The following is a 288358-nucleotide window of genomic DNA, read 5'->3' as shown; positions in this document are numbered from 1 at the left end:
TAGGAAAAAGTTCCTAACTGTCATGGTAGTCAAACACTGGAATAAATTGCCCAGGGAGGAGGAGCGGCGCTACTGGAGCAACCCAGCAGCACCCAAGCTGCTCTGCCCCAGGCGTCCCCAAGTCAGCCGCTGCTGAAACTGACCAGCGCTGACTACAGGAAGCCCGAGGCAGAGTTGCTCTGCCCCGGCTTCCTGGAATCAGCCGCTGATCAGTTTCAGCAGCAGCTGACTTGGGGACGCCTGGGGTTCTTAAGTTGAATCTGTATGTAAGAACTGGTATCCAGATTCAGCCTGTTGAAACTGATCAGCGGCTGATTCCAGGAAGCCCAGGGCAGAGCAACTCTGCCTCGGGCTTCCTGTAGTCAGCCGCTGGTCAGTTTCAGTAGCGGCTGAATCTGAATGCCAGTTCCGACTTACATACAGATTCAACTTAAGAACAAACCTACGGTCCCTATCTTGTACGTAACCCGGGGACTACCTGTATTTCATATTTAGAAAGTTACTAAGTAATCAAAGCTAACTACAGGCTTGTTGCACCAGTGAATCCGGTAATGGGAATATGCCTATTAGTAGCAGATATCCTGTACATGCAGAATGCGTCTCATATGGTCTCAGTACTTAATTAATCAGACTCTTGTGGAAAAGCCTTTATACACGTTAATGGAAAATTCCATCCTTCCTATAGGGAGACTCGAAAAAACCCTTGGAAACAATATCATTCTCTCTCAGATCCATTCATGAATTATTTCATGGATTAAGACCAGAAGGCACCATTATTATCATCTAGTCTGACCTGGTGCATAACACAAATCAAAGATCCTGATGCACTGATTCCTGCATTTCTGTAGAAGCCCTTATTGGTTTCATTCCTATTACATCTTCTAGGCTTGTTCCAGAAATGTAGCTTCCTGGCTTTCTCATATATAAATGATTGAGAATCCTGCACTCTGTTGTGTCTACGGTGTACCGCACAAGTCTGTCTGCACCAAGTCAGCGTTCGTGCTAGAGCCATCCTTCCCCATATTCAGCATATGCAGTTGCACAGGGTATGATACCTGAAAATGTGGGTGCACCACTGTATCACCGGTACATCCATGCACCTCCCTCATCCCTGTTCTGTGGCTCTTCTTCCTCTGGAGATCATCTAGTTAACTTAAAAGTGCCAGATCTATTAGCAGACACTGAACCTGTGAAGAGCCATTCAAGTGGCAATGACGCCATTTAACTGGCATCTGTCAACCCCAGGTAAATACTGTCAGTTTCTGAATTTGCTGTGTTACTCTATAGGATCTTAGTTTAACATTTAAAAAAAAACCAGTTCATTAGCGTGTTGCTGAATATTATAAAATCACATCTCTAAAAATGCTCCCCCTCCGGTGCCATTGGATATAGGGCCATTTGTTTAATAGTATTGCCTACAGCCCGGAAATCCCAAGGACGGCCCTGATTGGTGCCTTATACATACGGGCTTGGCAGAATTTGATTTTTATTTCCTTTATAATTTTGACAGATAATGTTGATGTTCATTGTGTTAATTTGTATTTATTTCAATGTCCACAATTGCAAAAAAAAAAAACCCAAAACAAAACAAAAAAACAATCAAACAAAAAAAAAACCCTCCTACAAAAACATGTGTTTTAATCACTTTAAAATTTGTTATGGATTCAAATTTTCACAGTTGTAAGAAATAAGGAGGGAATCAGACAATGATGGGGGTTATTTAAGGTCAGTAGGCCCTGGGATTCAAAAAGTTCAAGCTTAGTAAACGTTCAGACACAAACTGTCGATACCATATGTCAAAATTTTAACCTGAAATCAAATGCTAATCTTATCAATGGAAATATTTTTTCTCAGTTGAATGTGTCTAACTCAATATATATATTGATAAAAATAAAAAAAATACAACTCTAACCCTTCTAATTCTATGCATTCAGTCTCCAGAGTCAGAGAATAATATGAGGCTAAACTCCTGGCAGCTGGTTGTACTGCCGAACGGCCATCTTATCTGAATAAACAGAAACAAGGGGATGCTAGGGAGGCAAATGGATTCTAGCAAACAAACTGTCTGCAGACCAGGAGGTGGCAATGGAGCAAGTAGTGCTCCCCTCATCCCAACTGCCTATGTCTGCATTAATTACATGTATCCATGGTGCTCTCTGAATCCTACAAGCCCAGGCCCGAGACGCTTGACACAGAAAACATAAGGCCAGTTTGATAAAGGGCCCATTGTGAGCGCTGAATCCTTCTGCCCCAATGAAAAGAAACAAGATGTTTCTGACACCCCCTGAGGAGTGTGGCAGCGTGAAGGAATGATGGCCTTACAGTCACCTCCCAGAGGGGTGGTGGAAAGGTGCCGTCTCTATAGGTTAGGTCAGAAAATCTTGCCGTCTGCTGTAGCTAATTTCCACATGCTTGTTCTGAATTGACATGTTGGTTTTATAAAAGCTTGTTTGTTTGTTTAATTTGTCTGGGTATAGTTAGGGAGCCTGAAAGTGAGGAACTGATAGCACCAGCTGGAATCATGTATCACGTACAGAAGGTGGGAGCTGTGCAAAGGTCCTCTTAAGGGTTAGGATGCAGGGCATCTGTGTTGTATTCTCTTCTCTGCCACTGACTTACTCTGTGATCTTGGGTAAGTCCCAACCCCTGTTGATGCTTCATTTTTCTCATCTGAAAAACTGAGAAATGGCCCTTCACAAGATGCAGTAAATTCATTCATATTGGCAAAGGGCTTTGAGAGCCTTGCATGAAAGAATCTATGTGCAAATGCAAAGTCAGAGGGTCTGAGGACCCACATTAGCACACAGGAATGTTGAAGATCAAGGCACTTTCTCATAGCAGAAGAGCAGTTACGGAGCTCGGCACACTAGTTAGCTGGCCCATGGGCTGGCAACAATGCCTGTGTTCATCGGGGAAACAAATAGCTTCCTTGCAAATGGGCTTAGATCCTTATTTGCAGAGGGCCCTTGATCTGTCAGCCACTGAAAGTGTCCAGTTGTGCCTCAGTCTTTGTGGGAAATAGGTTTTATTGAGAATTGATCTCAATCTGGTTTGGGCCAATTGTTTTTTATTAAAAGCCATTGGGAGTTAGGCACTCGATTAATCCCACTGTCTGTGTCTTTAGGCATCTCCGTGAATCTGGCCCAAGGAGTGTACTCTGTGCTGTGCGGCATATGCAGGAGACACGGATCCTTTACCAAGGAGCTTACAATTGTAAAATAACCCTTTATTTGTTCCATATGCTGATATATAGCTCAGGGTGTGATTTAAAATGGTACTTAATACATTTTTTTCCCAACATACAAAGAGCTAACAGATTTTTTCACTCCCAAATGCCTTTTAAGGGAAATAACAAAACCAAGAAAGAACAGAAGTGGGATCTCCATAGGAGAGCACACTGTATGTGTTTGTCCCCTGTAACATACCACTTGACAAAATGCCAGGCCCCCCTGCAGCCAAGCAGACTATTTAGAGGTGCAGCTGCGTGTAGAACAGTCATAACAGCTCGTAATTTCCATACATTACAAAAATAATTATTTTTTCCACCCCAGCTCATGATGGAGAGACCGGCAATCTGTTCTGTGTCTACTGTGCACCACACAAGTCTGCCTGCATTGAATAAGCATTGGTGCCTTAGCACAGAGATGATCTTGGTAAAATTTGATTTTTATTTCTTTTATAATTTTGATGGATAATATTGATGTTCAGTTATAAGCATTTTCTCAATTTGTATTGATTTAAAGGTCCATAATGGCAAACACACACACACACACACACACACACACACACACACACACACACACACACACACACACACACACACACACACACAAGCCAGAACAGGAGCTCATCCAACTGCACATGCTCTGATGTGATATATGCCATCAGCTGCCAGCAGTACCCCTTTGCCATGTATATTGGCCAGAACAGACAGCCCTGTAACAAAGGATTAATGGACACAAATCAGACATCAGAAATGTTAACACACAGAAACTTGTAAGTTAACATTTAACCTGCCTGGTCACTCAGTCATGGATTTAAAGTAGCCATTCTTCTGCAAAGGAATTTCATCACCAGATTTCAGAGCAAGACTGCAGAACTGAAATTCATCTACAGATTGACACTGTTACCCCTCAGGCTTGAATGAAGACATTAACTGGTTAAAGCATTACAAAATCAATTTCTCCTGCCTTTCACATCAGCATTTTCACATCAAAACCTGTGAATGGGACACAACCAGCTCACTTAATTAGTTTCATTAACATGAGTTCTACAATTGACAGGTACTTAAATTACTGTTATTATATATCTTGGATTCTGTTCTTTCTACTTCAACTCATCTGATGAAGTGGGTTTTACCCATGAAATCTCATGATTCTATATATTTTTGTTAATCTCTAAGGTGCCATAGGACAACTTGTTTATAAAGTCCCAAGGTGTTATACAAAAGCATAGGACGATACAAACCAAGCCCCTAATAGCTTGAGCAAAATGCAGGACAATGTAGCACTTTAAAGACTAACAAGATAGTTTATTAGATGATGAGCTTTCATGGGCCAGACCCACTTCCTCAGATCAAATAATGGAAGAAAACAGTCACAACCATATAGCTTGCAATCTAAATAGGTAAGACAAAGCCTGGGAGAAGAGATGTATGAGCTTCACTTTATAAATTCCTTCAAGAGAGGAATAGAGACATAACTTAGTGTGTGTCTACACAGCAAGCCCGTTATTTTGAAAGAAAGTAAAAATAACAGGCTTCTTACTCCGACTTCTGTAAACCTCATTTTGTGATGAGTAAGGGAAGTCAGGGGAAGAGGACTCTATTTCAAAATAACTGTTGCGTAGACAGTGCCAAAAGTCGAAATAAGCTATTTTGACTTAAGCTATACAATTAGCATAGCTCAAGTTGCATGGTTTATTTTGAGTTTAGCTCTGGTGTGTAGACATGCCCTAAGTGACTTGCCAAAGGTCATACAAGAATGCTATAGCAGAGCCAGGAACGGCACTCACATCATCTGAGTCCCACTTCGATGCCTCAACAAAACTATTCTTCATTCAAAGTAAAATTATGGGATTGTGGAGTCTTTATAGAATCTTTGGTGCCTGTGTCTGTCTGCTTAATCCATTTATATGGCATCCATCACCATGGCATCTAGATGCAATTCTTCCTGTCCTTTAACATTGCCAGAGTTCCTTGCAAAAATCTACAGTTTCCATAGGTGATAAAGACGCTTCCCCGCACCTTTATGAGATCTTCACTTTACATTGAACACGCCACATTTCTCATAAATCTGTCCATCTATTATAGCTTAAAAAAAGATGAAGAGGGTATCCAGTTAGCATATATCAAACCACAGCCGAGTGGTGCCTGCAAGGGGAGGAGGTGCAGGGGGGGCCAACCAGTAAAACAGAGCAGGGATATCAGGGAGCATCCCATTTAACAATCAAAATTTTGGCAGAGGTATGCGGGGAAAGGCAGTGTATCTCCTGGATGCTACCACAATTTGCCTATAAATATCACACTTAGCCTTATTGTAAAGCTTCCTTCCCTCTCCCTCAGTTCCATCAGCTTTTATGCTTGTGACTAAGACACTGCAGTGAGGTTCAATAGCTGGCTTGGCTCTGTGATCTTGTGCAGTTCATTTAGACTGGCATTTTCAAGGGGATCTAAAGGGTTAGGCATCCAAACCTCATAGTACATCAGTGAGAACTGGGTGTTCAATTGCCTTGAGGTCTTTTGGAAATTCCAACCTTAATTGCTCTTTCCCCTCTGTAAAATGGGGATAATAATAATTCTATTCACCATCTTCCCTACTCCAGGTTTGCCTACACTTTCACTTGATTGACAAAACTTTTGTCATTCATGGGTTCCTAACCCCTCCTCCCCCACCTATGAACAACAGCAAGTGAACGTGCAAACACTGCTCTCCCCGAAAGCAAAATTGCCTCATAGGATGTGGAACTATTTTGTAGGCAAAAGTGCCAACCAACAGCATTCACAAGCGCTGACTTTTAGCAACACGGCGGTGTTGACACAGTCTTGTTGCTAAAAGCTTCACAGTATAGACATAACCTTAGATTCTAAGCTTATCAGACATGGACTTTCTCTTAAAGTATGTTTGCACTACAAGTGGTGCTGCTGTAGCACTGTAAGGTAGACACCTACTATACTGTCAGAAGAAGTTTTTGTGTCATGCTACGTCTACACTATCAGGTTTTTGTGGAAGAGGAAATGCAAACGAAGCACTTATTAGTATTTCTGATGCTCTCATTTGCATATTCCCTTCCAATCCTTTTTGCGGAAGAGTTTTTTGCGGAAAAAAAGCAGTGTAGACAGGGATATTTTGCACAAAACAACCCCTTTTGCGCAAGAACCCTTATTCCTCAAAAAAAACCACCAACCCCCCCCACCTGACAGTGTAGACATAGCCTCAATTCTTCTATAGACCCCTATCTGTGTCCAAAGCAGGGGTGAATTTGACCTAACTACATCACATAGGCTATTCAATTTTTTGACAGCCCTAATAAACGTAGCTTGGTCAACCTAAGTTTTTGTTGAAGACTACGCCCTACCATTTGTGTGTGTGGATGTACAGCATCAAGCACAATGGGCTCTGATCTCAGTTGGAGCCTGTAGGAGCTACCCGAACAGTAGTAATTACTACTTAGCCCCATTTATCAGAATTCTGCTGTTCTGAAGATCGTCACCATGTTGAAGTGGAGCAAAGGACGTGGGTGTTGTATGGGGAGGTTGAATTCATTCCATCCGTCAAAATACTCTTCGTTCTGTTCACCTAGTTAACATGCCCTCCTTTCCTTTTTGTCTGAAAAGGTGTTTGACATGGTGTTTGAGAACATGGCCTGTCTTCAAGACATTAGTGACAGCTGTTGTGGGAATATAGGAAGGAAATTATGATTCCTTAATGATAGTGTGTCACCGCATGTCTCTTCACTTTTATGCGTCTTTATACATACGTTCTTGTTGCCTGTGTCTCTGTCACATCACCCATGCAATTAATCAGATATTGATGGTGGCATACATATACAGTGCATTTAAAAGATTTTTCTTTGAAAAAGACATAGTCTACCTTTTTTTTTATATGGATTTAACCAAGAGGGTGCCCAAGTGGTAACCACATTTCCAGCACTGTGAGAGAGTAGAGATCCAAATCGGGCTGTTGACATTGGGATCTTCCACTATTAGTGGTGACTGAACTGAAGAATGTTCAGCTATGACTCAAGGGAGGCTTCTTGCCTAAGATGAGGTGTTAAACATCTGATCTGACCTCAGGAGCTTTGCTCCTACAATCTCAACAAGACTGTTAACCAGACAAAAGTTGTTGTCCAGGCAAACTCACAAAACACATCACCCTTGTGAATCATAGGTGTACTCACACCTCCAGCCCTCGCAGAATAGCTTGTCAAAAGACTGTTCTGAAAAGTGACCAAAAAGTCTGACATTTGCTTAAAGCAGGAGTAGGGAACTTTTTTTTTGGTTGGGGGCTGCTGACCCACAGAAAAGTCAGTCTATACTGCACTCTTCTTCCGCAAAAGTTTATGCAAATGAAGCGCGGAGTAGAATATCGCCACTTTTCATTTGCATAATTAATTAGGGGCTGTTTTTGCGCATGGGGAGCACTGGCATTTGGGATTCAGCCCAGCTGGGTCCACTGCTGCCGGTGAGTGTGGGGGGTCATGACCCCTGCTGCACGCACTGGACTCCCTGCACAGCTAGATCCCAGGCAGCATCACGGGGGGAAGGAGGTGGAGCAGGGGCAGAGCAAGAGTGGAGAAGAGGGGGGGCCGAGGACGATTGTCCCAGCCCTTCCCCAGGCTGGAGTGGGCCACATAGCCAGTGGCCCCTGTGTCACCTCTCACCAGTCGACCCTGACTATACCTATACCTGAGGGGCCCCCCTCTTGCGCAAGAGCCGTTCTTCCTGAAAAAATGAGGAAGAACGGCTGTTGCACAAGAGGGGGGTTTGCACAAAAAGGAGCCATCTACACGGCTCCTTTTTAAGCAAAAACCTCTTGCGCGAAACCAGCCCCTAATTAGTTCTGCAAATCAAGTGTGGCGATATTCTACTCTGTGCTTCATTTGCATAAGCTTTTGCAGAAGAAGGGTGCAGTATAGACGTAGCCTTAGAGTGGCACCTCTAACATACTCCACCCGGCGTAACACACTCCTTTTCAGGTGCATAAGATCCACATGTCATTTAAACCCTGTGTGTAGATATGAAGAATGCAGTCAGTCTCTTTTATGAATGATATAGGATGGGGAGATGGGAGAGTTTTGGTTGCACTGTGATGAAATTTACACGGGAAACAAGTCGGAGAGGATCTATCTATAGATATTTCTGGAGCACCTTTTGCCACATCACTTAAACAGTGATCTATTTTGAGGAGAGAAAACTCATGCTCTTTCCTATAGGTCATGTATATGAAACAGTAGCCACATGAGGTCACTATTGCACCGTATATATGGCTGCAAAAAAGAAACAAAAAACAACCCTTCTTGGCCTTGTAATACAACTTGACTTTGCAAGGAAGGTAAATCCCTCTTGGACAGTTGGCCACACCATTTTACCTGAAGGACATGGCTTGCTAAATATGCCAGAGATGATACCTATGTGCTCAGTGGAATCCACAGCTCATGAGGAGGAACAAATTCCTGGAGGCAACTCAAATTCTAGCAGGAGTGCTCTAAATATTGGAAAATCAGTGCAGTCTGGATTTCGTTCGTTTGTTGTTTTTTTAAATTGGGGGACTTGGGTTGGCTCAGATAGGGACTGGTAATGGAATATGAGGCCTTGTGTCTCTAGATGCCTACAGTGTCATTGGCCTACATTCACAATTAAAGCACAATTATTTGGTTTCATAGGTGAAATGGTCTGAGTCTGGCAGACATCATCCGGTTCTAATGGACACCTGCCACACCCTCCAAGGCACTGTCACAGCACTTCCTGGCAGCCTCACTAGAGAGGCCACAAACTGGACAGGCTGCTGCCACTGACCCCTCCTCTCAGCCTGAAAGGGGACTCCTCCTCGGTAGCAATGAGACCCATGGAGTATGTCTGCACTGTCCGTGCAGATCTAGCCATTCCCGTACAGACTCATGATTCTGTGTCACACCTCTGACTGCACTGTAGACTCTCCCATTGGGAGGGAGGTGTGTGTGAAACTGGCCTGGCTGCTGGCAGGCTGTACCTGCATAGAGACTGTGGTTCTCCCGGATGGCCAGGCAGATGCCTTTCCCCAGCACTCAATGCACTGCAGTATATTTGGAGTCCTATCACACCACAGTGAGGACAAAGAGGTTCTATTTTATGCAGTCAGTGAATTTCTAGGAATGGGATGGGAGCCTGGCAGAAGTGAATCCGACTCATCACCGGTAAGAGGGCAAATCTGGGGTAGGGGGCCCATCCATTCTGGTTTTAATGGGACAGGCCCTTATTTCAGCCTTCTTGCTGGTGTCCCGCCTTTTTAAAAAGGAGCAAATGCTCCCGCATTGTCCGCTCGAGTGCTCCCCCTGCTGGTCACTCAGCTGTCAGTGCAGCCCCAGCAGACTCCTGCTTGAGGCTGGCAGGTGAATGAGGCAGGCGGTGACCAGCAGGAGGCGCTCTCACGCAGGGTGCAGGGGCAGAAAGACACAAAGCCTGAGGCAGCCTGTGTGTGATAGAAGGGTAGGGGTGTGGGGATGAGTGAGGGGTGTGTCTCCCTTCCCCATGTGCACCTTACAGCAGGGTTTCTCACGGGGGGTGGGGCTGCCAGCCCGCTCAGGCCACGGGGCTGAAATCCTGATCCCCGGCCTCTCCCCCACAGAGCTCCCAGCGCCCTCCACCCCACCCCGGGCAGAAGTCCAGATGCCTGTATGCCCACCTGCAGGCTGAAGTCCTGATCCACGGCTTGCCCCCCCCCCCCCCCAAGGGCTGAAGCCGGAAGCTCTGGCAACCCCTGTGGGGCTGAAAGCAGGAGCCAAGGGGCTGATGTCCTGTCCCCCTCCCTCTCTGCACCGAAGCCGGGAGTGGCAGGGCTGAATCCCAAATGCCAGTGCTCCCCATGCAGCAAAAGCCCCCAAGCCCATGGGCCGAGCTCTGGGGCATTTGATCCCCCAAGCTTCAGTGGAAGTGCAGGGCAATCCCAGGGACAGACCCACCCTCTTCTTTCTCCCCAGTCTGGAGGCGGGAAGTTCAGGGCAGCTGCTCCTCTGACCGGTGCCATGGTGTAGGCAGCCAGGCTGTTCCCTCCCCTCCTCCTGCTGCTGCTGGTGCAGGAGGTTGAAGCTGCCCCTCAGCGCCTAGCCCCCTTTTCTCACACAGCTGGTAAGAGCCATAGGGGCGGGGGACCTGGCTCCAGGACTGGCAGAGCCCTCTTGGCACATAGCCTCTAGCTACTCTAACTACCCTCTGCCTGCTCCTGAGCTACCCTGTCTGCACTCAGCTTCTAGTTACACTGTCCTTGCCCCCTGAACTATGCCTCTGCTCACACCCAGCAGCCCCTAGCTACTTCCTGCTGCACACAGCCCCTAGCTACCCCTGCTGCACACAGCCCCTAGCTACCCCCTGCTACACACAGCCCCTAGCTACTTCCTGCTGCACACAGCCCCTAGCTACCCCTGCTGCACACAGCCCCTAGCTACCCCCTGCTACACACAGCCCCTAGCTACTTCCTGCTGCACACAGCCCCTAGCTACCCCTGCTGCACACAGCCCCTAGCTACTTCCTGCTGCACACAGCCCCTAGCTACCCCTGCTGCACACAGCCCCTAGCTACCCCGCTACACACAGCCCCTAGCTATCCCCTGCTGCACACAGCCCCTAGCTACTCCCTGCTACACACAGCCCCTAGCTACTTCCTGCTGCACACAGCCCCTAGCTACCCCTGCTGCACACAGCCCCTAGCTACTTCCTGCTGCACACAGCCCCTAGCTACCCCTGCTGCACACAGCCCCTAGATACCCCCTGCTACACACAGCCCCTAGCTACCCCTGCTGCACACAGCCCCTAGCTACCCCGCTACACACAGCCCCTAGCTATCCCCTGCTGCACACAGCCCCTAGCTACTTCCTGCTGCACACAGCCCCTAGCTACCCCTGCTGCACACAGCCCCTAGATACCCCCTGCTACACACAGCCCCTAGCTACTTCCTGCTGCACACAGCCCCTAGCTACCCCCTGCTACACACAGCCCCTAGCTACTTCCTGCTGCACACAGCCCCTAGCTACCCCTGCTGCACACAGCCCCTAGCTACCCCTGCTGCACACAGCCCCTAGATACGCCCTGCTACACACAGCCCCTAGCTACTTCCTGCTGCACACAGCCCCTAGCTACCCCGCTACACACAGCCCCTAGCTATCCCCTGCTACACACAGCCCCTAGCTACTCCCTGCTGCACACAGCCCCTAGCTACACCCTGCTACCTCCTGCTGCACACAGCCCCTAGCTACTCCCTGCTACACACAGCCCCTAGCTACCCCCTGCTACCTCCTGCTGCACGCAGCCCCTAGCTATCCCCTGCTACACACAGCCCCTAGCTATCCCCTGCTGCACACAGCCCCTAGCTATCCCCTGCTACACACAGCCCCTAGCTATCCCCTGCTGCACACAGCCCCTAGCTACCCCCTGCTTGTCCCTGGGCCACCCCCTGCTGCACACAGCCCCTAGCTACTCCCTGCTTGTCCCTGGGCCACCCCCTGCTCGCACACAGCCCCTAGCTACCCCCTGCTTGTCCCTGGGCCACCCCCTGCTCGCACACAGCCCCTAGCTACCCCCTGCTTGTCCCTGGGCCACCCCCTGCTCGCACACAGCCCCTAGCAACCCCCTGCTTGTCCCTGGGCCACCCCCTGCTTGCACACAGCCCCTAGCTACCCCCTGCTTGTCCCTGGGCCACCCCCTGCTACACACAGCCCCTAGCTACCCCCTGCTTGTCCCTGGGCCACCACCTGCTGCACACAGCCCCTAGCTACCCCCTGCTTGTCCCTGGGCCACCCTCTGCTGCACACAGCCCCTAGCTACCCGCTGCTTGTCCCTGGGCCACCCCCTGCTGCACACATCCCCTAGCTACCCGTTGCTTGTCCCTGGGCCACCCTCTGCTGCACACATCCCCTAGCTACCCGCTGCTTGTCCCTGGGCCACCCTCTGCTACACACAGCCCCTAGCTACCCCCTGCTTGTCCCTGGGCCACCCTCTGCTGCACACAGCCCCTAGCTACCCCCTGCTTGTCCCTGGGCCACCCCCTGCTGCACACAGCCCCTAGCTACCCCCTGCTTGTCCCTGGGCCACCCTCTGCTGCACACAGCCCCTAGCTACCCCCTGCTTGTCCCTGGGCCACCCTCTGCTGCACACAGCCAGTAGCTACCCCCTGCTTGTCCCTGGGCCACCCTCTGCTGCACACAGCCCCTAGCTACTCCCTGCTGCACACATCCCCTAGCTACCCCCTGCTTGTCCCTGGGCCACCCTCTGCTGCACACAGCCCCTAGCTACCCCGTGCTTGTCCCTGGGCCACCCTCTGCTGCACACATCCCCTAGCTACCCGTTGCTTGTCCCTGGGCCACCCTCTGCTGCACACATCCCCTAGCTACCCCCTGCTTGTCCCTGGGCCACCCCCTGCTGCACACAGCCCCTAGCTATCCCCTGCTACACACAGCCCCTAGCTACCCCCTGCTACACACAGCCCCTAGCTACTCCCTGCTGCACACAGCCCCTAGCTACTCCCTGATGCACACAGCCCCTAGCTACTCCCTGCTACACACAGCCCCTAGCTACTCCCTGCTACACACAGCCCCTAGCTACTCCCTGCTGCACACAGCCCCTAGCTACCCCCTGCTACCTCCTGCTGCACACAGCCCCTAGCTACCCCCTGCTACACACAGCCCCTAGCTACTCCCTGCTGCACACAGCCCCTAGCTATCCCCTGCTACACACAGCCCCTAGCTATCCCCTGCTGCACACAGCCCCTAGCTACCCCCTGCTTGTCCCTGGGCCACCCTCTGCTGCACACAGCCCCTAGCTACTCCCTGCTTGTCCCTGGGCCACCCCCTGCTGCACACAGCCCCTAGCTACCCCCTGCTTGTCCCTGGGCCACCCCCTGCTCGCACACAGCCCCTAGCTACCCCCTGCTTGTCCCTGGGCCACCCCCTGCTCGCACACAGCCCCTAGCAACCCCCTGCTTGTCCCTGGGCCACCCCCTGCTTGCACACAGCCCCTAGCTACCCCCTGCTTGTCCCTGGGCCACCCCCTGCTACACACAGCCCCTAGCTACCCCCTGCTTGTCCCTGGGCCACCCCCTGCTGCACACAGCCCCTAGCTACCCCCTGCTTGTCCCTGGGCCACCCTCTGCTGCACACAGCCCCTAGCTACCCGCTGCTTGTCCTTGGGCCACCCCCTGCTGCACACATCCCCTAGCTACCCGTTGCTTGTCCCTGGGCCACCCTCTGCTGCACACATCCCCTAGCTACCCGCTGCTTGTCCCTGGGCCACCCTCTGCTGCACACAGCCCCTAGCTACCCCCTGCTTGTCCCTGGGCCACCCTCTGCTACACACAGCCCCTAGCTACCCCCTGCTTGTCCCTGGGCCACCCTCTGCTGCACACAGCCCCTAGCTACCCCCTGCTTGTCCCTGGGCCACCCCCTGCTGCACACAGCCCCTAGCTACCCCCTGCTTGTCCCTGGGCCACCCTCTGCTGCACACAGCCCCTAGCTACCCCCTGCTTGTCCCTGGGCCACCCTCTGCTGCACACAGCCCGTAGCTACCCCCTGCTTGTCCCTGGGCCGCCCTCTGCTGCACACATCCCCTAGCTACTCCCTGCTGCACACATCCCCTAGCTACCCCCTGCTTGTCCCTGGGCCACCCTCTGCTGCACACATCCCCTAGCTACCCGTTGCTTGTCCCTGGGCCACCCTCTGCTGCACACATCCCCTAGCTACCCCCTGCTTGTCCCTGGGCCACCCCCTGCTGCACACAGCCCCTAGCTACCCCCTGCTTGTCCCTGGGCCACCCCCTGCTGCACACAGCCCCTAGCTACCCCCTGCTTGTCCCTGGGCCACCCTCTGCTGCACACAGCCCCTAGCTACTCCCTGCTGCACACAGCCCCTAGCTCCTCCCTGCTTGTCCCTGGGCCACCCTCTGCTACACACAGCCCCTAGCTACCCCCTGCTTGTCCCTGGGCCACCCTCTGCTGCACACATCCCCTAGCTACCCCCTGCCTGTCCCTGGGCCACCCTCTACTGCACACAGCCCCTAGCTACTCCCTGCTGCACACAGCCCCTAGCTACCCCCTGCTACACACAGCCCCTAGCTACTCCCTGCTGCACACAGTCCCTAGCTACCCCCTACCTGCTCCTGGGCTACCCACTGCTGCACACAGCCCCTAGCTACCCATTGCCTGCTCCTGGGCTACTCCCTGCTGCACACAGCTCCTAGCTATCCTTGCCTGCTCCTGGGCTATTCCCTGCCTGTCCCTCCATTACACCCTGCCCGCACACAGCCCCTAGCTACCACTGCCTGCCCCTGAGCAGCTGTTTTCAAATTTTTGAGCTGAACCCCCATCCTTTGAGTCATTTTTGCTTGAGCCTCTCCCCCGACCTGCCACAACCAAGACAGGCAGGGTGGCCTCTGGGTGAATCAGGGTGAAGGTGGTGCTGCCTCCCTGGACTCACGATATGAAAGTGGCTTGAGCCTGCTGCCCGTGTTCCCGGATAGAAGGCATACAGCTCCCATGCAGAGAAAGGGTTACACCCTAAATGGACCTTGGATCACTCGCTCTGGGACTTACGTCTCCCCCCACCTCTGGCCTCTGAGCACCTCACTGTCAAACCCGACAGTCACCCAATGGATGACGCATGGGGTGGCAAGAAGGGGCACGTGCCCCTCAAACATTGTGGGCAGGAGGGTCGAAGGGCTGGTGGGCAGCTGGTGGGACCTCAGTCCCTGGACATCTGGGGGAATAATGGAGGGGCTGGCACCAGTGGTTGGGGCCCACCCTTCCCCCACACTCCCTGGCTGTGGCGGAGGAGGCAGAGCAAAGCATCCCCAGCTCACTCTGCTCTCCTGGCGCAGGCTTGGGAGAGGGGCTGGACCGCCCCATGCTCACCGGCAGGAAGCAGAGTGACATGGCCGAGGGAGTAGACTGAGCTGGGTCCACTGCTGCCGGTGGGTGTGGGGGGTCATGACCCCTGCTGCACGCACTGGACTCCCTGCACAGCTAGATCCCAGGCAGCATCACGGGGGGAAGGAGGTGGAGCAGGGACAGAGCAAGAGTGGAGAAGAGGGGGGGCCAAGGACGATTGTCCCAGCCCTTCCCCAGGCTGGAGTGGGCCACATAGCCAGTGGCCCCTGTGTCACCTCTCACCAGTCGACCCTGACTATACCTATACCTGAGGGGCCCCCCTAGAGACCAGGGGGTGCGGGCTTTCTCCTGATGGGCCTGAGCGTTATTATAGCATGTTGGGGGGTGGGAAGGATACGTCACCGGTCTGATTAACTGTCATTGAACCCATGTGAATTCGAGGAATTTTGCCAGGTGTCCCATAGTCACCCTGTGGTCACCCTAATCCGGGGCTATTGGGTGAAAGAAAATCAGCTGGTAGAAACAGTGATCTTGTTTTCGGCACCTCTCCAAAGATGCCCCACCCTCTTCTATCCAAGGTCACAGGCCTGCTGAACCGTTTCCACAAACTGTTGGGTTTAGTCTCTCCTAGTCCATCTGTGCAATCTTTGCAGTTCTCAATGGTATTGAGTGAACTTTTCACTCAGTTGTTCTTCCTGGCCCTCGTAATGCAAATCCCTGCTGTCTGTGTACCCTAATCACCATCTTTCATGTTAAGCCATGAACAGTCTACCCTTTCTCCCATGCTCTCTGCCGAGCCTCCTTTCAAATATAGGGCTCACTTACTTGGCTTATGCATGAGGTTGGGAGGAGGATGGGGAGGTGTAAAAACTCATTCTTTCTTCGCAGCCATGTACAGAGGGTTCAGGTTCCACAGAGTCTAGCACAGTAGAATAGAATGGGGGCTCGGCATAATTGTCCTTGCATCCCTCTGAATACAAATCTCTGAACTCCCCAGAAAAGCCACTGCTAAGTGTAGGACCTGACCCCAGCCCATCCAAGATGGGAGCAGCTTCTGTCCTTTCCTCAAATGTGGTGCACTTGTAGTGCCAACAGGCAGAACCAAACCTGGGACCTCACTGCAGGAGCCATTGCAGCTGGAGCTAAAAGCTAAAAACTAACTAGTTCGAATTAAGGGCTGTGTAGCCACTTAATTCGAACTAGTGGGAGGCTAGCCCTCCCCAGCTTGCCCTGGTGGCCACTCTGGCCAACACCAGGGAAACTCTTCTGCCCCCCTCCCGGCTCCAGAGCCCTTAAAGGGCCACAGTCTGGCTACAGTGTTTGTGCCAGTTGCTAGCCTGCCAGCACCCAGCCAGCAGACCCTGCACCTGCCACCTGATGAGCCAGCCACCCGCTGCCCCCCAGATCTCCCCCTCTTCCCGGGACCAGGCTGGTGGCTCACGGGAGCCTGCCCGGGGCCGCAAGAGGTGGGCGCCCGCTTGGTCAAGTGCGGAGATCGTGGACCTCATCCAGGTTTGGGGGGAAGCCTCCAACGTCCACGATCTCCGCACTAGCCACAGGAACGCGTCCGTATACAGCCGCATGGCTGCCAGCCTGGCCGCCAGAGGCCACCAGCGGAGCCGGGATCAGGTCCACTGTAAAATTAAGGACCTGCGGCAGTCCTACTCCCGGGCCTGCCAGCCAGGGGCCGACCCGGAGGCCTGCCCCCACTTTGAGGCCCTGGACCGTATCCTGGGGGCTCACGCCGTCCATGCCCCCCGGGTGGTGATCGACCCCGGGGCAGAGGGACCCGTCCCGGACACGGAGGAGGAGGAGCAGGAGGATACCGAGAGCCAGGAGCCTGCCGGGAGCCTGCCCAGGACCCAGGACCCCCGAGGCACCCCACTGAGCTGCTCGCCTGTGTCGTCTGAGGCCGGGGAGGCCTCCACATGTGAGTACCATCATGCTCCCCTTATGTGTACGGGGGTTGTGGGGGGAGAGGGAGCCCAGGGACCGTGCGCCTGGGCCTTGCCCGCCATGGAGCAGCAGCTGGGTGTCATGTAGGAGCCCTGGCCTTGCAGAGGGGAGCTGGGTTTCACCCACCTTGTCCCCAGTGAGAATTGACCGCTGCTCTTGTTTCACCACAGCTGCAGCACCTGGGACTGCAGGGCGCACCACCCCGCCTGCAACAGCCACCCACACCCGGGCCAGCCGGTGTGCCAGGAACCAGTAGGACTACCAGCGGCGGCGCCTGCGGTTCCTGGATCACCAGCTCCGCACCAGGACCACTGGGTCCAGGAGGACCTTTGGCTGCACCAGCGGAGCTTGGAGGCGATGGAGGAGCAGGGCCGTGGCCTCAGAGGCCACCTCCAGACCCTGGTCGAAAGGTTCCTGCCTCCTCCTGCTCCAGCTCCTGCGGCTTCCCCAGCTCTCACTCCTCCTCCCAACCCTGCTCCCCCTGCTCCTACTGCCTCTGCTCCTCCTGCCCCTGCTGCCCCTGCTCCCCCTCCCGCTTCCTCCGCACCCCCTGTCCCTCCTGCCCCACCCTCCACACCCATTCCCCCCGACACCCTCGCACCTGCAGTGCTGTGAGACGGGAGAGCCAGCCGGACCTCCAACCCTGAGCTTTCCCTTCCCTTCCTCCCTTTCCTCCCCTTCCAGCTCCCTCCTCCCAGGTTTCCCCCTCCCCTCTCCCACCCTCATTCCTCTCTCTCCCCACCCCAGTTATGTAAAATGAAAAGAGAATTTTGTTGGCAAAAAAGGTGTCTTTATTTGACATTAGGAAGGGGGCTTAGGGAGGGAAAGGGGGGGAGGGTGGAAGAAGGCCCCAGTGGGGCATGCAGGGAGAGTTCAGTCCTCCTCCTCCACATGGAAGCTCTCCCGCAGGGCTTCCCAGATCCGGACAGCCCCCCGCTGGGCTTCTCAGACGGCGGTGGTGCGTGGCTGAGCGTAGTGTCCAGCCATGCGCTCAGCCTCAGCCATCCAGGGTGGCAGGAAAGCCTCCCCCTTCCTTTTGCACCAATTGTGCAGCACTCAACATGCTGCCACCACGGGAGGGATATTGTGCTCTGTGAGGTCGAGACGGGTGAGGAGGCATCTAAATCGGGCTTTCAGTCACCCGAAGGCCCCCTCAATGATGATGCGGGCCCTGGTCAGTCTGGTATTGAAGGCCTGGCGGGATGGGTTAAGGTAGGGCTTCATGAGCCAGGGCTGTAGGGGGTAGGCCGCATCCCCCACCAGGCACACGGGCATGTCCACGTCCCCGACCCTGATTTGATGGTTGGGGAAGAAGGTCCCGGCCTGCAGCCTCTGGCACATGGAGGAGTTCTGGTACACCCTGGCGTCGTGTGCCTTGCTGGAGCAGCCCACATTAATGTCCGTGAACTGTCCCCGGTGGTCACACACTGCCTGCAGGAGCATGGAGAAGTACCCCTTGCGGTTCATGTACTGGGAGGCCTGGTGTTCCGGGGCACGGATGGGGATGTGCATCCCGTCAATGGCCCCCCCGCAGTTGGGGAGGCCGAGGGCGCTGAACCCCCGATGACGGTGTCCGGGTCGGTGAGGCGGACCACCCTGTGGAACAGCACCCGGTTGATGGCCTTGACCACCTGCGGAGAGACACAGCAAAGCGCGAATCACTGGGGCGCCCGGGTGGCTGTGAGTGCACGTGCCCTGGCAGTGCCCCGCGCCCCACTCCCGGAAGCAACTCCCCCGAGCGGCGTGTAGTACGGCCGGGACAGACCGACCCTTCCGGTGCGGGGCACTTTCGCGTCCTCCCTCCCACTCCCCCCATTTTCCCTGGGGCAGCCCATCCCCTCCTTGCAACCCCCCTCACTCCCGGCCCAGTGGCCGGTGAGTGCCATACCTGCATGAGCACTGCTCCGACGGTGGATCTCCCCACGCCGAACTGGTTCCCGACAGATCGGTAGCTGTCCAGCGTGGAGAGCTTCCAGAGGGCGATGGCCACACGCTTCTGGAGGGGGATGGTGGGCCTCATGCGAGTGTCCCTTTTCCGCAGAGCAGGGGTGAGCCACTTGCAGAGCTCCAGGAAGGTGTCCCTCCTCATCCTGAAGTTCTGGGTCCACTGTCTGTCTCCCCAGCTCTCCAGGAAGATGGGGTCCCACCAGTCGGTGCTGGTGTCCAGACGCCAGATGCGGCGCACGCCGGTGTCCAGGCGCCGCTGCGGCTCCTCCACGGTCTCCAGGGAGGCCAAGCAGAGAGGCAGGGGGCTGACGTTCACCAGGTGGTGCCAGGCAGCCTCCAGCCATTGCTGGCAAGCTTGCAGCAGCAAGTCCACAAACTGCACCAGAAACTGCAGGGCGAGCTCTGGTTCCATGTTGCCACCTGCGGCGGCGTCCCCAAAGGGAAGCACCGACACAGACGGGCGCAGGGAAAAACGCTTTGCTCTCCCTCCACGAGGTAGGCAAGCAAGCGGAAAAGCTGAGAACTGACTGTCCAGGGGGATCCCTTTAAGCACGAGCCTCAGATAGCCTCAGACAGCAGCCGCACAAAGCAACTACTGACCTGATGCCCTGCCAGAACCGGTTTCAGCCGCCCTTAAATGCGCCCCTGCATCCAATCAGTGTGGACGTGCTAGTTCAAATTAGCAAAACGCTAATTCGAACTAGTTTTTAAGTCTGGATGCGCTAATTCGAATTAGCTTAGTTCAAATTAACTAATTCGAAGTAAGTTAGTTGGAATTAGCGCTGTAGTGTGGACATACCCTTAGATACCTTAGAGCAGGGGTCTCCAACCTTTTTAAGCACAAGATCACTGTTTAAATTTAAATGCAATCCAGGATCTACCTCAAACCCAAATGCTTGCCTCCTTCATGCCCCTTCTATGAAGCCATGCCCCTGCTCACTCCATCCTCCCTCCTTTTCACCAGGCTGGGCCAGAAGGCTCAGGCTCTGGTCTTGGGCTAAGGGATTTGGAATGTGAGAGGGGCTCTACGCTGAGCCTGGGGCAGGGACTGGGGTGCAGGAGGAGGTTCAGGGTACAGGCTCTGTAAGGGCGTTTGGGTCCAGGGGGCTCAGGACTGGGACAGGAGTTTGGAGCTGGCTTCAGCTGGACACTGCTCACCTCAGGTGGCTCCTATGATGGTGCAGTGGGGCTAAGGAAGGCTCTCCCCTACCCTGGCCCTGAACCACTCTCAAAAGCAGCCAACAAATGCTATCTCAAGTCCTACTGTGTCCCCCTCCTCTCCCTTCCTGCCCTGCACAGCAAGCAGGAGGCTCTAGGGGAAGGGCGGGAGAGGGGGGTAACTCCAAGGCAAAAGGCAGGAGATGAGCAGCAGTAGGGGGAGGAGCAGATGAAGATCCTGCATTTGACAGACTCTTGGACAAACCAGTCAGGATCACCTGTCAGAGACTCCAAGATCTACCAGTAGATCCCGATCCACTGGTTTGTGACCACTGCCTTGGAGGCTTGCGAGGCATCGCTTTCTGGTTCCTGAGGGAGGGGAGAAAAGGGGACGTCTGCATCACTGATCACAGTAGGACACTGCGAGTTGGAATGTTTGAGTTTTATTCTCAGCACTGCTGCTGAAGTTTCCATGTGGATCTGAACTTCTCTAAAGTTTGTTTTGGATCAGGCCCTTGTCAGTACTTAGAACTAAGAGCAGGTGCTATAAGTATGGCATGTGAAGCCCCCAGCTTGATCAAAAGGCTTTGGCTTTGTTAGAAGCGTGGGTTTGGAGGGAAGAAGCCTATGCATTGACCCCTTTCAGTATCATCTGATGCATGCAGTGTGATTAGAAAGAGCATGGGAGTTAAAAATAACCTGTGGAGGAGGCACTTTAACGAGCAATTATCATTCCATTCCATTGACTTCTGCAGCAAGAATCTCCATGTGTTTCGTCTTCTCCAAAGAACATGCCAGATGTTAGAGTGAGTGACTTGTTAAGTCCCTGAATACTGTTCTCATTGGTGCGCGGAACCATTGTTAGTTCTTTTTTTGACTATTAATATAATTGGACTCTGAACACTCTGACCTGAGAATGCACAGGAATCTTGGCTGGCTTTCTGACGGGGGCCCAGTTTGTGAATAGGAGGTGTGGACAGTATGTGACAGAACAAAGAAATGTTTCTGCATGCAAAAGATCTCCTGTAACTTAATCTTAGATGGAATCGTTTGGCTTCAGAAATTATGCCTCCCAGCAAAATTTGACTCTTGCATTTAAACGTCCTGAACTGTCGCCTTCTAGAAAGCTTTTGTGCTCACAGGCACTGTTCTTCTCCCCAAAGAGAATGTTCTTCCGAAATGATTGACTACAAGGCCAATTTTGCCTTCACAACATTTTAATATGGAACAAAGCAACAAGTGAAGAAGGCTTCTTGTTGCAACCTGACTGAGGCACGTTGCTGTTCAGGCCCACACAGAGGAGCTGTAACTGGATGAAACTATAAATCTGTGTATTGGTACTTTACATGCTACAGATCCTACCCTCCATTTTTAGCCACATTGGCCAAATTCAGCGAAGTGCATCATCATTGCTTTCGTCTTGCTTTTGGTGTCCTGCGGTTGTTGCTCCTTAAGACCAATGAGTGGTGTGGTTGGAGAATAACCATTCCAGGATGTATATCTTTGATCTGAAGAATCTGGGAAAGAAAAGGATGGAAATTGCAGCAACCTGCATGGAGTAGCCTGATTAGCTACCACAAATTGATCAACTTTTCTGCCAGATGTACACAGAGATTGAAAAACAACGTAGAGTGCTGTCTTTGTAATCTTGTCTCCATGCTGCTATCATGTTTCATTAATGCCTCTGTTGCATGCTTGAACCTCTTCATATAAGTCAAGAGCTGACCTGAATCTTTGCCCCAAACCTAGTCTCGGCAGAATATACTTAGGGGTTAAAAAATTAACCTGTATTTGTTAATATTTCACATTTTCACAGGTCCTTGAGCCTGATTGTTTAGTACGGGACTAGAAGATGGAAAGTATTGTGGGTAGTAAGTGACCCTGATCTTGAAGGATTTCCAGAGCAAAAAGTTTTCACTGAAGAGGTATGACTTTTGGACAGACCTCTTTGGGTCAGGTTTTTGTACTTGCCTTGAGTAGTAACTTAGGGTATGTCTACACTGCCACCCTAGTTCGAATTAGGGTGGCTAATGTAGTCCTGCAATGAGGAGTAATGGTAATTTGAATTAGGAGCTTTAATTCGAACTACCTAGCCCGTGCCGCGTGTAGCTGCGGGCAGGTAGTTCAAACTACAGGGCATTTAAAATTGGCGGCGCCCGGGATCATGCAAATAAAGCCTGGGATATTTTAATCCTGGGCTTCATTTGCAAGCTCGAATGACTACATTAGCCACTCTAGTTCGAACTAGGGTGGCAGTGTAGACATACCCTTAGTCCATAAGGGTGACATTAAAAGCTGTGGAGCAAAAGCTGAAAATGTTGATGATTGCAGTGATGTGGTGGTGCTCATACACTTCAGATTTTTAGAAGTATAATGAAAAGGTGAAATCATAGCCCAGCATATGCTGTGGGCATTAAATTCTATGATAGGATCCCCTGGGTGCCTTTAGAACTTCAGTGTGGTAGATTGGAAATTCTGTGACTAAGTAAATTTAAAATTGGACGGTTTTGCTGAATGAAATATGAAATATGCTTGAGACTTTCAAAGCGATGTATGGGATTTAGATACATCTTTCATCAAGTTTAATGGACAATATGTATTTAAGAGACAGCAGGGTCTGATTGAATTATTAGCCCCCTGGGCAAAGTGGGGGGACCTGGCTCTGTGTTTCTGAAAAGAAGGGGGCTTCATGCAGAAGGGGTGGGGCTAGAGGCTAGCCTGCCCCCACCAGCCCTTCAGCACTGCCCAGGGCTCTGGCAGTGATTTAAAGGGCCTGGGACTCCAGCCACTGCTGCTGCTGAATTGCTGGCCCCTGGGGCAGCTGTCCTCTTTCCCCCTCCCATCCCATCATTGGGCTTGAAGGGAAGGTAAATATCCACAGGCAACTGCTGCAAGGTGATAGAAATGTAGCCGTGTTAGTCTGGGGTAGCTGAAGCAAAATGCAGGACAATGTAGCACTTTATAGACTAACAAGATGGTTTATTAGATGATGAGCTTTCGTGGGCCAGACCCACTTCCTCAGATCATATAGTGGAAGAAAATAGTCACAACCATATATACCAAAGGATACAATTAAAAAAAATGAACACATATGAAAAGGACAAATCACATTTCAGAACAGGAGGGGGATGCAGGGGGGGGGGGGGAGGAAGGAAGGTAAGTGTCTGTGAATTGATGATATTAGAGGTGGGGAGAGTGGGATGTTTGTGAGTTAATGGTATTAGAGGTGATAATTGGGGAAGCTATCTTGGTAATGGGTAAGATAGTTTGAGTATTTACATAGATTCATCACATGGCTCAAAAAGAACAGGGCATGGAACCTTTCCACTAGCTAGAGCGAGTCAGAATCATTGACTAGAGACAATTTAGAATATTCCAAAATGCTGGCGGGGTGCCTCATGCTCCCAGTCTCCCCTACAGATTATGCAATCTGGTCAAATACATCCCTCATGATGTGCCATGGTCTTCCCTTTTGGTGGGGGGGAGATGGTGCATCATGGGAGTCACATGATCACAGTGCATCGTGGGAGATGTAGTCCAAGTGGGAATCCATAGATGAGAATGGGGATGTGAAGGAATTGAATGTCTATGAGGCACTGCAGTGGTATAGCTTAACTGAAACCTTTCTGGTTTGGGGCATTCCGATACCATAAAAAAATTCTGCCATATATGGACACTTTTCAAACAAGCAAACAAACAAAACCCCCAGCCCTCTTCATTTAGTCAAAAACAGAATTTTCCACTTTAAAAACAGTTTTGACAGAAAAATTTCATCCAGCCCTTCATTTAACACATGCTAGGTTACCTGTTTGTATGACCCAGAATCAGTGTTCCCTGAAAGCTGTGCACTTGTGCAGTGGCTCAGGAGAAAATCAAACACCACCCAGTGGATTAGCAGCGCACCCATAGCTAGGTTTTCTGTTTCTACTGATGGTGCACATTCACACATGCCTTGGTGCACATAAAATTATTCCACACATGGATGGAAGAGATTAGAGGGAACATTGCTCAGAATGATGGGAATTAGGAACATAGCCATCTGTTTTTGCATGTCCTGTCTCCATAGAGATGTGTCTGTCATTGCAGAACTGCTGGTTCTGTCAGGTCAGAGAAGCACTCGCCTCCAGTGCTTATTCTTTCAGGCTGAGGCATGAGGCATGTTGACGGGGAAGTTAGAGATGTCTCTAGAACACTGTAACTGTTCTGAAGTCTTTCAGTCTTTGGAGGCTGCTGATGTGATGCCTTTTAGACAACGGTGTGAAATATGTTGAACATGAAGAATCACGTAATCAGTTACACTTGGGATTTTTGTTAAAGGTGTTGCACTGGGTGCTTTCAACTTTGTCCTTGTTTTTTAATCTTCTGTTGGAGACGCTGTTCCTACAATATCCGCTATTGTTGCTAGAAAAAGTGGCTTCCTGTGATATGAAGTAATTTTTGAAATAGGAAACATATGGCTGGCCTCTAAAACAAAGCAATATTCAGGTGCTGATGGGTTACATCTCCAGTCACATTACAGGAAGCTCTCTCTCTCTCTCTCTCTCTCTCTGTGTATACAAGCACTGGAAACCTTGCTGGAAACCTTGGAAACCTTGCTGAAGGGGCTTTAGCACTAATGTTTGAGGAGAAATGGACCATTATTTAAGCCTGGAAATAAATTTACACTTTTAATTGTATTAAAAATCCTCTGCTGTTACTACTTTAAGCCAACTGCATTCAGCATTACTTATATGCTACGCTGCATTACCTATAATTCATTAGTAATACTGTACTATGTTAGATCCACTGCTGGGGTAAATCAGTGTTGCTCCATTGACTCTAATATGCATCCAAGTAAAAAAGATATAAGAACACAAACAATGATTTTGTATTGAGTAGGACATCAGGAGAACTGGATTCTGTTCCTATCACTGACGCAGGCTCACACTGTAGTTGTAAGTAAGTGACTTCACCTCATTTTCCTTCTTCGGTTAAATGGGTATACGACCACCGTCATCATCATGGAAAATCCCAAAGGGACATCACTTCCTTGCAGATCAGATTCCATTCAGATCAATCTCTAGCTGGGCCCTTAAGAAAGTCTGGCTAGACATGCATTTTTCATCTGCCCCTGGCTTATTGAGGCACTGAATGCTTTGGCACCAACGTAGTTGTCAGATGGATAGTGGCTGGTATTCCACGGTAAATGCTTTTTGAAATCCTGGAACTAGAAAACCACCAAGGCTTCTTATCTATCACATAGGTGCTCTTAGTCATCTGTGATGGGTCTGGTGGGGTGTCCTCTCCTCTCCCAAACTTGCTGGGAGATGGAAAAACCTCTGCTGGTTGTAATCCCATGTTCTCGGTTACTCTGTTTGGGTGCATTTACACCCTTAGCTCGAAATAAGCTGTGCAATTTGAAATAAGCTGTGTAATTTGAGCTACACAAATTGCGTAGCTTATTTTGAGTTAATTTTGAAATAGCTTATTTCATAATTCAGTGCTGTCTACACGGTGCCAAATTTCAAAATAAACTGCTGTTCTGAAATGTCCCTTAACCCTCATGGGATGAGGTTTACAGGGACGTCGGAATAGCACACCCGTTATTTTGAAAGATATTTATGTCAAGATGAGAAATAGCTATTTCAGGGTACCAGAAGTATCCCAAAAGAGTGCTGCAGTGTAGATGTGGTTTTGATTCCTGTGTTGTTAAAGCCTAAATCTCACCCTTGTGACAGGAACTTGCATGGAACTAAAGCTTGGGGGCTTATATCTTTTTCTTCCACAGTTGGCATCTCTGCCTACTTGCTTACCGGGAGTGATAATACATATCTTCCCTTCCTCAGTGGAAAGACTCTGTGTAGCTGTGCTGTGATCCCTATATGCCAACGTTTTTTTTCTGGGCTTTGACTGCAAAGGTCAGATTGATACTGAACTCCCTCCTGCTCCACAAAGTTTCCTTTTGCTCAGACTTCAAGGCTTGATTCAGGCTCTTCTCCAGTATTAATATTGCTCCATGTAACCTCCCCTGAATTGGAAGATTTGCAAACCTTGTATGAAGTCTGTGAAGAACTGGGTGGCAAACACATTAAGGGCTAGATAAAGCTGACATCAACTTGCCACAAAACTCTCACTGATGTCAATGGGAGCTCCTCATGCAGGATGCAGGGCAATAGTAAGCCCTTAGAGTTCATCTTGTCTTTATTTCCATTCACAGAGCCATAGCTCTTGCAATTGTTCTGTCTGCTCCAATGCCTTTCTCCACTGTCCTCAGTGCTTGCTTCCATTATCACCGGGTTACCCAATTAGTATCTTGTTAACCATCCACACCTGCAGCATTCTCACTCTTAGACAAGGGAGCTGTTGCTTTTAACCCTTTTGCTAAGCACAGACCAGAACATACTGTGCAGCAATTGAAAAGGAAATGTGTGTCCTAGCATTTGCAAAATGCCTGCTTTAAATTCCTTCACAAAATAGACCACAGGTCTTTGAGAACCTCTTAAAAAAGAATAAAAATGGGGGTGGGATTTGAATCTGCCAGGCGGTACGCCAAAGGCAGGGATATCATTATAGAGGAATATTCTATAAATGTCCATTATGGGGATTCCAACTCCTTCCCCAGAATCTTCATATCCTACCCCTGGCATTCATAGGTTGGTGTTTATTCAAAATAAGGAGTCCTGTGGCACCTTTTAAGGTTTATTTGGACATAAGCTTTTGTGGGTAAAATCTCACTTTCTCAGATCTGACCAAATGGGTATTTACTTCTGAGTGCATCTGATGGCGGTGGTGTCGTTCATGTCATTTCATTGTATTCATTTACAGCCCCACAAAGCAGTGGTGGCTGGGTGTACTGTAAACTCTGACAATGCAGCACGGTATCCGTGGCTGTCACAGTGTAGCACTCCATTTTGTTCCTCTTAACACAAGGGGTTGATTAGCATCGCTAGATTCTTAGCTTCCCAGGCCTGAAAGGAACCATTGTGATAATTTAGTCTGACCAGCGTCTAACACAGGCCATAGAAAGTGCCCCAAATAATCTCTAGTGTTGGTCTTTTAGAAAAACGTCTTGGTTTAAAGTGGTCTGTGATGAGGAATCCACCACAACTTTGGTAAGTTGTTCCAATGGTTCATATAGAGAGAGATGGAAATCAGAACGCGGTGGAAATGTGAACCTATGGCATTACGTGGCAAAGAATAATAATTAGGAGGGCACCCCAAAGAGGGTGTCTAAGACAGAGGACTGTCAGCGCAGATTAAATGAACTTCATCTCATAGCTAAAACACTGAACGCTTCAGGCAGTGCAATGACAGGAGGCCATTTAGTTTGCATTCAGTGTGTTATACAGGGGCTGCTTTCCTGACCATCCAACTGACACTCATACGGCAATAAAGCTATAGGCCACAAATGATACACAATCTACAACCATCCAGTTTCCCAGTGACTTAGCTTTTGTCAGTACAGGACTGAAATATGGTGGAGTTTGGATTTGAGAGGGGATGTGATCTTGTGGTAATAGAACTGAACTGGGACTTCAGAAAACTGGATTTACTTGCTGTCTCTGGCACAGACCTTGAGCAAGTCGCTTGATCTTTTTGTCTTCCATTCCCCATCTATGAAACGGGGATAATAATAGTTCCTACACCCAGGGGGAGAGGGTCAGCACATGGGCAGGGCTGTATGCTTCCAAAAGGAGTAAGGCCTTGGGCATAAGGGCCAGTACTGGAGCAGACAGCCCTCATGGCTGCCCAGAGCATGCCTTGCCAGCTCCACCACCTACCTTGCAGCCCTCAGAGCCACCTGGAGCACACCATGTGGTGCTCTGGTAGTGATTTAAAGGGCCTGAGGCTCGGGTCACACTGCTCCTATGGTAACGGTAGCAGGGAGCTTTGGGCCTTTTTGAATCACTGAGCCCTTAAGCAATTACTCCTATTGCCCCCCACCCCTACCCGCTGTCAGCAGGCCTGCCTACATCCCTCCTTGGGTCTGTCTTGTGGATTTACACAGTAAGCTGTTTGTGACAGGGATGGCTTCTTACCATGTACAAACTCAGCTGGGACCTGAATGCACTTTTGTAATAATTCTGGAGAACTGGTACAATTCACGGCACATAAACTTTCATCTCAACTTGTACCAAACAGTACGTGTCATCAGGGATCTGAAGTTACTATTATGGATTTCTGCGCCTATGTGGAATGAGCATCTCTAAGTTCATAGTGGGTATAATCTCTCACCTATCTTCTCACATGGCTCTTGTCACTGTAGCATGGGGAGTCCTCCCAAATATAGAAGCATAAAATTACCAACAACTGCTGTTACTTTTTGGGCCCTTGTTACTGCCACTGTATAAATACATGGAATGAGTCGAGGAAATCTATCTACTCCTTCACCCCTGGAGCTAACTTCACAAGGTCATGAATACGGACGCATTGATGGGGCAATGTGTGTGTGTGGGGGGAGGGGGGACGAGTATGCTGGTGCTGCTGCCCAGGTTGAGGTCCATTCCATGGATGGATAAATGTCAGTCTCCATGCAGTCAGATGGCCCCTTCTATCTGCAGCAATCCCACTTAGAAATATGCAGATCCCCTGTGAGGGTACATGTTGCTTCTTTTGGTCAAAGATTGCAATTTTCCCACTCATATAGTTGATCAGTTTGCTGAATTCTAATTCTGACTCTAGTTATCAAGGAGTTGAAGAGGGCCTACAATATGGTGGCCCCAGGGCTGTCTTTAGGATTTATGGGACCCTACGCAGTACTACTAAACTGGTGTCTCTATGCCTGATGACAGCCGAGGCAGGGTGATCTTTTTGAGATGTGATTTTATAATCTTCAGCAACACATTAATGACATATTTTTAAAGCAAAAGTTAAACTAAGGTCCTGTTGACTAACACAGTAAATTCAGAAACTGACAATGTGTACATGGGTTTGGCAAATGCCTGTGAAATGGTTTCATTACCCCTGGAATGGCTCTTTCACAGGTTCAGTGTCTGCTAATAGGGCTGGCAGCCTTCTTCACCCTTAAGAAGTGTGCAGCAGCAGTCAAAAAAGAAAATAGAATGTTAGGAGTCATTAAAAAAGGGATAGAGAATAAGACAGAAAATAGTCTTATTGCCTCTATATGGAAGGTACAAAAAAAGCCCCAAATATTAGTGATTATTTCTATAAACCAGGTCTGAATGAGAACAGCAAAGGTAAATCCCTTCAAGTGCTCAGATTTGGATCCAAAATCTGGATCTAAATTTTGCATCTCCAGTTTTCATGACTTAATATATTAATTAAACAAGTCTGTTGGAATAACAACCCAACCCACTGTGTGGTGTGGCATCTTGGATTATATGTTCATTTGTTCGGAAGCTTCAGGGGTAACCGAGTTAGTCTGTACAGGATAAACTTAAAAAACACGTAGATGGTATCATGTGCTTTCGTGGGCACAACCCACTTCTTCCACGAAAGCTCAGGATCCCATCTACATGTTTTGTTATTCTATAAAGTGCTACCAGACCATTTGTTGTTTTTTATATTCTTTTATGTTTGTTCACTAACTACCTTGCATTGTCCAATGGGCCCAGCTAGTTATTGCTCCAAGTTTAACTAGGCCATACAGCCCTATGGTTTTAAATAATTTAGTGCTGTTTAAAATAGCTGTGCTCTCTCCTGTATATAGCAGGCTGCCGCCGGTAGCTTGCCCAATCAGCAGTTTTCCTAAGACTTCCATTACCATTCCTGCAGCCAATGAGATCTCACCCTTGTTCCGAGCCCTCTCACTGACGACCAGAGCAGTGAGGGCCCCAGACAGCTGACTGGCAAAGCTGTTCTCCAATCAGTGGCTGGAAAGCACCCTGCCCCAAGCACTGATTAGACTGTTATCAATCCAGATTCTAACCGCCCCCCCTCCCCGCAAATCTGCAGGTACTTTACCAACCACCCTCTCCAAACCAATAAGCAGAACAGCCTGCTGCTAACAAAGGAAGCTCTCTAGCCATTCCCTGGAGAAACCCACCTGTAGTGGGACTGGCAAGGCTAAAACTGTCTGCACAATGGAGACTGGCGAATGGCATTACTTCCAGCCCAGTATTGTGTGGTGCTCGTTGTTGGGAGTGAACTAGATAGCAGGCCCAAGCTGGGAAGGGTTTCCACCCACTGGTGGGATCCCCCTATGTCATTGGACATTAATAAGAGGAATATTATTAGACACAGGTTTCTATCGTTGTCTAGCCTGCTGGATTACAACCAGAGCTGCATGCTGCTTTAACTTCCAGCCATGCAGCGCAGCGGGTTTACGATTTGGGTAGTGGAGGGGAGAGGGCTGGGGAAGAAGAGAGGATATTCCTGTGCAAATGTCCTTAGAAATTGAGGAGCAAAAACTGTAACTATGGAAGCTCCCGCTCCCTTGACAGTTTGTGGGAGTGCTGGTCTCTGACAGAGCTAGTCACTTGTCCTACAAAAATGATTTGTTAGACAAGTACAGCAAGAGTTGAGAGTGGGGGAAGAGAGGGAGGGAGAGGAGGGCAGAAGATCTTGGAATGGATTCAGGAATGACTGATGGGCTTGCCTGAGACCCGTCTGCAGAGGGGCGGGAGAGGAGGGGAAAGAGCTTGGATGTCTGCTGCAGTGTCATTACATTTTATGTTCCACCACCAAATGCAAAACTGATCTTAAAGAGATACGCGACAAGAAATAAGCAGCGGTCACCTCTCACTTAAAATGCCCAAACAAAGGGGAGCTCTTTCCCCACACACCGTTGCCTTTCTCAGCACTGGTTGAAATAAAATTCACTAAAGGAATGAATTACAATGACGACCTTGGAAAATGAGGCTGGTTTTTTTTCTGTCTGACAAGGAATCAAGTTCAAACCGTGTGACACCGGGACTGCTGTGATCTCAGTCTCTTTCTTATTTCTTGGCAATAATAACATTCATGGTAGAGTGTGATATCATCCCCTCATCGTCTCCCCCCCAACACTCTCTTCGTCTTTTTCTCATCCTTTCCCTTTCTCTCCATCTCTCCCCTCTCCCTTTTTTCCTCTTTGCTTCCTAATTCAGGCATTCTCACATACATTACCCCTTCCTTTCATCTCCAGAATGACCTGAAATGACCTTTTGCCTGGCACTAGACGTGACTTAACTGATAATAGCAGATACATGGGGGCCTCAAGCAGTGGATTGTCTGAGCACGTAGAGGGAGAAGAGAAAAGAAAAAGACTTTTTTTTTTTTTTTAAAGGAAAGCATTAGTTTCTCTTTGTAGCAGCATTTCCTGCCAGGTAGCAATTAATGACACATTATGCTACTTACTGACTGTTGCATAAAATCCTTCAAAAGTTCCTCTTTCACTTTGTCTATCCCAAGCTCTATTATGTTTGAGGGAGGAGGGTCTGGGGCGTGTGTGTATAAATCTCTTTCTAAATGGTTAAAATGCCGTCACCAGAATATTTATGCCACCAGCTACTAACACTCTGCATTGCGTCGCCTATGTCTTTGTGCCTCCCGTTTCAGCCAAATACTTGTTGAAATGGCACAAATTTATTTCCGTCTGAAATAATCAACACTTTAAGATGCCTGATCTTTTCAGCTGTCTATTTCTTTGTTGTCCTGCTGAACCTTGCTTCTGTGTGTATCTCTAACCCCTTCGTATTACAAATGCATCTGCAGCCAGCTCCAGTGGCTTTTTTTTTTATTTTAATTATTTATTTGGATTCCCAGTGAGGCTGGGAGTGTTACCACAGCAACGACTCTGAGCCTTGAACATGAAAGGGCTCTTATTATGCTGTGTGCTGCCTCAAATATACAGAGAAAGAGAGAGAATTCCTCCTAAAAAATGGCAAGACATCATGTGAAGTTTGGAAGCTTTAGTAGAAAATTTTGAATGGAAGAAGAGGGAGCTACAATAAGCTGTATTTATTTTCTGCAGAGTTCTAGAACTTTGGAAATATATATTTCTCTTCCCCTTTGATGTCTGTCAATTCTTTTATCTAGTTTGTCCATCCTGTTTATGTACCTGTCCGTTCGAGGTAGACCTAGATTGAAATTTTGGATTCAAACCACACTCAGGAAGATATTCAAAGACCAAATCTAGGTCTTGATCCTGCAGTCAGATCCATGAGGACGGTCCCTTGTCACAGACTCATGGAAATCTATGGGGCTCTACCTGGTAGGGTCAGGGCCCTCAGTGTGAGTTTTGCAGCTTTGTAGAGAAAGGGAAGGTAGAGGCGCTCAACTACCAAGAGGATGCACATGCTGTACTATGGAAATATACTTCCCATGAATATTTATTTTAATTATTATTTGTACAGTAATGGCCCTAGGAGACTCTGATTTGGGCCAGGACCTCATGGTGCTAGGTATTGTACGAACACAAGATATAAATACAGCCCCAACTCCAAAAAACTTGCAATCAAAATAATACCTACCTGTGGTCCCTGCAATAGGTTTGGAGCTTGTCAACAAGGGACATTACTGGATGGCATGGCAAGCTAGGGTGTGAATCCGCAGATCACTAGTTTGCCATGCAGCAATGTCTGCAGGAACACTGCTACATGCACTAAAACTTCCATATTGTCTTTGCCATTCTTCTCTTGGAAATAGAACATCAAAGTGCACTGTGGCAAGTGCCATTAGCAGTGTACACACAAGACACCTCTGTGCAGCAATCTAATGTGCTGTAGATTAACACCATCAGTTACCATGCAGGGACATCCCATACAGACAAGCCCTTCCCCTACCTGGACATATTCTGCATGGCTTTTAGACAGTAGAGTTATAAATCTTTTAGACTTATATCTGGGAGTCTCAAATGCATTGAAAGGCCTTACTTGTATCTGACAGCATGCTTTGATGTAATTCACAGTGAACACCAGCCAGGTTGTTTAACAAATGTTGATTTTAGCTTCACTTTTCAGATGGGGAAAAGTGAGGCACGGAGCTGAAGGTTACACAGCCAATTAGTGGCAGAGCTAGGAATAGAACCTCATAGTTGACTTCACCCCTCATTGCTTGCTCTCACCAAAAGCTAATGCTTTGCCTCCCCACCCCCACCAGTATCAGGCCAGGTTTAACTATCACTTTGAATTCACAATGTTATCATTGTTTGGGGTGTGGAATAGAACAGACATGGAGAGCTTGCTATGATCAAGACGACTTTCCAGATATTTCAACTCCTTCATCTGGAAAGATTTGTTTTGTTTTGATTGTGAGAATTTTCATGCGGGGTTTGGAGGAGCCTCAAAACTCAATGAGAAATTGAGCCAAATCCTCCAAAGATTATGTTGTTTATGGGTTGAGATCACACACACCCAACCCAATTCCTCATGGCTTCCATATTACAGTTTCTCGAGCTGGCCAACATATGTTGTATTTCTTTGAAAAAAATCATAGACATATCAAATGTTGATATTTGGGGGCGAGACCAATTTCATTGAAATTTAGTGTTATTCTTGCTGCAGAATGTGTTTTCTAGTCCTCTTTCTATTGTGAAACCTAAAGCTCAATGTATTAATCTGTCATTAGTGTCTAATATAGAGAGGACTAGCACCACAGTGAAGTTAGTATTGTGGGAGCAACTGTGACTTTTTGAATCCCTTGGTTTCTGAGTGCTTGATCTCGTTATCCTGTTATTACTTTGTGTGTGTGTTTGCATACATTGACACAACATCTGAGAGATGTGATTCTCTGTTTGGACAGACATACGTGCACTAAGTCTATGCAAGGTAGTACACTAAAAATAGTAGCGTCACTTCAGTAAAAAGGCAAGCAACTTGGGCTTGCCTGTCTGAGATCCAAGGTGTGTGCTCAGTCAAGACATATATTAACTACATGTGTGTAGAGTGACAGAGGAAATGTTCCTAGAACAAGACTATAATAAGATTACTTTTCTCCAGTGTTGTAATATATGTACTTTGAAAATGTTTAATATTTGAATAACATAGTCTTAATACTTATGAATTGCTTTCTCTCTAAAATGCAAGTTCAAGCCCTTCTCTTATTAATTACCTGGGTTTGCTGATCTTTTCCTTAAAGGACACTTACTAAACTGAGTCAAGTGGATTAAAATTGCTCTTGCAGATGAAGGACAAGGCAAATCATGGTTTATTGCCTGAAAAGCTGAAGTGGTGATTGCAAATTCCTAGCCATGTTAAATTGTCAGCTGTCTCAATGTCTGCTGTAGTGCTATCAGAAATGGCTACTGGTCTCTTTTTAACACACAGGACATCACCAGAAAATTAGGTTCAGGTCTGTTAAGAGAAAATCAGAACCAAACGTTCTTCTAAAACTCCAATTATACTAGACTCTGAAACTTTTCTTTTCAAACAAAAAGCTAGATTTACCTTTTATTTATTTTCAATGAGCATGTGTTGTACACTTTAAAAATAAGTGTTGGATGTCCTACAGGCAAGTCCATGCAGAGGATAATAGCCTACAACTGTCCACCAGCTACTGGAGCTGCTTCTTTAATTTAAGCAGTAGAGGCCATGCTTTGATATTGAAGGTCCCAGTTTCAAAACCATCATTGATGCTATAGGGAGCCTAATTCTGCAAGCACTTCTTTGTTCCTTAGTTTGTTGGGCTATGCACTGAAACAAGAAAGTTCAGATCCATGTCCAAACTTCTTAAAAGTTTGGGGGAGCAGGGAGTGTCTGAATATCCAGTTTTACTGTTGCCCATTATAAAGATGAGCAGCAGATTCAAGAGTTCATGTGTATACTTATTTAGAACCTATGTATGCCCTCTTGGGACCTACCTGCACCCCCTTGTAGAGTTCCCTGATGGACTCCTTTCTTCCAATTCCTGGATGTATAAGTTATACCAGTGCAAATTCCCATAGACTCAGTGGTCTGATTGAGAGTTGTAAGTCACGCATTGGCAACTGAGAGCGAGTCAAAGTCCAAGTTTGAACAAAAGACAGAAGTATGTAGCACTTTAAAGACTAACAAGATGGTTTATTAGGTGATGAGCTTTCATGGGCCAGACCCACTTCCTCAGATCAATATGTGGAAGAAAATCAGCACAACCGTATATACCAAAGTGATACAATCAAAAAAATGAACGCATGTGAAATTGACAAATCAAATTTTAGAACAGAGTGGGGGTGAAGAGCGAAGGTTAGTGTCTGTGAGGTAATGACATTAGGGGGTGATAATTGGGGAAGCTATCTTTGTAATGGGTGAGATAATTAGAGTGTTTGTTTAAACCCACACATAAAGGCTGTGTCTACAATGTAGACACAGCCAAAGTGTCAAATTTAAGCATGAATGACAATTTTGAAGTTTTTGTATGTTAGAACAATTCAGATTTGCTGAGTCTCAGAATTTGCCTGGAAGTCTGGATCTATTGCATTTGAGGATGCTCAAATCAAAGGTATTAGTTTGAGCTGCTCTCCAATATCGTCCTTAAATGGAAATACTGAAATATAATAAGAGGTTGTTCTTACCTTTGTACCCTGGCAGAAATCAGGAGGGATACTTTAGTGTTGCTGTCCCTTTGGAATATTATAATGCACAATAATCTATCCAAAATCTTGTCAAGAGAGAGTTTAATCAACCCTCTATTTATTTTATTTGATATTTTCCAAGTGAATTTAGCGCTGATGAAAGGCAATGGATGGGCACCCTGGTAAATGAAGTGCTCTGGACCACATGTTATATTAACATTGCATTGATCAATGACATAAAAAGAGTTCATAATGATGTGCATGTTACAGAAATGAAATATTTTGACTCTAAACTCTTTTGGAAAGGGATGTTTTTTTGTCTCTCACCTAGAACAAAAGAGTTCTGATCCTTGAGTGAGGCTCCTAAGTGCTATTTCAATATGACAGTAATAATGAAGAGTAGAATGTTGCTGGGCTCTATGTACGTCTATACTTCATCATAGGTCAAAGTAAGATATGCAATTTGAGCTACGCAAATTACGTATCTTATTTCGATCTTATTTCAAAGTAGCTTATTTGGTGCTGTCTCTACAGCACTTATTTCGAAATAACCCGCTATTCCAAAACATCCCTTACTCCTCGTGGAATGAGGCTTACAGGGACGTCAGGATAGAGAGACCATTATATTTCGAAATAATGGGCATACTCAAAAGATATGGAATAGCTATTTTGGGATACCTCTGGTATCCTGAAATAACTGCAGTTAGACATAGCCTTAGACAGTTCACAACAATTCACTATTACAGCATTTAACTCTTTATGTGGAAACGTAATAGGTGGTGTGACCATCCTCTATTTATCCAAGGAACCAGAGGTTGAACATGCCTCCCCTTGCACACTGCCGTAATATTTTGCCAGCCAAGAGGGAGTTTGGTAGGCAAAAGGGTTATTCGTTCTCTATAATCCCCTAAGGCTTTAAACATTCCCCAAGGCACCATACAGCCTCCTGTTCTTAATGTTTTTCAACCAGTCACTTCAGATTCAGGCTGAATTTGAACCATTTACTCAGGGTATGTCTACACTTGCACTTGATTGAAAAGTCTTTTGTTGTTCATGGGTGCTTACCTACCCCGATGAATAAGAATGTTTTGCTGCGACAACTGCACATGTGAACGCTGCTACTCCTGTGGTCAAAACGAAACCCGCTTGTTGCAGATGGAAGCTGTTTTGTGGCAAAAGTGGCATCAAACAGCATTCACATGTGCCAGCTTTTAGCAACAGGATTGTGTCAACATAACTATGTTGCTAAAAGCTGCCTAGTGTAGACATAGACTGAGAGGTGAACGGCGCTATCACCCATTACTGACGCTGAGACACCTAATCCTCCATAATCACTTAACTTCTTAACTATTTGAGGGGGAAATTGCTCAAAAGATCTTGGGTTATTATTATGAGTTCTTTTTGGAGTCATTGAGCATGTGGAAATGGCTATTCAAAGCATTTGTGTTGCTTAGTCATTTAGAAATGGAGAAATATAAAAAGGAAATTTTGTCCGCAGCCTGCCAGATTATGTCTGTACATCTGATGAGACACTGAGTTGGAAATGCCAGCATTACTTAAGAGATTTTACCCTTGAAACTTAGGTCTCCTTCCAACTGGCAAGTGAACAATGCTAACCAAACAATAGAGCTTGGGTTTGTTTAGCTGAGTTCTGCAACTATTACTGCTTTCTTAAGGAGAAAGAAAGAGAAAGAAAGAAAATGAAATTCGGTAGTAGGAACCCTTTCTAATCGACCCCATCTTTACCCTTCCTGGATGTTTGACCTTAACCCCACTATACTAACCACCTTGAGTGATAAAACTTGGCATCTGTGTTTCTAACTGAGGAAGTTGTGCTTGGAATGGGGAATTGGGAGTCAGGACGCATAAGAACATAAGAACGGCCCGACTGGGTCAGACCAATGGTCCATCCAGCCCAGTATCCTGCCTGCCAACACCAGATGCCCCAGAGGGAGGGAACACAACAGGTAATCCTCATGTGATCCCTCTCCTGTCACCCATTTCCAGACAAAGGGTATGTCTACACTACCACCCTAGTTCGAACTAGGGTGGTAATGTAGGCAACCGGAGTTGCAAATGAAGCCCGGGATTTGAATTTCCCGGGCTTCATTTGCATCTCGCCGGGCACCGCCATTTTTAAATGTCCGCTAGTGCGGACTCCGTGCCACGCGGCTACACGCGGCACGGACTAGGTAGTTCAGACTAAGATAGGCTTCCTAGTCCAAACTACCGTTACTCCTCGTGAAGTGCTGAGTGAAGAAAAACTTCCTTTTGTTTGTTTTCAACCTGCTGCCTATTAATTTCATTATAGAATCATAGGGCTGGAAGAGACCTCAGGAGGTCACCGAGTCCAACCCCCTGCCCAAAGCAGGACCAACCCCAACTAAATCATCCCAGCCAAGGCTTTGTCAAGCCAAGACTTAAAAAACATCTAGGGATGGAGATTCCACCATCTCCCTAGGTAACCCATTCCAGTACTTTCACCACCCTCTTAGGCTATGTCTAGACTGCAGGCTTCTTTCGAAAGAGGCTTTTTCGAAAGCATCTTTCAAAAGAGCCTCTTTCGAAAGATCGCGTCTAGACTGCAGGCGGATCTTTCGAAAGAGCAATCCACTTTTTCGAAAGAGAGCACCCAGGAGTCTGGACGCAGGGGAAGTTTTTTCGGGAAAAGGCTACTTTTCCCGAAAAAACCCCTGAGTCTGGACACAGCCTTAGTGAAATAGTTTTTCCTAATATCCAACCTAGATCTCCCCCACTGTAACTTGAGACCATTGCTCCTTGTTCTGCCATCCGTCACTACTGAGAACAGCTCTCTCCATCCTCTTTGGAACCTCCCTTCAAGAAGATGAAGGCTGCTATCAAATCCCCCCTCACTCTTCTCTTCTGCAAAATAAATAAGTCAAAATCTCTCAGCCTCTCCTTGTAGGACAAGTGCTCCAGCCCCCTAATCATTTTGGTTGCCCTCCACTGGACCCTCTCCAATGCATCCACATCCTTTCTATAGTGAGGGGCCCAGAACTGGACACAATACTCCAGATGTGGCCTCACCAGTGTTGAATAAAGTGGAATAATCACTTCTCTAGATCTGCTGGCAATGCTCCTCCTAATGCACCCTAATATTCCATTAGCCTACTTGACTACAAGGGCACACTGTTGACTCATATCCAGCTTCTCATCCATTGTAATCCCAAGGTCCTTTTCAGCAAACTGCTACCAAGCCAGTTGGTCCCCAGCCTGCAACAATTCTTGCGATTCTTCTGTCCCAAGTGCAGGGCTCTGCACTTGTCCTTGTTGAACCTCATCAGATTTCTTTTGGCTCAATCCTCCAATTTGTCTAGATCACTCTGGACTCTATTACGACCCTCCAACATATCTATCTCTCCCCTTAGCTTAGTGTCATCCGCAAACTTGCTGATGGTGCAATTCATCCCCTCATCCAGATGTTGAATAAAACTGGCCCTAGAACTGATCCTTCGGGCACTCACTTGAAACCGACTATCAACCTGACATCGAGCCATTGATCACTAGCTTTCTAGCCACTTTGCAGTCCATTTATCCATTCCATATTTCCTTAACTTGCTGGCAAGAATATTGTGGGAGACCGTATCAAAAGCTTTGCTAAAATTAAGCTATATCACATTGTAACGGGGTGCAAACTCCCCGCCACTGGGTCAGAGTTGCGGCTGAGTGGTGCAGCCGGTCAGCACCACCCCTGCGCCACTGCAGCGCATGCTCAAGCTGGGCATTTTAAACACCGTTAGCGGGGAGCGCAGAGGAGGGGAAGGAAGAGCCGGGGCGCCGCCGGGGAAAACACCAGCTTGCCCGATAGAGGACAGGAGTGCCCCACCCTCACCTGCCGTGGCCGCACAGGATGCGAGCAGCCTTGAAGGGGCTGAGCCCGGGAGAGCAGCAGGAGGTTGAGCACCGGCCCCCAGAGGCAGCTTAACCGCCCAGATGCTGGGAGGACTCCAGAGCGGTACCAGGAGTGACAGGCTGGGGAGGAGGCAGTTCTGGAAAGACTCCATGAGTGGTGAGTCCAGGTGAGGGTAGGAAGAGGCCCCGGGTGGGCCGATACCCTGAGTGTTTGAGGGCTTGCCCCCTCCAGACTGGTAGCAGCAGCCCAGAGGAATGGGAGGGCCTGGGTCCCCCTACCTACCACCCCATCGAGTAGAGAGACAGAGCCTGTGCTGACAGGCAGAGTAGTTCGCCACAGGACAAGTCATTACGCACTCTGGGTGTATCAGGCCGAACTGAGGACCCAAGGGTGGCCAAAGGTGGCCAGGGGACTAGGACTACAGAAAATATGGAAGGAGGGACCAGAGAATTGGGCCAGGGGTCCGCCTGTAACCACGGAGCGAACCCTAGTAAGAGGGAAAGTTGCCCAGGGACGGGGATCGTGGATATAGGGGCATTGGCTCCATTGTCCCAATCCTCTCCCCACTCCAGGGAACCAGCTCATGCCAGAGCCACCCCAGACAGGCTTGAGGTTAGGTGGTTGTCTATAGGAGACTATGGGTCTGTCTCCCAGAGCCTCTTTGAGTATGGTATCCTGTTCCAATATAGGCTGTAGTTTATTGATAATGTGTTGGACAGGTTTAAGTTGGGGGTTGTAGGTGATGACAAGTGGTGTTCTATTGTTGGTTTTCTTGGGTCTGTCTTGAAGTAGATGGTTTCTAGGTATTCGTCTGGCTCTTTCAATTTGCTTTTTTATTTCTCTGGGTGGGTAGTTGAGATTTATAAATGCTTGGTAGAGATCCTGAAGCTTCTGGTCTCTGTCAGTGGGATTAGAGCAGATGCGGTTGTATCGAAGGGCTTGGCTATAGACGATGGATCGTGTGGTGTGTTCTGGATGGGTATGTACAGACCTATGTAACTTTGTAACTTTGTACAGACCTATGTAACTATAGACGATGGATCGTGTGGTGTGTTCTGGATGGGTATGTACAGACCTATGTAACTTTGTTCTCACCCACAATTATTTCCAGTTTGAGAACAACTTATACCTCCAGATCAGCGGCACAGCCATGGGTACACGCATGGCCCCACAGTATGCTAACATCTTTATGGCTGACCTAGAACAACGTTTCCTCAACTCCCGTCCCCTTTCACCCCTCCTCTACCTACGGTACATCGATGACATCTTTATGATCTGGACGCATGGCCAAGAAACACTGGAGATATTCCACAGAGATTTCAACAACCTACACCCCACCATCAACCTCAGCCTGGACCATTCTACACGAGAGATCCACTTCCTGGACACCACCGTACAAATCAACAATGGAAAATTAGACACCACTCTCTACAGAAAACCCACCGACTCATACAGTTACCTACATGCATCCAGCAACCACCTAACCTCAAGATGATTCTTACCAACCACCACAGGACATACCACACTAATACCAACCCTGGTACCTTCCCTTGCAACAAACCCCGTTGCCAGCTTTGTCCACATATTCATTCTGCTGATACCATTATTGGACCTAACCAAGTGAGTTATAAGATCAAGAATACATATTCCTGCGCATCCAGAAATATAATCTATGCTATCATGTGCCGAAAGTGTCTGTCTGCTATGTACATTGGACAAACATCTCAGACACTTCGCCAAAGGATTAATGCCCACAAAACAGATATCAGACAAGATCACAAAGAGAAAACAGTTTCTTGCCATTTTAACCAGAAAGGACACTCTGCATTCTTAACCACCTGCATTCTGCTACAAAGACCTTTTACATCTGCACTTGAAAGGGAATCCTCTGAACTGTCATTCATGTTAAAATTCGACACTTTCCAACAAGGACTTAACAAACATTTGAACTATCTCACCCATTACCAAGATAGTTTCCCCAATTATCACCTCTAATACCATTAACTCACAAACATCCCACTCTCCCTACCTCTAATATCATCAATTCACAGACACTTACGTTCCTTCCTTCCCCCCCCCCGCCCGCATCCCCCTCCTGTTCTGCAATGTGATTTGTCCTTTTCATATTTGTTCATTTTTTTTAATTGTATCCTTTGGTATATATGGTTGTGACTACTTTCTTCCACTATTTGATCTGAGGAAGTGGGTCTGGCCCACGAAAGCTCATCATCTAATAAACCATCTTGTTAGTCTTTAAAGTGCTACATTGTCCTGCATTTTGCTTCAACTACCCCAGACTAACACGGCTACATTTCTATCACTATTCTACTTAGAAGCAAGAGGAAGACCAAGGAGAGGGTAGGCCCACTGCTCAGTGAGGAGGGAGAAGCAGTAACAGGAAACTTGGAAATGGCGGAGATGCTCAATGACTTCTTTGTTTTGGTCTTCACGGAGAAGTCTGGAGGTGTGCCTATCGTAGTGAATGCAAGCAGAGAGAGGGTAAGTTTAGAAGATAGGATACACAAAGAACAAGTTAAAAATCACTTAGGAAAGTTAGATGTCAGCAAGTCACCAGGTGCTGATGAAATGCATCCCAGGATACTCAAGGAGCTGATAGAGGAGGTATCTGAGCCTTTAGCTATGATCTTTGAAAAATCATGGAAGACAGGGGAGATTCCAGAAGACTGGAAAAGGGCAAATATTGTGCCCATCTATAAAAAGGGGAATAAGAACAACCCAGGAAACTACAGACCAGTAAGTTTAGCGTCTGTCCCAGGGAAGATAATGGAGCAGGTAATTAAGGAAATCATATGCAAACACTTGGAAGGTAATAAAGTGATAGGGAATAGCCAGCATGGGTTTGTGAAGAACAAGTCATGCCAAACTAATCTGATAGCTTTCTTTGATAGGATAATGAGCCTTGTGGATAAGGGAGAAGCGGTGGATGTCATATACCTAGACTTTAGTAAGGCATTTGATACGGTCTCGCATGATATTCTTATTGATAAACTAGGCAAATATAACTTAGATAGGGCCACGATAAGGTGGGTGCATAATTGGCTGGATAACCATAGTCAGAGAGTTGTTGTTAACGGTGCTAAATCCTGCTGGAAAGGGATAACAAGTGGAGTTCCGCAAGGGTCTGTTTTGGGACCCGTACTGTTCAATATCTTCATCAATGATGTAGATATTGGGATAGAGAGTATGCTTATTAAGTTTGCAGATGATACCAAACTGGGTGGGGTTGCAACTTCTTTGGAGGATAGGGACATAATTCAAAATGACCTTAGCAAGTTAGAGAAATGGTCAGAGGTAAACAGGATGAGGTTTAATAAAGAGAAATGCAAAGTGCTCCACTTAGGAAGGAACAATCAGTTCCATACATACAAGATGGGAAGCGACTGTCTAGGAAGGAGCATGGCGGAAAGGGATCTAGGGGTCATAGTGGACCACAAGTTGAATATGAGTCAACAGTGTGATGCTGTTGCAAAAAAAGCAAATATGATTCTAGGTTGTATCATAGAATCATAGAATCATAGAACTGGAAGAGACCTCAGAAGGTCATCAAGTCCAGCCCCCTGCTCTAGGCAGGACCAATTCCAACTAAATCAACCCGGCCAGGGCTTTGTCAAGCCGAGACTTAAACACCTCTAGGGATGGAGACTCCACTACTTCCCTAGGTAATCCATTCCAGTGCTTCACCACCCTCCTAGTGAAATAGTTTTTCCTAATATCCAACCTGGACCTCTCCCACCACAACTTGAGACCATTGCTCCTTGTTCTGCCAACTGTCACTACTGAGAACAGCCTCTCTCCATCCTCTTTGGAACCTCCCTTCAGGAAGTTGAAGGCTGCTATCAAATCCCCCCTCACTCTTCGCTTCTGCAGACTAAACAGACCCAAGTCCCTCAGCCTCTCCTCATAAGTCATATGCTCCAGCCCCCTAATCATTTGGTTGCCCTCCGCTGGACCCTCTCCAATGTGTCCACATCCTTTTTGTAGAGGCATGTAGTTTAGACGTACCCTAGGTTACCTCCTTCATCCATTAGGGGCCGCACACCCTGATCACCTTCTTCTTGTTAACATGCCTGTAGAAACCTTTCTTGTTATCCTTCACATCCTTAGCCAGTCGCAATTCCATTTGCGCTTTCTCCTTCCTGATTACCCCCCGGCATTCTCGAGCTATACCTTTAAACTCCTTCCTGGTCATTTGTCCAAGTTTCCACTCTTTGTAAGCTTCCTTTTTGTGCTTAAGTTCACCAAGGATTTCCCCTGCAAGCCAGTCCAGTCTCCTACCATGTTTGCCTCTCTTGCTACGCGTCGGGATGGTTTCTTTCTGTGCCTTCAATAATGCTTCTTTAAAATACTGCCAGCTGTCCTGGACTCCTTTCCCCTTCATGTTAACATCTCAGGGGATTCTGCCCATCAGATCTCGGAGGGAGTCAAAGTCTGCTTTTTTGAAGTCCAAGGTGTATATTTTACTACTCTCTTTTCTTCCCTTGGTCAGGATCCTGAAATCTGCCATCTCATGATCACTGCTTCCTAGGCTGTCACCCACCTCCACTTCCCCTATTAGTTCCTCCCTGTTTGTGAGCAGAAGGTCAAGCTGTGCACGGCCCCTGGTCGGACCCTGATGATGGGTATTAAGGGTGTGACCACCCCCTCCCGCACGGAAGGGGGGTTCAGCGGACCCACTGCCTAACTAGAGTTGGGATCTTGGGTCCTCTGCCCTTCCGGACAGGTCCCCCGGGAAGGGATTGTGTTGGGGGCTTGGCCCTGCAGTCTAGCCCGTGCTTGGGCGGGGTCCACCAAACATGCACAGGGTCTGGACTGGGGTTCTGGCTGACTGGGGTGTCAGGAACCCCTCGGATAGGGGTAAGTGGGAGGGAAGGGGGACCTGGGCCCGCCCTGACCTCCGGGTCCCAGCCCAGGCCCTAAGTGCAGGGTGCGTGCTCCCCTTGCACGACAGACGGGGTTATTCCCGTAACTCATCCGTTCACGGGCACCATATGCGCACCATCCCGGGCTGCTTCCTTTCCCCCTCCTGGGTCACCTGGCCCGGGGACCCGCCGTGGGGCCTTACCCCTGCTTGGTCCAGCTCTGGTCCTCCGGGGTGGTCCAGCGACCTGCGAATCCTATGCTGTTTCCTCCAGCGCGGAGGCAGAGCCTCCCTCTCTTCACCAGGATTGGGGCGTCTCCTCCGTATGCCCCCCTTTTGCCTCTGTCCCAGCCGCTTTTCAAGCGGCCCGGGGGCAGGTGATGGGTGACGGTGCCCCTCCCCCTCGGCGTCCTCCCTTGCCGGATGTTGGGCGGCGTGACAGAGCCTCCCAGCATCCCAGCACCCCCTGAGCCTCCCAGCATCCACCAGGTCGGACACTCTCCCAGCCTCATGCCGGGGAGCGCCGGGGTGACTTGCCCCCGCCTCCTGTGCAGCGGGGCTGCACCATTTCCCTCCTCGTTCCCGGCCCCGCTGAGCCGGGGACCGGGGCTGCCCTGGTCGGCCATGGCACCGGCTCACCTTCTCTATCTCGGGGGGGGGGGGGCGGGGCCTCCCCCTCGGCAGTGCAGACCCTCACAGGTCCGTCACAGGCCCAACACTGCTTCTGCCCTTCAGGTAACAGAAATGTAAATAGAGGGGAATTCTCATCTCAGTCACCCTGATGCAACCTCAGAGAGAGCTGGTTCCTGCAAACCTTCATGCTCTTTCAGTACGTGAGTTAGCCCTTTGAATTCAATGGAAGCTCTCATGTGGGTTTGCAGGATAGGTGCATAAAGATGTCATCACTGTTAGTGAGGGCAGAATATGGCTGACTATGTATTTAAAGAATGCCAGGACAGAGCCTCAGCTGTGGCAAATAAGCTTAGCTCCACTGACATCAGCTGGGAATGTGGCTGACTACATTTTATAAATACATTACAAAAAACTTTATCTCAAAATGTGGGTGACTGTCCACTGGAGTTCACAATGGAAGAAGTCCAACAGAAGTTCTGTAGATGTGTAAACACCTCTGCAAAATACATGAACTAGCTCTCTCTTCCAGGAATGTCCATCGCTCAATCTAGCCTTTCATTGTTTTGGGGGTCTTAAAGTGTACAGTATCGTCCTTGCCTGAATCTTTGAATAAGAGGAGTTGCAATGCAACATGTAGTGCCCCTGTGTCTTTGATATTTAAAAAGTAATTCACACAGTTGGCTTTTTATCTTTTGATGCATAGGTTATTTAATTGGCTAGTCCCGTTAGTGATCACAAGATACTTGTACAAATCTCCTGCATATTGATAAAAGAACAGACACGCTTCTAACAGCTCCAAAGTATTTGAAGTTTTCTGTAGTGGTTCCTCTTCTGCTGTCAGTGAAAGGTCTACTTTGCAGCACATCAAGGTCTTTCATAAGTCAAGTATGAACCATTTTTCCATCAGTCAGAGGGCTCCTTTTTCAGTACTATGATGCAGCAGAACACTTAGCATTATGAATTGTATCCCTAAGTGATGCGTTTGCAGCGCTAATGCAATGATTGCTTGCTTGCTTGATTGAATGACTATTTCAACAACGAGTCCACATTCTGCAAAGACTTACCAGTGGATTTAGCTCAGTGATGGGCAACCTAGGCTAGTGAGTGGGTCGCACGAATGGCCCTCCTTCATCACATTGGGCTGTGCAAGCTTGTTGTGACCAAACCCGTCTCCTGGGATAGAGGAGTTTTGTGAACTGCTTGCATACCTAGAATTTGGAGGGTGTTTAGCAGCAGCACTTAGATTGGATGCAGAGGGTGTGCACAGCTCTCACAGTCAGTGCTGTGTGCAGTTAGCATGCACCTCACTTCACCTGCCCTTGCTTTACCAGCATGTCATTTTAGTAATACCAATAGGAAAAAAATTACAGAGATGGAAACCTGCAGAATCTGGCAACCATGCATGTGGCCAATGGTGCACAAAATGTCTGGGGGCCACACACAGAAACCCACTGGGCTACATACTGCCCGTAGGATGGGTATATTTCGATATATTTAATTGAATTAACAATGGGGTAAGATAGGGTACGTCCACACTACAGTGCTAATTCGAACTAACTTAGTTCGAATTAGTTAATTTGAACTAAGCTAATTCGAACTAACGCGTCTAGAACTAAAAACTAGTTCGAATTAGCGTTTTGCTAATTTGAACTAGCGCGTCCACACTGATTGGATGCAGGGGCGCATTTAAGGGCGGCTGAAACCGGTTCCGGCAGGGCATCAGGTCAGTAGTTGCTTTGTGTGGCTGCTGTCGGAGGCTATCTGAGGCTCGTGCTTAAAGGGATCCCCCTGGACAGCCGGTTCTCAGTTTTTCCGCTTGCTTGCCAACCTCGCCAAGGGACAGCAAAATGTTTTTTCTCTGCGCCCATCTGTGTCGGTGCTTCCCTTCGGGGATGCCGCCGCAGGAGGCAACATGGAGCCAGAGCTCGCCCTGCACTTTCTGGTGCAGTTTATGGACTTGCTGCTGCAAGCCTGCCAGCAATGGTTGGAGGCTGCCTGGTTCCACCTGGTGCACGTCAGCCCCCTGCCTCTCCACCTGGCCACCCTGGGGGCCATGGAGCAGCTGTGGCAGCGCCCGGGCGCCGGCGTGCCCCGCCGCATCTGGCGTCTGGACACCAGCACCGACTGGTGGGACCGCATCGTCCTGGACCGCTGGGGAGACCAACAGTGGACCTAGAACTTCAGGATGAAGAGGGACACCTTCCTGGAGCTCTGCGAGTGGCTCGCCCCTGCTTTGCGCAGAAGGGACACTCGTATGAGGCCCGCCATCCCCCACCAGAAGCGCGTGGCCATCGCCCTCTGGAAGCTCTCCACGCCGGACAGCTACCGATCCGTCGGGAACCAGTTTGGCGTGGGGAGATCCACCGTCGGAGCGGTGCTCATGCAGGTACGGCACTCGCCGGCCACTAGGCCGGGGGCGAGGGGAGCTGCAAGGAGGGGATGGGCTGCCCCAGGGAAAACAGGGGGTCAAGAGGGGGGAGGAGGCAAAAATACCCTGCAACGGAGGGGCCGGTCTCTCCCAGCCATACTACGTGCCGCCCGGGGGAGTGGGGCGTGGGGCACTGCCAGGGCACGAGCACTCCCAGCCATCTGGGCGCCCCACTGATTGGCGCTTTACTTTGTCTCTCCGCAGGTGGTCAAGGCCATCAACCGGGTGCTGCTCTGCAGGGTGGTCTGCCTCGCCGACCCGGACGCCGTCATCCGGGGGTTCGGCGCCCTCGGCTTCCCCAACTGCAGGGGTTCATCGATAGGATGCACATCCCCATCCGTGGCCCGGAACACCAGGCGTCCCGTTACGTGAACCGTAAGGGGCACTTCTCCGTGCTCCTGCAGGCCGTGTGTGACCACTGGGGACAGTTCACGGACATTAATGTGGGCTGGTCCGGCAAGGCACACGAGCCCGTGTGTACCGCAACTCCTCCGTGTGCCAGCGGCTGCACGCCGGGACCTTCTTCCCCGACCGCCACATCAGGGTCGGGGATGTTGACATGCCCGTATGCCTGGTGGGGGATGCGGCCTACCCCCTACAGCCCTGGCTCATGAAGCCCTACACGGGGCACCTCAACCCCTCCCGCCAGGCCTTCAATGCAAGGCTGACCAGGGCCCGCATCATCATTGAGGGGGCTTTTGGGCAATTGAAAGCCCGATTTAGTTGCCTCCTCACCCGCCTCGCCGAGCACAACATCCCTCCCGTGGTGGCAGCATGTTGTGTGCTGCACAATTTGTGCGAGAGGAAGGGGGAGGCTTTCCTGCCAGCCTGGATGGCTGAGGCTGACCGCATGGCTGGCCAGTACGCTCAGCCCCGCACCGTCACTGTCCGGGAAGCCCAGCGGGGGGCCTTCTGGATCTGGGAAGCCCTGCGGGAGAGCTTCCAGGTGGAGGAGGAGGAATGAACTCTCCCTGCATGCCCCACTGGGGCCTTCTTCCACCCTACCCCTCTTCCCCTTTCCCCTCCCTAACCTCCGTTCCTAATGTCAAATAAAGACACCTGTTTTGGCAAAAAAACCCTCTCTTTATTTTACATAACTGGGGTGGGGGGAGGGAGGAGTGAGGGTGGGAGAGGGCAGGGGGAAACCTGGGAGGAGGGAGCTGGAAGGGAGTGGAAGGGGAGGAAGAGAAGGGAAAGCTCAGGCTTGGGGGTCCGGCTGGCTCTCCCGTCTCGCAACACTGCGGGATCTCGGGGGGGAGCGGGTGTGGAGGGTGGGGCAGGAGGGACGGGGTGTGCGGAGGAAGCGGGAGAGGGAGCAGGGGCAGCAGAGGGAGCAGGGGCAGCAGGGGTGGGAGGAGGAGCGAGAGCTGCGGCAGCCGCAGGAGCCGGAGAAGGAGGAAGCAGGAACCGGTCCACCAGGGTCTGGAGGTGGCCTCTGAGGCCACGGTCCTGCTCCTCCAGCGCATCCACACTCCGCTGGCGCAGCCGAAGGTCCTCCCGGACACAGTAGCTCCATGAACCGGAGGTGCTGCCGCTGGTAGTCCTCTTGGTTCCTGGCACGCCGGCTGCCCTGGGCGCGGGTGGCTGTTGCAGGCGGGATGGTGCGCCCTGCAGTCCCAGGTGCTGCGGCTGTGGTGAAACAAGAGCAGCGGTCAGTTCTTCCTGGGGACAAGGTGGGTGAAACCCAGCCCCCCTCTGCAAGGCCAGGGCCCCTGCATGACACCCAGATGCTGCTCCATGGTGGGCAAGGCCCAGGCACACAGTCCCTGGGCTCCCTCTCTCCCCCAACCGCCTGTACACATAAGGGGAGCATGATGGAACTCACAGGTGGAGGCCTCCCCGGCCTCGGATGACACAGGAGATGTTGTCTGTGGGGTTCCTCGGGGGTCCTGGGTCCTGGGCAGGCTCCTGGCAGGCTCCTGGCTCGCGGTGTCTTCTGGCTCCTCCTCCTCGGTGTCCAGGACTGGTCCCTCTGCCCCGGGGTCGATGACCACCTGGGAGGAATGGACGGCGTGAGCCCCCAGGATGCGGTCCAGGGCATGAAAGTGGGGGAAGGCCTCCGGGTCGGCCCCTGGCAGGCAGGCCCGGGAGTAGGACTGCCGCAGGTCCTTTATTTTGCAGCGCACCTGCTCCCGGGTCCGCTGGTGACCTCTGGCAGCCAGGCTGTCAGCCATGCGGCCGTAGACAGCCACGTTCCTGTGGCTAGTGCGGAGATCGTGGACATTGGAGGCTTCCCTCCAAACCTCGATGAGGTCCACGATCTCCGCTCTAGACCAAGCGGGCGCCCGCTTCTTGCGGCCCCGGGCAGGCTCCTGGGAGCTGCCAGGCTCGTCCCGGGAAGAGGGGGAGGGCTGGGTGGCATCGGGTGGCTGGCTCATCTTGTGGCAGGTGCAGGGTCTGCTGGCTGGGTGCTGGCAGCCTTGCAACTGGCACAAACTGTGTAGCCAGCCCGTGGCCCTTTAAGGGCTCTGGGGCCGGGAGGGGGGCAGACAAGTTTTCCTGGTGTTGGCCAGAGTGGCCACCAGGGCAAGCTGGGAAGGGTTAGCCTCCCACTAGTTCAAATTAAGTGGCTACACAACCCTTAATTCGAACTAGCTAATTCGAACTAGGGGTTAGTCCTCGTAGAATGAGGTTTACCTAGTTCGAATTAAGTGCTCCGCTAGTTCGAATTAAGTTCGAACTAGCGGAGTGCTAGTGTAGCGCCTATCAAAGTTAATTCAAACTAACGTCTGTTAGTTCGAATTAACTTTGTAGTGTAGACATGCCCATAGAGAAGTAGCAGCTAAAACACAAATGGAGGTAGCAAGAAGCAGTTTTTAAATGCTCAGAAAGTAACACATCTTTAAATGTGTAATTGTAATGCATTTGCCTACTGTCTAGCTGTCATAGAATCCTAGGGCTGGAAGAGACCTCAGGAGTTTTTGAGTCCAACGCTCTGCCCAAAGCAGGGCCAATCCCAACTTAATCATCCCAGCCAGGGCTTTGTCAAACTGACACGTATAAACCTCTATGGATGGAGATTCCACCACCTCCTACGGAACCCATTCCTGTGCTTCACCACCCTCCTGGTAAAATGGTTTTTCCTAATGTCCAACCTAGATCTCCCCAACTGCAACCTGAGACTATTGATCCTTGTTCTGTCACCTCTCACCACTGAGAACAGCCTCTCTCCATGCTATTTGGAACCCCCCTTCAGGAAGTTGAAGGTTGCTATCAAATCCCCCGTCACTCTTCTCTTCTGTAGACTAAATAATCCCAAATCCCTCAGCCTCTCCTCATAGTCATGTGCTCCAGCCCCCTCACCCTTTTTGTTGCCTTCACTGGGACTCTTTCCAATGTATCCATATCCTCTCTGTAATGGACACAATACTCCAGAAGTGGCCTCACCAGAGCTGAATAAAGAGGACTAATCACTTCTCTGGATCTCCTAGCAATGCTCCTCCTAATGCAACCTAATATGCCATTAGCCTTCTTGACTACGGAGGCACACTGTTGACTCATATCCAGCTTCTCATCCACTGAAATACCTAGGTCCTTTTCTGCCAAATTGTTGCTTAGCCAGTCAGTCCCCAGCCTGTAACAATGCTTGGAATTCTTCTATCCCAAGCGCAGGATTATGCACTTGTCCTTGTTGAATCTCATCAGATTTCTTTTGGCCGAATCTTCCAATTTGTCTATGTCACTTGGACCCTATCCCTACCCTCCACCATATGTACCTCTCCCCCTAGCTTAGTGTAATCTGCAAACTTGCTGAGGGTGCAATCCATCCCCTCATCCAGGTCATTAATAAAACCGGCCCTAGAATTAAGTCTTTGGGGGCTGTCACGTAAAAAGCCATATGTAGGCCTACAAGGGTTAAATTTGTATTCCTCTAGTCCATCCATGAGCCCTAGTGAAAATACCAGGTGTTCTTTATCAGACGGCCTTCATCAGCCACAACTCCCTACGCTTGCGAGTTGAGAGCTCAGTATGGGATAAATAACATGAGCTCGGTTCTCATCCCGTGGAAACATTGAGAGTGGCATTGGGCCAACTTGCGCACAGTCAGTAAAAAGCTAAAGTATAAGATTACTGGGAGTCCCACCCCTCTGTGAGTCTCACCAGGGAGCGAGACCTTAAAGGGTGCCCTGGATCCCCCAGCTCATAGACTCATAGACTTTAAGGTCAGAAGGGACCATTTTGATCATCTAGTCTGACCCCCTGCACAATGCAGGCCACAGAATCTCACTCACCCACTGCTAGAATAATCCTCTCACCTATATAATTGGCTGGAGCCACATCTACTGGGTCCTGGTGCAAGATGGCCGGAATGGGACTCTCCACAGACTGAAGGGGCGTAAGTATTTCCAAGTGCCTGTTGCTCATTTAGGGTCTGTCTACACTACAAAGTTAATTCGAACTAACAGCCATTAGTTCAAATTAACTTTCATAGCGGCTATACATACAAACCGCTATTTGGAATTTAATTTGAAATAGCAGAGCGCTTAATTTGAACTTGGCAAACCTCCTTCTACAAGGAGTAATGCCTAATTTGAATTAAGTAGTTCGAATTAAGGGCTGTGTAGCCACTTAATTCGAACCAGCTGGAGGCCAGCCCTTCCCAGGTTCCCCTGGTGGTCACTCTGGGCCAAACCAAGAAAACTCTTCTGCCCCCCTCCCAGCCCTGGAGCCCTTAAAGGGGCACATTCTGGCCACAGTGTCTATGCCAGTTGCCAGCCTGCCAGCACCCAGCCAGCAGACCCTGCATCTGGCATAACATGAGCCAGCCACCCGCTGCCACCCAGCCCTCCACCGCTCCCCAGGACTAGGCTGGCAGCTCTCAGGAGTCTGCCAGGGGCCAAAAAAGATGGGCACCTGCCTGGTCTAGTGCAGAGATCGTGGACCTCATTGAGGTTTTGGGGAGGCCTCCAATGTCCACGATCTCTGCACTAGGCACAGGAATGTGGCCGTCTACAGCCGCAAGGCTGCCAGCCTGGCCACCAGAGGCCACAAAATCAGAGACCTGCAGCAGGCCTACTCCAGGGCCTCCCAACCAGGGGCCGACCCAGACAACTGCCCTCATTACGAGGCCCTGGATCGTATCCTGGGGGCTCACGCAGTCCGTGCCCCCCGGGTGGTGATCGACCCTGGGGCAGAGGGCCCCACCCCTCAAACAGGGGAAGAGGAGGAAGAGGAGGACGACAACAGCCAGGAACTTCAGGAGCCTGCAGGGAGCCTGCCCAGGACCCAGGACCCCCAAGTCATCCCACAGAGCCCATCAGCTGTGTCATCTGAGGCCGGAGAGGGCTCCACATGAGTGCCATCATGGTCCCCTTATGTGGGAAATTGCGGTGAGAGGGAGCCCAGGGACTGTGCGCCTGGGCCTTGCCCACCGTGGAGCAGCAGCTGGGTGTCATGCAGGGGCCCTGGCCCATTCCCCACATGCTGACTTCGCCTTGCAGAGGGGGGCTGAGTTTCACCCACTGTGTCCCCAGGGAGAACTGACCACTGCTCTTGTTTCACCACAGCCGCAGCACATGCGAGTGCAGGGCGCACTACCCTGTCTGCAACAGCCACCCGCACCCGGGCCAGCAGGCGCACCCGCAACCTGGAGGACTACCAGCAGCGGCACCTGTGGCTACTGGGGCAGCAGCTCCGCCACCAGGAGCACTGGATCCATGAGGACCTGCGGCTGCGACAGCAGAGCTTGCAGGCTCTGGAGGAGCAGGGCCGTGCCCTCAGAGGTCACCCTGGTGGACAGGTTCCTGTCTCCTCCTGCTCCAGCCCCTGCACCTGCCCCAGCTCTCACTCCTCCTCCCACCCCTGCTCCCCCTCCACTTCCTCCGCCCCCGTCACTCCTGCCCCACCCTCCACACCCACTCCCCCCAAAACCCCCACACCCTCAATGCTGCGAGACGGGAGAGCCTGCAAGACCCCGAACCCTGAGCTTTCCCTTCCCTTCTTCCCCTTGCCTCCCCCTTCCAGCTCCCATCCTCATTTCTCCCTCCCCCCACCTCAGTTCTGTGAAATAAAAGAGATTTTTGTTGGCAAAACAGGTGTTTTTATTTTACATTAGGAAGGGGTGTTAGGGAAGGGAAAGGGGAAGGAGGTGAGGGTGGAAGAAGGCCCCAGTGGGGCATGCCAGGGAGAGTTCAGTCCTCCTCAACCTGGAAGCTCTCCCGCAGGGCTTCCTGGATCCGGATGGCCCCCAGCTGGGCCTCCTGGACGGCGTCGGTGCAGAGCTGTGTGTACTGGCCAGCCAAGTGTTCCGCCTCAGCCATCCAGACTGGCAGGAAAGCCTCCCCCTTCCTTTCACATAAATTGTGAAGCACACAACATGCTGCCATCATGGGAAGGATATTGTGCTCGGCAAGGTCGAGGCGGGTGAGGAGGCATCTAAATCAGGCTTTCAGGCATCCGAAGGCCCCCTCAACCTCAATGCAGGCCCTGGTGAGCCTGGCATTGAAGGCCTGCTGGGAGGGGTTGAGGTGCCCCATGTACGGCTTCATCAGCCAGGGCTGATATGGCGGTCGGGGAAGAAGGTCCTGGCGTGCAGTCTCTGACAAACAGAGGAGTTGCGGAACACCCTCGTGTCATGTGCCTTGCTGGACCAGCCCACATTAATGTCCGTGAACTGGCCCCAGTGGTCAGACACGGCCTGCAGGATGACCGAGAAAAAGCCCTTTCTGTTGATGAAGAGGGAGGCTTGGTGTTCCGGGGCACGTATGGGGATGTGCGTCCCGTCAATCGCCCCCCCACAGTTGGGGAAGCTGAGGGTGCCGAACCCCTGGATGACCACGTCCAGGTCGGTGAGGTGGACCACCCTGCGGAACAGCACCTGGTTGATGGCCTTGACCAACTGCAGAGAGACACAGCAAAGCGCGAATCACTGGGGCGCCTGGGTGGCTGGGAGTGTTTGTTCCCTGGCACTGCCTGACTCCCGGAAGCAACCCCTGCTGCAATCCTGGCCACTGCGGGCAGTGTGTAGTACGGCTAGGACAGACCAAACCCTCCCATGTGGGGTACTTTCACCTCCTCCCCCCCCCGTTTTCCCTGGCGCGGCCCATCCCCTCCTTGCAGCCCCCTGCCTCCCGGCCCAGTGGCCGGTGAGTGCCGTACCTCCATGAGCACTGCTCCGATGGTGGATTTCCCCACGCCGAACTGGTTCCCGACGGATAGGTAGCTGTCCAGCGTGGAAAGATTCCACAGGGTGATGACCACCCTCTTGTGAAGGGGAATGGTGGGCGTCATGCGAGTGTCCCGTCGCCACAGAGCAGGGGCGAGCCACTTGCAGAGCTCCAGGAAGATGTCCTTCTTCATCCTGAAGTTCTGGGTCCACTGTTGGTCTCCCCAGCTCTCCAGGACGATGCGGTCCCACCAGTCGCTGCTGGTGTCCAGACGCCAGATGCAGTGGGGCACACTGCCGTCCGGGCGCTGCTGCGGCTCCTCCTCGACCCCCAGGTAGTCCAGGAGGAGGGGCACGGGGCTGACATGCACCAGATGGTGCCAGGCAGCCTCCAGCCATTGGTGCTGGGCTTGCAGCAACAAGTCCAAAAACTGCACCAGAATGCCCACGACCAGCTCGGGCTCCATGGTTCTGAAACAGACAGGTAGAGAGGAAAACACTTTGCTGTCCCTCGGTGAGGTTGGCAAGCAAGCGAAAAAGCTGAGAACCGGCTGTCCAGGGTGGGTCCCTTTACGCACGAGCCTCAGATAGCCTCAGACAGCAGTAACACAAAGTAACTACTTACCTGATGCCCTGCTGGAACCAGTTTCAGCTGCCCTTAAATGCAATCCAGCGTCCAATCAGTGTGGACGCACTAATTCGAATTAGCAAAATGCTATTTTGAATTAGTTTTTGGGTCTAGATGCGTTATTTCGAATTAGCTTATTTCGAATTAACTAATTTGAAATAAGTTAATTCGAAATAACGCGGTAGTGTAGACACCCTCATAGGCATTGCTTTGCCAATGCTGATTGTTGTATTACTTGGCAATAGCTGTGTAATCATTTGGCAGTATTAAGTCTGTAATAGTAGTGATGTAGTGAGATTTGTATTACTTTGCAGTGGCTGTGTAACCATCTGCCATTATTAAGCCTGTAATAGTAGTGACGTAGTGAGATTAATAAAAGCAACAATCCCTAATCGACTCTGTCTTGAAACAAATCCACAACCCTGTTGGGCCCTGCCCCTGTGAGTTGATGGGGACACTCCACTTGACACTAACCACAGATCCAGACATTGAGTCGTTGATCACTATCTCTTGAGCCCAACAATCTAGCCAACTTTCTATCCACCTGACAGTCCATTTATCCAATCCAGACTTCCTTAATTTGCTGGCAAGAATACTGTGGGAGACCATATCAAAAGCTTTGCTTAAGTCAAGGTATATCATGTCCACCACCTTGTCCACAAAACCAGTTACCTCATCATAGAAGGCAATCAAGTGTGTCAGGCATGACTTGTCCTTGGTGAATCCATGTTGACTGTTCCTGATCACTTTTCATTTTTCCAAGTGGAGACTGAGGTGAGTGGTCTATAGTTCTCTGGAGTGTCCTTCTTCCCTTTTTTAAGGATGGGCACTACATTTGCCTTTTTCCAGTTGTCTGGGACCTCCCCGATCTCCATGAGTTTTCAAAGATAATGGCCAATGGCTCTACAATGACAACTGCTAACTCTCTCAGCATGTTTGGATGCATTAAATCCAGCCCCATGGATATGTGTATGTCTAGCTTTCTAGATAGTTCTTACCCTGTTCTTTCTCCACTGAGAGCTGCCCATCTCCTTCTCATACTGTGTTGCCTAGTGCAGTAGTCTGGGAGCTGACCTTGTTTGTGAAGACAGAGGCAAAAAAAGCATTGAGTACTTTCCCCATATTATCTGTCACTAGGTTACCTCCCTCATCCAGTAAGGGTCCCACACTTTCCCTGACTGACTTCTTATTGCTAATTTGCCTGTAGAAACCTTTCTTATTTTTCTTTACATCCCTTGCTAGCTGCAATTCCAGTTGTGCTTTGGCCTTCCTGATTACACCCCTGCATACTCAAGCAATATATTTATACTCCTCCCTAGTCACCTGTCCAACTTCTACATCTTGTAAGCTTCCTTTTGTGTTTAAGCTCAGCAAGGATCTCACTGCTAAGCCAATCTGGTCACCTACCATATTTGTTTTTCTTACAGTCCGTGGCCACCTCCCTTTAATGATATGTTGACATTGCACCTAGGAGGGGTCATGGCAGCATGGGTAGGCATGCCTAAGCTAGCTTGCTAAAATTAGTGGCAAGCTGCAGCAGCATGAGTTATCTGCTTAAAGACAAGCCTACCTGGAACACACGGTATGTTCTAAGGTGGCTAGTCCATTCTGTCAGCTTTGCTGCCCTGTCTTCATAGTTGTTTTCAGTGAGCTAACTTGGGTGTGCGGATGTGTGCTGAAATCCCAGTTCAAATACAGTATAGCCTTCCATGGCAAGATACATCTCATGGGCTTGTTCCACCCTGCCAAGCCACCAGATCCGACCTGCAGACCCCCCGCTGGGACCTCCGGCATACTGCAGCCACTGTTTTAAGCACAGGGCTGCTCTGTGTGGCTGTCTGCTCTGGAGGGAGGGGAAGGCTTCATCTGATCTTCTTATTCCCAGCCCAATCCTCAGCTCCTATTGGCTGGAAACAACCAGCCAATAGAAGCAAAGAGATTGACCTGGGAGTTGGGCACACCTCAAGCTTCTCTCCGCTCCAGGACCTGACAGCCACATGGAGGGATCAGCCTGCAGTTTCAAGTGGTCTGGAGCTGCAGCAGGCAGGGAGCCCAGCCTGCCTTCTGAGTGCTGCAGGGCTGCTGGCTGGGAAATGCATAGGTAAGCGCCTTCTAGCCAAAGCCTGTCTCTGGCACCCTTGCTCTTTCTGCACCCAAACTCCCTCCCCAGGTCACCCTGTGCACCCTCCTGCCCCAGGTCACAACTCTCTCCCAGATCTTGTACCAAGTCCTATACCCCTTCCCCAAGGCCAGAATCCTCTCCTGCACCCATACTCCCTCCCTGACCCTGCACCTCATTCCCCTGCCCTAGGTCACCACCCAAACCCTCTGCAGTCTGTACGCCCTTTTCCCCTACTCCCAGGTCACAAGTCCCTCCCAGAGTTTGCAACCGAGAGTCTCTCCCCCAGACCCAATCCTCTCCTGCACCCATACCCTCTCCCTGACCCTACATCCTAATCCCCTGACCCAGGTCACAACCTCCTCCTTTACCCAAACTCCCTCTCAGACCTCACACTGTATCCCGTGTGCCCTTTTGCACCCAACCTCCATCCTAGAGCCCGCATCCCCTCCACAGAAAAGTGCAGCCTTTGACCACCTTCCAAAACCTTGGAGTGGCCCCCCATCAAAAATCATTTCCCACCCCAATATAGACTTACCCTTCATAACAAACACTATGAAACTGACCAAGGCTCCCAAAATCAGGGGGTCGCTTTTGGAAACTTTGGCTGTAATTTCTCTGCACCCCAGTTACTCCAGCTCTGAACATAAAATTCATTGGGGGAATGGATTTGTGCAAGTCTAAAACAAGTTGGGGCCTGATCATAACATCCCTTGCTAATGTGAGAAGTTTTAATGTCTTTCTTTAAGAAGGAGAGAGAGAGAGAGAGAGAGAATAGAAACAATTTACATTGCAATAAAATTATGTAATGGAGAATTTGGACTGTTGCACTATTGTGCCTTTCCCCCAGAATGTATGAGTCAAATACAGTATTGAGGAACTGTATTATATGACATGTAATATGCAATCCAGGGTTAAAACTTAAAAATTTTGTCACTGCTGTGAAATTTGCTTTACAAATGCCTTTCTGTTCCCTCCACCCCCTTCCAAGAGTATTATAAATACTGGCAGTGGTGATTTTCTTTTTGTTGTTGTCATTGTTGAAGTGCCAGAGTTGAACTCATCACTGACTTAAGTGGAAAAAAATGAAATGGATCCATTTGTTTCATTAGGATGATGAGGTGTCCTGTGAAAAGCTCTTAGGCTATGTCTTGCACAAGAAAACGTCCACACTGCCATGTGCGCGCTGTGCTTTTGTGCAAGAGCACCCATGGCAGTGTGGACGCTCTCCTGCGCAAGAAAGCTCCGACGGCCATTTTAGCCATAGGGCTCTCTTGCGCAAGAAATCCCTGCCGAGCGTCCACACTGCCCGCTTGCGCAAGAGCTCCTGCGCAAGAGGGCTTACACCTGTTAAGAAAGAGCTTAGCTCTTGCGCAAGGAGCCTCTCTTGCCATGTCGTACTGTAAATTTACTTGCGCAAGAGCGGGCAGGCAGTGTGGACGCTCTGCAGATTCTTGCGCAAGAACAGCCGTACTTGCGCAAGAAGCCGCGCGTGTAGACATAGCCGTGGAGTTGGGCTTTAAGGCAGATCACACTGGTTTTGTGTGGAGAAAAGAGTGGGGAAATGGATGTTGCTCTTTGGATTTTAATCTACTGGTTTTGGTGGCATGTATATGAATGGAGCAGGGTGGTGGGTTGAGACACACTCAGGAAAGCTGTATTGTACCACCATTATTTCTGTATATATTTATTGTACGTACGCCCCTGCCTTGGAACACGTCTCATGCCTGGAAGCAACGTGGCACACTCAGTTCTCAGCTAAAACAACAAAGGTGCAGGTGTTACTACCAAGTATTCATTGGAAGAGGACACATTTCCTATGGCTTTCTGTTACCCCTCCTTCTTCATTCAGCTTTACATTGCCTTGAGGGAAGGAGTAGTACACTGCTGTCAGAAATGTCTGTCTCTTTTTCTAGTGCAGTAAATACAATTACAGGGAAGAAAAATCACGGATAAGCCACACTCTAAATGCTTGTGAAATACACGGTGAACATGCTAGGTCACATCCTTAGCTGGTGTAAAATGAGGCAATCTCTTTGACTTGAATGCAGTGATGGGCAATAACAGGTCCTCAGGCCAGATGCAGTTCAACAGGGTTGTCCCGTCAGGCCTCAGGCACTTTATTTACTTGTGCCTCCGCAGGTACAACCTCTTAAAGCTGCAGATTGTTATTCCTGGCCAATGGGGGCTGCAGGAAGTGGTGTCCCAGTCTGTGCTGCCTCCTGCAGTTCCCATTGGCTGGGAATGCAGGTAAATAAAGCGCTGGCTTATTGCCTACCTCTGCTTTAGTGGTTCTGTGCCTATTTATAGCAACTGAGTATCTGGCCCTGTAATTCTGGCTAATCTATGTGGGTATGTCTACACTACCCTCCTAGTTCGAACTAGGAGGGTAATGTATGCATACCGCACTTGCTAATGAAGCCCGGGATTTGAATTTCCCGGGCTTCATTAGCATAAGCGGGGAGCCGCCATTTTTAAATCCCCGCTGCTTCGAACCCCGTGTAGCGCGGCTACACGGGGCTCGAACTAGGTAGTTCGGACTAGGGTGCCTATTCCGAACTACCGGTACACCTCGTGGTACCGGTAGTTCGGAATAGGACCCTAGTCCGAACTACCTAGTTCGAGCCCCGTGTAGCCGCGCTACATGGGGTTCGAAGCAGCGGGGATTTAAAAATGGCGGCTCCCCGCTTATGCTAATGAAGCCCGGGAAATTCAAATCCCGGGCTTCATTACAAGTGCGGTATGCATACATTACCCTCCTAGTTCGAACTAGGAGGGTAGTGTAGACATACCCTCCGTGTGGTGACATCTCACTTAACACTCAGTAGTCTTAACCACTGATGAATATTCTTGAAGGGTTTTTTAAAAACCCCAACTTACATTATACTTTATAATGTTGTCTGCGGTACATGTACCCTGTGCTAAAAGACCTGCAGCAGAGCCACAGCTGGCCCAAGTCAGCTGATTTGGGCGGGGGGCTATAAACATACAGCATAGAGATTTTGGATTGGGATGGAGCCTGACTTTGGAGGCCTGCCCGTTCACCTGCCCTCTTACCTAGCGCGGGTCTCACAACCAGCCCAACCACCTATGCTGCAAATGGATAGCCCTGTGAGCCTGTGTCAGCTGATCTGGGCCAGCTGCAGGTGTTTTGTTGCAGGGCAATTGTATGTACCCTGTAACAGGATTAAGCCAGTACAACTAAAATATTTGCAAAGGCAAAAGCAGAGTGCTGCCAGCCAGAGAATATTTGGCTTGCCATGTTACCCTGTCCAGAAGTAATTTATTCTCTATTCTTGCCATAAATTCTCTGTCCAAAAAGCTAAATTTGAATCACCTACAATTTGTTATCTAGGGCTGGTGCTTTTTTGATTCATATATTTTGCCTTGGCGATGTTAAGTCAAATTCATCATAGTAAAACCCATAAATTGCTAACACCTGGCTCTTATGCAGCATTTTTCATCAGTAAATCCCAAAGCACTTTACAGAGGAGGTCAGTGTCCTAATCCCCATGTTGCAGATGGGGAAACAGATGCAGAGAACAGTAAAGTGACTTGTGCAAGGTCATCCACAAGCAACCCCAGCTCTCCAAACTGCACAGCCCAATATACTATTCTCTAGGCCACATACTTCTTCCCCATCACAGCAAATCCGATATTTAAAGAAGCTGCAGTCGTCCTATGTTGGTGTTGATCTTCAGTTCAGCTTTTATGCATCTAGATTCCGTTCTGGGCAAGGTGCAAATGAATAGGTTCTGTGTTCGTGGAAGTCCAGGATCAGTTAAGTTTACTCCGTATTTTTTTAATTTTGTTTGTGCCTACTTTGTGTGATTTAAGCAACACACATGGGCAGTGATAAGCGGGTTGCAGAGGTGAAATATGTCTGAGAACATCCAGGGTGCTAAAGGAACTTGCCTCGGTGACTTGATAGGTGAAATGCTTCCTACTGAGTTAGAGCTGAACTAGTGCTGCAGCATGTTGGGAGCAGGTGAAAAAACCCACCCACCCGAGCAACATACGTTTTGCCAGCATGAAGTGCCAGCATGAACAGAGCCATAGAAATGGCTTCATTCTGTCGATGGGAGAGTCGTCTCCCATTGGCATAGAGTGGCTACATGGGAAATCTTACTGTGGTGCAGCTACATTGATACAACTATGCTACCATAAGGTCTCTAGTGTAGACCTGGTCTAAGCAACTGCTTAGGGCTCCATGTGGTTCAAAGCTTCCCCCATTTGCTTTTTAGTAAGTGTTGTGGGTTGTGTGTGGGGGGCCCTCCCCAGAATATTCCTGCATAGGGGCCCCCATGTGCTAGCACCTTCACCAGACAAGGCATCACACGGGAAATATTTCCTTATTAAAAACAGGCATATTTGACCACCCAGCCTTGCCTCCAGGAAGAACTTCCAGGTAGATACAGGTTCTCCAAATGGTAGCACTGGCACATTCAATAGTGTTTGCTGATTACCAGGGGCGAAGACTCATGAAGGAACTCAAATCCACCAGGCAAGAAGATGCTGTAAATAGCGTAGCCAAGTTTCAGGCTCTCACAATACAGTGGGAAGGGATCCAGGGTTTTCTGGTGTCAGGAGGAGAAAGCATTTTGTGGAAGGAAGAAAACACACTGCCTCAGCTGGATTTCCTAGCTCTGGGATGGGCAGACGCTGGGTTCTCATTCAAGTGGCAGCATCTGAAGCAACAAGACCTCCTTATGCTTATGCTCCAATACATCTGTTAGTCTATAAGGTGCCAAAGGGCTCCTTGTCGCTTTTGAAGACCTCCTTAGTGGATCTTGCTGAGTGTGCATGGGTGGACTCTCTTGCCAGCCCAGAAAGAATTGATATCATGCCAGATTCTGTTCTGGGCCCTTGCCTCAGGCCACAACTTATTGGTTAAACAGAATTGAGGCAAAAATCTCAAAATAAAGTCGTTCTTCTGCCCAACATAAGCTGCTCTCCCCAGAAACTTTTACCTCACCACTTGCAGCCCTTCGGGGTCCTTGCCATGACCCAGGGACTCTTGCTATCTGCTCCTGGCATTCTCACTCAGCTTGGCTGCTTGGGAGTCATGTGAAAGCTGGTTTCTTTCCACAGCCCCCAGTCCCAGTGTAACAGTGATGGGCAACCAAGGCCCATGAGTGGGCCTCAGGAATGGCCTTCCTTTCATTCAGTGGGCCGCAGGTGGGCAACCCGTGGCCTGCAGCCCCCTGGGGTTCCGTCTGTGGCCCACACAACCTCTGTCTGCTCCCCTCCCCTACGTGCCTCTCACACACGGGGGCACTGGAGTCCCATGATTCCTACTCCTCCCATGGCCTCCCAGCACTTTTGGAGTGCCACAAATGGCTGATTCGTGCTCCATCCCTGCTCCTCCCAGGATTTGAACAACCATGAATAGCTCCAAAATGCTGGGAGGAGTAGAAAGTGTGAAAGCTCCAGTGCCCCAGGCCTGAGAGGTATGTGGGAGAGGCAAATCAGACAAGGGGTCCACAGGCTGCAGGTGGGTCTTCAGTGGGTTGTATGTGGCCCACGGGACAGAGGTTGCCCGCAAACGTAGTACAAGAACTCAGCTTCCTGCTCCCTGTAATCTCTCCAACCTGGCTGAGTTCTCGCTGGCCTTTCTAAAGATGAGGTGCCCCTCAAGTTGAACTCTTCTCTCCACAGGCTCAGCAGAGAGGCAGCTCACAGGTGGAGCTATGCCCATCTCTCATGAATAGGGTTGGTCACTGTGAAAATGAGGAGGTAGCATCCATCACAGCCTAATTAAAATACTGCACTGCTGGCCTACAGGGGTCTGGATCACTTCCAAATGCCAAATAATTCAAGAGAGAATCATTTCTTGGCCTCCAATGCCCCAAATTATTTTCTTTTCAAGAAGAAAATTGGAGATGGAACGCATTCCATTTGGACAGAGGATTTGTCTGCAAGCGAGGCCAAAACTCTGCTAAATAAGTCACCATGCCAAGTGCTTATGGGTAATTAGGCATGAAGGGAATCAGCCGTCTGTTCCCTCCATTGTGTCTCTCAGACTGCAGATTTGCAACGTGCCTTCAGAGTTGTGGCACTCAAGCTGAAAATGGGTCCTAGACATACGGCCACCGTAAGGGTCTCCGTAAGTGTATTGGTAAAGGTACCGGAACATCAGAGATCTCTGGTGGCAAAATGAGTAGTACTTCATGCACTGATTCTCTCACTGGGATACTTTTTTTAAAAAGACCTCGTTTGGCACTGATAACTATTCCTATTCCTGGCTTCTAGCGCCTTTTGATGCCAATGGCTTAAAGGCATTATTATAGTGGGTGGCCACAGTGAGTTCATATAGTTCTACTGGAGGGGTGAGATACACAGCTGGGAAGAAAGTTGGAAATGGTCCAGTTATAGAACCCAGTGCATTTGTCTGCTTTTGTTGCCCTCAAGTCACTTGTGAAGGCGAGGTTTGTTGTATGAAATGGAAATGTAGCCATGGGAAACCTCCTTTGGTTGTACATTTAATATTGGTTAGCAAAGTGTAGATACTTATCTTAGCCATGTTACCATTTCTTGGCAACATATGTTAGTATTTCTTGCTTTTATATAGGCTACAAATCCAGCAAGACTTGCCTTTGTCATGGATCTTTGTCTTAGAACCATGAACAAAAGTAGGAAGTGCAGAGAGTTCTGAACTAAACTTCTAAAGTTTAGTTCCCGTTCCCAGCAAGAGGTTCAGATCAGATCCTACTTGATCTAAACTAGGGCAAACCCAGTATAACAGAGTTAAAAAGGATCCTGACTCTAAGCTGCAAAAAGTCTCAGAGGGGTAGCTGTATTAGTCTATACCTTTAAAAACAATGAGCACCTTAGAGACTAACAAATATATTAAATCATGACATGAGTTTCTGTGGGTAAAACCCACTTCATCAAATGAGAGCAAAGCTGCAAAGTTCAGGAAGTTTTTGGATCACTCCTAGAGGAATTCTACAATTTTACTATGCTCCAAATGCAACAAATGCAGAATTCTCCCGGGGCTATTGGATCCAGAGTTTTGATTAATCCAGTACAGAGCTGAGATCTGGATCCAATCTCTTCCAGAATTTGGAGTTATTCCCATACAACGTTCAGGTTCAGAGTAGGGCTGTCAAGTGATTAAAAAAATTAACTGTGATTAATTGCACGATTAACAAATTTAATCGTGATTAATCGCTTGCACTGCCCCTTTGAAACACTGCTGTGGCATTTAAAAGGGGCAGTGCTGCATAGAGCCCGGGATCAGCTGTAGTCCCCAGTTGACCCCGGCTCCATGCAACGCTGCCCATTTGAAAGGCTGCCCTGGCGTTTCAAAGGGGCAGCACTGCAGGAGCCCAGGATCAGCTGGAGTCCCAAGGGAATGCCAGAGTGGCACTTCAAAGGGGCAGTGCTGCACAGCTGATCCTAGGTGCTGCCCCTTTGAAAGGCAGCAGCAGCTTTTCAAAGGGGCAGCGCTGCCCAGAGTCTGGGGTCAGCTGGAGACTTCAGCTGATCCCAGGCGTTACTGTGCTGCCCCTTTGAAACGCCCTGGCAGTGTTTCAAAGGGGCAGCACAGCAGAAATGCCTGCGATTAATGTGTTAAAAAATTAACTTCTTAATTGTGCTCTGCGTTAATCGCAGGTGTTAACACGTGTTAATTGACAGCCCTAGTTCAGACCTATGTCTGGTTTAAAATGCAGGTCCATATTCATTACATCTTCTGGGGTTTGATTTAGTGAATCTAGTAAGGACCCACTGATGGTTCCTCCATTGACTTGGGAAATCCATGGGGTTGCGAGGAGTAAGGGAAGTTGACAGAAGAGTTTCTCCTGTTCACTTCCCACAGTGGAGACGCTGCAGATATTTGACTTAAGATACATCAACTCCAGCTATGCTATTCCTGTTGCTGGAATTCCATACCTTAGGTCGACTTTCTTGCGTAGTGTAGACCTGGCTGTAGGCAGTGCTAGCCAGTGCTAAGGCATGGGTCTCATTTGCTTTGAAGGCAATATCAAACTCCCCTGGACTTAAAAGGAGCTGGATTGGGCCCTAAATATTTAACTAAATCAAGGTGTGTGTGTGTGTGTGTGTGTATTGTGTGACATTTATAGGGAAACCTACAGTTCTAACTCTGTTTGGGTATGTCTAGACTACAGAGTTTTGTTGACAGAAGTTTTGTTGACAGATACTGTCGACAAATCTTCTGTTGACAAAGAGCGTCTAGACTACATCCAGTTCTGTCGACAAAGCAAGCCGCTTTGTCGACATAACAGTGTGGACGCAAAGGACAGTGTAGATGCAATAATGCCTTCTATCGACAGAACTCTGTCGATAAAAGGCGTTATTCCTCGTAGAATGAGGTTGACATACATCGACAAAACTGCTGAGTTTTGTCGACGTTATGTCGACATAACTCAAAGGCAGTGTGGACGCAGGTATAGTTTTGTCGACAAAACCCTGTAGTCTAGACACACCCTTTGAGTTTGGGAGGAATAGATTTTAAAGAAAATTGCCATATACAACTAGAGCATTTAATCATGTGTTAAATCAGGGGTGGGGAACCTCAGGCCTGGGGCCAGATGAGGCCCCCCGACTTGCTTGGATCTGGCCCCTGAGGCTCAGGGTACCCCCCCAACATTGAGGAGCCCATGCTTACTGTGGGACTGGAGCACACAAAACCTGGACCCCACTAAGTTCTAGTGTGCGAGGGGGATGTGGGGAGGGTCTTTCTCCGTCTCAGTCGGGGGCCACGTCAGTGAGGGTTTGTCTTTTTTATTTTTTGCTTCTCACTTGTGTGCACCCCCGACTGATTTTTGTGTGTGTCAGCAGCCCCTGACCCCAAAAGGGTTCCCCAAACCTGAATTTTAAATGCTGATCCCATTTTATTTTCTTCGGGGGTAGTGCAGCTTTAGCCAAAGCATAAAGCAAACTCTACCAAGTGTAGAAAAAAAATCACCCTGATGTGTCCTTTTTGACAAACTGACCTGTGGGTCACAACCTGAGTTTATTGATCTGTGGGGCCTTGTCTGGGTATCGAGCCTGTTTTCTGGACTTTGGTTGCAGCTGCATTCCTGACTTCTGAAAGAGTAGGGGGTGTGGACTTCCACTAGGAGTAACCACTGGGAAGGAAGTAATGTTCATTAAGTGTGTTTCATGCAGAGGCAGTGCAGGACTAAGCATGCTCAGTGCAAAAGCTTGTCTCCTTTGCCTGTCAAGCCCTATGTTTGAACTCGTTCCAGAATACTGGATTTACTTTTCACAAGGAAAGAATACCTGACTGGACTGCATTTTTCCTTCTTTCTTCTGTGTAGTAACCAGAAGATTGGAAACAGTATTCTTTTATGATCAATTCAGTCTCAGTAATACAATGTTGTTGAATGCAAATATCACCATGGCAAGAGAGAAAGAAGAGGAAACTTTGCTACCTGTAAAGTGAAGACTTCTTCTTAGGTCAGTAAAGAGAGTGAATAGAAACTATGTTTTCCAAGTACTTTTGGCAATAGTTTAATGTTGTTTCCAACTCCACCCCACCTCCTCAGATACTTTAACTTAAATTAAAGCACACTTTTAAAAAAGTTAATTTTCTAAGCTAATCAGCAGCTTTATTGTTGTTCAGTATTTCTGATCAGATAAACCTGTTTTATATGAAAATGTTGCGACAAAAGTTTATGTATTTATTCTTTGTTGGGGGAAACTCCACTTCTGAAAATGTGATACTGTTGACTTTAGCAGTTAAAAAAAGAATTTAAAACCTCAGTGCTTTGCTTCTATACTGTGCGTGTAAAGTTTTTAAAAGGTTATTCCTCTCTGTCCCCCCCCCCCCCAGCTGAAAAGAGGACACTTTCTTGAAGAATATATCTTATCAAGCAAATGTTGTGGCTTGTTCAGATAGTCATTTCCAATCTGAATGTAGATGCTTTGCATATTAATGTATGGCTGTAGTTCTTTCTGTGAAATTTATTTTTTGATTTGTTGCCAGGAGGTGGGAGAAGGAGATTTTACTTTTAAAAAATAGGCTTGGAATGGTGGACGCTTGCCTTCTGAAATAATTTAAGAACTTTAAGCTTTTTTGTGTAAGAGCTTACTTAAAAGTATCCATCACAGAGATTTTTAAACACTTTTAACTTTTGTGGAGCGGAAAGCACAATCTTGTTGTACTGCCTAATGGAGAATTTTCTAAATATAGCCAAGTGTTCAAGGAAGAAAATGACTTATTAAATAAAGGTAGACTCAAATATTAGACTTTAAAAAGGAGTTTTTAGCCCATGGCTTTCCTGTGTTTTCATTCAATTTCAACTACTGGTAACTTCTCATTTCAAATGTACTGCAAAGGAGATTTTTCTTCAAAAAATTAACATTAAATTGAGTAACTGGGGAAAATATATATAACACTGACTATACAAATAGTATTTTGGAAGTGCCTTTTAACTCTTGAGATAATCCTGGAAATAAATGTATATGCAGAAGTAAAATAACTTTGTTGTAAACTATTTTTTTATGTTATCTAGTAGAACTAGGTGTGGAATTGTTTCTTCATAGGAAAGAAAAACATAGCTAAGCAGAAGGAAGGTTACTGATAGATTAGGAATGGCATGTGCTGTTTTGGAGATAGAAATGCACAGGTCTTACTGCTAAGTGATTGTAAGTGAAAACTCTGCAACTTTGTAAGTAGTAAATCGGCAGTTTTATTTTCCAATAACAGGGGTGAGTGTAGACTGGAAATGATGAGATTATCTAGCCTGTTCCCTTTGGTTCTTTCATTGATTTGTATTGGGGTCACCTGCTACCTGCAGAAGAGAAGAGGGGCAAGGAATATCTGTGGCCAAACAAAAGGACCGTGAAAATGACCAGATCTGAAACACTCTAAAGCCTTTCTTTTTTTCACCGTTCTTCACGTTGGCTTCAAGCAAGTGTTTGGCTGGAAGGACAGGAAAAGGTCTGCCCCTGCTGTGGTTTAGCAACCAACCTGCAGAGGAACATGGAGTCAGTGTGATCTATTGGGCACAGGACACCTGGATTCTATTTCTGTGTTGCTGGGGGCAGGTAATTTCTGCCTCTTTGTGCTTCAGAAAGGGATAGAATCACATAGTCACCTTGTTTGTAAAGTTCTATGAGGCCATTTGTTTCATATTTGCAGAGTGGAGAGAGGCTTACCATGCACACAGATCTGGATTTCCAACACTGCTATATTTGAGGTTCTTCAGCTCCCGAGATTTTGCTCAGGTCATGTTAGTAATAGGGATCATTCACAAATAGCCCCTCTTTCCCATCACCGCTGAAGTGAGTTTAGATCCAAGTATTCATGCTGGCCCCACCTCTAGTGCAAGATAGAAATCATTTTTGGAAGATTGCAACCCATCTACAGGCGTAAGCTTTAGCAACAGTTAGTGTCTTAGGAGGTATAGATGGGAAAGCGCTATTAGAATGTTGGATCCCCACCAAGGGAAAGCCCAATAGTAGATGACCATCATTCTGTTTAATGGGTACTGCCCAGTTCCCATTTACCACAGTTCCTCAAGGGTGGACCAGTCAGCTAATAACCTGTCATCCACTTGGCCTCACAGCATCTTTATTTTTATCTCTTCTCTCTTGTTTTTTTCACACTACAAACACCCTGGTGCTTTTATTCCACACATGAACTTTAAAACTTCTGAATAAAAAAAATGTGACCGTAATTTCTTTAGTGCCCAAGCTCTCACCCATATCCGGTGCTGTCCATAGCCAACATGTATTCAATGCATGTTGCTCCCCTGTCTGTTCTGCTCTCACACTCATGCTGTGAGTCTGGGACTGCCGAACAATTTAAATGGGGTGGTGGTGGGGGGAAGTGCTATAATGAGTTTCCTTGTTCTAATTCCCATCTGTGATTCTGCTCACTCTCCCTGCTTAAAATATGGGGCAAAACTTTTGAAACTGCCACACAGACGAATCAGAAGTGAACGTGTGATGGAGGAAGTATGAGAAACAGACAAATGGGATGTTCTCTGCTACCCCAAAACAGCAAGCTACATTTGCTCTGAGAATGAGCAGCCCTATGGGTTGGAGTGGGATGGGGCAGAAACAAAATTGTCCTAAAGTTTCAGAAGTGACTAACGATTGTGGGCGCCTGTCTTCAGATGCTTTAGAGACCTGATTTCAAGGTCAGTGCTCAGTGCTTTCTGACAATCCAGGCCCCTTTGAAGTGTCATACCTTGGGCACTTTTGAAAACCAGTCTCAATACACCCGTATCTCTAGCTAGGTCCATTTGTACCATTGAGGCTTATGGAGCAGATATCGGAAAATGTCATCATACTGTCAGGCAATTAGAAATGTGTGTGAATACGGTGGAGGCGCTCAGTGTCATGGGGTAGACAGTATAGCTTTGCTTATTCTGTTTATTTGGTGTGATCTTGAGCAGCTGTCACAAATGGGCTCCGCAAACCTTCTTTGCCTACCCTCTGAAAAGGTCTGGTGCAGAAATGCAGAGCAACGTCTCCTTTGGCATCGAAAGTAGCACTGCATGCACAGGCTGTTCTGCACAGTCAGGAAGGGATGTGGAATCTTGCTCTGTACTTCTGCCTTATACAGAGGACCCTTCAGAAGACTCCTGAGCAGGGCAGCAGGAAGCATTTTGGGTTCATCTGTATTTCTAGCCTTAGTCCTGATTTTGATTGATACTGACTGTCCTCATCCTCCTTCTGAAACCCATGACTGTGCCGTCTTCCATCGCCCTCCCTCTGCATCCCATAGGAATAAAATGGTAGCAATGACTGGGACATGGGGAAAACTTGGGAATCAGAAGCGGCATCATCAGGAGCATGCTTAGAAGGTTATATTGAGCTGACTATACTGAAGCCCATTTACTGCAAATCCTAGCATTTCCCATGAGGGCTGCATCTCAAGCTAGTAAGTGTTCAGGCAAAGCTATTCTAAGGCCAGGTCTACTCTGGAGGAGAAAGTCAACTTAATACACAGCTCCAGCTACAAGAACAGCATAGCTGGAATCGACGTACTTTAAGTTGAATTTCTGCAGAGTCTACACTTTGGGAGGTTCCCTTACTCTTCACGACCCCGTGGAGTACCAGGGTCGACGGGGGATCTGTGAGAAGTTGATTTAGTGGGTCCTTACTAGACCTGCTAAATCAAACTTCAGAAGATCGCTCTCTAGGGGTAGACCTGGCCCGACTTTGCTTACATTATTGGCTTCCCCCACTGTAACTCATTTATGGGTACAGCTAGATGGCGAGGATCTATCTGAAAAAGATACGCAAAATGTGGTCTGTATTTTGCGTATCTTTTTCCGATACTTTTGTCGGAAGAGGCTTTTCTGAAATTTGGCCCATTTATACTGGACCAAATTTTGGAAAAAACCCTCTTTTGAAAGCCCCCTTCTTCCTCATGGAAGGAGGAATACAGTGGCTTCCGAAAGAGCGCGTTTGCTCTTCCGCAAAAAAAAGCAGAAGAGCAAACGCGTTCTCTGGATGCGGTGGAGGTTTTTCGGGATACCAGAGGTATCACAACCTCTCCCCCTCCCCCCGCAGTCTAGCCATACCCATTATATCATTTGGTTGGTAGGCCAGCTTAACTGAAAGAGGAAAGAATTTGTATCCCATGCCCCTCAGTTACTGAAATGAAACCCCTGACCCAGTGGTATCAGTCCCCAAGTGCCAGCCATAGTTCTAAGTGCTGCTAGCAATCAGAATGAAATTTAGCAATCTCAGTCCTCTGTGGACTAGCAGGAGCAAGGAGCACTATGGAGCCTTTTTAGAGAGAGACATGCAAAACCTGTCCACATTAAGAGATAAGACAACAGTATTGGAATTCTCTCCCAGGGGCATGTATAAACTGAAGACCCCTTCTTTGCCATGACAGAGATGAGGCTGCACGTATAGCCACATCATTGCTGTCTGGGGTTGGGGCATAGGATGGGGGCAATGACCACAACCAGAATACAAACGTTCAGAGCTTTATTTGTGACATTTTAAGACAAAAATGTGTTTATTCTTACAGGTCGCAGGGGAGATAAGGCCATTACATTTATAGTATTGTCCACAGACTTCATAAAAGTGAGTACATAATTCAGAGTTATGTTGTTTTCAATACGGGGAGAAGTTTTGGTTCTACTTATCAAAGAATAATACACTGAAGCAGAACAGGTCCCTAACTCCCATAGAGAGTCAATGGGAGTTGGGGATGTGACCAATTTTAGGAACTTTTGAAAATCTCACTAGGTTCCTATTTGCATCTTTAGGTGCCTACAGACATTTGTAAATCTGGCCCTAAGTCTCATTGCCCTTCCATACATCTTATGCTTTAAATGCTTAAGTCATTTTGAAGATGACTCTTAAAGGTTTCCTAAGCCACATAGGTGGTTTTCACAATGTTGCCCATCTGCTTTAAAATAACACATGAAAAAAATGAATGTAAGACAAGGTTTTGGCTGCTGTTAATGGTTTCTGCATTGTAAAAGGATTTTGACTAAAGAGTCAATGACAAAGAGGCATAAACTTGGAGTATAGTTTAGCTGCTAAATTCAGGTTTAAATCTGTATTTGCCAGAGCCTGAAAAGTTCAGAAGTGTTTGGATCCAGAATTAGAGTTTGGCCCATTATAGATGGCAAAAATAGTTTTGAAATGTGTTTCTGAACTGTGATCCCCACTAAGTTTAGGTGTCTAGGGCTTTGTTTTAGCCATTACAAAGGTAGGAAACTACCACTGTTCCCTATAAGCTGAGTGGTTTGGCAGCCACCCAGGGGAGATTAAAATGCCACCCATATGATTAGCTGAGTTCCCACAGTGCCCACAGCCAACAGCATATATTACTACTGATGGTGCACATCCACACATGCCTCAGTGCACATAACAACAATCATTCTGCACATTGAGGGGGGAATAGAGGGAACATTGGAAACCACTGCAAAACTCACTGTTAATGTTGATCCTCTGCATACAAAATTTGAAGGTGTCTGAATCTGGGCCTTTGATCTGGGCCATATCCCTAGCAGAAAACAAGTGGTGAAATACCCTGCACTGACAAGTAAGGACTCTGAAAGAACAGGTGTCTTTTCTGAACTGCTTCTCTAGTATTCTTAGGGTTCAGGTGGTTGACTAAATGAGCATTGTGTGCACCAGGCAGCAGGGTTTAGGGTTGTTCTCAAGTGCCTTTGTTTGCAGTATGTAAAGCCATCAATGCATCATTCCTTCTGCTTCAGCTCTTTGCGACTCCCGTCTTCTCTATTGATTTTGCACAGAACTTAGTGCCCTGGAAAGTGTGACCTGTACTGCTGGCTAATTTATTTCTGTCATGCTTGTAGGATTTGGGGAGGGTGATGGCGGGGCAGGGGACAATGAATTCAAGATGTGGAATATATATCCCAAGCTCTGAAACCCTCACAGATTTTCCAGTATCCCAAATCCCCTAGTTTGTATTCTGTACAACGTCAGATAAAAAGGGAAATCAAATTCACATAACTAATCAGGCAATTCACCGGAATGAACTCTTCTTGGTGACGTATGCCTGGGCTAATATTTATTCAAAGTTTGCTAGATTTCAAAATCAATTTTTAAACTCTCTGATTTATGAGCTTGAACCAAAAGCCCAGATCTGAGCTCCCTAAAACCTGCTTTAATCTGAGCACTGCTGCTTGAGCTCATCTGTGTTTATTTCATGGAAGTTGGAGGAGTTGGATTTTATTTGTGTTGAAAATTCACGTTGGCTTAGAGTGGGTGGTGGTTGAAAGATACATAGTTGCTTTTATTTTAATATTGTAATTGGGATTGTTTATCCAATGGACACAAATATTAGTCTTCTCTGTCCCAGTTTTCTTTAATCAATGAAATGACATTTGCATTAGATATGTGAGTTAAAGAAATTGCTCCAAGTCTATAAATATTTATGAGCAGATTCTGTCCCCCTGCTTACATTGACTAGTAACTTTCTGTCTGAGTAGTCCCTTTGAAATCATTGGCCCTTGCTCTCAGATGTAGTGCTTTATACCATGACTTAGTCTCAGCGAGTTCCCTGAACTTTGGAAAAGAGCAGTGAACTTTTTGGCTCTGATTGAAATCGTGTGACATTCATGGCGGTATCATGATTTCAGTGGGCAACTGGGTGGAACTCAGCAGTTTTGCTTGGAGATTCTGAGTTGATTAGAACCCAGAATGCTAACCCAGAATAGGAGTGCTGTGGGTTTAAGAATCAAAATCAAAGTGCGAGCCCCACGTGAAGCAAAACTGTTGCCTATCCTGAAGCTGGAACTCTGGGAGTTGGAGGAGTCAAACACTGTCCCAGAATTCCCACACTCATTTACACAATTACCCTCTTTCTGTTGTCCTTATATGTACCCATGGGTCTGTGAACTTCACTCCAATTCATCTGATGAAGTGGGTTTTATTCATGAAAGCTTATGCTCTAATAAATTTGTGAGTCTGTAAGGCCTTGTCTACACTAAAAGGAAGATTGTTGCTGCCGCAAATGATCTTCCAGAGCTTGATTTAGCGAGTCTAGTAAAGACTTGCTAAATCGAACTCAGAGGATGCCCCTGCCAGCATTTTTCAAGGAGTAAAGGAAGCTGATGGAAGTGTTGCTCACACCAGCCTCCCACTGTGGGGACGCTGCCAAGCTCAGCTTAAGGTTAGCCAGCTCCAGTTACATATTTTATGCTGCTGGCTCTAGTGTAGACTGGCCTATGGTGCCACGGGAAGCCTTGTTGTTTTTGTAGATACAGACTAACATGGCTCCCACTTTGAGACTTTTCACTTGGGATACAGGGGTTTGTTTGGGTCCACCACAGTGCAAAGCCCTGTGTGGGCCCATGATTATGGAAAGCTCAGTGAACCTTTCAGCAAACCTGACCTGAGGGTTAGGTTTGTAATACAAAGTCAAACGAGGTGATCATCACTCGCCTTGGGGTTCCAGTGAACCCATTTCACATAGTTACAAATATTTTGTTGCAAACATCTTACATGTTAAACTGTCCTGTGCATTTCCAAAGAGCCTAAGACCGACACCCGAGTGAGGACCATGCATTTGGGGGAGAATTTTGAAGGCGAAGATGTACATTCAGTGCAAGGTCAATAAGACTGTCCCCAGGCTGTGGGATAAAAACTGAATTTTGGAATAGTACATGTCTCACTTTCACTGTACTGCTCTGTCTGCCTTGCAGCAAATATGCCCTTGAGTTACAAACTCTGTCAACACACTTAGGTTCTGAGTTGTATCACTAAGAGGCTAGGACCACGCACCCAACCAGATAGGCGCCCAGTGTCTGATCATGTCAGTATTTGTATTTCTTGCCCTTCCTTCCCCCCACTGGTCATGATGGGATAGGTCCTAACATTAAACTTGGTTTTCTCACGGCATTGCCCCCATCGAGGATCAGAGTGAAAGAGAGTGTGACTCTGAAAAGAAAAGGTCTTTTGGTTTATACATGGCTCCTTGAGTCACTAAAAAGCCCATGAGAAAGACAAACACACACACTTTAAATGAAAAATACTAAACCCCATACCTAAAACTTTATACAGCATCCTGGGCTGGATTCGTCTCTGCCTTTCACCAGTTCTAGACTGGTTTAATTCTCGTGACTGGAGTTACTTGTTCTGGTATAACCGAAAGCAAATTCAAATTCACTTTTTTCACTTAAAACCATTGGAAAAAAGCTGCCTGAGGCTTTTCTCTCCTTCAAAATGTCAGTGCAAACTTACATTGCCAGGGAGAGGAACTTCTGGAAAAAATTATTTAAAAAACAATTTGCAATTGTATTCCCCCTCTCAAATTCAGAAAATGTTGACCAGTTTTAATTTTTATTATTTTTTCAGCACTCGAGAGTGTGCCAAGCCTTTTGCAGAAACAAATTAAGGCTGTCCTGTGCTGAAGATTAACTGACATATGATGCAGCTCACAAGGGTCAAAAACAAGCATCAAAGGGGCAAAGGGAGAGGAAAAACAGCATCATAATAATGAGATCATGTTGTTACACAAAACAGCCTGTACAAATGGTTCCCCTAAGGGCTTAATCTAGTGTTCATTGAAGTGGAGGGAAAGAGTCCTAGTGACTTCAATGAGAGTTAGAAAAGGCCATAAATTACAACTTTTCTCTATACATAGCTATATTTGAAAGATTTGGTCTTGACCATGCATATAAGGCAGTAATCTCTCATGCATAGTGCTTTACTATGAGTATATTTATTTGGTTGCAGGCAATGTTCCCTCCAATCTTTTCCATCCATGTGTGGAATACGTTTTTGATGTGCAACAAGGAATCAGTAGAAACAAAGCACCTAGCTGTGGGTGCCCTGCTGTTCAGCTGGGTGACATTTGACACCCTCCTGCGGGCCACACAAGTGCACAGCTTACAGGGAACACTGATTGCATTTACATGCTGTACAGACACCAAATGGGAAGCTGGACTCCATCGTGCTACACACAGAACACACACAAAACAAAAAAATGGTGCCTTCTCAAGAAGCATATGCCACTTCTGTTTGTTACTATCTCAGTGTAAGCCATATAATAATACTATCTAGCTCTTGTATAGCACTTTTCATTAGTAATTCTCAAAATGCTTTATAAAGGGAAATAAGAAGATGGGGAAACTGAGGTACAGAGCAGGGAAGAGACTTGTGCAGGGTCATCAGGCTGGTATTTTCCTCTTGAGTACATTGAAGTATCACAAGCATGGTTACAGGCTGGGGACCGACTGGCTAAGTAGCAGTTCTGCAGAAAAGGACCTGGGGATTACAGTGGATGAGAAGCTGGATATGAGTCAAAAGTGTGCCCTTGTAGCCAAGAAGGCTAATGGCATATTAGGTTGCATTAAGAGGAGCATTGTCAGCAGATCTAGAGAAGTGATTATCCCCTTTATTCGGCATTGGTGAGGCCACATCTGGAGTATTGTGTCCAGTTCTGGGCCCCCCATTATAGAAAGGATGTGGATGCATTAGAGAAGGTCCAGCGGAGTGACCAAAATGATTAGGGGCTGGAGCACATGACCTATGAGGAGAGACTGAAGGAATTGGGTTTGTTTAGTCGGCAGAAGCGAAGAGCGAGGGGGGATTTGATAGCAGCCTTCAACTTCCTGAAGGGAGATTCCAAAGAGGATGGAGAGAGGCTGTTCTCAGTAGAGACGGATGGCAGAACAAGGAGCAATGGTCTCAAGTTACAGTGGGGGAGGTTTAGGTTGGATATTAGGAAAAACTATTTCACTAGGAGGGTAGTGAAGCACTCGGATGGGTTCCCTAGAGAGGTGGTGGAATCTCCATCCCTAGAAGTTTTTAAATCTCAGCTTGATGAAGCCCTGGCTGGGTTGATTTAATTGGGATTGGTCCTGCCTTAGGCAGGGGACTGGACTTGATGACCTCCTGAGGTCTCTTCCAGCTCTATGATTCTATAAGTTCTTGCTCCTCTAGGCTATATGCATGTGGGTTGCCCAATTATTGTGATGGGTGCCATACAAATATGTATCATTCATTATTCTTATTTGGAGCCTTTAGTCCACTGGTTTTGCTTGTGGAGTTTTGTTTTACATTTGTGCGCTTTCTATGCTTCTTGTGTAATTCTTGTATAGCATGCTCTGTGCAAAACCTAGGTCTGGGCTAAACATGGTGACATCTGTCTGGTTTTTGCATGTACTGTAATATAGAATATGAATGTTTCCTCTTGTGAACAAGTTGTGCTTCTTCGGAAGAGAGGCTTCTTAGAAGCTTCACTGTTTGTTGTTACTACCACAGCCACGAGTCTTCATTTTAGTCACCATTAGTGTCAGCAAAGGCAGTGTACACATTTGGTTGTTCTCTCTCCCTTTCTCCACCACAGGCATAACACAATGCTTGTAATGCCGTAGGTTACAGCTGCCGGAATCACAGTTTATATAAAAGAGGTTGGGGGCAGTAAGATGAGTGCTTGGGTGGCCACTCAGGAGAGATTCAAATGCCACCCAGTTGATTGGCAGAGCACCCACAGCTGGCAGCAAGTGCATATAACAAAATTTATTCCACATATGGATGGAAAAAATAAAGGGAACATTGGTTAGGGGGAAGGACTGGAGCTTGATGATGATGACCATAGAATCATAGAATACTAGGACTGGAAGGGACCTCGAGAGGTCATCGAGTCCAGTCCCCTGCCCTCATGGCAGGACCAAATACTGTCTAGACCATCCCTGATAGACATTTATCTAACCTGCTCTTAAATATCTCCAGAGATGGGGATTCCACAACCTCCCTGGGCAATTTATTCCAGTGTTTCACCACCCTGACAAATAGGAACTTTTTCCTAATGTCCAACCTGAACCTCCCTTGCTGCAGTTTAAGCCCATTGCTTCTTGTTCTATCCTCAGAGGCCAAGATGAACAAGTTTTCTCCCTCCTCCTTATGACACCCTTTTAGATACCTGAAAACTGCTCTCATGTCCCCCCTCAATCTTCTCTTTTCTGAACTAAACAAGCCCAGTTCTTTCAGCCTTCCTTCATAGGTCATGTTCTCTAGACTTTTAATCATTCGTGTTGCTCTTCTCTGGACCCTCTCCAATTTCTCCACATCTTTCTTGAAATGCGGTGCCCAGAACTGGACACAATACTCCAACTGAGGCCTAATCAGTGCAGAGTAGAGCAGAAGAACGACTTCTCGTGTCTTGCTCACAACACACCTGTTAATGCATCCCAGAATCATATTTCCTTTTTTTGCAACAGCACCACACTGCTGACTCATATTCAGCTTGTGGTCCACTATACCCCCTAGATCCCTTTCTGCCATACTCCTTCCTAGACAGTCGCTTCCCATTCTGTATGTGTGAAACTGATTGTTCCTTCCTAAGTGGAGCACTTTGCATTTGTCTTTATTAAACTTCATCCTGTTTACCTCAGACCATTCCTCCAATTTGTCCAGATCATTTTGAATTAAGACTCTATCCTCCAGAGCAGTCGCAACCCCTCCCAACTTGGTATCATCTGCAAACTTAATAAGCGTACTTTCTATGCCAATATCTAAATCGTTGATGAAGATATTGAAAAGAGCCGGTCCCAAAACAGATCCCTGCGGAACCCCACTAGTTATACCGTTCCAGCAGGATTTTGAACCATTAATACCTACTCTCTGAGTACGGTTATTCAGCCATGATGATTAGAGCTAAACACCTAAGGGTATGTCTAGACTATGTTCCTCTTTCAAAAGAGGAATGCAAATGAGGGAAATAAAAAATGCAAATGAAGCACGGATTTACAAATCTCACACTTCATTCGCATAATCTCTTCAGCTAGCTTTTTCTGGAGATTTTTTTTGGAAAAAAAAAAAGCAGTCTAGCGGGGGTTCTTTCAAAATAAACCCCTTTTTCAAAAGAATCCTGTAAATCTCATTTTTCCAGGAATAAGCGTTCTTTTAAAAAGGGGGTGTTTTTTGAAAGAACCCCGTCTAGACTGCTTTTTTTTCATAACAATCTCTTCCGAAAAAGCGGTTAGATGAGATTATGCAAATGAAGTGCGAGATTTGTAAATCAGCAGTTCATTTGCATTTTTGATTTCCCTCATTTGCATTCCTCTTTCGAAAGAGGAATGTAGTCTAGATGCACCCTCTAGTTTAGATTGAGGTCTCAACATACAGGGTGCTGTATATACATAATAAGAGAGGGTCCCTACCCTGATCAACTCTTAAATGGACAAGACAGTCAGAGATTAGAAGAGGGAAAATATTATTCCCATTTGCGGAGAGGAAGCAGAGGCAGAGAGGGTAAGTGACTTTCCCATGTCATACAGGAAGTCTGTGGCAGAGTCAAGAACCTCCTGAGTTCTAGTCCAGTGCATTATCCACACAATCAGCCCTTCTGTCAATATATCCTGCTCCAGCATATAGACTCCATGGCAGAGGAGCTTGTTAACTCATTTTACTGAACTCTTGTCATGAATTCTGTGTATATGCTGGTGAATCTTCTTTCTTTCTCCAAAACTAGATGACTGAGTAACAAAATGGCAGATGAATTTTGATTTTGATAAATGCACAGTTATGCGTATTGGAAAACATAATTTCAACTATATGTATAAAATGATGGAGACAAAATTAGCTATTAACACTCAAGAGAGAGATGTTGGAGTCATTGTGGATAGTTCTCTGAAAACACCCACTCAATGTGCAGCAGCAGTCAAAAAAACAAACAGAATGTTAGGAATTATTTAAAAAGTGATTGAGAATAAGACATAGAATATCTTATTGCCTCTATATAAATCCTTGAGTACTGCATGCAGATGTAATCATCTCAACTCAAAAAAGATATCTTGGCATTGGAAATAGTTTAGAAAAGGGCTACCAAAATGATTAGCGGTATTGAATGGCTGACCTGAGGAGAGATGGATAAAATTGGGACTTTTCAGCTTGGAAAGGACATGACCAAGGTGGGATATGGTAATGGTCTATAAAATCATGACTGATGTGGAGAAAGTGAATAAAGAGGAGTTGTTTACTCCTTCCCATAACACAAGAACCAAAATTAATAGGTAGCAGGTTTAAAACAAACAAAAGGAAGTACTACTTCATACAACACACAGTCAACCTGTGGAACTCCTTGCCAGAGGACCTTGTGAAAACCAGGACTTTAACTGGGTTAAAAAAAGAAGTTAAGTTAAGTTCATGGAGGTTAGGTCCATCAATGGTTGTTAGCCAGGAGAGGTAGCAATGGTGTTCCTAACCTCTGTCAGAAGCTGGGAATAGGTGACAGGAGAGGGATCACCTGATGATTCCCTGTTCTGTTCATTCCCTCTGAGGTGGCTGGCATTGGTCACTGTCGGCAGACAGGACACTGGACTAGACTGACCTTTGGTCTGAGCCAGTCTGCCCGTTCTTATGAGCAAATGGAGACCAAACCACAATGAACCCTGCCAAGGTATTGTGGGTCACTGCTGCTGAAGTGGAATATAAAACCAAGGTCCTGTGTATTTGTTCTTGTTAAAAATCTTTTCATAAATGAGTAGCTGTTAACGACAGTGTCTGAGTCAGGTTCCAGTTTGGCTATTTGCTTCAGGGGGTAGCCGAGTTAGTCTGTTACAGAAAAAAAACAAGAAATGGTCTGGTAGCACTTTATAGACTAATGAAATATGTAGATGATATCATGAGCTTTCGTGGGCACAGCCCACTTCTTCAGATGACCGGAGTTATGAGTTGGGGATATGAAAACTTGAAATGAATAGGAGAGGGGAAGGGGAGGGGGGAGAGAAAGAAAAAGGGAGGGGGTGAGAGACGGAGCATCATTAAGTATCTGGAGAATGGGTACTTAAACCTAAGCAGATAAAAATCAAAGTCAATAGATAAAGTCCTAAAACAGGAAGGATACCACTCAGGGACCTGTTAGCACCTTCAGTGGTTATTAAGTAGGTCGAGTCCCGACCAGCCCATATCACCACTGAGTACATTAGCATGTGAATTGAATTTGTGGATGAACTGGGATTCCAGGGCTTCTCTGTGTAGAGCTGGTTTGAGTCAAGACAGATATTTGCAGGTATGTCAGACAAGCTGAAAATGCTAGCTGAAATGTTAGGCAAGCTGAAATGCTCACCAACAGGCTTCTGTATATTCCCTTTACGTATATGTGATTTGGGTCCATTGATTCTTTCCCGCAGAGACCGTCCAGTTTGTCCAATATATATAGCAATGGGGCACTACTGGCATTTCATGGCATAGATCAAATTACTGGATGTACAGTCAAATGACCCTTTGATTTTGTGGCTTATGTTATAGACTCATAGCCTTTAAGGTCAGAAGGGACCATCATGATCATCTAGTCTGACCCTCTGCACAGTGCAGGCCACAGAATCTTACCCACCCACTCCTGGAATAATCCTCTCACCTATATCTCAGGGTACGTCTACACTACAGCGCTAGTTCGAACTAACTTAGTTCGAATTAGTTAATTCGAACTAAGCTAGTTCGAACTAACGCATCTAGAACTAAAAACTAGTTCGAACTAGCGTTTTGCTAGTTCGAACTAGTAAGTCCACATTGAGTGGACTCTGAACAGGGCTTAAGGATGGCCGGAAGCAGTGCCGGCAGGGCATAAAAGGAGGACTTAGAGCATGGAGATGCTGTCTCAGGCTAGCCGAGGGCTGCGCTTAAAGGGTCCCGACCCCCACCCCGGACACACAGTTCTAAGGGGTGCCCCGCTTGCAAAGAAGTTCTGGCTTGGAGTGCCCTGAGTGCCCACACTGGGCACATCACACCACTCGGCCATCAGCCCGGCTGCACTTGCCGCAGGCTGCCATCTGGGGAGAGGGAGTAATTGGGGGGCTGCAGGAGAGCTTCCACCCCCAGAAGCCCGCAGAGACAGCCCAGTCCTCCCCATCGGGGGCTCGTACCCCATTCCTCCCTCACCTCCTTCCACTTACCCTTCCTTAGCCCCCCTTCTTATTGATGTACAAAATAAAGATAACGTTTCTTCCAACATTGACTCTGTCTTTATTGAACAAAACTGGGGGAGACTGGGAAAAGGAGGTGGGAGAGGGGAAGAGAAAGGCTGGGAGAGGGGAGGGCAACTAACATGATCAGGGGTTGGGAACAGGTCCCAGATGAAGAAAGGCTACAGAGACTGGGACTGTTCAGCTTAGAAAAGAGGAGACGGAGAGGGGACAGGATAGAGGTCTCTAAAAGCAGGGGTTGGGTGGAGAGGGTGCATTCAGAAAAGTTCTTCCTGAGTTCCCATAAAGAAGGACTAGATGACACCAAAGGAAAGGAATGGGTAGCAGGCTTCAAACTAGTAACAGAAAGTTGTTCTTCACAAAGCAAAGAGTCAACCTGTGGAACTCCTTGCTGCAGGAGGCTGTGAAGGCTAGAACTGGAACAGAGTTTAAAGGGAAGTGAGATCAAGTCATGGAGGTTGGGTCCATGGAGTGCTATTAGCCAGGGGGTAGGAGTGGTGTCCCTGCCCAAGGTTTGTGGAAGGCTGGAGAGGGATGGCACGAGACAAATGGCTTGGTCACTGTCTTCGGTCCATCCCCTCCAGGGTCCCTAGGGTTGGCCACTGTCGGCAGACAGGCTACTGGGCTAGATGGACCTTTGGTCTGACCCAGGACGGCCATTGTAAGCTCAGGGCTCAGTGTCGGGGGTCTCAGTGGACCCCCTTGATTTTCATGCACACCTGGTCCTGGGTGGCCAGGCTGGCAGCTCTCCTGCCCTAGACGGCCACTTTCCTGTGCCTAGTGCGGAGATCGTGGACGAGGTCCACGATGTCCGCACTAGCCCAGGAAGGTGCCCGCCTCTTGCGGTCCAGGGCAAGCTCCCGGGAGCCGCCAGCCTGGTCCCAGCAAGAGGGGGTGGGCTGGGGGGCATCGGGTGGGTGGCTCTGTGCCGTGCCAAGTGCAGGGTCTGCTAGCTGGGTGCTGGCAGGCTTGCACCTGGCACGGGCACCGTAGCCAGCCCGTGCCCCTTTAAGGGGTCCGGGGCCGGGAGGGGGGCATAGAGTTTCCCTGGTGTTGGCCAGAGTGGCCACCAGGGAAACCTGGGGAGGGCTAGCCTCCCACTAGTTCGAACTAAAGGGCTACACAGCCCTTAGTTCGAACTAGCTAGTTCGAACTAGGCGTTAGTCCTCGTAAAATGAGGTTTACCTAGTTCGAACTAAGTGCTCCGCTAGTTCGATTCAAATTCGAACTAGCGGAGCGCTAGTGTAGCACCTATTAAAGTTAGTTCGAACTAACGTCCGTTAGTTCGAACTAACTTTGTAGTGTAGACATACCCTCGGATATTGAAGCCTTCAAATAGTTTAAAGACCCCAAGATGCAGAGAATCCTCCAGCTGTGATCTGATGTTGTTTGCTACAGTGATGAATTCGCCAGTGTAGATATGTGGGCAGAGTTGGCATCTTTTTTAGTTGCAGGGCTGGGTTCCTGGAGATTTATGATGTGGTTGTATGGCATGGTTATCAGAAAGAATGCGTTAGTCTGTAAGCAAGGATAGGTTTTTCTCCTAAGACCTCTGAGAGTGAGGGATCATTTTCCAAGATGGTCTGCCTGCCTAAATCCCACTTGTGTTTTCAGCTGAAAATGGCATTCTGCACATCCTGTCCTAAATGGATATATATGTAGCAAGTTGTGCTCTTGATGTACCCTCATTTCATTAACGGGAGAAGAGATCCTAAATAATATGTCTTCACTGTCACACACAAGGACACATGGATATACCACATACAGATCCTATGTGTAAAGTGTGTTGGGAGCTTTTGAGATAAGACATTGTAATAATGCAAGTGAGTATCATTTAATAAACTTCAGCTGATTTTTCTAATGTAAATTACTTCCCTGTGTTAAATGTCCCTAAGAATCTAAGTCTGTCAGATTGATGCTTTGCAAAAAATTTTCTTTTAAAAGAGCAAGTGTAATAGATGTACATATCCTACATGTCTCTTTTGTAAGGTTGGTTATGAAATGCATTAATTTATGATTTGGAGCCAGAGAAGGATTGGGCTGCCCATAGAATAGGCAAAATGCAGGACAATGTAGCACTTTAAAGACTAACGAGATGGTTTATTAGGTGATGAGCTTTCGTGGGCCAGACCCACTTCCTCAGATCAAACAGTGGATCTCACTGTTTGTGTTTGGTTTCAACCAGTATATTAAAGGTAATTTGCTCTGCTGGGGTAAATAAGCAGCATGTCAGGGTACATCTACACTAGCCCCCTAGTTCAAACTAGGGAGGCTAATGAGGGTGACCGAAATTGCTAATGACGCGCGGGATTTAAATATTACTCCTCATGGAATGAGGTTTAACAGTTAATTCGAACTAAGGGTTTATCTCAGAATTCTGCTTTTCTGCTGCATGTAGACGCGGGCAGTTACTTCGGGCTAGTCAGTTTCCAAAATGGCGACTGGCCAGGAATATGCTAATCAAGCATGGGATATTTAAATCCTGCTCTTCATTAGCAATTTCGGTCGCCCTCATTAGACTCCCTAGTTTGAACGAGGGGACTAGTATAGATGTACCCTCAGTGACTTACCCCAGGTCAGGATATGGCCCAGTTTTCTAGCAACTCAAACATTAGACATTAGGATTTTTTTTTAATAATTTATTTTGTAATTAAAAATTTGTACAAGGTTTTAAGCTTCATTTGCATGTGAGAATTGTAGATGTTTTGATAATACAGCCCCTTTGATATACTGTATTATTTCAGTTTGGATAAATTAAATAAATTGGATAAATATTTCAATCACTGTAGCTTGTTCTGAAGATTTGCATGTAAGTGTCTTTACTCACATGAGTAATCCAATGGGGTTACTTCTAATTATATAATAGAAATGCTGGTATCTGGACCCCAATCAAAATCCCTACTGTATTAGTGCTGTATATGTCCAGGGTAAGTCTATCATTACCCCGAAGACTCACATCAGAATGGACTAGACAGATAAAGGGAATGTTATCTCCATGTTTAGAGATGGGGAACTGAGGCACAGAGACATGAAAGGACTTGTCCATGGTCCCACATTGCCAACTTTGCTGATTGGGTCATAGGTCTTGCAATATTGGGGGGTTTGGTGAAGTCCCAACTTTTGGAAGTTCTGTATGTGATACATTCAGCATTCATTCAAAAATAAATTCAAAACTTTGTAGGTGTGGGGAAAAGCTTTGAAAATATGAATTCTGAAGGCTCAAACTCCTGCCTGCCCCCACAAAGCAATCTCATGATTTTAAAGCTAATGTCTTGATTTCGAGGGGCCTGACTGATGATTTTTGGAAGCTTAGGGTTGGCAAGGCTGAAGGCCATATGGTAAGATTATGGCAGAGCTGGGAATTAAATGCTCATTTTAAGAGTAGCCAGCACAGTGCTCAAACCCTTGACTGCCCTTCCTCATTGCTTACATGATTCAAGTAGCTCACATATGTAATTGTCTATAGGGTCGTGTCCATGGTTTTGAATTGAGCTACGTCATAGGAAGAAGCTGTGGGAGTATTGCCAGAGATTCCAGTAGGAGCGTCACTATTGCTGTTGATTTTTACATGGATGATGCTCAGCTACTCCGGTTATGGGCAACCGTATACAATCTTAAAATAGTGAGAGGTTGGAGTTCAGAACTAAGAAACACTCAGGACACCTGGGCTGTGTCTACACTGGGCCACTTATTCCGGAAAATCAGCCGCTTTTCCGGAATAAGCTGCGAGCTGTCTACACTGGCCCTTGAATTTCCAGAAAAGCAACGACGCTCTACTGTACAAAATCAGGCACTATTCCGGAAAAGCTACGCTGCTCCCGCTCGGGCATAAGTCCTTATTCCAGAACACTGTTCTGGAAAAGGGCCAGTGTAGACAGCCCAGTAGTCTTTTCCGGAAAAAAGCCCTGATCGCGAAAATGACGATCGGGGCTCTTTTCCGGAAAAGCGCGTCTACATTGGCCACAGATGTTTTTCCGGAAAAAGGGCTTTTCCGGAGAAGCAGCCTGCCAATGGAAATACTTTTTCTGGAAATACTTATAACGAAAACTATTCTGTTTTAAGCATTTCCGGGAATTCATGCCAGTGTAGACACAGCCCTGGTTTTTATGTCCAGCCGTGCCACTGAATTGCCCTGCATGCTTGAGGGGCAAGTCATTTAGCATTTAATAAGTTATTTAATGAGTATGTATTTCATTTTCCTCATCTGTCAAATGGGAACAATATTTTGTTGGCCTATTGGATGTATCATTATACTGATGCTTTTACATGCTAGGTAGAAAATGGAGAACTAACATGTACAAGTGAAAAGGAAAAAGTAGGTTAGCCTGTCTGGGCTTGTCATGCTTTTACTGTGTCAGCAAACTCAGTGAGACAAAGTGGAGAGAAATAGATCAAAAGAATGCATTAATATAAAAGGTAAACAGACGAAGAGAAATGTACATAGCAGCAAGTAGCGAGTTGCACAAAGAGGTCCTGCTAACACACAACCTGATTTTTGGTGCTTAGCTCCAACAGCCCTGGATGTTCCCCATCATTACATATACCACACTTGGAAGAGGGGAAAGTGATCAGGAATAGTCAATATGGATCCACCAAGGGCAAGTCATGCCTGACCAATCTGATTGCCTTCTATGACAAGGTAACTGGCTCCGTGGACACGGAGAAGTCAGTGGATATGATATACCTTGACTTTAGCAAAGCTTTTGATATGGTCTCCCACAATATTCTTGCAGGCAAGTTAAAGAAGCATGGATTGGATAAATGGACTGTAAGGTGGATAGAAAGCTGGCTAGATTGTCAGACTTAATGGGTAGTGATCAACGGCTTGATGTCTGGTAGGCAGTCGGTTTCAAGCAGAGTACCCCAATGATCAGTTCTAGGTTTTGTTCAACATCTTTATTAATGACCTGGATGAAGGGATGGATTGCTCTAAGGTGGAATAAATTGCCCAGGGAGGTTGTGGAATCCCCATCTCTGGAGATATTTAAGAGTAGGTTAGATAAAGGTCTATCAGGGATGGTCTAGACAGTATTTGGTCCTGCCATGAGGGCAGGGGACTGGACTCGATGACCTCTCGAGGTCCCTTCCAGTCCTAGTATTCTATGATTCTATGATTCTAAGCTAGGGGGAGAGGTAGATATGTTGGAGGGCAGGGATAGAGTCCAGAGTAACCTAGACAAATTGGAGGACTGGGCCAAAAGAAAGCTGATGAGGTTCAACAAGGACAAGTGCAGAGTCCTGTTATAGGCTGAGGACCAACTGGCTAAGTAGTAGTTCTGCAGAAAAGGACCTGGGGATTACAGTGGATGAGAAGCTGGATATGAGTCAACAGTGTGCCCTTGTAGCCAAGAAGGCTAATGGCATATTAGGGTGCATTAGGAGGAGCATTGCCAGCAGATCTAGAGAAGTGATTATTCCCCTTTATTCAACACTGGTGAGGTCACATCTGGAGTATTGTGTCCAGTTCTGGTCCCCCACTATAGAAAGGATATGGATTGGAGAGGGTCCAATGGAAGGCAACCAAAATGATTAGGGGGCTGAAGCACATGATCTACGAGGAGAGGCTGAGGGATTTGGGCTTTTTTAGTCTGCAGAATCATAGAATCATAGGACTGGAAGGGACCTCGAGAGGTCATTGAGTCCAGCCCCCTGCCCTCAAGGCAGGACCAAGCCGTATCAAATGCCTTACTAAAGTCTAGGTATATATATATATGACATCCACCACTTCTCCCTTATCCACAAGGCTCGTTATCCTATCAAAGAAAGCTATCAGATTAGTTTGGCATGACTTTGTTCTTCACAAACCCATGCTGGCTATTCCCTATCACTTTATTACCTTCCAAGTGTTTGCATATGATTTCTTTAATTACCTGCTCCATTATCTTCCCTGGGACAGATGTTAAACTGACCCGTCAGTAGTTTCCTTGGTTGTTCTTATTCCCTTTTTTATAGATGGGCACAATATTTGCCCTTTTCCAGTCTTCTGGTATGTCCCCTGTCTTCCATGATTTTTCAAAGATCATAGCTAAAGGCTCAGATATCTCCTCTATCAGCTCCTTGAGTATCCTGGGAATACTTGTGAGATCTCATGGGAATCACAGTGCTAGCTGCAGGAATTTTCCTAAGAGTGGAGAGTGCGCACTAATCAGCTAAGTAGAATCAGAGACTGGAAGAGACCTCAGAAGTCATCAAATCCAGTCTCCTGCTCAAAGGAGGACCAATCCCAACTAAACCATCTCATGAGATCTCACAAGAAGAGAAGAGTGAGGGGGGATTTGACAGCAGCCTTCAACTTCCTGAAGAGAGGTTCCAAAGAGAATGGAGAGAGGCTGTTCTCTGTAGAGACGGATGGCAGAATAAGGAGCATAAGGAGAATAAGGTCTTACATTACAGTGGATATGAGTCCCTAGGAGGGTGGTGAAGCAGTGGAATGGGCTACCTTGGGAGGTGGTTAAATCTCCATCCCTAGAGGTTTTTAAGTTCTGGCTTGACAAAGCCCTGGCTGGGATGGTTTAGTTGGGATTGGTCCTCCTTTGAGCAGGAGACTGGATTTGATGACTTCTGAGGTCTCTTCCAGTCTCTGATTCTACTTAGCTGATTAGTGTGCACTCTCCACTCTTAGGAAAATTCCTGCAGCTAGCACTGTGATTCCCATGAGATCTCACAAGCTAAGTGAGGTGGTGTTGGCTCAGGAAGTGGGGAAGGGGTCCTCCAGGTGATGAACGGCTGAAGAAGTGGACTGTGTCCACGAAAGCTCATGATACCATCTACATGTCTATAAAGTGCTACCTGACCATTTGTGGGTTTTTTCTGTAGGGGTATGTCTAGACTACAGAGTTTTGTCGACAGAAGTTTTGTCGACAGATACTGTCGACAAAGCTTATGTCAACAAAGAGCGTCTAGACTACATCCAGGTCTGTCGACAAAGCAAGCCACTTTGTCGACATAACAGTGTGGACGCAAAGGACAGTGTAGATGCAATAATGCCTTCTATCGACAGAACTCTGTCGACAAAAGGCGTTATTCCTCGTAGAATGAGGTTTACATATGTCGACAAAACTGCTGAGTTTTGTCGACGTTATGTCAACATAACTCAAAGGCAGTGTGGACGCAGGTATAGTTTTGTCGACAAAAGTCCACTTTTGTCAACAAAACCCTGTAGTCTAGACACACCCTCAGGGTATGTCTACACTAACCCGCTAGTTCGAACTAGCGGGGTAATGTAGGCATACTGCACTTGCAAATGAAGCCCGGGATTTGAATTTCCCGGGCTTCATTTGCATAAGTGGGGCGCCGCCATTTTTAAAACCCCGCTGGTTCGAACTAGGCTTCCTAGTTCGAACTACCGTTACTCCTCGTGGAAGGGGCCTCAAAAGATCATCAAGTCCAGTCCTCTGCCCTCAAGCATCGTCTAGATCATTCCTGATGAATGTCTGTCAAACCTGCTCTTAAATATCTCCAGAGATGGAGATTCCACAACCTCCTGATGCAATTTATTCCAGTGTTTAACCACCCAGGCAGTTAGGAAGTTTTTCCTATTGTCCAACATAAAGAATTGGTGGTTTTTACCCACAAAAGTGGTTTTTATTCACAAAAGCTTATGTCCAAATAAATCTGTTAGTCATTAAGGTGCCACAGAACTTTTGCAGAGACAGACTAACACAGCTACCCCCTGAGATTTAAAACTAAAGTGTAAACTTGGTTAATCTGACTATGTCTTGTCAAAGTATGGCATGGAAAATATCAGGATATAGTTATCCTTGCTTTTCTGCCTGCTCCTTGCACAAACACAGTAGTGTGGCATGTCCTCCATGTTATCTGTGTTTGGAATCAACTCACCATAAATTTTGAGTTACAACTGGTCCATATTATTGTTCCATGGCTTGCAATAGCACCTCGGAGTGGACAGTGCCTCTTTTGTGATAACACAGAATGAAAAAGAAGGTTTCTGCCACAAAGAGTTTACAATCCTGGCTTTACATTACTACACAAGCTTTTCTCCAAGGATCTCCGCTATCAAATGTCACACCAGTAGGGCCTCATTTTGCAGATAAGGCAGAAGGGGTTGAAGGATTTTACTAAGTCTTTCATACCTACAGCATAAGGGAAAATTAGAGTTAGAATGTGAAACTGTCCCTCCATCTTGTCTATGATTATGTTCATTAAAATGTTTGTAATTGGCTGAGTGTTAGTGATGCCATAAAATGTATGAAAATGTGAGTGATTACTGTCTTCTGTTCATTTTCATGGTTCTCTGATTATACTTTATGCTCTTGCTATGTTCTATGTTGTATGTTATACCTTCACCACTTGAACAGTCTAGTTAGAGTTTGGCTTAGAAGACCTCTCTCTCTCATGTAAACCAATTAAGCTACTTTCCATGCTACCAGTGGTGCCTAAACTGTAGGGAAGACTGGCCTCCAGCCAATTCATTAAAGACTCTAGGATAATAGTTTGCTGTCTAATGAACAGTCTGGCTTTAAGCCTCTCCATTCAGTGATGATGGTGCTTCTGAAGTTGATGGGTATTTATAAGGCAACGAGGAAAGGTCATTTGTTGGATGTTAGCTTCATCGACTGATCCAAAGAACCTTATGTTCATTCACTTCTATGCTCCTATGACAGAATGGGCAAAAGCAAATGTTAAGAGGAAAAATTAAGTTTATTTTCTCCATATTTGCTCTAAAATGTGCAATCAATCAGTGCTGGATATACATTTTTCTTTGTTACCTTCAAATCTTGTCCTGCCCATTATTAAATATATTGCTGATGGCAGTTAATTTATATATCTATCTATATATTATGTTATGCATTACAGTAGCCAAAATTGGAGGCCTTATTGTTTCGGCACAAGGAGGTTACAGTGTAGAGAGAGAAGACAGACAAACGTTTAGTACTCCCATTTGACCGAGGGGAGCCAAGGCACGAAGAGAACTAGTGACTTGCCCAACATTACACAAGGGGTCTGTGGCACTTAGTAATTAAACCCGGATTCCCCAACTCCAAGTCCAGTGCTTTAACCACAAGGCCATATTTGCCATTGTTTCTTTGGTAAGTATAACAAGAGATGTGATGTATACAGAATTCAGGATTTGATAACAGGACCTCTCGATGTATTTGCTATAGTCTATGGTACTAAGAGAAAAGAGACAAATATGTTTAGTTTGTTGTTGTTGTTTCCATTTCACACATTAATAAATTCAGCCTCACAGGTGTATTGTGAAGTAGGATAATTGCTGTTTTTCAAGTGGGGAAACTGAAAGAGAGAATGGGCATCTTGACCAATGTCACATAGAACAATAATGATTGATCCTGAATTCGCCCCACCCCCCCTTGGCCTAAATTCCAGTTAGGTACCAAACTGTGCTTCCTCCTAGCGTTTTTATTACCAGATTAATTGCTTAGTATATCATTGCACCTCTTTACCAGTGATTACAAGACTGCCCATTTTTCTGATACTGAGACTCAGTGAGGTCAGAAGTCTTGTAATGAAGGAAGTACTGGCACTGCCAATGCCCTGGACAATTTTTTTTTTAATTTTAATAAATGGTGACATTATTTTTTTACTTTAGCTTTAACTTACTTGATAGTGAAGGCACAATTTGCATGTCAGACACTGCATGCTCCCTTTGCCTGATGCTCAAGGAAAGAAAGCGAAGCCAAGAGCGACTTGCATGTCATTAGAAAATGACTCACATCTTTCAGCACTAAGCTGAGATAGACTCAAGTCATTTAATTTTGGATCTGGATTTGCATTGTAAATGTATTTTTGTGGCTTAACATAGAAAAAATACAATGATTGAAAACAAACTTCCATTAAATAACCTAGCTGCTGGTGTCTTTGTGAATCTCCAGGAGGAGTGGGAGAGAAGATTGTTCTGTGTTTGTACAGCACCTAGAGCAATGGGAGATGGGGGTGGGTGTGTGGTTAAGGCTCCTAAGTGTTACGATAATACAAATAGTGATTACTAATAATTAGGAGTGACCTGCTCGAGAAGATGCCTAGAAGAGGAGCATTTACACACACAGTGTTACTCTTGATAACTGGTGTTTCCATGCCTGTTGGTTGGGTAGATGTCAGATCCTGAGTTATTCTCATATATCTCCCTTTAGAAACACATACTGCAAGAGCAACAATCTTACCTCCTAAGGTTGCCTGTATTGGTTCAGCTGGGCACCTTCTTCTTTACCCTGGTCTGCCAGGCTCCTGGTTGTGTCTAGACATAGAGAGGAGAATCAGATAGTTGGCTGTTTCTCCTGTTTGCTTTCCACCCTGTGTTCCATTCCTCTGCCCATGGGGAGTGAAAGCACACAACCTCCTACCCTGACCACTATTGAGTGACTAGTAGAGGAGTATAACTTTGCCCAGTGCCACATAGGGACAAAAAATCAAAATGCGGGGGAGTCTGTTGCTACTCTGTCTCTCCATGTTTGTGTGTGCAGAGAAAAGCATGTTGTTCCCTGAGGGTATGTGGACACTACAGAGTTTTGTCAGAAAAATGGCTGTTTTTCCGGCAAAACTTTAGTTACATCCACACTGCAATTGCATTCTTCCGAAAGTAAATTGAAAGACCAGAGGGGTTTTTCCGGCATTGGTAATCCTCTTTCTACGAGGAAGAAGCCTTTTTCCGAAAGACTTTCAGAAAAAGGCATGTGTGGATGGAGAAGAGGGAGTACTTTCGAAAGAAGAGGAAAGAGGAGAAAGCACAGGTGCCCTGGTGGCCACTCTGTCCATAGTAATCACAACTTAAATGTGAGATAGCGTCCATTCAGTGTGGACGCTATCTTTCGAAAAAGCAGATCGCTTTTTTGATGGGCTTTTGTTTGTGGACACTCTCTTTTGGAAGAAGTTTTTGCAGAAGTTCTCTTCCGAAAGAAGCCTGCAGTCTAGAGTGGGAGTTCTGAGACAGCGTCTGAATTCTCCACCTCCAAGAGAGATAGCAGAGAGGGGAGCGATGTGGCAGAGTGGGCCATAAAATGGATATATATGTTTCCCACTGTAAAAAAGAAGAGACTGCACCTGAGAGGAAGAGTGTTCAGAGTGGAAGGTGGTCGAAACAAATTGGTCAAGTCCAAAAAGTAGCCTTTGAATGCTCAACCATTTCTTGTCTGCCTTTTCCTGGTCTCTCTCTCACACATGCATTCCTTTTGATCAGAAAGCTATAATAGCCAAGGAGGGAATGGAACCATTTAAAGGTTTCAAAGCCAAACTGAGCAAAAGAAAAATTAAAATGAATAATCATACTAGCTCTTTTACCTAGTGCTTTTATCAATGGCTCTCAAGGCATTTCACAAATGAGGTTAGTATAATAAAATTTCCTATTTTACAGATAGGAAAACTGAGCCACAAAGCAGGGAAATGACCTGTCCAGGGTCACCAAGCAAAACAGGGGCAGACCCAGAAACTGAATACAGTTCTCATCCAGTGCCCTAGCCACTAGGCCGTACTGCCTCTTTCATAGCAGGAAATGTTCCCTAAGAGAGAGATCCATTAGATTGTGAAATTTTCTTCTATAAGAATGTGGTGGAAACCCTATCATGTGAGTCTCTGAAAAATCTGACTGAAGAGCATACTTGAGGATCTCTTACGAGGAAATGAAGCCCTGATGTAAAGCCTATTGAAGTTTCCGGGATTCCTTCTATTTACTTCCAAGCCCTAATTTAACTCTGATTAGGAATGGTGGGCTGTTGTCCAACTCTCAGTCTTGTGATGCTGTGGTAAACATTACATTTCATTTAGGGCATATTTAGTTATTATAGCTCCATGTGCGAAGCACCCAAATGTCTTTTATTTTAGATTAAGGAAAATAGCAACAAAAAAGTACAAAACCGCAGTCTTCATGAATGGGGGAACATAGCCTGAATGTCTCTTACTGTACAGCTGTGTACACAATGGCTGCAGAATTCTACCACCCAGAAGAGTTCTTGCAAATTTGAAGGTGCATTTCTTAGAAAACAAAAGGCTGCAGCCACTGAATATGTACACCAACGTAACCTTGCAGACTTTATCGCAGCTCCAGACTTCTTAGTGTTTCTGTGGCATTGGAGATCCACCAGAAATTGAACAATTAATAAAAAAAGGAACCATCTATCTATCAGATCTTGTCCCGCCATCACTGGTCAGCATTTTGCCTTTAGGCTAACGTTACAGTTTACCAGAACTTGTTCGGTATTGCCATTTGATCATGGGAGAAAGGGAAAAATCTGGTCAATAAGGTTCTCATTAACCAAAAAAGCTATAACATGCTGGAGTCATTAGTACTTCGTTGATTGAGTTCACCATGCACGGCAGACTGCAATTGATCATCTGCATTCTCACTAAATATGCCGTAGTTAAGGGGAGTTTGTTATAAAGCAATGAAACCCTGGATTTAGCTGAGATCATCAGTTTCAAAACTACCACATGGCTTTAAACTTAAAATAAAAAAAGATTGTATTCATACTAGAGATGGGCCAAAGCTGTGACGCTGAGAGTTAATCTTGTCCTCACTGTTAAATCTCAAGGACTTGTTTTGGTTCACTAAGGAAGTAGGGACCAGTGCTGAAATCTGAACATTAAGAACTATTTGGAGGACTTTGGATACAAGGAATTGCCGGCTTCTCTTATAGATAATAAAAGTACATTCAATCATTTTACCACGGTGTTATTTATAACTTAGACAATATTTTCACGAAGTTTCATACATGATATAATCTCAGGTTCAGAAAACAGGTGAACAAGAATTGTGAGTGGTTATTCCTTGGAAATACATCATGATCAGTTTAAACATTGTGTCTTTAACTTTTGAAATGCTGAAGACCACATCTTGAGGGAATTTGTTAAAGCCTTTGAAGTATTTTTATGTTATACCTCTATGACAGAAGACAGTACAAATCAAGAAATTACTGAGTAGATTTATTCACAGAAAATACATTTAAGTTATCCAGATATAGGGGCATACATTCTTCATTTATAGCCTGGTGTGTCTTAAAAACTGTCCCAAGAAATGGAATTATTGAATTTTAAAATGAGTTTCTGCGCACTGCATATTTGCCCTTTCAGATGAAATGTGGTAAATACTGTGTGGTGTGTGTGGAGTGTGTGTTACAGTGTGCCCTATATGCCACTTCTATTGGAGGACAGGGGATTGATACAATTCCAATGAGAGAGCCTGACTCTTTTGTTCAAGTCGTAGCACTTAATGATTTTAGTGTTAGTGGTACCCTGTTCTATATTTTGTTAGTCTTTAAAGTGCTACTAAACTATTTGTTGTTTTTAAAGTTTTTCCTATTTTTGATGTGTTGGCCAAGATGGCATCCATGACACAAACAGGAAGGAAAGGGAAGGAATTGTTTAGGGTCATTTGAGAGGACAGAATTAGAATGAAACTGATTAACTGAATAAATTAGACTTACTCCTAGAAAATGCTGCTAAGTATGAGGTTTGTTGGACTGTGGAATAATTTCAGAAAGGAAGTGATGGCATTCCCTCCCATTGCTGGGGACCTGGTACTTTTCATGGAAGTGCAGCTTTCCTGAAGCGTCCTGGCCAAATTCCAAATGAGTAGTTATAATCCTGATTTTCCCTGAATAAGGAATTCTTCACTCCCTAGTTCTAAAGCAGGAGTGGCCAACCGAAACCTGAGAAGGAGCCAGAATTTACCAATGCACATTGCCGAAGAGTCACAGTTCTATGTCACCAGCCCAAATCATCTCCCTTCAGCCCACCCTGCCCACGGGTAGCCCCACGGGCAGTGCCAGCTCTTCTCCCTCCTGCCCACTGGGATCAGCTCTTTCTCAGTGCGGGACACTGGAGAGGGGAGGCATGGGTGTGACAGGCCCAGTGGAGAGGGTGGGAAGTGGCAGGATCCTAGGAAGAAAGGGGGGGTGGGTGCAGGGGAAGGGCAAGGGAGGACAGCGCCTAAGGCAGAGCTGGGGGTTGAACAGTGAGCACCCTCTGGCCCAGTGGAAAGTTGGCACCGGTAGTTCCAGCCCTAGATTTGGTACCTGTGCAAGGAGCCACCTATTAACTTCTGAAGAGCCACACGTGGCTCTAGAGCCACAGGTTGGACACCCCTGTCCTAAAGTGATGTGCAGCCTTGCTCTGTGGTGTTCCCTCAAAATGGTGGCATTTCGTAGATGAATGAAGTGGCCAATGGAATATGAATCCAGTTAGGGTGTTAGGGTCTGTCTACACTACAAAGTTAATTCGAACTAACAGACGTTAGTTCGAATTAACTTTGATAGGTGCTACACATACAAACTTAATTCGAACTAGCGGAGCGCTTAATTCGAACTAGGTAAACCTCATTCTACGAGGACTAACGCCTAGTTCGAATTAAGTAGTTCGAATTAAGGGCTCTGTAGCCACTTAATTCGAACTAGTGGGAGGCTAGCCCTTCCCAGCTTGCCCTGGTGGCCACTCTGGGCACCACCAGGGAAACTCGTCTGCCCCCCTCCCGGCCCCGGAGCCCTTAAAGGGGCACGGGCTGGCTACAGTGCTCGTGCCAGGTGCAAGCCTGCCAGCACCCAGCCAGCAGACCCTGCACCTGGCATGGCACGAACCAGCCACCCGCTGCCACCCAGCCCTCCGCCTCTTCCTGGGACCAGGCTGACAGCTCCCGGGAGCCTGCCCAGGTCCGCAAGAGGCAGGCACCCGCCTGGTCTAGTGCGGAGATTGTGGACCTCATCCACGACGTCCCCACTAGGCACAGAAAAGTGGCCGTCTAGGGCAGGAGAGCTGCCAGCCTGGCCGCCCAGGAGCAGGTTTGCATGAAAATCAAGGTGGTCCAGTGAGACCCCCGACCCTGAGCCCTGAGCTTAGAATGGCCGTACTGGGTCAGACCAAAGGTCCATCTAGCCCAATAGCCTGTCTGCCGACAGCGGCCAACACTAGGTACTCTGGAGGGGATGGATCGAAACAATGACCAAGCCACTTGTCTCGTGCCATCCATCTCCAGCCTTCCACAAACAGAGGGCAGGGACACCATTTCTACCCCCTGGCTAATAGCACTCCATGGACCCAACCTCCACGACTTTATCTCACTTCTCTTTAAATTCTGTTCTAGTTCTAGCCTTCACAGCCTCCTGGAGCAAGGAGTTCCACAGGTTGACTATTTGCTTTGTGAAGAAGAACTTTCTCTTATTAGTTTGAAGCCTGCTACCCATTCATTTCATTTGGTGTCCTCTAGTCCTTCTATTATGGGAACTAATGAAGAACTTTTCTTTATGCACCCTTTCCACACCACTCATACTTTGACCCCCCTCCCTGGATGGCAGCCTGCGGCAAGTGCAGCCGGTCTGATGGCCGAGTGCTGTGATGTGCCGACCGTGGGCACTCAGGGCACTCCAAGCCAGGACTGCTTTGCAAGCGGGGAACCCCTGAGAACTGTCTGTCCAGGGTGGGGGTTGGGTCCCTTTACGCACAGCCCTCGGCTAGCCTGAGACATTCCTGAGTCCTAACCTGATGCCCTGCCGGCACTGCTTCCGGCCATCCTTAACCCTGGTTCAGCGTCCACTCAAAGTGGACATGCTAGTTCGAATTAGCAAAACGCTAATTCGAACTAGTTTTAAGGTCTAGATGCACTAGTTCGAATTAGCTTAGTTCGAATTAACTAATTCGAATTAAGTTAATTCGAATTAGTGCTGTAGTGTAGACAGACCCTTAGTTTGTGGTACCCTTTTAATGAAAGCCACCACACGTATCAGTTACTGTTATTGGCTTTAGTGTTCCAATTTAACTAAGAGATTCTACTGATTGAATATGTCCCCATCACAGTTAACACTAATTTGCAATTTTGTTGCCAATCTCAGCAAAGAAACCAGATATTGAATGGCGACTCTGACAACTGAGCTCTTCTCTCACCTTTTTATGTGGTCCTTTCTAAGTCAGGCTTGGGACACTGCCATTCCAGGGCCCAAACTGTCCCTTTTTTGTGGATAAATGCATGAAAAATGCTGTACGAGATTAAGAACGATGAGTAAAGCTCACCCCTCCCCACTGACTATTCGAAAGAGGCTTGGATTATTTTGGTGAGACAAACAGAGCCAGACAGGAATACTGAACATAGACTGGGGATGCCAAGGGAATCGTTTCCATAGAAACAAAAACATGGAGGGTTTCAGGGCTCTCTCAGCTCTGCCTTACAAACTCGTATGATTATCTTAATGGTCAATATAATGGATTGAAAAGATGTGGGTGATTAGTGAAATGTGATCTGAATTTGCTGTGGATGTAGAAAGCATTGCACAGAAATCTCTCTCCTATAACGTCTGAATAGCTCATGCCCTTTGCATAATAGACCTGAGTCTGAGCTCATGCTGGTGTAAATCAGAATTAACTCCATAGCAATCAGTGGAGTTCCATCAGTATACAAGAGAGACTCCATCCTAGTTTCTTTCACTGATATGCAGAAAGCAAGATCCTCAGTGATGTCTTTGCACCAGTCTCTTACCCATGTAGGCTGACATATATATATGCAAGCATGCCTAGATGCATAATCTTATGCTTATAAATCAACAGAAAATCATATGTTTCATGAAATAGTGTTATGAAACATGCCCAGTGGAGGTTTCATCGTGCTTCTGAGGCTGAGCTTGGAGAAGAGCCTGTGGTTATCTTCCTTTTGTGTGTTGGGGAGGTCTCCCAAACTGGGCAAAATGTAGGGCTTCTTTAATCTGCTCTGCCCCTTTAGCAAGAAAAGGGGCTAGAGAAGAAGTGAGACTCTTACACCATATTTGTACAGAGTTATCAACACCGATGATGCAGGCTAAGGGGGTTTGAGCAATGCTATGCTATAAATATATCTATCTTTGTATCTAAGCTTTGTTAACACTTGAAAAAAAAAACTTTCATTTTTGGGTGACTTTCTCTTCTAAGCTCTTCCCAGGATCTTTCTGTGTCTGCCCAATTCCTTTGTTTTTAGTTTCTGTATAGGACTATTCACCCATGATGTCTATGCATTAGGAGACTAGTGCTGCATGGCTGACTTCCTATACAGAATCAGGAAGGGCTGGAAATATCACGAGAGAATCCTGTTGATAAAAAAGAATCTAATAGTTTCTGTAAACATCCAATTTTTGAATTCTTATGGGAAACACCCTCCATGCTAGAAACGAGACAAACCCCAAAATCCCAGCTCTGAATGCCTCCACATTTGGATGAGGTTCCAAAGTGGAGTAGAACTATGTGGCTTCAGTTTTTCTCTTCTCTGAGCCTTTCAAGGCTTGTCCATCCCTGATCATTGCTCATTATTACGTGTTTTGTAGGTTTAATGGTCTCTTGTGACGTTTTGTTTTAAGCAGGGCTGAGCAAACGTGTTCTATCTGATTTTTAAATCAATGTAGAACCTTGCAGTTTATAAAGTTCTAATGTAATTATTAATAGTTCCTCTTGGCTACGTCTAGACTGGCATGATTTTCCGGAAATGCTTTTAACGGAAAAGTTTTCCGTTAAAAGCATTTTCGGAAAAGAGTGTCTAGATTGGCAGGATGCTTTTCCGGAAAAGCACTTTTTGCGGAAAAACGTCCATAGCCAATCTAGACGCGCTTTTCCGCAAAAAAGCCCCGATCGCCATTTTCGCGATCGGGGCTTTTTTGCGGAAAACAAATCTCTGCTGTCTACACTGGCCCTTTGGCACAAAAGTTTTTCAGAAAAGACTTTTGCCTGAATGGGAGCAGCATAGTATTTCCGCAAAAACACTGACAATCTTACATGAGATCGTCAGGGCTTTTGCGGAAATTCAAGCGGCCAGTGTAGATAGCTGGCTAGTTTTTCCAGAAAAGCGGCTGCTTTTCCGGAAAAAGTGGCCAGTCTAGACACAGCCCTTCAGAAGCGTCGGAAGGCAGGGGCTTGGAGGGCAGGGCTGTGGGGGAGGGAAGGAAAGAAGGGGAGCCAAAACTCTAGGGGGGACAAAACCTAGGAAACATTAGAATGGAAAATGGAAGAGGGTGAGAAATGAATTGAAAGGAAGTAGAACTTTCTAAAAGTCATTTATTGTATAGAGACCCCCCATTTGTAGTAGTTTAACTTTTTGAGCTGTTCTCCCAGGTCTAATAAAGAATGCAGATTGTACTATAGATAGGAAAACATAGGGCTGTTGTTATTTATTTTTGACACATTGAATCACCCTCAAGAGAGAGAGAAAATGTACAAAGTAAGTGCTTAAATTATGGGAAGATGGTTCACACCCTCCAGACTAGCTTTGTAACCCCACAGGATTCTTGGAAAATGTCTTGAGACCTAGAAAGCTGCAAGCCTCTCCCATCTCAAAGGCTTGCCTCTCAACAAGCATACATAATGCTCCTGCCGCGTTTAAAGGAAAACATCACAGCTTTGAGAAGGGTCAGCCAGAGATGATATAACTGCAAATACGAAAGGAAATCAAAGAGCTGCGGGGTTCCGCCCATGAGAGAGAAGCAGAATTAGATGCTGTGAGGGTAGCCAACACTGAAGTAAACTGAACCGGAAGAGATGCCTGGAGTAAAGTATTTCTCCTCCATAACTCCTATGCGTATGAATGCACAGCAAACCCTAACCAACGTTTACATTTTTAAGCTTTGAAATGCCCTCCTTAAATTAATTAATGGGGCTACTTTTCTAGCATTGTCAGGAGTTTAGTGTGAAGTGAGTATTTGGTGTTTAAAGCCCCCAGATCCTGGAGTCATGTGAATACATGACTAGTGCAATGGGGCCCCAATCTAGGTTAGGGCCCTTGGATAATATTCTAATGCAAATAATAAAGCTAGTAAGAAAAGGGAGAAGAAAAATGTCTAAATGTTTGGAACCTTCAAGATGGTTTTATTTATTCAAGACCATTCCTCATCTACCTTCCCTTTTAGGCTCATGTGTGTATTGTTTCAAATTATGACAGTAACCTCTTTGGGGCATAGACTCTTCTTAGTTTTCTACTGTGCCTAGCTCAATGGGGCCCTAAACCTACTGCAGTACAAACAATAATGACTATATTTGGCTGTAATGTTTGTTGGCAGTGTTTCTCTGACTTTTTCCACATGGTGACCTCCTTTTCCATACCAGAAACTCCCTCCCTGCCTTACGTAGCTGAGATTCAGGATAAAATTTTCAAAATCACTTAAGTCCCATCTTCAAAAGTACCCAGGGACTAGACTATGGAAGTAGGTAGGGATTTCAAAAGTACCTAGGTACCTAATTCTCATTGATTTTCAGTGGGAAATTATGCACTGGGTAGAATGTTTGAAAGTGTCCAGGTAGTAACTCTCCCATATGGAGTAAGGTGCCCTAACAATTTTAAAAATCCCACTGGGCAGCTATCTGCGTTTCTAGGGGCATGTCTATACTGAGAAATGATTTTGAAATAACTCCTTTCATTTCAAAATAGCAAGGCCAGCATCCACACTACCAAGGCTGTTATTTAGAAATAATGGGTTTGGTATTTTGAAATAATAACTCCTGCTTGTGAAGAGGAATAATTTTTTTTCAAAATAGTTATTACGGGAGTTGCTATTTCAAAATAACTTATTTTGAAATAATTTCCTAGTGTATACATAGCCTAGATGCCTAAATACCTTTTAAAATATGGCCCTAAATGTCTTAGTAGCCCAAGTCCCCTTGACTTTCAGTAAGATTTGGACACTTATATTTAGTTTACCCTTTCTGAGTTATCAAAATGGGAAGAGCAAATTGCTTGAAAGCCTCCATTAAATCTTTAATATTAACATAGCATCCCTTTCCTTATAGCTAAGCTAGTTCCATTTGCTAGTGTGTAACATATCTTAGACTAGCCTCATGACGTTCTTAATCTATATTTTCAGTGACTAAGCTGTCCCCTGATTCACATCTGCCAAAGGTAATTGGACATCAACTCACACTTTCCTGATCAATTTCCAAAGCTATTTCATTTGATTGTGTTTGGTCATCTTTTTTTACATTTTTAATTATGCCTAGATTTCTATCTGAAATCCGTTGATAGAGGTTATGTATGTTCTTTTTATGCTATCTGATTGTTTTAATTCCACAGAGTACTTTGAAGAGTTTAAGTATGTATTAGATATCACATTGAAGGATCAGCCAAGCAAGGAACATTGAGAAAGTCACATATTCTTTCTCTTTGGCCTATGATATTTGAAATGTAAACCTCTTGCATGCCATTAACAATTTGAACATCTATAAACATTCTCAGTATGTTTAGATTTTGTTTTTGGACTAGTTTGAATATGTCCATGTAGTTTTTCCTTTAATCTGTCCAAGAATATTTAATGGTCCATTTGGTTTGCTGTTTATTTCTTTGGTTTTTTTCGAAGTAATATCTGAGCAATTTGTGTTACAAAGTGTAGAGTAGTGGGAGACTGCATGGTCTAGCTGAAAGCCAGCGACTCCCAGTTCCAATGCTGCCTCTCTTACTGTTTTTTCATATGGCCTTGGTAAAGTCATGTACCACTGTATCAGAGGGGTAGCCGTGTTAGTCTGAATCTGCATAAACAATGAGAAGTCCTGTGGCACTTTACAGAGACTAACAGATTTATTGGAGCATAAGTGGGCATTTGACGAAGTGAGTCTTTGCCCGTGAAAGCTTATGCTCCAATAAATCTGTAAGTCTATAAGGTGCCACAGGATTTCTCGTTGTTCATGTCTTTCAGTTCTCCCATTGTATAATGAAGATAATGATGCATCTTTATAATGATCCATCTCGCTGGGCCCCTGGGCAAGGTGAGGGAGACAGATAGCTCTTTGCCCCCGATAGGGCGGGACATCAATCAAAAGAGGTAGAGATAGCCTTCCCCAGGCAGCCCTCAGCGCAAGCCAGAGTGAGCCACAGGAGGCTCGGGTGGCAAATCCAAGGGCCCAGGGCTCCAGCTTCTGCTGCAGTAATGGCAGCAGGTTGGATGCCCCAGGCCCTCTTGAATCACCAGGCCTCAGTGCAGTTGCTCCCTTGCCCCCCCACTTTGTCCCCCGGCAGTGAGCCTGTGTGAATATGGTAGGACTGGATTCGTGTTTATGCAGTGCTATGTGGCACTGAGTAGAGTTCAGAAGGCCTGGTGGTTTGCGATGCTAGAGGTCATGAGTTCATTCAAATCCCCATGTGGCTGTTGTTGAAGGAGCTGGGCTTTAATTCAAACTGGAATTATTTCAGGGAAATTCTATGGCTTGTGTAATCCAGGAGGTCAATCTAGGTAATCGCAGAGGCCCCTTCAGGGTTTAGAATTCAACATCCATAGGATTGAAAGTGCTACGTTTTAACAGAAAACTTGCAGAGGTATGATTTGTATAAACACTCTGATTTTGGAACCTGATCTGTACTTCTTTCTCCAAGTGACTAAATCACACTTTTGAATTTAAGCTTTAGATTCCTAAATAGTGCTGGGCAAATAACCGGTCCTCCCCCCCCCCCCCCCATCTGTTCCAATAAGTTGGAAAAAACTGAGCTTTTAAAAGTCTTTTTATTTTTAAATGAAATTAAAATACATTTCAGAACAAAAAATAGGTTCAAATTGAAAAAATCAAACAGTTTTAATCTCAAAATGTTGAAACAAAATATTTCAGTTTGGGAGTATTTTTGTCCAATGGAAACAATTTGGAAAAATCAGCATGAATTCATGAAGTGTTTTGATCAAACTGAATATATGTTATTTCGTGAAAAAAAAGTTTGGGGTGAAGGATTTTCATCAGCTCTGCTTCCAAATCATTTAGATGCTTTTGATGCTTTTTGATCATTAATGACTTGGATGATGGGTTGGTTTGCACCCTCAGGGTACGTCTACACTACAATGTTAAGTCGAACTAACTTAGTTCGAATTAGTTAATTCGAACTAAGCTAATTCGAACTAACGCATCTAGAACTAAAAACTAGTTCGAATTAGCGTTTTGTGGACCCTGAGCATTAAGTGGACCCTGAACCAGGCTTAAGGATGGCCGGAAGCAGTGCCGGCAGGGCATCAGAGGAGGACTTAGAGCATGGAGATGCTGTCTCAGGCTATCCGAGGGCTGTGCTTAAAGGGTCCCGACCTCAACCCCGGACAGACAGTTCTCAGGGGTGCCCCGCTTGCAAAGCAGTCCTGGCTTGGAGTGCCCTGAGTGCCCACACTGGGCACATCACAGCACTCGGCCATCAGATCGGCTGCACTTGCCGCAGGCTGCCATCTGGGGAGAGGGGGTAATTGGGGGGCTGCAGGGGAGCTTCCACCCCCAGAAGCCCGCAGAGCCAGCCCAGTCCTCCCCATCGGGGGTTCGTGCCCCATTCCTCCCTCACCTCCTTCCACTTAGCCTTCCCTAGCCCCTCTTCTTGATGTACAAAATAAAGATAATGTGTCTTCCAAAATGGAATCTGTCTTTATTGAACAAAACTGGGGGAGACTGGGAAAAGGAAGTGGGAGAGGGGAAGAGAGAGGCTGGGAGAGGGGAGGGCAACTAAAATGATCAGGGGTTGGGAACAGGTCCCATATGAAGAGAGGCTAAAGAGACTGGGACTTTTCAGCTTAGAAAAGAGGAGACGGAGGGGGGACAGGATAGAGGTCTCTAAAAGCAGGAGTTGGGTGGAGAGGGTGCATACAGAAAAGGTCTTCATTAGTTCCCATAAAGAAGGACTAGAGGACACCAAAGGAAAGGAATGGGTAGCAGGCTTCAAACTAGTAACAGAAAGTTGTTCTTCCCAAAGCAAAGAGTCAACCTGTGGAACTCCTTGCTGCAGGAGGCTCTGAAGGCTAGAACTGGAACAGAGTTTAAAGGGAAGTGAGATCAAGTCATGGATGTTGGGTCCATGGAGTGGTATTAGCCAGGGGGTAGGAGTGGTGTCCCTGCCCAAGGTTTGTGGAAGGCTGGAGAGGGATGGCACGAGACAAATGGCTTGGTCACTGTCTTCGGTCCATCCCCTCCAGGGTCCCTAGGGTTGGACGCTGTCAGCAGACAGGCTACTGGGCTAGATGGACCTTTGGTCTGACCCAGGATGGCCATTCTAAGCTCAGGGCTCAGGGTCGGGGGTCTCAGTGGACCCCCTTGATTCTCTTGCACACCTGCTCCTGGATGGCCAGGCTGGCAGCTCTCCTGCCCTAGCCGGCCACTTTCCTGTGCCTAGTGTGGAGGTTGTGGACGAGGTCCACGATGTCCGCACTAGCCCAGGCGGGTGCCCGCCTCTTGTGGTCCCAGGCAAGCTCCTGGGAGCCACCAGCCTGGTCCCGGGAAGAGGGGGAGGGCTGGGGGGCATTGGGTGGGTGGCTCGAGCCGTGCCAGGTGCAGGGTCTGCTGGCTGGGTACTGGCAGGCTTGCACCTGGCACTGGCACCGTAGCCAGCCCGTGCCCCTTTAAGGGGTCCGGGGCCGGGAGGGGGGCAGACGAGTTTCCCTGGTGTTGGCCAGAGTGGCCACCAGGGAAAGCTGGGGAGGGCTAGCCTCCCACTAGTTCGAATTAAGGGGCTACACAGCCCTTAATTCGAACTAGCTATTTCGAACTAGGCTTAATCCTCGTGGAATGAGGATTACCTAGTTTGAACTAAGCGCTCCGTTAGTTCGAATTAAATTCGAACTAACGGAGCGCTAGTGTAGCGCCTATGAAAGTTAGTTCGAACTAACGTCTGTTAGTTTGAACTAACTTTGTAGTGTAGACATACCCTCAGCAAGTTTCAGGATGAGATAGATATGCTAGAGTCTAGGGATAATGGTCCAGCGTGTTCTAGACAAATTGGCACATCAGGTCAAAAGACATCTGATGAAGTTCAACAAGAGGTGTAGAGTCCTGCACTTGGGATGGAAGAATCCTGTGCCCTGCCACAGACTGGAGACCAACTGGCTAAGCAGCAGTTCTGTAGAAAAGAACCTGGGGGTTACAGTGGATGAGAAGACTGATGACTCAACAGTGTGCCCTTGCAGCCAAGAAGGCTAATGGCATATTGGGATGCGTTAGTAGGGGGATGTCTACACAACAAAGTTATTTCGGAATAATGACCGCTATTCCAAAATAACTTCGCGAGTGTCCGCTCAGCAAAACTGCCATTTTGAAATAATTTTGAAATAGCGGATGGCTTATTTCAAGTTCTGTAAACCTCATTCTACAAGGAATAGCGCCTTTTCTGAAATAGCTATTTGGGAATAGGTGCCGAGGTGCGGCACTGCGGGGACATACCCGGCAGTGCCCCAGCTGCTCTGTCCCAGGCGTCCAGATTCAGCCGCTGTTACTTCCTGTAGTCAGCCGCTGATCAGTTTCAACAGTGGCTGAATCAGACACACCTGGAGCAGAGCAGCTGGGGTGCTGCTGGGTTGGTCCAGTAGCGCCGCACCTCGGCGCTGTGGGACCAACCGGCAGCCCCCCAGCTGTTCTACCCCTGGTGTCGGCGAGAAAAGCCTGGTCTGCTGGAGGGGGGGGGGGGGCGCACTAGCTGCAGACCATGGAGACGCAGAGCGGCTTTTCCCGCCGCTCCGCGTCTCCCTGGTCTGCTGGGGGGAAGTGGCCCCCACCCTGGGCGCGTGGCGCATGCGCAACCCTGCCCCTGCCCGGCCCAGCAGCCCCAAAAGGTTGGGGACCACTGCTCCACACCACTCATGATTTTATAGATCTCTATCCTATCCCCCCTTAGTCTCCTCTTTTCCAAGCTGAAAAGTCCCAGTCTCTTTAATCTCTCCTCATATGGGACCCGTTCCAAACCCCTCATCATTTTAGTTGCTCTTCTCTGAACCTTTTCTAATGCCAGTGTATCTTTTTTGAGGTGAGGAGACCACATCTACGTGCAGTATTCAAGTGGTGGACGTACCTTGGATTTATATAAGGGCAATAAGATATTCTCCGTCTTATTCTCTGTGCCTTTTAAAATGATTCCTAATATCCTGTTTGCTTTTTTGACTGCTGTTGCACGCTGCGTGGACGTCTTCAGAGAACTAGCCACCATGACTCCAAGATCTCTTTCCTGATTAGCTGTAGCCCCCATCATACTGTACGTATAGTTGGGGTTATTTTTTCCAATGTGTATTACTTTACATTTATCCACATTAAATTTCATTTGCCATTTTGTTGCCCAGTCACTCAGGTTGGTGAGATCTTTTTGAAGTTCTTCACAGTCTGCTTTGGTCTTAACTATCTTGAGCAGTTTGGTATCATCTACAGACTTTGCCACCTCACTGCTTACCCCTTTCTCCAGATCATTTATGAATAAGTTGAATAGGACTGGTCCTAGGACTGACCCTTGGGGAACACCACTAGGTACCTCTGTCCATTCAGAAAATGTACCATTTATTCCTACTCTTTGTGTCCTGTCTTTTAAGCAGTTCTCAGTCCATGAAAGAATCTTCCCTCTTATCCCATGACATAATTTACATAAGAGCCTTTGGTGAGGGAACTTGTCAAAGGCTTTCTGGAAATCTAAGTACACTATATCTACTGGATCCCCCTTGTCCACATGTTTGTTAACCCCATCAAAGAACTCTGAGGGTATGGCTACACTAGCCACCCTAGTTCGAACTAGGGTGGCTAATGTAGTCATTCAAACTTGCAAATGAAGCCTGGGATTTAAATATCCAGGGCTTCATTTGCATGTTCCCAGGCGCCGCCATTTTTAAATGCCCGGTAGCTCGAACTACCTGCTCGCGGCTACACGCAGCACGAGCTAGGTAGTTTTAATTAACACTCTTAATTTGAATTACCATTACTCCTCATTGCAGGAGGAGTAACGGTAGTTCGAATTAAGAGTGTTAATTCGAACTACCTAGCCCATGCTGCGTGTAGCCGCGGGCAGGTAGTTCGAGCTACCGGGCATTTAAAAATGGTGGTGCCCGGGAACATGCAAATTAAGCCTGGGATATTTAAATCCCGGGCTTCATTTGCAAGTTCGAATGACTACATTAGCCCCCCTAGTTCGAACTAGGGTGGCAGTGTAGCCATACCCTAATAGATTAGTAAGACATGATTCCCCTTTACAGAAACTATCTTGACTTTTGCCCAACAAATTATGTTCTTCTATGTGTCTAACTATTTTATTCTTAAATATTGTTTCTACTAATTTGCTTGGTATTGATGTTAGACTTACCGGTCTGTAATTGCGAGGATCACCTCTAGAGCCCTTTTTAAATATTGGTGTTACATTAACTATCTTCCAGTCATTGGGTGCAGAAGCTGGTGCCAACCAGTCCTCCACTGCTTCCTGGGAGCATTCACCCAGCTCCCAGGAGCCTGCCAGGGGCCACAAATGATGTGTGCCTTCCTGGCCTGGACCTTATTGAGGTTTGGGGAGATGAGACAAACCTCCAGGATCTTGCTTCAAACACTGAATCGCAGACGTCTGTAGCCGCATGGGAGGCAGCCTGGGGAGCAAAGGCCACATCTGCACCCAAGAACAGGTGTGGATGAAGGTCAAGGAGCTCCACCAGGCTTATGCCAGGGCCAAGGAGGGCAGCTCCCAATCCGGGGCAGAGCCTCACACCTGCCCATATTACAATGAGCTGAACTGCATCCTGAGGGGCGTGGCAGTCCTTCCCTTCCCACCTCCCTATAGTTATAGACTCTGGGATGGAGACACCAGTCGTTGTCCTCGCTGGGGGTCCAGAGGACAGCAACGAGGAGGAGGAGAAGGCTCAGGACCTGGAAGAGGCCAGCCTGACCACTGAGCTGACCCAGGAGTCCCGAGTCCTTCCTGCGGACATCTTCCAGGCATCATCCGAGGCTGGGGAAGGAACATTGTGTGAGTGTCATCACTTTCCCATCATGCAGGGCCGGGGGGAGCCAGGTGCTCCGCACTTGGGCCTTGCTGGCCACGGATCACGCAGCAACCTGTGCGCGTGGGAGCATGTGCCATGCCACTCCTGGGCACATGGCCCCAGCAGGCTGCAACACGTGAGCCTTGGGCTATTGGCCACAGGGTGTCTGGAGAGACCTGCCATGCCCCTGACTCCAGGGTGGAACATCCTCCCTCCATAATCCCCCTCCCTTCACAAGCCCCCTCTAGGAGGAGGCAGGAGACATTCCCTCCCCCCACACTCACTGAGCACTTCTGCACATGGCACACAGGCATGGCCACAGTCTTGGGGCAGCCCCCAGGCCCAGGGACATCAGGGGCCACTGGTCATAGCGCACATGGCCTGGCTCTAAGCACATTGGCTGCGACGATGCAGAGAACTGTTGTTCTTGGCTTGCGGGGGGGCTGACTTCAGGCAGTGTCTGCTGGGCTGACTGACCCTTTTTCTTTGTTCTCCACAGCCAGACCAGCTTTGAGTGGAGGGTGGCCCACACCCCCCGGGACTTCCTCCCGCACCCGAGGCTTCTGTAGTTGCACAGTCCAATGGGTGAATAGCAGCGACAGCACCTGGGGGCATTGTGAGCCCTGCACAGGACCATCAACCGCTGGGTGGAGGAGAACCTGCAGCTACGGCTCCCTGTGCAGTGACGTGCACATCCTGGTGCGGAGCATGCTCCCTCCTCCCGCTCCAGCCTCTGCTCTCTCTCCAGCTTTCGCTCCTCCTCCCACTCCCTCTCCCCTTCCAGCTTCTCCCTCTTCCTTTCCCCCTGTGGACATCGGTTGAGGTGTATGATGGGCTCAGGTTTGGGGGGTGTGGGGAGCGCAGGAGTATTATGATGCTGCAGCCAGATGGGGGCTTGGCCCCAATTGGGGACTAGTTGGCCAGGATTCATTTTTAAATAAAATATTATGTCCAACACAAACTGTTTCAGCATTGTCTTCATTTATGGAGGGGAACCTGTTTTGGGTCAGGGGTCACTGACCCACAGAAAATCAGTCGGAACCACACAAGTGAAATGCAAAAAACCAACCCCTCCAGCCCCCCGCAGGCCTCACTGATGTGGCCCCAACTGAGACAGCTCATGCCCCTGGCACTCCAGCCCCATGGGGGGAGGAGTGGAGGGTAGGTAGTACTGAGGTTCAAGGCCTCAGGCCAGATTAACTCTTCTGTGTTCCAGGGTTAGTGGAACTTGTGGGCCCCTCTATGCTCTAAGGTGGGTCCAAAACTGAGGGATCCAGTGTGCAGGACAGGACTGCCTGTGAGTGGGATAGGGATGGGGGTGCAGAAGCTGGGTGGAAAATAGGGTACAGGAGCAAGCTGCTGGTGGATGTCTGGCCAGGAGGCAGGGATGGAGTGCTGATGGGGATCTGGCCAGGATCTGGCCAGGGGGTAGGGTGCTGGTGGGGGCTGGGCCAGGTGGGAGTCTGGCCAGAGGGCAGGGTGCTGGTGGGGGTAGGGTCTGGTGCACAGCTGGGGACTTCCTTCCCCCAGTTGCCTGCCTTCCTGCTGGTGGCGGGAAGAGGGAGGGGAAGTCCTGGGCTGCGAGACCTCCCCTCATGCAGGAAGGCAGGAAGCACAGGGAAGGAAGTCCCCGGCTGTGTGCCAGATCCAACTTCTCAGGAAGTATGCTGTCTGTTTGGGGGAGGGGAGGAGCAGCCCGCATGCTTCCTGAGACGCCGACTCAGGCGCTCAGCCCAGGGCTTCTCCTTTCCCTCTCCCCTGCTACTGCAGGAAGGCAGGCAGCAGGGCGAAGGAAGACTGTGGCTGCACACCAGACCCTGCTTTTCAGGAAGCGTGCCGGCTGTTTGGGGGAGGCGAGGAGCAGCCCGCATGCTTCCCGAGATGCTGGGTCTGGCGTGCAGCCACGGGACTTCTCTTCCCACACAGCAGGAAGCCAGTGCTACCTCCATTTTCCCAGTAGCGCAGGCTACTTCTTGGGGACGAATGGGGGGGGGACCCTGGAACACCTCGCAATCAACTGGTTGTGCCCCCCAAATCGACCAGTCGATCATGATCGACGGGTTGGTGACCACGAATCTACATGTTTTGTTAGTCTTTAAGGTGCTACTAGACTATTTGTTGTTTAAGTTTTTCCTGTTATAGAGTAACTCAGCTACCCCCTCTGAAGCTTTTATTCTGTAGAGTTTGTCTACTAGGGAATTTGTCCAATCTAGTTCCAGCAAACTGTATCTCTGCCTCTTTCTAGACATAATTGTCTAGAAATGTTGGCCAGTATTCAGATGGGTCAGGTGTACACGAGTTCTTGGCTACTTTTTCTAGTTCATGCTGGACAGTGTAGAATGCAACTCTCCAGCAGTCCTCTGTTTATTTCTCTAGTGAAGTGTGATTACAAATTGCCTGCACTAGACTCTTCTCTGTTACACTTGTGTAAATTGAATTCCACCAAAATCAGTGAAGGCAGTCCAGCTTTACGCTGGCATGAATGGGAATAGACTTTGGCCCTTAATGTTTTTATGGGTTTCCTGGTGTCACTTGCTGTCAGTAAAGATGTACACAAATATATACAATATCAACTGTGAGGATTTTCCTATAGGGAGTTCAGATAAGTGGTCTGGATTTCTTGTTCCTATTCCTGACTGGCACTGACTTGCTTCATGATCTTGGGGAAAGTAATATCTCTTCACCTTTTGGGTTTTGTTTTGTTTTGCTAAAATCAAGTTTGCTTGCAGTTTAATATTGATTGCATCCTTTGACAGAGACTGCAACCTGCATACTTGATGAACCTGGCTCACTACTGCTTTCGTCCAATTTCATTTGGGTGTAACTCTGTTGAAATCAGTGGTAAAACAAGACTAATGCAATGGTGAGTCAGGATCTATAATCCGAGCAGACCTTGATGGTCTTTAACTTATATGATTCATCTGTAAATGGGTCTAATGATATTTAACCACCTTCCAGCAGTGTTGTGGATTTTAATTCACTAATGCATGTAATCCTTGGATGAAAAGTAGAATATGAGTGTGCAGTACACTTATGATGATGATGAAGAATATCCCTCTCTCTATTTGAGAAACATAATTTTGAAAGCCTTTAGTATCTCTTCTAACTCCCACTGGAGTCCTTAGAAAGACTCCCACAGACTTCTCCAGAAGTTGGATCAGGTCTTAAGTGGAGAATTCTTCTTGATTCTTCTAAAGCACATCTCCCAGGGGAAACTTTGCCTATATTTTCCCAGAAGAGTTTTCTCTTTCAGTTAAGAATTTTTATCAGCAATTCTTATGCTAACAGGGGTCAGGAGAGGAGGTGTTTCTCACGTTACACTTGAAGCTTCTCATGAATAATGGCCTATATCTCTTCCATTGTCTATCCAAAACATAAGCAACCAGACATAAGGCCAGAGGAGAAATTTAAAGAGTGCTGAATGAGCCAGCAGGACAGACTAAGAGCTAAGATAGTCAGCAAATGAAATAAATACAAGGTAGAGCAGATGGTTATTTGGGGAAATGTTTGAACAGATTAACTACTCAGCAACTAGCAACTGTATGAGATTCTCTAGTTAAAAAGTACCTTGAACCTTCAGAGTGAGATTAAGAGGATCACAGATGAAGATCACTATATCCAAAATAAATGAGAGATCATTATTCTTGAAATAATTTTCTAAATGTTAAGTAGAGCTCATCAAGCTTTTTACAGAAATCTGAGGAGGGGTGTTAATGTTACATTTTCGACTATCTTTTGCCTCAGTTTAGGGGCAATCTGTTTATTTCACAGTACTTTTTCCCCATTGTCATTTTCTTTAATTTAATTTCTTTCCATTTTTCTGTTTCCTAAAAATTATGTGGATAAAATAGTTGAATAGTTTCTAGTTTGAGCAGGATGAGTATTCTCACTTGAATTATGTGGCATTTTAAAGGGAAATGAAATCCCTCTGAAAACTCATTTAACTTTGTTTGCTAAGAAAGCAGCAGCCATCTGATTTGAATTTTTATGTATGCTTTTTTACTGATGTTGATTCAATAATGCAAAAACATAAAGCGCTATTAGTACACAGAGAAAGCAGAAAGTTACAATCTCAGAGCCCAGTCTCGCAAACATAAAGGCGTATGAGTAACCTGATGGATGTAAGTCGTCCATTTGAATTCAGCAGGACTGCTCTTGTGTATAAAGTTTGTAATGTGTGTAAATGTTTGCTGTAACGTCGGACTCTCACCATATGTTGATGGCAATTTGTTTCTGTGTCGTGTTGGATTTTGCAACAACAATCTCTAGAAATTTCAAGTCTCTAGTTAGGGTTTGCATATGATTTTCAGGTAGGTTCCCCTGCCCCAAAACTCTTTGGCCCAGAGATCTTATAAAACTCTACTGAGGTCAATGATGCTGCCCTGATTTGCACCTGCTGTTGGGTGGCCTCAGGCATTTTCTTGAGTTTGAACAAAGCCAGTGTTGGCACTTAGAACCACTGAGTTAAATGAAGTTGTGCATCAAATACAACATTGGGGTCAAACCCCAAAGAAATCCCTTCAGGACACTCTCTGGGCCAGAGCCTTCAGGTGGTACAGAAGGGCCCCTTTACATCAGGTGAACTCACTGCTGCAAGTGGCCATTGAGTTAAAGCCTTATGGTTGGCTTTGAGATCAATAATCCTTGTAATTATGAGGCTAAGATAAGAGTGATAAAATCTTCATGCTTAGGTCCACAAGCTAATTACTGCAAGGGTCAGGAAAGCTTTCACCTCTCTTGGTCCAGCAGACTACATATGGATATATTGTGGAAGGGAGTTTTGCCTTCCAGTGAAATATAAATCACTGACTTAAAAGAATAGTGGCCAGTCTGTGTTTTCTATAATAGCTCATTAAAAATTATCATAGAAGAAGCTCTTTCGACTTACCTCAGATCATCCTGCATCTCCATATCTGAGTGAATAAAAATTATTGATTGATCAACGCACTGAACTGTAAATACTTTTTGCTTCTGTCTATCCTTGCGAAATCTAGGATTTAGCTTCTCTTTGGAAGAGCCATTTCCATACTTCTCTACCTGCCAAAACCCAAGTAGTGGTGTATATTTGGTTGGAGGGGCTTTGGGAGGGAAAGAACCAACTTAAGGGACACACAAAAACAATTAGACTGCTGAAAGAAGGATGGGATTCATTTCTGTAGCATAAAAACCATTTTCCATAACCTCACTTTCTTGAAAAAACATGGGAGTCCTGTGACACCATAAAGATTAAAAATGTATATAGGCATAAGCTTTGGGGGGTAAAAATCATTCTGTCAGATGCATAGAGTAGAAATTACAGAGGTGCAGTATACACTAGCATATCAAAAGAAGGGAGTTACTTATGAGGTGTAGGACCAGTGTTAACTTTTGTGAGTTTGTGTTTTTGATTGGCATCATAGAAGCGAGAGCAAGTGAGACAAATGTGGTTCAAAACGAAGGACAGCTGAGACGTTTTCAAAGCTCATGAGTCCCATTTTCAAAAGTGATTTAGTCAATAAGATTGGGATTTTCAAAAGACCATAGGGCTACGTCTACACTGGCCCCTTTTCCGGAAGGGGCATGTTAATTTCAGCTATCGTAGTAGGGAAATCCGCGGGGGATTTAAATATCCCCCGCGGCATTTAAATAAAAATGTCCTACTTCAAAGTAGGAATAAGAGCCTCCGGAAAAGGGCGCTTTTTCCGGAGGATCGGGGCCAGTGTAGACGCTCTTTTCCGGCTTTTCTAAAAGCCGGAAAAAAGCGACAGACATTTTTATTTAAATGCCGCGGGGGATATTTAAATCCCCCGCGGATTTCCCTACTACGATAGCTGAAATTAACATGCCCCTTCCGGAAAAGGGGCCAGTGTAGACGAGCCCTAGGAGTTTAAATTGCCAAATCCAAGTGAAAAACCAATAGGAGTTGGGCACCTAACTTCTTATGCTCCTTTTAACATCCAAACTTAAGTCTCATGGGACTTAGGCACCTAAATGCCTAAGGGCCAGATTGTTAAAGTTATTTAGGTGCTGATAGATGCCCACTTAGATAGATGCCTGAGTCAGATCAATGGGAGTTGTGTGCCTAATCTATTTAGACACATTTGAAAATCCCACTAGGTGGCTTATCTATCTCTTAAAGTGCTTAAATAATTGTAAAAAATGCCTCTTAGATTCTTAAGTCACTTTGGGTGACATTTTCAGAAGCACTTATGTCTCAATGCAGCTTTTCGTTATTGTAGTTTTCATCAAATGAGTCAGCCTTTCTGGGCTATTAACACAACACAAAGGGTGAGAGAGAACTGCAATGGGGGTTTTGTCCTGCTATGACAGCAGTTTCTCGGGATCCTAAATGTCTTGCAAGGGGAGAATTCAGCCTTCAGTAGCGGCCATATGCTGGCCTCCTGCTGTAAGACCTGGTGCAGGGGGTGTGCTGGAGGTAGAGCCAGGGTGGCATGAGCAGGGACATTGTGCAGGGTAGGTATGGGGAGTCCGAGTCTCTCTGTGAGGTGGAATAGCCCATAGCAAACTCTGGGGTGGCTCTAATTTACACTAAAGGCTAACATGGTCCAAGGAGCAGCCCGGAATCCAGAGGGAGCCCTGGAGGCATAAAATCTCCTTTGTCCTCCTTGTACTTTCTGGTTTAGATCTCCAGGAGGCGCAACACAAAACTGCAACCCACATGGCTTTCACTGCCACGCTTGAGGACTTAGAGAAGAGATCCCAGCAGGGGAATCGAGAGGCCAATTAATAAAAACTCCTTTCTGTGTCTGCTTCCTCCGTGGGTGTTCTTGGCCTACCTCCGATGATCCTAAAGACCGAGGCTTGTCCTTGGAACACCATGTAAACTGGGAGCAGCGGTTTTGTATAAATTGGGAACTAAACTGGTCACCAGAGAATGAAAATCTGGCAGGCAGAGCTGATTAGACATGCTCAGAAGAGTTTGCGATCTCACTGCCGTGCGCCCTGTGGGCTCACAGTGGAAAAACAAGCCAGTGTGCTGCCAATATTTAAATATGTGATTCTATTGTTTTATCTGCAAATGAGATCAGTTAGGAGGAAAGAGCTCAGCACATTTCAGGGTTTAATTTTTTCCCTGTGGCATCGCTAGGGATCTGAAGCATCAGTCACCGCTTCCACAAACATCTTAAGGCTTTTTAGTTCAGCACCTCTTTGCCTTTTCCCTACTTGCAACTGATTTTTCATTCTAAGCTGCCTTCCTCCTATGGGCCCCTCCTGCCACCCATCTGGGGTGTACTCAGGACTCTCCTTCAGAAATATGAGAAGGGCAGGTCATGGCACTACTAGGTTGAGAACTCCTGCTCTAGTCGATTCTGTTTAGATTCTCTTATGCCAGGGGTGGACAATAATTTTTTGCCGGGGGCCAGTACAGAAATTTTTGAAGTGGCCCTGGCTCACACTGGAAGGGGCAGGGCCTCAAGCAGAAGGGGCGGAGCCAGGATACTTCCCTGCTTCCCCACCCATAGACCATGATTGGTCTAGGGATGGGAAAGCGCCTTTGCCCCACTCCCCGAGGTTCTCCCTAGGCACCCATGCCCCTGGTGGTGGGAAGAGACTTCGCGTGTTCCCCCTTCTACCTCCAGGCCAATCAGGGCTTGGGGGCAGGGGAGTGCGCGAAGCCTCTTCCCACCCTGCCAGGAGCACGTGGTGCTTCTAAGTGCCATGCTCTCCTGGCAGGGCGGGGGCAGGGTGAAGAAAACTTTGTGCTCTCCCCCTCCCCAGGCCAATCAGGGAGTGTGTGACGTCTGCTCCTGGCAGGGTGGAGGAAACTTCATGCGCTTCCCCCTGCCCCCAGACCCTAACTGGCTGGGGGGTGGGGAAGAGCCAGGGCCTCTGTGGGCCGGATCAACCTGCTTGGCAGGCTTTTGCCCACTCTTGTCTTATGTCAAATCTTCTTCATGGTATCTGAGAGCCAAGTAATGTGACTAGTATCGGACCCATCACGTCTTCCTTTCCTTAGCCACTGGGGAGGGGGAAGTTATGTGTTTACATGTGCAGTCCCTCTCTATGCCCATGTCTAGAGCCCCGTGGGGGTACAAAATTGATATCTGCATCTGCATCCTCAAAAATGAACTGCTGACATCCACCTCCATGGATGTAAGGTGGATAGTGCAATTTTGCAGGGCTGTAGATTCAACATTTGTACAGATACATATCTGCAAAAATGACCTGCAGACATTCGCATTCATATCCGCACATGCGGATACCCATGGATATAAAACTCATGGATTTGCAGGGCTCTAGCCATGTCTGCATCATCAGGTAGGGGTGCGATTTTCCTCATGTACACAAACGCACAGTAGCTTGAAGAAAGCTAGCATCCGTATAACTAGCAATGTAGCCGCTGCAGCACATGCAGGGGCAGTGGTGGTACAGTTTCGCTGTGCCAAATACATCCCCACTGGTTTCAGGTAGGCCGGCACCAAGCTCAATGAAAATTGTTGGGTTTAGGCTGTTGCTGATGGTTTACGGCAGGGGTGGGGAACCTTTTTTGGGTTGGGGGCTGCTAGCCCACAGAAAAATCAGTCGGGGGCCACAAACAAATGAGAAGCAAAAACAAAAAAACAGAAACCCCTCACTGACGTGGCCCCGACTGAGAAGGAGAAAGACCCTCCCCGCATTCCCCTCATATACCAGCACCTGGGGGCGCCCAGGCTAGTAGATTTTGTGTGCTTCCAGTGAAGCGGGGGAGGGGGCGAGCTCCAGGGGCCAGCTCCAGGCAAGCCAGACGCTGGATGTGGCCCCTGGGCCTTAGGTTTCCCACCCCTGGTTTATGGCAGGAGGTCAGACAGGATCGTTTGCTGATCCTATCTGGAGTTGAGGACTCTGACTCATACTCCTACAGTATAGTGTCGATATAGTCTATCTATGTGTGTTTATGTATATGCATGTGTGTATAATATATATGGTGTATCCACATGCATATGTCACAGTGAATAAATTGTATAAGTACCTATCCTACTATCATACCCATGATCTCCTGAGAAATCTCACCAGAGTTAAATTTGTTCCATTCCATGTATTGGGGAATGGCGCGAGGTCATGCATTTGATGTAGAATGGCAGTGGTACCAGTCAGATACCTGGACAACTGATTCACCATAGTGTACCCTATCCAGCAGGTGCCTTTCATCTGTCATTTGGTGCTTCGACTCCTCATTTCAGACTTCACCATTTACTTTAATTAAGTTCTCCCAGTTGTTGCTTGTGGGAGGCTTCTAGCAGCTTTCTTTCCAAGCATTTGATGTTCTGAGATCCTCCAACACAGCTCAGGAGCACTGTACTGTTGCTATGCTGTGAGCAGAGGAATTTTCATGTGGCTGGAATCCAGGAAATGTGGGTTTGGTTCGTAGCTTATTAACAGACCTGCTGCATGAGTTTGAGTGAGCCACTTAGGCCCAGATCCTCAAAGACACATAGGAGTATAACTCCAGGGAAATCATTAGCAGTTAGGAACCTAATAGCTTTTGAGGATTTGGGCCTTTTAATTTCTTTCCCTGCTCTGGTTCCCCAGCTGTAAACAATTCAAACAATGCTTCCCTGCAACTGGTGTGATGATAAATCTATAAATAGTTGAATGCTGCTTTGATGGCAGCCATAAACAGCAAGATCCTGATCTAGAGATCAAGATGAGGGCAACGGTTCATATTTCTAGATAGAGCTGGTTGAGAGCTATAATTTACTTTGTGATGACCATCATTTGGATAACACAGTGTCCCTTCACAGGGTTGCATATAATAACCTTGACTCTACTATACAGTTTAGTTATTGGTGGTAATGTTTCCTTTGCTTTTCACATTGTTGCTGAAAGGACAGGTGCTCATGTTTGCTTAGGTTTGGTCTAATGATTATTAAACTATTACCATTGTTGACTCGTGGGCAAATGTCCTTATTTCAGTATGGCCCCATAGTATTTCCAAGAATGATATTAGGGAATTCTTAAAACAACATTTCCATTGCTATATGAGATTGCTTGAGTATTATTAAGGTTAGCCAGAGAAATATTAGATGATCTATAGCAGTTTCTCAACCTTTTTTTTTAATAAAGTACCCCTTTAAACAAATTATAAGTACCCCCAGTACCTACAGTTTTCAGACATACAATTTTTTTTCTACCACTTCAACACATTTGTTTAAACAACTTAATTGTGGCTGGGCGGGCAATGAAATTTTTGGATGTAAAAAGTACAAAAATAATAAAGCACTGTAAAACTTAAAACAAAAATTCAGTTTTTCCAAATGTCAGCTGTGTTGACGTACCCCCCCCAGACTTCTCTTGAGTACCCCTAAGGATACTCGTACCACTGGTTGAGAAACACTGATCTATCTGTATTGGCTAAGCCCTCTCTCTGCCAAGTTTGGAACTACCAAATACTTCCAAGTTTATTCATTTCCATTGTTCTTTTGAAGCCCGGAAGCTACAATAATGTTTTTTCCCTTTTTCATAGATGTGGGACACTTAGTGAAAGGGGCAGCCGTGACTGCATATGGTTCTTTAGCAGAGCAGTAATTTACAGGTAGTCACAGGCTTCTTGTGAATTATAAAAGCTGCATCTACATTGTTGAATGTAACATAGCCCCTACTGGCTTTCCTTTTTATCCGTTAGAATTGTTGCATCCAGGCCATGTGAGAGTCCAACTTTAAATCTTGAGGGGCTGATTTCATCAAGTGCTGAGTACTATTGGAAGTTAATAGGAAAGGCAGATACACCGCACCTCTGAAAAGCAAACTTCTAAGTGTATATGTATCTCTTGAAAGGAATGTTGGGCTCCACTAAATTGTTACATCCACCTGTCCAAAAAACCCACCATGACCAGCGTTTGGAGATTAAACTGATGCAGTGCGATCTAGTGGAGTGAGATTCAAGATTCCTTCACTCTATTCTTGTCTCTGCTGTTGACCTGAAAGGATGGTTCCGTAGTTGGCATCCTAGCCTTGGACCCTACAGAAGCTCTGTGGATTATAGCACTGACTTACTTTGCAAGGTGGCTGTGAGGATAAATGCATTAAAGATTGTGAGGTGTTCAGATAAGACAGTAATAGGGACCATGCAAATAACCAAAATAGGCAGATAGCCTAGTCATCCTAGTGGATTGGATTTAGAGGTGCTTGGGTTTATTACTAGCTGTGACTTATGCAAGTCACTTCACCTCAGGTTCCTCACCTGTAATATGGGGGTAAAGTGTTTTATAAAGTGGTTTGAGGCCAGTGGAGTAAAAGTATGGTGTAGGAGCCCCAGTACCTTTTCAGCTTCAAGGCTTGTTTGTTTCAGTCTGATTCTCACACTCATGTAGCCTTCACACCACCTGCTCGGAAACAACAGCAAGAACAGCAAAGATTCACTCAGGCTTGTGCAGATGAGCATTTCTATCTTTCGCTTGGAGGCTCCTGAAGATTAAAGGATTGTTTTATGGGCCCAACTCTGACCCAGGGGGGTAATAAGTAGAAAAGAGAGAAGTATGCAATGAGAACTTCAAAGTGCTTCAGAGCAAAACTCTAGACTGTACTTCATTTTCACCAGAAACACAGAAATTGCCATCCCAGATGAGACCAATAGTTTATCTAGTCCTGCCCTCACAGTAGCAAAGAGCTTAAGTTCAGAAGAAGATTTAAAATGCTCTGAATGTAGGATTATGTAAAACGTATTGTTAGGGGGACATTTCTTCCTAGTTAGTAGTTGGCTCATGGCCTGAAGCATGAGGACTGAGCTTGTTTATAATCATTTCTCCTTGTTATTGTAGCTATCTATGATATTCATATAAACTTTGAACCCTTCTAAGAGCTTTGTCTCAATAATATTTTCCCACAGTGAGTACTGTAGTTCAATTATTTGTAAAATGGTGCTAAAGCTTTACCTACATTTACCACAGATGAAGTGGCATTGTAATGCTACAGTTTGATCGGTGGAACCCTGTGAATATCTGCAGCTGGTATTTGCATCTACAGATATGGATACAAATTTTGTATCCAGAACTTTGCAAATTTCTGGATAACTATTTGATATCCATGGGTATCCGTGGATGTGGATGTGGATAGCCGCAGATCATTTTTCAAGATGTGGCTGCAGGTGCTAATTTTGTATCTCACAGGAACGGGGTTCTTAGAGAAGACTCTGGAAAGATTTCCTAGATGATGGTGGGGCAGAAAGGAGATTACACAGGTGTATGGCTGGCTGTGTCTCCCTTAAATTGGCCATTAGAATGCTGCAGAGATTTAATTATATCGTGTTGTGTGCCTAGAGCTTTTTGGTTACTATTTATAAATAAAATAGAATAATGAAATTGTTTAAATAATATGGTTGCTGGGAGTTTGAACCCAGGCCCTTCATAGCTAAGATCATGAGCCTCTGCAGCTAGACCTAAAGGAATAGACCCTCTAGCAAACTGTTGATCAGGCCCTCAGGGGGATATACATAGAGGGAAAATGTTGCTATGATCATGATTTGTAATTATTACCTTCCAAAGCTTGGGGTCAGTCACATGCATTAACAGTGCTGATGGCTTTATTGTATGCCTGTCTATACCGCAGCTAGATAGGTACTGGGGATTTTCTGTGTGACTATGGCTACCAGAAGCTCAACAGCTTTTACAGAGTGATACGTTTCCGCAAGGTCGGACACTCCCTTCACCTACGCCATCGTGCGTGACGGATAATTATAGAAGCATCCTCTTTATGGAATTCATTGGCGGTCATATCACCAGAAGCCCCTTCGAGAGTGTTGAGGAAACCCCCTGAAAATTCTTGCCTAAGGCTTGTCTAAACTTATTTTTAAAAGGCACTGTTGTATTTCTCGGCGTCTGTCTGTAGCTATGGCAGAAGGAAACAGATGTAAGCAAGCCTATCCATTTCTTCCTTCCAAGACTCTGTTATTTCCTGGATGGCAGCCAACCTTCAAATCAGGCCTCAAGGCAGTACCACTTTCTCTCCTCTCCCTGACCTGCTAACAGACGAGACATTTGTACATTATTGAACATTAGAGTACACACTGTGCCTTGCGACTGGCCAGTCCAGAGGACTCAGCAGAGTTGTAAATCTCCCATAGTATCTTTCATAGTGGGAACCTTGGGTAATGTCAGAAATATTCACTTGTGAGCTGCCCTGGATTCAGCGAAAACGCCTTCTGCCTGTACACACAAAGAAAGTAGCTGGAGTTGCTGTTGATACAAGGTCTCCTATTAGCCAGAAAGTGATCAAAACCAAATTGGGACATGAGTGATGGGCTGCATGGGTGGCGTCAGCTCTGTGATACAGGGGAGACTGCAACGTGCTTGTCAGGTTCTGTACTGCAAAGCCTGGGATGATTTTTGTCATCAAACCAAAGTCTTATGCCAGTTCAATGATGTATCATCATTTTAATTCTGTCCCACAGTTGATGGTGCATTCCTCCCTCCCTTTCCCTAGAGGTTAATCACTGCATGAGGTGACTCTATTGCTAGCACATTCTATGATCTGGAAATCTGGTTGCTAATTACTGTTTTAGGACCAGGCAAGGAATCTGCAGAGTCCTGCCTTAAGAGTGACTGCACTGGTCCATGGTTTGAATTTCAGGACATTTCTGGCTAACTATGAGTCTAATGGGGGTTGACCAGTCTGTGTCTGGAAGAAAAATGGACTCCTTTTATAATCTAGAGTGTATCTATCCCTAATAAACACTTAGCATGTCACAAGCTTGACAACACAAAAGGAAAATACCTGCCTGAAAAAGGGAAATGATCCCATTTTAGGAAAAGCATAGTTGATTTTTATTTTGACTTTTCAGACATTTATTAGGGGTGGAGGAAGGGTAAATTGGCCCAACCTCCCTAAAAATCTTGCTTGGAAGATGGTATTTCTTTCCCTTTCTGGTCACGTTTTACCTCTGGAGTTACTCAGCGAATTAATAGGTATAGAAATGCAAAGCTCTTTTCTTATTACACGCCATCGATCTGATTGCAGTGTCATTAATTGAAAGACTTGGGAAAGGTGATGGATGGTTCGGCTCAGGATTCCACATTCATTTTGGCATAGCCCTGCAGGAGAAAAGCTGCATGAAGCTGATTGAAGGGCTCTTTTTGTCTGACATGAATTATTCTTTCATTGTCAAACCTTGTAACAGCATTCAGACAGAGGGAGATTTACAACGTGAAATCCTAAACGGGGTCTAGTCTTAAAATAAAATTAGGGTAAAAAAAGGCTTTATCGTACAATGTTGAAAACAGCTATAATTTTAAAAATCCTGTTTCTATAAATTAAATCTTCTCTGCAAAACCCATGGGGCATCTGTTTCTCGCTTAATTTTGAATTAGTTCAATGTTAAGGCCACAGATGCAAAACAATTGCTTTAATCGTGTAACCATTGTCAATATTTTTATTACAGCCAATGATGTTTTGTAGTTTGGAAGGGTTTGCTTGTTTGTTTGTTTGACTGCCGTCATTTACCTTCCATACCGATTTACTCATTAATCTGTGGATCCCAGTTGTCCTATAAAACTATAGTTGAGAGTTATTTCTATTGGGGAAAAAAAAGAAACAAGTGATATTTAAACCATTAGTTTTAAAGAAATTGTTTAGAATTTGGGAAGGCAAGAAAAAATACAGTATCCCTTGTGCCCTCACAATTTCAGATTAAGTTTGTTTCTGAAAGCAAATCCTGTCTAATATTTTGTGGAGGTTTTTTTTTAGCTGATGATGCTGAAGAGTTCTACTGCCCGTATTCCTGTTGCTCTTTTGTTTGTTAAATATTTGTGCCCTGCTGCTGGTAAATGCTTACAGTATCACCAAGTGGAACAGTAAAAACCCAGCATGAAGGTTCAGTCCGTCCCTTACTTGTTGTAATTGTTTTTAATGCAGAATAGCCACCCAACTTTTAGTCTTATCTGAGAATACAATAGTGAAATAACATTATAAATTGTAAATATACAAATACCTAGATGGCAATGTAGCTAAATTAGACAAAGTAGGTTAGCTGAATTAAAAGCCTTGGATTAGATTAGGGGTGTCTATTCATCTAATTATTTTTTAAGAAAATTACTCATTTTAGCAGCAAGTGGTATGTTTTAAGGACCAAAGGTATTAGGGAGCAGGTTGTGATCTCAGTACAAAATGGGCAAGGAAATAGAATTATTGCACATAAAGCACAATAATGAAAACTCTCTCGCTGTCTCAGGCGATCTACTTTCATGAGAAGTTATAACACATCCACTCCAGGGATTTAGGTCTTCTACTATTCTCTCTGCCTCTACTCTTCTACCTCCCCTTCTCCTCCCAATGACACAACACATGTGATTATTTTATGTTACAAACTCTTAAATAAACATCTCTTTAACTTGAGAGAAGAATTTGCAGGCAGCAAATTGGTCCAATAAGGAAGATTAGTAATTCATATTAACGTCAGAAGCTGCCTAGCCACATACTATGAAATCAAATGAGTCTCTGGGAATGGTTGTTCCGTCTCTGCCCCCCTCGCTGTTCTGCATATTACATCCTCACATATGTATATTAAGGTCTCATTCTTCAGTGAAGGGTGAGATTTTTTTGTAGGATCTGTTATGCTTTTTTCTCTCTGATAAGACCTTTGGGAGAGAGGCTGAGAGCAGAGTTGTTTTACCGGGACTGCAGAGCCTTGCTAGCGCTCTCCACATTGTATTAGTCCTGTGGTGTGTTTCTTTCAGAGAGCAAAAAGAATAAACCCTGCACTTGGCATATTGGAAGTCTTCTGTCACCACAGTGCCTGCAATGCCCAACAGCTAAGTTTTGAAACGAAGTGCCTGGTGGGTTAGCACCACTGAAAATAAAAATAGCAGGTTTATTTCTTTCCTTCGTGCTAGGAAATCTGCTCTGGGATTCTTGCACTCAGGGCTTCATTTGGTAAAGGAATTGTTTTACTGCAGCTTCCCTTTAATTTTGTTTTGTTGAGAACACCTGCTGTGTGGTTACCAGTAACTAGTTACTCTCTACTCTTCTACCCATTAGCATTCTCGTATTGGGGAATTTCTCTTTGGGGATGTATTTTTGCTGCTTTATTGTCTAAAGAGGGTTTTGTTTTTAAGCCTTCTTGGGCTAAATAAAGTTAATGACTTTTCAGGATCACTGGAAGGAAAAAAATGGTCTGGTGTCACTAACAAGCCTTCCAAGGATTGTGATATAAGTAGCAATAGAGCTAATGAGATAGTTAGTCTCCATGTGGAATTGGTGGCACGTTATAGAGGAGAAAAAATGTGACTTATAAGTAACTATTTTCATCAAATGATTTAATTTTTAATCTGTGACATATTTCAAAACAGGTGATTATTCTTTCAGTTTAAATTACACTTGGCACCAGAGCTGTCATGATGAAATCTCCGGGCATAAAATCGCTCACAGATTTTAGTCACACCTTTGAAATAGTCTATGCTGAACAGACAGTAAACCGAATCTTTCTCATTCTTACCTTTTATTGTGGATTCAGAATGGTGTTGGATTGTTTGATTTGGGAAGGGTTTTGGTTTTTAAAAAATGTTTGTCCTTTATTAAGTAGCACTTTGGTAGATTTCCAAAAATAAAATTCTTTCGTCAAATGTAAAAATAAATAAGGATAAAAAGTTCTGTATGTTACTTTTTAATTGGTAGGCTAATGTCTAAAAATGTGTGGAAAGCACTCTTAAAATGTCCTCACAAATAACAGTTGCTTTTTAAAAATTAACAGAGGGTGTATAGTTTTCTCAATTTTGGGGCTTAACTTCAATACAATCAATCTTCTTTTAGTCTCTTCTTAAGAAATTAAATTTCATGTGTATTTGTCATATGCATCTTTAACTCCAGAACAGTTGATCAGAAAAAAACGGATGCATAGCTACAGAATTTTTTTAAAAGCCCTCTTTTGTTAAAGCCTTTAAATCCCCTTTTATTTATTTATTAGTTCATTTTTATTTCTTTTTATTGTGTTTTCTAAAGGAATATATAGAATGCCATGTCTAATTATGGTTGTATTCACATTAATAACCTGCAACTTTACATAACAATGAGTACTAAACATCGAAAAAGCAGAAACAGATGCAATTATTTGTTGCTAGCTAAGTTACTGTACGTGACCCAGGTGCTGTAGTATTATTTGCATGTGTTTCCCACCTTTGTTCACTCAGACACATGGGGATCTCAAGCTATTGCTGACTAATTGATAGTTGTAGTAACTGCTATAGGCTCCTTAGATTAGAAATGCATGCAGACGTGTGTCTTGATTCAAACATTAAGGAACACACACTCTCACTTACTTACATGGGCAGAAAGTCTTCATACTAATAGAGGTGTGTGATGGAGATAGCAGGACATAAAACAGAAGAGAGAGAGGGAGAGAGAGAGACAGACAGAGAGATGGCATGCAGCATGTATACCCCTACAAATAGTTCTAAAATGCGTTTGCAAATGCAGAAGTCTTCAGAACCATCCAACAGTTCAGAACACCCTTTTTATCTCTTCTCTGCGGGACGTCTCCTCCAGATTACTCGAAAAAAGCGGAAAAGGTGAGAGCTCTGCCATCTTAGCTCTGAATTCATCTGATTTCCTTTTTTCCCCCCCTTGTATTCCTCATGCCATTGTCCATTCTTATGATGGCAGCCGCCCTTGCTCTTGAATGCAAGTGTCACAGCGGGAGCAAAAAGGGCTCAGGGCTGCATTGTCAAAGCCATGGTTGCCTATTGTTTCTTAGCCTTTCACTGCTCTGCTTTTCCGAGCCTCTTTCCCTACCAGTGGCCCCTGTCAAGGGGAGGAGTAGGGAGAAAATTGTAAGAGTTAGTCGTCCTTTTTATTGCACACTGTTATGATAAACAGCCCAGCAATAGATTCCACAAAATTAGGAATTATAACGATGGGACCGGGGTGGAGGGAGTGCGATTCTTTGTAGATTTGTGTTTTTCGTTGTCCATCTGTCAAAAGGTTGGTTTCTTAGGAAAGACTTTTGTATTGGTATTTTGGCCAGCCAAAAAGTAGAAGCAGCTGCAAAGTGAACAGTGAACTGTTTAGCCACAAGGTAAAAATTTCCTGTTGCTATTTGGAGACTGAAGCTTTTCAATCTTAAGGGGGAGAAAGAGCATGACTGAAGGCATTTCTCTAGTTGTGGTCCATCCATCCATCTATCCATCTGTATTTTATGTGTAAAAGCAAATTATAGTGATTGCAACTTTGTTTCTTTTGAAAACGGTTCTAAGAAGAACGAGGTATTTGTTTTAGAAAATTGAGTCTTGCACTGGAAAATGTAGAGGGGGACAACTTTCTTGTTCTAGTCACAAGGCAGACGCTGTGCTGTGAATTCATCTAAAAATAAAATTGTGTCAATTGTTTTCCTCCTGCAAGAAAAATTATGCTCAAGTATTTAGTTGACATTTATATATCTGTCCGGTTGTTTTCCATGAACAGGCCAGCTTTTCTGGTACCCAAACTTCAGGGAGGTTACAAAGTCATGGCCTCAAAACATTTTTGTTAAATATTAAAAACAAATTATATTTGTAAAATGTGGCTTTCAGTAAGAATACATATGTATTTAAATATCCAAGATATACATTTATGTTAAAGCAAGGAGAGATGCAAGAAAAATTTGGGATAGAGCTCCAAATAGCTCTACTAAACATTTTACCAGTCCCCGTTTTATTTATAGTTAACAACCTCAATGTAAATTAAATTTGCCCAGCGTGGAATTTAATTTTTAAAAGCATCCCTCATTAAATCACATTGACAAAATTATTTTGATATTTATAATGATCAAGACATAACAATTTCCAATCATTCAGACGTTTATTCCTTGAACTTGGAATATCTAAGTGGTTGCGAATGTCCAGCACTATTTTACTGTGTCTATTAATAGTGGGCAGAGTGCGTTCTCAGTTGTAAATGTAGCTTAAGTCCGAGTGGGGCTTTGGAGAGAAATACCCCCTAATTGAACGTTCATACCCTGAGTTGGTTATATTTGAGAAGACCCTGTTGTTTGGCCCTCCCAAATAATAAATGTGTCTTGTGAATTATTTTGAAATAAATGGAGGGAAATATTTCAGACCAGCTCCTTCCCTTTCTACTAGAGAATTTTAGAAGTTACCGATTATAGTGTGTGTTAATGGTCTGATGAACAAATTGTCTTTAGTACATCCTGCAAATACCTTGACTTGCTTTGTGCACTAAGCTTTTTTAGACACACGCATTGTCTGGCATTACCGAGGTTTAGGTCAAGCATGTGTCTGTTTGAAATTTCTCTATAAATGAAACTTTTGAAGCAAGGATGAAAGAGCTCTGGCCTTGTTTTCGTCCAAAGTCTGAATGCAATTGAGGCCACCCTGTGAGCACAATGTTTAATTTCTATTCCACATCTGCCTCATATTTGCAATCAGAGGCCAGTGGTCATGGTCAAGGAGTAACTGTCAGTGATAAAGTTTAGTACCCTCTTTGTCAGAAGGCTGTCGTGTCTGCCCTGTACATCTGGAGTATCATTTTGGAAAATCTTCTGAATTGATAACCTCTGATAATTCCTACTCTAGGGGAAAATACTACGGTAGAAGAGAATTCAAGTATGTTAAAAATTCTCGACACTGGCTCTTTTCGGTATGATAAGCCTAATTCTGTTCTAACTCTCATGTGAAAAAGGAGTCAGTTCATTGAACTCAATGGCATTTACCCGTCTGAAACAGGTAACAATGGAATTGATATCAGGCCCAGTTAATTTTCTTTTCAGTTTCAGACCATGGACATTACCTTGCAGGTATTTCTTGGGGCTCATCCACAGCTCCTATTTAACACTCGTAATTATAGGTAATTATGGACCAGGTACAATGGTCCCAATTCTGCTCTAATTTACATAAATGTAAAACTTTGACCTCAGTGGACACTCCAAATTCATACCCAGTATAAGGAGATCAGAATTTATCCTTCTGGGATCCAGGAATAAACTTTTGAATGTTTTCTTTAGCTAGTAAAATGTATTTCCAATCTAAAATAAGAAGGTCGGGATTTTTACAAGTCTGCTCTCATAGAATTCAAAGGGAACTTGGCCACTGAGTTTTGATGCAAGCAGAGATAGGCAAGTCCTGAGCAGCTTAGAAAATCTGAGCCTAAGAGAATAAATGGGAGGTTAGCTAACATAAGGACAGCAAGATTTGGCTGAAGAAATGTGTTTCACTTGAGTACAGAGCAGTTAATGGAGAGTGAATGCAGAGCTGTCATGACCCTGGAATGGGAGAACTGGTTTGGATGTAATAAGAAAAACCTTCCCTCTAAGTGCTTTAAGCTGTATTTAATTTGCGAATGGAATACTATCTCCACATTTTTGTGGGGTTTTTTTTGCAATATTCAATAAACTTCTAATATAACAAATTGTTGTATCAGCCTCCCTGTTTCTTGAGCCCTATTCTTACTAAGTGGAATTTATCCTGTACTGAGGAACGACCTGGGCACCACTTAACTCCCCAAAACCAAGCTTAAGAGGGACAAAAGTGTGACCCATGCCTTGTCCTGATCCCCTATGTAGGAATGAATGTAATCAGCCATGTTCTCTCAGTTACCTGAGTGGGAGTTATACACCCCAGAAGGGATGCAATGGGGTTCTATGTGAGACCAGAATCCAAGCCACAATCCTATTAAAAAGAACATAAGAACGGCCATAGTGGGTAAGGCCAATTGTCTATCTAACCCAGTATCCTGTCTTCCGACAGTGGCCAATGACAGATGCCTCAGAGGGAATGAACAGAACAGGCAATCACCAAGTGATCCATCCCCTTCCGCCTACTCCCAGAGGCTAGGGACACCATCTCTGCTTATTAGGGATGTTAAATATCGGTTAATTGAATAGTCGATTAATCTCATGAATTCTTATCGGTTAGTCGACTATTCTATAATCCCTGGGCATCCACTGTCCGGGGTGGGGAAGGGTCTGATCTCCAGACCTGGCACGAGCCAGAACTGAGCCGGGCTACCTGTCCACTTGGCTCCTAATACGGTACTTTAAATGCAGAGTCTTAGTGGGGGTAGGTCCAGGACCCAGTGCAAGCTGGAACAGAGCTGGGCTGCTGGCTACCCTGCTAAAAATTTACTGGTAAGGGGTGGGGAGGAAATGTGTGCAGTCTATAGCATTAACCTATAAGCTTTTGCTTATAGGTTAATCAGTTAATCAAATATACTATTGCATCCCTGCTGCCTATCCTGGCTAATAACTATCCTCCATGAATTTATCTAGTTCTTTTTTGAACCCTGTTTTAGTCTTAGTCTTCATATTATCCTCTGGCAAGGAGTTCCACAGGTTGACTGTGCATTGTGTGAGGAAATACTTCTTTTTGGTAGTTTAAATCTGCTGCCTGTTAGTTTCATTTGGTGACCCTTAGTTATTGTGTTATGAGAAAGAATAAATAACACTTCCTTATTTACATTTTCCACATCAGTAATGATTATATAGACCTCAATCCTATCTCTCCTTAGTCATCTCTTTCCCAAGATGAAAACTCCCAATCGTATTAATCTCTGCTAGATTGTAAGCCATTCCCTATCCTTAATAATGTCTGTTCCCCTCTTCTGTACCTTTTCCAATTCCAATACAAATAAAAAGGCTAGTGGCACAGCAGTAGAAATTTCAGAACAGAATCTGTTCTCTTCAGATTTGAAGTCTTGTTTTACAATGAGATTCTCCTCACCTTTGGGGTTCCTTTTTCTGACTGAAGCAAAATGCAGGACTATGTAGCACTTTAAAGACTAACAAGATGGTTTATTAGATGATGAGCTTTCGTGGGCCAGACCCTGAGGAAGTGGGTCTGGCCCACGAAAGCTCATCATCTAATAAACCATCCTGTTAGTCTTTAAAGTGCTACATAGTCTTGTCTTTTGCTTCAGGTACACCAGACTAACACGGCTACATTTCTATCATTTTTCTGACTGGAACCTGAACTCTGAATCTTCTGTGGCTTCCCCAGCACTTTCAATTAACTATGTTAATGAACTTAAGGCCAGTCACTGAGCTCCTTGCGCACCACCCACACGACTCCCATTGACCAAACTGGGATTTGCCTACATATAAAGGATCCAGGATTAGAAAGTAACAATGGGACACACGCAAAGCAGACCTTTTTGGATAGCAAGGTCAGGACAACATTAATCGCCAGTGGAGGCCAATATTACTATTTTATTGAATCCATATCCATGTTTCATTGTTATCTGTGGTATATAGGAATAGGACAGTATCCCTTTAAATAGCATATGCGCCATCTAATGATGCTCACTCTTCTGTGTTTTAGAAGCTGCCAGAATCCAACTGGAACAGCAATGGGTACCTTGGCCTTGCATGTTGTTTTTATTCAGTACATGCACTGTGCCCATGTGATTACTTCAAATTATGCCTGCTGAGTAAAGGGCAAAAGATACAACATCATCATGGCCCAGCTCCTGATTCAATTTGGGCAGGATTTTGCTCTCCAAGTAACTGCATTTGCTTCAGTGGAGACATTTGTGTGGTGAAGTGCTCTTCAGTGATGCAAAAGGATCAGAATATGGCCCCGGACGGTGGAACTTAAAACAGCTTAAGTTCTGTAACAAGGTGGAGCAGCTGGGATACAAAGTTGACGAGATGTAGAATTCTCTGTCTCCTAATGGGAAAAACCAGTGGGAAAGCTTGGAAGAGACAGCTCCTTTTTGCACAAACCCCCCTCCTGTGTAAGAGCTGTTATTCCTGAAAACACAGCTCTTTTTTGCCCAAAAGCCTCTTGCGCAAAACCGGCCCCTAATTTTATGCAAATGAAGCACGATAATATGCTATTCTATGCTTCATCTGCATAAGATTTTGCACAAGAGATGCGCAGTGTAGACGTAGCTATAGAGCTGGAATCATGGGCATTTTTGTTTATACATAAAATTACACAAAACAAAATTTTACTTTCATGAATGTTCATACCAAAAAAGGACACTGATACAAACTGACAAAAATGGGTAGTACCAAGGTTACTGTTCAGCCAGTCAGCTCCCAGCATGCAGAGATGTGATTTTTTGGGTTATTTTTTCACCTTTTAATGGCTTGGGAAAACTTCCATGGGAGCAAAATGAACCTAAGGTTATAATCTGTTTTAAGGTAGAACCTAGAGGCTCCAGATGAGATCGGGATCACATTGTACTGGACACTGTACAAGCACATAGTGCAGGAAGTCTCTTATCTGAAGAATGCAGGATTGATAGGCAAGAGAGATAAAGTATTTTGTAGTATTGGTGTAGCCAAGTTCATCACAGGATTTGAGGGTTACAAGACGGGTGACCTAATAGCTTTTATTGGACCAACTTCTGCTGGTGAAAGAGAAAAGCTTGCAAGCTCTGCAGAGATCTTCAAATCTGGGTAGATAATCGGAGCATCATGGCTAACTACAGGTCCACCCCAAGTCATGGACTCAGCAGAGACCCTAGTTTTAGATCTCTTTACAACAATCTCTATTTTACCCACTAACTTCCTACCATGTAATAAGGACCAATAATTTAAAGAGGCAAATTCATTGATTAGTAGGAATAAGAATATTGCCCTGAGATCTTTGTTCACTGGTTTTGGAAGTCCAGTGTTTTTTTTTCTCTCCCAGTTTTAATTGTTTGAACCCATTCAGTATTTATGTGTGTCGTTATGTAGCATGTTTCATATTTAAAGCACTTTACTAACTATGAACTTGACTCACCTCTTGTGGATGCACATGGGGCTACATCAGAGTGGGACAAACTTCCTGGTGGGAGAGAAGGCACTAATGTTGTCAACATATTTCTTTAATGGAGGGTAGCTTTATATCCAGCTGGAGCTTCATAGGTTGAATACAATCTGATTGATCCAAACCTATGTATGATAATTGTGTTTCATGGACATTTTTGAGACTTTAATTTTTTGTCCCAATTTTGGATGGGAAAAGTATTTCCTGTCTAGCTCTGTATGAACCATGTAAGATCACATTTCTTTTTGTTCTGTGTTTGTATAATGGCTAGCATAATGGTGTTCACCCAGTCCATGTCTTGGGCCTCTAGGACCTACTGCAGGACAAATAATTAGAAATAATAAGTGGTAGGAGGCCTTACTGTCTTTATGGGAAACCTCTCTTTATAGAGGTAGTAACATCACTCCTGCAAAGTATCCTGGTAGCTGACTGAGGCCAGGTGTATACTACGGGAGAAAGTCAACCTAAGATAGGCAACTTAAGCTATGTGAATAGTGTAGCTGGCATTGAGGTACCTTAGATTGAATTTCTGCAGCATCCCCACTGCGGGAAGTCAAAAGGAGAACTCTCCCATTGACTTTCCTTACTCCTCATGACACAGTCGAGTACAGAGTCAATGGGGGCACCATGAGCAGTCGATTTAGTGGGTCCTTATTAGACCTGATAAATTGAACCCCCTAAGATCGATCTCCACAACATCAATCTCCCAGTAAGTGGCGACAAGTCCTTAGGCTACTTAGAGAATTTTGCATGTACTCCCAGTTGAGCATACTTACTCTGATAAAGTGGATAACTCTATTAAGAAGGAAAATTAGAAATGGGGAGAGTGTTTAAAAAATGCTAGGATTTATTTGAACAAGTTATTAATCAGCTTTTACTATTATTATACAATTTAACCATATTATTTAGCTTTAAAATCAGCTAATTTAATAATGACATGGTGAGTATTAATTAAATCTATGAAAAAAGGTAAAACATCTCAATAGCTCTCATGCTATATATTTACTGCTTGTAGTGAATACAGATGAGTATAGATACTGTCGTAATAAAGCTAAATACACTATTAGCCTTGTAGTCTCAGCCTTTGAGAAAGCTTGTCTTTCTAAGGGAGCACTAAGTCTGTAGCTTGCTATTTTGGATGCCTCCTTCTAGGAAGTGATTCAAAATCTAAACATTTGTAAAATGATCTTGTGGGCCATCTGGTTCTTGAATGTTTGAAAAGCTACATTCAGCAGGGTGGATCAGACAAGAAAGTCAGTGACAAACCTTCATGGTTCTGAGTTTTAAAATAAACTTGTTGTGGCTAAAACGTGAAGTGTTAGCTTTTTAGAAGGCATGTTGTCAATTCAGTGCACTGTACTTGATCAGTCAAGCTGTGTTTAATTGCAGCGGGATGGTTTACAATTTGAAACAGACATAAAAGGCTAATATTTCTTCCTGTAATTCCCAGATCCTATCAGCACAGAATAGGAATAAACATAGCCCCTGAGCCTACAAACATTTGTGCGTGCAAGTGTGTAACTTTGCTCACATAATGAGTCTAACAGATGTCAGGGTGCTACACGTGTGGGTAAAGTTGTGCACTTACGTGTTTGTGTAACTCTGTTCACTCCACATGGGCTCTGAGTCTGTTGCAGCCCTAGCAGCTATGCACCCCAGTCTCTTTATGGGCATTTTCCATTAAACCACCCAGTTCAAGCTCTCCTGTTGGTCAACAAGGCCGCCATTGCATAAGTGGAAGCTCATTTGGGGTTTGAAGTACTCTGGACCTCAGATGTGTTGATAGCGCCTCCTCTATCCAGAGGAAGAATGTAACCCACTTGTCAGTGTGTGTTATGCCTCCCTTCTGTGCCTATGCATCTCTTATAGCTCTTCACTCCAGCCTCATCTCAAGCTGTAGAGAGATTCCATCTTTCAGCTCTGGAGGTCCCTGGTTTAATCCCTGGTGTGTTGCCTAAGATAATGGCTGACACATGTGCAGGATCTGACATCTTAGGCTGTGCCTATAAACAAATACAATGATTTGGCTATTATGAAATGTCAGACTGAATGTGCAAACCACCAAGAAACACTAATTTTAGATCTTAGCTTAGGTACCCCGTCCCACCACCCACAAAGGATAGACATTGTGACTATAGCTGATGATTTTATTCCATTGGACCTGGTTCTGATCTGTCTCTGTTTTCTCCTAATTGCAGCACCTTTGACTTCATCCGAGTACCCTCTGATTTCAAGTGTGTATGTGTAAGGGAGATTAGAATTGGGTCACAAAAGATTGTGAAATATAATGTATCATGGGAGAATTATTTTTTCAGCTGTTTTGTGGATTAGACACTGAAAAAAGCTTGAGAACCTTGTAACTAGCTGAAAATAAAGAGGGAATTTTGAAAGGCAGAATGTCATTGCCCAGGTTGGACTTTGTCCAGAACTAACATTCTTGCTCCTGCAAAAAATATAATTGAATTTTTAGAAATAATTTTTTGCATAGGGCTGCTGCTATTATTTTTTCAGCCCATGTGAAAGATGCTATCTATGCTCCCAAGCTATCAAAATCACCTTACGATCTGCTTAGCTAAGTTCACAGCATGCACAGTTAACAAGCACCCAGTGCTTGGTTTTAGAGTAACCCTAAGTCCTGAATAGGTTCTCTGTGTATTTTGGTGCGTTTCTGGATGGAATTCAATGAGGTCCAGAGCTTTGTGAGTTTGTGGAAGCCCATCCTTTAGAAGAGAGGGATTTACAGTGGTAAGAAAAGTCAACCACATGTCAGAGTGTGGGGTGTGTGAGCCAAGAGCTCTGCAGACTGCATTTGTTTGTGTCATGACAGTTCTGTTGGATTCAGTGCCTTCTGGCAACAGTTTGTCACCATTAAGCTTTAAAAACATTGGGCTAGATCCTCCTTTGGTGTGGTCTGATTGAGCATGGGGAAGTATGCTGATGTACAGCGCTTGTGGACCTGGCCCATTGTATGCTTGGAAGGGGATAATCCTGCTGCTAGTCTGAGCCACTGCTTGTGGTAGGGTGGCTTGAATAATAACCATGGACTGGAGCATTCACTCGTCCCGCACCCATCCAAATCTTGGCCCAAACACTGATGCACTTACTGAAAGAACCAAGCTTTACTTAAGCAAATCTACCATTGAAAGCACTAGGCTAAGGAAGGCCTGCGAAGGAGGAACGCAGGTTGTCAGGATTTAGCCTCATAAAGCCTGATCCAATGACCAGTGAAGTCAAGGGTAGTCTTATTCCAGTGAATCCTGGATTAGACCTTGGTTCAAAAGCCCTGGGACAATTTTTAGGCCTCTCGATTTATGTTAATGTTTTGGAAGCCTCTTCACTTTCTGATCTCTCATTCCGTGAGTGGCGCTGCTGGAGTGAGAGACTTTAATGGGAGATTTCGTTTATACTAACTCTCAGTGGGTGACATTCCAGCTAGGGAAGGCAAGCCCAGCCCTGCTCCTTCTGCCCAATGCCCCACCCCTTCTGACCAAGACCTGCCCCGTTAGCAGCCTTTCCCCTTGAAGCCAAGTTCCACCCAACCCCAGCCTGAAGCCCAGTCCCTCCTGGCTAGCCATGGCTCCAGTTCTCCCAGGGGGCTGATGAGCATTGGGAAGGCAATTCCTTCCCTTGCCTACCTTACCCACCACCCCTGCATTTTCCCATAATGTGGCAGGGTGCAGAGGCATTGCTTGCTTTCCAGCAAGCAGAGAATTATTGCACTACTCAGACTCTAAAAAGTTCTGTGCTGGTGGGACTGAGAACTGGACGTTCTAGCAGGTTCTGCAAAGGAACCTAGGAAACCCTACAAAAATAGCCACTGACTGTGAAGGACAAAAGGGAGAAAGACCTTGGAAGGGGGGAAAGCAGCATGAACACTGGCTTTTTTTAAAAGTAGAAGCTGAAGGCTTATATCCCTTCAAGGCACAAACCAATTTCTAACTAATTGGGGGGTAGAAAGAAACATTCCCTAGGTGTAAGTTATTCCATGCCTACATATGAGGAGGGTGAGGAGGGACATGCCTTCAAAGTAGCTGCTACTGTCTACTGTGAAAGACAAGATACTTCACAGATGGGCCATTCATTTGACCCAGTACAGCAACTCTTACATTCCAAAATCAAACTAGGTTCACTGGAATAGTTCCCAGTGATTTACATGACTGATTTGCTGAGTCTGCCCCTTTATGGTCAGGAAAGTCACTATCAGCTCAGCAGAAGTAATTCTCATAGGGTGTGTCTACACAGCACTGTTATCTTGAAATAACTGATGTTATTTCGAAATAACAATGCAGGCATCTATACAAATAAGTTTGAAATTATGGAAAGGTTATTTTGAAATCTGTAACCCTCATTCCACGAGGAATAACACTTATTTCGAAATAGCTCTTTTGGAATAGCAGTGGTGTGCAGGCGCCACTGCAGCTATTTCCAAATAGCTCCTCCCCAGGGCCATTCAGAGTAATTACTCCCCAGTGCTTCCTAGGACTCTAATTCGAGATAGCACATCCACATTAAGGAAGCCTGCCTTGGACTAATTTTGAAGCTTCCCTGAAGAGTAGATGTGCTATTTCGAAATAAGCTATTTCAGAGTCTTTCTTCTGAAATAGCTTATTTTGAAATAAGCGTGCAGTGTAGATGTACCCCTAGGAAGTTATTGACAGATTCTGTGGCTACGTCTACATTGGCCCCTATTACGGCATAGGGATGCAAATGTAGAACTTTGGAAGAGGTAAATGCGCGGGGGATTTAAATATCCCCTGCGGCATTTGCATTTTCATGGCCGCCACTTTTTTCCGGCTTGGAGATAAGCCAGAGAAAAGCGTCCAGACTGGCGCGATCCTCCGGAATAAAGCCCTATTGCAAGTAGGAATGAGAGATCCTCCAGAATAGGGCTTTATTCCGGAGGATCGCGCCAGTCTGGACGCTTTTCTCCGGCTTATCTCCAAGCCGGAAAAAAGCGGCGGCCATGGAAATGCAAATGCCGCAGGGGATATTTAAATCCCCCGCGCATTTGCCTCTTCCAAAGTTCTACATTAGCATGCCTATTTCGTAATAGGCGGCCAGTGTAGACACAGCCTGTATGTTAGTTGAACTCTCAAGAAAATAGGGAAGAAAACAGAAGGACCAAAGCATTGTCTGGCTGATTCAGACAGGCAGTTGTCTAGTACAATGGCACCTTCTCCCACTCATTGCGGTCTGTCTCATTATTGCATTGCATTTTATTTTACAGAATAATTATACCCAGTTTCTACAAGGGGAACATTTTCCCCCCTTTGGTTGTTACATCAGAGCGGAAGCCTAAACCCACTCTGGAGCCCAGCAAACCTGTGGGAAAGGGCACAAACCCATTCAACCTGAACTCTGCTGATGGGTTTGCAATGAGAGTCAATCAATGGGAAACTAGGTCCATTCAGACTTCAAGGGTTATGAATGTAGGCACGCAGGCCCTGACCAAAAACCGATTCAGAATCTTTTTCAACCTGACCATGGAAAGATTTGTTTTCCAGTAGAACACCCAGTGTTAAAGATCTGCAAGTTATTGAAAAGCAGCAGCATTGGGTAGTCTTCTGACCTTGCCAAATTTCTAGTCTATCTATAAAGGCCCATTTTCTGGCTCTAGCATTACCTTTGAAACATATAGACTGCTTCAGGCTGCAGAATACACATCCCAGCAGGTGTGACTCTGTCCTTTATGCTTTTGAGAAAGATAAACTCAATTCCAGTCACTTTACTCTTTAGAACAAAACCTTGCTATGGTCCATTCTACTCTACATGGGTATTAAAGCTTTCCATAAGGGCAGGAGTTTGCTGTGGACCAACTGGCATCCAGTAGTGCAGACTGCCCCATTGAGTTGTATCAGTAGCTTTCTGCCCATTAACCCAGAAATGGCTTCCTTTCACTGACGCTCTATGGAGGCTTTGTGAGCCTTCCGATTGACAGACGTTAGAAAAATGTGACATTGCATAAATGTGCGGATTATTTTGGATATGCCTCAGGTGATCATCTGAATGTTGGAAGGGTGCTGATCTGAGCAGGAACCTTTGAGAGACACAAATGTCCTTCCTTGAGCGTCACCATTTCTGACATGGCCTCCTCCTCCAGTCATTCTCCACTTCTGTCATTCTCAGCCAGAGACCTTCACTCACCTCCCTCCGCAGCCCATAGCACCAGGGACAGAACAGAGCAGTTGCTGTTAGAAAAAAGAGAAGAAACACTACAAAGATGTGATTCACCACCCAGGTATCTGCTCTCCCTTTCTTTAGCTAAGCAAGACTTTAACTATAACCATAGCATAAAGCTAGGGGCACGCCATAATATTTATTACTTAATTTAAATTCTCATTATATTCTGTATTATAGAATGAAGACTGACTAAGGGCCTGAACTAATCACTAATTACGCTATTTTGCAATCATGTTATGATTTTGTTCAAAAAAGGATTAAAAAATCTGCTCATTATTCGTTTCTCTTGTTGGCAACATCAACACAGCATCTCTGCTCTTGTGGCTCTCAGGAGAGTGGTGTTCAGCTGGTTCAGCTACAGAGTTTTCACGAGAACTTTGTCATGTCAGCTACTGCAAAATTTTCAATAGTCCCTAAGCCCTGGAAGTCAGAAACATCTTAGGTTCCAGTTGGGCTACATTGTTAAAAACATTTAGGCACCTAATTTTCATTGATTTCACTAAGATTTGCCCCAAGTGCCTATGTCACTTTTGAAAATGCACTTAAGTCACTTAGGCGTGTTTTTAAAAAGTTACCCTTATATCTCTGTGCCTGTTTCTCATCTATAAAATGGAGAATAACAGCACTTCCTGTCTTCAATCTGCGCTGGTCATTTCTAGTTAAATTGGAAACTCTTCAAAGTAAGGATTGTCTTTTATTGTGCATCTGTTCTTTGCCTTAGATAAAGGGGCTCTGATCTTGGCTTAGGCCTCTAGGTACAAGTAATCATTAATTCATTAGCGAATGGGCCATGGGGATGCACCTATGTCTGGGTCAGAATTGAAGAGCATTGGCAGAATGAGATACTGACATCCTTTTGTTTCCACTGCTGTGCTGTGTCTCTGTGGATAAATTGCAGGCGTTTCTAACCCAGTAACTTTTATCAGCACTGTATAACTCCCACCAAGATTTAAAACCGATTTTTTAAAAAATCAACCAAATAAAAATACACTTGGGGCTCTTGGGAACAAAGCCCTCATTGGAATGCTTGCTGGACCTCCCTTTGGGGTTTCTCTTGGAATCTCTGAGCTAGATTAAAGCTGTCAGCTCTTCAGAGTACAGAAGTGGGATGTTCTTTCACTCTGGGGGTCTACACAGCAGCGTTATTTAGGAATAACATCCATGATTCCAAAATAACTATGTGAGCGTCTACACAGCTAGCCTGTATTTTGAAATAATTTCAAAATAACGGGCAGCTTATTTCCCCAGTAATTACTCCCAGTGCTTCCTGGGGGTTTAAATCGAGGTGGCACATACACATTAGGGGAGCCTGCCTCGGACTAATTTTGAGGCTTCCTTGTAGTGTAGACGTGCTATTTTGAAATAAGCTATTTTGGAGTATTTCTTCCAGAATAGCTTATTCCAAAATAATCATGCAGCGTAGATGTAGCCTGGTTGACCTTCTGTTTTCGGAGTCACCCTTGCCACCAGGGCTGGCAGAAGGAACTGGTTTGAGAACAGAAGTGTCTGTATGACCAGAAACCAGTGAGGTTCTTTCATGAGGAGCGGAGTGCCCCAAGAATTGGTTTTTGGGCTGGTTTTGTTCAACATCTTTATTAATGACTTGGATGAGAGGATGGATTGCAACCTCAGCAAGTTTGCAGATGATGCTTAGTGAGGGGGAGAAATAGATATGTTGAAGGGTAGGGATAGGGTCCAGAATGACCTAGAGAAATTGGAGGATTGGGCCAAAAGAAATCTGATGAGGTTCAACAAGGACAAGTGCAGAGTCCTGCACTTGGGATGGAAGAATCCTAAGCACTATTACAGGCTGGGGACCAACTGGATAAGTAGCAGTTCTGCAGAAAAGAACCTGGTGATTACAGTGGATGAGAAGCTGGATATGAGTCACCAGTGTGCCCTTGCAGCCAGGAAGGCTAATGGCATATTGGGATGCATTAGCAGGAGCATTGCCTGCAGATCTAGGAAAGTGATTATTCCCCTTTATTCGGCTCTGGTGAGGCCACATCTGGAGTACTGTGTCCAGTTCTGGGCCTACCACTATAGAAAGGATGTGGTCACATTGGAGAGGGTTCAGCAGAGGGCGACCAACATGATGAAGGGGCTGGAGCACATGGCCTATGAGGGATTTGGGCTTATCTAGTCTGCAGAAGAGAAGCGTGAGGAGGGATTTGATCACAGCCTTCAACCACCTGTTTCAAAGAGGATGGAGAAAGGCTGTTCTCAGTGGGGACTGATGGCAGAACAAGGAGTAATGGTCTCAAGTTACAGTGCAGGAGGTCTTGGTTGGATGTTAAGAAAAACTATTTCCCTAGGCGGGTGGTGAAGCACTGGGATGGGTTACCTAGGGAGGGGGTGGAATCTCCATCCCTAGAGATTTTTAAGTCCTGGTTTGACAAAGCCCTGGCTGGGATGATTTAGTTGGATTGGTCCTGCTTTGGACAGAGGGCTGGACTCAATGACCTCCTGAGGTCTCTTCCAGCCCCAGAATTCTATGATTACTTTGTTTTTATGTACATTACATTTCATCTGCCATTTTCTTAGTCAGTCTCCTAGTTTTGTGAATCCTTTTGAAGCTCTTCACAGTCTGCTTTGGACTTAACTATCTTGAGCAGTTTAGTATCATCTTCAAATGTTGCCACCTCACTGTTTACCTCTGTCTGCAGATCATTTATGATTTTGTTGAATAGGATTGGTCCCAGTATGGACCCCGGAGGACGCCATTGGTTCTCTCTCTCCATTCTGAATATGTAAGAACCTTCATAAATCTCTATTCCAAGTGCAACTTGCTTTCACTAAGGCTATGTCTAGACTGCAAGCCTCTTTCGAAAGAGGCTCTTTTGAAAGATACTTTCGAAAGAGCCTCTTTCGAAAGAGAGCGTCTAGACTGCACGTTGAACTTTCGAAAAAGCGGCTTGCTTTTTCGAAAGAAAGCATCCAGTGAGTCTGGATGCTCTCTTTTGAAGAAGCCCTATTTACATTGAAGAACGCCTTCTTTCGAAAGAGGAACTTTCGAAAGAAGGCGTTCTTCCTCGTGAAATGAGGTTTACCGCCATCGAAAGAAAAGCCGCGTTCTTTCGATTTAATTTCGAAAGAACGCGGCTTGAGTCTGGACGCAAGGGAAGTTTTTTCGGAAAAAGGCTACTTTTCCTGAAAAAAACCCCGAGTCTGGACACAGCCTAAAAAAAAACATGTGCTGAAGACATTTAAAAAAAAAATCCATCCATGATATTCCTGGTGTGGGGAGAATGGGAGAGAAGAGAGCCCCACTGGTACTACATGCTAGTTACATCGCATAATACGATGCTGGACTGAAATAGTATAAGAACTGGAAGAGAATGGAAGAAAAGAAAGGAGAAAGGTTTTTTGCCTGCCTGTAGAGGTTGTCTGTTTCGATCTGCATTTGAGAGGTCACTATTTGAATCTGTTATTAACTAGCTGCATTTGCAATGGTTGTTAATTTCAGCTGTTATTAAGTTTAATTTATACAAACAAATACACACACACGCACCCTTTTTCTATAATGGGAACATTTCGCAGGAGGTAACTCAGTGGCTGCTGTTTCCTGCCTCGTGATAGTAGTATAACCATTTATAACCCTGACTCCTGTCATATGAAGTGCACTTACCAGCACTCCTGTATGTCTCACCCTTATTATATGGTATATTAAGGATGATGAAATTGGGCCCACACTGTTATGGAGCAAAGTAGAAAACACAACACCCAACAGTAAGTATAATAACGTAATAGGATAAGTGAGAGAGTGTAACAGCAGGATGTAATAGGTGCCTTGGATACTGCGGTGATGGGGCCCTTATATTTACCTAGATAGCCGAAAGCAGGAAAACTAGGGCAAAGGGGCATTTAATGCTCCAGGAAGTAGGTGTGGGTGAATTGAGAATCCAGAATTGTGGACTAGTATAGGGAAAATAATAATACTCTGTACTTAGCCCTGTTCATTCTTTAGTATAGGACTCTGGGTGCTTTATACACTTCAGAGTTTAGAGCTCCTCCAGCTATCATCTTTCCTAATATTTTTCCCATTGTGCCATGTAAACATGCTTGGTGCTTCATTAAACCTGAGTGAAGGCATACACACACACCCCGGCACTAAGGACACCCCTTTTAAGGGAGGAGCAGGATACGAATCAGTATTTCCACAGAGCTGGAGAGAGATATTTGGTGGCCTTCATTTCATGTTTGGGACATCCCTGATCTAATCCATTATGGGATGTTCCCCATCACCAGCAAAGGAAGGGCCTGGGAAGAAACTCCAAGGGGAGAGCCATGTCAGAACTCTTCCTCTTCCTGCCCCACTGGCAACCTCTCTAAGGGTACGTCCACACAGCAGTGTTATTTCAGAATATCTGACATTATTCCAAAATAACTACATCCTTGTCTACACACAAGCAGTTATTTTGACATAATGTCGAAATACTGTCAAGCTGGAGGACTTCTTATTCCAACTCCTGTAACCCTCATTGTCTGAGGAGTAAGGGAAGTCGGGGGAAGAGTGCTCTTTCTTGGCTTGACAAAACCCTGGCCGGGTTGATTTAGTTGGAATTGGTCCTGCCTAGAGCAGGGGGCTGGACTTGATGACCTTCTGAGGTCTCTTCCAGTTCTATGATTCTATGACTTCCTGCTCTGTAGACAGAGTCAAAAGCTACAATAAGCTATTTCGACTTAAGCCATACAATTGATGGCTTTAGCCCTGCTATGTAGATGTGCCCTTAGGTTTTAGTCAGCAGATGGAGGCAATAGGACTCCCCATATTTAGCTGATGTCATGCTGAGCAATATAGTCTGGCAAGAGGCTGTGCATTGACCTGGATACTTCCTCCGGCAAGATCAGATGGTTTTCTTGCCACCCTTTAGCATATTTAACATTGGTTTTCCATACCTTCCTTTGAAGAATGCTGTTCTTTTTGCTGCTCCAGCTCTGGGTTGCTTAGCTCTGATAGGGTTGCTCTTGGAGGAGATAGACACTTATCGCATTTGCTGACTTGCATTGAGAAAAGTGATGGCTCATATAGTCTCCCACTGCAGCGGGGGGTGAGGTGTATTCTTTTCTGCTTACACAGTGACTCAGATAGTCTCTTCCTCAGTGGTGCTTAGGATCAGGTTAAATAAACCATTTAGATAAGTTGGAGATAGAGGCGCAGATACAAGAGATGATGTGAAATATGCCATTACTTCATTTCTCTTTGACTCAGGCTGCTTTACATTGAGTTAGACTCTCTGACACCCACTTACACCCACTTACTGATATCAAAGGGGACTGAGCTGGCTTAAGGAGCTCAAAGAGGTAGTAAGAAGTGCAAGTTAAACTAGCTGTCTCCTTGCTTTAACTTATACCTTCTTGCTAATTTCTTTTCAAGCTATAATCTACTTTTCTGACCCCACCCCAGCATGCACCCGAGGCTTGGTCTACAGTACATGGTTAGATCGATGTAAGGCCATCCTAGCTGGGGAAAGTGTCATCACTTAAGTTTGGCTCCTGCTCATGTGTGCCTCTTTGCACCAATTTAGTAACACCACCTCCCCACATGGCATACAGTCACAACTGATGTAATTAGGCTGATGCAATGTTAACTTACGTCATTACTGGCTTTCAGGAGCCATCCCACAATGCCCCCACATTAGCAATATAAGTGCTACAAGTGCTCCTGGAGAGGATGGAACGAGTGTGCGGGGCTGTATGCCAACGTAAGTTAGGTCAATGTAATTTTGTAGTGTTGACGTGGCTTTAGTCACAGGGACTTAGACTCAGAAGGCCAAATTCCTTTTCTTTTGTTATAAGATTTTGGAGTGATATTGTTTATTGTGGGCCAGATTCTCAGCCAAGTCAAATGGATATAATGTCATTTGAAATAATGGATCTATGCCACCCTGCAAGGATCTGACCTTGTTAAACTGACATTAATAGGGATGGGGGAATTGAGAGTGTGTGAGAGTGAGATCCAAGACATTGGTAAACCCTTAATTTGTTTGAAAGGGGATTTGGAACTTAACTGGCCCCCATAAAATATCTATATCTGTATCTATATTTTTGGGCAGGAGGGACAGGAGAGGGGATCTTTAGATTAAAAAGAGTTGAGGACCATATAATGATTGCAGTTGCACCAGGATGTTAATCTGTTAGAATAAATGGAGTTCCTCCTAGTTGAAACCAGTGCAAATGGCTTCTAAATTTGTCCCCAAAATTCTAAATGATACCTTAATATCTGAAGAGAAGTGTCACTGCCCAGTGCCGTAACTAGGTATTTTTGCACCTGGGGCAAAATATTAATTATGCACCCCCTGTCCTTAGGTTAGCACACATTGTGCTCTTCACTTCTGCAGCTTATTATTTTTTACGTATTGTGTCTTGGCGCTCCTGATTATGATGCTTCCGGGGTGAGTGCCCCACTTGCCTTGCCCTTGTTACAGTCCTGCCACCATCCAGAACATCATCTGTATTTCTGTGTCTGAGTTGGGTAGAACTGTATTGGGGCTGTTAAACTCCAGTTAGCCCTCTATTTGTTAATCCATTCCCTTCAAACTGTGTTAGTATGTCCAGCACAAAGTTTGTGGAGGACTGATATATAGATTCAAATGGTATTTCTTGTCTTCTGTTCAATAAATGTCTGAAGGAAATGGATAATAAAATTCACAACATAGTTCAAAGAATTGCCAAGATGGAGAAATCTGTTGCACACACTCAGAAAGATGCTCAGTGAAGTCTTTAATAATAGAACAAAGAAGTTTTCAAAAGAAAAAAGAGAGAAATGCAGTGAGAGAGAGAAATTGAGAGAGAAACTTCTAAAAATTGGTATAGTTCTTTATTTGAAAAAAATACATTATTATACTAGAAAACATAGTTTAAAAAAACATTGTAAGAAATGTAGAAATTTTAGAAGTGAAGGAAGCTTACAAAGGACACACAGTCCTTTTAAAATTTACCAGATTTATTCGGGGAAAAATGTATTTTAATCTTTTTCAGCCTACAGCAGTGGCTCCCAACCTTTGCGAGCATACGGACACCTTTTCAAGCTATTAAAATTTTACGGACTCCCAAGCAATATAGCTGTTTTCAAACATTCCATTACGTGATAATAATTTTAGATATATAATAGTTCATGTTATCTAAACAAATATAGTAATATTGAGAGATAGTACAGCATGCCCACATTGAAATGTGACAATGTTGAGGCACCATATATTTTATTGAATAAAATTTTATTGGCTCCACTGATCCATTTTTGCTAGCGGACCAACTAAACCCTTCTCGCCACTCTAATAGCTTTTGAATGGTTAGAGCAGGCTGACCTATTCAAAAAAAGAGAAAAAAATGGTAAAAAGTGACTGACCCATTTATAAGCCAATTCCAAAGTACAGTCACAGCTTGTCAGCTTCAGTGTGGGCCGAAGGACATGAAGACTTTAGGGCACGGAGCTTCTCAGATCCCTTTGGCTGCTGTTCATCTGTGCTGTTTTCTCAGCTCCTGTCGCCTCTGTCCCCTGACCATCCACGTAGCAAGGGGGCTCTCGTGGCCAAAGGGAGCTCTGAAGCTGCCAGATCCTCAAGGGTGGAATTTCAGGAGGGTAGGGGCAAGGGCAGAACTTCTGGAGTGTGGAGGGGAGCAGTAGCCATGCACACTGGGACGCGGCTTGCTTTTGATCCTGTTCTCCCGAAGCTAAGGGCACATGGGGGAAATTGCATGCATGACGTGCATGCCTCTCTGATTGCGGTGGGCCTGATCCTTACTTTTAAAAACTTTCTGTGGACCCTCTACAGTGCCTTCATGCATCACAGGCTGGGAACCACTAGTCATAGAATCATAGAATCCCAGGGCTGAAAGAGACCTCAGGAGTCATCAAGTCCAGCCCCCTGCCCAATGCAGGACCAATCCCAACTAAATCAACCCGGCCAGGGCTTTGTCAAGCCGAGAGTTAAACACCTCTAGGGATGGAGACTCCACTACTTCCCTAGGGAACCCATTCCAGTGCTTCACCACCCTCGTAGGGTATGTCTAGACTACATGGCTCCGTCGACAGAGCCATGTAAACTAGTTTACCCGGCATAGGCAAAGAAGAGGGGATTTAAATAATCCCTGCTTCATTAAAATAAACATGGCCGCCGCGCTCTGCCGACGATCAGCTCATCCGGCACAGTGCAGTAGTCTAGACGCGGATCGGTCAGCGGGGGAAGCCTTTGCCGACCGATCTCTTATGCCTCGTGAAACTAAGGGTTTTTCCAATCATCTGGGATCTCTTCCGATCTCCATGAGTTTTGAAAGATAATGTCCAAAGCTCTGCAATGACACTTGCCAGCTCCCTCAGTACCCTCGGATGTATTTAATCCGGGCCCATGGATTTGCATATGTTTAGCTTTTCTAAATAGTTCCTAACTTGTTCTTTCCCCACCATGGGATGTCCACTACCTTTCCATACTGTGTTGCCTAGTGCATTTGTCTGGGAGTTTATCTTGTCTGTTTCCCACATCATCTGTCACTAGGTTACCTCCCTCATCCACACCCTCTCTGATCACCCTCTTAATGATAACATACCTGTAGAAACCTTTCTACACAAATGGAATCATCTTGCTCACTTAAAAATGGTCAAAAGAAGTTTCCTGAGAGTTGTACATTTGCTCTTTCTTGTTGAGGAACATACACAGAATTTGAACCCAAATTAAGGTGAACTCTGTTCTTTATCAAGGACAGCACCATTCCAAAGACATAAATCTGAGGATTTAAAAACCAACATGTATTAGTTTTGAGGGCAGAACTATTTTCCAACTTCAGACTTACTAGAAGTAGAAATAAGTAGTCCATGGTAGTTTAGTTGATGCCACACATTGGTTGGGTGCCAAGTCTTGTCTCCAAGAATCAAGAGGATAATTTACAGAAATTCATACTTACATGAGTTTTAGTTAATCCAATTATTTCATAATGAATTGGGTTGCACAACGTAATACTGCTATTAAGCTCATAATATCTTAGGAGCTTACATTACTTAAGCCACTGTTTAAGATATTGAATAGAACCACACCCAGAACAGATCCCTGTGGAGCCCCACTTGATATGCCCTTTCAGCTTAATTGTGAGCCAGCAATAACCTGTAGCATGTCCTATATTTATCAACAAATGGCTATTTTGTGTGTGAGAGGCGTCTGTCTGCGTATCTATCTCTATCCCCATACACACTCTGCTATTTCTCTCTCTCGCTCGCTGCTTCTCTGGGTATGCATGGGTAAGGAGAGTTTTAGCAGGTGGAATGTGATTCAAGCCAGAGTTGGAACTGGAGATTACTAGCAACCCTCCTTTTTGTGGAGAAAACGCCACGGGATATTTAATCCACCAGGGCCCTTGGTTTTAGATGGATAACAAACAGCCACATTCAATCCTGCCTTGTGCGTGCGTAGAGCTTGAAAAGACATTTTTACTGCAATGTAGGAACCCATGTGCCAATGTCAGTGTGTCACATGACAAGCCTCAATCAGATTTTAGGCTGCAGCATGCAGAGCCCAGAGACCGTTTTAACTGCATTTGCTCTGATTTGCTCTGTATAGGAGATGCTGGCTACTTAGCATTATTGATTCCTCTTGACTTATTGGGTACATTAGTTGCCGTTGACCCTGGCATCCTGTTGGATGGAACAGTCTGGTGCCTCACGTGATGCTGTCTGGCTTTGTCCTTGCTCTGAGTCAATTCCTGTTTTACTCAGCAGATGTCTTTTGTTCTTCTCAGAAAAGAATTGCTCCTCCAATTGCTCTGATGTTTTACTGGATGTGACCCCGTCCGACTTACATACTCCCCTTTCAGCCAGTCTGTCTCCATCCCCCATTACTCTATATTACTGCTTCTGCATAAGCCAAAAGGAGCCAGCAGATTGGCTGGTACATTCCTGAAATTAACATAGTTCTTGTCTGAAATGAAGCGTGGGAGTGGATTAAAAAATGTCCGAAAGGACTGCCTAGTGTAAATCAGTGTGACCCCATCCCTGATTTCAGTGGAGCTGTGCTGATTTACTCCAGTCCTTAGTGCCAGGCTGTTTATGTGAGACGTAATTTGTACCGTGGCCTTCTGCAGGCACTCTCTCCAAGGCTTACTTTCAGCCTCTTTAGCTTCAGAAAGCTGCAGAATTCAGTGTCACTTCTGATACTCTATGGAGGTAAGGACTAGGATTTTACCTTGGGTTCTAAGATTTCCTTATTTTAGGCCCCATCTGCAAATTTCCCAGTGTGCATAAAACTTTCGCGTAGTTTGAGGAGTGGTTGAGGGGGGATCTAAATGTAGGACTTTCAGTGCTACCGCTGGTAGAGATATGGTCTAGGGAAATTTGTCATAATCCAAATTTCTTCTAAAGTTAGAAATATTTGGATCCAGGGTCCTAGATTACTGCAGGGGCACATGTGTAGTATGCTGCATAATTGCAAACATTCTCCTCCACTGCTGCCTTATGCTTGAGTTTTTGTTTTGAAGACTCATCAGTTGTAAATGTAAAAATGCAATAAGGTCTCATTCATCTGCAGTTATTCCTGATTTACACCTGTGTTCAGGTAAGCCGGGCAGTTCTAGTCAGTTTCATTATCTTTGAGTTCTGTTATTCCTTTTCTGTTTTCTATCACTTAGGCTCAGTAACAGAATACTGTGTTTCATTAAAATCTCACGATTCCTACTTAAACCGTCATAAATTATTGTATCATCACTTTCCCCTATTGACTGCATCTTTGTTCATTCAAGACTCCCTGTTTCATATTGGGTTTTGCCACTGTGAGGTGGGGTGGTAAATTAAAAACAAAAATCCATTAAAAGGAAATTCTGGTGGTAAATGAAAATGCCTGTCATTACTATAGAACTCCCTCTGCTGGTTGTATTTGGAATTGAGTGTGGATAAAAGGGCTTCAGACAATAGAAGCTGCAATAATTTCAAGTTGTTTCCTAATGAAAGGTCTGATTTTAATCTTGCTTTACACCAAAATTACACCAGCACAATTCCTTTGTGCTGAGGGCATTACTCTTTGTTTGCACTGGTCTAGGTGCATTAGACCACCATATTTTAAACCTCACTCGCAGTATATCTTGCAACACAGATAACAGGGCAGTTGATCCTCCGTTATCTGGCACTTTGTGTTGTCATTTTCACCTATGCAAATGAGGGGTGAAATGCTGCCATTCTGATTTTGCAGTTTCAGATTCACTTTGTTCAAGTGAAAAAGATGATGAGGTCAAAGCTGGTTTGGACCCGCCACAGTGCACCTACAGGACCTATGGTGCTGGAACTAGGAGTTTGATGGGTGGGGTTCTGCAGCACCCCCGTGGCTTGAAGTGGTTTCAGTTATATACAGGGTTTCCAGTTTGGTTCAACAGCTCTCAGCACCCCCAACTATAAAAATTGTTCTAGCGCACCTGACAGGACCTGTTGTGTGAGATGCAAAGGGAAGAAGGAAGAGATGAGGCATTACTTACACTGCTGTGAATCAGGAGTAGCTCTTCTCAAGCCCACACAGTTTGTAAAACTGGCCAGTGAGATTAGACTCAGACCCTATGCACAGAAAGCAGATCCAAGGTGCTGGTTACATTCCAAGTTCTATCTTTTTCCAATGTTCTGTGGGGTCAGGTACTGCAGGGTTAGCTTGGCTCGAAACAGAGATAACCGTCAGCAGCCAAGTTCAAGTCTCAGTCCAGACTTCATCTTCCCAGTTATGGGTCTAATCACAAAGGCAGTTGTGCTGGAGACCTGTTGCTGTCTAGTTGTCCAATGTCTACCTTGTTGCACCAGAGCTTTCCTCTTCCTTCTGTAACAATAATCACTTGGAGCGACAGGTTGAACCTCTCTGCTCTGGCACCCTCAAGACCTGACTGGCACTGAACCAGAGATTTTACCAAACCATAGGAGGTCAATATTGTCTAGAAGCATTACCAGCACTGCCACTGGTTCATTAAGCTCTTAGAAGACATTTAGGCTATGTCTAGACTGCAAGCCTCTTTCAAAAGAGGCTTTTTTGAAAGATACTTTCGAAAAAGCCTCTTTCGAAAGAGAGCATCTAGACTGCACGCGGAAAGCAGCAAGTGAGTCTGGATGCTCTCTTTCTAAAAAGCCCTGTTTGCTTTCAAGAACGCCTTTTTTCGAAAGAGCACTTTCGAAAAAAGGCGTTCTTCCTCGTGCAATGAGGTTTACCGCCGTCAAAAGAAAAGCCGCGTTCTTTCGATTTAATTTCGAAGGAACACGGCTGCAGTCTAGATGCAGGTGAAGTTTTTTTGAAAAAACCCTGAGTCTGGACACAGCCTTAGGGATAAATTAGAGCTAGCTAATATCACTGAACACTAAGAGCCAGGATTGGTAGCTGTAAACAAATTTCGTGAGACCACTAGAAACTTGACCACACCTATAATAAGTGAACATCTGGCTTATTAAAATCATGCTGGAGCACTGATGTTGCTGGACCAGTGAGTGCTGGACTAGGGAGGTTCAACCTGTAGTTACCTTCATCAGGCTTATTACACGAGATGAGGAGATATGTTGGGAAGGTAATGGTGGAGCAGGACAGAGGTGTGTCGCTTTCCGTTCTGTGCCAAAAGCACAGAGAGGACTCCTCTTCCTGCATAAATGCAAATCAGGATTGAATTTAAAAAATAAAATGATCTACAGGAAATCGAGGTTGGAATCTGCTGGGACAGCATGGAAGGAACATGTACTTCCCAGAGCACAGAGGCTGTTGATCCTTACAAAAGCCATGGAAAGGGGAGAAGTTTCCCTTCCCTTCCTTGTCATTGTGCACCCTCAGAAGGGCCAGGCAGGAATCTGAGACTCTCATATTGTGTCAGCAGGGTGGGGAGAGATCGCTACATAATGTCAGAAGGGAGGAGCGATCTATAAAGTTATATGCAAATGTAAATGATTCCAAGGAACCCAGTGCATGGGAGGGTGCTTTGTCTTATGAATCCATATATATTACACCTGTCTTTGGGCAGAAGGAGATAGCCACATGGGCCAAGGGACAAGGCAGGGGCTTGGAATTCAGGCAATCAGTTCTTTTATTTGCTCTGACCTGGGTCAAGGCCTTCCTTAAGTCACTTCACCCCTCTGTATCTCTCTTTCCCTGCTCACCCTTTGTGCCTGATTTGCCTAGGTGGACTGCAAGCTCGTAGGAACAGGCACTGTGTCTTGCTATGTATTATGTGTATGTACAGTGCCTAGCACAATGAGGCCCTGGTCGCAATTTGGGCATTGAGGCATAGTATAATACAGATAACTACGGGACCTGCTCGCCATTGCTCAAGTCCTTAACTGAAATAATTTTTGTTTTACTTCATTTAAAATATTGTTCTAGACTGTGGCTAGGGAGGAGGGGTTCAGGATGCAGGCTGGCCCAGGGAGATAAGACTATCCCACCTCTCTCTCACCCCCACAGCTTGAGGGGACGAGTTGCTCAGTGGTTTGAGCATTAGCCTGCTAAACCCAGGGTTGTGAGCTCAATCCTTGAGGGGGGGCTATTTAGAGATCTGGGGAAAATCTGTCAGGGATGGTATTTGGTCTTACCATGAGAGCAGGGGACTGGACTCAGTGACTTCTCAAGGTCTCTTCCAGCTCTATGAGAGAGAGAGAGAGGTAGGAGAAATGCATCTCCATGGCTGCTGCATTGAGCACAGCTGAGCACAAAGAGACAGCCTCAAATATATAGTAGATAGCTATCCCATTCTGCACCTTGCTGCCCCAGTGGAGTTATAGCTGTCCCAGTCTCCAGCTCTCGCCCCTTGCTGCCCCCATGTGGTCATTACACAGTGTAACTGTCCCTCCTACCAGACCCCTCCCTTTCCATTTTATGAGACACAGTCGTATTCCAGGCACATCCCATTGTCACAGACCAACCAAACCCTGACCTTGCTTTACATTATTATAAAGGGAAGGTCTATACCACATTTGGTGATCCTTGCTTGTACCATTTAGGAGGAGTTCTTGAACAAACAAACTCACATACAGATGGACAGAGAGACAGACACACAAACTGTCTCAAATATATAGTAGATAATAAGGCAAGCTGTCAATTACTGAATGTGTTAGCACTGAAGAATCTACCTCTCCCCTTAGCCAAAAGAGGGAGCCTGAGCCATTAAAGGAGTGTTGTGAAAAGAGAAAACTGTCTGAATATATGTCTGGAGATTTCTGATTGAAACCCTGGGCTATGTCATGAAGGATCCATCTTCCTTTCAGGGACCAAGTTTCCAAAGAATAATAAATTCACTCTAGGTCTGAACTGAATGCAAAATTGGTCAGACCTCTGCAGGAATCAGTTTTGTGTGTGCGTGTGCACCATCCATAGCATGGGTTGGGGATCTGTGTGTGCAGTGCATATACATTCACTCTCTCTTGCTTTCTCCTGCACCTGCCTGCAGATGCCACAGAAAATTGATCTTTATGAAACAAAAAAGGTGAACCCTGGTGCTCAGCAGTTCGGAGCCATCTGTCTTGTCAGGAGCGTTGTTGCATGGGAACAGCAGAAGGTGGCTACTTAGAATTATTCATTAATAAAGAGCCAGCCAAATTCCAGCTAAAAAGCCATCCTTCTGTGTATGGGGGAAAAACAACCTTATTTGTCTACAGGAATTAGGCAGGGAGTCTGGGCTATCACTCACACAAATTGAAATCTGGGCACATGATACATCTAAGCACACATTTTTTAAAGACCTGACACTGCAAAGGTGCTGAGGGCCTCCCATTGACTGGAACAAGAATTATGGGTACTCAATACCACCGAAAATCAGACTAGAAAAGGCTTTAAAAAGAGCTCTTGTCTCCCACAAAGGCTCCCCTGGCATAGCCAGCTCCTATGCAGTTGCTGCGCCCCTAGTCATCATCACCCAGCACATAGCAGAACAACATGGTGCTGGGGCTAGGTCACATCCAGACTCAAGGAGCCACAACTCACTGTGCCCAGCAGAAGCTTTGTGCAGTTGAAAGCCTAGCTCTTAAAAATTTCCCACCATAACAAGCAGTGTCTGAAGGATACTCCAGGCAAAAATGGGAGGTGGCCCATGGTCTGAGGACAGAGTTAAGGTGTTTTGGGTGACCTTACTTGTTCATTCTTTTCAGCACTTGTGCATTTTTTATCAAAGCACAGGTTTCCAGGTATTTATGTCTAGTCTTTATTTCACCTCACTTGGCTTCTCTTTGTTTAGCCATTTGTCTTTCTTTGGTTTCAAACTGACTCCTCTTTATCATTCATTTTTATGCTACTTTTCAGGTCGCATTGGAATATAGAGCCAAATTTTCAGCTGCAATAAACTAATACAGCTACATTGAAGTCAAGGAAACTTCAGGTTTATACCAGCCGAGGGTGTCCCTGATAGTTTTGCCCCCATCAACAATAAAAAGGTGAGTTTATCCTATTTTCCCAGTAACAATTCTCTGTACCTTGGTGAAGGAAGGTTTGCAGAGGAAATTTCAATTGTAGGCAATAAAGGTACTATTTGGATTTCCAAATGGGAGAAACTGTACCTTCCTGTTTTTATTTCAATATTGTCTCCTGCTGAAGGCCTCTGTTTTGAGATCATGTCAGAGATTACAAAGTCCCCAGAACACTTCTCTGTCCCTGAAGAATCAACCAACCTAAACTAATACTTTAATGACTACTTTTGCTAGCAAGGAAACAAATTCAGGCACACACACACATCCACAAAAAAAAAAAAAAAAAAAAAAAAAAAAAAAAAAAAGATAGAGAGAAAGAAAGAAAGGAAAAGAAAAAAAAGAAGCCAATAGCTGAGGGGGACCTTGTCTGGTCAATGAAAGGAAGAGACGGATGTCTGGTGCCATGGCAATGGAATAGGGATTACTTTGCTCTGGAAAATAGGTTCCTTTTTTTTATGTCAGTGCTTTTTCTCAGGCAGCTAAGAGTTGTCACTGAGCCTGATGAGAGGCTCATTTAGAGGAAAACGAGATTCTCTGAGTAGAATTGAATGCCTGTGTTCACCGACTGCTGCTTGAGCCGTCTGCTTTGCTTTTAAGGAAAAGAGGCATAGCAGTATGTGTGTGCGTGAGTGAGAGAGAGAGAGAGAGAGAGAGAGAGAGAGAGAGAGAGAGAGAGAGAGAGCATGCAAATGCAATTCTATATAGACTGAGACTGGTGGAAGTGAACAAAATTAACAAGGTACTTGAGAATCGTTTTGGTGGAACAAAAATGCTTCCTGTTGCTGGATATTGTGTAGAATCACATAAATGAGTGCTTAGTGCTTGTACTGTCATTGGGGTAGATTCTCACCATTGACTGGAGAGGAACACCAGCTTGAGGGTCTGGTCTATTGCTGACTGGGAATTTTTTCACATCACATTTTTTGTTGGAAAATGCCAATTTGTTGAGACTTTTTGTGGAAAAGGGTCTGGTTTCAAGTAAGTTGTCAAGTGTAAGAGCTGGGAATGCAGCAGCACCCAGTGGCTCAAAGTGGTTTCCACCACAGACAGCATTTGCACTTTGTTTAATGGCTCTTAACACATCTATACAAACGGTACCAACCCCCCTGTTTTTGACTTGAAAACATTTTACAAAAACGTTTCGCAATTGGCGAAACATTTTGTTTCGACTCTTTCAAAAGGAAAAATCCAGGGGGAAATGACTTCTCCTTTGAAAATGTGGGATGCATACATTTGAATGTCAAAAAATATAAAGACAAAATTGAATAGAAATGTGTGAAAGGATCAGAATGAAATATTTCAATGGACTTGAACTGAGTCTCCCCACCACCGCTCAGATTTTGGTTTTGAGAAGAGGTTTGCTGCTTTGCTGTTTTGTCTTGTCATCCTGATTTAGGATGGGAAAACGTGGACATCTCAGAAATGTTCTTGCCCAGTTCTAATTTGTTTCATTAGTTATTTAACCCTCCTAACCATATTTGTCAGGCAGGGGGATTTTAATAGGGCCAATGGTGCGACAAGGTTCAGGGAGATGAAGGGACTTCCTGAAGAAATACAGTAGGTCTTCAAACCAACTAGTCTTAGAACTTGGGAGCCCCCTGAACTCCTCATATCAGTTGGACTCAGTCCCATGCTGTTTCTCAAATTAGAAATGGAAAGGCCACCTGGTTCATCCTTTCCAAGGATAAGATTGTTCCCTTCCCTGCCATAGGGCTGCTATAAATCAGAAGTTAACTCTATGAAGTCTGTGGGCTTGACTTCTCATTGCTTTGGCCTTTTGAAGTTATTAAAACATGTGCAAAATGGGCCAGGTCTAATTCAGCCGAGTCTTATTGACAGCCGTGGAGCTATGCTGATTTACACCAGCTGTGGAATGTCCCAGCAAGCGGGAAGTAGGTGTAAATGGTGCCGCTTTGACTTATTGATGACTTATGCCAACTTTTCATTGGCGAGCATGACAGCTCAAGGTGCAAGGCAGAGGTCAAACAGCTGACACGGAAGCCAGCTGCTTCTGCTGAGAGAAGAAACAAAGCATGGGGGGGGGGGGGGGAGTGAATAGGATGTGGAAGTGTAGTGCTGGGTTTATGCGAAGAGAAGACGCTCCCTGATTGAACCCACCCTGGTACAGATTCTGAAGTTCACAGTGCACAGGGTTTGTGGTGCATCAGTTCTAAGAAAGGCCACGATAAGAAAGACAGTTTTTGTGCTTCCTTTTTACCCCTCCTAGCCATGATAATATTATGGGATGGGTGTGTAGCCTGGTATGTTTTCCCCATTTGGCCAAATTCAGCCCTGAAAAAACCAGTGAAACTCCATCAACTACATTACTGAACGTAGGCTCTTCTAGGTGAAATCTTTTCAGTCATGTTGGTCATGACGATCAGGTGTCGGGTAAGAAACATCTCTGCCCTGTGGTAGAAGGAGGGTGACTGGAACTAAAGATCTCAGCTAAACTGTCTGTGCTGCCACAGTCTCCCTGTAACACCTTTGGCAAGAGCTGTGACCTCTCTGCTTCAGTTCCCAATCATCTGATTGCACGATGAATCTTTTTCTAACACTGTTTGTCTGTCTTGCCTGCTTGGAAGATAAGACCTTGTGGCCAAGGAGTATTTCTTACTAGCCATCAAACCAGCAGTTGGCGTATTGGGATCTCAATCTTAGTTAACATCCTTAGGTGCTCTGCTAAAGCCAATAATAATATTGTATCCTCTTACCTGTATGTGTAGAATAGACTTCATAAGCCCTAATAATTTACTACATTTGTATATTGTCTGTTCAGCCTTGAGTGAAAAAGAGCTCCTCTGTCTGATTTTCTGTTATTTTCTAATAAGGAACCCAAAATAATCTCTCCTATGGGGAAAATGTGCCAGGACGAAAAACTAAATGTAATTCTCCTTTTAAACTGTTAACAACTGTGAAACATAAAATCTCTGTCCAGGTAAAAATGTGTAGTAGTCATAGCAACAGCAGAATGGCTATTTATTTTTGGATTTCCATTTTCACTGATTTATTTAGCACATTGAAGATCAATGTGTAATAAACAGGAATTTGTTGAGAGGGGTTTGTTTTTGTTTTTAAATGGAATGAAACCAGGGTTGGGTTACTTTAGCCTGTGGAAAATAAAAAGGATAAAATAAAACCCCTGTTTCTTTCAGTGGCTTTTCTTCTTCCCACAAATATGTGCTCTGAGGTGAGTGTGGGAGGGTGAGAATATGACTAATATGTATATTTGCTGCCTGCTAGAGAAACCTTAGTGGATAAAGCTGAGAGGAGGTTTAAGCACAGTGTGAAGCCAGGAGCCATCAGAAATGGATGCTCACTTTGGCCCATGGTTGGTTTATTTGCACACACCTGCTGCCAAGCAAATATACACAGCCTGTGCTGGATGACTTTTGTTGCTGTGTCTAGCATGGCAGGGCTGATGAAAGGCAAGGGAGAGCAGGGATGGTTGTACTGGGGACCCTCACGTGGGAGTCCCCCAAAAATGTTTGCAACTGAGGTGAAATGGGAGGGGATAGAGATCCAGTGAGCATGACATGCCAGGGTACCAATTTTTTCTCAGTGGGCCTTGCCCCTAAACAGTGAACAATATCCACTGGTCTCTTCTTGCTTTCAGCCTCTGAGCATCCAGTCATTGGTGTCCCAAACCTGCGAGAATTACAATGGGAATATACCCTCCACAGACTGTATGTTGTATTTACTAATTAGTCTGTGGGTGTGTTACTGTCCTCTGCTGGGAACAATACAAATTACTCAACGGAACGTCATAAGCTCTATAGTGCCAATAGATCCCCCTCTATCTCGAGTGGTAAGGGCCTGTGTGATAATAGGAATAAGAATAACAACACATTTGTTAACAACAGAATATTTTCCATCAACTTTGAATTTTGAAGAAAAAAATCTTCATGAAAATTTTCTCCTTTCTGCCATCTCTGCTACTAATTCTTAGCCCTTCTGTAGTTTTTTTTTCATATAAAGATCTTAAAGGGTTTTATAAAGATGGGCAAATAGCTCTGCTTTAAGATGGGGAAGCTGCCCCACACCTAGTTGTTTGAGCCAATTCCAAATATTTCAGAAGTGGCTGCCAGCTTTTGATACTTTAGCTTTTGGGTTTCCATTTTAATCATCCACAGATCCGGTTTAAATCAATGCTCAGCACTTCTAGGAGTCTCAGGTTGTGTGCAGAGAGATGGTGGTGCTCAAAATCAATGGCCACTTGTAAAATATCAGCCTAACTCACAATCAAGTGTTGGGCCAACTTTTGGAAGGCTGGCCAATTTGGATGTTTAAAGCAGGATTTGTTAGGACCAAGCAAAATTTGAAGCCAAATAATAGGGAGCAAAACTAGACACACAAATGTGAATGGAGCCCGAGTATTTCTGAGATTGGCTACAAAAGCATCATTGTTTAATAGGTTTCCACGTTGCTCTAAAAGTTGGTCCCTCCCAGAGCTATGCTCCCTGTGATAGATTTGGGTGACTAAGATTGATGGCTATGAAAGAAATAGTATTGATGACACATTATATAAGGCTCATTAAAAATTGCAAGTATGACAGATGTTTGGGAAGTCGTCAGTCATTTTCTTTTTCTATTAATATGCATTTCCTTGGCCCATGCTTGGATTGCATTCAAGCAATGTGTGAGAAGAGACCAGCAGTGGACCAGAGAAGGCTTTTTGCAATTTAGCAGGTTTGAGCTGGAAAAAATGTGCATTTTGGCATAAACTGAGCTTTGGTTTGAATTTTTAAATATAAAGAGACCTTGTTCCAGGTCAGATCCCGAGATGGTGTAAATCAGAATGTGGTTCCATAGAAATCAGTGGAGCAGTTGAGAATCAGGCCTGGAAATAACATTGGGGCAGGAAAGGGGATTCAATAAAAAACCCAGCCTGCAGCCATAAATACAATATGAACAGGGTATAAACATTATTAAAGCAAGTACAGCTCTTCTGGATAGGTTTGCTTCCCAGTGTTCTCTTAATTATGCTTCCCTGTTGTTGGGAGCAGAGAATAGTGGACTGGTGATCCTGAACCATGATCTAAATCAGAATGAAACTGTTCCCAATGTAAGTGAATAATGAAATTTGCATATTCATAGCAAGAGACTTTCTTTCTTAATAATCCACCTCCAGACCTGCTTGTGGCCTGATCCAAAACCTGTCAAAGTCAATGAGAATCTTTATTTTGGCTCTTCATGTCAGCCACATTCCCATATCTGACCATGAAATATTTTAAAAACAACGAATGGTCTAGCTGCACCTTAAAGACTAACAAAACATGTAGATGGTATCATGAGTTTTCATGGGTACAACCCACTTCTGCTCATGATACAATGTACATGTTTTGCTAGAGTTTAAGGTCCTGCTAGACCATTCATTGTTTTTTTTTTAATGTTTTTCCAGTTACAGACTAACTTGGCTACTCCTCTGAAGCTTTTGAACATAAAAGATTTGTTATGTTAAAAAGGAAACAACTGGAGGACACGCCTGTAATATTGACAATTTAAATGATCACAGCTCAAAATTGTTGCACAGGGTACACTGAAAGAAGCCTAAGTAGGCAGATCAATGAGTTCAAGTACAGAGCAGGCAACCAGAGCAGATGAAAAAAAGAATTCAACAAAAATGCTATTTCCATGCAAATGTCCAGCATAAAAAAATACACAATAGAAGGAGCCAAATGTATAATATATTAGCCAAACTGTTTCCAAATTATTACAAAAAAATCTGAGAGGTGTCCAAACCCTTCTATATAACTCTTCAATGGGGACAGACACTGATAGCATCATTCACAATAAGTACCATTAACTTTAATAGGCCTTTATCTAAAATAAGGCATGCCTTACTGTAGAATCAGGCTCTTGATGTATAGAGTCACAGAGAATCAGACTTTGCATAAGGATTTGTTTTGGCAAATACACTTTATAGAGGGCCATACTTGTTTAGTATTGTCAGTATACCAGAGACTGTTTAAACAAACGCACAGCATGCATTCGTCTCATTATTCAGCTATGACAGACTTTTCTACCAGCTTTTTAATTAGCACTCATTTACTAAGCATTAAACCATCTTTTCCTTTAAACATAAAGATCACCCCTAGGAGCCATGCATTCCAAAAGATAATTGCACCTTGTAATTCCGATGCTTCAACAATTTAGACTGAAATATTGATGGAAATATTCCAGTGTTGTTGGGGATTTTTTTTCTGAGCACATATCTCAATCTTTTAAATATCTCTGTGTCATAAACTTAAATACAAACTCAAATCCAGTTTGGCAATAAAAGTTTAGTGGTTTTGGATTATGCGAATCAGAAGCATTTCAGACAGATTTCTGTTTTCAAAGATGGAAGAGGCAGTTAACAAATTGTTGTATATATGAATTTGTAATGGATCTACATTACTGGTTGAGGAACCTCTGAAAAATATCAGAGCTAGATTTTAAGTGTGTAAATCCAGAGCAATGCTACTGATTTGCACTAGATTCTGACTTTATGGGTACTGAAAGTTTTCATGAAACCTTTAGCAGGAATAGAATCAACACTGTGATTGCCCCAGGAATTGCAAATGGCTATGTAAATCCAGTGAAAATATATGGAAAAATGGGAAAAATTATTGGACACAGAAACTGCACTTAAAAACTCTGGCCTTTAGAATAGTACTCTTCCATCTGTGGGTTGAAGAAGGAGGACCATTAAAAAGTGCATAATAGGGGTACGTCATTTGGCCCTGAATTTATACAAGATCTGATGGTTGCTGGAAAAACGTAGATGGGGCAGCTTATTTTTTATCATTTAGGAGGGATTCCCTAAATTATAGAGTTGGGCCACAGATCACTGAATTAATTGATAAATATCTGACCTTTCATTTACCTTTAAAACTGACTTTCTAGCTGGGACCCTCAAGAAATTATTGTTGTCCTTTTAAAAAACACATCTTTGATGAATTTCACATCTTGTCATCTCAGACAGCTGGTCGTTGGCTCAGCTGCAGAGCCAAGCATTCTTATTCTCACACACCAAGACACAAGTGGCTCTCACTGAAATCAAGGAGAGTTATTTGTACCTTAGGCAGTGATACGGGAAGCCGGTTTTTTGTAGGATTAGCAATCTTCTGATTATGGACAAAATGATGAATGATCAAAGAAAAGGGTGAAGCCATTTTTCAGTGTTTTGGTGTATGACTGAGAAGCGAAGACAATGACTCTGGAAAAAGACATCTGAGACCTAGCAAATGTTCCTTTTTTATGATACAGAGTAATCCTTGGTAATGTATTTGCAGGTCAACAGACTGTGATGTTCATGTCCTGGAGGTATTCCAACATGTTTCATGAAGCAGTTTGCTACGTTGTCCCATTATGCTTTCAGTTGTTTTGTGGGTTCAAACACTGGATCTTTAACTTAGATTATTTTATCCCATGTTCTACATGTTGTATCTCGCATTGTTCCTGTTTAAATAGCCCTTGTGAACCAGGTAACTCATTTTGCTTCAACTCTGTCCTAAAGGGACCCTTTCATTGACAATAGGGTAGAGTCCAGCCTTTCTTCTCCTTTGGCTTCTCTGGCAAGTTTGCCAAGGAGGATACACAGTGTAATCATAGTGCTGATCTCTAGGGACTGAAGAGAAACCATCGTTTCATTTCATATAGGTGTCCAGGGGCAATTGGATGGTGATGACTGTCCATAGATGTGGCCTGGATTCCAACTCGCCTCCTAAAATAATTGTCCATAATGCTTGTTGTGCATTGCTCCAGTTTGGCCCTAACACACGACCAGTTAGTGACCACCCAGGACTATTCTACTTCGGCAGGTTGCTCTCTTTTCTGGCAAATGTACAGCTCATGTCTTGAACTGTGCCAGACACACAGTTTGTGGTTCATTTTCTGCTCTCAGCTTGGCTGCTCAACAAGTCTCTATATACACCGGTCATATTCATGTTACATACAATCTGACACTCACTAGATAGTCTTGGGATTAACAAGGCACCCACGGCTATCCAGCTTGTGTTGCAAGCCAGAAGAGCTGGTGGTGAATCTCATGCTTGCCTTTCTCCAGAGAGTCTGCAAGTTTCATTTTGGCACAGAGATGCAATCAGGCACAAGACACTTATCCTGCCAAGACTTTTTGCTGAATAGATGATGTGTCTATGGTTATACAGTTTACTGATCTGAACATGCCATTGCCTTGCCCTCATAGCCTGGGGCAAGTTCTAATCAGCTCATGAATAGGCACCAGGCCATCTGAAAAGCTAAGCATGAGTAGAGACAATTTGTCCATCAGCTGTGAGTGTTGAGAGAATATGATTTCCAGCTGAGGATATCTATCCACCTGCATCTGCATCCTGAGCGTGCATGTCTGTGTTTTAAAAGAGAAGCACCGGCACTAAGCATCTTTACATCTACCATATATTTGAATGAGTTTGTCTCTGCAAGTCCATCTGTTTGTTCAAGAACTCCTCCCAAATGATGTGAGGTAGGACCGCCAAATTCAGTACACAGTTTCCCCTTATCATAACTTGAAGCACTGTAAGGATTTGGTTGTGCCAGGACAATGGGATGTGCCTGGAATGGGATTGTTTCTCAGACAACCATACAGAAAAGAGACAAAATCACCAGGCAGGTGAAAGGGGCTGACTGGGGATGCCCCTCCACCCTGCCTGGGACTTCCCCGGCTTTGAGCCTCCCACCTTCCCATGTGCCTTTTAGGGAGGGTGACAGGGGCTGAAGCCCTCCCCCTCTGATTCATATGGGAACATTTTTGACTGTGCCCCTTCATCAGGGAGCGAGGGGAAAGTGCACAGTTTTCTGCATTCCTCACTCTGGTGGGGGAGGACAGGGGGCTGATGAACTTGGACCTGTCCCAGCCAGGGGACATGTACCCTTCCCATAGCTGTGCCTGCTGGAGCTGCAGCAACCATAGAGAGGTGCTTTTCACCATGCTGCTGCAATGAGGGGTGGGGTGGGGTAGTCCTCCCTCCTGGGTCAGCTTGCACACTGAACCCCACATCTCCAGCCCCGCCTCAGAGCAATGATTTAAATGAAACATGAACATGTTCATTTGATTTGCCAAAAAACAAAAATTGAGTTAAGGTCCTGAGCAATGCCAGGTGAATCTTCTAGTTTTCAATAAAACCAATGTCTGTTCTGCAGTGACTTCAGGTGGTTTTCATTCTAGGGGTCAGATTCTCAGCTGGTATAAATTGGAGTAACTCCATGAAAATCTGTGGAATGGGGAGGGGGAGAGGAGAGCACTGACAGAATTGCAAGGCCCCCAGGAGTGTTTTGATCAATCTCTAGTTTCTTTTGAATTGATTCACAGTCAACTCCAATGATCTACAATGACCTGTGTACGAGGCAGCTGCTTGTGAACCTATTTGAAAGCTGGGCTGGGACTGGGGTTAGAAGAGATGCACTCCCAGAAACACACCTGCTGCGGATTAGGCCCTCTCCTGCTACTATCTCATCAGGTCCTACAGTGAAAGAAATTGCTGTGTTTAACGTCTATGTGTTGCCTATTATCCACTAATGCAGTTGAGAAAAAAATCAGAAAGATAATTTACAAATTTGTATTTAATATGGGACCTTGTTCCAGCTAATCCACTCCTGATAGTGCAGAAAATACATTGAATTTGAGCTCTTGTATCGAATTGAATATCCTTGTGGGGTACCATTTCCATATTTTCCTTTACGCTATCACTTGGATTTTTTTCCTTCTCAGTTTATATTTTTCTGGCCAGGAAGATTGCACGATTTAGATTTACATTATATTGCATGTAATCAACTGCATTTGCAAGCTTCTGAGTTTACAAGTGCAAATGGTGCATTCATGGGAACAACTGGGCACCTACTATGGGAAAAAGGGCTAAGTACAAATTTGGAAGCTATGTGGAAGTTCTGCCCTTGCCATTCAATAAGCATGTGATTGTAGCAGATTTAAAACTAATAAAAGAAAGTTCTTCTTCACACAGCGTGTAGTCAGCCTGTGGAACTCCTTGCCAGAGGAGGCTGTGAAGGCTAGGACTATAATAGAGTGTAAAGAGAAGCTAGATAATTTCATGGAGGTTAGGTCCATAAAAGGCTATTAGCCAGGGGATAAAATGGTGTCCTTGGCCTCTGTCTGTCAGAGGCTGGAGAGGGATGGCAGGAGACAAATCGCTTGATCATTGTCTTCGGTCCACCCCCTCTGGGGCACCTGGTGCTGGCCACTGTCGGCAGACAGGATACTGGGCTAGATGGACCTTTGGTCTGACCCAGTACGGCAGTTCTTATGTTCTTATGATCGTTTTCCTTCCAACAGGTGTTTTTATACACTGTAGAACACACATTATAGAATGTGCTGTACCATTATCTATGCCTGGGCATAACCAATGGTGACATTTGCAGAACAGGACTAAACTGATGTTATGTTTTAAATGCATTAAAGTTTCATAAGAATTTAAGTTTTAAAATGCCCAAAACATTGGAGGTGGATAATTTTCCAAGAGTTAAATTAAGGGATATTGATTTGATGTAATTGCTGTTTTCACGTATCTAATTGAAACCAGATATGCTATTCAAAGTAATGTGTACACAGTACTAATTAGGGTCTTGGGGTTTGATCTGTTTGTATCCACATCTGTATCTGTACAAATGAGCCCTGGATAGCTGCATTGAAATGCATGGATACAGATACCTGTGGATATAAAGTGGATATCCATGGATTTGCAGGACTTTTCTAAAACCTGTTTAATTTGGTGAGTGTCTTTCCTTTGACTTCAACAGGTGTTGGATCAGACCCTAGAAGAGATCACAAAGATCATGTGATTTAAAACTAAAGCAACACGAGCTAAGGAATGGGAGTTTCTGAAGTCTGATTTTGGGTCTGACACGGAAATGCTGGCATGACACAGATCACTTCAGCTTTCTGCCTTACTCACCTATTTCATAGAATCATAGAATCTTAGAGCTGGAAGAGACCTCAGAAGGTCATCAAATCCAGCCCCCTGCTCTAGGCAGGACCAATCCCAATTAAATCAACCCAGCCAGGGCTTTGTCAAGCTGAGACTTAAACACCTTTAGGGATGGAGACTCCACTACTTCCCTAGGTAACCCATTCCAGTGCTTCACCACCCTCCTAGTGAAATAGCATTTCCTAATATCCAACCTAGACCTCTCCCACCACAACTTGAGACCATTGCTCCTTGCTCTGCCATCTGTCACTACTGTGAACAGCCTCTCTCCATCCTCTTTGGAACCTCCCTTCAGGAAGTTGAAGGCTGCTCTCAAATCCCCCCTCACTCTTCTCTTCTGCAGACTAAACAGACCCAACTCCCTCAGCCTCTCCTCATAGGTCATATGTTCCAGCCCCCTAATCATTTGTAATCTGTTTGTCTCACTTGACCTATTGCTTTGAAAGCTGTGTTTTATTACTGCAGATTGAGCATCTGCAATACACATAATCACATGTGGATGCACACATACACAATCTCCTGTGAGAAGTTTGTGATGATTGTTTTTGGTTTGGAAGACAGAAAATTATGTAGCTGTAGTCTGTAGCTTGTACAAATCATTAGACAGTCATTGACCTTATTGGAGCTGCACCGTTTTACACCACTGGGGGACCTGGCCCTAAGATTGTGTCATGAGACTCTTTCAGCTCCAGTTATAAACTATTCACAATGCTTGAGTGTAACTTTTATTCATTTTCCTCCATTTAGCTGGATGTCACTTTTCAGTGATATAGAGCAAAGCAGGGGAAGAGAGATGGTTTAAAAAAACCATCAGCCCAATGGAATGAAATGTAAGGAAACGGGTTTTCCTGTAAATATATCCTATAATAATGTTGTGGGCATAATATTTATAGCCAATGGGGAATAGTCATATGGAAAAAACGTTAAAGTTTAAAGAAAAGACACAGCTGCTTGCATCTAAAATATGGAATCTGATTCTCTGCTCCCCTCCATTGCCTATATTCTATGTATCTTTACTGTCTTCCGCAGAATTAGTCTTGACTTACACTAACATAAGCTAGAGAATAATTGGGCCCAGCAAATTCTGAAGTAAGATCCATAATTAAATTCACTGAAGTACTTACTTATATGAGGAATTTTAAATAGGGCTGGCTGGAAAACCACCATTCTGTTTTATTAGAAATGTCAAGGTTTTGGTATTTGCTTTAGTTCCAGAGTGAAGCTCTGACACCTTGTTTGAGAAGGGGAGAGAAAACCTGCCCAACCCAGAATATCCAGGTAGTTCACACACTCACCTGTGATATGGAAGATTTGCCCTGCCTGGTTTTGGGAAGGAACTTGTAGCTGTTTCTTCCACTTTGCAGGCAAGTGGCGGAACCATGTGGCTGCTCTGGGTCTCTCTCTCAAATTGCATCCTGGACTGGAGAAAACATCCCAATGTTTTCGTTGAAACGGACGTGCTTCTGTGAAATACTGTGACACAATGGCACTTTTTAAAGGGAAAAATAGTTTTGTTGACATTTTCCCCACCAGCTCTGACTACAAGTCCACATCTAGTTTCACTGAAGTCAACTGGACCATTCACACACTAAAAGTGAACTATGTAATTAAATACATTGATGAACTATGGACTATGGGAACTCATGGGCCACATGGTAGAAGGTGCTGTGGGCTTTTACCTTTCATTGATATGAAGCCCCTAATGGGTAAATAGCCACGAGCTACAGCCATCAATCTAAGACAGATGCATAGTAGGGCAAATCTCCAAGCATCGCTCTTGATGGAGAAATGTATGGAAAAGAGGTAAATCATAAATTGTAAGGTATATAATCTACTAGTGTTTTAGGCTGCATACTCTCATCTAGACTGCATGAGCACAGCCTGTCAGGGTTTGGCATTTTTGCTAGTTGATCCCCATTTCTCAACCTTTAATAATTTTCTGGTACTCCTTCAACAGAATGGTGCGGGGATGAGGGGGAAGACGCTCAGATGTTATAAGTCAGGTTTGCTGTGAGTCATTGCAAGGAGTCTCTGTGGTGGAAGTGCATCTAAATTAGCAAAGCACTCAGGAGCAAGAGGTCCAGCCACTGCAGCCCATAAAACATCAGCATGCAATCAGGGCTGCAGTACAAGCAGAAATCCAGCTATTACTTTCTAGTAGCTTCCTTGACCAGCCCCCCGTCTAGCAGAATTATGGCTGATGAAAGTTCCAGAATTCCTCTGGATTCCACCACTTAAGATCTGAGTTCCCCTCTCTCCGAAGAACACCAGTGAAGCCCAACTCATCCCAAAACAGGAGCCGTGACTGTGCAAGCTTCTTCCCATTCCCAGCCTGCTCTGCTAATGGACCCCCAAAAACCCAGCACTAGCAGTCAGATGTTCAGGCTTCATGCTGCTTCAGTCAATGTGACAGGTTTTTTTTTTTCTTTATGATATAGATCCCTGTCTACTAGGAATTGAGCCCATGATACCAACTGTTTTCATGCAGGCCACTGAACAGCCATTGGATGTCAAGTGAGTCTATACCCTATTAACCCAACTGGGATTAATACCAGTGACTGATGGATCAAAAGCTCCATAGCCTGTTACAAGTGTCTCACAAGTGTCATTTCTCTGCAGTTATCCTCTTTTTTTTTCTTTTCAATGTGACCCTTAATTATGTCCTGCTGCACCGTGTGACTCTATGTGGCTAGAATTTCTCCCATCTGTGAATTTCACACCATACGTTTAAAGAAACTGCTGGGTCTGGTGAAGGCACGTGAGTTGAATGCTAGAATGTGAGTCATTTAAAGAAAATGAGCAGCATTAGCTGGACAATATATGGGCAATAGCATGTTGAACACTATTGTAAAGCCAAGTATCATGTACGGTATACTGTCCTTTGTCCATGTGCAAAGGTGGTTAGAAAGCAGATTTCCATCCTCAGGAGAAAAAAATAGATTTTGAAAAAATATTCATCTCAAATCAAGATGAAAAACATAATTTACATTTTTTTTCATTTAAATGAAATGCTGACCTTATTTTGATTTCAGGCTATTGGCAATGCTTGACTTCAGTACTTTCAAAATATTTTGTTTATATTGTGCCTCTTTTTAAACATTTTAAAAGGTTTTAAATGTAAAAGAAAATTTCAAGATAAAAAGTCGTTTCAAAATGAAAAATCAAAACTCTCCATTCTAGAAATGCTGAAATGGACATTTTGACATTTTTTAAATGTTCTTTTCCCCAATCTTATTTTTTAAATTTGTGGTTATTGTTGAAATCAGCACAATTTCACAAAAAAGATTTAATTTTGTGGAAATGACATTTTCTGACAGACAACTGACAGAAATTTTTGACAGTACTGAGGTAAAAGCGCCATGTGTTATTGTGGAACATGCTACCAGTAGTGTGTCTGTATACTGAGGTTGCATCTCAATCTTATCTCCATACACAGGACACTAAAGATTTTTTGCAAGGTTTACTCTCCTAAATGAAATAAAACTGCTACCCCGTGGGACTCATCCATCATTTAACTAATGATTTTACATCACTGGAATGCAGAAAAGCATCTACAATTAAAAACAAACCAACCCTGTAAACAATTAATCTATTTCACTCAAGGCCATTGAGTTCTGCCAAGGATTAGCTTGGGCAATCAATAATGCACTTCTGCAGATCTCAAACCTTTTTCAATTTCCATAGTTGAAAATTTTAAAGCAAAATTTCTCTGAGTGGGTCCTTTTTAATGAGAAATGGAGTGCAGTTCTGAGTGCAATCCCAAAAGAAACTTTTGTTGTTGTTGTTGTTGCAAAAGTGGCTCCTTTTGAAACTCTCAGTGACATGGGAGGCATGAAAAATACCGAATACTTTTTGTGACTCTTTCATGTCCCTCTAGCTAAAACTGTGTTGGGCGCCAAAGTTGATTAACCTCTGCAACACATGCCCAGTGACTGCCATTAGATGAGTCATATGGCAGCATGAGCCAAGTTCCATCCCAGGGAAAAAAAACCCAGCTATAGCACAGGAACAAACCCCTGAAAAAAACAGGAATCTAGGACTGTATTTGGGCTATAAATACAGGTTAGAACTGTCTGGCTATTTGCTTTAATCCCCTGCGCTTCTATTTTAAATTTAAATGGTATTACCCTGTTAACCACTTTCCATTTTTATCATTCTTACCATGATGTAAGGACATGAGATATTTTAGAAACCAGAAAAGGGCCATTTGCACCATTATGGCTTGATGCTAATTTCTGTCCATTTCTTGAACTAATCCTCATCCTGGTGATGAACTATTTCTTTACATATGCCTCGCACAAAACTTCCCATACCCTTTAACCTATGATAAATCCATTGGAGTGGGGGGGGGGGGGGTCTCAGATAGAAAGGAGGAAGGACTGGAGGAAAGCTTCCTTTTGTTCCTCCTGCTTTTTCACTAAGGCTGTGTCTAGACTCTGTCGGCAGAGACATGTAGATTAGGGTTGTAGGCAAAGGCAAATGAAGCCGCGATTTAAATGATCGCGGCTTCATTTACATTTACATGGCTGCCGCGCTGAGCCGACAAACAGCTGATCAGCTGTTTGTCGGCTCGCCGCTAGTCTGGACGCTCCCCTGCCGACATCAAAGCCCTTTGTTGGCAGCCCCATTATTCCTCGTGGAATGAGGTTTACCGGGGCTGCCGACAAAGGGCTTTGATGTTGACAGGGGGAACGTCCAGACTAGCGGCGAGCCGACAAACAGCTGATCAGCTGTTTGTCGGCTCAGCGCGGCAGCCATGTAAATGTAAATGAAGCCGCGATCATTTAAATCGCGGCTTCATTTACCTTTGCTGAACAAACAAATCTACATGCCTCTGCCGACAGAGGCATGTAGTGTAGACGTACCCCATGACTGATATTGTACAACACATGATATTAATGGTAGAAATAATTTTCAGTATCTTCTGAGTCATTTAAGAGATACTGCAGTCACATTTAAAAAAACACGTAGGCATCTAAGCTTACTTAAAAGTCAATGGGGTGTAGACTTCTAAGGATCAGAGTTTTAAAGGTATTGAGGCTCTAAAGATGAAGTTAGGTGCCCAGTGTGATTTTCAAAAGTGATGAGGTGCCTAAATCCCATTGTAATAAATGGGAATTCTAAGTACTGCTCAGAGAAAATTTTTAGATGAAAGGATTTTCACCAAAAAATGCAGATTTGGGTCAACAGAAATAGTCCACAAATCCATGTCAAAGTTCACCAAAATGTTTTAATCAGAACAAAAAAATACAAATTCAGAAGAAGTCAAAACATTTCATTCAGATCTTTTCAAAATGAAACTTTTTGACTTTTCAATTTGAAACAATTTTGAGGGTTTTTTTCAAAGATTAAAAAACGCACAAAGTTGAAATGAAATGTTTTCTTTTTGGTCAAACAAAGTTTTTTTTTTAAGCTGAAATTCAACTTCTTTGACTTTTTCAGTTCACTGAAACATCTAAAAAATTTTGAATTGCTCCAAAACTATTTTTGTTTTCAATTTTTGGATTAGCCACTAAATCAATAAATTGGTTATTCACCGCTCTCTCCTCATAAGCCACCTGAGTATTTTTGAATATGCTACCATGTGTTTGGATTTACATATAGATTCATTATGTGAAGTTACAACTCTATGCACATCATGGTACACAAAAGTTCAATAACAATGACAGATGAGGACAAAGCTTTCTGATGGTTTGTTAATGCTGCATTTTGTGGACAGACAGTGTAAATAGGCTCTTGGGGACCACATTGATTGAGATAGCTGAGGTTCAAGATGAACAGATATTTAATATGAAGTATTTACATCTTTTCAGTAGGAAGTAGGACTCCTGTTGTTGGAGAGAGAGGGTGGGACACACAATTATAGCTTTCCCCTCTTGTGGACCCCTATACCTCGCACAAGGATGGTATAGTACTTCAAATAACAAAGGCATTTCCTGGGAGAACCCAACCACAAAGCTATATCTGCACTAGAGGCTGGCCCCAGTGCAGCCCCCGAGAGCAGACAGGATTGTTAAAAAGGCAATTCGTACTGATCCAATTTATGCTGGGTTCAGGCCAGAGTGAACCGCATCAGTGCAAATTGCTGCTTAGTTTGTCTCCATTTGGGATTTGCACTGGTGCAGCTATGCCAGTGATGGCACTAGTGCATGCAAGGCTGTTTGAATGCAGCTGTGTATACTGCAGTGCATTATGTAGGCACAATGCATGGCAATGGAGATTTCAGTCTGAGGCAGGACAGTAACTCCTGGTGAAGGAGATCAAATAGAATGTGAGAAATGGAGATGAAGCCAATTGTTTATTTTTTGTCCACTACTGTAAAATATTACAGGGACCTTGCAATGCATCTCTGCTTTCCGGCTTTCTCCTGTATGTTTGGGTGTGGTTTAGTGGGCCTGGCTCGTGGCCAGATCTGGATAGAATCTCACAACACATACAGTGATATAGAGAGGGCTATTTTTACAGAGGAGTAAGCCAATCTTTCTTTCTCTCCCCTGTGTCTGCTTGTTTCCTAGGTACACCACATTCCCCACAGCGAGCTTTCCACTCCCAGAGAAAGTTTGTGCAAGTCCTAAAATAATTTCATCCCACCGGCCCACAAATATTCCCATTTGGTAAGCCTTATATAGAGTAATTATTGTTTGACATGGCACCACAGCTAGGTCAGGGCTTATTTTGGGTTGTGTGTTATAAAAAGCTGTTTGTTTAAAAAAAAAAAAAAAAAAAAAAAAAGACTATGTTTGCCCATCTGTCATGTTGAACAAATGGGTCTAGAAACTTGTTAGTTGCCTTTGTTGTTTGTTTGTTTGCTTGAAGAGTCAGCATTCAGCGATACCAAAGCAATCTAGCCATCAGTGTCCAGCTTATGTAGATGTGTCTTCATTTTAATTATAAAATGTAATGGGTAGGTAGCCAGTTGTTGTGGGGCTAATGACATATGCTGGTGGGAGTCACATTTTTGGAGGAGAAGGTGAAAACTTAGTAGCCACACAGGTAAGAAGCTAAATATTATGGGCAAGTGACAGGAGTGACAGTAAGAAAGTTAAGCTACCTGCTTCACTTTTCATCTATATAGCACATAGCACTTTTAGGGTATGTCTACACTACAACGTTAATTCGAACTAACTTAGTTCGAATTAGTTAATTCGAACTAAGCTAATTCGAACTAACGGATCCAGACTAAAAAACTAGTTCGAATTAGCGTTTTGCTAATTAGAACTAGCATGTCCACATTAAGTGGACCCTGAACCGGGGTTAAGGATGGCCGGAAGCAGTGCCAGCAGGGCATCAGAGGAGGACTTAGAGCGTGGAGCTGCTGCCTCAGGCTAGCCGAGGGCTGTGCTTAAAGGGTCCCGACCCCCACCCCGGACAGACAGTTCTCAGGGGTGCCCCGCTTGCAAAGCAGTCCTGGCTTGGAGTGCCCGGATTATCCACACTGGGCACATCACACCACTCAGCCATCAGCCCGGCTGCACTTGCCGCAGGCTGCTATCTGGGAAGAGGGAGCAATTGGGGGGCTGCAGGAGAGCTTCCACCCCCAGAAGCCCGCAGAGCCAGCCCAGTCCTCCCCATCTGGGGCTCGTACCCCATTCCTCCCTCACCTCCTTCCACTTACCCTTCCCTAGCCCCTCTTCTTGATGTACAAAATAAAGATAACGTGTCTTCCAAAATGGAATCTGTCTTTATTGAACAAAACCGAGAGAGGCTGGGAGAGGGGAGGGCAACTAAAATGATCAGGGGTTGGGAACAGGTCCCATATGAAGAGAGGCTAAAGGGACTGGGACTTTTCAGCTTAGAAAAGAGGAGACGGAGGGGGGACAGGATAGAGGTCTCTAAAAGCAGGAGTGGGATGGAGAGGGTGCATACAGAAAAGTTCTTCATTAGTTCCCATAAAGAAGGACTAGAGGACACCAAAGGAAAGGAATGGGTAGCAGGCTTCAAAGTAGTAACAGAAAGTTGTTCTTCCCAAAGCAAAGAGTCAACCTGTGGAACTCCTTGCTGCAGGAGGCTGTGAAGGCTACAACTAGAACAGAGTTGAAAGGGAAGTGAGATCAAGTCATGGAGGTTGGGTCCATGGAGTGCTATTAGCCAGGGGGTAGGAGTGGTGTCCCTGCCCAAGGTTTGTGGAAGGCTGGAGAGGGATGGCACGAGACAAATGGCTTGGTCACTGTCTTCGGTCCATCCCCTCCAGAGTCCCTAGGGTTGGCCGCTGTCGGAAGACAGGCTACTGGGCTAGATGGACCTTTGGTCTGACCCAGGACGGCCATTGTAAGCTCAGGGCTCAGGGTCGGGGGTCTCACTGGACCCCCTTGATTCTCTTGCACACCTGCTCCTGGGTGGCCAGGCTGGCAGCTCTCCTGCCCAAGCCGGCCACTTTCCTGTGCCTAGTGCAGAGATCGTGGACGAGGTCCACGATGTCCGCACTAGCCCAGGTGGGTGCCTGTCTCTTGCGGTCCCGGGCAAGTTCCCGGGAGCCGCCAGCCTGGTCCCGGGAAGAGGGGGAGGGCTGGGGTGCATCGGGTGGGTGGCTCGATCTGTGCCAGGTGCAGGGTCTGCTGGCTGGGTGCTGGCAGGCTTGCACCTGGCACGGGCACCGTAGCCAGCCCGTGGCCCTTTAAGGGGTCCGGGACCAGGAGGGGGGCAGTAGAGTTTCCCTGGTGTTGGCCAGAGTGGCCACCAGGGAAACCTGGGGAGAGCTAGCCTCCCACTAGTTCGAATTAAGGGTCTTCACACCCCTTAATTCGAACTAGCTAGTTCGAACTAGGCTTAATCCTCATGGAATGAGGTTTCCTAGTTTGAACTAAGCGCTCCGTTAGTTCGACTTAAATTCGAACTAACGGAGCGCTAGTGTAGCGCCTATGAAAGTTAGTTTGAACTAACGTCCGTTAGTTCGAACTAACTTTGTAGTGTAGACATACCCTCAGTGCTCAAGGAACATCCCATCTGTTAGCCAACTAATTCTCACAACTGCTTTGTGAGATAAATAAATGTATAGTCTTGTTTTACAGATGGAGAAATTGAGGCACCAGAGAGGTAATGAATTGCCTGCGGCCACACGAGTGAGTCAGCTTGGATTAGACCAAAGGAGCTTCTGGCTTCTATCCTTATGTTCATTTCTCCAGAGCAAGCAACGTCAGATAGCAAAGTTCTTTCTACTTTTAATAACTGGTTCTAAAAACTGACGTGTGTGTATCTACATCTACATCTACATCTGTATCTATCAATTGCTTTACCCATTTCTGAAATGCAGCTACTTTAGGGGTGGGAAACAGCTGTTGTTTAATGGTGAGCAGCAATACTTTGCAATGTTTTAGGACAAGGTTGGAAAACTATTGCATTCAATAATTTGGTTATGCAATTACCCAAGTTCGAACTTGACCAACACATCTAAATTAGTACCACATACTCTTACAAAGATGGTCATAGCAGCTTTAATGATCACAAGGGACGGAAGTTTTATCCAGGAGTATGTCTAGACCAGTGGTCTCCAACCTTTTTACACCGAAGATCACTTTTTAAATCTCAGAACAGGCGAAGATCTACCGCCCCGCCCCTTCCTTGAAGTCCCGCCCCTTTCTTGAAGCCCCGCCCACTCTATTCTCCTCCTGTCCATCACTTGCTATCCCTAGCCCTTACTTACACACTCTGATAAAGTTTATTTTTAAATTATGCGATATATAAAATTAAAATCACGTGTTCATAGTTATGAAATAAATGGTCTGTTTTTTATTCATGCTATTTAAATCTAAAATGAAGCATTTATAATTATAAATTTTTTGGGGACAGAGTTCTGCGGCTGGGGGCAGGAGAGAGGGAACAGGGTGCTGGGAGGGCAGAGGACAGGGTTCTGCAGCAGGAGACAGAGTGACAGTGGGGACAGAGTTCTGCGGCTGGGGCAGGGGAGAGGGAACAGGGTGCTGGGAGGGCAGAGGACAGGGTTCTGCAGCAGGAGACAGAGTGACAGTGGGGACAGAGTTCTGCGGCTGGGGCAGGGGAGAGGGAACAGGGTGCTGGGAGGGCAGAGGACAGGGTTCTGCAGCAGGAGACAGAGTGACAGTGGGGACAGAGTTCTGCGGCTGGGGCAGGGGAGAGGGAACAGGGTGCTGGGAGGGCAGAGGACAGGGTTCTGCAGCAGGAGACAGAGTGACAGTGGGGACAGAGTTCGGAGAGTGGGGTCGGGAATGGGGACAGAGGTCTGTAGCTGGGAACAGGGGAGTGGAGTCTGGGGAGTGGGGACAGGGTGTCAGTGGCCGCAGAGTCACTTGCATCTGCCTCCTCCCAGGATTCTCCTCCACCCCCCGCGGGAAGCCAGCACATGCCTCATCTGGGCCCCCCGTGGCAAAAGGGAAACCCCGAACGTGCCTGCCCTGGAGCTAACCCCCGCCTCCCGCGTCGGGGCCAAACACCGGCGGGAGCCTGCCTCGGGAGCAACCCCCCCATTCCGCGGCGGGGCCAAACCCCCATGGGAGCCTGCACCAGGGGCAACCTCCACCCCTCCCGCGGCGGGGCCAAACCCCCCTCCCGCGGCCCGGCCAACTCCCTTCCCTCCCAAACCCCGGGGCCGACTCCCGCGGCACAGGGAAACCCCTGCGCCCAACTCACCCCTCCGGCGCCGGCGGTGCAGGGAATCCTCCGCACTCCTCCTCTAGGGCCAACGCCCCCTCCCCCAGCACGCAACAGAGCTGTGGGAGGGGGAGCAGCCCGCGTACTTCCGGAACCCCCGGAAGTGACGCGGGCTTCAGAGAGGATTTCCGTCCACCCCGCGGGAAGCCGGCACTACACTAGAGGTAGGTAGTGGGGCTTCTCGGGGGTGGGGAGAAAATGAGGGGCGGGGTTGCCCAAACACCTCGCAATCGACTGGTCGAGGCCTCGCTATCGACCAGTCGATCACGATCGACGGGTTGGTGACCACGGGTCTAGACTGTATCCCTCTGTCGGCAGAGGGATGCAGATTAAACAGGTCGACATTGCAAATGAGGCAGGGATTTAAATATCCCGTGCCTAATTTGCATAAAAATGGCCACCACATTTTGCCGACTCAGCACTTTGTCAGCAAAAAGCTGCAGTCTAGAAGGGGATTTGTTGAGAAAGAAAGCCTTTTCCGACAGATCTTTTAAGCCTCCAGCAAGGAGGTTTACAGGATCTGTCGAAAAAGGCTTTCTTTCTCGACAGATCCCCCTCTAGACTGCTGCTTTTTTCTGACAAAGTGCTGAGTTGGCAAAACGCAGTGGCCATTTTTATGCAAATTAGGTGCAGGATATTTAAATCCCTATCTCATTTGCAATATTGACCTGCCTAATCTGCATCTCTCTGCCAACAGAGGGATGCAGTCTAGACATACCCTAGAAGTTAGAACACGGACTTCTGAGTTAGGACTTGAATTCAGTTCTTAGTGACCCAGAGGAATTCCTCTCACCTCTCTGTGTCTCAGTGGATTTAGTAATACTCATGTGCTCTGAGTGGGACATGTTAGGGGTTAATTTACTGTTTGTTAATCCTTTGGTAACTTAGAGGAAAAGAGCAGTGTAACAGTATTATTAGAAGCAGTGAGGATCTTGGCTATATTAGTGGTACACCTTTTGGGTAAGTTGTGTCAGGGCAAAGAAATCGGGGCCTGAATGGATGAACCATATGTAGGTAGAGTTCATTGGTATGTGTGGAGGAAACTGTCCAAAGCACACGTTGCAGCTGTATCCTCTCACAATAACAGATTCTTTGCTCCTAAGAACTTACAGTATAAGATAGATAAATATAGAGCAGATTGACATGTTTTCTGGACAGGGACTTAGTTGTATTGAGTTCTAAGGTGCTATTTTCTCTTCTGTTTGTGGGACATTTGATAGTGTCATTCCTTATTACATTTAAGGGGAGTTACCACTCTTAAACCCATGGAAGATTTGAAAGGTTTTTACCCACATGAACATGCTCTTTAGAGCCTCTGAGTTTCCAGATTATTCATTAAAGCAGGGAGTCTGTTGTTTTGTTTCAAGATGGGTGAACTGGATGGAACAAAATAGGAACCGGACCAAAGCTTCATCTAAAATTTAATTCAGGCTTGTTTGTGAGGCTTTTGTTTTCACAGCGGCTTCAGAATGTTTGATCATTGTCCAAGAATACCGAAAGAAAAGCCTTTGCATGTCGTACTTCAGGCATCACAGGAATCAGCTTGTGTCATGATGTATGGAACCACAGAAAACAAAGACAGATACAGATACAGATTACGGCACAGCTTGAATTCTAACTTTGCCTCCTTTGTTTATTGCAGACCACACCCTGCAGGAAACACTGTGCAGCCCCTAGAGACATCTAGTGGCTGAATAATACACTGCAAGTTAACAGAGAGTAGAAGAAGCCGAAGTTGCAGAAGAGAACTGCTTCTCTTGCTGTTTCCAGTTTGAAGAGAAGGGAAATTCTGTTTCCTTCTCTATATTTTCTGCCATATCATGCCCCAGTCCAGGTCTTCTCTGCATGCATTCAGTGCTGTCGTCCCTCTGGACCTTGATCTGCAGAGGAGTGTGGAAAAAACAGGTTTTCACACTGGTCTGGTTTTGTTCATGTAGATCCCTGCTGATGACAGCTGGAGGCTCAAGACCCCTTTGTCTTCCTTTGCTTGAGGAACACAGCTACTGCCCTGTCCCAGGATTGGCCTGGGGAAGACAGCGGGAAACATTTTTCAAGGTAAGGAAACAACATTTCCAACTGGTGCAGCAAAATGAGCCACAGCAGAATAAGGGTTAACCTGTCATCATGCTGGCCATAGCAGTTCAGGCAATAAATCTCACAATCTCTTTATTCACCACCCCAGCAGTTGAGATCTGTTTGGGATACTTTTGAGAAAAGCCTCTGCTTGTCTGTAGTATCTCGCTTGGATGGCATATCCAATGGACCTGTCATAGCTCAGCACCAGCAATGTCTAGGAGACCACAGATGTGGACACTGTAGAGTATCAGAGTGAGGATCATCTCAGCAAGAAAGCGCCAACTCCCCTTGCCACATTGGTCTGGCAAAGTTTGAGCTTGTTGAGTAGCAAGGCATATCTAGAAGTCACTTAAATAAATGGCTGGAGTAAACCAGGATTTTGAGTCGGAGCTCTTATTTGTATTGACTGTTGTCACCTTGGCAGGATCTAATTTATCTTACTTTTCTATAGTTGCACACAGGCAGTCTAAAGGGCACCCGTCTTACAGTTTAGAAAGAGAGACTTTTTCCTTATCTGTTAGCTTTCTTTCTTTGACATCTCCTGTCCCAGTCCCGGTGTTTGACAGAACCTAAAGAAACAGAACCTAAGCATTTGAAGTGGCACTCAAGAGGCAATAGGAAAATGTCACTGTTTCTTAATCTTATTTTTTTGTGGTTTTCTACAACCAGTCTTGGTTATCATTGCTCCCAACCAAGCTTCTGGCTAAGGAAAAGGGCAGGTAGCAAGCTTCCCTCAAAGAGCTATACTGATGTTCATTAGGATGTGTCTTCACTTGGATAAAACATCTTCAGCTGGCCAAGTCAGCTGGCTTAGGCTTCAGGGCTCTAAAATTGCCATGTAAACATTTGAGCTCAGACTAGAGCCCACACTATGGGACCCTTTGAGGAGGCAGGGTTGCAGATCCCAAGCCCATATCAGCTGAACAATGCCTGTGACAGGTGTTTATATTGAAGTGTACTCTTGGTCCTCGAAGGGGAGGACTTACTTTTGGAGATCAGAGGGAAGTTTGGTCTCCATGCGCTCCTCTGCTGGGCAGCTGGCTGCCAGCAGCAACCTTCCTGGTCAGCTTTAAAGCTGTGTAAAATATTTGACTCTGTTTTGCTTCTTCATATCATGTGATTTTTATGCAGAAAACATGCAAAATGCCTGCTTTTGAGGCCTTTGCTCAAAACTAGCTTTTTGATGGAAAACGTTTGCAAGCTGTTCTTCCTCTGCTCATCCCCATTGAGGTCCTATTTCACATTTCACCCTGGTCTTCAAGGGCCTCAGAGAGCCATGCTCTCTCTGGCCTGGGAAAGGTCTTCTCCTGAGGAAGGAGTGACCACCACACCAATAATGCAGCAAGAGTGGAGCACAATGGGGACGAGGCACCATCTTTGCTGTAACTCAGTAGAACATTGATGGCCTTGTTTAGAGCCAGAGTGTTTTCCCACTGCATTGTGGGACACGGATGAGTTACCAGCCCTCTCTAAAAGAGCCTTGTGAGGCAGAGCACCATACCAAACAATGCCCTTATCAGCCTGCTGAGGAGAACATCTGACATTCTACTGAAGCAATGGAAAATCACTTTCTCTTCACCTTCCTGTATCTCCACCATCCTATTGACCAAATCTGCCATCCCAGGGGGAATGTGACCACATTTAGCTCATTAGATTAAAAGGATGATAGTGAGAAACACTGTTGGGAGCATCTGGACATAAGGCCCAGCCCCCCAAGGTGTGATATGCTCTTGTCTCCTGTTGATTTGGATGGATTTTGAGGATCTTAGCATCCTGCAGAATCAGAGCCCTAGGTGCTGTGGTGACTGGGGGAGAGAAGGATGATTTTTCAGTTATAGCTGCCCACTGTGATGCTTTGATGTCTCAGTCTGCCATCTAGAAATCTCAGCTAGCATAGCCAATATGGCTGCCTGGCAGCAGCTAGTGCTCCAACTTGTAGGCTAATACAGTGCTTATCTGCATGCAGAGACATAGACGGTGAGAGATTGAATGCAAATGTAGCATCTAGCAGCCTCAGTGCCTTCTTGCAAACTATTGATTAGGTGTCTGATTTACTTTCCCTTGATAATAGACCATAGGAATAAGCCAATAGAACGAGGAGAAAGAAAACCTGTCATGATCATTCGATGCAGCTGGTGAGCCAGTGGAGAGACAAAGCCATCTGATTGGGTTAGAATAAAGCTAGGGTTGGGGGAACTGTCTTAGCAACAGCAGAACTGAACTTACCCCCTCCCTTCTGTGCCCACAGTGCTGCCACACTGGAAAGTTCTTGATTATATTCCTTGATGCTTTTATTTCACGATAGCCCTATCTGAGCATGACTGGTTTGGTTCACAGAGTGTGCCTGTTTACCTGGTCACTTCATAGTTTTTTAGAAAGAATGAAAGGATTTCTTTTGCTCTGACCAATCTTACTAAAACCCAGTATTGAGCTCCAGGTAAAATGATATGCCAATATCTTAATTTCCTTTGTTTTGAAATCCCTCTGTGTGGGCATCATGGGCTAAAAAGCAAAGGTGGAATTTATTGTCCTGTGGAGCTTTTCACTATCTTATTTTGATGCATTTCCAAAGCAGATGAAACAATGTAAAACTGTCCCCTCCATTATGATATGATATTTGTGCTGCAGTATTACAGTTTGAGGGAGATAGACAGTTTTTGTGGTGAGAGCTGGAAACCCAGGTTTATATGCACAGCTCTGCCAATGACTTGGAGTGGGAACGCTTTCCGTGCCTCATTTTCCATCTGGGTCTATTTTACGGCTCACACAGTATACATCAGCCTGCACCATAGCTGGTGCTTAAGTTCTAGACTTAGAGTTTAATGTTTGTAAAACATGTTGCTATCCTAAGATGAGAGATACCTTCACTACCAGGTGAATGCCACTGAATAACATTAAGATCTCATATAAAGGACACTCCTTTATTGTTGAATAGGTGAAATCTTCAGTTTCCTGTACCACAAGTACATCGTACAGGAAGCTAGAAGGGTCTGGTAGCTACATTATTGCACTGGGAATAAGGAGAAAAGAGTTCTAATCCCAGCACTGCCTCTAACCTATATGATCTTAGATCCTCACACCTATTTTCTCATCAACCTTTTGTCTGTTTTGTCTACTAGGACAAAGACAAGCTAGGGTTGTTCTTATTATATGTATCTGCAGCAGCTAACACAGAAGGGTCCTGACTTCACTCCTGATCTCTAGGCACTGCCCTCAGACAGGATGTTAGTGGTGGGGTTTTGGACTAAATCGTGTCAAATTGCAAAGGGTAATTTAAAAAAGGTTGAGAATGAAGATAAACTGAACATTTACTGGAAACCAAATAGGGATGTAAAATCTGTTTAATTGGTTAACCTGTTAAACATTATGGCTACGTCTACACTGGCATGTGCCTTTGCGCAAGAGATGTGCTTTTGCGCAAAAGCATCCGTGCCAGTGTAGACCCTCTCTTGAGCAAGAAAGCTCTGATGGCCATTTTAGCCAATTAACGTTGCCTGTCTACACTGGCCTCTTGCGCAAGAACAGGTGCGCAAGAGGGCTTATTCCTGAGCAGGAGCATCATAGTTCTTGTGCAAGAAGCCCTGATTTCCTACATTAGAACGCCAGTGTTCTTGCACAAGAACTCCCTGCCAGTGTAGACAGGCAGCATGTTTTTGCGCAAAAGCGGCCGCTTTGGTGCAAAATCATGCCAATGTAGACACAGCCTATATGTTTAACTGGTTAGACGATTAAAGGGGTTAACTGGTTAATTAGTCACATCCCTAAAACCAAACTTAGGCATTTTGAGTCCTTTCTGGGCATGACCTTCATTGTCCTCTTCTCACCTGCTGACTTGTTTAGCTCATAAGCATTTACACTTTTATCTCGCTATTTTCATGTTGATAATAGGCATAGATTTTGTTAGTCCTGCATCTGTTGCGATGGCGGGTACAATAATAGAAGCACCGCCGGGACCAATATATATTGGCCTTGTCTCAGGAGCGTGTCCAGTAATGTCTAGGTCAGGGAGCCTGTAACTGCAGAGTCAGGGAATTTAGTCAGCTGTCATCACTTCTTAATTAAAAATAGCAGAGCCGCACTTGCATTCCACGGCTTTGTGTTAACTCATTTGTCATCTGTCCTCTTTTCACCAACAGATCACCCCCTCACCCTGAAAAAAAGAGATGATGTGCATCAACTTAGCAGGTACAAAGGCAGGTTTCTTCAGAGAGGACTTGTAAGAAAGAAAATACCTTTTAACTGAATGCATAATTAACTCGTGGAACTCAGTACTTTGAGATGTTATTGAGACCAATAGTTTAGGCGGAATCAAAGGAGGAGTGGACTTATTTAACTGTATGGGATGTCTACTTCCGTGGTTCAGGGAATAAGCCAAACAATAACAGCATGGAGTTGAGAAGAAACTTATGGGAAAATTAACCCATGATCATCCACTATGGGATTTCTTGCTCTTTCTGCCAAAGCAACTGATCCTCTGCTGACAGAGACAGATTGGACTGTCAGTTTGATCCAGTCAGATTGTTGCTGTGTTCCTTTACACATAACTGACCGAATTCCTTATTTCCTATTAAATAGAGTTCCACAATATCTCTGCTTGCTATCGCCTAGTGGTAGGTTTCACTAATTTCATTGTGAAACTCCTGAGGAGACATTGAGCTGGGACATTACACCAAGGTCAAGAAGCTGTAGGGGAGACAAATAGGCTGTGTCTACACTGGGCCACTTATTCCGGAAAATCAGCCGCTTTTCCGGAATAAGCTGCGCGCTGTCTACACTGGCCCTTGAATTTCCGGAAAAGCAACGACGCTCTACTGTACAAAATCAGCCGCTATTCCGGAAAAGCTACGCTGCTCCCGCTCGGGCATAAGTCCTTATTCCGGAACACTGTTCTGGAAAAGGGCCAGTGTAGACAGCCCAGTAGTCTTTTCCGGAAAAAAAGCCCCGATCGTGAAAATGACGATCGGGGCTCTTTTCCGGAAAAGCGCGTCTACATTGGCCACAGATGCTTTTCCGGAAAAAGGGCTTTTCCGGAAAAGCAGCCTGCCAACGTAGACACTCTTTTTCCGGAAATACTTATAACAAAAACTATTCTGTTTTAAGCATTTCCGGAAATTCATGCCAGTGTAGACACAGCCATAGTGTGTTGTAATATATTTACTGAATGAAAATGCAACTCCCATTCCTCTTCTCCTACCCCCCATTCCGCCCAAAAAAGGGGAGAGGTGGAGTGCATTGCCTGATGAGATATTCTTTAACACTTGGAGGCAAGGAACAGTTCTGGCAATTGGGAGACTTTTTTCTTGCTGCTGCTTCGACAAATAAATCACTGGTGGAATTACACGAGGCCTCATTCTGACCATACTTACACCAAATTCTGTTAATTTCAGTGAAGTTACTCCTGATATGCACCAGTGCAAGTAAAAACAAACATATCTAATACATATCTGACTTGTTACCTACACCCCAAAGAAATGTATGTGCAGGTCCATTGGATTGATGTGGGATCAAATTCAAACCCTGATGTAATTTCACTAAAGTTAATCATAATGTCAGGGTGAATTTGGCCCATTTTGTGTTCACTTACTATTATGTAGTACATTTAATACAGTTGCACCTAGGAACCAACCAAGAATAGGGCCTTGTCATGCAAGGCCCTGTATTAGCACAGGGATGCAGAAAGGCCTTTCCCCAAACATACACAAACAGGAAGTAATGTAACAGTTTAGTAATTTAATATCACCCAGTGGGGTCAGTAGCTAAACTCAACTGGATTCCACTCTGAATATTTTAAAAGAACCTAAGTGAATTAGTTGCTCGGCTTCTAATGAATTTTAATGGGATCTGGGCACTTCATTATAGGATCATTTGAAAATCACAGCCTCAACTACTTTGTAATCCAAGTAGATATTGTGACATGGATTTATAACTATCTGTGTTACAATTCATTGAAACCTTTGACCAGTCAGATGGAAAGAGATCTCTTTCGGCTGAGACCACTTGTCAACTCATGTATCCCAAGAAGGGGTGCTACAGCTAAAACAGCAGACACGGTGCACAAAGTTGTCTGGAATCCATCCTTAGCTTGTCCTGCCTTTGTGAGGACATACACGGCTGCTACATGGGGGACCTCTCCTAAAATACTTTCCTTGAAGAAACAGACTGAAACACAGAGTGTACAACAAGAACTAACATTATTCTAACTCCTTCAGCATTTTCCCAGGAAGTTTTTTCTTGACCTTCACTTAATATTGTGAAAGTGAAACCACTCTGTCCAGACTCAAATCATTCATCCACAACACCAGAACTATGAAAACATTTCAGAACCTAAACAATTTTAGTACAAGAGTACTTCCAAACATCATCTGAGTACCTCAGAGCACTTGATAATGATTAAACCTTGTAATGCCCTTGTGAGGTAGGTTATGCCCATTTTATTACCATGCACAGAACCGTTAAGTTTCTGGGGGATATGGTAATTTTGCTAACTGTGTTTGTATACCTAGAATTTGTGGGATGTGCCAACTGAACCGTAGAAGTGCTTTGATTGGATGCAGAAGGAGCACACAGCTCTCACAGTCAGCCTTGTGTGCAATCTGTGTGTTCCTCACTTCAAGCGTCCTTGCTTTATGTGCATGTCACTTTAGAAATGCTGTTAGGAAAAAAAACCATGCAGACAGAAACCAGTGGAATCTTCTAACCCCTGTGCAGGGGCAACATTAAATCAAAAGTCTTGTGGGCCATATATAGAATCCTGATGGGCCACCGTTTGCCCACCACTGAGTCAGAGGGTCTGGACACTGCTGATAATCAGTTCCTAGATGTCTCATGTTGGACATCCAGCTGAAGTGATTCATTCAAAGTCACACAGAGACTCTGTGGTGACATTAGGACTAGCCCTCTCTCCTGATTCCAAATCACCAGTTTTTACCAATGGATCAGCGTCTTCAATATCAACCTTAAAGAGAGTCATTCGGTCAGTTAATATTTCTCCACCGCTGGTCATTCTGAAAACTAGAAAACGACACTCCTGCAGTCTTTCTCCACTGAACTGACATCTTCGTCTCCTCTCTGGGAACCCTGGAGGCTTCTTTTCTTCATGTCAGTGGAGACGTTTTCAGACAGCACCAAACTTTTTTCCAGACTAATTAAGCTCTGATGACTTCAGCTGTATTTGCAGCTCCTGGTTAAGGCCATGATACTAATTAAACTCTTAAATGATTAAAAATGCAAATAGTAAGACCTGGGTTCAGCAGCAGGCTTCCATTTTCAAGCTTCAGGACAGCAGAGTGAATTTGTGGCAGAGTCTCTGGTGGAAACAATCTTTTTTTAAACAATTTTGCTCCTTTGCACTTTGTGCGGAAGTGACTTTGGCTGCTGGGGTAAAACCTCACAGCTAAAAAAGAAGGTTTGATTAAAACACAATCCCCCATCCCTTATCCACGGGTGCCCCAGATGTGGCAGTCTTCGCAGAGAGGCTGAGGAATTGAATGGGCCATTGAGCACAGGAGCATCTGTCACTTGTCTCAAAGGGCTGATCCCACTCCCATGGAAGTCAGTAGCAAAACCCTCAGTGGGTGGAAACTACCCCTGTGCGGAGAGCCAGCAGGCGGCTTACTCATCACTTAAACCTCCTTTTGGAGGCATGAGTGGGACTCAAGAGGATCGTAGGTGCTCTGTACAGAGGTGCATTAAACCCAGTGGCAGTAAAATTAGGTGGGCCAGCAGAGAAGTCCCGTTAGCTCAAGATTGACCCTTAGAATACGTCTACACTGCAACACTATTTTGAAATAACTAGCGCTATTCCGAAATAACTTGGTCTGTGTCTGCACAGCAGGCAGTTATTTCAAAGTAGTGTCAAAATACTGTCAAGCTGGAGGACTTTTTACTCTGACTCCTGTAATCCTCATTGTATAAGGAAGAAGGAAGAAAGAGTGCTCTATTTCAAAATAAGTGCTGTGTAGACACTCCCTATTTTGAAATAAGAAACACAATTGACATAGCTCAATTTGCGTAGCTTATTTTGAGGAAAGCCCTGCAGTATAGACGCACCCTTATTGGCTTGGTGGTGTGAGAAAGGTTCGTGCTGTTGTTGGCAGTGCCACAGGGAAGGTTTTTCTCTCCAGGGCTGAAAATTGAAGATATTTCAATGACTTCACGAACCTAGGTGCTTAGGGATTTCCATGCTGGATCAGAAGTGGGGGGAGGTATTTCGATACTCAGATAACTTGGTCCCACCACTGATTAGTACCTGATTCTTCAGAGGAAAATGTAAGAATCCTGCAACAGGCACTTATAATTGTAACATGCCCAGAGGGGAAGTTTCTTCAGAATTCCTGTTAGTTAAATTCATAGTAAAAGAGATGCCTGAAAAACAAATGTGAAGATATCCTTCTGGGGCAGCTGCTGCTGGTCACATCAAATGAGAAGGATCTTCGACAGGCAGAAATTGGTTTATATCACTTGGAATTACATCAGTTTACAATATCTTAGGGTGTGGTCCCATTGTCTCCAAAGGATGAAGCCAATTTCCACCATCTGAGGATTTGTCCTATTATCTCAACTTGGTTCCGGTTGAATAGTTCAGGGGATGTTAAATTATGCTTCTGTCATTTAAGTGATGATATTTCCCCCCCAGACTGTCCTTTTAAGAGGCTAAAACAAAACAAAAGAGTACGTGGCAACTACTTCACATACAAATGGTAGATTTTGCCCACCCAGGGGCAGCATTTCACAGCCGGCATATGTTAACAAGGACAGATGTGTTGGCCAAATGCCAAACTGATAAAATTGCCCAGGGAGGAAAAATAAAAGAAATCACAAGAGTTATTCCATGCTGAGGTTTTGTACTTTTGTGTCTCCTGAAGGGAATGCATCGGTCAGTAATCAAAGGTTTGAAAAGTCATTCAACCGCTCCTGCTTGCCCTCCAAATTAGAATGCAAACCATCTGCACCACAGAATACAGCTCTCCTTAAAGCTTGCAGGCCAGATTCAGATCACCAGTGGAAATCCAGAGTAACTGAAGTTAATAGAATCACCCTGAATTTCACTTTCTGGCCTGCATAAATATTTCTGTGCCAGATTAACATGTGGGGCCCCGCCCTTTTAATAGGCTTCTTTTCTCTGGAGCTGTTGAGAAATCTCAGGGGAGTGTCTCATTTTAAGCAATCCTGCTTGGCCAAAATGTACACCCTGAAGCACTCAAAAGGCAGCCCCATTGCTGTTCTGCAGCCTCCTGTCATCGTACACTTCAGGGACAGGGCTGTGATGCCAGCCTGAGATTCCGCAATAAATCCTTTGCTTTGTCTGGACAGTGTAACACTGATGGCAAGTCAGCGGGAGGACGGATGTGCCATGTAAGTACTGAAATACCAGGCACACCCTGACTGTTTTGCAGATGCTGCTCCTTTGGAGTGTGAAGCAACAAATCCAAGGTGTTATGTACATGGACACAAGTGAAATGGGAGCGTGTCTCCACTGCATTGGGGATTGACACTGCAGCAATCAGTCCACCGGCTGTTGATTTATCGTATCTCCGTATACACAACCAGTTGATCTCCAAGAGCTCTCCCATTGATGCCTGTACTCTACCGGGATGAGAAGAGGAGCTGGTGTCCAGGGGAGTGCAGCCCCTACCAACCTTACCTCATGCAAGACACTGTGATAGGTTTGTTGACTTCAGTTATATTATTTGCATAGTTGGAAAACTGTATGGCGACTTGCCTGCCTGGTGCAAAGGTTGCGGATCTCTCAAGACATCTAGATAGACTTATGTGTAGTGCTGGGGAGGAGCCGGTGGTCGTGGTTCATGTAGGTAACAGTGACATAGGGGAGGATAGGAGAGAGGTTCTGGAGGTCAAATTTAGGCTGCTAGGAAAGAGAATGAAATCCAGGACCTCTATTGTAGTGTTCTCTGAAATGCTTCCAGTTCCACGCAGAGGGCCAGGTAGGCAGGCAGAGCTTCAGAGTCTCAATGTGTGAATGAGATGATGGAGTAGAGAGGAGGGGTTTAGATTTATTAGGAACTGGGGAAACTTTTGGGATAAGGGGAGTCAATACAGGAAGGATGGGATCCACCTAAACCAAAATGAAACCAGACTGCTGGCACTTAACATTAAAAAGGTTGTAGAGCAGTTTTTAAACTAAGGTCTGGGGGAAGGCCGACAGGTGCAGAGGAACACATGGATTGGACAGAGACATCTATTAGGGGAGGTTCTATTGATGGAGATGCTCTAGTCTTCTAGGCCACTCCCACACCCAGCACCTTCCAGGCATCCCTTATTCCTGCTTTCCTAATGCAGTTGCTAACTCCAGCCCTGGTGCAGCTTGTATTGGCTGTTCTTCTGCACCTAGGGTGGGGCTTGAACCCTCAACCCTGCCCTCCAGAGACAAATGAGCAATCCTTAAGGTCATACAGAAACCCAGCCAACTACTCTCTCTTCGGGGTGTACCTTATCCTGCCTTCCTTATGTGGGAAGCCTATGAGGAAAATAGAACAGCTCATAAACTTTGTCAAATAAAGTGTAAAAATATAATAAGGAAAGCCAAAAACTCAAAAAGTAATAGTCAAATGTTTTTAAGTACATCAGAAGCAGGAACAACCCTAAACAACCAATAGGGGGCCCTTAGACGATCGAGATGCTAAAGGAGCACTCAAAGATAATAAAGTCATAGTGGAGAAGCTAAATGAATTTTTTGCTTCAGTCTTCATGGCTGAGGATATTGGGGAGATTCCCAGACCTGAGACATTCTTTTCAGATGACAAATCGGAGGAATTGTCACAGAGTTTTGGAAGAACTCAGATGGGAAATTGTGGAACTATTAACTGTGGTGTTTAACCGATCCTGTAAATCGGATTCCGTACCTAATGAAGATAGCTAATGTGACACCAATATTTTAAAAGGGCTCTAGAGGTGATCTTGGCAATTACTTTCCCTCAACAAATTATATTCATCCACGTGTCTGACTATTTTATTCTTCACTGTAGTTTCAACTAATTTGCCTGGTACTGATGTTAGACATCAGTACCAGGCAAATTAGTTGAAACTACAGTGAAGAATAAAATAGTCAGACACGTGGATGAATATAATTTGTTGAGGGAAAGTCAACATGGTTTCTGTAAAGAAAAACCCTGCCTTACTAATCGGCTAGAGTTCTTTGAGTGGATCAGCAAACATGTGGACAAGGGAGATCCAGTGGTTATAGTATACTTAGATTTCCAGAAAGCCTTTGACAAGGTCCCTCACCAAAGGCTCTAAAGTAAAGTAAGTTGTCATAGCATAAGAGGGAAGGTCCTTTCATGGACTGATAACTGGTTAAAAGACAGGAAACAAAGGGTAGGAATAAGTGGTAAGTTTTCTGAGTGGAGAGAGGTAACCAGTGGGGTCTCCTAAGGATCTGTCCTAGGACCAGTCCTATTCAACTTATTCCTAAATGATCTGGAGAAAGGGGTAAGCAGTGAGGTGTCCAAATTTGCAGATGATACCAAACTGCTCAAGACAGTTAAGACCAAAGCAGACTGTGAAGAGCTTCTTGTTCACCAAACTAAGTGATTGGGCAACAAAATGGCAAATGAAATTTAATTGTCAATAAATGTAAAGTATGCACATTGGAAAAAATAATCCCAACTATAGATAAATACGATGGGGACTAGTTTGGCTACAACTACTCAAGAGAAAGATCGTGGAGTCACTGTGGCTAGTTCTCTGAAAATATCCACTCAGTGTGCACTGGCAATGAAAAAAGCAAATAGAATGTTAGGAGTCATTTAAAAAGGAATAGAGAATAAGACAGAAAATATCTTATTGCCTCTATATAAAACCATGGTACTCCCACATCTTGAATACTGCATACAGATGTGGTTGCCTCATCTCAAAAAAGATCTATTGGCATTGGAAAAGGTTCAGAAAAGGGCAACAAAAATGATTAGTGGTTTGGAACGGGTCCCTTATGAAGAGAAATTAAAAAGCTTGGACTTTTCATCTTGGAAAAGAGGAGACTAAGGGGGGATATGATAGAAGTCTATAAAATCATGACTGGTATGGAAAAAGTGAATAAGGAAAAGTTATTTACTTATTCCCACAATAAAAGAACTAGGGGTCACAAAGGAAATAAATAGGTAGCAGGTTTAAAACAAACAAAAGGAAGTTTTTCTTCACTCAGCACAGTCAACCTGTGGAACTCCTTGCCAGAGGATGCGGTGAAGACTAGAACTTTAACAAGGTTAAAAAAAAAAGGTAGATAGATTCATGGAGGTTAAGTCCATCAATAGCTATTAGCCTCTGTTTCTCTGGAGGTAGGTGATCACATGAGGATTACCTGTTGTGATCCCTCCCTCTGGGGCATCTGGTATTGGCCACTATCAGCAGACAGGATACTGGGCTAGAAGGACATTTGGTCTGACCCAGTATGGCCATTCTTATGTTCTTATGAAGTCACATAGATTGGATTGTTGGTAGGGGTTATTGCAGACGAGGCCTACGAAATGGATGCAGAAGTTTAAAAGAAGAGCTACATCCAAAACCAGGTTCAAAGGTTTTGTTCAACCTGTTGTATATATAGGGCCCTAGAGGGTATCCGACATAGATTTAGTTTTAGATTTAGTACAGTAGATCCCATCCACTAATTCTAAATAGAATAGGGCTGTTGGGATCTAATATTTCAGTTCAGACTCTTTTCTATCCAAGTGGTTTTCTTGCATTTTTGGCTGCTTGGAAGAGGACATCCATAACCAATGTGTATTTTTTGTTTCTCTTAGATCTCCCATGGCACCTGGGTAGACTGGATATCCCTGAGGTGAGAAGGATCATCGAGGCAAAGTTAAATACAAAGGTAAATATTGCCTTATATCACAATGCCACATCTGAGGGTTCAATTCTGCTCTTGTTGAAATCATGGGGAGTTTCGCTGCTAACTTCAACAGGAGCTGAGTCAGGCCCCCCCTACAGATGTCACAGACAATGAAAATTTGTCTCAGATAGTTTACTAAATATCATTTGAATGTAAAATGAAATGTACTGTGTTAGTACTAAGTTAAATGGTTAAAATTAGAATAATAGAATCATAGAACTGGAAGGGACCTGAAGCTGTCAGGGTATGTCTACACTACAGCGCTAATTCGAACTAACTTAGTTCGAATTAGTTAATTCGAACTAAGCTAATTCGAACTAACGCGTCTAGAACTAAAAACTAGTTCGAATTAGCGTTTTGCTAATTCGAACTAGCATGTCCACATTAAGTGGACCCTGAACAGGGCTTAAGGATGGCCGGAAGCAGTGCCGGCAGGGCATCAGAGGAGGACTTAGAGCGTTGAGATGCTGTGTCAGGCTAGCGGAGGGCTGCGCTTAAAGGGACCCGACCCCCACCCCAGACAGACAGTTCTCAGGGGTGCCCCGCTTGAAAACCAGTCCTGGCTTGGAGTGCCCTGAGTGCCCACACTGGGCACATCACAGCACTCAGCCATCAGCCCGGCTGTACTTGCCGCAGGCTGCCATCTGGGGAGAGGGGGCAATTGGGGGTCTGCAGGAGAGATTCCACCCCCAGAAGCCCACAGAGCCAGCCCAGTCCTCCCCATCGGAGGCTCATGCCCCATTCCTCCCTCACCTCCTTCCACTTACCCTTCCCTAGCCCCTCTTCTTGATGTACAAAATAAAGATAACGTGTCTTCCAAAATGGAATCTGTCTTTATTGAACAAAACTGGGGGAGACTGGGAAAAGGAGGTGGGAGAGGGGAAGAGAGAGACTGGGAGAGGGGAGGGCAACTAAAATGATCAGGGGTTGGGAACAGGTCCCATATGAAGAGAGGCTAAAGAGTCTGGGACTTTTCAGCTTAGAAAAGAGGAGACGGAGGGGGGACAGGATAGAGGTCTCTAAAAGCAGGAGTTGGGTGGAGAGGGTGCATACAGAAAAGGTCTTCATTAGTTCCCATAAAGAAGGACTAGAGGACACCAAAGGAAAGGAATGGGTAGCAGGCTTCAAAGTAGTAACAGAAAGTTGTTCTTCCCAAAGCAAAGAGTCAACCTGTGGAACTCCTTGCTGCAGGAGGCTGTGAAGGCTACAACTAGAACAGAGTTGAAAGGGAAGTGAGATCAAGTCATGGAGGTTGGGTCCATGGAGTGGTATTAGCCAGGGGGTAGGAGTGGTGTCCCTGCCCAAAGTTTGTGGAAGGCTGGAGAGGGATGGCACGAGACAAATGGCTTGGTCACTGTCTCCGGTCCATCCCCTCCAAGGTACCTAGTGTTGGCCGCTGTCGGCAGACAGGCTACTGGGCTAGATGGACCTTTGGTCTGACCCAGGACGGCCATTGTAAGCTCAGGGCTCAGGGTCGGGGGTCTCAGTGGACCCCCTTGATTTTCATGGACACCTGCTCCTGGGTGGCCAGGCTGGCAGCTCTCCTGCCCAAGCTGGCCACTTTCCTGTGCCTAGTGCAGAGATCGTGGACAAGGTCCACGATGTCCGCACTAGCCCAGGTGGGTGCCCGCCTCTTGCGGTCCCGGGCAAGCTCCTGGGAGCCGCCAGCCTGGTCCCAGGAAGAGGGGGAGGGCTGGGGGGCATCGGGTGGCTGGCTCAATCCGTGCCAGGTGCAGAGTCTGCTGGCTGGGTGCTGGCAGGCTTGCACCTGGCACGGGCACCGTAGCCAGCCCGTGCCCCTTTAAGGGGTCCGGGGCAGGGAGGGGGGCAGACGAGTTTCCCTGGTGTTGGCCAGAGTTCGAATTAAGGCCCACTAGTTCGAATTAAGGGTCTACACAGCCCTTAATTCGAACTAGCTAGTTCGAACTAGGCTTAATCCTCGTAAAATGAGGTTTACCTAGTTCGAACTAAGCGCTCCGCTAGTTCGAATTAAATTCGAACTAGCGGATCGCTAGTGTAGCGCCTATTAAAGTTAGTTGGAACTAACGTCCGTTAGTTCGAACTAACTTTGTAGTGTAGACATACCCTCATTGAGTCCAGTCTCCTGCCTCACTGCAGAACCAACCACTGTCTAGATCATCCCTGACAGGTGTCTCCTGTTAAATTGAATTGAATGTGAAACCAAAAATTTTAAATGTTTTTCTCTCTGTGTGTGGAAACTTTGTGGGACATTTTTGATTCATAGGTGGGACACGTACACTTCAGTTTCGCATGATCTTGATGCAACAGTATGTAAAACTTTATTGTTTTTACCAGTTTTGTGTGAGGCCAGATCCTCACTGGTTTAACTGAGTGTCTCCTTTGATTATGTTGATTTACAGAAGCTAAGGATCTTGTATTGAGAGCTCACTCACAGCACAGCCCCATTCAGAGCAGAGCTGAAGAAGATATTCACACAAATATCTTCACAGTTCACAAGATCCTTACCATTCTAATAATAAGGCAAAGCTTTAATCTGAGGATTCTGTGGCTTTGATCATTCTTTTAATTGACTTCAACATGGGTTATGAATCCCCAGCTTCTGAGGTGATAAGGTGTCAATATAAACCTCTTGCACTTCACATTTGTGGCTTATTTTGTATGCAGAAACTCTTTTAAAACATTCAGCTTTATTATGTGTCATACAGCAGTTCCTGTTCGGTGGTATGTCTCAAGCTCCCTGTATGTCCACCCCCTTCCTAGCTTTTGTGCAGAGAATGATTTAAAAGGGGAGGTGGAATGGGTGAAGATATAAGCTTACCTGTGATCTTCACTGTGCTTGTTGTTGGTGCTGGTGGTGGTAATTTTTTTGTATTGTTGTTTTTGTTCATACTATTAATTGTACTGGAGTAGCAACTAGAGGCCCAAATTATTATTTAGGTTCCCATTGTGCTAGGTGACGCACAAACACAGAACAAATAGTTGGTTCCTGCTCCAAAGACCTTACAATGTAAATATAAGACATGAGATAACAGATGGAGACAGACAGGGGAATACAAGGAAACAGTGAGAGAAGGTTGGTCAGCTTGGGCTGTATTGTGCTATGCATGGCACATTCTCATAATAATATGAAGGTCCCTGCCTCAAGGAATTTACAATCCAAGTATAAGGCAAGCCAGAGCAGATAGCAGGAAGGACAGGGTAGCAATGAAACAGTTAAGATCACCACAGCCAGCAGAAATTCCAGCACACTAGCTACCTAACCTGTTATGTGCATTGGAGACATCACAACAGACAGGAGAGTTTTAAGAAGAGATTCACGGAAGGTGAAGTTGAAGGCTTGTATGTTATCCTTGTTTCTAAGCAGCACAGCCTAATGCTAAGCAGAGTTCCCCTGTCCTCTGATCTGCTTGTCGCATTGTATACATGCAGTGCCCTACACCCGTCTAAAGGCTGGAATGGCATTTAAAAATTAAAGGGCCAGATCCCCTACTGCTGGGGCTCAGCAGAGCTGCCGTGAAGTCAATGGATCAGCCCTGTTTTCTTTCAGATGTTGCCTTTTCTGCTTGCCTCTGTCAAAGGTCAACAAGTGACTTCCCAAGATCCCACCTGCTGTTTCTTGCCAGGCTCCTGAGTTTCACTGTTTCAACTTTGCTCGTGTCACTTTCTTAATCTACTTCTGCAGCCCTTACAGCTTTTGTCATTTGTTCTGAAATTTGGTCTCGTTTGCTGCTGTCCTTGTGCCAGCAATCAGACAAAGTCAGAGCCACTGGAGACTTGTCCGACTTGTGTCAGATTGCACCACTCTGGAGGATTGTTCCTGCTGTCTATCGCCACCTACTGGAATTGGCTCAGAACACGGGTCTCACAAACCTCTAACACATCCCTTGCTTTCCATCCAAGGCTGTGTCCAGACTCAGGGGTTTTTTCGGAAAAAGTAGCCTTTTTCCGAAAAAACTTCACCTGCATCTAGACTGCAGCCGTGTTCTTTCGAAATTAAATTGAAAGAACGCGGCTTTTCTTTCCACGGCGGTAAATCTCATTTCACGAGGAAGAACGCCTTCTTTCGAAAGTGCTCTTTCGAAAGAAGGCGTTCTTGAATGTAAATAGGGCTTCTTCGAAAGAGAGCATCCAGACTCACTGGGTGCTTTCTTTCGAAAAAGCGGCTTGCTTTTTCAAAAGTTCCGCGTGCAGTCTAGACGCTCTCTTTCGAAAGAGGCTCTTTCAAAAGTAACTTTCGAAAGAGGCTCTTTCGAAAGAGGCTTGCAGTCTAGACATAGCCCAAGAGTATAGGTTTGAAACTGACAGTGGGTAGACTTTTTAACATCAACCCATGTGTCTGGGTCATCATTGTTTTTGTCAAATCATATCTGTTCCATATCCAAAGACTCCAGTTCATAAAACCAGGTGCCATGATTTTATTCATACTGAAAATACCCTCCTTGAATAGTCTTTCAAATTTGCTGGATGGATTTGCTATGATTGAAGCATCTTAATTTTGTCCAGTTTGATCCTAGATTCCCCCCACCCACCGCAGTTCACTAGATCATCCATCACTGAGGCATCTAAAATGTTCCATACTGGATTGCTGTCTGTGAAACATGATTACTATATCCAGTCTTTGAACCGCAGCCTTCTCAGCTTAACTGGAGTAAAGCTAGCAGCAAGCCTAGTGCCAACCTTCATTGCCTCGTGGTTCTACTCTGCTTAATAGTTACCCCAAAAAAGAGTAGCAGAAGCACTTAAAGACCGGGTCTCTGATTCTGATGTCAGTTCTTCATTTCCATTGCATTTGCGAGTACTGAGTACTACATCTTGTCTACCGGCCTTCATACAAAAATTAATAGCATTGGCACCAAGGCCATAGAGGGTTTCCTGATGATGCCAAGAAGACAGAGCAGGGATCTGCATCCTTATGTGCAGAGGATCTTGCAAACTCCAAAATGTATCTGCTTTATTTCAGGTCATGTGCTGCTCTGAGCAGCTCTTTGTGTGCTCTGAATCTGTGCTCAGAAGAACCCTTGGTTCAGAACTGGTTCAGAAGAACCCTGAGATAAATATATGACAGCTACCTCTCCCTAGGATCACTTGTCCTGACCCACACTCGCTGGCTATCTTGACTTTGTCAGTCACATTGTTTGTATTATCATGTTCATTTCTTATCAGGTGACTAGAGATGGACCAAAAGAATATGAAATGCTTTTCTGTACCTCTACATTCAGAGGCATTTGGAGGTTTGCAGGAGGGACAGGCACTTTGCTACTGCACTAGTCTGCCTTGGTGAATACCATAATGTTCTGTAGATCATTGAAAAGAAAAAAAATTAAATGTCTTGGAATGACAGAACCATGTGATGCATGAGGGGTGGTTGGCATACTTACAGCTGGACAAATCTTCCTTCCATAAGTATGTGCTGGTATTTTGAGACTTGTATAAATAGTGGCTGGGCATTTTTTTACATTGGGTCATTAGCTTCTAAATTCATACAGAGTCTCCCAGTAGTTCCAAATGGTTACAATTGTCTTCATTTCTTGTCTTAAACTGCTTTGCATAGTGTTGATATGGAATGTTTAACAACTCACATTTTCCATCCTTGAAATGCATTGCATTTCAACGGTGGGTGATGTGATTTTTTTATTTCCACAACTGCATAGAAAGCAAGAGAGACTATTTATCTCTGAACAGGCTATTTATTGCATTCCACCTGCCAAGCATTTTCAATTATACCCCCCTGATTTCTGAATGAGAGCTGTGGAGGTCAGTGAGTGTGAATGGGACATGCAGTTGCTCTGAAAATCAAGGCTAGTGAGTCAAGTTGGGCTTCCAAATCCAAGGTACCCAAACTCAACAGCCAGTTTGACTGATTATGTAAGCGGTGTGTGTGGAGGCACACATAGCATAATACGAAAGTGTGACTTCTGTCTCTGATACTTGCATTTCCATTGCTAGAATGTCACAAGCACAGCACTTCATGCACTTAGACCCTTTTGAAAGGCCCAGCTTTTCCTACCCTGGGTCTGGAAAATGGTTAGTTGCATTGTTTTTATTAGGGATGTGAGTTACCCAGTAAGCATCACCCTTAGCATCATCCCTAATAGCAGAGAAAGGCTCTTTCTCGACAGATCCCCCTCCAGACTGCCGCTTTTTGCTGACAAAGTGCTGAGTCAGCAAAATGTGGTGGCCATTTTTATGCAAATTAAGTGCGGGATATTTCAATCCCTGCCTCATTTGCAATATCAACCTGCCTAATCTGCATCCCTCTGCCAACAGAGGGATGCAGTCTAGACATATCCAGAGAGAGATGAGTAGGAGGGAAAAGGTAGGAACGGTGACAGCCACATTCTGGAGGTCAGCAAGAAGCTTAAGTTCATTCACAACTCCACAGCTGCTCTGGACTCAGCCATGGTGATGTTGCCAGAGCCCCTCTCCTTGTCTGGTCTGGTCTGTAAATCTTTCAGGATCAGAAGAAAGAAGGTCCAGTGACGTGATGGTAAATCACCAGTACTAGTGATGATCAGCTTGCCGATGCCCTGAGCAAATGACCAAGTGTTCCCTCAAAACGAGTGTGGAAAAGGCATAGCAATCTTGTCTCAAAACTGGCAGGTCACGGAAGTTTAGCCCATATATAGACACTTCTTTTATAGACAGTTCTGATCTTTTGCTGTGACTTTTTCCTCACCCTCCTTCTCCCCCACCCTAGATACCTTGAAAATTGCCCTACAGTTCTCTGAGGCCATCTAGATAGCGGTGCTCTTTCGGGATACTGGAAATATCCCAAAGTAGCAGTTCTGCATCTTTAAATGCATCCGTTATTTTGAAATCTATTTCAAAATAATAGGCGCACTATTCCTGCATCCTTGTAAGGGAAAAGCATGGTCCCCGCCCCAATGTGCTTAAAACCTAAGCTATATAATAATAGTGGTCATTCCTGCTGATAGAGCCAAGCGGGGTGATCCGGCTTGCAGAGGTCCTGCCAATCAGGGCCTAGGGAGGGGGGAGCATACAGCGCTTAGAGTCAACCCTGGCAGTTCACTCTAAGCGCTGCGTGCCGGAGGGCAGGAAGTGAGAGCGCTCCTTGCAGGTGGGGGCAGGGCAGGAGGAGACTTCGCACGCTCCCCTTGCCTCTGATTGGCCAGGGGGCAGGGAGAGTGCGTGAAGTCTCCTCCTGCCCTGAAAGGGGCTCAGCACTTAGAGGTGCAGGAGGGGGCAGATTTCATGTGCTCCCCCCACTCCCAGGCCCTGATTGGGTGTGTGGGGGGGGGAGTGCATGAAGTCTCCTCCCACCTCCAGGTCCGTGGGTGCCTAGAGGGACCCACTAGCTGTTCAGAGCAGCTGGCAGTTCTTTCTGAGGGGGTGGGGACAAAGACTTCATGCCTCCCCCATCCACAGAGCAATCAGGGTCTGTTGGCGGAGAAACACGGAAGTGTCCTGACTCCGCCCCTTATGCATGAGGCCCTGCCCCTTCCAGGGTGGCCCAGGGCACTTCAAAAATTTCTGAAGTGGCTCCAGTCAAAAATTATTGCCCACCTCTGTAATAGAGCCACCCCAGACCCATCTGGATCCAAACCTGAATCCCACTGAGGTTCTGCGCGTGGCCTGTGAGACATTTTGTTTACCTTTGTCCATTCACAGGCTTGCCGGATTCCACTGGTTTCCATCCATGTAGGTTTTTTTCCTACTGTTATTACTAAAATGACACACACATAAAACCAGGGCACGTGACGTGAGGTGCACGCTGATTGCACACAACATTGCTCGTGCCTTCCCTCTGCATCCAATCAGAGCACTGCTATGGTTCAGTCGGCACAAACGTCAAATTCTAGGTACGCAAACTCCATTAGCAAAACTACCCTGTCCCAGGAGACTGTCTTGGTTACAACAATCTTGTGACTCACTGAAATGATAGAGGGCCACTCATACAGCCCGTTCACTAGCTTACCTTGCCTGTCTCTGATCAAAACTCTCCTTGGTTTTGTGTGTGTTTGAAATCCCAAACCAACTCTGGCTCCATATTTTGCATATGACCCATATTTATGGTCAGTGGAACCAGCATCCAAAATCCAAGCACTGTCCTGCTTTCAGATATTCGAAACACAGATCCGAATTCATATGCTGTGGCTTGTTGCACGACATGAGCACTTAGGGCTTGATTGCTTCTTAACTTGTTTGCCTATATAACGGTGTTTGGGAAATAGTCTGCAGGTTGAACCTCCCTCCTTCAGCATCCTCAGGCCCTGAAGCAGGGAATTTGCCAGACCAGGGGAGATAGTGCACCAAGGGCTGCGCTTTTCCTGCTTGGCCACCCCACTGCCGCCTTAGGCTCTGCTTTCCCCACAGGGGGGAGGGGACTCTGCTTTCCCCTCCATGGCTCTGCTCCACCCGGGGGTCTGTTTCTGCCTGCAGCTCTGCTGCTGCCCGGGATTGGGGTCTGTGCTTCTCCCAAACCGGTTGCCCAGGGCTCCTGCTGTTGCCCAGGGCTCCATGCACCACCTGGTAGCTCTGCTGCCACCAGCAGCTCTCCCCAGTGGCCCCGCTGCCACCCAGAGCTCTGCGCTTCACCCAGCAGATCCGCTGCCACAGGGGCTTTGTTCTCTCAGCTCCCTAGTCTGGCAATGGTCTTGGCCCCACAGGGTCACCCCCACGATGCCAGACCAGGGGTGATGCCAGAATAAGGAAGTCTGGATTATGGAGTTTCAGCCTGTTTTGACCTTGTGTTGATCATTCAGAAGTAAATAGAAGCAGCATCCCAGCTGTCCCCCCACAGACACACCACGCAGCTGGTTGGACAACCGGTGGAATCTTGGTTATTCCCCCATTATGCTCAGCTACGATAGTGATGAGCACGTGGTAAGAACCTATACAGACCAGATTAGAACAGAAGAGAGAGGCTGGACTGCTGGCATTACTTTCTTTTCCTGGGATGCCAGGTCAGCAATCCACTGCCCCTTTTTGTGTCCTGTATCTCCGTGGCAGTTTCTCGCCTTTACAGATTATTAGCATATTCTGCTATGGTCCTGGCAGCACAGGCACGTTTTGTTGCTCGGGGTAGGGGAGGGAAGGAAGTTGAGTCTTTTAACCTGTCAGGATCCCTTTGACTGTGGATACAGAAAAGAAAACTTGGGTAATATAGTTGTATTTGCTGCCCTTGGGACACTGGATATCAGAGTGCTGGTGGCATGTCCTTGTTCTCAAACTGATTGCCAGTTATATTGTGGTTCAGGACCTTAAAAATCATCCAAGGATTTCAGTAGAGGGGGAATTTCAGCCTAGGAAGAGTTACCAGCTCCTTTCTCCTCCCTCTGCCTCCTATTACAGACCAAGCGCTGGCATAGAGACAGATTCAGAGCCTGCCCTCCCTCTCTTTTGGCCTTTGTGTAAACGGCATTAGATATTCCACCTTAAAAAGAAAAAAAGGAGGGGAAAAAAAGCCCACGCTGTGCAGAGAAGGAGAGAGCTGCAGAAAGTGGGCCCCCTGCTTTTTTCAGAGAGAGAATGTAAGCAGATCCCAGTTGAAACTGCTTCGCTCAGCAGTTTTCAGCTTGTTTTAATTGGCCTGGCCTGAAAGAATTCTGAATGCTGTACCTGTGCCAATGAAAATGCAAATGTTTCCCCTAGACTGAGGCGCTCATATTGATCAAGCCCCGGCTCTGATAGCAGCAGCAGGGCATGGCGACGTGTATCTGATGGGAAACAGAGAGGCTGTGATCTAGCGCAGCTTAAAAAAAAACAAAGGGCTGTGGAAAACAAAGAAAGAATAACGGAGAGAAGGTGAAATGCAGTGGTGTCTTCTTTTGGAATTCCCTTGAAAATAGGGTTCTCCTTAGTAAAGGACAGATGCAGCACACAGCTTCGAAGGTTCTTTTTTTTAACTTAAGGGGGAGCTCTGTCTCTGTGTGAAACCACCTATTGCAGAAGCTTTCTGATGTGGACCAAATGAGCACCGAATTCTGGTCTCGGTTCCACTGATTGAAAACCATGAAAATGCACTGGAATAACTGAGGTTAAAATCTGAGTTGGCGTCAAAGGCCCAGTAAGCATGACAATGATGAAAGTGGGATGTGAGAGAAAGGGAAATATACAAGATATGAGACTGGTACTCGCTGGCTGTTCTAGAAATCAGTGGGTGGCAGAGATATAATTGGGACATAATTGATTTACAGTGCCTAGTGTTTTGAGCTATTGTTTTCTCTTTCTTTTGTTACTTGAATGATACAGTGTGTACTGATTTGAGCCACACTCTTCCCTCACACTTTGATCATTAAGAGCCAGACTCTGTTCCTTTCTCCAGAGTTGCAGAGGGCATCTAAGCCAGTGGGGTTCTGCTGCACGGAGGAGAGCTAGTGCAGAAGGGTTTGCACCCACTTGTCTCTGGAAGACTTGACTTCCACAGGGATCCTTACTGCTTTGCAGGTGGGATCAAGGGGGCAGGATTTGAGCTGGTATATAGATATATGAGCCAGAGCTCTTGGAGGGCTGAAGGCAGGAACAGTGTAGACATTGCTTAAGAATCAATGTGGGCTGAATATGACCATATCTGTATGCAGTATACAAGATGTGGGCATACCATGCATTTATATAGAGGCAATAAGATATTCTTTGTTTTATTCTCTATCTCTTTCTTAATGATTCTCAACATTGTTAGCTTTTTTGACTACCACTGCATACTGAGTGGATGTTTTCACAAAACTATCCCTAATGACTCCATGATTTCTCTCTTGAGCGGTAACAGCTAATTTAGTCCCCATCATTGTATATGTATAGTTGAGAGTATGTTTTCTAATATTCATGACTTAACATTTATCAACATTAAATTTCATCTGCCATTTTGTTTTCCAGTCTCCTCTTTGGCGAAATCTTTTTGAGGCTCTTCACAGTCTGTTTTGGATTTAACTATCTTGAGCAGTTTTGTATCAGTTGCAAATTTTGCCACCACATTGATTACCCTTTTCTCCAGATCATTTTTGAACATGTTGAATAAGATTGATCCCAGGATGGACCCCTGAGGGATGACACCACCACCTTTCTCCATTCTGGAAACTGACCATTTATTTGTACCCCTTGTTTCCTATGTTTTAACCAGTTATTAATCCATGGGAGAACCTTCCCTCTGACAACTAACTTTGCTTAAGAACCTTTGGTGAGAGAGCTTGTCAAAAGCTTTCTGGAAATCTAACTATGTTATATCCACATGCTTATTGACCCCCTCAAACTATTCGAGTAGATTGGTGACGAGTGTTTGACTATTCTTTTCTTTTATGTAATTTCAACCAATATAGTCCATATTTATAGAATGAACAACTAAGGCTCAACAACAAATGGTCTGGTAGCACTTTATAGACTAATAAAACATGTAGATAGTATCATGAGCTTCCGTGGGCACAGCCCACTTCTTCAGACCATCTGAAGAAGTGGGTTATGCCCACGAAAGCTCATGATACCATCTACATGTTTCGTTAATCTATAAAGTGCTACCAGACCATTTGTTGTTTTTTCTGTAAGGGTATGTCTACACTACAGCACTAATTTGAACTAACTTAATTCGAATTAGTTAATTCGAACTAAGCTAATTAGAATTAGTGCATCTAGACCTAAAAACTAATTTGAATTAGCATTTTGCTAATTGAAAAAAGCATGTCCACATTGAGTGGACCCTGAAGCGAAGTTAAGGATGGCCAGAACCAGTGCCAGCAGGGCATCAGGTTAGGACTTAGAGCGTGGTGCTGCTGCCTCAGGCTAGCTGAGGGCTGTGCTTAAAGGGACCCGACCCCCACCCCGGACAGACAGTTCTCAGGGTTCCCCGCTTGTTTGTCTAACTCGATGAGGGACAGCAAAGCAATCCTGTCTTGGAGTGCCCTGAGTGCCCACACAGCACTCGGCGATCAGCCCGGCTGCACTTGCCGCAGGCTGTCATCCGGGGCGGGGGGGGGGGGCCTATCAGGGGGCTGTCAGGATCCAGGAGGCTCTGCAGGAGAGCTTCCACCCCGAGGAGCCCACAGAGCCACCCCATCGGGGGCTCGTGCCCCATTCCTCCCTCACCTCCTTCCACTTACACCTCCCTAGCCCCCCTTCCTGATGTAAAAAATAAAGGGCACGTGTTCAAAAATAGAAACTCTCTTTATTTAACAAAACTGGGGGGGGGGGAGGGAATTAACCTCTGGGGAGACTGGGAAAAGGAGGTGGGAAAGGGGAAGAGAGAGGGTGGAAGAGGGGAAGGGGAAACCTGGGAGGAGGGAGCTGGAAGGGGGAAGCCAGGGGAAGAAGGAGGAGGGGAAGTATAAAACTATGGTACTCCATATCTTCAGTACTGTGTACAGATGTGGTCTCCTCACCTCAAAAATATATTTTGGCCATGGAAAGAGTTCAGAAAAAGGCAACTAAAATGATCAGGGGTATGGAACAGGTCCCATATGAAGAGAGGCTAAAGAGACTGGGACTTTTCAGCTTAGAAAAGAGAAGACTGAGGGGGGGATATGATAGAGGTCTATAAAAGCACGAGTGGTGTGGAGAGGGTGAATAAAGAAAAGTTCTTCATTAGTTCCCATAATAGAAGGACTGGAGGACACCAAATGAAAGGAATGGACAGCAGGTTTAAAACTAATAAGCGACAGTTCTTCTTCACACAGCACATAGTCAATCTGTGGAACTCTTTCCCACAGGAAGCTGTGAAAGCTAGAACTATAACAGAGTTTAAAGAGAAGGTAGATACATTCATGGAGGTTGGGTCCATGGAGTGCTATTAGCCAGGGGGTAGGAACGGTGTCCCTGGCCTCTGTTTGTGGGAGGCTGGAGATGGATGGCACGAGACAAATCACTTGATCACTGTCTTCGGTCCATCCCCTCCGGGATACCTGGTGTTGGCCACTGTCGGCAGACAGGCTACTGGGCTAGATGGACCTTTGGTCTGACCCAGTACGGCCATTCTAAGCTCAGGGCTCAGGGTCGGGGTTTTTTTTGGCGGGGCTGCCCCACCAAAATCACATATACACTTATGCAAAGCTCATCCCCCTAAAATGCCAACTTACACACACACTGATCTCCTGCACTGATTGTTTTACACAGGTGCACAAATCTCCCATACACAGTAGCTGTCAATGTGTAGTTCACTCCATGATTAAATAAGCCTTAGCTTATTGGTTAATCTTATTGACTACATGCACTCACCTCCCCCTTGCTGTCTCTGTATCAGAGGCAGCAAGGAGGGTGGGGTGCAGGAGCTGGTGCTTGTGAGGAGCTGGCTTTTAAGCAGGCTCCCCATGGGCACCGGATCCACTTCCTTCTTCCACCCTCTCACTCCTGCCTCAGATAAAGAGGCAGCAGTGTGGAGGGTGAATGGGGCAGGCTAGAGCCAATACGCATGGGGAGTTGGCTTTTGGCTCTCCACACCCATCGGTTCCACAGACCTGCTTGCCTCTCCGACCCCTTGCTGCCTCCTTCAGAGATAGCAAGGGGGAAGATAGGTGTGTATCAGCGCGGGAGGGAAGCAGGGGAGGCTGCCACGAAGCAGTCCCTGTTTGTAGGGGGTCTGTGGTGAGCCTGAATTTGAGCTCCCTGCAAACAGAGGCTGGAACAGCACAGGTTAGCAGGGGGCTCCCTGGGAGTGGATCCAGGAACACACTGGCTGCTGGACCCTCCTCCGGGAACTATCAAATAGTCATGTAACCACTAAGATTTCATGTGGTTACACAACTATTCATTTACACTATATTTAACATTCCTAATACACTCCCCGCCAATACAACACACATGCCGACATATACCCATATACATTGTCTTCATAGATGAGTGCACATGCACACAAATCCACACATACACACCCAGTCTCTCCATATACACACATTTACACGCAACCTCTCCATACACAGACATTGACAGATTTTCCTACTAAGTACCAATCCCCCATCCATAGCCATGCCAATATCTGATGTCACACATCCATGGACACATACGTATAGTGAGCCAGTCAAAGGAGCTACTGGGTGCAACTGGAAACCTGCCCCTTTGCTAACCTGGATCAGCATGCTGTCTGGGTATGTCTACACTGCCACCCTAGTTTGAACTAGGGTGGCTAATGTAGGCATTCGAAGTTGCAAATATTTAAATTCGATATTTAAATCCCGGGCTTCATTTGCAACTTCGAATGCCTACATTAGCCACCCTCGTTCGAACTAGGGGGCTAGTGTAGACAGACCCTCTGTGACTACTGCTCACTGTCTCAATTGTACATTGTCATGTTTTCAAGATCTAACCCTGTTGTGAATTTAGAAGACAAGGCATTTTTAAGAAACTGTTGATCAATTTTTCTGTCCTCTCAGCCACATATCTAGGAATGAACACAAATGCTTTGCATTTTCTAGATAAGTATCTAGCATCCTAGTGTATTTAAAATTAGATTTGTATACCTTTATGGAGCAATGATTATTCTGAATCTGATCCATGGCAATTAAAAGGCATCATGATGACATTTAAGGTGATATTTTGCTCCCCAACATTAAATAATTATAAATAATAATGATTAACAAATTGTTCCATTCCTCCCACTCTAGATCAACCTTTAAGTTAATGATCCAAGCCATTAAAATTCATCTTCCTCAAAGGATTGAGCAGTTAGGAAAATGGGAGGAATCTTTACGCATATGTGTGATTTGTTCATTATAAAGGCAAAGGCAATTCATAGGGAGGGTTGCCAGATAGTGTCACAAAAAATACTGAACATGGAGGGGAAAAAATTGGTTGAGCAAAAAAACCAAAAAACCAACCGCACACAAAAAAAGAGTCACTGCGCCTTTAAATCCCCACGCTCTCCCCATCCCCACCACACATGGCAGGGAAAGAATGCCTCAAGTGGCCTTCCATCCAAGAAAAACATTTTGCATGTCCGGTATTTGGTTTTTTACCGGACAGAAGCCGCAAATACCAGACTGTCCAGGCCAATACTGGACACCTGCCAACCCAATTCATGGGATCTATGAGTACAAATTAGAAGAGTTCACCAGCTCAGAGGTCTGGTTAGGCTAAGTCACCTATAAGACTGAGGAGCCTAGTCCCCCACAGCTGTGAAGTGAAGTCAATGGCGTTGATTTACCTCAGCTGATGAGCTCGCCCTGGCTGCCTCTCTAAACCTCACGGACCTGAAATAGGGCCACTGTGGAATATGCTGTGTGAAGCTGGCCTCAGTCTAACCAAATTCTATGACTCTAGAAGAGTTCCTCTGGATGTACACTCCTATGAGAACAAAATCAGGTCCCAGTTAATGAAATGGGCTTGTGAAGCCTTCCCTGCAAGGCTTAGTGGAGTGTGAATATCTCCATGTATTTTGTGGGTTTCCAAAAATTAGTCAGGATCAATAAAGATCAATCATTTTTTTCTTCTTTTGTTAAAGGAAATAATATTTTTCTAGATGAAGGTCTGTGTATTAAGGAGGGAAAAACTCCTTAAAACTGATCTAGAATAAATAGGCTCTATATACAGAATATAGACTAAGGTGTGACCCTGCTGACAGTTAAACCAGTGTGGAAAAAGTCAGTAACACTCATGTCCCAAACAACTTGGTCTAAACAGATAAAAGAGGGAAAAGAGACCCAGAGAAGTGAAGTAACTTGCCTAAAGGTCATCCTGTAGAAATTAGTAATCAAGTCTTCTGACTTACAGTCTAGTGACTTTTCTCCCACATCATACTGTCTTGCAGAGATAAAGGCTTCAGTCCTTATATCTTCATATGTATATGACTAGTCCCACTGATTTCACTCATGGGTGAGATATGTAGAGTTTGGGGATTTAAAAATTGTGCATTTGTGTAAACGTGTAACCGCTGAAATGGTTAGAGGTGACATGTTTACAGGCAGAGGGGCAGGTGGGAACTGCACATACCAGCTCCCTGTGAGCACCAGCTCCTGTCTATCAAAGGCAGCAGTGTTGGGGGACAGTTGGCTCCACAGGAGCTAGTGCTCATGGGGAGCCGGTCGGTGCTCTTGCGGAGCCAGCTTTTAAGCTGGCTCCCCCAAACACTGCTTCCGCCTACCACACCTACCACCTCATGCTGCTTCCTCTGTGGGAGGCAGCAGGGGAGGAAGAGGCAGCTCCTTTAAAGCCAGTTCCCCATGGGCACCGGATCCTACCCCCCACCCCACTTCCTGCCTCTGATACAGCAAGATTAACCTGAGCTTATCGGTTAATTGTGTAAACGAATACATGCTAACATCCCTAGTAGAGTTGCTCATGTGTCTACATGGTGAGTACCTAAGATTTTATCCACCAGAACACACAACCCGTCATTGTTACCATGCAATTAAAAGTACAGTTGGGTGCATATGGTTTGGGGCCATTACTGCAGAAGAGCATAGTGTTGTGCAATTTTTGTTTGTTTTGGGATATATATAGTAAAACACAAGTAACGTTTACTCATGAGACTCAACAGGGACACGCTGCCAGAAACAGAGGCTCCAGTCAATTACACAGGATGCTGGTGCAGTGTTATATGATTCATCCTCTATACGAGTATGAGTAATTTTTAACCTCAAGGCATTCTTACTTTCATCATGTGCAAAAAACCACAGATGTTAGTAAAAAATGAGGACTATGATTTTAACTATTAAAGGGCATCACATTTGGTGATAAGAGGCCACTACTTATCAGGCAAACCAGTACTGTCTTATTGTTCACTTGTTCTCTCCCATCTGTCTATCTGTTGTCTCTTATCTTATACTTAGATTATAAGCTTCCTTGAGGAAAGCACCATCTTTTTATTCTGTGTCTGTAGGGTACTTAGCTCAATAGAGTTCTGCTTTATGGGGTTCATTAGCTCTGTGGTAATACAAATCTACTACATATTTGAGAGAGTTTGTCTGTCTGTCTGTTCAAGAAATCCTCCTAAACAGTATGAGGTAGGACCACTGAATTCAGTAAACAGTATGAGGTAGGACCACTGAATTCAGTATGCAGCTTCCTCTTATTATAACATAAAGCAAGGTAAGGGGTTTTCATTGTGCCAGGAAAATGGGATGTGCCTGGAATGGGATTGGTTTTTATAAAACCATATAGAAAAGAAACAGAATCGCCAGGCAGGTGAAAGGGGCTTCCCCTACCCCAAATCTCCCATCCATCCAGTGCCCTTTAGGGAGGAGGGGGAAAAGCTTCCCCACCCCCAATTCATACAGGAACGTTGCTGGCTGTACCCCTTCATCAAGGAGTGAGGGGAAAATGCAATTTGCTACATTCCTCACTCTGGCTGGGGAGCACAGGGGGCAGATGAACCTGGACCTGCCCCAGCTGGAGGACTTGCAACACCCTCCTCCCCCAGCTGTGCCAGCTGTGCCTGCAGTCGCTGCGGAGAGGTGCATCTCACTTGGCCCCAAGCTGCTGCGGTGAGAGAGGGCTGGGGTAGACCTCTCTCCCTAGGACTGCCTGTATATTGAACCCCTCATCCGCAGCCCCATTCCATGTACGGAGCATACAGTTTCATTGTATCTTCAATGAAGATACAAATTTGTACCCCAAATTAATTGAGTTGAGGACCTGAGCAATGCTGAGTAAATCTTCTCGTAGATAAATAAGGTTCATATGTGACCCATTAGGGTCAGAGGGAGGATTTTTGGACTTGATCATATAAGCAGTGGTGAAAGTAACCTACAAGTATTGTCCTATTGCAACCTGGGTCCTGCCAGCTCTTCAAATACCTCCCTGTTGGTTTTTGCCGCAGCTCAGACAGTTCTTGTTGGAGCTGTGCACCAGGACACACCCACTTCTTTTCACCTCTGCCAAGAACCAATGTGATATGTTGTTTGGAAAATATTGTTTGGCCATGGCCGTGTATACATGTGGGATCAGTACTTCCTTGATGTAGCTCCACTGAAATCACTTACGTGAGGGATTCGTTTGGCCCATATGTGGACCAGTACAGGGGGACAGAGCTGACTGATGAAATAACACAGCTGAGGTGAAATGATGAGAAAATTCCTTTACTCAGCTCGAAATCCCTGCTAGTGTAAATCAGTGTAGTTGTATCAATTTACACCAGTTGAGAATCTGGCCTTGGGATTCACATCGCAAAATGGCTATTAATTGAATATCGCTTGTTTTGGATAATAGCAAGATAATGGATATGTCTAACTATGAACTAATTTCTTTTGTATAGCTCTCCTTTTTTCTATGTACCATAATAAACTGTTCAGCTTCTCCATGGATATTTGAGGCACAACAGTGGGCAGCTTGTCCCATATATCTAATGATACTAAATTTTAAGCTTCTGACAGTTGCTTATGATGGTCAGGATAGATACTTTTCCCCTCTGTGTTTTCCGAATGTATTTTTATTTTCTCTTTCCCCTGAAGCATCAGAGATGGCCATGACTGAAGATGGGACACTGGACAGGGGGAGCTGATATGCTGAGGCTGTGCAAAGAATTCTCCTTCTCAGGTGCTTGGTTGATGGGTCTGGCTCATGTACTCAGGGGTCATACTGATGGCTGTTTTCAGAGTCAGCAAAGAATATTCCCCCAGGTCAGATTGTTAGGGACCTTGGGGTCTTTTTTTGCCACCCTCTGTAGCATGGGCACAGTTTACTTGCTAGGATCATCTGAGGGTATCTAACCAAATCAATTTCTGCCCACTGCAGGAGCCTCAAGTCACATTTTCACTTCCTGGAAGACTGAGGCTGCAGTGGTCGATCTTCTGGAGTTTGATTTAGCAGGTCTAATAAAGTTCTGCTTAATCGAACACTGACAGCACCCTCGTCAATTCTGGTATTCCTCAAATCGCTCCCATTGACCTCCTGCTGTGAAGATGGTACCACAGTTTGAAATAAGGTACATCAGATTCATCTATGAAATTAATGTAGCTGGAGTTGTGAATCTTAATTCGAACTTCTACATAAGTATAGAGATGGCCTCAGGCACTGATCCCTTACAAACCTAAGACCAGATCCTCAATTATGCACGGAACGACGCATCTCTTGTCACTAGCTGTGAGGACATGCACCCCTCCCCCAGTTGTGCCCACTGGAGAGGTGCTTCTCACCAGCCCACAAGCTGCTGTGGTGAGAGAGGGCTGGCGTAGTCCTTTCTTGCAAGGGCAGCCTGCAGACTGAGCCCCTCTCCTCAACCCCACCGCAGAGCAGTGATTTCAATGAAGCATGGACATGTTCATTTTATTTCCAGAAAAATTAATTGAGATAAGAACCTGCTAACTCTGGTTAATATATAAGTAAATAGTACCTCGGCCAGCATAATTCTCCTCTGTGCAAAGGATCGGTGCAAAGTCAGTGCACTGCTCAAACCCGGTTTGTTATGTGGAATGTCGTTTAAGTGGTGACCAGACCTTGAGCTGCTTCTCTGCTTGGGGTAAATTGAACCCTCACAACCTGATACAATAAGAGTGCACTTGGGTGGGTAAGAGTAGTGGATTAGCCACCTGATTTGTGAACAATCATACTGAGAGAAGAAAACGTCACTCCAGGAATAAATCCTCCTCCACCTAAACAGATCCTGGGTCTATTCGCTAACTGAGATTTGGATCATTGTAGGAAATGTTACCAAGACTTCCATTGTTTGGGTTTTTCATTTTACTGAATAACTATTGTAATCTTCCATTTGGTCCCCCACACTTTTTACAAGCTAAGTAGGGTCAGTCTAGGTCATTCTTTAGGAAGCAGACTTACCAGGAACAGCCATGGTCAATACCATAGGTGAATTTCATAGATTATAAACCAGAAGGTGATCATCTCGTCTGACCTCTTACATATCACAGGCCATATAGGACTTCCTTGAATTAATTCCTGTTTTAAGTAGAGAGGATGATTTAGAAAAACACCCAGCCTTGATTTAAAAGTTTCCACTGATGGAGAATCAACCACAGCCCTTAGTATTTCCAAAGGTTAATTACCCTCCCGTCAACATTTTCCACCTTATTTCTAGTCTGAATTTGTCTAGCTTCAGTGTCCCACCACCATCGTATCTTGCAATACCGTTGTCTGCTAGATTAAAAAATCCTCTACTATTGAATTGCTATATCTCACATAGGTACTTATAGATTGTGATCAAGTTGCTAAAGCCCCACTGTAATGTAAGCAACCACCATGCTGTCCGAGCTGTCGCCTTTAGAGGAGATGTGAAACAGAGCTGTTGGCCACTTGACTTCATTTGAAAATTCCCACCCCTGGAAAAAGTGCTGTGGGCATTAAGGCCGTTGTCCTGCCTACATTCCAGTGGTGCCAACTGTACTTTGCTTCCCCCAAATTGTCCCTGCCCCAATTAACATTTTGCTAACATCTGTTGGGGCAATTCTTCAGTTCCAACCTGAAATTAAGGCCAAAACACAGTTTTTGTCTGAGTGTCATGTTTTCAGAAGTACAAGTTTTAGTGTGGGCTCAGGAATAGTAGTATAAAGGTGCCTTATTCTGCTTTCCATACCGGTGCAAGCAGATTTACACTGGTATTATTTGTTCGCACGTGGGGTAGTGAGAGAAAGTGGTACAGCACCTTTTCGTACACCAATCCTTACGTCACTGTGTAGCATCACTAGCCCCTGTGATGCACTGAACACACTATGGTATGATCATCTGGCAAAGTGCTTTGGGATGCTTCAAAATGTAAGTACCTTTCATATCTATGCCCCACCCAGTGTGTGTAGAGGCTATTTGGGAGCACTCTGGTTTCCTTGGGCCCTGGATTAGGGTCCGTGATAAGTACTATTAGGCTGATTCTCTCATGCACACACTTGCTCTTTGCATACTCATCCCTTCCTCCTTCTCTTCCTTACTCCAAGGATTGTCCTTGTCTTTTGCTGGCTAATAGTAGATTTCCACCCTGCTAACCACCTTTGACTCATTTCCTTATGAGCATGCCTTGATTTATCTTTAAGCTGTGAAAAGTCCTTCCACTCAGTGTTGCTGTTGGTGATTTATTTTTTTCAAGTCCTAGGATAACAAAGTCCTTCCTTGGTTACAAGCCAGGTTAGACTCAACATTTTGCTAATATAAAGAAGAAAATCCCTGGTTAAGCGTTACAAGCTAGATTTCCAAAAGAGCCTCAATCTCAGTTTTTTACCTGCAAAAATTGCAGGCACAGGTACCTTCTAGGGCCTGATTCTGCTCTCACCTGTGCCCGTATAAATCAAAGAAAGAGGAGAACCAGATCCTCTGCTTCCTGACTACAAGATTTACAGGTCCAGCCATGCGGTCAGATCCCTGAAGGACACAGGGCTGGACTGTGATTGGACTACATGCCTATGCAGTGGAGTATGACACATGGACTTTACATCTCTATGCAGGCTTCACATAGTTCTGGGGATGCAACAGTAAGCAGAGCTGTGTACCCACTTCTTCCCTGGGACAGGTGGGTTGGGAATCAGCTCTCTCCTCCCTTTCCCCCAACACACACAAACCCACTTGCCTCACTGGCATGCACAGCGGAGCAAATGCAAACATGTTGTAATTTACTGCTGCTCTAGGCCAGCAGAAAATTCCTACCTCCCCCCGGGGAGCAAGGAGGAAGCAGGAAATCATTATGACTCAGAGGCATGTGACTGAGTCACAGTGTATGCTGCTGCTAGGGCGGTGCAGTTTACACACATCCCTTGTTCATGGCTATGCCTAAAGTCACACTCTGGGCCCTGGATTTCACCTGCACTAGTTTGCATGCCCATCATTATTTGCAAGCACAAAGCGAGAACCTGAATCTAAAAATCCAACTTAATTCCCTAATGACAGCTCTGATCAGGTGGTTAGCAATATCATGGTCAGCAACCACCCATTTATTGCAGTTCATGAAATGCATTAATTGTGTCTCTACTCAACATAGCACATGTATGTCTTGGGTTCAGCCTGTTGAGAATCCTTGAGGTTATGCAAGGCATTTGCTGAACAAAGGGCTGAAGAAATTGCACTGAAAGGACAGGAACGACCAAGAATTTTGCTCAGAAAGATTAGTATCAGCACAGCCAAAGTGAAACTTTCCAAGCAAATTTGAACTCACCTGAAATCCAATTGTGCTCTGAAGGCAATTGAATTGCCTGAGTAATTGTAGGTTACTTTACCTTGGCTAAACAACAGCTTTTCTACCATCCAGGTCAGAAACATAACCATTACAAAAGGCCCTTGAAAGTCTCACTAGTAACAAGATGTCAGGTGAAATGATCCAGCTAGTCTGATATGCAGTGGGCAGGGCTCAGGATACTTAGTCAGATGGGGTTAGTGGTCTGCTTAGTTGGGTCAGTTCTTCCACTATGATTGTAGTATGCAAATAAACAGAAGGGTTTAAGGAGGATGAGGAGGATGAAGTCAGGGCAGGGAGCAGGAATAGTTTCTTTGTGATGTGAAAAAAAAATCCCACCATTCAACCTTCAGCTGCCCATAGGGCAACAGGAGATAATAGTAAATGTGTAAAGAGAAGAAATATAGGGCAGAGGCCGGCTGGTTCCTTTGCCCATTTCTTTTGCTAACACCATACACTGCAAAAGCAGATATGGGCCTCACGCACAATGCCAGATGCGAATACCTTTCCAAACATCGGGAAGGTTCTAGTTCAGACCTTCATCTGAACTACATGGCATGAATTAGCCCTATCTCAGCATTAAACATAGGGTTGGAAAAGACCTCAAGAGGTTGTAGATTCCAACCCCCTGGCCAAAGCAGGACCAATCCCAACTAATTCATCCCAGCCAGGGCTTTGTCAAGCTGAGACTTAAAAACCTCTAGGGATGGATATTCCACCACCTCCCTAGGTAACCCATTCCAGTGCTTCACCACTCTCTTAGGGTAATAGTTTTTCCTAATATCCAACCTCCCCTACTGCAACTCGAGGTCCGTGTTCCTCATCCTGTCATCTGCCCCCACTGTGAACAGCCTCTCTCCTTCCTCTTTGGAACCCCCCTTCAGGTAGTTGAAAGCTGCTATCAAATCCCCCCTCACTCTTTGAGGGTATGTCTACACTACAGCGCTAATTCGAACTAACTTAATTCGAATTAGTTAATTCGAACTAAGCTAATTCGAACTAGTGCATCTAGACCTAAAAACTAGTTTGAATTAGCGTTTTGCTAATTCGAACTAGCATGTCCACATTGAGTGGACCCTGAACCGAGGTTAAGAATGGCCGGAAGCAGTGCCGGCAGGGCATCAGATTAGGACTTAGAGTGTGGAGCTGCTGTCTCAGGCTAGCCAAGGGCTGTGCTTAAAGGGACCTGACCCCCACCCCGGACAGACAGTTCTCAGGGATTCCCCGCTCGTTTGTCTAACTCGATGAGGGACAGCAAAGCAGTCCTGGCTTGGAGTGCCCTGAATGCCTAGGGACCTGAAGGCAGGATCCCTCAGCTGGGTTTATGTCTCCACTGTTGATTACCAGTTCTGGAGTTTGCTGGGAGGCTTCCCCAGCCAGGCTGAGTAGGCTCTCCAGCTCCCTGGGTGTGAGGAGTCACCACATGGTCAGCTCGGCTCTAGCAGCAAGTTCAGGGCTTCTGCCTGCTGTGTGGGTCTGAATGCTGGGCTGGGAGGCTATAGTTTTGAATTTTGGTGCAGTTGTGTGGTCTGCATCTTGAGCCCTGCACCCCTTCGCAGTGAGGGGAAATTCTGGGACCGAAGCAGCCTGGTTCCTGCTTGAAGAGGATCCCTGTGAGAAGAGAGCAGCCCTTTGCAGAGACTGAGTCATCTCTCAACCTGAGGTCATTCATGGAGTGTGTGAGTGCACCAATTTTTAGTTAGTAAGTCAGGGAATTTGTTTGGGGGTTACACCCACACTCGGCACATCACAGTACTCGGCCATCAGACCGGCTGCACTTGCCGCAGGCTGCCATCCAGGAGGGGGGTCAATCGGGGGGCTGCAGGAGAGCTTCCACCCCAAGGAGCCCACAGAGCCACCCCAGTCCTCCCCATCGGGGGCTCGTACCCCATTCCTCCCTCACCTCCTTCCACTTACCCGTCCCTAGCCCCCCTTCCTGATGTACAAAATAAAGGACACGTGTGTTCAAAAATAGAAACTCTCTTTATTGAACAAAACTCGGGGAGACTGGGAAAAGGAGGTGGGAGAGGGGGAGAGAGAGGGTGGGAGAGGGGAGGGCAACTAAAATGATCAGAGGTTTGGAACAGGTCCCATATGAAGAGAGGATAAAGAGACTGGGACTTCTCAGCTTAGAAAAGAGGAGACGGAGGGGGGATATGATAGAGGTCTCTAAAAGCAGGAGTTGGGTGGAGAGGGTGCATAAAGAAAAGTTCTTCATTAGTTCCCATAATAGAAGGACTAGAGGACACCAAAGGAAAGGAATAGGTAGCAGGCTTCCAACGAATAACAGAAAGTTCTTCTTCACAAAGCAAATAGTCAACCTGTGGAACTCCTTGCTGCAGGAGGCTGTGAAGGCTAGAACTAGAACAGAGTTTAAAGAGAAGTGAGATCAAGTCATGGAGGTTGGGTCCATGGAGTGCTATTAGCCAGGGGGTAGAAATGGTGTCCCTGGCCTCTATTTTGGAAGGCTGGAGATGGATGGCACAAGACAAATGACTTGGTCGTTGTCTTCGGTCCATCCCCTCTGTGGTAGCTGGTGTTGGCCGCTGTCGGCAGACAGGCTACTGGGCTAGATGGACCTTTGGTCTCACCCAGTACGGCCGTTCTAAGCTCAGGGCTCAGGGTCGGGGGTCTCACTGGACCACCTTGATCTTCATGCAAACCTGATCCTGGGTGGCCAGGCTGGCAGCTCTCCTGCCCTACACGGCCACTTTCCTGTGCCTAGTGTGGAGGTCGTGGATGAGGTCCACGATCTCCGCACTAGACCAGGCGGGCGCCCGCCTCTTGCGGACCCAGGCAGGCTCCTGGGAGCTGCCAGCCTGGTCCCAGGAAGAGGCAGAGGGCTGGGTGGCAGCGGGTGGCTGGTTCGTGCCGTGCCAGGTGCAGGGTCTGCTGGCTGGGTGCTGGCAGGCTTGCACCTGGCACAGGCACCGTAGCCAGACCGTGCCCCTTTAAGGGGTCCGGGGGCCGGGAGGGGGGCAGAAGAGTTTCCCTGGTGGTGCCCAGAGTGGCCACCAGGGCAAGCTGGGGAGTGCTAGCCTCCCACTAGTTCGAATTAAGTGGCTACAGAGCCCTTAATTCGAACTACTTAATTCGAACTAGGCTTAGTCCTCGTGGAATGAGGTTTACCTAGTTCGAATGAAGCGCTCCGCTAGTTCGAATTAAGTTCAAACTAGCGGTTTGTATGTGTAGCGCCTAGCAACGTTAATTTGAACTAACGTTTGTTAGTTCGAATTAACTTTGTAGTGTAGACATACCCCTATAGACTAAATAAGCCCTAATCCCTCAACCTCTCCTCAGAAGTCATGGACTCCAACCCCCTAATCATTTTTGCTGCCTTCCACTGGACTCTCTCCAATGCATCCACACCCTTTCTGTAATGGGGGGTCCAAAATTAGACACAATACTACAGATGTGGCCTAACCTGTGCCAAAAAAGGGCAATAAACGCTTTCCTAGATCTGCAGGCAATGCTCCTGCTAATGCATCCCAATATGCCATTAGCCTTCTTGGCTACAAGGACACACTGTTGACTCATATCCAGATTCTCATCCACTGTAACCCCCAGGTTCTTTTCTGCAGAACTGCTACTTAGCCAGTCGGTCCCCAGCCTGTAATAGTGCTTAGGATTCTTCCATCCCAAGTGCAGGACTCTGCACTTGTCCTTGTTGAACCTCATCAGATTTTCTTTGGCCCAATCCTCCAATTTGTCTAGGTCACTCTGGACCCTATCTCTGCAAGTGAAATCCATCCCCTCGTCCAGGTTATTAATAAAGATGTTGAACAAAACTGGCCCTAGAACTGAATCTTGGGACACTCCACTTGATACCAACTACCAACCAGACATCCACATTGATCAGTACCCATTTAGCCTGACAACCTAGCCAGCTGGTGATCCACCTTACAGTCCATTTATCCAATCCATACTTCCTTAACTTATTGGCAAGAATATTATGGGAGACCATAGCAGAAGCTTTGCTAAAGTCAAGGTATATCATGTCCACCGCCTTTCCCATGTTCACAGAGCCAGTTAATGTTATGAGGCAGTTACACATTCAGACCAAACACTTTAGAATGTCCTTGTAAGTCATTTTTTCATGGCACTTTGTTTTACTCAACTTCAGTGTGCCAGGCATGTCTGGGCTTTCCAAATTAGAGCAGGAGAGTGAGTTATTTTGATAAGAGGAAGGATGGTCCAGTGAACTAAGGAGTTGCACTTGGGAGACCACAGTTCAGTTCCCTGTTCTATCTGACTTCCCATGTGATCTTGGGCAAATGACTTAAGTATCTCCAAGTCTCAGATCCTCATCTTTAAAATGGGGCTAAAGGCACTGCCCTGCCTCACAGGATAAACACATTAAGGATTGTGAGGCACTCAGATACTACGGTGGTGGGGATCACACAGGTATTTAAGATATATGGAAAGAAAACTCCCACTGGCTTTCTAAGGGAGTTGGACAACCTTTTGCTTTCTGTTAGGTTCCTTTGAAACCCTCAGGAATCGTCTTGCATTTTGGTGTCAGTAAAAAGCTTCCCAATGATTTCAGTGAGGATTGGATCAAAACCCTGATAACATTGATCTCTTCTACATTGCTGTGTCTGCCATTGCTTTCAATTGCTGTTCCTCTACCAAAAAACTGCTCCCCCCAAAAAAATCCCCATGTTTTTGGCCACAAGTTATTGTTCTAAGCAAGTAATTGGGTGCTGGTTTTAAAAAGGAGAGTCCCTCTTCCAGTATGTGTCAAGCATTCATTTTGAATTAATCACTCCATTGCTTAATATGGTGTATATTTCCTTAGGAAATGAATCAGAGAAGAGGAACCTTTGCCTCATCTCCCATCAAACCAATGAAGAAACAGAGGGGTTTTTTCAATGGTAGGTCAGTTTACAATGTGTCCTTTACCAAGTGACTCATAAACGTTGATACATTTCACAGCAATGCAACCGCAGCAGCAGTTCTAAATCTAATAGGGAATGCCAGCCAAAGATAGAGGAATGAATGTTCATGCCTGCAATAGAAAGAAGAATGGAAATGCTACCTGCCTTCATTTAGGATCCAATCCCGTGATTTCCTGATCACTTCTTGGGATCAGGCCCCTAATGTGTTTCCTGCACTGTGCATGGTATGTTTAATTTATTTCATTTAAGTCCAAAGTACAGGTGGACCCTTTGTTTCTGCATAGACCCCATTCCTAAATCTGATTTGAATGTTGCTGGATTTGTATTCTGTTTAAAAGAGACTGTGAGATAGACGCAAAGTAAAAATTTTCAGTGAAAAATAGAATTTGGGATGGAGGGGAAAGAGGATACGTGGGGGATGGATGGTGATTTCCCTGGAGTTCATTGAAAAAACAAATGAACAAACACAATCCTTTTTTACTGTGTTTCCAATTTTTTGAAATATTTCATTGTTTTCCGAATCAAACTATTTCATCCCCAAAGTTTTTAGAATTTAAAAATTGTGGAAGAAAACTGTCTCAGAAAGTTTTCTCTGTTTTTAGTTAAAATTTGACATTTCAGCAGAAAATTCTTGAGTCAAAAATCAACATTTGAAAAATGTTGGCTCTCTTTGTTTTCCCCAGTTTACAAATGGGGGTTCACTAGTCCTCAACACAATTCACTCAGATCATTGTATTTGTTTCTAGGGTACTAAGGGGTTAAAAGTTTTCAGGAAGTAATCAAATGTATGGGCCATATCCTCAGCTGGTATAAACTAATGTACATCCTTTCAAATCACTGGAGCAATGTCATTTTACCCCAGCTGAGTAACTAGCTTCATGAGTTTCAAAGAGGCCAACATTTTGAGCAGTGATTATTGCTGCTTAGACCAATGCTTATTCCTGTAAGGTTCTTCCTCTAAACAAATGCTTAGTGGGTTTGCTTAACTAGCCAATTAGCCTGTCATAATTCGGGATTTTCAGGTCTCTCTTCCATGTCGGTCTTCTCTCCTGAGCCTCCAGTCTCTCGCTCCATCTCTCTCTCTCTCTCTCTTTCTCTTCTCTTCCCCCTCCTGTCTCTCACTTGGGGTACCGCATGGCCCAAATGGCCATTTGGGCACCGCACTCCCCATGCTGCATGGGGGGCGTGGAGCCCAAACGGTCGCTTGCGCCGCTCGTTCCCCCGCGGCGGCCTGGCTGAGCGGTGCAGAAGTCAGCAGAGCGCCATGGCAGGAGGTGAAGGGGGAGGGGCCTGGAACTGCTGTCACACTGCACATCACTGCCCCGCCCCCCTTCACCTCCCGCCGTGGTGCTAGGCTGACTTCTGCACCGCTCAGCCGGGCCTCCCAGAGGGAACAGCCAGCATTTCAGGCAACAGCGCTCCCCCGAGGGAACAGCCAGCATTTCAGGCAACAGCGCCCCCAGAGGGAACAGCCAGCATTTCAGGCAACAGCGCTCCCCCGAGGGAACAGCCAGCATTTCGACGTTACAGACTCTCAGACACTGGTCTACTATATATATGATACCCTGCATTTAGCTGTCATTTGTCAATCTGAGGGCTCCCAAAAATGTTTATGATCTATTAGGAACATATTCTTTTGTAATAATAAATAATAATAAACAACAAAAATAATAAAAAATTATTTAGTTTTACAGGGTATAGGGAAAGATGATTCAGGGCAATGCCATTGTTAATTATGAATTATTTTTATGGCAGGAGCTACCATAGTGCTAGACCAGGAGTGGACAGTGAGCGAACCACTGGCTGAACACGGTTCACCAGGGTGATCCCCTGGTGAGTCACTGGCACTTTATTTACCTGCATTTCCACAGGTCTAGGCTCTTGCAACTCCCATGATCATCAATCCTAGCCAATGGGAGCTGTGGGAGGCAGCGTCCTGGTCTGTACCACTTTCCACAGCTCCCATTGGCCAGAAACAGAGAACCGTGGTCAACGGGAGCTTCAAGTGGCCATAGCTGTGGATGCACAGATAAATAAAGCACAGGAGGCCTACTAAGGACTAACCCTGGTAAATAGCATCTTGCCTGCAAGCCACCTGGTGCCCATGCTAGACAATAAGTAGCCAAAAAAAAAAAAAAGCCCTGCCCCCAAAAAAGAGTCATCTAAAGGGAAGAATTTCTGTCACTAAGGGCAGGTAGGTGCCAGACTCCCATGGAAGTGAAAATTGGGTGACTACCTTCCATCTGAGCCTTTGAGAAGCTCCCTCTAGATAGATGAAATAGATGAAAAGGCAGGAGAAAGGGGAAGGATCATTATCTCAATTTTATTTATGGGGAGCCAAGGCCCAGAGATATTAAGGGTGGACTCTTCACAGGAGCCTAAGGGAGCTGGCTGAAATTCAGAGACGAGGCACCTAGGTTCCTTTGGAAAATGTCCAAACCAGTGACCTGTCCAAGGCCATGTGCCATGTTAGAGATGGGTTGAAACCTGTATTTCCTGAGTCTCAGGACGTTGCCTTATCCCCTCTCCATAGGTTAAACTTTTAATCATACAGAAGTGCCAGGGGATCTGAAATGCCCATGGAAAGCAGACAGGGGCTCTGGTGTTTGTCTGCCACATTAATCTAGATGAAGCTTAATTTAGATTTTAAAAAAATCTAAATTTGGTGGTTGAGATGTCGAGCCACTTTTCTTTTTTACCCCCAGGCAGATGTCCTGGCTTTTCCCTTCCCCCTCAAAAAAGGATTCTGCCTAATTCTTTGCACCAAAAAATGAAAGCATATTTCAGGATCGATGTGAAACAATCACACCAGTGATCGGTATGCTTTGAGGAGAAAACTGAGCTGCAGTAGCTCTGCTTTGACAGGTCTTTGGAGGATTTCAGGGAAGTTACACCCACTTCATTCATGATAATCGTCTGTTTAATGCAGAGCAGCTCAGTATTATGAATGAACAGGAACATGTTTTGGCTTGCGGATCAGCTCACAAATATAATGCATCAAACTCATCAAATACCCACCGACTTCATTCTTGAAGTGGAAATGAGCAAAAGTAAGAATCTTTAAAAAAAAAATTTTAATTGTACCTTTTTGTTTCTTTAAAGATTCAAAAATGTTTCCCTTCTCCTGGTGGTGGATGTGTGAGTCACAGTGGCTGGAGAATATGGAAGACAAATCACAGCCTCTAAAGCAAATTGGATGCAACTGAAATCAGGTTGTGGTGACATTTGCATGTTTGTTCTCAAAATGCCAAACTCCAGGATTTCATAATGGGGGATGAGGGTGTAATAGGAATGGGATGGAGCTGATAGATGAACTGGCTTCCACTCCACTTGGATAGGGAAACATGCTGACAAGGTCTGGACCATATCCTGTCTTCCACAATGGCTTGGATATTCTTGGTGCCAATATGGCCAGTAGGAAGCTATTGCAGCTAAATGTAGGTCAGAGAGGACATGAAAGTGGCTACAAGCTGCCTTTAGCCTACCCCTTCATTCCTGAACCAAAATTTCTGGAGGAACGGGCACTGCAATCTCTATCAAATACACACTCACAAGTGATTGCTAAGCTTGAACTAAATTCAAGTTGAGTATCCTCTTTGGTAGTGTTGAAGAAAAATATATGGATAGCCATGGTCTTTCCCCTTTCTTGCTTCTTCTCTCCCGGCTTTAGGACAATATTTCGCTGTTTTCTTCTTCTTCCAAGTGCTTTATGCAGCATTAACTATTTTCACCAATCCCCTGTGGTGCAGGGGACCTGTCATTTTGTCAGAAACAAAGTATAGTGCCACACAGAGAAGTACAGTGCCACAGTGCCCAATGAGAGTCTGAGTCAGAGACCATCCAAGTCTGTTTATCTGTCCTAGGTAATTACATCATAGAAGATTAGGGTTGGAAGAGACCTCAGGAAGTCATCTAGACTAACCCGCGACTTAAAGCAGGACCAACGCCAACTAAATCATCCCAGCCAGGGCTTCGTCAAGTCTGTAAGGATGGAGATTCCACCCCTTCCCTAGGGAACCCATTCCAGTGCTTCTGCACTCTCCTAGTAAAATAGTTTTTCCTAATATCCAGTCTAGACCTCCCCCACTGCTACTTGAGACTATTGCTCCTTGTTCTGTCATCTGCTACCACTGAGAATAGCTTGGCTCCAGTGTTCCCTATAAGCTGGGTGCTTGTGCAGCCACTCAGGAGAGATTCAGATACTGCCCAGCTGTTTAGCAAAGCACCTGGGCTTGGGGGGTTCAGCTGAGGAGCTAAAAGTAGCAATGTAGACATTTGTGCTCAGGCTGGAGCACAGGCTCAATAGGCCAGTGAACAGGGATGGTCTCAGAGTCAAGTCTCCAGCCAGAACCCAGATATGTACAAAACTGGCTAGCCCCGGAGCACAGAGTCAGTCCTAGGGGCGGGTGGTTGCCTGGGGCTCCCATTTTCCCAACGGAAGCCTGCTTGGGGGACACAGCAATTAAAGGGGCCGTGACCTCATTTTGACCTTTTTTAAAAAATTTTTGCTTGGCAAATTTTCCCCGGCGGTTGTCCGGGGCCGCCAATTGGTTAGGACCGGCGCTGCTAGCATGACCCTTCCAAGCCACAGTTGGTCTGAGATTCACTGCCATGGATTTTTTCTCCTGTGTTGTGGAACCCTACATGATTTGCCCAAAGTCACATGGGAAAGTTGTGGCAGACCTGGAAAAGATCCTGTTGATTTTGATGGGCTTTGGACCAGGCTATATAAATTGCAGTTTCTAGCTCCCAGTGCCATAGAGTTGTAATAATAACAATAAAGCTAGAGTAGTAAAACAAAAAGGAGTATTGCAGTAAGGAATCCTGCCAGGCCATTTCATTCTCTAATGCTAATAGAAATGCGTGCTTAAGGGAATAAAAGAATGAAATTTCATTGAAAATAGGGGGTTTTGGGGGTGAGGCTTTAATATTAAATATTTAATATTATTTTAATATGTGGTGTTCCTCTCTGTCCCAAGCACTGCATTGTGTTGTAGATGGATAGACAGACAAGCTGTTTGGTGCTACTGGAAAGTAAGCTGTAAGAGACTGTGTAACAAATATAAAAGTGATTAGTTTTTGGATATTCATACTCACTGAAATGCAGAAAACGGTGCCGCTCAGCCCTGCATTGAGACACCAGCATGATGTTTGTTCTCCATTTAAGTCCTCAAAGTAGGACTTGAGTAGCACTTTAGTGGCACATAGATGTGGGCTGACCCTCTGGAGGAGATGAACGTCATCCAAAGAAAGCAGGCAAAACAAATGGTGAAAAGGCAATTCGATTTTAAATTCTTGAATTGATTCCTTTTAGCGGGTCAGTTTGAGATTGGAGCTGGGCAATGTTTTGCAAAACCATATCAGTTTCATTGAGTTCTTTGGGTTGAAAACAAAACAAAACAAATATCCAAAAAAATGAAAACCATGTTTTTTAAATGAATCTTTGTTTTGTTCAAAATAACTTTGTGTTTAGTCATCTCATTTATTTTCTTTTAATTTTATTTTAAAAAGCTATAGAATGCTTGAAATCAGAACAAAACATTTTCTTCAATTCAAGATTATTTTATGTAAACTTTTTTTGAATTGCCAAAAAGTTCTGGAAATTTTCATTTTCAGTTCAAGTCAAAAAACTCTAAAAAGATTCCCAAAGAACCAAAAAAAAACCCATTAATTCCCCTGCTCTTTTTGAGAGCCTTAGACAGAATGTGCTAGAGCAGGAGTTCTCAGACTTTTGCTTACCACCTCCCTCTTTCTGAGACCAGCATCACCTAGAGACATCCGCCCCTATGGCCAGAACTCTCCTCCCCCCATTTAGAAAATGAGAAGAGCAGACTGGTCATGGCCCCATGTCACCTGTTTGCAACCTCCAAGAGAAAGTGGAGCTAGAGCAAGGCAAAGTAGCGGTGTTGTTATGGCTGACACACGCTGCATTATATTGATGTCAGTCTTTCTTTCACAGGACTGTACTTGAAGAGATCAAGAAATGGAGTGTGTTTTTTCCCCACTCAGATGTTTAGGGTGAGTACAACATCTTATCTTGTACCACAGCTCTCCTGTACTGTGCAGCAAAGAAAGATGTCTGCATGGTCAGAAGAACCTCTCTCTCCCTTGTTTTATCTGTGCTAGGATAACACCAGGCCTAATTTAGCATCAGCGAGGCAGAACATTTGGATTTTGTCATCCATTTCCAAGACTATTGTTCACTTCATTTTCCCCGTTTCTCATTTTAGTTGTACGTTTTATGGTAGGTTCCAAAAGATAAGTTAATGCCGACCTGATGATTAAATTTTTCCTTGTGCTCTGAAGATGGAAAACCTTTATCTAAATACTTATTATTATATGGGCAGAAGTTAATTCATTTACCAGTGTAATCTCATGAGAAATTTGTGCAAAAGGTCTGACTGTGGGGGACGGGATGAAATGTAACAAAGCAAAATGCAGGTTAAATATTAGAGAGCACGTCCTAATGGTGAGATCTAGCTGCTCAGGTTCCTAACTCAATTCATTTTTGTTTATTGGAAAATAAAATGAAAATGTACCTGCTTCATTTGAATCATTGCTGTGGGGCGGAACTGGGGCTGAGGGGCTCAGTATGCAGGCTGCCTTCGGGGGGAGAGGACTACCCCAGCCCTCTCTCACCACAGGAGGTTGGGGCCAGGTGAAGAGCACCTTCAGTGGGCACAGCTAGGGAAGGGGTGCATGTCCCCTGGCTGGGGCACATCCAGGTTTGTCTGCCCCCTGTGCTTCCTAGCAAGAGTGGGGAATGAAGCAAACTGTGAACTTTCCCCTCACTCCCTGACAAAAGGGAACAGCCAGCAATGTCTGTGTGTGGGGGGGGGGGGGGAAGCTTTGCCTCCCCCTCCCTAAAGAGGAGGTGCATGGAGGGTGGGAGGGTCAGGGCTGGGGCAATCCTTGAGGTGGGACACCCCCAGCCAGCCCCTTTCATTTGCCTGGTGATTCTGTCTCTTTTCTGAGAAACAATCCTATTCCAGGTACTTCCTATTTTCCTAGCACAACCACACTGCTGTGACCTTGCTTTAAGTTACAATAAGGGGAAGCTGTGAACTGAATTTGTGGTCCTAGCTCTTACCGTTTAGGAGGAGTTCTCAGACAAACAAACTCAAATATATAGTAGATTAGTATTATTTGTATTACAATAGGACCGGTAGAATCAGGACCTGATTGTGAAGCATGATTAGCAATGCTCAGCGCTTCAGACTTTGAATTGTCTAAGTTAAGACCCTAAAAGGGTCTGATTTTCAGAAATGCCAAGAAATGCATTTTCAGAATGCCCTCCTTTGAAAATCAGGCTCCTCAGGAATATCTCTTAGTGGCTTGTGAAATGTAGGCCAAAGAGAGTCCCTGCCCTGAAGGCACACACTATTAAGGACCCTGTTCAACTTCCATTGAAGTCAATGGGAGTAAGTTAGGGCCCTAATAAATACCTACAGCTGTTTGAAGGGTGTATCTCTTCAAGGAGAATTTGGGCCAGGATCCTCAAAGGTATTTAGACTCCTGACTTCTGCTGAAATCAGTGGGAGTTAGGGACCTAAATACCTTTGAGGGGCTGGGCCTTTGCTGGTCTCTGACTATAGATTCCCTCCTTGACTCCCAATAAATAAGAATTATTGCTTAGGATGGTGCAGTCAGATCTTGCAGTGATGAAGGGCATGGATACTATATGAGGGTATGTCTACACTACCCCCCTAGTTCGAACTAGGGGGGTAATGTATGCATACCGAACTTGCTAATGAAGCCCGGGATTTGAATTTCCCGGGCTTCATTAGCATAAAGCCGCGCCGCCATTTTTAAAAGCCGGCTAGTGCGAACCCCGTGCCGCGCGGCTACACGCGGCACGGGGTTCGCACTAGCCGGCTTTTAAAAATGGCGGCGCCGGCTTTATGCTAATGAAGCCCGGGAAATTCAAATCCCGGGCTTCATTAGCAAGTTCGGTATGCATACATTACCCCCCTAGTTCGAACTAGGGAGGTAGTGTAGACATACCCTGAGTGAATAGTATGACATGGAGAATGAAATGGAGAATGAGGGAAATTTGGGTTGAAGAGCCATGCAGATTTCCTGTTGGTGAATTCTGTATTACTTGATTAAGAGGTTTTCAGTGGGAATTAGGCACTGAATATACTTGTGGCATGTTTGAAAATTCATTTATTCTAGTGGGGTTCCATAAATGCAAGTGAAGAAATTAGGCCTTCTTCTGAAATTCACACTGTGTGGAAAGCCCCCAAGTATCTGTACACCACCTGGCGAAGCACAAGTGACGCATGGGACTTGTATGAGCTTGCTGCACAAAGGGAATTTTACCTTCATTTGCAATAAACCCACATGTTTGAGCATCAGCTCTATTATATATAATCTGTAGACAATTTTTATCTGATCTGAGTGCTACTGCAATATAAAATATTAACTAGATCTATTCCTATCGCATAATACATATGTAAATAATATTAGAAGACAATCTAACTATAACATATGGGTGGTTGCGTACATCTGAAACTGAAGTCTGGCAGTACCCCTACTGATTTCAATAGGCACTGGTGGAAGGTACCATGGCTAAGTATTCGGTAAACTAGATCAGTCAGCTGAATTTATAGTCACCTAAATGAAAATGGACTGATGTTCAGAGATCCTGCAGCTGTCATTGACTCTAGCCGGAGTTGTCAGCATTCAAAACCTCTTAAAACATCCAGCCATGTATATTTGCGACTGCTGACTAGATGTTAGGACCTATTTTTGGACACACAGCCTGTAGGTTTATAATAGAATTGAGACTTCAGAATTCATATCTAGGTGGGACACAGACACAGATACACCAAGGCTACGTCTAGACTATATCCCTTTTTCGGAAAAGGGATGCAAATTAGACGTATCGCAATTGCTAATGAAGTGGGGATTTAAATCTCCCCCGCTTCATTAGCATAAAAATGGCGGCCGCTTTTTTTCAGCACGGAGCTTTGCCGGAAAAAAGCGCCAATCTTAAAATAAGGGATAAGGTATCTTTCGGAAAAGGCTTTATTTTCCGAAAGATCCGCGTCTAGATTTAAATCCCGCTTCATTAGCAATTGCGATACATCTAGTTTGCATCCATTTTCCGAAAAAGGGATGCAATCTAGACGTAGCCCAAGTGTTTTTGTAGTTAAGTTTCCTTCTTTGTAGAAAAACAAGGAGAGGTGTTCTCATGTTCACATTGTGGCCTTTTTATGGACCCACAATGTACAGGGAACCCAGACTCCTCTTCAGTGGTAATAGAGAGGTAGCCGTGTTAGTCTTGCTCAAACAAAAGGAAAAACTATGTAGCACTTTAAAGACTAACAAGATGGTTTAATAGGTGATGAGCTTTCATGGGCCAGACAATGATCGGAGGAAGTGGGTCTGGCCCACGAAAGCTCATCACCTATTAAACTATTTTGTTAGTCCTCTTCCGTGGTGAGTGAGAATTTCCATGTCCCTGGATATGAGGCACTGCACTCAGAGGTGTGAACACAGCCCATATCAACATACCTGAGTTGGCTTGAGAACCAAAAGTGGTGAAGCCATGAAAGCATGGGTGCCGGGCGGGGCTAGCAGTTTGGTCTTGGATGTGGTTGTACAGCTTCACTGCTATTGTAACTTACCTAGCTAGATCACAGCTAGCTGGGATGTGTCTACACATGCTGCAATCATACCTCTGTTTGCAGTGTAGGCGTACCCAGAGGCTGTCCTACAAAGGCTCCTTTGAAAGCCTAGAAATTGAAGGGGGTGTATAAGCAGCAGCCAAAGAGTCCCTTTAACATACAATGCTATGGGGATTCTCAGCAGCTACAGAGTAGTTGTGGGGCAACTGTGCTATAATTTAGAGCAGTGGCCAGTAACCCATACTGGTCACTGGAAGCAGCCCAGAACTGGGAGGGCGTAAAGCCGCCTTTGTCCCTTGTCCTCTGATTGCACCCCCTGAAGAATTCCAGCCTTTGATTGTTGTTGTTCAGTTCCTGTCTATAAGAGTCAGCAAATCGCAGGGTCATGAAGACCAGTGACTGAACACGAGCAGTTCATGACTGAAACTGAAACAAAGCTGACTGTCATCCAAACTGGCATTTCTCTGGTGCATGATTGTGTCTGATTTTTTGCTTGTAAATTCTCAGATTATTGCGGGGGCAAAAGGGGATTCAAAATTAAAACTCCACTGTTCAGAGGAAATAGGAACAAGGTGTCCAAAAAGTTAGAGCCAGCTGGGTTTATGATGACGAATTAGGTATATCTTGCAGTAACATAGCTGCTTTGTATTATGTGCTTCCATCCATGAAATACCATAGCTATGCTCTGTAGCACTCTAAGGTTAATGTGTTTCAAATAATATATTACAGTATTGTGGAATTATTTGTAAACTAGGACTTTATTTGCTGGAATTTTTACCCCCTTTTATATATCAATATTATGTTTTGTTTTAAACAGGAAAAATACTCAATGGGATTTTTTAAAAAAAGATGATGACTTATTTTACTTTAAGTGTGAGGGATAGTAAAATTGGGTGAAGGCCACGGATCTGTATCTTGATCATAACTATCACAAAGGTCAGGGGCCAGTCCTTCACTTAGTGAAAATGGTAATAATCAGGAATAACTCCATTGAAGTCACTGAAATTCATTTGTGTAAAAGTGAGGAATTCAGTCTCTCAGGGTATGTCTACACTAGCTTGTAAATTCGAGCTAGGTAGGCAAATGAGGCAACCGGAGTTGAAAATGAAGCCCGGGATTTAAATATCCCAGTGTATATTTGCATGTTCCCGTCCGGTCGCCATTTTGAAATTTCACTAGCCCGAACTCACTGCCGCACGGCTACACACGGCAGTGAAACGTTAATTCGAACTAAGTCCTTAGTTTGAATTAACTGTTACTCCTCATTCCGCTCCTCGTAACAGTGGAATGAGGAGTAACAGTGGAATAAGGAGTAATAAATAGTTAATTCAAACTAAGGACTTAGTTCGAATTAACGTTTCACTGCCGTGTGTAGCCGTGCGGCAGTGAGTTCGGGCTAGTGAAATTTCAAAATGGCGACCGGACGGGAACATGCGAATAAAGCCTGGGATATTTAAATCCTGGGCTTCATTTGGGACTCGGGATGCCTCATTTGCCTACCTAGCTCGAATTAACGAGCTAGTGTAGACATACCCTCCGTATTTTGCTCCCTGAGACAACAAAAATGCCCATGAAAAATGGATATATAGATATAGGTAAATGCATCCAATGCTATTTCTGTAACCTGTGAAGAGTTCTGACAAAATAAATTTCCCAGGGGTTAGGAACCCAATAACAAAATAAAAGTTCTCTCAGATACATCCAGGTGGTTGTGATATGGATTCCCGAGGGACATTTCCACAGAGGCTACATGAGAGAGTTGCTTTACTACAGTTGCTGCAGAAATGGGAATAGAAATATCTGTTTTGGTGCTTTGGACCTAACCCATGCACTCCTTTTTTTAGGCATCCACAGCAATACCAGTCACCTGAGCCTGTAGAATCAAGGCATCTTCAACTATGCCCTTGGTGGTGTCTTGGGGCAAACAAAGGGTTACACATTTAGGGCAAAGGCCTGGGAAGAAATTGTGACAGAGTTAGTAGGTAAACAGGAGCATCTGAACCTTGTTAGAAAAGGGATGGACTGAGACAAACTTGATCACCTCAGAAAATACAAACATTTGTGAAATGGGTAGGGCTTGGGCACAATATATTTCCACAGCTAGTGAGCTTTCTTCATTTACGTGGGTGACATAGCATCATAGAAATGTCAAGCTTGAAGGGACCTTGAGAGGTTATCTACTTCATACCCCCCCATGCATGCCCCCCACGCACGCACACCCTATGGAGGTCCAAGCATATGTGTGTGCGCGTGTGCACGCGCACACACACACACACACACACACACACACACACACACACACACACACACACACACACACTCTGTGCAGGGCCAAGCACACCTAGATCATCCAGCACAGGTGTTTGTCTGCCCTGTTCTTAAAAACCTCATGAAGAGAGAAGAAAGGTTTGGGTCAGCATTCTGAGATCAGTTTGGAAGGAAACCTATATTCTTTCTCTAGTGTAGGAGTGTCTCTCAACCTTTTTGATGTCCGGGACCAGCTTGCTGCCATTCTTAAATGATATATTTTTTATGGAGTATTAAATTGCTGGTATTGTATAACGGGATATTTTGGATACATCTTTCTGACAATGAAGACTGACGTGCCAGAGTCAGATAAACAAAGTCACTGCTGTGCTAGATGTAGGTGCATAATTGAGTTTGCATGTGGCCAGAAAAAATCCAGGAGCCTTATGGATCAGACTCCTCCTCTAAATATTGGCGCTCTCACTGATGTGTTTGGAAGGACACTCATTAGCCAGCTCTTTAAACTCGCTCAATAATATGAAGGAAGATTTGGTATAGTGTTTGCCTTCCATCTCTGGATACTGTTGTCATCCATGCCAGAGATTTCTTATGGACCATGGCTGTGTCTAGTCTGGCCAGTTCTTCCGGAAAATCAGCCGCTTTTCCGGAAAAACTTGCCAGCTGTCTACACTGGCCACTTGAATTTCCGCAATAGCACTGACTTCCTACTGTAAGAAATCAGTGCTTCTTGCGTAAATACTATGCTGCTCCCGTTCAAGCAAAAGTCCTTTTGCGCAAAACTTTTGTGCAAAAGGGCCAGTGTAGACAGCTCAGATTTGTTTTCCGCAAAAAAAGCCCTGATCGTGAAAATGGCGATAGGGGCTTTTTTGCAGAAAAGCACGTCTAGATTGGCACAGACGCTTTTCTGCAAAAAGTGCTTTTGTGGAAAAGCATCCGTGCCAATCTAGACGCTCTTTTCCACAAATGCTTTTAATGGAAAGTTTTTCCGTAGCCCAGTTGTATCTGATTGCACTGTGTTAAGATCATTCTCTGGTGCCCCTCACCGTAATGGTGAAGCACTGCTCAAGAATTAAAAATAACAAAATCATATCAGAATTACCCTTTCCTTTTGTAGCAGGTATGACTATGTTCCTTGCCATTAGACTAGTGGGGCTTTTCTGGGGGTGAGAGTGTCTTAAGTTAGGGAAACCAAATTGGTTTTGCATTACTAAGCACATCAGGTACAGTCAAAAATAATTCTCAAACACTCTGGATCCAGGCCCCTTCCCCCCCCCCCCAACAAGGTTTTCGGACACCTTGCATTGCAGAGCACACAAGCAGACGGCTGTGCTGCACTGTCAACAGACTGTTCAGGAACAACGTATCAGCACTTCTAGCAAGTGGCACTTAGCATGAATATTTGGCAAGCAATGTTGCCTCCATCCTTGGCTGTGCTTTTGAGAAAGCATGTTTGCTTTGAATAGGAAAATGCCATGAACAGAGTCCACCAAGATTCCTAGGCTGGGATTCAGGAAATTGTGTTCAATTTCCTGGCTCTCCTGTGAACCCCCTGAAAGGCCTTGGCCAAGTCACTTAATTGCGTTGTGACTCTGTTTCCCATTTACGAAGTGGAGCTGATACAGAGGTGTTGTGACAGTATATTTACTAACATTTCTGACCACAGATATCATGGGGTAAGGGGCTACAAGTACCTAGATCAATGAAACCTGTCATACATCCTGGTTTTTATGAAATTTACACAGATCTCCTGAGTCCCATCCTGGTGCCTCATCACAAGACTATTTATTGCAAGAGAAAGAGGAGACAGTTATATATTTATTAGCGTCCCTTTTTAATAATGGTGGCAGCATCTCCCATTGTGTTGCTCCTAGCAATCAATTTGCTGTTGCCCTTTTTACACCCCACCCACCTAGCAATACACAATCCAAAATACAATGGGTTGCTCTTGTGTTGAATCCCTCAACTTGATGTGAACATTTGCTAGGCTTGATTTTTTTCTGATGCACTTCAATGGAGAGAAGAGAGAAAAGTATCTTTTGCTCCTAGTGAAATGTGGCATTGGGTATTTTATCGAACCTGTCACTTTAAACGACGCCTTTGCCATCTGTTCTGCCTGCTAATTACAAATGCAAAACAAATGTAACTCACATCTGCTTCATTTAAAATAGGGGGGACCACAGTGGCTGAATTGTTCCTTATTTTTAAGCATCACGTGCTTCTTTATTTCCCGTTTTACGCCAACGCCTGATCTCCCTTCCAGTTTGCAGGAATAGGAATTGCCATAGTAGATCTGTTCAGCTAAAGACACCTACTCCAGTAACTTGCTTCCAACAGTGGCCTGTACCATCAGGTTCAGAGGAAGGAGCAAGCATTTATTGGAGGGCTTAGGGTGCATCCCCATCTCATGGCAAGATGGACAATATTACCTAATGCATCAGCTGTGAGGTCCTGGTTCTGATGTTGTTTATAGGGTGTCGATCAGGAGTAGCTCTTTTGATGCCAGTGGAGATGCTCTCATGACATCTGTGTCCGATCAGAACCAGTTCCTAGGTCAGTTCCTTCTCTGTTTTCTGTGGAATGAGGCAAGTTTAGAAGTGGTGCCTTTAAAGTGGGCAAGACAGAACCTGCCGCAGATAGTAGGTTAGTAAGAGGATGTTCCTGCGGCTTTGTCCCTCAGAAGAAGCCAGTGCTCCTTGCTTCTGAATATGGGCTCAATGGCTCTTCTCCTTAGAGTGATTCTTTACCAGAAGAGCCCTCCCTTTCCTTCTGTGAGTGTGCAAGGGCTCAGAAAATCACCCCCTAAAGTAAGTTCTGCTTACCTGAAATGTGAGCACTGTCAAAACTATTTCTGACTCCATTTCCACCAACCGGTTCGTAAGACCTTCTTTTGTATGTATCTCAGGGTACGTCTAGACTACATGGCTCCGTCGATGGAGCCATGTAGATTTGTTTGTTCGGCAAAGGGAAATGAAGCCGCGATTTAAATAATCGCGGCTTCATTTAAAATTAAATGGCTGCCCCGCTCTGCCGATTAGCTGTTTGTCAGCAGATTGGGGCAGTCTGGACACTCCTCTGTCAACATGAAAGCCCTTTATCGACCTCCCCGGTAAACCTCATCCTACGAGGCATAACGGGGAGGTCGATAAAGGGCTTTCAGGTCGGCAGGGGAGCATCCAGACTAGCGCGCTGAGCCGACAGACAGCTGATCAGCTGTTTGTCAGCTCAGCGCGGCAGCCATTTAAATTTAAATGAAGCTGCGATTATTTACATCGTGGCTTCATTTCCCTTTGCCGATCAGCCTAATCTACATGGCTCCATCGATGGAGCCATGTAGTTTAGACACACCCTGAGATTGATATGTAGATTGTTCAGCTATTTAGACATTGAGGGGAGCAAGTTGTTGCCGTCCACCATTCAGTCTTTTGATTGTCCACACCTCCACAACACATTTGGCCATCTGAATCCCTGCTCTGCAGTGATGTTGAGGTTTGGGCTAAGCAAAATTTCTGCATTTTGGCACCTGCTTTGGCCAATGTCCATTGTGTCAAGTCATCAGGGACTGCAGCTGACGGTCTTTTGTTCTGAAGACAGACAGAGCTTCTGGGAAGAGTCTTGTGGCTTTTTTTCTCCTGTTGGCACCATTTGTGTCAGCCTTGTGTGCAGCAGGTTGTTTTCGTCCATCAGAGCCTTCTGTGCAGTTTTAAGACTGGAGGCATGTTGTCAAAATTTTGGGGGAGCTAGGTAAGCCAACATGTGTAAATGAGATGTTACCGGTGATAGCTAAGTGTCAGCCAACCGTCCCTGTCTGGCTACACTAAGGCAACCACTAAAGATCTGGGTAGTGGTGTTCATCTTGGAATCAGCGAGCTATGTATAGCATCTTCTGCCCAGCACGCTGATACACTGTTCCGTTGGAGTGAAATCAGGGCTGAGGTTCATAGGACATTAGCCTCTGCTCCCCAGGGGGTACCTGCTAGATTCTAGATCAAGGCAGTGCAGGCAGTGATCTTTTTCAACAAAATCGAGGGTCTGGAATGGCTGCCATATGAGGAGGAATTAATAAAAGTGGGACCTTTCAGCTTGGAAAGGAGATGACTAAGAGGTGATATGGTAACGGTCTATAAAATCATGACTGGTATGGAGAAAGTGAATAAAGAGGTGTTATTTACTCCTTCCCATAACACAGGAACTAGGGGTCACCAAATGAAATGAATAGGTAGCAGGTTTAAAACAGACAAAAGGAAGTACTTCTCATAGCACACAGTCAGCCTGTGGAACTGCTCGCCAGAGGATGTTGTGACCAGAAAGTTAGATTATGGCCCAGTTTGGCTACGTCTAGACTGCAGGCTTCTTTCGGAAGAAGCTTTTTTCAGAAGACATCTTCTGAAAAAACTTCTTCCGAAAAAGAGCATCCACACTGCAAAAATACATCAAGAAAGCAATCTGCTTTTTCGAAAGAGAGCATCCAGACTGAATGGACGCTCTCTCGCATTTAAGCTGTGATTGCTATGGACGGAATAGCCACGAGGGCATCTGTGCTTTTTCCTCTTTCCTCTTCTTCCAAGATTCCTTTTCTCTCCTTTTTCAGAAAAAGGCTTCTTCCTCTGTTCTTTCAATTTTCTTCCAGAAGAACACAATTGCAGTGTGGATGTAACTCGGGTTTTGTCAGAAAAACGGCCGTTTTCCTGACAAAACTCTGTAGCGTAGACATATTTGGCTACATCTACGCTGTAGGCTTCTTGCACAAGAAGCCTTTTGTGCAAGAGTTCTTGCACAAAAACATCTTGCGCAAGAGCACATCCACACCTCAAAGCACATCACAAAAGCTATGTCCTTTTGTGCAAGAGAGCGTCCACGCTTCATGGATGCTCTTGCATAAGAAAGCTCGGATGGCTATTCACAGATGCTTTTTTCCACAGGGATTTCTTGCACACGAAACCCCTCTGGAGGGTCCATACTTGTCTTTTTGCACAATAGCTGTAGCACAAAAGGGAGTTGAGCCTCACAGAAGGAAGTTTACCTTCTGAAAAGCCTTCTGTTCTGCCGTTTTACTGCTGATTTACTTGTGCAAAAGCGCATTTGAGGTATGGACGCTCTGCAGGTTTTTGCGCGAAAGCGGCCATTTTTGTGCTAAAACTTTGCAGTGTAGACATAGCCTCTGAGTCCTCAGTAGATGATAGCTGGTTGGAAAGGGAGTGAATGATCCTCCATGGAAACTGTAAGGGTCTGAGTGGTCAAGTGATTGTTGAGATGTTAGGGTGTGGCTACATCTTAGACTCACTTAACTAAGTCTCCTCCTAAAGGCCAGAGTATTCATGTACTGGCTGAGGAACCCTTCGTCATCATGTAGATCATTACTCACTTCATTGAGACAGATGCCTTCCTCATATACTCAGAGGGGAATCTGTGTTAGTCTGTATCTGCAAAAACAAGAAGGCATGTTTGAAACTTACAGATTTATTAGGGCATAAGCTTTTGTGAGTAAAACCCACTTCATCAGATGAATTGGACAAATCTCAAAGGTGCCACAGAACTCCCTGTTATTTCCTCATATATATGCTTGTTGGCTTTAGTTGTTGGTAGGTCATGAGTCTATATACTGAAAAGGAGAGGAGCTGGATCGGATCCTTGTGGGAGTCAGGAGTCTGGAGCCAGCATCTCCAGCTCTGGCGTCTCTGGCTAAAGCTTCTCTGTAATGAGACTACTTGCAAAGGTAGCATTGGAAACGCAGACACAAACTGAAGTGACCTAGATTTTGAAAGCTGAGATGAGACAAGACGCTCGCTGTGTTCTGTTCTAAGGGGACATGAAGCCAAAAGCTAAGCAGTGAAGCAATTTCTCTTGTTGCCGCATGAAGGAAAGGAGATGTAGCCCGTTCATTAAGCAGCTCCTTATCCTGAGTCTGTTGACTCCATTCATTTCACCCTTGGTATGTTCAGTCTCTCTCCTAGTGGAATCCCAAGAGCAGCCATTGAAATGACCCTGTGATTTTTCTTTTCCTAAAAGTAGTTGTAGCTTTTAAAAACACACCCTGTTTGTTTCTGCCTTCCCTCCTATGGTATCGAACATGCAGGTGCATGCCTCTATCATTCAGCCATCACGCTGCTGATCAAAATCGGTGCATTCCTTATAACTTTTACTGTCAGGGTAGAAAAGAAAGAGGTGATTGTGATTTTTATACCTACTAAAAGAAACCTTCAAGTCAGTAGAGCATTTTTCCCTCTTCATTGTAAAGCTGATGTGGAATCTGGCCTTCCTCTCAAAGGTATTTAGAAATCCTGCTGACTTTTTTTTAATAGACATTTTCTTAAAATATTAGGGGAAAGGTTTTCATAGTCAATTCTTCACCTATGCATAGGTGCTTGTTGGGAGGGAAGGTGGAGCAAGGTTGTTTTTTTTATAAACATTTTTAAACATTTTTAAAAAACAGCTTAGAATATCTGTGTTTCTAGGTTCAAATCTCAGCAGACTAACTTAGTCCTTCATACTCCTGAGGCAGATGCCCTGAGTGCCATGCAGTTTATGGTTTGTGGGACTTTCAGGTGAGACCTTAAAAATGAGAGAGGACGGTTCTGGTAAAACACATGGGCTACGTCTACACTGGCCCCTTTTCCGGAAGGGGCATGTAAATTTCAGGAGTCGTCGTAGGGAAATCCGCGGGGGATTTAAATATCCCCCGCGGCATTTAAATAAAAATGTCCGCCGCTTTTTTCCGGCTTTTAAAAAAGCCGGAAAAGAGCGTCTAGACTGGCCCCGATCCTCCGGAAAAAGTGCCCTTTTCCGGAGGCTCTTATTCTTACTTTGAAGTAAATTACTTTGAAGTAAGAATAAGAGCCTCCGGAAGTAATAAGAGTAAATTACTTTGAAGTAAGAATAAGAGCCTCCGGAAAAGGGCACTTTTTCCGGAGGATCGGGGCCAGTCTAGACGCTCTTTTCCGGCTTTTTTAAAAGCCGGAAAAAAGCGGCGGACATTTTTATTTAAATGCCGCGGGGGATATTTAAATCCCCCGCGGATTTCCCTACGACGACTCCTGAAATTTACATGCCCCTTCCGGAAAAGGGGCCAGTGTAGACGTAGCCATGTTCTAAACCTTCCTTAGTTTTGGGGAAAACAGATCATCTTGGTTACAAAACAAGGTCCCAGGGCACTTTTCATAGGAGTAGAAGCTTTTGTTAGTATGCTAAATCTGAAGAAATATCTTATGATCAAAGCATTATGCTGGAATTACAAGACCTGGAATAAATTCATGGACCTATTGCATACTTCCTGGGAGACTATCTGAAAGTGTCTTGTTACTGTGGCTATGTCTACACTGCGGGGGTTTTCTGGGACACCAGAAGTATCCCGGAAAAATCCCACTATGTCCAGGGAACTTGTTTGCTCTTCCGCTTTTTTTGTGGAAGAGCAAATGTGCTCTTTTGGGGAGCTCTGTATACCCCATTCTATGATAAATAAGGGCTCTTCCAAAAGAGGAGGCTTTTCTGCCGTTTGGCCCCATCTAGGTGAGGCCAAATGGTGGAAAAGCCTGTTCTGGAAAAACAATCGGAAAAAGCTCCGTAATTTGTGTAACTTTTTCTGATAAAACCTGATAGTGTAGATGTGCTTCCATTTGTATAACAATGTTGTCACCTCTCATGAATATATCACGAGTGTCACAATATTTAAAGCCACAACTCCTGGAATTGTGTTGTTATGCAACAATCACAGCTTTCATATACCGAAATGATAACGTTTCTAGCCTTTATGGTCAGGGAAAAGAAAAAAGCTTGGCAGCATGATGCATAAAGGCTCAGAAAACCAGAGACAAATAAAAAGGATGCTAGATTTATTATTTCTCTTAAATTACTTGCTGGCATTGGGTGGAAAATCAGCTACTAGAGGCCAGTTTTACAGTCTATCCATACCTCTATACCACCATTTATATTAATTGTAGGTCATTGCACACAGAATAATATACATGCCAGTTGTACTACTTTTAGGTAATTTCTATGGATCCAGGGGACACAGGAACACAATGGAATTGTATTAAATCTGACTTTTCTACATTATTTAAATCTACTTTTTGAACCCAATCCATCTGTATTTATATCTGTATCCCTCACGTGGGGTTATTCCTTTTATATGGAGGTGCACTGGCTGGCTGGCCAGATGAAGGAGCTTCACATTCTTTTTGCATTACCCCACGTGTAGGTGTAGACAGATATTCTCCCTGCAGGGCACATTGCAGGCAGTGGCAACTCTAGATCTAAACATTGGGTGGGACTCAGGAACTTGCCTGTACCTGTAGAGGTGCTCATTATGAGCTGAGCACCCTTCACTCCTGTTGACTGTACTAAGCACCTTTCAGAAGCACCTGGCACCTTGTACAATTAGGCCCTATGATGAACGACATTGTCCAAAAACCCCTTAATGCTCTCCTGTGTCTTTCAGGCTATTCACTGAAGTCCTACAGACATTGGTAAATAGTCCCAGACACCCAATACTGGGATGCTAGCTTGTATGGAATAATTCAAAGTTTCCTGGCTTTCTAATTCCATGTTAGAACACAGTTTGTTAATTATATATAATTTATGGTGGGGGACATTTTCCAGCTTTACTAGATAATCAGAACTTAAATAGAATGCTGGGAATAGGTGGGGTGTTATGTCCCTCATGCTTCCCCATTGGGTACTTGCAAACCTTCTCTGCTGCTGAGTGGTTTTTATCCATTCCTAATCAATGCATTTCTCTTTCTGCTGTTGGAATGCACCAGCTTGCACTGAATGGCATATATTATCCAAAAGCTTTGCCCATGAGAGGGTAACCCTCAGACCCCCTGTGAGGGTTTTATCCCCTTATCTTCAGATTACACAGTTCAAACACATTCCTAATGATACGTGTAATGATGATAAAATGTTTGTGTGACTGCTAAGCATAACGTTAAAATAATGATACACCTCTCACTAGGCCCTAAAAAAGGAAGTCTTAAACATCTGCTTTCCTCTAGCTGGGTAGAAACAGATGTTTTGAGGCCTTGAGAAGGAATTGAGTGGCTTTTAAAAGTTCTGGTTTCGCTCAGAACCAAAAATAAAAACATGGTCTTGGTTCAATCACACCAGGAATTAAAAGACACTAGAAGCTTTTTGAAAACACAGCACAAAGTGACCCAGAATTCGGCGCATCTTTCTTTAAGTGCCTACTGTGGTGGGTGACTGATGTCATTTAGCCTTTAGGCACTGCTGGACTGCAGTTACTAGTAAATCTTCCTTCCTGTGAACTGAATGAAGATCATCAGGGGAAAGTGAACACTGAGGTCACTAAAGATATTCAGGGGTTAAAATATTCTGCTGATGGTGCCTGTTTCTGGGTCCTGGTCCAAACCACGTTGAAATCCCTGGGGTCTGAATTACACTTTTGCTGCATTCACTGACCTGTCGAGGGGGAAATTACTGTGGGGCCTTCGGCAAGGGCCCACTTGAAAAACATTAACAGAAAGCACCAACTCTCTGGGTGCTCCCAGGCTGGGGAACTCACAGGGCGTTGAGCACCCACTGGATTTCCCCCTAACCTCTCCCCCCACACTCTCACCTGCTGGTGGCCCCGCTGCCCACTTCCTCTCCTGATCTCCCAGCGCTTCCAGAGCATCATGAAACAGCTGAGTCCCAGTGTTCAAGAAGCTCTGGGAGGGGGTGGGGGAAGCAGGATCAGGGTGCACTCTGGGGAGGAGATGGGGAACAGATGGGGCGGGGGCAGGAAGAGGAAGAGTGGGGGCTTGGAAGGGGTGGAGTGGGGACAGAGTCTGGAGTGGACAGGGATGTCAAGCGTCCTCTCCAGCTGGAGAGGAATTTGGTGCCTATGACTGAAAGGCATTAGTAGTTGGAGGCTTTTAGCATTGTAGCACAAGAGTAGCAGTTTACCTGTTCTAGCAGACAGGTGTCCGACACGTTACAGAAACCACCATCACAGATGGCTCCCTTGTTGGCATGGAGGCCTCTGATTAACTGTACATTGCAACTTATCTGCCATCTTTTCCTAAGGTCCTTTGTGATTAAGGCAGAGATGCATGAGCAAAGTGATAAAAGAGAAGCTGTGACAGCCCAGGTTGTAAATGCCTGTGAATAAACAGAAGACGTAGTTCTCGCTAAAGATCACGTCACCACATTTCTTAAGTAAAAAATGTATTTGGCCATTTAATGTGACCTTAAAAGTTAGCCTTGAGAAATCTGGTTTGAAGGAATTAATGCCTGCCTTGAATCTGTGTCTGTTGCTTGAATTGAATTGGACACAGACACTTTTGAAGCTCAGGAAAGTTCAGTAATGGTTTAAAAAAAATAAAAATAAAAACTAACTAACTTCTAGACTCTTGTGCCCTCACTTCTAGACTCTTGTGCCCTCACAAGATTCACAAAACAAACATGGTCAGTGAACCTTATTTGGAGATGTTTTAACCAAACGGAGCCAAAGCTCTGAACCGTCTGAGGTTCCCTCATCGCTGTCTCAACACCACTTGAGCAGTTGCTATGATTGAAATAAATATGAGAGATCCTATTGTCAACATGTGCAAATTCTGGACCTAAATACAAGAGGGAAAAAGGGGGGATACTTAGTCCTCAGCCGGTGCTCACAAGCAGCGGTGCCTTTAATGTGTGCCCCTGCCGTCAAAGTGGGAGTAGATCATCCATTTCACCTTCCATAAGATTAGGCAGCAATTTGTATTCATAGAGCTCATAGTACTTTACAGAGGCAAGTAAGTAACATTATCCCTATTTTATGGGTGGGGAAAATGAGGCACACAGGCTATAGCTTCACAGCAGCTAAACACCTGCATCACCCCAGGCAGAAGGTTCTGGCTCGTAGTGCTTGGAGTATGGGCTATCTAAAATTGCTGTGTAATGTTCAGGCTTGCATTGGAGCCCACGATCTGGAACCTCATGAGAAGGAGGGTCCCAGAACCAAGAACCCCATGAAAAGGAGGGTCCCAGAACCAAGGCTGGAGCATGATCTGACTATGCAGCAGATTTTATTCCCACATGCCCAAGCCAATTGACTTGGGACAGCCATGGCCATGCCACGGAACTGTAATTTCAGTATGGATATATCCAAAGAGGTCAAACAACTTACCCAAGACCAAATGGTCAGTTCATAGCCAAACTAGGCATGGAAACCACATCTCAACTGTCGTCTTCTAACCTATCCACTGCTTGGACCACCTCTTTGGGCACACATGTCCCTTGTCACAAATTGGGAATTCTAAAGAAACATGCACTTGTTCTTAGAGTCCTTGGCATTATCACCAGCTCTGTCACACAGACCCAGAGTAACCTGCTTGGGGGCCTGTCTGTCTGCCTGCCTCAGGATGATGAATCCACCCTGTGGGATTAGGAACATTTGGTTGCAGGGAGACTTGTTTTTTCAAAGATGAGCTGTAGACCTCTAAGCCAGGCCTCCACCCCCCACTGCGAGAATGTGATCCAAACACAGGTAGAAATATTACAATAGGACAGTGGTCTCTGGCCTTTCTAAGCACAAGATCGCTTTTTGAATTTAAGTGCAATCCAAGATCTACGAAGATCTACCTCAAACCCAAACATCCTTGCCCCACCTCCCTCCCACCCTCCTCTGGGGCAGAGGCTTGTGGTGCAGGCTGTGGTCTTAGATTAAGGGATCTGGAGTGCGAGAAGGGCTCTGAGCTGCTCTTGGGGCAGGCAGTTGGGATGTAGGAGGTTTAGGTGCAGGCTTTCGGAGGGTGTTTGGATGCAGGGGTGTTCAGGAGCTTAGGGTGCAGGAGGGGTTCATGACTGGGGTAGGAGTTTGGGATGTGGGGTCCAGCTTACATCAGGTGGCTGCTGGTTGGTGGTGCAAGGGCAGACTCACCCACGTCCTGGCCCTGGATCACTCCCTAAAGAAGCTAGCAAACTCCATCCCAAGTCCTATTGTGCCCCCCATCTGCTCTGTGGAGATAGGATCAAGGTTAGGAGGGGGGGCACCTTGACATTAGCACCCTCTCCTCTTCCTTTCTCAGCATGTCTCCTGTGTTGGCAGTCTGGTGGCTTCTGGGGTGGGGCTAGAGCCTACCACCCTTGGCTCCCCAGGGAAATGCCCTGTCCCTTGAGCCACACTCAAACCCACCCCACGGCGACCCTTACACTGGGGAATCCATCCCACCTCCCTGCCTTCAGGGTGTCCATTATCTGCTGTGTTGGTGGTCCAGTGGCTCCCAGGGCGGGGCTAGAGCCTGGCACTCTCGGCTCCCCAGGTGAATGTCCTACCCCTTCAGCCACGTGGGAAAGCAGGAGGCTCCCTAAGGTGATGGGCAGCTCCAAGGCAAAGGGCAGGAGATGTGCAGCAGTGGTGGGAGGGGCAGCTTAAGTGTTGCTCTTGATTGACAGCCTCTTGGCCAAATCAGTCAGGATCCTCTGTCAGAGGCTCCAAGATCTACTGGTAGATCCTGATCTACTGGTTGGTGACCCCTGCAATAAGAAGATGGCGGTTCTTTGTCTGTAAGAAGTTCACTTGAAAAGGTGCTGTACCGCCTACCTTCCCAGGGTGAAAAGTCCCAAATCTGAATCCCGGCACCCAAAGTAGAACTGCAGGCTGGGGGCTAGGGGTTGATGATGTCCATTTGCTAAAACCAAAACTCTTGGCAGAAAAAGGTCAGTTTCATCTCATTTCTGATTATGAAATTGCTGGACCACCATCTTTCAACATTTTCTACATGAAATAGGCTAATTCTGCAAACTTGTTTATTTCAAAGTTGAAGTTAGAGTAAAATAAAATAAATGTTGGTCTCAGGATATCACTGAGACAAGGTGGGTATGCTAATATCTTTTAAACAATAATAATACATGTATTGGTGGCACCCATGAAACTGAAAGATAATGTTCATTTCACCTAACCCTCATGTGAACACATCCGGCTGCTGTTTCAGGTATGTGACTGGGGGGGTGGGGAGGGAGGGGAAGCTGTGGCGGGAGAGAGAGAATGGATTGTGTGGCAGGAGAGAAGTTACCTGCCATGCTTCATTTCAAAATGCCTCCGTTTATTTATCAACTTTTTTTTTCTTTGAAAAAAGGATAAAAATGCATTTTCTTAAAAATGCAGTTTATAAATCTGCACATTAGAAAAGAAAAATGGTTGTTTAATATGAATGTACGAGCCCACTGAGCTAGGAGAATGAGGTACTTTGTGGCACAGGTCATCTGGTGGCATAGACTGGGTCTGACATTGTTATATCTGGCAGGGATTCAGATGCCTCAGACATCTGCCAGGGGATGTGGGATTCTGTTATAAGGAGCGGGAGAGAGAAACACACAAGAAAGCGAAGGGTGGCTTACAGCTATGCACATACGCCCATATAACCCTTCCTCTTTAAAATTCCCTTACTAAGCTCAGGTCCTGTATTTTTATATTCAGAATGAAGTGTCCCGCCCCTCCATCTCTCCCCACCCACCACCACCCTCTCTCCCTTTAACTTGTTAAGTTTGAAAGATGATATATACACACAGTTTGCTCTGCCAGTCAGCCTGTTTAAGGCTAAGATTAATGCAGTGGATTGGTGCAGTGGTGTCGCAGTGGTGCGTGATCAGAATACAAGATGGAATATAGGGGGAAAAGGCCAAGAAATGTGCCTGTGTTCTGAGTTTACACAAGTCTCCTTAGCAACTTGTCTGAATTTTTTTAACGTTGTGTATATGTGCACCAATTCACCAGTGAATAAAACGTTCATCCAGTTTTTAAATAGCCTCATTTTTTCGTTCCCTTTTCCTTTTGTTAAATTAATCGTTTAAATTGATGGCATGACTTTTATTTTTCGAGGGGAAGGTACCGGGAGGGGGGAGAAGGGGAGGAGTGGGTGCCTTGATACTTTTCATTGTGACTTCTAGAGAGTTGGTCTCTTTCCAGTTGTTTCCAACTCAGCATGTGGAATTATTGTGCTTTCTCCTGCTTTGCCACAGAATTGGCAGTAGCCCGACACTGAAACTTATTTGGGCTTGATTTGATTTTTTATGTATGTATTTCAGACCAGGGTTTGTAAAACAAAAGAAAAGGGGACAAAATTGTCCTCCCATTCCTCCCCGGCCCCCAATACATTTTTTTAGTTGACTACTGAAGAATAACCCCCCCATAGGAGGGAGTGCCCTTTTAGTGATCAAGGTATGTTGGATTTTTTTAAGTTGTGTGTTACGGTGTTAATAGCATGAGGAAGAGCTGAGACTCAGGGAGGTGGGGTGAACAAATTACCCTAGAAACGCTACACCTTGAAATAACTCAAGGAAAAATACTTTTGCTGCCTCACTTGAGCTGCTTTCAAAATCTTGCTGTGCGCTTTTTTTTTTTATTCTGAAAAAAAGCTTTCCATGGAGAGGGGGGGGGGGGGGGGGGGAGGGAAACCAAGCCAGAAAAATTTTGAAGGCTTGATCTTGGCTTCTATACAAACAGATGTTGCCTGTCATTCCGTTGTTAAGCAGGCACCAGATTGGAGCAAGCAGCAGTTTAGGAGGAACTGCAGTGGAGTTTGGAAAGTGGGAGGGAAATATATGTCTATATTATTTTTTTCTGTTCTGCACATATACATTTTTTCCCCCGGAATTAACTTTAATTACGAAAAGTATATTTTATTTTCATTTTTTATTTTCATTTTTTGTGGGAAAAACAAACCCAAAACAAAACGGAAAAGCACTAGCAACTCTCACCCAAATTTTACCAAAACAGCTTTTTTTTTTCCACGTAGGTGAACATGTGTAGAAAAGGGGGTTCTGTTGGAAAATGCTTAAGGCATTCTCGGTAAGTGAATGTTTACAATGGACTAGGTTAGGATTCTGTTGTGTTTTTTTTTCCTGCTGCAAACCCCATTTCTGATGGGTTTGCCACTAAGTTCTATCTGTAAGTATAAATTGTGAAGATTGAAGGCCTTTTTGTCGCCTTTCCAAGTTTTAGTAACATTGTAAGAACAAGAATCACATTGTTTATACAGTAGAAGTTCTAACGAAACATGGATGCTCTCCATATTGTCGCTCTTTTGTGTGCTGCATGTGCTCGCGGATTTAATCCCCCAGGTTTTTATGCTTTTTTTTATTCCCCCTTCTTTTTATTTTCCGCTTTCTAATCGAATAGTGGCATGCTCAAGAGAAAACATGATGGGGTTTGAGCCGAAAGAGTTAAAGGTTTCTTGGCACAAGAGCAGCAGTTTAGCAACAGATCAATTCATTTAAATGAAAGAAATCACCGACCAAGCCATCCGATTTTGAAATTTCGCATCTTATGCTTCCACTTTAGAACAAAGCTTCCATTTTCTTTCCCCCTATTAATCCTCACTGCTTCTGTTTAACTCTGTTGCTTCTGATAGGAACTTTAATTAGTCAGTCACTTTTCTTTAAAAATATACATGTGTGTATATTTATTTCTTCATTTGGCATTTGTACATGCTGCACTTACCGCCACTGTAAATAATCACCCTTACACTTCAGACCATCCAAACAACTGTTACTTATGGCAGAGTATTTTCTACATTCTAATTTTATAATTGGAAATAGTAAATTTTTGCATTATCTAACTTTCAAATTATATAAACTGTCTGCCACCCAAATACTATGTAAAATATTAGCCTGTATCAATGTCTGTACACATACTGTATACATATACCTATGTGTAGATACGTCTGTAACTCAAGAAATACCTGAGAGATTACTTGATGGTGAGCAATATCTGTATATACAGATCTATATTATATATATACTCATTGTATATTTCTCCAGTATAGCTGTCTGTGTATACCCACATCTGTATATATATTTACTGTATGTCTGTGTGTGTATGCATGTACCCACGTAGACAGGAAAGGTAGACAGTAATCATTAGATTACTATATATTCATCATATTCCATTGTGCCATTTCATTCATGGCTATTTAAAGACTCAAAAGAAATAAAAGCTATTTTTTGTTGTTCATGTGGCGTAGATACATACAAGTTCTTATTCTTGCTGCTATGTTAAATGCAAAAGGGTTCGGGGATTATTTTGTTTGTTGCTGTCTTCGGTTTACACAACCTACCTTAAAAATGGGGCAGTGTAGTCACAATAAACAAATACATTCGGTGAAAGGATTTGCAGCCCTGTATTGAATTTTGATGGTGGCTGCCATGCTGTGATGCCGAATCTGTTCACGGTGGCATTGCATCCAAAAAAAGGGCCATGATGCTTGGGCAGGGGCAAACTTCTCTCAGTAAAAAAAGCAATGGAAGGGTGGAAGTATGGGAACGTTCTTTTGTTAGACTAGCACTCCCCATGTGAAGCTTAAAGAGAAAGAAAGAAAGAAAGAAAGAAAGAAAGAAAGAAAGAAAGAAAGAAAGAAAGAAAGAAAGAAAGAAAGAAAGAAAGGGAGCGAGAAAGAAGGGGAGCGAGAAAGAAGGGGAGCGAGAAAGTGGAGAAAAAATGCAAGTTGCATCCCCCTCCCCAATGTGTACATGACCAGGGTGGATCACAAATCTGGACATTTTCTTGTCTCTTTTTCTTTAACTAGCATTCCCAGCTGTTTTGTTGGGGAACACCAGGGTGAGGAGCACAAAGAGCACCCCCAAAATATCAGCAATATTTCTGTGGGTGTCGTTCTGGTTACATCACGGCGCGTTCCTTCCCCGTCTGCGTCCCTGTGCAAAATTCAAATAATTTTTTTTCCTGTTAGCAGCTGTGCATGGTTTTAAGTCAGTCTTTAACGTTGGGAAAGGAACAATAAAATGAAAGGCAAACCCGGCATCTTAAAACTTGGCAAGTGAAAGCAGCTTGGAATGGCAGCCAAGAATTGTACTGTGGTGCAAAAAGAATAGCATCCACGAAACCACCACAATCAGGGGTTTCGCTTCTTTTAACAATCCCTTCGGCAGAGAGAAGTAATTATGCCTAGAATCAGTGGTAAAGAGTCAAAAAGTTAAAATGGTTGCTTGATGAATCTACTCAGATGCAGGTAACGATCCTCTTGTTTGAATTTGATTTACCAAACTTTAATTGTGTGTGGATTTGTACATGATAACTAATCTGTGTAAGATGTTGATACATATAACTAACTATCCAGGAATGTACTTGCAATCCCGATCTCTGTGCTTGCTTTATTTTTATTCATTGCTTTGGGGTATTAGAATTATCGGACTTCTTTTATTTTATGTGCTGCAAGAAATGTGGTTTATTTCCAGATATTTAACTCTTTATGCCGAGGGCAAACAGAGTAAAGGTATAACGTTGACATCTCACAAGCAGTCTTCCTTTTGGGATCTCATCTTTTTCTTTCACGTTCTGTGCTACTAGAAACTCCAGAGTTCGGTGCACAAAGGCAGAATCCGACTTTTTTAAAATGCCACAAAAATATCTGTAAATGTTTTGTTTTCTAGGAAACGTTTGTTGAAGCGTTAGGCCTAGCAAGATGGCAGCGCTTGTGCAATAAGAATTCACGTGAAGTAACACTGCTAAGGTAAAGTAGTTTCTATCAAAGTTTCTATATCATTTGATTTTTTTTTCATTTGAAGTATATCCATCTATTCAGTGTGTTTTCTTTATATGTATATTTATATCAATGATTTTTTTAAAAGGTCTATAAATTCAATAGTTAAAGTAGAAAGGGGGAGGGAAAGAATTGTTTAGAACTTCTGTTTCTTATTTGTCTCATGTTATGATAGAAATATGAAAGGCTGCAAACAGCTTTTACACAGGCAAACAATACATTCCGCATTGATCGGCAATTTTCTTGGAAAATGCATTTTTTGCAGTGTGGTTGCTTGAAAAACCACAGACAGACTCAAACCAATGTTATGCTTTTGCAGACATGTTTTCATATATACATTCGTATATATTCCCCTTAATATTCCTTTGGCGGAAAGGCTGGAAAATGCCAGGTTTCCAGAAGATGAATGCTAGACAGGGGATGCTAGACAAGGGCATTGTATTTTTGTCATCCCTAGTTTCTGGAACCTAATGTTTGTTGATATTATGATCATTTAGATCTTACAACCAATCAAAATTTAAAAATATCCTGGGGAAAAAAGTAAAATCCCTAATAGATTAGGTGAAGTTCATTATTTATAAACTAAAGTTACATGTAAACGTATCACAAAGACAATTGATTCATTTGTCTGTCATGGATTTTCTGCCACTGTTTATCTCTTCATGAGGTTTTTCTACACGTTATTAACAGCTACGTATTAATCTACAAGGGGAATTTTTTTAAACCTCACCTTTCTGTGTAACCCATAGTCTTTTCTCTGGCACCTCAAATGCACTCAGTGGATGTAAAATAAGATTTGAAAAAAACAATACTCCAGTTAAGAGTATTTGTATCTTTGTATCTTTATTTTAATTTGCTTTCTCTATTACAAGTTCACTTTACTGGATGGTTTAAAGTGCTGTTGTTGGAGGGTTTTTGGGGTGGGGGAGGTTGGTTGTTTTTTACAAACACTGGGAATTGACAGCTTGAACCTGGAGACTTTGTCACTTACATCATAGAGATGCCACAAAATGAAATGTGGCCACCACGCTACACTCCCTTTCTCTGGTCTCAAAGGAGTGCAGGAGCCACTCCACAAGATGTATAGTGGGTATGCTCTTGAATGCTAACCCTGACAGTTTGACATGTAGATACATTTCTAGAAAGACCTACTGTAACTTTTTTTTAACAAATATCATGATGAACATTGATTCTTACCCTGAAAATACTTTTGCATTCCCATCCCTTTCCCTTGTTCTGCTTTATAAAGCAACTAGCACATCACGGGAGCCATAGATGGGAAGAGCAACTAAATAAAGGATCAGCTTTTGAATAAGCTTTAGTACCTTGCAGTTCCCATTGTGACTGGGTGCTGAGTTCTTAGAAAATTGGGCCACTTCTTTCAGGACCCACGTAAAAGCTGAACTATAATGGAAATCTTGCCCAAAGGGTCCTAAGTTGGAGTGTGCCCTCAACACCACTGAACGCAGTGAGAATTGGGGGCTCACATTGGTCACAAGAGGCACATCTGGGCTCCAGATCATTAGTTAAATCCCATTCAGCCTAATTATCTTTAAGGGGTCTAGTGATTAGAAGAATGACCGGGAGAAGAGAATATTAGCTTTAAGGGAAAGAAGATTTGGAAACAAGGATCTTAGTAAACAGTTACACACGTTCACACATTATATACCCAGTCAGTAAGGTTCTTAAATTCCTGCCATGCACAGGATAGATTAACCCAGATGAATTTTGGTACTAAGAGAGTACCATTCATTATGGGCTAATACATTGCACCTTTTGAAGGACTAAAGGAAAATTCTTAGCAGTTATACTAGGTCCTTAAATCAGTAGCAAGAGTTGTAATAATGCCTTCTAATGACCTGGTTATAGGGAAAGACTCTTAGTAGGTTCTCTGTGTTTTAAACTAGATTCCCTTCAAATATGTCCCTTTGTTGGTGCTTGAGGAGTAAGGTAAGATCTGCCACTCTGAATTTGCAGTTCCCTTATATAGAAATATAACTATTTATAACCTCTGGTCAACACTCAATAAAATGTATGTTCTGTCCCCCTTGATGGGTCACTGCACACACTGGTGGGTCATAATTATTCTTGTATCAGGCTCCTAAATCCATAGTTAGGCTCCTCCCTGAAGGCTATCCCCTGCTTTCAGTGGGATTTCTGGCTGCTGAGAACTTTGGAACACTTGGCCACATTAGGTAGTTGCCTAAGAATTGGTGTAAGAGCCTAACTTTAAGCAACCTGGCTTACAAATTTTGGGCTTAGTTAGTATCTAGACTTCTGGATGGTGGATGAGTAGAAATTCAAGATGAACCAGTACCCAGGAAGGCGAGCTGTTATTCAGTTACCGGTAACTGTGTCTCTTTGCCAAGCTGGGGAGAGTAAATATATATTGTTTTATTCTCAGAACCCATACGACAGAGGTGAGGAACCTTTTTTGGGTTGGGGGTCACTGAACCCACAGAAAAATCAGTTGAGGGCTGCACACAAGTAAGAGGCAAAGTGAGAAGCCCCTGCCTGAGAAGGAGAAAGACCCTCCCCATATTCCCCTTGCACACAGGCGCCTCGGGTGCCCCAAGCTAGTAGATTTTGTGTCCTCCAGCCTTGCGGGTGAGTGGCAGGAGGGCTGGAGTGCCAGCGCAGGCTCCCCAATGCTAAGCCTCAGGGGCCAGATCCAGGCAAGTCAGGGGCTGCATCCAGCCCCAAGGGTACCCACCATACAAGATGAGAAGCAAGCAATTAAAAATGACGCCTGCAGCATCATTGCTAAACATGAGTTGGCCATATCGTATGAAGAATAATACTCAGTTTTGCAAGTTCTTCTCTGTTGTCTGACATATAAGGAGAGGTAGAAAAGGGACGTTTGTATGACTTTTGTGGGGGGAGGAAGGTAAGCAAGTATATCTCAGTAGGCTTAATATTCATATATTCCATTCAGAGTTTGCAGGATCCTTATTCTCCCATTTCCACCAATTGCTCACATTCAGTGTATTGCCATTGACTTCAAGTGTGAATTAATTACATAGAAGAAAAAAAAATTAGAACATCAGGATAATGTTGTTACAATGACAAAAGTTTATTCCTTGATTAAGTCAAATCCTATGAGAAATAAGAAAACATTCACATGGTTTTTTGTCGCTATCTCTTTTGAAAGAAGCTTAGCTGGTATTTTTTGGCAAGGGGGAAGACTGGGGTAAGTTATTAGATCACTTAGTGGAAGGAATATATGTTTGCTACAGTTGAAATTTTGATTGTTCTCTATTAACAAAATTCTAGACTAACAATTACTTCTCTGAAAGTTAATGCAACCCGTATTTTCCTTTTGTATAGTTGTTTCTTCCAGCTATTTAGGAAGGCTGCCAAGAATGAAATCAAGGATGATCCTTTAAAAAATGTAATTTTTACACACACAGCACATGCGTACACACACACATACACTCTCACTGATCCATTTTGGAGCGCACCTGTATTACTATGTAACACAAAAAGTCATTGTGGTAGGCTGGCTTGCTGTACTATTATCAGCATATCAGTAATGTTTATATTTGGTCATTTAGTATCACGTCATGAATAATCTTGTCTAGCAAAGTGTTTATCTGAAGGAACTAGAGTGTGTTACTTGTAGAGTTCAAGCCCTATTTATCATGTATTTTGCTGCTTTGAAAAAAGGGGGGTGGAAGTTATATTGCAGTGAATGAAACTGTAGTAACTCATGCAGTGTTTCAGTATTAGAAAGAGTTATTCCTAAAAGTGTCTATAATGCATTAAAGTTTATGAACATTGCTACTTACTAACAGCTTTGCAATTTCATTTGCAGATTTTTTTTCTTTTTTCTTTTTTTAAAGGAAGAGATCAATGCCCGCTGCCACAAACCCGTAGATCCGAACTTGTGGTCATATTCCACACAAGCTTGTATCTATAGGTATGTGTCTGCATGGCAAATGCACAAAACCTGGATATGGTTGTATTTATGCGTTTAAAGCGAGAATGTCCACTTTGCTACTAGCATCTCCCTCTAGTCCTCCTCCCCCTTTTAGGAAATATAAAATTAAAGCTGCAAATCTTGTTCTGCAATTATCATATCAGTTTTCAGCTTTCTTCATTATTAACATGCACTCATGGTTGTACAAAACCAATGATACACTTGTGCCTGAATAAAATGGGACACAGAGAGTTATTTGACATCAGGCTGAAGAAATTAAATCTCAGATGCATTATGTGTGGGTCTGGATATTTTTGGTTTGCTTGTATTTCCAATAGAGGCTGGAGAAGCAGAAAACAGAAACTTACTTCATTTTTAAAATAAGATGGATTCATTTGTACATTGATGAAATTGTATCCTTTCTGAAAAATGACATAGAGTTGTGTGTGGAGCAGTATAGTTCAGCAGTTTTGGCTGTATAGGTTGGCAAGTGACTCTCATACTCAGTTTCTGTTCCTCCAAAAGCCAGTGTAAAACTGAAATGATTCCACTGAAGTAATTGGATGTAGTTTAGAGTTACACTTTTGTATCCGAGAGTAGAATATGACCCTCCAACTATTATCCTTTATATAAAATTTGCTTATTTTGAAATCCTTTCCCCTCTCCATTTTGTTTTACTTTAGTTTAAATGTATTGTCCATTTTTTTAGTATTTGGGGGGAAAATACAATATAGCAAATTGCAAACAATTGCTAAAGGACAAAAAAATGTGGAAGCAGCAATACAATTTAATATAAAAATCTCTGTTTTCAAGCCATGAAAGTAAACCATTATTTTATTAAAAAATGAGGAACATCTAAAACCAGAGCCATCAATATATTTTACACATTAATACTTAGAAACTGTAGACTCAGAATCAAAACTTACTGGCTTCTATTAGGTTTCAGTGAAAATTCAGTTAAGGAGTTGGACTGCATTTCCTTTTTCAATTCCACTTTTCTATGAACTTTGTTGTATTCATGCACATTGCTCCAGTGCAAGACTGATTCGCCCTCCCTTTTAGACGGTCTGTTTTGTATTTTATGAGTATAAAATAATAGCCAATCCATATATTTTTAAAGATCCAAATGCATTTCTGTGTTCCTATTACTAGAAATCAGCTTTATATTTAAAAATACAGTTTGGCAGAATGTTTGTTTATAATGAGATTATGCATTTGGAGATCAGCAACCTTCTACCCACCCACCCCTCCTTTGAGCACTGGATATAAAACATATATTTGCCATATACGAGTAGTTACTACATGAAGCAGAGTGTACGGATCATAAGTTGTAGTTATTTTTCAAGGGCAAGGTCCCTCCCTCTAAATACTGCAGCCAAACAGCTAAAAACCATTGTTCTGGTTGGTTTTCATGTAGACTAAAGAGCTTTTGTGCTAAGTGGTGCTAAGTTCTACTTTGTTGGCTCTTCAGAGAGATTTTGGATACATCCCCTTCAGTTTGGTCACAGCTTGAAGGCCTCCCAAGTCATGAGCACATATCTCATCCAGGACTTGGTCCTAATCTCATTGAAGCCAATAGCAAAATTTTCAGTAACTTGAGTCCACCTTTTCCATTTTGATAATGAGCAAGACCCTGTTCCCATTGGAGTGGGTGGGTCTGCTATTGGCTTTAATAGGAGCAGGATGAAATGGTATCTGCTGTTGTCACAGCAGGCTGTGTTCCTCCTCTGGAAGTGGAACTGATGGATTGTTTTCCATATGCAAAACAATATTTTTAATTCCTTGCTGCTAAGGTGGTTCTCAAAGTGTGGTCTGTTGACCACTAATGGTCCGTGACCATCTTGCAGGTGCTTCCCCCCATAGCCCGCATAGATGCTCCAGCCCCACATACCCCTGCTTGTGAGATTGGCTTTCTGCTGCAGGGAGGGGGGAGCCTTGAGCCTCGCATGTCCAGTCCAGCTCATGGTGGGGAGGAAGCAGCTTTGCAAACTGCTGCTTCCCTCTCCCTCAGCTGGGGAAACGGCAGGGCACGAAACGCTAACCTGGAGGCTTTCTCTGCTACTCCCATTGGTCAGAATCCTGGCTAAATCCCCACCACTGGCCTGCTCCTGCACCCAACCTCCCAGCCAGACCCCCCCCACCCACAGCCCACTCCTGCACCTACCTCCTGGCCACACTCTCCCATGCCCTCTCTGTCCTGCATCCATCTTGTCATCATGGGTGGTTGACTTGTGGTCCACGGAAATGTTTGCGTTGAACAGAGTGGGCTCTGGGCCAAAAAGCTTGAGAACCACTGCCTTAGATCAGCTAGTCTGACCTTGAAAGAGAAGGGACATGGACAAAACTCCTGACCTCCCAGACATTTAGGTGTACAGAATTAGGTGTCTTGTCCAAATTTGCTAGCACATACTATTTGGAGATGTACTCTCAGGGTTTACTCTACTGAAGAATTTCTACACTTGCTGAAATCTGGCATTTAGGGTGCCGTTAATTTAAAGGTGCCACAAACTCTGTAGCATGGGAGCTGCATGGTTCTGCTGAACTGTGAGTTGCTGCAGTTGTGTTTACAGATTTTACTTTAAAAATATTTTGGGTTTAAAAAATAAATACACAAACCATGGGGAAATCCCAACCCCCTTGATTTTCCAGATATTTTTGTGCTTTTAATTTATTTACTCTGCTGCAATCTGTTTATAAACATCACCATTTTCCATGGAAGACATAAGCTAAAATGGAACAGGTGTTGAAAGGATACTTGTAAAATGTATTTTCACTTATGGGGACTGACAATTTGGTTTGGTGCTGCTGGGCGTATGTGCGGAATACCTCACATGCTGTTCAGGGGCTAAGCAAGGCATCTGACTAACGGGTCTGTGGACCTGGATCCAGAAGGTCTTTTCCTGACTCTGTCACTGACTTTCTTTGTGACCCTGGAAACATCACTTTCCAACTCTGCTCCTCAGTTTCAGTAAAAACAACAACAGTGCTCTCCTTTGCATAGTGCTTTGTGATGGTTACATGAAAGGCCCTGTATAAGAGCTAAGTGTTGTTCTATTCAATCTCTCACCCTCTATTTGAGAGATCCACATGCCATATATGGTACACACTGGCCTTCACTGTTAATTATAAGCTTGATTTTCAAACGAGTTCTGCTAATACTCAGATGCCTAAATCAAATGGCATAGATAATTCAATGGCATGCACATTTGAGCTGACCTCTTTGGAAAATATGGCCCCAGCTGTAAGGTGCTGAGCCATTGTAAGTGTGGGTCTGAATTCTTACAAAAACCTCGCCCCATAATCGTTAATGCTATTTCCCCTGCCATGCGCTTTCCAGATAGGAATGAATCACCACGTCAGGTAACCAAAAGACTTTCCTTACACTTGGCTGTTTTACTTTATTGCAGTTGCAGAGTTGCAGTTTTATTTAAAGACTAAATATCATTGGGGAAAAAAAAGCTTTTTCATTGTCACCGCAGGCTGGTGAGATGGGTACGTCTAATTCTATCCAGAGAGATGAAGGTCCTGATTTCTCTAGGCATTGGGTGTCTCCTGTGAGTTCCCAAGGGCTCTCAGTAGGAGTCAAGAGTGCTCAGAACCTCTCAAGAGGTTCAATTGCTCCAAACTACAGCAAAGCTGGGCCTATGCTAACACAGGCTGAGCCGTGATGGGTACATCTGCGCCAGTGCTCACAGTGACTGAGGTGTAAGTGTAGACAGAGCTGACTCCTTTTCAGAGTGTCGTGGAGATGACTTGCTCTGAGGAAGCTTGGTCTGAGCTTCTAAAACAGCTCTGAACATAGCTTTGGTCCTTGCGCTGAACCCCGCTTTAACACTGGGTCCAATGAAACTGCTTGCTTGGTGTTGATAAGGCTGGAGAGCCAGAGCCAAGATTAGTACATAGGAGTTCCTGGCCACAAATCCTACTAGAACATTTATCTGTCCATTGTCTCTCAGGCTACGTCTACACTGCATCCCTCTTTGCAAAAGCCTATGCAAATGAAGTGCAGATTAGCATATTGCTGCTCTTCATTTGCATAATTAATTAGGGGCTGTTTTTGCACAAGAGGCTTTTGCGCAAGAGCCATTCATCTTCATTTTTTCAAGAAGACCGGCTTTTGCGCAAGAAGGAGCTTTTGCACAAAAAGAATCTGTGTAGATGACTCCTTTTCTGCGCAAAAACGCCCCCTAATTAATTAAGCAAATGAAACACAGCAATATGCTAATCCACACTTCATTTGCATAGGCTTTTGTGCAAGAGGGATGCAGTGTAGACGTAGCCTCACTGTTACTAATTATTTCATGCAGTGTTAGTGAGTGTTCTCTGATTTTGTTTTGCATCTCCTGCACCTGCGCACACACACATGCATACACCACACCGGTTTTTTAGCTCAACCTTTTGAAGCACAGCTGTGTTGTGTTTTCTGCATTGATGTCATATTTCTTTCCTGACAGTTGCATTTCACTGTGCTTCATTAGGGTTTGGAGATTCACCTGACTATATGAGAAACCTTGAAATGCCTCTTTTCTTTGGCTGGAAAGAGCAACAGGAGTCTGCAGAGAGCCTCACCGGCACCTTCTGGGCAATGAGCAAAAGTGTATTGATTAAATTTCTGAGCTTTGTTGATAAGGATTTGAAAGGTCTACATTAGCTTTCATGCCCAGGCCTTACCAACTACACAAAGGCTGCCACTAATCCATTGCATAGAGACTGCTACATAACAGTGGAGGGGTTGCAAGTACAGAATATTTTACCCAGCTTGGAATTGGAGGCGGAATTTAGACTGTAGTTATTCTGCTTGGAAATATTGTCAGAGAGAGAGAGTCTATGGGGTCCTTAATGGCATGAGAGGGTCAGGATATCTTATCCAAAAGCTAAGGCAGGACCACAGTGCCTCTTCCCTAATACTTATTGGATCACAGGTTTTAGTTCCTACTCATAGACTAAAAAAGCCTCTTTCTGCAGCACCTCTGTGGCTTGTAGATAGGTGTCTACACAGTATCTGGGCATGTCTGTAACTGCTGTGGTGATTAACAGAATTGCATGTCACTTCAGCATAATTACTATTGTGTCTGACAGTTGCACTTGCTTAAAAGGACCAAAAAAAAACTATCCAGAACCTGGCATCACTTTCTGGCTGCAGATTAGGGCAAGTCACACTTTCCCCCCCATAAAAAATAATAGCAAAACAAATTCTAATATCGCTTTTCTTTGAAAGATACTTTTCAAATCAACACGGGCATTCACAGAGAGCCAGGTATCACGTCACCCCCGTGGAAACACTGTTGTCTCTGTGGTGGGATACAGAAGGGCTGTGTCTACACTGGGCCACTTATTCCGGAAAATCAGCCGCTTTTTCGGAATAAGCTGCGAGCTGTCTACACTGGCCCTTGAATTTCCGGAAAAGCAACGACGCTCTACTGTACAAAATCAGCCGCTATTCCGGAAAAACTATTCTGCTCCTGCTCGGGCATAAGTCCTTATTCCAGAACACTGTTCCGGAAAAGGGCCAGTGTAGACAGCGCAGTAGTCTTTTCCGGAAAAAAGCCCCAATCGCGAAAATGGCGATCGGGGCTCTTTTCCGGAAAAGCGCGTCTACATTGGCCACAGACACTTTTCCGGAAAAAGGGCTTTTCCGGAAAAGCAGCCTGCCAATGTAGGCGCTCCTTTTCCGGAAAATCTGAAAATAGAATAGTATTCCGTTTTAAGCATTTCCGGAAATTCATGCCAGTGTAGACACAGCCAAGGTGTTTATCAACTCAGTGCAAAACCACGCTGTCATTTAGGACAAGAGATGCAGAATCATTTATCTAGGTGCAATGATAAGTGGGATTTAGGGAGGCAGAATGTGATTACCCGAGTTGGAATTTGAAACAGATCCAAATACTCTCGTTCAAAAAAACTGGAATGTGTTTAAACTTTGAAAATACAGATCCATATCGATTGCAGTATTTGGCCTTAGGCATGGATTATTCTAAGTCAGATAGCAAGACATATTTTTACACCAAGAAGAAAAAAATAGGTGTGGGGGGGGCAGGGGCGGGATAGATAGTCGTGTGCTTAAGACATTCGACTGGAATTCGGGAGATCTGATTGGATTCTACCACCATTATGTTCTTCCTATTTGACTTAAAGTCACTTAATATCTTTTGCCTCTGTTTACCCTATGCAAAATGTGTGAATAGTTACAGCTGGTAAATATATGGCATTTCTGGGACTAGCTCTCTGACCCATGATGGTTGAACATGTAGGGTCATACCTTGTTCTTGATTTGGGAAGTCCCCGTGAGGTGCATAGAAGTTGTACCACTAGATAGAAAGGTTTGTATGTGGACCATAGTGGACAGGAGAAGAAAAAGGTGATGCAGTCTAAGGGTGTGTCTGTATTGCGCCCATAGCACAAAAGAAGCTACACAATTTGAACAACACAAATTGTGTACCTTATTTCAAGTCAATTTTGGAATAGCTTATTTTCACCTTATTCTGAAATAACATAGTCCACGTCTACATAGCAAGCCATTATTTCGACATAATGTCAAAATAATGTCGAGCTAGAGGACTTCTTACTCCGACTCCTGTAACCCTAATTTTATGAGAAGTAAGGGAAGTCAGAGGAATAGTATTCCTTGCTGCGTAGACGGTGCCAAAAGCAGAAACAAGCTATTTCGACTTAAGCTACGCAATAGACGTAGCTCAAGTGGAGTAGCTTATTTTGGCTTTAGCCCCGCTGTGTGAATGTGCCCAAAGGGAACATCAGCCGCAAGATGAAATCCTATTATGGCAAATAGTGGTCTCATGATGCCATTCCAGCAGGGGCAACAGGTTTTGATGCAGCATTCCAGTATTCAGCATTCAGCTTTCCTTCTCTGAGGAACCAATTTCTTCTCAGTTGCACTCACACAGAATTTAAAATGCTACCAGATGCTTAAATATAATATTGAACAAATCAGAGTACTGGTTCAGACCAAATGACCAACTGGACCCAAAAATTCAGCCTCAAGCTAAAACACTTCTTTTTGTGGTTTGAAAAAAAATTGGAATAACTTTTTTTCAAAATATTTTTGGAGAGCTCTACTCTTCTGAGTCCCAGATGAAATTTCCAACTAATATTGGCAGCTCATGATGGCCCAGTATAGTATGTCACATCATCCAAATTTTCAGGTGCATCCAGCAAGAGTGAACTGCCGGTGCTGGTGAGGTTTTCCTATTACATCAGCAAAGTGACAATGACAATGTTTCGTCAAACAAAACTGAAAGATTACTTACGGCTTGGTGAACAGACCACTAACAATCTTGTCAGCATTTCCATTGTAAAGTGTTGGAAGTTTTCAAAAGTCAGCTGTAAAAAAAAAAAAATCACCCTACTCTGAAACTTGAGAAAGAAGGTCACAGACCTCAGACTGTAACAATATCACTTGTGGGTTTCAGTACTTTTTTTTTTCAATGACTTAAGCAAATTTGCTAAGCGCAAAAGATTTTTTTCACCTCCCTAACAGCCAGAGCCACAAAATCTGCTTGGCATCTGAAAATCAAGTTGGGCCCTTTCGTTTTCTTAACCTCATCCCCAGCAATAAATATCCTGCAAGCCAAATGAAGCTGGTGATTTTGCTGATGATGCATGAGACAGAATAGAATGCAGCTCCCTCTCCTGGAGCTGTACTAATGTGAATAACATCTTGCTTATGTCAGTTAAGTCTGCAGAAATGATCTGCAGACGTATGGGAAGTGGATTCAAGCCGCAGGGAACTAGTACATTTCTTTAGGCAATATTTCCCATTAATACGTTTACCACCCTTCAGACATCCTGCTTTGCTGTGGATTTTGACAACGGCTATTTTTGCATTGAAGATATGTTAAAAATTGAATTTTCATATACCTTTGAAGTTGGAAATGTACCCTGATGGCTCAGAAGCGGGTCTGTTTCCTGCTTGTAAGATAGTATCAGATAAACTCAATCACAATTTAATTTCTTATGTATCTTTGGAGGAAATAGGACAATTTATGCATTTGTCAATGGGGGAAAGATCTAGCATTCTCATAGATTAAACAAGTGAAACCAAGTCTCAAAATTTGGAACCAGATCTAAACTTCCCAAAATTCTTATCAATTGTTATCTAGAGTTTCAGTTCATCCTATTGTGGAACAGAGAGCCAGGCATCAAGTCCTTTCTGGATGCATACTTTCCCGAAATCTGAGATAAAAGGAGTTCCTGTACTGTAATCAGTAATGCATTCCATGATGCTCGACCTTACTGAGACCAGTCTCCACCGAGATTTATGGGAAGACCTCCCATTCCTACCCAGCACAGCCTGTTAGTCTTGGAACTTGTATGACAGGTTCTGATTTTCTCCAGCTCCGTCAATGAATTCTCCTCTCTGTATGCATCACAATAGAATCTTGTCTCTTCTCTGCTATAAGAGACGCTACAGTCCCCATCCAGGGATTTGATTTGGACTGGTCACTACAGCTACTGTGTATAGATCACAAACCATAAAGACAGATTTATTGAATGTGCCATTTTTAAACAGACATTTATGACTATCATTGCTTAAAAAGTAATTTTCAAAAAAGATGATCCAATTATTCCTCATTTGTCAACAAACATAGGAAGTTGATCCTCGGATCCTTTTTTATTTAAGGCATGCTTTAAACTCCTCTGAGGTGCATAAACTTGTATACAAACTGTCTGCTTCCCACACAGAACTCCTTTCTCCAGCACTGAATTTCACAAGAATTTTTATAACATCTGAACATATCATAAGTGAACACAGTTGTACAGGACTGCACATATTTACCCTAAGTACTAAATTAGCTATAATTGCACTAATTGGGTAAATACATAATTGACTAAAATCACTTTAAAATAAACAGTTCACACAAGTGAAAGAAAATGCATTAAAAGGCATAAGTTCTAGGAGTCTTACTCCCCAAAAGCAAGGAATGTCACAGGAAATGGTTAATTGTCATGTACCCATGCACAGCAGAATGTAGAAGTGAAATGCAAAGCCAGCGGCAGATGGGGACAACTGCTTTGGGATAACTGGAACAATTCAGGGTCTGGCACCCTCTTTCTGCATGGTGCTGAATTTGCCTCTGGGATTCAAATTCACCTGCCCTATATTAATCTAGAATTGGGAGGGTAGAAACCAACGTTTTTGTGTTTTCTGGTGTCCATCCCAAAGAGATGGGGAGGAAGATTAGAATAATCAATCCTACAGGGGCCTGGCATTTCTAAAAATGAATTGGGAATGAGTTAAGTATCAAGTGCTGGGACAGAGACTCTCTTAAAGCCCTTTCTTGAGTCTCATTGGCACTAAGATCCCTTTAAACTGCTTCGTGAAGGAGCCTTAAAGTGGGTGTAGATAACATAAATTCCCACTTTACGGCCTTTTTACAATGTCCCAGTGGTGTAAAGGGACTTTAGTGTCACTGGGAATTCAGGCCAAAAAGTTCCCTTAATGCTCTGGTGATGTCGGCAGTTTTTACTCAGTCAAAATTTCCACTGATCTCCTGAATAAAGGACTGGGAGTCAGGCTGATAGTGTTGGAGGTGGAAGCACATCTCTGAAGTGAAGTTGAATTCCTATATAGCAGTGGGGAGGGGGAAGACTGTTCTTAAAGCCACTGTCCTTCATCAGGAAGAGCTGCTGACACCAGAGGGATGGTTAGCTCCAATATGATGTTTAAGGGGTGGTAAAACATTTTGGGATGGACAAGGTGCAGACAGGAGGGCAGAGAAAGCTGGTCAGAGAGAGTGACTGAAATGTGCAAATTATTCAAAATGAAACTTTAAAACCTCAAAAACTGAGGCTGTTTTATTTCATTTTTTTTAAACAGCTTTGATAAAAAAAATACAGCAATGTAGCAGCACAGCTTACTGGTGAGTCTATGATCACTGAATTTTAGCCATTCTTTCTGGTCAGGATCAGCTTACAATTGCCCCCAAACATATTCATTCAAAAGTATTCACTAAGGACCTGATTCCACCACAGAATCCAACGGGGAATAATTTCTACTAATAGTTCTTTTATGTAGCAAGCTCCGGAGCAATTATTCACAAGTTTTCATTGTCCAATATCTAAGCTGTGCTATGGTTGGTTTTGACTGAAGACTTAGGTCCCCCTGGTGTTTCCTTTCAATCTTTCAGTGATCTGATGAGCTACATTCTGAGGGTGTGTCTACACCGCAGCACAAGCAGATAGACCCAACTAGCTTTAGTCCAGATAGCATGTGTACCAATAGTAATGAAGCCATGACAGCATGGGCTTCAGTGCAGGCTGTACAGGCTGCTTTGAGGCCCAGCCCAACAAAACCCTTAAACCAGCGGTTCCCAAACTTTTCGGCATCACGCTCCCTTTTTGATTTTTGAAAAACCCTCACGTCCCTCCCCCCAAAATAGCAGCAAAACTTGTTGAGCAAAAAAAAAAAAAGAACTGACCAGGGCAGCTAAACTTGATGGGGGGGGGGGGGGGGGTAGGGCAGGGTCACCTCGCGCTCCTCCTGGAATTTCTTCACACACCCCCAGGGGGGCACACCCTCCAGTTTGGAAACCCATGCCTTGAACAGATACTCCCTGGAAAATCAGTGATATCTTAGCTCCTCTGTTGCTTTTGGTCAGTGCATCTCCATGAACTTGAACATTGCTCTCTCTGTTATACCCACTGAGCCTGTTGCAAGTGGGGTTCCACAGGGATCAGTTTTTGGACTGGTTCTGTTTAATGTTTTCATCAATTATTTAAATAATGACAGAGAGAGTACACTTTCAAAGTTTGTGGATGTGCTTTGGAGGACAGGGTTATAATTCAAAATGATTTGGACAAACTAGAGCAGTTTCTCAACCTTTTTTGTATTAAATATCCCTTAAAAAAAAGTATCCCCAGTGCCTACAGTTTTCAGTCACACAATTTTTTGTCTACCATTTCAACTTGTTTGTTTAAACAACTTAATCGTAGCCGGGCAAGCGATGAAATTTTTGGGTGTAAAAAGTACAAAAATAATAAAGCACTGTAATCTTAAAACAAAAATTCAGTTTTCTCCAAATTTCAGTTGTGTTGATGGGTACTCATACCACTGGTTGAGAATCACTGAACTAGAGAAATGGTCTGAGGTAAATAGGATGAAATGTAACAAGGCCAAATCCATAGTACTCTACTTAGGAAGGAACAATCAGTCTCATACACACAGAATGGGAAGCGACTGTCTAGAAAGGAGTACTGCAGAAATGGATCTAGGGGTGATAGTGGACCACAAGCTAAATATGAATCAATAGTGTGACACTGTTGCAAAAAAAGCAAACATGATTCTGGGATGCATTAACAGGAGTGTTGTAAGCAAGACATGAGAAATAATTCTTCCCCTCTACTCTACGCTGATTAGACTTCAACTGGAGTATTGTGTCCAGTTCTGGCTGCCACATTTCAGGGAAAATGTGTATAAACTGGAGACAGTCCAGAGAAGAGCAACAAAAATGATTAAAGGTCTAGAAAATATGACTTATGAGGGAAGATTGAAAAACTTGGGTTTGTTCAGTCTGAAAGAAGACGGAGAGGTGATATGATAACTTTCAAGTCCCTAGAAGGTCCATCAGAGGGAGAAAAAATATTCTCCTTAACCTCTGATGATAGGACAAGAAGCAGTGGAATTAAATCATAGCATGAGAGGTTTAGTTTGGACATTAGGCAAAAACTTCCAAACTGTCAGGGTGGTTAAGCACTGGAATAAATTGCCTAGGAAAGTTGTGGAATATCCATCACTGGAGAAATTTAAGAGCAGATTAGACAGACATCTGTCAGGGATGGTCTAGATGGTACTTGGTCCTGCCATGTGTGTGGGGCACTGGACTTGGTGACCTCTCACAGTTCCTTCCAGTCCTATGATTCTATGTGCCCCAGATATGAAGTCAAAAGTATTGATGAGTGCAATGGTCAATGAGTATTGCTGTCACCAATAATTATTTGGGATGGCTTCAGCACAAAACCAGACCTCTGGGGTACCTAATAGACTGTTATGGGGTTCAGTGGTCTTTGTGTAATAATCCATGAGCTCCTGAGTTCTAACCCCAACTCTAATATTGACTCACTGTGATAGGGATAAAATTGAAGTGTGGTTGACATGTTTCCATTTCACCATATTTGTTCAATCTGTTTTAATGCAGATTGACTATCAACTAGAAGTGACTCCTGAAATCTGGACTAGGTAGAAACTTGAGTAACATTGACAACGTCCTATAGCTTTAAACCTCTATGGAGCAGTTTTCAAATATACAAGCAGTCCCCGGGTTACATGGATCCTACTTACAAACGGGGTGAGGCAACCCGGCACTAGCTGCTTCCCCCCAGCAGACCAGGGAGACGTGAAGCTAGCGCCGCCCCCTCCCCCAGCAGACCAGGGATACGCGGAGCGGCTTTTCTCAGCAGACACCTCAGCTTGAGAATAAAGGACTGAGGGAAGTGAGGTGTGGGAGAATAAAACTGAGCTCTGGAGAAATGTTTGACTAGAGTTTCCCCTACAATATGTACCAGTTCTGACTTACATACAAATTCAACTTAAGAACAAACCTACAGTCCCTATCTTGTACGTAACCCGGGGACTGCCAGTATATTAACAGGTGCATACTGGGGAGAAAAGTCTTCTCTCTAGAGAACGGGTGTGAAATAAGCAGCCCACAGTCCAGATGTTGATTGCTAGCTGCAGCCTGCTGGTGGGCTACCAAATGGTTTATTTACCTGAGCATCCTCATAGTTCTGCTGAAGCTTCCCATTCTCAGCCAAAGGGAGCTGCAGGAAGCGCCGCAGGCTGGGTCATCACTTCCTGCAGCTCCCATTGGCCAGGAACAGCAAACTGTGGCCAATGGGAGCTGCATTTATAAATAAAGCGTCTTTAGGCGTGACAAAGGCTAACCCTAGCAAACCCCATATAGCCCATGGGCTGCTTATTGCCCACTCCAGCACTAGAGTCTGTTTTGCTAATATGGTCAGAAGTCCAGGTAGGCTACTAGCTTTTCACATAAATCACTACCATCACTTTCTGTTGCACTAAAACAAAATATGTGTATCCAAGATGCTAGTTCCTATGCACAACTCAACATTCAATGCATCTGATTCACTCTGAATCCCCTACCAATGCAATGCAGTTATGCCTGGGGATGCATTCACCTGTGAGAGACAGAATCTAAGGTCTGAATAAGTCCCATATTTTAACTAGCATATTTTTTTTAGATGGCTCTAATCCTTGTTTGCATGCTGTAATAAATATACACAGAACTGTCTTAATCAATACCTTGGTGGTTGACAGGAATGAGTCATAATGATAACACCCTAGCTCTTTGACTACAGTCTAGTAGAAATTTCATATGTTCCCTGTAAGAAGACAGGATCTCACTCTTGCTGGTCTAATGGTGTGAGCATTTATATGACACCTATCATCCCATGGGATCAAAAAATTGCTTTGCACTTGCTGCACGCAGAGTTTCTATGTGGATAGGAAAATCTGGGGTGAATGGGAAGGGAAATTTTCCACAAGAACAAACCTCCTTTTGTCTTATAAAAAAGTGACAAGGGATTTTGTCTACACGGAGCAGTCATGATCTGGATTTATGAAATCTCATTTCTTAATCTGTGGTGGCGTGGAGGGGCTGAATTTGTTTGGGTGTCTTTTTACTAGCAAAGTATTTAATAGAGCTCAATCTGCAGAGGAGATGATGAGAGCTGTTAGATTTTCATGGAGAAACCTTGGCATTGTGTTGGCTCTGAATTGGTGGGTGGTTTTACAGCATTTTTGACTGCATGCATCCAGGTTGAGGTAGTAGGTTGTATAGTTTAGAATTACACCACGGGAGATAACTGTACAACCTCCTAGCTTTCCTTGGGTCTTGCACAAAACGGCATGGTGAGAGAGCCTAATTCCTCAACACTGTTTTCTCTGGACAAATGGAACAGGAAGGAACAGGTAAGAGTTTGTTGAAGAAGCTGCTTTATTCATATGGAACTTCAAATTGTTTGTTTTTTCTCACACTATTTCTTTTCACTGTATCAATGGGTATTGAGCAGACTCGGAGAACTGGTAGCCCTTGTTTCCTCTTGTTAGCATTTGATCTGTTGAAAGTGTAAGAGGTGTGAAAAGCACCATGATAACATGTCAATGGCATTGCCTTTGTGGTCAACAATCAGAAGTCTCCAAAGAACATGAAAGGCATCGTGTACTCTGTTAGCCCTTGAGATGGATGAGCGGTTGTTCTTTATGTTAGCCTTTGATTACAGGCCAGTTTTGTACAGCACTGAAAGACTAAATTACAACTCACTTTCTGATGGTGAACTACAAGAGAGAAAAGGTACCGCCCAGCATACTTGTACAGGAACTAGTTACAACTTGCACTAAACTCCAGAGAGAAGGAGGAGGGTAGCGAAGGAGTGCTGGTAGCTCCAGATAAGGCATGTTTAGGTAGGACTATGACTGGCACCTGCAACATGGGAGAACAGCCTCATAGAGGAGGTACATCAGCTTTGAACATCATATCTGGGGGTGCCAATTCTTGAACATTTCCAGGCATGGATGGAGGTGTTACTAGGGAGATAATCTGTCCTGATTCTATAGGAGAGTCCTGATATTTGGGGCTGTGTCTTATATAGGCATCTATTAACCCCCACCCCCACCCCTTGTCCTGAATTTTCACACTTGCAGTCTGGTCACCCTATGTGCTACACGTTTCAAGGACACAAAACCTCCAGCCATCTCCCAGGCAGGTCGTGCACTGCCTTCTTTTCTCTGACTCCATATTCTGAAATCCAAAAAGAGAGACTGTATGGAGAAAAGATCCATGCAGAGAATGTCAGTGCCAGTGTAACCTGCACTAAGCAAGTGTTGGTCTTTCCCCCCCTCTGGTGGCTGGGGCCTCAGAGAATGTTTACGAATCTGCAGTTTCTGCAAACGAATAGACTTAGGGCCAGATTTATAAAGATACGTAGGTTCTTAACGTTGCACATAGGCCTTTAGTGGGATTTTCAGAATATCTAAGCATCTGATCCCATTGCCTCAAACTGACCCTTATTCTCTTTGTTCTAGAAGCACAGGCTGACATGTTCAGCTTTCAAGGTCCAGAGTTCAAACCCCCTGGTGGGATTGGTTATATCAATGCTTGCTCCAGGGCTAGAATATGTATTTGCCAAAATGTCAAATGGTGCTTGCAAATGCACTAATGACTGGGAGTCATAGAATCATAGAGCTGGAAAAGACCTCACAAGGTCATCAAATCCAGTCTCCCCCCCCGCACCCAAGTCAGGACAAATCCCAACTAAATCAACCCAGGAAGGGCTTTCTCAAGCCGAGACTTAAAAACCTCTAGGAATGGAAATTCTACCACCTCCCTAGGTAACCCATTCTAGTGCTTCTCCAGCTCCTAGTGAAATAGTTTTTCCTAATATCCAACCTAGACCTCGCCCACTGTAACTTGAGCCCATTGCTCCTTGTTCTGACATCTGTCACTACTGTGAACAGCCTTTCTCTGTCCTCTTTGGAACCTCCCTTCTGGAAGTTAAAGGCTGCTCTCAAATCCCCCCTCACTCTTCGCTTCTGCAGACTAAACAAACCCAAATCTCTCAGCCTCTCCTCATAGGTCATGTGCTCCAGCTCCCTAATCATTTTGGTCACTCTCCGCTGGCCCCCTCCAATGCGTCCACATCCTTTCTATAGTGGGGGACCCAGAACTGGACACAATACTCCAGATGTGGCCTCACCAGAGCTGAATAAAGGGGAATAATCACTTCTCTGGATCTGCTGGCAATGCTCCTCCTAATGCAACCTACTATGCCATTAGCCTTCTTGGCTACAAGGGCACCCTGTTGACTCATATCCAGCTTCTCATCCACTGGAATCCCCAGGTCTTCTTCTGCAGAACTGCTACTTAGCCAGTTGGTCCCCAGCCTGTAACAATGCTTGGGATTCTTCCATCCCAAGTGCAGGACTCTAGACTTTTCCCATTTCTCATGACTGAATTCTAGAAAAGAGTATGTAAGTGAGCAAATGTCTGAAAATAGAGTGACATGCACCTGCTATTACAAGGTAGCGCTCAAGATACAAATAATCAGGGCTCGACAGACAATGTAATCTGCTCACCCATGGCGAGTAGATTACATCCCAGAAGAGCCGGCTCCGAGTGATCTGCGCTTACGCAGAACGCTGAACCGCACGGATGGCGAGCAGGGCGAGCCCTGCAAATAATGGTACTGAAGTATATTTTGTAAAAATAATTGAGTTTTAGTCATGACAGACTCAACTCTGCTATTGAAGGTTTGCAGAATGTGGGGCAAGACTGTCAGTTTTTTAGTTTCAGAGGGGTAGCCGTGTTAGTCTCTCAGGGTATGTCTACACTACCCCGCTAGTTCGAACTAGCGGGGTAATGTATGCATACCGCACTTGCTAATGAAGCCCGGGATTTGAATTTCCCGGGCTTCATTAGCATAAGCGGGGAGCCGCCATTTTTAAATCCCCGCTGCTTCGAACCCCGTGTAGCGCGGCTACACGGGGCTCGAACTAGGTAGTTCGGACTAGGGTGCCTAATCCGAACTACCGGTACACCTCGTTTCACGAGGAGTACCGGTAGTTCGGAATAGGACCCTAGTCCGAACTACCTAGTTCGAGCCCCGTGTAGCCGCGCTACACGGGGTTCGAAGCAGCGGGGATTTAAAAATGGCGGCTCCCCGCTTATGCTAATGAAGCCCGGGAAATTCAAATCCCGGGCTTCATTAGCAAGTGCGGTATGCATACATTACCCCGCTAGTTCGAACTAGCGGGGTAGTGTAGACATACCCTAAGGCTGTGTCTAGACTGGCAAGTTTTTCCTCAAAATCATCTGCTTTTGCGGAAAAACTTGCCAGCTGTCTACACTGGCCACTTGAATTTCCGGAAAAGCACTGACGATTTCATGTAAGATCGTCAGTGCTTTTCCGGAAATATTATGCTGCTCCAGTTCGGGAAAAAGTCTTTTTCCAAAAGACTTTTGCGCAAAAGGGCCAGTGTAGACAGCACAGTAATGTTTTCTGCAAAAAAGCCCCGATTGCGAAAATGGCGATCGGGGCTTTTTTGTGGAAAAGCGCGTCTAGATTGGCCACGGACGCTTTTCCACAAAAAGTGCTTTTGCGGAAAAGCATCCTGCCAATCTAGACGCGCTTTTCCGAAAATGCTTTTAACGGAAAAGTTTTCCGTTCAAAGCATTTTCAAAAAATCACACCAGTGTAGATCTACACTAAGGGTACATCTACACTAGCCCCCTAGTTCAATCTAGGGAGGCTAATGAGGGTGACCAAAATTGCAAATGAAGCGCGGGATTTAAATATCCTGTGTTTCATTAGCATGTTCCTGGCTGGTCGCCATTTTAGAAATTGACTAGCCCGAAGTAACTGCCGGCATCTGCATGCGGCAGTGAAACAGGATTCTGAATTAAAGCCCTAAATCGAATTAGCTGTTATTCCTCCTGCAATGAGGTTTACCAGTGTAGAACATGGTAATGAAGCACAGGATATTTAAATCCCAAGCTTCATTTGCAATTTTGGTCACCCTCATTAGCCTCCCTAGATCAAACTAGGGGGCTAGTGTAGACATACCCTAACAGAATTTTTTTTTAAAACAACGAAGAGTCTTGCAGCATCTTAGGGTATGTCTACACTACCCTGCTAGTTCGAACTAGCGGGGGTAATGTAGTCATCCGCAGTTGCAAATGAAGCCCGGGATTTGAATTTCCCGGGCTTCATTTGCATGAAGCCGACCGGCGCCATTTTTAAATGCCGGCTAGTTCGGACCCCGTGCTGCGCGGCTACACGTGGCACGGACTAGCTAGTTCGCATTAGGCTTCTAATCCAAACTAGCTGTATGCCTCGTGGATTAGAAGCCTAATCCGAACTAGCTAGTCTGTGCCGCGTGTAGCCGCGCGGCACGGGGTCCGAACTAGCCGGCATTTAAAAATGGCGCCGGCCGGCTTCATGCAAATGAAGCCTGGGAAATTCAAATCCTGGGCTTCATTTGCAACTGCGGATGACTACATTACCCCCGCTAGTTCGAACTAGCGGGGTAGTGTAGACATACCCTTAGAGACTAACAAAAATGTAGATGGTACAATGAGCTTTCGTGGGCAAAACCCACTTCTTCAGATGAATCTTTGTTAGTCTCTAAGGGTATGTCTACACTACCACCCTAGTTCGAACTAGGGTGTTTAATGTAGGCAACCGAAGTTGCAAATGAAGCTCAGGATTTGAATTTCCCGGGCTTCATTTGCATCTTGCCGGGCGCCACCATTTTTAAAGCCCTGCTAGTTCGGACTCCATGCCCGCGGCTACATGCGGCACGTATTAGGTAGTTCGGATTAGGCTTCCTATTCCAAACTACCGTTACTCTTTGTGGAACGAGGTGTACTGGTAGTTCGGAATAGGAAGCCTAATCCGAACTACCTAGTCTGTGCTGCGTGTAGCCGTGGGCACGGAGTCCGAACTAGCGGGGCTTTAAAAATGGCGGCACCCGACAAGATGCAAATGAAGCCCGGGAAATTCAAATCCTGGGCTTCATTTGAAACTTCGGTTGCTTACATTAACCACCCTCGTTCGAACTAGGGTGGTAGTGTAGACATACCCATAGATGCTGCAGGACTATTCATTTTCTAAGTTTTTTCGTCAGTTTTTTGAGCAGATTGTAAAGTATGTCATAACAAAGTATGGGTTAGTGTTTTCAGAAGAGAGATGAATAGTACTTTGTCATACCATTCCACAATTCTATAGATCAGGGCTAGAACAACACTGGGTATGTAGACAAATGCAGCCAATTTGGCAAATTGGCAACTTCAAATAGGTTATACAATATTTTTGAAGAGCTGTTCCAATGGTTTTAAAGATTAAAGTCCATATCCTGATCTAGCATCAATTGACATGCTACACTGTTTTGCCCCAGTTGTAAAACTCTTCACTATCTTGCATTTCAGGTCACTGCTTCAATCTGTGCAAATGGATACAAAATGCTACCAAATCAGATTTCCTCAGTGACTTACACCTTGGTTGTAGTGCTTTGCACCCACTAAATCATAGAATCATAGAATAATAGGACTGGAAGGGACCTCAAGAGGTCATCGAGTCCAGCCCCCCGCCCTCAAGGCAGGACCAAGCTCCACCTACACCATCCCTGACAGATGTCTATCTAACCTGTTCTTAAATATCTCCAGAGAGGGAGATTCCACCACCTCCCTTGGCAATTTATTCCAATATTTGACCACCCTGACAGTTAGGAATTTTTTAAATTTTTTAAAGCAGTAGATAAATTAAGCCTATACACATATTTGCTGCTTATATATTTTAATTTTTAGACAATGCTATGGCTATTATTTACCAGCCAGATATCCAAGCCAGAGAACCTAACTTGCCATAAAGAACAAAAGCAAATTAAATGGTCTTTTCTGCAGTGGAATTGACAACTGTCATAATCCAAGATGCTCATTTTGTTATTAAAGAAAATAGCATTCCAGGTCTCCCCTGGTTTAGAGTATTGTATTGTCAACTAATTAGGCTTTTATCGTATGTCCTCATATGCCCTTCTATCATATGTCCTCCATATGTCCTTCTGTCATATGTCTTCCATATGCCCTATATGTAATTAGACTTCCATCATATGGCTTTGATCATATGTCATTTAGATAGACTTCCAGAATATGGCAATGTTACAACTGTGGACCTTTTACAAGTATTGGAACAGCAATTCTGTACCTTTCACTTCTGTGAGCTGCAGATTAAAATGAAGAAGAAACAAGGAAGATGGCTAGTTTTGAGTGGCCTTTTTATTGAGAAGATTAATTTCTCTCCACTTAGTCCATGAACAAAGAAAATTTCACTTCTGCACTTATTCAGTTTTTAGTCACTTCTCTTTGAGTTTGAATGCCATCTCTCAATGTATTGCAGGAGACTATCGATCTGTGTTTGTTTAACAAATGGTTTCATTTGGAATGGCTTTTTATTAAATATCCTTCTACAAAATAATACCACCTAAATTTTAAGTCCATTTTTGTCTCTTTGAAGCTGGAGTCTCAAGCAAAGTGCAGAAATTTGTACTGGTGGCAGGTGAAAATGAGACAGTGGGTTCTGGCTGAATAAGAGAGTCCATGTGTGTCTCTTATGGACTGTGAGTACTGTCACACTGTGCATTTATTGAAAGGTGACTCTTCGTAGGTTATGTTTCAGTGCACAGGAATATGTATCCAAACTTGTGAGTTCCAAACTTGCCGTGGCTTATTATTGATAATAAAGACCACAAATACCCATTGATGCATCTGCCTATAATAGGTGAGGAAAGCTGCAAATGTCCGGTGATGATGGCTTCTGGATCGCTTTTTTAAAACACCATGTGTGAAAAAGGACTTTCACACAGATTTGCAGAATACACCTGTAATGGTTTTGTCCTTTCTTTTCAATCCTTTCCTCTATGTAGTTGGCCCCATTCTCTTTTCAAAACAAATCTCTCCAGGTTCATAGCTCTGGACAATCTAAAACGTATTAAGCTGTATTGCTCCACCATTACAGCTGTGCCTGCAATGGGTCAAAACCTTACATTCTTTAAACGTCATGCTTCTTCAGCCACTCCTGTTGGCTAGTTCTTCAAGTAGTATTGAAAGACAGAGCCAACGTCTTGTGTTCTCTATTAGTGACTGGTTGTCTGCACTTGGCAGCCAATGAGCAGGTTCTTGAGGGAGTCCGTTGCTTATTTTGTCTTTTTCTTCTACGTTTTCCCTGTGAATAGAGTGCTGGGGCCAAGGTGCCTGATTAGCAGCCCTGAAGAATGAAGAGTTCGGTCTATCCTCAGTACAGGCACGCCCCAAACTCCAAGCTTCCTTCAGACAGCTCCTGCAAGGTGCCGCAGATCTGACCTTGGAGGGCCTACCTGTAAGGGTGAGAAGGAATTTCACACTCTGTGCCAGTTAAATCCTTGTTTTCATGCTAGAAAAAGGATGGTTTCTTATGCCACGGACATTTGTCCCCTGGAAAGTGAACCGACACCCACCAAAATCATTTACTCAGATGGGGATATTTTAAAAAATGCTTTTTGTCTATCTACCAGGCCAGTCTAATCTATGCTGAAACACTTCTATTGCTGAGTCAGATGCACCAAGTAGAGCCCCATTTGTACATAAAAGTTTTGTCAGAACTGGGATAAAATAGAATGGAATGCCGAAATGACTCATTGTTTAATGAATAGGGCCCACAGTGTTCTATTGATGCCATTTATAAATCTCTATAAAATGGAAAGAATTCATGTCATAACTGGAAATCCAAGACCAGCAACCTTGTGAGCAAAATTATGGTGCACAATATAATATGAATTCTAACATGCTCCCGCTTGAAAGCTACTCAGGCCGTGTTAAAAATAAGACCATTTTATTGTCTAGATTCAAAACCCAGACTTATTCTTCCCTTTGCAGTCGTAAATTACTGAGGAAGGGAGTGATTTGTGTGTGTATGTGTACCCAAAAAGTAAAACATGCAAGATAGATCTGCCCTCACCAATTAGACACTGTTGTAAACTGAAGGCACTAGAATGACACGCGTGCAAATCAGCTCAGATTCCAAACAGAAAGAGGAGTTAAATGACAGCTTTCCAAAATGAGTGAGCAGCAAGGCTCAGAGCTGAACCTGGCTGGCCTGACTCCTGGTCTGCTGGGTTAACCTGGAGGCCATCTTCTCCCGCCTTCCTGTGTGGCCTGTCAGGGTTTTCATCTGCAAACCAGGAAAAGCCTGGTGGTTTTGACATGAAACCAGGTGACACTCACCCATTTGAGTTTTGTGGTGAGGTTTTTGGTTTCATTCAGGCCTGGGCCAGAAGCAAACCCGTCCACATGTGTGGATGCCACAAAAACTCTCATGTACACCCAGAAACCAAACCCACCACATTTCACACAGCAGAGCTGGCATCTTGCCAGCAGCTCAGGGCTGCCCCCAGATTGTTCAGAAATAGCTTTATCTATTTTAAGTAGAGTATGTATTGCCCAGGGGCAAAATGATTCCCAACAAATGATTAGATGAATGTTGCCTTTTTTTCTTTGCACAGTGATCATCTCTCTGACCCTACTTGAATGTGCATAACTTTTTGAATTGGGGGTCTGGTGCCAATATGGATACAAGCGTGAAATTTGATTCTCTGATGAGCTAAGTGCTTTGCCCTCCTTTCCCCCAGCCCCTGGGGAACACTGGGGTTTCCGCTTTAAAATTAAAAAGCAGGCCAAAGCAGTGTTAGCTGTGTTGCAGGCACGCTACTTCCCTCACCCTGCTATTAGAAAAGGTCCAGAATAGACACTCTCCTAGGGTACGTCTAAACTACATGGCTCCGTCGACGGAGCCATGTAGATTTGTTTTTTTGGCAAAGGCAAATGAAGCCGCAATTTAAATGATCGCGGCTTCATTTACATTTACATGGCTGCCGCGCTGAGCCGACAAACAGCTGATCAGCTGTTTGTCGGCTCACGCGCTAGTCTGGACGCTCCCCTGCCGACATCAAAGCCCTTTCTCGGCAGCCCCGGTAAACCTCATCCCACGAGAAATAACGGGGCTGCCGACAAAGGGCTTTGATGTCGGCAGGGGAGCGTCCAGACTAGCGCGCTGAGCGGACAAACAGCTAATCAGCTGTTTGTCGGCTCAGCGCAGCAGCCATGTAAATGTAAATGAAGTTATGTAAATGTAAATGTAAATGTAAATGATCATTTAAATCGCTGCTTCATTTGCCTTTGCCTATGTGTCTAATCTACATGGCTCCGTCGTCGGAGCCATGTAGTCTAGACACAGCTCTAGACTGAAACAGGAGGGGGAGCACTCTTGCACTAGCTATGGAGAATGCCACCTATTCGTGGGGCTGTGCTGCTTAGCCTCGGGCAGGGGTGGGGAACGTAAGGGTTGGGGGCCGGATGCAGCCTGTGACTTGCCTGGATCTGGCCCCCAAGGCTCAGGACTCCCCCCTCAGCATTGGGGAACCAGCGCTGGTGCTCCACCTGCTCCCCTCCCCCAGCGCAGAGTTGGATTACACAAAATCGGCTAGCCTGGGTCCCCCTAGGCTCTGGTGTGTGAGGGGAATGTGGCAAGTGTCTTTTTCCTTCTCAGTTGGGGGCCACGGCAGCGAGGGGTTGTTTTTTCCTTTTTTTGCTTCTCACTTGTGTGTGGCCCCCAACTGATTTTTCTATGGATCAATGGCCCCCGACCCATAAAAGGTTCCTCACCCCTGGCCTGGGGAGTGAGAGAACCCTGTCCTCCTCCCCCGCCCTATGCTGCTCTAACTCCCTTCCCCCCATATTTGGGCAGAGGGAGGGGAAGAGACAAGTACAGGGCTGGGGGATAGGCTTGAAACGAGGGCTTCCACCCTGACTCTAGCTTTTGGTGGATGCTTGGGTTCAGAGAGCCAGACGAAGAACCTGTTGCATATGGCATGAATGCCTTCTCCAGACAAAATGAGGTGGTGCAGAGTTTCCTGTTCTTTTTGAAGGTTTTTCCCTATAGAGGAATGATCCAGCCTTTCATTACAGTGTCTGACTCACCCTCCTGCCTCTGTCAGTTCTGCCCTTTCCCATGGTCTGTTGACAAGAGAGCGCTTCTCTAAATCCTGTCTTTGTTACAGGTGTGACATCTCCCAGGTATAGGGTTTCATTATTGCTTTCAGAATGTATTAGTGAAATGTCAGGATCCACTCGCTTATCATTAACAGCAACATATAAATGCCATGCCTAACAATAGTAGTAGAAGAGCATTTTTTGTGAATGGGCCGCTTTTACACATGTGGCTGATGTGTCCCAAACGTGCACATCTTTCCACAAACAAGATTAAAATATTTGCAGATTTTTTTTAACTGCAGATCACATGGTTGACTCCATGCCTGGTGTAGCAAATGTCATTCAAATTACCTCAAAGGATATTAGGAACAACCCATCATCACTCAAGTCTTTCATGCTTTTCAGCCCTGATACTGCAATGAGCACAGAGACAGGGAACCACTGATTTTAAACCTGGAGAGAGCTCCTCTCACTATCGGAGCCATAGACTGAGCTATTTGTGGTAGGAGCTGTACTGAAGAATTCAAGGGTGTGCAGAGAAGGGCAACAAGAAGGATTAGGGCACAGCAAAACTCTGAGACTGAAAAGGTTGGGGTTGTTTAGATTAGACCAGTAAGCCCGGCAAACTTAAGGAAGGGATGGATAACAAGACAGAAAATATCAACATGCTACTATACAAATCCACGTTACACCCACACCTTGAATATTGAGTGGTATTTTGGCTGCCCCATCTCAAGACAGATATATTAGAATTTACAAAGTACAAAGAATGGCAACAAAAATTATCGGGAGATGGAATAACTTCTGTATGATGAGAAATTAAAATCACCGGAACTTGTCAGCTTAGAAGAGATGATTGAGGGGAATATACAGAGGCCTATAAATCATGAATGGTGTGGAGAAAGTGCATAAAGAAGTATTATATACTTGTTCAAATAACACAATAATGGAGAAAAAACCAGCAAGCAAATGGTCTGGTAACACTTTATAGACTAACAAAACATGTAGATGGCATCATGAGCTTTCGTGGGCACAGCCCACTTCTTCAGATGACTGGAGTTATGATTAGAGGATAAGGAAACTCGAAATAAATAGAAGGGAAGGGGGCTGGGGGAGGAAGAAAGATGTTCTGTCGCCCACCCCCCTGTCTCTATGCAAAAAGTATCAGGAGAAAGGGTGTTAAACCTGAGTAGATAAAGATCAAAGTCAGTGGATGGATAAGGCAGGAAGGATACCATTCAGAAAGTAGTTAGCACCTTCATTGATAAAGGTTCCCAATGGAGACTACCCAATGAAATTAATAAGTAGCAAGTTTAAAATACACAGAAGGAAGTACTTCTTCACACACTGCACAGTCAACCTATGGAACTCCGTGTTGGATCTATTGTGACCACCAAAAGTATAACTGGGTTCAAAAAGAATTAGATCAGTACATAGAGGATAGGTCCAGCAATGGCTATTAGCCAAGATCATCAGAGACCCAACCTCATGCTCTGGGTGTTCCTAACTCTCTGACTACCAGAAGCAGGGACTGGATGATGTGCTGTTCATTCCTTCTGAAGCATCTGAGCTAGAAAGACCACTTGTCTGACCCAATATGGGCATTCTTGTGTTTTATGAGACAAAGAATGGCAGCCATACTAAGGTGTGTGAAATAACAAGGAAGTGTATAGGGATCTTCTGTTCTCCCAGTCTCATAACACAAGAACAAAGGGGCATGCAGTGAGAATTAATGGTACCGCAAATTCAAAACTGATGAAGGAAAATTTTTTGCACATGATACAAAATGCTGTGGAACTCTGCTGCTAGAAGTTGTTTAGGACAAGAATATAAAGATTAAAAGAGGCATTGGACATTTATATGGATATCAAGACTATCCAGAAATATAGTTATTAATGAGAGCAAAAATTTTGGAAAACAGATCAAGCCCCATGTTTCAGGGCTTTAGCCCATCTCTAACTAATAGGGACTAGGTTGAGACTTACTGTGGAGGGGCAGATTATTGATTATTAATCCGCCTGCTGCAGAGCTCTTAAACTTTCCTCTTAAATGTGTGATCCTGGCTATTTTTGGGGGTGGGCTGTTAAAATGGATGGGCCCGGGCCTACAACCTGGTCTAATCTGGCATTTGCAAAGTTCCTGTGTCTTTTCATCCTCTGAAAGACCAAGCACATAGTTGACCCTTTAGTAAAAATGATGATGAATAAGGAGAGATTAATCAGAAACTCTCTGTAGTTAAAAATTGCATTGAAAAGAGCTTCTCTAATGGAATAACACGATGTATTAGTGGTTGTAAATATTCATATAGTACTTTCCATCCAAAGATGTTGAATTTTTTTATAGCTGTTAATGTGACGTGGGACAATTGACTTATGGTCACCTTAAAAATAATGGGCTAATTCACAGACAGGTGAAGTTACTTACCCAGGGTATGTCTACACTACCCTCCTAGTTCGAACTAGGAGGGTAATGTATGCATACCGCACTTGCTAATGAAGCCCGGGATTTGAATTTCCCGGGCTTCATTAGCATAAGCGGGGAGCCGCCATTTTTAAATCCCCGCTGCTTCGAACCCCGTGTAGCGCGGCTACACGGGGCTCGAACTAGGTAGTTCGGACTAGGGTGCCTATTCCGAACTACCGGTACACCTCGTTTCACGAGGAGTACCGGTAGTTCGGAATAGGACCCTAGTCCGAACTACCTAGTTCGAGCCCCGTGTAGCCGCGCTACACGGGGTTCGAAGCAGCGGGGATTTAAAAATGGCGGCTCCCCGCTTATGCTAATGAAGCCCGGGAAATTCAAATCCCGGGCTTCATTAGCAAGTGCGGTATGCATACATTACCCCGCTAGTTCGAACTAGGAGGGTAGTGTAGACATACCCCCACAGCCTTGCAGCATCCCTTTGGAAGGGCCAGGACTAGACGCCAGATAAACTGGCTTGCAGGACTGCAGCATGACCCAATACTAGGACCTTTTAGCACCTCATTAAAAGCATTTATTGAAACCACAATATTGTGAGGAACTTATGAAACACAGAGAAATGGTGAGAAGGCGTTAGGGACTGATCCTGCCCTCACGCTGGTCTTTTGGGACCTAATCCAGTATGACAGTATCCACTAACTTTCAGGGCTTTCACTCAAGCTTACCCAGAGCATATGACTTCAAAGAACTTGGCTCAGAGCTGATTTTGGCTCTCTCTTTATAACCAGTTATTTTAATTTTTCTTTAAAAAAAAGGTTTGGTTTTCATTCGTTTCGGTTCTTGTTTCCTCTTCTCTGACACAGAATAACATTTGTGGCAGAAGAGGATGGTTTGCAATAGATGGTTATTGTGGTTTGTTTAATGCCACAGTTTCCTTTTGGCATTCCCTGTCCTGCCACAAGAGAAGTTGGTACCATTTAAGAGCAAGATGTATTTGAAAAAAAAAAAAAAAGAATGGAAGAAGAGGGAAATATTGGAAGGAAGGAAAGAAACGATTGCTTGCTGTAGTACAGAAAACCAGCATTACAGTTGATTTTGGAGTTGTGTCTCTCTTAGCAATCTCTCTTGCAATACCGAAAACAAGCCTATGTTATTACCTCAGAAGGGCTCAGCGTTATTTGAATCCTGCATTTTTCCTCATTTATAATGTGGCTGTTGGATAAGAAGTCCAACGATGTAGCATGTACTGTATGCTACTGTAATTTAATATATCAATAATGTTATAGCAAGACTGCTAATTCATTATTTATTTAATGGTGTCTCAAAAACATTGAAGACAGTGGATAGTCCTCAGATTGGAATGAATAACCACAATACTGTAACACGTCCCTGGGGACTTTGTGGTTGTCGCTGTGCTGCGTAGCATGGCCTCTCAGAATTTCATGACGGTATCTTGGAGCGCTATGGTTCCTTTTCAGTAACACAGACCCCATTACCTCTTGAGCAAAGGCAATATGTCCTTGAGCTGTTAACACTCCAGGCCCTATGCCACAAAGTTCTCAGAGCAGTTGTACGCACACACACAGGAATACACACATCCCAATTTGTGATAATTCATATGTACATACACATTTGCCAACTTACAACAATGTAATTTCAACTACAGTCTAGACTCTAAAGTTAAGACAACCCAGCTATGCTGTTTGGGGGTGTGAAAAAGCACACCCCAGAGTAATGTAGTTAAGCCAACCTAACCCCAGTTGTAGCCAGTGCTAGGTCAAGAGACAAATTCCATCAACACTTCTCAGGGAGGTGGATTCACTGTAGTAAATGAATGGCTACACTGAATCGCTACAATGGACCAACGGCTCTTATTCTGCAGTCATGTTTTATGCGTGAACCTAGCCTGCTAGAGAGATGGCATGCCATAATATTCATTCTCTCCTGAATTTCAAAGGACCTCCCCTCTCTGATTTTTTTAATTTAATTTAATTTTAAATAAATCCATTGCTTCATCTTGGGAATAGGATCGTGTTGCTGGTGGAGGCCCTGATTTAGCAAAACACTTGCGTAACTTGAAGCTAAAGGAACTCAAGCAAGGTGCTTAGATGCTTTGCTGAATTAGTGCATGGCACCTTTAGGAATAGAGGAGAGGGAAAGAACAGTATTTTCATTTATCACATTCCATAATATACCCTCGCTCACGTGCATATTGGAGGCTTAGAACATAGGACTACAAGGACCCTTCCTATTATTTCAGGGAACCCCATAATAGAAAACCTTTGATAAACGTATTTATATCCTTCTTAAAACCAACTAGGTTTCTTGCTTTACATTATGTATTAATACAGATTTGGCCTCCAAACCTTAGTGTGAAGAAGTCAAAATGTTTTATATTTTTAAAACTTTATCGGGGTATTGGATCAATTTGTCAGGGACTTATGTGGACAGGGAGTATGGTGACACGCTAGGCTAGGAGGCCCTAGCATTCTTTGAATAGTCCATGTTTTCCTGGAACAGTTGGGAGAAGGCTGCCAAGACACTCTTGGCAGGTTTTCTAGGTGGCTGGCCAAGTCTGAAGCAAATGTGCATAGTTAATGGGGGTAGGCAGCTCTGATTCCAAGTGCATACATATACCATAAATTAGTGTATATAACCTGCATTCGTGTATAACCCGCGGTTTTTCCTGAATGTGTAAAAAAAGTTTTAGATAACCTATGCACATGTATAGCCTGCGGGTTATATACGCTACTTTAAGGTACCTGGTAATTGCACATACCAGCTGCAGCCTCCGGGAGCGGAGAACGGAGAGCGCAGTGCAGGCGAGCTGGCCGGCCTGCAGGAGGGGAGCCGCACTCGCGCCCAGGTTCTGCGCAGCCACAGCCAGGCACAACCCACCTTCCTCCGGGCGGGGAGAATGGAGAGTGCAGCGCAGGCAAGTAAAAATAAACTTGTATACCCCTCGGACATGTATACCCCACGGGGGGGGGGGGGGGGTTGCAGGGTTTGTAAAACTTTGTATAACCCGCGGGTTATATGTGCTAAAACACGGTATATAGCATGCATCTTTATTTAAGACATCCTGCCTCATAGAGGAGCAAATGCAATGTTCATGCATCTTTCTGTTATAAAATAGCAAAGAAAACAAGTCTTCTTACTAAAGGGTCCGTCCCCTTATAATACTCAGAGGCTACATCTAGACTGGCCCCAAATTCCGGAAAAGGGATGCAAAGCAGGTAAGTCAACATAGGGAAATCCGCGGGGGATTTAAATATCCCCCGCGGATTTAAATAAATACGTCCGCCGCTTTTTTTCCGGCTTGGGGAAAAGCCGGAAAAAAGCATCTAGACTGTCCCGATCCTCCGGAATAAAGCCCTATTCCGGAGGATCTCTTATTCCTATTTCATCCCTTTTCTGGAATTTGGGGCCAGTCTAGACGTAGCCTAAGGGACTTGAATTGGTATCTGAACACAGAGAATATGAGAAATATAATCAATAGGTATGCAGTGGCTTACCCATGAAAGCACCGTGTTAATCCGAGGGAGATGCATAGCAATAGATCAAGCCTGTGAAAAAGGTGGAAATTGCTTGGAGTACAGATTTTCTTGCTAGAATGATTTTCTGTGCTTTCGTTACCAGGCATGAAGGGCAAAATTTTAAATTGCAGATAAGCAGCAATGCAGTCAAATGATAATTGCTTTGGGCCCTGATCCTGCGATTGGTTCCATGAGGGCAGATCTGTCCATAGTCCACTGAAACCTCTGAAACTCTGTGTGGACACAGGAGTCCAATTGAGCAGATCTAGTTGCCCGATTGGAGCTTTGGTTATTAATATTTTCAGCAACAAGGTGTTGAGACAAGATGCTTCTGCGGTTGGGATGATGGGTTATTGCCCTTTTCTTCCAACTCTGGGAGATTTGAGTTCAGATTTCTCCAAGGCCATAGATGAAAGGTGTTTTCAAACTAAACTCCAGTGGCAGGAACAGGGCTGATGAGCATCTTCACTGAGCCCTGGAAGAAGCCAGCTCTGAGCCCCCCAGATGGGATGGGGCCTCAGGCGGAAGTGTAAGGGCTGAGAGCTAGCCTCCCAAGTCAGCCCTTCACCACCACGGGGGCTGCAGGGCACATGCAGCCAGGGGCTCCTGTAGCAATTTGGGGAAGTGGCCAGAGCAGCCCTGGGCCCTTTTAAATCACTGGGCCCCAAGTAAGCTGACCCCCGCCAGCAGTCCTGGGCAGGAACTCTTGTTCATGCCATAGAAGTCACACACAAGTCCCAATTTTGTTTTGCCACTGACTTGATTTGAAGCAATATTAGGCCCAACTTCTGTCCTAAATATTTCTGAGACAAGGTGGGTGAGGTAATATATTTTACTGGACTGTGGCTACATCTAGACTGCAAGCCTCTTTCGAAAGAGGTTTTTTCGAAAAAGAGCGTCTAGACTACAACCAGTACTTTCGAAAAAGCGAGGCGCTTTTTTGAAAGTGAACACCCAGGCAGTCTGGATGCTCTCTTTCGAAAAAGCACAGTTTGCATTACATAGCACCTTTTTTCGAAAGAGCATTTTTGAAAAAAGGTGTTCTTCCTTGTAAGGAAGTTTTCCATGGTCAAAAAAACTGCCATGTTCTTTCAATTTACTTTCGCAAGAACACGGCAATAGTGTAGACGCAGGGGAAGTTTTTTCGAAAAAAGGCCACTTTTTTCAAAAAAACCCTGTAGTCTAGATAAACCCTGTCTCTTTTGCCAACAGAAGTTAAACTTTTGAGCTACATAGATTTCTCCTGTGGGTCTGGTCAGTATGATCAAAGCTGGTTTATTGATTGAAGCAGAAGATTAGGGACTTGTGCAAGTCACTTACGTTTTCTCTGCCTCTATTACCCATGTACAAAACAGAAAATATACTTCTCTGCTAAGAGTGTTTTGAGGACAAATGTCTCAATATTTGCAAGATACTCAGGTGAGTGTCATATGAGAATTATATAGTATGAAAATGCAGAAATAAAGATGAACAAACACAAATGGGGCAACATCTGTAATTAAAAGTTACTGTTGTATAAAGCAAAATCCAGTTACAAAGGAATTTCCACCAAAAATGACAATTTATTTACTGTTTTTATTTAAATGAATTCAGGTGGTCATAGGGTCAGATTGCTCGATTTGTCTTCCTGATTCAATCCCATAAAAAGATACTGTTGTCACTTTGTATTTTAAAATGACTTAATTTAAGCTTTGGGTATAATACAGTCAGTGCTACAATATTACAGTAATGCAGAAATATAGTCTAGCACCAGGAATGGTGAGACTGGCTGTAGTATTCATGTCCCACTTCTATTTCTGACATGGAGAGAATCCTAAAGAAGTGTCTAAGAGGCCAAATTTAAGCCCTCAAGCACTACAACATCCTTTTTACATTCTTAGATTTGTAACCTTTATCATGTGCCTCTCTGACATGTTGATTTTCATTTTTTTAAAATAGACTCTCAACATCAGTGAAATAACTGAAAACAACGCATTGAGCTCTCACATATTAAGACTCAGGGTGCATCTACACTGTACCGTTATTTCGAGATAACTAGTGTTATTTCAAAATAACAATGCAAGCATCTACCATTCTGTTATTTCAAAATAATTTCAAAACAACGGACAGCTTATTCCTAAATCTGAGGAACAGCACCTATTCCAAAATAGCTATTTTGAAATAAGGCATGTGTAGATCCTCCACTGCTGCTATTTCAAAATAGCCCCTCCCTAGGGCCATTCTAAGTTATTCCTCTAAGTTATTCCTCCAGGGGCTCTAAATCAAGATAGTGCGTCCACATTAGGAAGCCGGCCTCTGACTAATTTTGAGGCTTCCTTGCAGTGTAAATGTGCTATTTCAAAATAAGTTATTCCAAAATAGCTTATTTTGGAATAGCTGTGCAGTGTAGACCTACCCTTACTGTCACATCTAGTTTCCTGGACTATAGCATTATTGATGGGGGTGTATGTAATTGGACCTAACTACAAATGTTCATATCCTAATCTGAACTCCCCCAGGTTGAAGGGAGATTTAGTTCAGACCTCAGTCCTATTTTTTATCTTACAATACTGCTTAGAATATTTGATGCTGTACATATATATGATGAAAGACAGTGCCTCAAAGAGCTTGTAAACTGTGAGACAAGGTTACAGTGAGGGGGGAAATGAGGCACAGAGAGACCAAGTGTCTTGTCCAAGGAATATACATGGCTTCGGAATCCTAATCCAGTGTCTTAGACACTGGGTCCACGATACTTTGTTCCTTTCTGTGACAAACTGTAGATGAGAAGACCCCATAAAAATCAGGGACTAGAGCTAGCAATTAGGAAATCATTTAGACCACTACATTCATTTGTTTCTTCATTTTTATTTAGTTCCTGAACAATATTTGAATTCTTCCTTTGTCAGAAAATATATTTTCCCCAAGATATTTATTACTGAAGTTGATTGGAGTACTGAGAACCTGAAAAGTAATATCTGTTTTATAACAGCTATACTTATTTTTAAAGTTAAGTTGATGCTTATAAAAAGTGCTGGGGAGTCTGAAAAATATATAAAGATAATGCTTTGTGCTTCTCCAGTCTTTATAATCTGGGGATCTCAAATATTAATTAAGCCTTGAAGTCACAGCCTCCTCCCCATATGAGATAGATATTATATCTGTTTTACAAATGGGTAAACTGAGGCACAGACAGATTTAAGTGATTTGCCCAAGGATGCACAGTGAATTAATGGAACAACTAGAAATAGATCCCTGCATTCCAGATAGATCATTTTTTCCTGAAATCATTTGATCCCACTCTGTTTTTTCAGTATGAACCTAGTGCTTCCTTATCTATTGAAATGCAGGTCTCTCCAGCGCTACTATTAATCATAGGGACTGCTCATTTTACGGACAACCAGCTTTGATAAAATAGTAATGAAAAAATCATTTCTCTTAAATGTCTTACTTTTCTAGAGCAGAAAAAAAGCAAATCGTGCTAGTCACAGAAATTAACTTGTATGTGTTTGTAATAAAAGAACCATAACGGAAACAATTCTTGTTGCAGTCACAGTATCCATAGATGATGCAGTTTAACTGGGACCTACTGGGTGATCTCCAGTAGTCCAAGCCTCTACAATAAGCAGTAAATATCAAGGACAGATTATGCAGGGTGAGAATCTGGCATACAGGCAGTCCCCGGGGTACGTACAAGATAGGGACTGTAGGTTTGTTTTTAAGTTGAATCTGTATGTAAGTCGGAACTGGCGTCCAGATTCAGCCGCTGCTGAAACTGACCAGCGGCTGACTACAGGAAGCCCGAGGCAGAGTTGCTCTGCCCCGGGCTTCCTGAAATCAGCCGCTGATCAGTTTCAACAGCGGCTGAATCTGGACGCCAGTTCCGACTTACATACAGATTCAACTTAAAAACAAACCTACAGTCCCTATCTTGTACGTACCCCGGGGACTGGTCAGTTTCAGCAGCGGCTGACTTGGGGATGCCTGGGGCAGAGTGTCTCCCTGGTCTGCCGGGGGGTGGTGGGGCAGCAGACCAGGGAGATGCGGAGCAAAGCCGCGGAGGATCCGGGCGGGGGGACTGCCCAGACGCACTGCGGTCCCGCCGCCCGGGTCCTCCGCGGCTTTGCTCCGCGTCTCCCCGGTCTGCTGGGGGGGGTTCTTGGGCGGGCCCCCCCCCCCAGCAGACCAGGGAGACGCGGAGCAGCTTTTCTCGCCCCGGAGGACGCGGGCGGCGGGACCGCGGCCCGTCTGGGCTGTCCTGCCACCCGCGTCCTCCAGGGTGAGAAAAGCCCCGTTCGTAAGTGCGGATCCGACGTAAGGCGGATCCGCGTAACCCAGGGACTGCCTGTAATTCTAATAGCAGTAGAGCTACACTGATTTGCACCAACTGAGAATCTGGCCAGATACTTATTCAATCTGAACACGAATGCCTGTCCTGGCTTTGCCTGAATCTACTACTGAATCTTTTTAGTTAAACTTTTTAATTTTCTGATTGCCTTAATTGTAAGGACAAAAACCTCTTTTTAAATTCCAAGATGAATTTTATTTCTTCTTAATATTTATTTATTTGACATTGATAATGGTCCCACGTAAGGATCCCAATGACACATCAGGGCCTCATTCTGCTAGGCATGGTGCAGAAAAGTTACCAAAAAGAGTCTCAGGCTAGAGAGTTCATGGTCTCTTTGAATTTGTCCTTGGGTTCTACTCTATGATGTTGATGATCTCTGTAGCAAACACAGCACATTTTTTTAAAAAGCCCTAAAGTTCATGTTTTCTATGTGTGAGTGCTACAGATCCAATCTGGGAATGAATGTTCAGCTGTGTTCTTTCTTCCCCTTCCGCCTGTACAGCTGATAAATATTCTTCCATTTGAAACATACATGAGAATTTTAATGATTCACAAGGCAGAATAGATTCCATCCCACCTGTCCGGAGATGAACTGATGAGTGAAAAGCTAGGAGCAGTGAAAAAACTTTTGTTTGTCAATAAATAAGAAAAAGATGTAAAGCTTTTACATAGTCACTTTGCTAAGTATAATTTCACTTTTAGTCCCTTTCTTCATGCTTTACTACTAGCATCCTATATGTTTAACTCTTGCATTGTTCCTGCCACATCAAGCTCCCAGACCCGGATACATCTGAACTTTGGGGAAGTTTGGACTAGGATCAAACTCTGTTGCTTGGACCATCTCTAGTTTTACAGACTCTGTTTCTCTCTAGACTGTCTGCCTTCAGTAGAAGTAACACTGGTTGAAAAAATGATGATTTTTACGAAAGATTTCCATGGAAATTTCAAAAATATTTTTACCAGCTTTAGAAGGGAGTCCTTCCCATTTAATGTAATAGGTTTGGTCTTAAACCCCCAGGTGGTCCTACACCCGTTGTATCTAAGAGATATTTGAAATTTTTGTTATAAAACCTAATCATGACAAAGTCACACAGTTTGGGGTTTAATTATAGATTCCAAACAGGTTAGATTCACCTAACATTTGATTGAGACTGTCAGAATTTGGGGCACCTTTTGAGTAACAAGGCTGATTTGTGCTTTTTGTAGCAGCAAGGTCGAAAATCATGTGAAATGTGAGAGTTTTCTGTTGCTAAAATGAGGCACAGATGGGCAAAACTTTGATGGAACATCATTTCAGATGAAATCTGAAATGAGGCACATTTCACTTTTGAGTTTTAGGGTTCACTTAAGCCTAGAATTGACAGTCACACACAATAAGGACAGATTTCTCACATGAACTCCCTACAGACTGAAGCCAATGAAATTCATATAGCTCTAGCTAGCATATTCCTGAAGTTAACACTCTCTCCTTCAGACAACTTCATTTCCTTAACCTCGCCTCTGTAGTCCCTTTGTTGCAACAGTGGTTCTTCTTTGAACCTTTCCAATCTTCTCAATCACATTTTGAATGAGGGCACCTGAACTGTGGGCAGCATTGCAGAGGTGGGTTAGACTGCTGCAGTGTAAAGTGAGTAACGCCACAGCACCTTGTTTCTTGCTTGTCTTACACCTCCCAGAATAGAATAGTTTCTTTGCTCTTTGGCCATATCACTCAGTACTTCCACTGGGATCCATGATTGATATAGTTAGAGCTAAGAGACCTTGAGCAAAGCGGATTGTTGAGCAAGAATGAAAACAGACACCGTCTAAGCTCTTGAGCTGTCTGGTGGAGCTCAGCTAAAGTGATTTGCTATCATGAATATGTCATGTTGCGTTTGGAGTTGACAGTCAGAGGGTGCGTAAGAAAAACAACTATGTTTTTTAAGAAGAGATTCAGTTGAACTTTCTCCCCTGTAGAGCAGTCTCGGAGTGCAATCTTGATCACTGGTGTCATCAGCGATGTGTTAAAATGTAACATTGGGATGGGTTACAGACATGCTAGGTCCCTGGGCCAGGTGGGGGGTGGCTCTGTGCTTCCAGAAGGGGCGTGGCTTCAGGGCGAAGGGGCGTGGTTGGGGCTGCCAGCCCTCAGAGCTGCCCAGAGAGTGCCGCATAGCACTGTCAGCATAAGGAGCCCCAAACTGTTTTGAATAGCTGGGCCCTGGGGCAACTGTCCTCTTTGCCCCCTATGCAACGTTAATACTCTGTATTGATTTAGTATCTATCTTGGGGAAGATTTCCAAAGTGTATCACCGGACACATACATACAACGGCATTGAAATGCAGCTACCCCTGGGGCTGGAAAGTCGTGACTGACCAATTCACAGCAGTGGATAGAGGGAGAAAATTTACCCCAGGGACACCAGGCTGAATCCTTGCATGAGGAGAACATTAACTGTTCATACATGGGCAGATAGGACCAAATGTTCTTCTATTGCATGTGAAGGACCTACATGTATTAAATGGTATGGGAGCCATTTTCTTTCAAGTACCACAGAAAGATGAAGGCCCCAGCCCCGAGTGAGATTAATGATCTGTAGTTTGGTGTTTTAAACCCAAACCATCCTTTAGCCCCTCCAAGCCATCCCTTCTGGCTGAACATCCCTTCCACTGTCTTCTTGCTGAACCGCTGGTTTTCTCTTTGGCTCTAGCTCAGGTTGGCATTAACCAAACACTGATACCAGTGGCTGCGTTGTTAGGTGGCCCGTAGCTTGCTAAATGAGTGTGGTTGTCTCAATGCTGCTCCTACTAAACAAGAGTCCACATCACAGTTGCTATTAATTAAACCCTCATAGGCAGTGTCAGATGAGACACCAAGAACTATACAGACTCCCCTCGCTCTTTGTTTCAGTACTTGATCTCTCCATTCCAGGTTCGAGGCACACTGGAGAAGCAACATCAAGGAAGCCCATGTTGTCTTCAGAAAAGTTAGAAAAAATACAAGATTACGCTCTCCAGCTGTGCTGTAATGGGGCAAGTTGTTCCAGAATGGCATACTGGCCCTTTTGCCACATGGATTACATAATTTGATTCCCAAAATGGCACCTTCTGCACAGCATGACCATACGTGCATACAGGAAGGATGCCACTTTGAAAGCAAAATGGCTTCTTCTGCACAGTGGGAGTGTGGTCACACTGACGATGCCATTCCTACACTGCTGGGGGCGTTCTGGTCATTGCTCATTAGAGCTATACCCTGGAGTTCCCATGCTGTCTTTCTGGTACTTTTCAGTGCCATTTTAAAATCAGTAAGGAAAATCCAACCCTTCTCTTTTTGAGCTTCGGGTCCTTGCATGCTGGGGGATGTTGTCAGTTGTCTTTCCCCATATTGCACTTAGTTTCAAACAATCCCCCTCTCCCCAATTCAATGCAAAGGAGCAAGCCAATCTAAATGCAAAGTAAACATGCACTGCTTTGCTTTTGTGTCTTTGAACAACAAGCTTACTGCAAACTTAGTAAATAATATCTCCAGTGTGAGTGAGAGAGGGTGCACACACATACGTGATATAGCAAATAGTGGTCAGTGACACAGTGACCGCTATATTTAATGTTCCTGGAAGCATTTCTAATATAACTTCTGTTTTCACATAGTCATAACGTTCCACAATGTTCACTTTTCAAGATGAACATTTTCATGTTTGATCTCTGCCTGAAGGTAATCCCCCACATCCTAGATTTCAGCAGAATCCCACTAATCATTTTTTACTTAGGGAAGAGTGGTGAAAAAATGCATTATTCCCATTGGAAAATGATGTTGAAGCATGTTTTTTGGGGGGTTAGGGGGTGATGCTGTAACCGAGTTTGATGTTGTCACTCTAGCCATATTACCAAATCACAGCTGAAATGTGGTTCATAAACATGATTTTCAAAGAGTTTGGGCTCATCTGCAACAAGCAATACTAAACCATGTTGGGGGACATCTGTGCTATAAAATGATTCTCCAACGTGGACAATAGGACTAAAGGAGACTCATGCCCTAATGCACAGTGTCAGAAGGGGACAATCAAGCTGTTCCCTATACAGCTTTCTCAGTTCATCACAACCCACATGCTGGTTAATAGTCTCTGTTCTTCCAGTGTTGCTCCATTCTAGAGCAGAGATGTCTAGTCTTGCCAGGTAGCATGGGTGATATTCATATCTCCAGTCGGATTTCACTTAGGACAGAGACATATTTTGAAGCCAGGTCTTTAAAGGTGAGTGTGTTAATTCACTTTACCATCCAGCCTGCCCTAGATTAGCTCATGCACATAAGCTAAGAGAAGCACAATAGTTTGCTGATGTATCACAGATCATTATACATAGCAACTGTATTTTTAAAACATCACCAGTATAGATACAATAATTAGAGATGTGCTTTTGTTAACTCCGCCAGCCACTACCCACTTATACAGTACCCTTGGGTACTAAATAATTACCCACTTTGTGTGGTTATCTAGC

General features: G+C 44.9%; 2 long non-coding RNA genes across 4 annotated transcripts; both read left to right on the top strand.

Moving 5' to 3' along the window:
* Positions 1-66339: 66339 nt before the first annotated feature.
* Positions 66340-175326, top strand: LOC142824446 (uncharacterized). 2 transcript variants are annotated; one of them, XR_012899320.2, is made up of 7 exons: positions 66340-66629; positions 71170-71225; positions 153242-153372; positions 166787-166862; positions 167042-167125; positions 170864-170962; positions 173357-175326. It is a non-coding gene; the product is annotated as an uncharacterized LOC142824446 (long non-coding RNA). The 2 variants fall into 2 exon arrangements; XR_012899319.2 differs by lacking the exon at positions 167042-167125.
* A 26711-nt stretch (positions 175327-202037) lies between these two features.
* On the top strand, positions 202038-272572 carry LOC142824432 (uncharacterized). Of its 2 annotated transcripts, XR_016347818.1 has the most exons (6): positions 202038-208672; positions 216654-216729; positions 219856-219965; positions 222713-222771; positions 246015-246094; positions 270805-272572. It is a non-coding gene; the product is annotated as an uncharacterized LOC142824432 (long non-coding RNA). The 2 variants fall into 2 exon arrangements; XR_012899306.2 differs by lacking the exon at positions 270805-272572 and having other exon boundaries at positions 202039-208672; positions 246015-256067.
* Positions 272573-288358: the final 15786 nt, after the last annotated feature.

Source organism: Pelodiscus sinensis, chromosome 25 (genome assembly GCF_052426305.1).
Source record: "Pelodiscus sinensis isolate ZL-2025 chromosome 25, ASM5242630v1, whole genome shotgun sequence".
Lineage (NCBI taxonomy): Eukaryota > Metazoa > Chordata > Testudines > Trionychidae > Pelodiscus > Pelodiscus sinensis.
Note: the sequence above shows the minus strand (reverse complement) of the source record. Positions and strands in the feature narration are given on the sequence as shown.